The following is a 288,358-nucleotide window of genomic DNA, read 5'->3' as shown; positions in this document are numbered from 1 at the left end:
AGTTTCAGGGCGTTTTCTGGTTTGGATCACGTGGTAATGTGGTACCACACTGAAACAGACGACTAAGCCTGGTCACGATCAATATTTTAGTGGATAACGCATGTTAGGTCTGGATTAGGTATGGGATTTGACCTCATCAATCTCATACTTTCGCATTCTTCACATACTTCTTGAACAGATCCTGGGTTTTTTCTGGTATGGATCACATAGTAGTGTGGTACCACACTGAAACAGTCCATTAAACCTGGTTTCGATCCATATTTTAGAGGGTAACGCATGTTGGGTCTATGTTAGGTCCGGGATTTGCTCTCATCAGGCTCATACTTTCGCATATTTCTCTTACTTGTTAGCCAGATCCTTTGCTTTCTCTGGTTTGGATCACGTAGAAATGTGGTACCACACTGAAACAGTCCATTAAACCTGGTTTCGATCAATATTTTAGAGGATAACGCATGTTAGGACTTGGTTAGGCCTTGGATTTGCCCTCATCAGGCTCACACGTTCGCATTCTTCACATACCTGGTGAACAGATCCTGGGTTTTTTCTGGCATGGATCACGTGGTAATGTGGTACCACACTGAAACAGACAATTAAGCATGGTTTCGATCAATATTGTAGAGGATAACACATGTTACGTCTAGGTGTGGCCTTGGATTTGCACTCATCTGGGTCATACTTTCGCATATTTCTCATCATTGATGCCAGATTCTGGCCTTTTCCGGGTTTGGATCGCGTAGTAAAGAGGTGCCACACAAAAACAGTCGACTGAGCCTGGTCACGATCAATATTTTAGAGGATAATGCATGTTAGGTCTAGGTTAGGTATGGGATATGCACTCATCAGGCTCATACTTTCGCATATTTCTCATACTTGATGGCCAGATCCTGGGCTTTTTCTGGTTTGGATCACTTAGTACTGTGGTACCACACTGAAACAGTCGACTAAACCTGGTCTCGATCAATATTTTAGGGGAAAACGCATGTTAGGTCTAGGTTAGGTCTGGGATTTGCACTCATCAGGCTCATACTTTCGCATATTTCTCATACTTGTTGCCAGATTCTGGGCTTTTTTTGGCTTGGATCACGTAGTAATGTGGTACCACACTGTAACTGTCCATTAAACCTGGATTCGATCAATATTTTAGAGGATAACACATGTTAGGTCTAGGTTAGGTCTGGGATAGCACTCATCAGGCTCATACTTTCGCATATTTCTCATACTTGATGGCCAGATGCAGGGCTTTTTCTGGTTTGGATCACGTGGTAATGTGGTACCACACTGAAACAGTCAATTAAACCTAGTCTGGGTCAACATATCAAAGGATAACTCATGTTAGGTCTAGGTTAGGTCTGAGATTTGCTCTCATCAGGCTCATACTTTCGCATTCTTCACATACTTCTTGAACAGATCCTGGGTTTTTTCTGGTATGGATCACATAGTAGTGTGGTACCACACTGAAACAGTCCATTAAACCTGGTTTCGATCCATATTTTAGAGGGTAACGCATGTTGGGTCTATGTTAGGTCCGGGATTTGCTCTCATCAGGCTCATACTTTCGCATATTTCTCTTACTTGTTAGCCAGATCCTTTGCTTTTTCTGGTTTGGATCACGTAGAAATGTGGTACCACACTGAAACAGTCCATTAAACCTGGTTTCGATCAATATTTTAGAGGATAACGCATGTTGGGTCTTGGTTAGGCCTTGGATTTGCCCTCATCAGGCTCACACGTTCGCATTCTTCACATACCTGGTGAACAGATCCTGGGTTTTTTCTGGCATGGATCACGTGGTAATGTGGTACCACACTGAAACAGACAATTAAGCATGGTTTCGATCAATATTGTAGAGGATAACACATTTTACGTCTAGGTGTGGCCTTGGATTTGCACTCATCTGGGTCATACTTTCGCATATTTCTCATCATTGATGCCAGATTCTGGCCTTTTCCGGGTTTGGATCGCGTAGTAAAGAGGTGCCACACAAAAACAGTCGACTCAGCCTGGTCACGATCAATATTTTAGAGGATAATGCATGTTAGGTCTAGGTTAGGTATGGGATATGCACTCATCAGGCTCATACTTTCGCATATTTCTCATACTTGATGGCCAGATCCTGGGCTTTTTCTGGTTTGGATCACTTAGTACTGTGGTACCACACTGAAACAGTCGACTAAACCTGGTCTCGATCAATATTTTAGGGGAAAACGCATGTTAGGCCTGGATTAGGTCTGGGATTTGCCCTCATCAGGCTCATACTTTCGCATTTTCCGCATACTTGTTGGCCAGATCCCGGGCTTTTTCTAGTTTGGATCACGTGGTATTGTGGTATCACACTGAAACAGTCCATTAAACCTGGTTTCGATCAATATTTTAGAGGATAACACATGTTAAGTCTGAGTTGGATGTAGGATTTGCCCCCATCAGGCTCATACTTTCGCATATATCTCTTACTTGATGGCCAGATTCTGGGCTCTTTCTGGATTGGATCACGTAGTAATGTGGTACCACACTGAAACAGTCGATTAAACCTGGTTTCGATCGATATTTTAGAGGATAACGCATGTTAGGTCTAGGTTAGGTCTGGGATTTGCACTCATCAGGCTCATACTTTCGCATATTTCTCATACTTGATGGCCAGATTCTGGGCCTCTTTTGGTTTCGATCACGTAGTAATGCGGTACCACGCTGAAACAGACCATTAAACCTTGTTTCGATCAATATTGTAGAGGATAACGCATGTTAGGTCTATGTTAGGTCCGGGATTTGCCCTCATCAGGCTCACACTTTCGCATATTTCTCATACTTGGTGGCCAGATCCTGGCCATTTTCTGCTTTGGATCACGTAGTAATGTGGTACCACACTGAAACAGTCGACTTAACCTGGTCACGATCATTATTTCAGAGGATAATGCATGTTAGGTCTAGGTTAGGTCGGGGATTTGCTCTCATCATGCTCATACTTTCGCATATTTCTCATGCTTGTTGGCCAGATCCTGGGCTTTCACTGGTTTGGATCACGTAGTTATGTGGTACCACACTGAAACAGTCCATTAAACCTCGTTTCGATCATTATTTTAGAGGATAACACATGTTAGGTCTAGGTTAGGTCTGCGATTTGCACTCATCAGGCTCATACTTTCGCATATTTCTCATACTTGATGGCCAGATTCAGGGCCTTTTCTGGTTTGGATCACGCGGTAATGTGGTACCACACTGAAACTGTCGACTAAACCTGGTCTCGGTCAATATTTTAGAGGATAACGCATGTTAGGTCTAGGTTAGGTCTGGGATTTTCCCTCATCAGGCTCATACTTTCGCATATTTCTCATACTTGATGGCCAGATTCAGGGCGTTTTCTGGTTTGGATCACGTAGAAATGTGGTACCACACTGAAACAGTCAATTAAACCTAGTCTGGGTCAACATTTCAAAGGATAACTCATGTTAGGACTAGGTTAGGTCTGGGATTTGCTCTCATCAGGTTCACACTTTCGCTCGTTTCTCATACTTGATGGCCAGATTCTGGGCTTTTTTTAGTTTGGATCACGCAGTAATGTGGTACCACACTGAAACAGTCGACTAAACCTGGTCTCGGTCAAAATTTTAGAGGATAACGCATGTGAGGTCTATGTTAGGTCTGGGATTTGCTCTCATCAGGCTCATAGATTCACATTTTCCGCATACTTGTTGGCCAGATCCTGGTCTTTTTCTGGTTTGGATCAAGTGGTAATGTGGTATCACACTGAAACAGTCCATTAAACCTCGCTTCGATCATTATTTTAGAGGATAACACATGATAGGTCTAGGTTAGGTCTGGGATTTTCCCTCATCAGGCTCATACTTTCGCATATTTCTCATACTTGATGGCCAGATTCAGGGCGTTTTCTGGCATGGATCACGTGGTAATGTGGTACCACACTGAAACAGTCGACTAAGCCTGGTCACGATCAATATTTTAGTGGATAACGCATGTTAGGTCTGGATTAGGTATGGGATTTGACCTCATCAGTCTCATACTTTCGCATTCTTCACATACTTCTTGAACAGATCCTGGGTTTGTTCTGGTATGGATCACATAGTAGTGTGGTACCACACTGAAACAGTCCATTAAACCTGGTTTCGATCCATATTTTAGAGGGTAACGCATGTTGGGTCTATGTTAGGTCCGGGATTTGCTCTCATCAGGCTCATACTTTCGTATATTTCTCTTACTTGTTAGCCAGATCCTTTGCTTTCTCTGGTTTGGATCACGTAGAAATGTGGTACCACACTGAAACAGTCCATTAAACCTGGTTTCGATCAATATTTTAGAGGATAACGCATGTTAGGTCTTGGTTAGGCCTTGGATTTGCCCTCATCAGGCTCACACGTTCGCATTCTTCACATACCTGGTGAACAGATCCTGGGTTTTTTCTGGCATGGATCACGTGGTAATGTGGTACCACACTGAAACAGACAATTAAGCATGGTTTCGATCAATATTGTAGAGGATAACACATGTTACGTCTAGGTGTGGCCTTGGATTTGCACTCATCTGGGTCATACTTTCGCATATTTCTCATCATTGATGCCAGATTCTGGCCTTTTCCGGGTTTGGATCGCGTAGTAAAGAGGTGCCACACAAAAACAGTCGACTGAGCCTGGTCACGATCAATATTTTAGAGGATAATGCATGTTAGGTCTAGGTTAGGTATGGGATATGCACTCATCAGGCTCATACTTTCGCATATTTCTCATACTTGATGGCCAGATCCTGGGCTTTTTCTGGTTTGGATCACTTAGTACTGTGGTACCACACTGAAACAGTCGACTAAACCTGGTCTCGATCAATATTTTAGGGGAAAACGCATGTTAGGCCTGGATTAGGTCTGGGATTTGCACTCATCAGGCTCATACTTTCGCATATTTCTCATACTTGATGGCCAGATTCTGGGCCTCTTTTGGTTTCGATCACGTAGTAATGCGGTACCACGCTGAAACAGACCATTAAACCTTGTTTCGATCAATATTGTAGAGGATAACGCATGTTAGGTCTATGTTAGGTCCGGGATTTGCCCTCATCAGGCTCACACTTTCGCATATTTCTCATACTTGGTGGCCAGATCCTGGCCATTTTCTGCTTTGGATCACGTAGTAATGTGGTACCACACCGAAACAGTCGACTAAACCTGGTCACGATCAATATTTCAGAGGATAATGCATGTTAGGTCTAGGTTAGGTCGGGGATTTGCTCTCATCAAGCTCATACTTTCGCATATTTCTCATGCTTGTTGGCCAGATCCTGGGCTTTCACTAGTGTGGATCACGTAGTTATGTGGTACCACACTGAAACAGTCAAATTAAACCTGGTCTCGATCAATATTTTAGAGGATAACACATGTTAGGTCTAGGTTAGGTCTGGGATAGCACTCATCAGGCTCATACTTTCGCATATTTCTCACACTTGATGGCCAGATCCTGGGCTTTTTCTGGTTTGGATCAAGTGGTAATGTGGTATCACACTGAAGCAGTCCATTAAACCTCGTTTCGATCATTATTTTAGAGGATAACACATGTTAGGTCTAGGTTAGGTCTGCGATTTGCACTCATCAGGCTCATACTTTCGCATATTTCTCATACTTGATGGCCAGATTCAGGGCCTTTTCTGGTTTGGATCACGTGGTAATGTGGTACCACACTGAAACTGTCGACTAAACCTGGTCTCGGTCAATATTTTAGAGGATAACGCATGTTAGGTCTAGGTTAGGTCTAGGATTTGCACTCATCAGGCTCATACTTTCGCATATTTCTCATACTTGTTGCCAGATTCTGGGCTTTTATTGGCTTGGATCACGTAGTAATGTGGTACCACACTGAAACTGTCCATTAAACCTGGATTCGATCAATATTTTAGAGGATAACGCATGTCAGGTCTATGTTAGGTCTGGGATTTGCCCTCATCAGGGTCATACGTTCACATTTTCCGCATACTTGTTGACCAGATCCTGGGCTTTTTCTGGTTTGGATCAAGTGGTAATGTGGTATCACACTGAAACAGTCCATTAAACCTACTCTGGGTCAACATTTCAAAGTATAACTCATGTTAGGTCTAGGTTAGGTCTGGGATTTGCTCTCATCAGGCTCATACTTTCGCATATTTCTCATACTTGATGGCCAGATCCTGGCCTTTTTCTGGTTTGGATCACGTAGTAATGTGGTACCACACTGAAACAGTCGACTAAACCTGGTCTCGGTCAATATTTTAGAGGATAGCACATGTTAGGTCTATGTTAGGTCTGGGATTTGCACTCATCAGGCTCATACTTTCGCATATTGCTCATACTTGTTGGCCAGATCCTGGGCTTTTTCTGGTTTGGAGCAAGTGGTAATGCGGTATCACACTGAAACAGTCCATTAAGCTTGGTTTCAATCAATATTTTAGAGGATAACACATGATAGGTCTAGGTTAGGTCTGGGATTTGCACTCATCAGGCTCATACTTTCGCATATTTCTCATACTTGATGGCCATATTCTGGGCTATTTTTGGTTCGGATCACGTTGCAATGTGGTTCCACACTGAAACAGTCCACTAAACCTGGTTTCGATCAATATTTTAGAGGATAACGCATCTTAGGTCTTGGTTAGGCCTTGTATTTGCCCTGATCAGGATCACACGTTCGCATTCTTCTGATACCTGGTGAACAGATCGTGGGTTTTATCTCGTTTGCATCTCGTGGTAATGTGGTAGCACAGTGAAACAGACAATTATGCCTGCTTTCTATCAATATTTTAGAGGATAACACATGCTAGGTCTATGCTAGGTCTGGGATTTGCACTCATCAGGCTCATACTTTCGCATATTTCTCATACTTGTTGGCCAGATTCTGGGCTTTTTTTGGCTTGGATCACGTAGTAATGTGGTATCACACTGAAACAGTCCATTAAACCTGGTTTCGATCAGTATTTTAGAGGATTTCACATGATAGGTCTAGGTTAGGTCTGGGTTTTGGACTCATCAGGCTCATACTTTCGTATATTTCTCATACTTGATTGTCAGATTCTGTGCTTTTTTTGGTTCGGATCACGTGGGAATGTGGTACCACACTGAAACAGTCGACTAAACTTGGTCACGATCAATATTTTAGAGGATAACACATGATAGGTCTAGGTTAGGTCTGGGATTTGGACTCATCAGGCTCATACTTTCGCATATTTCTCATACTTGATGGCCAGATTCTGTGCTTTTTTTGGTTCGGATCACGTGGGAATGTGGTACCACACTGAAACAGTCAATTAAACCTAGTCTGGGTCAACATTTCAAAGGATAACTCATGTTAGGTCTAGGTTAGGTCTGGGATTTGCAATCATCATGCTCATACTTTCGTATATTTCTCGTACTTGATGGTCAGATTCTGTGCTTTTTTTGGTTCGGATCACGTGGGAATGTGGTACCACCCTGAAACAGTCAATTAAACCTAGTCTGGGTCAACATTTCAAAGGATAACTCATGTTAGGTCTAGGTTAGGTCTGGGATTTGCTATCATCATGCCCATACATTCACATTTTCCGCACACTTGTTGGCCAGATCCCGGACTTTTTCTAGTTTGGATCACGTGGTAACGTGGTATCACACAGAAACAGTCCATTAAACCTGGTTTCGATCAATATTTTAGAGGATAACACATGTTAGGTGTGGATTAGGTCAGGGATTTGCTCTCATCAGGCTCATACTTTCGCATATTTCTCATACTCGATTGCCAGATTCTGGGCTTTTTTTGGTTTGGATCACGTAGTAATGTGGTACCACACTGAAACAGTCCATTAAACCTGGTTTCAATGAATATTTTTGAGGATAACGCTTGTTAGGTCTAGGTTAGGTCTGGGATTTGCTCTCATCAGGCTCACACCTTAGCATTCTTCACATACTTGTTGAACAGAACCCGGGTTTTTTCTGGTTTGGAACACGTAGCAATGTCGTACCACACTGAAACAGTCCATTAAACCTGGTTTCTATCAATATTTTAGAGGATAACACATGTTAGGTCTTGGTTAGGCTTTGGATTTGCCCTCATCAGGCTTACACGTTCGCATTCTTCACATACCTGGTGAACAGATCCTGGGTTTTTTCTGGTTTGCATCACGTGGTAATGTGGTAGCACACTGAAACAGACAATTATGCCTGGTTTCTATCAATATTTTAGAGGATAACACATGTTAGGTCTAGGTTAAGTCTGGGATTTGCTCTCATCATGCTCATACCTTCGCATATTTCTCATTCTAGTTGTCCAGATCCTGGGCTTTCACTGGTTTGGATCACGTAGTTTTGTGGTACCACACTGAAACAGTCGACTAAACCTGGTCTCGGTCAATATTTTAGAGGATAACGCATGTTAGGTCTAGGTTAGGTCTGGGATTTGCTCTCATCAGGCTCATACTTTCGCATATTTCTTATACTTGATTGCCAGATTCTGGGCTTTCACTGGTTTGGATCACGTAGTAATGCGGTGCCACGCTGAAACAGACCATTAAACCTGGTTTCGATCAATATTTTAGAGGGTGACGCATGTTAGGTCTAGGTTAGGTCTGGGATTTGCACTCATCAGGCTCACACGTTCGCATTCTTCACATACCTGGTGAACAGATCCTGGGTTTTTTCTGGTTTGCATCACGTGGTAATGTGGTAGCACACTGAAACAGACAATTATGCCTGGTTTCTATCAATATTTTAGCGGATAACACATGTTAGGTCTAGGTTAGGTCTGGGATTTGCTATCATCGGGCTCATACTTTCGCATATTTCTCATTCTTCTTGGCCAGATCCTGGGCTTTCACTGGTTTGGATCACGTAGTTATGTGGTACCACACTGAAACAGTCAAATGAAACCTGGTCTCGATCAATATTTTAGAGGATAACACATGTTAGGTCTAGGTTAGGTCTGGGATTTGCATTCATCAGGCTCATACTTTCGCATGTTTCTCATTCTTGATGGCCAGATTCAGGGCCTTTTTTGGTTTCGATAACGTAGTAATGCGGTACCACGCTGAAACAGACCATTAAACCCGGTTTCGATCAATATTTTTGAAGATAACGCATGTTAGGTCTAGGTTAGGTCTGGGATTTCCTCTCATCATGCTCATACTTTCGCATATTTCTCATTCTTGTTGGCCAGATCCTGGGCTTTCACTGGTTTGGATCACGTAGTTATGTGGTACCACACTGAAACAGTCAAATTAAACCTGGTTTTGATCAATATTTTAGAGGATAACACATGTTAGGTCTAGGTTAGGTTTGGGATTTGCACTCATCAGGCTCATGCTTTCGCATATTTCTCATACTTGATGGCCAGATTCATGGCTTTTTCTGGTTTGGATCATGCGGTAATGTGGTACCACACTGAAACAGTCGACTAAACCTGGTCTCGGTCAATATTTTAGAGGATAACGCATGTTAGGTCTAGGTTAGGTTTGGGATTTGCTCTCATCATGCTCATACTTTCGCATATTTCTCATACTTGTTGGCCAGATTCTGGGCTTTTTTTTGCTTGGATCACGTAGTAATGTGGTACTACACTGAAACTGTCCATTAAACCTGGTTTCGATCAGTATTTTAGAGGATAACACATGTTAGGTCTAGGTTAGGTCTGGGATTTGCCCTCATCAGGGTCATACATTCACATTTTCCGCATACATGACGGCCAGATCCTGGCCTTTTTCTGGTTTGGATCACGAAGTAATGTGGTACCACACTGAAACAGTCGACTAAACCTGGTCTCGGTCAATATTTTAGAGGGTAACGCATGTTCGGTCTAGGTTAGGTCTGGAATTTGCACTCATCAGGCTCACACGTTCGCATTCTTCACATACCTGGAGAACAGATCCTGGGTTTTTTCTGGTTTGCATCACGTGGTAATGTGGTAGCACACTGAAACAGTCGACTAAACCTGGTCACGATCAATATTTTAGAGGATAACGCATGTTAGGTCTAGGTTAGGTCTGGGATTTGCTCACATCATGCTCATACTTTCGCACATTTCTCATTCTTGTTGGCCAGATCCTGGGCTTTCACTGGTTTGGATCACGTAGTTATGTGGTACCACACTGAAACAGTCAAATTAAACCTGGTCTCTATCAATATTTTAGAGGATAACACATGTTAGGTCTAGGTTAGGTCTGGGATTTGCATCCATCAGGCTCATACTTTCGCATATTTCTCATACTTGATTGCCAGATTCTGGGCTTTTTTTGGTTTGGATCACGTGGTAGTGTGGTACCACACTGAAACAGTCCATTAAACCTGGTTTCAATGAATATTTTTGAAGATAACGCATGTTAGGTCTAGGTTAGGTCTGGGATTTGCTATCATCATGCTCATACCATCGCATATTTCTCATTTTAGTTTTCCAGATCCTGGGCTTTCACTGGTCTGGATCACACAGTAATATGGTACCACACTGAAACAGTCGATTAAACCTGGTTTCGATCGATATTTTAGAGGATAACGCATGTTAGATCTAGGTTAGGTCTGGGATTTGCACTCATCGGGCTCATACTTTCGCATATTTCTCATACTTGATGGCCAGATCCTGGCCTTTTTCTGGTTTGGATCACGAAGTAATGTGGTACCACACTGAAACAGTCGACTAAACCTGGTCTCGGTCAATATTTTAGAGGATAACGCATGTTAGGTCTAGGTTAGGTCTGGGATTTGCTCTCATCAGGCTCATACTTTCGCATATTTCTCATACATGATGGCCAGATCCTGGCCTTTTTCTGGTTTGGATCACGTAGTAATGTGGTACCACACTGAAACAGTCGACTAAACCTGATCTCGGTCAATATTTTAGAGGGTATCGCATGTTAGGTCTAGGTTAGGTCTGGGATTTGCACTCATCAGGCTCATACTTTCGCATATTTCTCATACTTGTTGGCCTGATCCTGCGCTTTTTCTGGTTTGGAGCAAGTGGTAATGTGGTATCACACTGAAACAGTCCATTAAACCTGGTTTCGATCAATATTTTAGAGGATAACACATGATAGGTCTAGGTTAGGTCTGGGATTTGCACTCATCAGACTCATACTTTCGCATATTTCTCATACTTGATGGCCAGATTCTGGGCTTTTTTTGGTTCGGATCACGTTGCAATGTGGTACCACACTGAAACAGTCCACTAAACCTGGTTTCGATCAATATTTTAGAGGATAGCGCATCTTAGGTCTTGGTTAGGCCTCGGATTTGCCCTCATCAGGCTCACACGTTCGCATTCTTCATATACCTGGTGAACAGACCGTGGGTTTTTTCTGGTTTACATCACGTGGTAATGTGGTAGCACACTGAAACAGACAATTATGCCTGGTTTCTATCAATATTTTAGAGGATAACACGTGTTAGGTCTAGGTTAGGTCTGGGATTTGCTATCATCATGCTGATACTTTCGCATATTTCTCATTCTTGTTGTCCACATCCTGGGCTTTCACTGGTTTGGATCACACAGTAATGTGGTACCACAATGAAACAGTCGATTAAACATGGTTTCGATCGATATTTTACAGGATAACTCATGTTAGGTCTAGGTTAGGTCTGGGATTTGCACTCATCAGGCTTATACTTTCGCATATTTCTCATACTTGATGGCCAGATCCTGGCCTTTTTCTGGTTTGGATCACGTAGTAATGTGGTACCACACTGAAACAGTCGACTAAAGCTGGTCTCGGTCAATATTTTAGTGGATAACGCATGTTAGGTCTGGATTAGGTATGGGATTTGACCTCATCAATCTCATACTTTCGCATTCTTCACATACTTCTTGAACAGATCCTGGGTTTTTTCAGGTATGGATCACATAGTAGTGTGGTACCACACTGAAACAGTCCATTAAACCTGGTTTCGATCCATATTTTAGAGGGTAACGCATGTTGGGTCTATGTTATGTCCGGGATTTGCTCTCATCAGGCTCATACTTTCGCATATTTCTCTTACTTGTTAGCCAGATCCTTTGCTTTTTCTGGCATGGATCACGTGGTAATGTGGTACCACACTGAAACAGACAATTAAGCATGGTTTCGATCAATATTGTAGAGGATAACACATTTTACGTCTAGGTGTGGCCTTGGATTTGCACTCATCTGGGTCATACTTTCGCATATTTCTCATCATTGATGCCAGATTCTGGCCTTTTCCGGGTTTGGATCGCGTAGTAAAGAGGTGCCACACAAAAACAGTCGACTCAGCCTGGTCACGATCAATATTTTAGAGGATAATGCATGTTAGGTCTAGGTTAGGTATGGGATATGCACTCATCAGGCTCATACTTTCGCATATTTCTCATACTTGATGGCCAGATCCTGGGCTTTTTCTGGTTTGGATCACTTAGTACTGTGGTACCACACTGAAACAGTCGACTTAACCTGGTCACGATCAATATTTCAGAGGATAATGCATGTTAGGTCTAGGTTAGGTCGGGGATTTGCTCTCATCATGCTCATACTTTCGCATATTTCTCATGCTTGTTGGCCAGATCCTGGGCTTTCACTGGTTTGGATCACGTAGTTATGTGGTACCACACTGAAACAGTCCATTAAACCTCGTTTCGATCATTATTTTAGAGGATAACACATGTTAGGTCTAGGTTAGGTCTGCGATTTGCACTCATCAGGCTCATACTTTCGCATATTTCTCATACTTGATGGCCAGATTCTGGGCCTCTTTTGGTTTCGATCACGTAGTAATGCGGTACCACGCTGAAACAGACCATTAAACCTTGTTTCGATCAATATTGTAGAGGATAACGCATGTTAGGTCTATGTTAGGTCCGGGATTTGCCCTCATCAGGCTCACACTTTCGCAAATTTCTCATACTTGATGGCCAGATTCTGGGCTCTTTCTGGATTGGATCACGTAGTAATGTGGTACCACACTGAAACAGTCGTTTAAACCTGGTTTCGATCGATATTTTAGAGGATAACGCATGTTAGGTCTAGGTTAGGTCTGGGATTTGCACTCATCAGGCTCATACTTTCGCATATTTCTCATACTTGATGGCCAGATTCTGGGCCTCTTTTGGTTTCGATCACGTAGTAATGCGGTACCACGCTGAAACAGACCATTAAACCTTGTTTCGATCAATATTGTAGAGGATAACGCATGTTAGGTCTATGTTAGGTCCGGGATTTGCCCTCATCAGGCTCACACTTTCGCATATTTCTCATACTTGGTGGCCAGATCCTGGCCATTTTCTGCTTTGGATCACGTAGTAATGTGGTACCACACTGAAACAGTCGACTTAACCTGGTCACGATCAATATTTCAGAGGATAATGCATGTTAGGTCTAGGTTAGGTCGGGGATTTGCTCTCATCATGCTCATACTTTCGCATATTTCTCATGCTTGTTGGCCAGATCCTGGGCTTTCACTGGTCTGGATCACGTAGTTATGTGGTACCACACTGAAACAGTCCATTAAACCTCGTTTCGATCATTATTTTAGAGGATAACACATGTTAGGTCTAGGTTAGGTCTGCGATTTGCACTCATCAGGCTCATACTTTCGCATATTTCTCATACTTGATGGCCAGATTCAGGGCCTTTTCTGGTTTGGATCACGCGGTAATGTGGTACCACACTGAAACTGTCGACTAAACCTGGTCTCGGTCAATATTTTAGAGGATAACGCATGTTAGGTCTAGGTTAGGTCTGGGATTTTCCCTCATCAGGCTCATACTTTCGCATATTTCTCATACTTGATGGCCAGATTCAGGGCGTTTTCTGGTTTGGATCACGTGGTAATGTGGTACCACACTGAAACAGTCAATTAAACCTAGTCTGGGTCAACATTTCAAAGGATAACTCATGTTAGGTCTAGGTTAGGTCTGGGATTTGCTCTCATCAGGTTCACACTTTCGCTCGTTTCTTATACTTGATGGCCAGATTCTGGGCTTTTTTTAGTTTGGATCACGCAGTAATGTGGTACCACACTGAAACAGTCGACTAAACCTGGTCTCGGTCAAAATTTTAGAGGATAACGCATGTGAGGTCTAGGTTAGGTCTGGGATAGCACTCATCAGGCTCATACTTTCGCATATTTCTCATCATTGATGCCAGATTCTGGCCTTTTCCGGGTTTGGATCGCGTAGTAAAGAGGTGCCACACAAAAACAGTCGACTGAGCCTGGTCACGATCAATATTTTAGAGGATAATGCATGTTAGGTCTAGGTTAGGTATGGGATATGCACTCATCAGGCTCATACTTTCGCATATTTCTCATACTTGATGGCCAGATCCTGGGCTTTTTCTGGTTTGGATCACTTAGTACTGTGGTACCACACTGAAACAGTCGACTAAACCTGGTCTCGATCAATATTTTAGGGGAAAACGCATGTTAGGCCTGGATTAGGTCTGGGATTTGCACTCATCAGGCTCATACTTTCGCATATTTCTCATACTTGATGGCCAGATTCTGGGCCTCTTTTGGTTTCGATCACGTAGTAATGCGGTACCACGCTGAAACAGACCATTAAACCTTGTTTCGATCAATATTGTAGAGGATAACGCATGTTAGGTCTATGTTAGGTCCGGGATTTGCCCTCATCAGGCTCACACTTTCGCATATTTCTCATACTTGGTGGCCAGATCCTGGCCATTTCCTGCTTTGGATCACGTAGTAATGTGGTACCACACCGAAACAGTCGACTAAACCTGGTCACGATCAATATTTCAGAGGATAATGCATGTAAGGTCTAGGTTAGGTCGGGGATTTGCTCTCATCAAGCTCATACTTTCGCATATTTCTCATACTTGATGGCCAGATCCTGGGCTTTTTCTGGTTTGGATCACTTAGTACTGTGGTACCACACCGAAACAGTCGACTAAACCTGGTCACGATCAATATTTCAGAGGATAACACATGTTAGGTCTAGGTTAGGTCTGGGATAGCACTCATCAGGCTCATACTTTCGCATATTTCTCACACTTGATGGCCAGATCCTGGGCTTTTTCTGGTTTGGATCAAGTGGTAATGTGGTATCATACTGAAGCAGTCCATTAAACCTCGTTTCGATCATTATTTTAGAGGATAACACATGTTAGGTCTAGGTTAGGTCTGCGATTTGCACTCATCAGGCTCATACTTTCGCATATTTCTCATACTTGATGGCCAGATTCAGGGCCTTTTCTGGTTTGGATCACGTGGTAATGTGGTACCACACTGAAACTGTCGACTAAACCTGGTCTCGGTCAATATTTTAGAGGATAATGCATGTTAGGTCTTGGTTAGGTCTAGGATTTGCACTCATCAGGCTCATACTTTCGCATATTTCTCATACTTGTTGCCAGATTCTGGGCTTTTATTGGCTTGGATCACGTAGTAATGTGGTACCACACTGAAACTGTCCATTAAACCTGGATTCGATCAATATTTTAGAGGATAACGCATGTCAGGTCTATGTTAGGTCTGGGATTTGCCCTCATCAGGGTCATACGTTCACATTTTCCGCATACTTGTTGGCCAGATCCTGGGCTTTTTCTGGTTTGGATCAATTGGTAATGTGGTATCACACTGAAACAGTCCATTAAACCTACTCTGGGTCAACATTTCAAAGTATAACTCATGTTAGGTCTAGGTTAGGTCTGGGATTTGCTCTCATCAGGCTCATACTTTCGCATATTTCTCATACTTGATGGCCATATTCTGGGCTATTTTTGGTTCGGATCACGTTGCAATGTGGTTCCTCACTGAAACAGTCCACTAAACCTGGTTTCGATCAATATTTTAGAGGATAATGCATCTTAGGTCTTGGTTAGGCCTTGTATTTGCCCTGATCAGGATCACACGTTCGCATTCTTCTTATACCCGGTGAACAGATCGTGGGTTTTATCTCGTTTGCATCTCGTGGTAATGTGGTAGCACAGTGAAACAGACAATTATGCCTGCTTTCTATCAATATTTTAGAGGATAACACATGCTAGGTCTATGCTAGGTCTGGGATTTGCACTCATCAGGCTCATACTTTCGCATATTTCTCATACTTGTTGGCCAGATTCTGGGCTTTTTTTGGCTTGGATCACGTAGTAATGTGGTATCACACTGAAACAGTCCATTAAACCTGGTTTCGATCAGTATTTTAGAGGATAACACATGATAGGTCTAGGTTAGGTCTGGGTTTTGGACTCATCAGGCTCATACTTTCGTATATTTCTCATACTTGATTGTCAGATTCTGTGCTTTTTTTGGTTCGGATCACGTGGGAATGTGGTACCACACTGAAACAGTCGACTAAACCTGGTCACGATCAATATTTTAGAGGATAACACATGATAGGTCTAGGTTAGGTCTGGGATTTGGACTCATCAGGCTCATACTTTCGCATATTTCTCATACTTGATGGCCAGATTCTGTGCTTTTTTTGGTTCGGATCACGTGGGAATGTGGTACCACACTGAAACAGTCAATTAAACCTAGTCTGGGTCAACATTTCAAAGGATAACTCATGTTAGGTCTAGGTTAGGTCTGGGATTTGCAATCATCATGCTCATACTTTCGTATATTTCTCATACTTGATGGTCAGATTCTGTGCTTTTTTTGGTTCGGATCACGTGGGAATGTGGTACCACCCTGAAACAGTCAATTAAACCTAGTCTGGGTCAACATTTCAAAGGATAACTCATGTTAGGTCTAGGTTAGGTCTGGGATTTGCTATCATCATGCCCATACATTCACATTTTCCGCACACTTGTTGGCCAGATCCCGGACTTTTTCTAGTTTGGATCACGTGGTAACGTGGTATCACACAGAAACAGTCCATTAAACCTGGTTTCAATGAATATTTTTGAGGATAACGCTTGTTAGGTCTAGGTTAGGTCTGGGATTTGCTCTCATCAGGCTCACACCTTAGCATTCTTCACATACTTGTTGAACAGAACCCGGGTTTTTTCTGGTTTGGAACACGTAGCAATGTCGTACCACACTGAAACAGTCCATTAAACGTGGTTTCTATCAATATTTTAGAGGATAACACATGTTAGGTCTTGGTTAGGCTTTGGATTTGCCCTCATCAGGCTTACACGTTCGCATTCTTCACATACCTGGTGAACAGATCCTGGGTTTTTTCTGGTTTGCATCACGTGGTAATGTGGTAGCACACTGAAACAGACAATTATGCCTGGTTTCTATCAATATTTTAGAGGATAACACATGTTAGGTCTAGGTTAAGTCTGGGATTTGCTCTCATCATGCTCATACCTTCGCATATTTCTCATTCTAGTTGTCCAGATCCTGGGCTTTCACTGGTTTGGATCACGTAGTTTTGTGGTACCACACTGAAACAGTCGACTAAACCTGGTCTCGGTCAATATTTTAGAGGATAACGCATGTTAGGTCTAGGTTAGGTCTGGGATTTGCTCTCATCAGGCTCATACTTTCGCATATTTCTTATACTTGATTGCCAGATTCTGGGCTTTCACTGGTTTGGATCACGTAGTAATGCGGTACCACGCTGAAACAGACCATTAAACCTGGTTTCGATCAATATTTTAGAGGGTGACGCATGTTAGGTCTAGGTTGGGTCTGGGATTTGCACTCATCAGGCTCACACGTTCGCATTCTTCACATACCTGGTGAACAGATCCTGGGTTTTTTCTGGTTTGCATCACGTGGTAATGTGGTAGCACACTGAAACAGACAATTATGCCTGGTTTCTATCAATATTTTAGCGGATAACACATGTTAGGTCTAGGTTAGGTCTGGGATTTGCTATCATCGGGCTCATACTTTCGCATATTTCTCATTCTTCTTGGCCAGATCCTGGGCTTTCACTGGTTTGGATCACGTAGTTATGTGGTACCACACTGAAACAGTCAAATGAAACCTGGTCTCGATCCATATTTTAGAGGATAACACATGTTAGGTCTAGGTTAGGTCTGGGATTTGCATTCATCAGGCTCATACTTTCGCATGTTTCTCATTCTTGATGGCCAGATTCAGGGCCTTTTTTGGTTTCGATCACGTAGTAATGCGGTACCACGCTGAAACAGACCATTAAACCCGGTTTCGATCAATATTTTTGAAGATAACGCATGTTAGGTCTAGGTTAGGTCTGGGATTTCCTCTCATCATGCTCATACTTTCGCATATTTCTCATTCTTGTTGGCCAGATCCTGGGCTTTCACTGGTTTGGATCACGTAGTTATGTGGTACCACACTGAAACAGTCAAATTAAACCTGGTCTTGATCAATATTTTAGAGGATAACACATGTTAGGTCTAGGTTAGGTTTGGGATTTGCACTCATCAGGCTCATGCTTTCGCATATTTCTCATACTTGATGGCCAGATTCATGGCTTTTTCTGGTTTGGATCATGCGGTAATGTGGTACCACACTGAAACAGTCGACTAAACCTGGTCTCGGTCAATATTTTAGAGGATAACGCATGTTAGGTCTAGGTTAGGTCTGGGATTTGCTCTCATCATGCTCATACTTTCGCATATTTCTCATACTTGTTGGCCAGATTCTGGGCTTTTTTTTGCTTGGATCACGTAGTAATGTGGTACTACACTGAAACTGTCCATTAAACCTGGTTTCGATCAGTATTTTAGAGGGTAACACATGTTAGGTCTAGGTTAGGTCTGGGATTTGCCCTCATCAGGGTCATACATTCACATTTTCCGCATACATGACGGCCAGATCCTGGCCTTTTTCTGGTTTGGATCACGAAGTAATGTGGTACCACACTGAAACAGTCGACTAAACCTGGTCTCGGTCAATATTTTAGAGGGTAACGCATGTTCGGTCTAGGTTAGGTCTGGGATTTGCACTCATCAGGCTCATACTTTCGCACATTTCTCATTCTTGTTGGCCAGATCCTGGGCTTTCACTGGTTTGGATCACGTAGTTATGTGGTACCACACTGAAACAGTCAAATTAAACCTGGTCTCTATCAATATTTTAGAGGATAACACATGTTAGGTCTAGGTTAGGTCTGGGATTTGCATTCATCAGGCTCATACTTTCGCATATTTCTCATACTTGATTGCCAGATTCTGGGCTTTTTTTGGTTTGGATCACGTAGTAGTGTGGTACCACACTGAAACAGTCCATTAAACCTGGTTTCAATGAATATTTTTGAAGATAACGCATGTTAGGTCTAGGTTAGGTCTTCGATTTGCCCTCATCAGGGTAATACATTCACATTTTCCGCATACTTGTTGGCCAGATCCCGGACTTTTTCTGGTTTGGATCACGTGGTAACGCGGTATCACACAGAAACAGTCCATTAAACCTGGTTTCGATCAATATTTTAGAGGATAACACATGTTAGGTCTGGATTAGGTCTGGGATTTGCCCTCATCAGGCTCATACTTTCGCATATTTCTCATACTTGATCGCCAGATTCTGGGCTTTATTTGGTTTGGATCACGTAGTAATGTGGTACCACACTGAAACAGACCATTAAACCTGGTTTCAATGAATATTTTTGAGGATAACGCATGTTAGGTCTAGGTTAGGCCTTGAATTTATCCCCATCAGACTCACACGTTAGCATTCTTCACATACTTGTTGAACAGAACCCGGGTTTTTTTCTGGTTTGGATCACGTAGCAATGTGGTACCACACTGAAACAGTCGACTAAACCTGGTCACGATCAATATTTTAGAGGATAACGCATGTTAGGTCTAGGTTAGGTCTGGGATTTGCTCACATCATGCTCATACTTTCGCACATTTCTCATTCTTGTTGGCCAGATCCTGGGCTTTCACTGGTTTGGATCACGTAGTTATGTGGTACCACACTGAAACAGTCAAATTAAACCTGGTCTCGATCAATATTTTAAGGATAACACATGTTAGGTCTAGGTTAGGTCTGGGATTTGCATTCATCAGGCTCATACTTTCGCATATTTCTCATACTTGATTGCCAGATTCTGGGCTTTTATTGGCTTGGATCACGTAGTAATGTGGTACCACACTGAAACTGTCCATTAAACCTGGATTCGATCAATATTTTAGAGGATAACGCATGTCAGGTCTATGTTAGGTCTGGGATTTGCCCTCATCAGGGTCATACGTTCACATTTTCCGCATACTTGTTGGCCAGATCCTGGGCTTTTTCTGGTTTGGATCAAGTGGTAATGTGGTATCACACTGAAACAGTCCATTAAACCTACTCTGGGTCAACATTTCAAAGTATAACTCATGTTAGGTCTAGGTTAGGTCTGGGATTTGCTCTCATCAGGCTCATACTTTCGCATATTTCTCATACTTGATGGCCAGATCCTGGCCTTTTTCTGGTTTGGATCACGTAGTTATGTGGTACCACACTGAAACAGTCGACTAAACCTGGTCTCGGTCAATATTTTAGAGGTTAGCACATGTTAGGTCTATGTTAGGTCTGGGATTTGCACTCATCAGGCTCATACTTTCGCATATTGCTCATACTTGTTGGCCAGATCCTGGGCTTTTTCTGGTTTGGAGCAAGTGGTAATGCGGTATCACACTGAAACAGTCCATTAAGCTTGGTTTCAATCAATATTTTAGAGGATAACACATGATAGGTCTAGGTTAGGTCTGGGATTTGCACTCATCAGGCTCATACTTTCGCATATTTCTCATACTTGATGGCCATATTCTGGGCTATTTTTGGTTCGGATCACGTTGCAATGTGGTTCCTCACTGAAACAGTCCAAGAAACCTGGTTTCGATCAATATTTTAGAGGATAACGCATCTTAGGTCTTGGTTAGGCCTTGTATTTGCCCTGATCAGGATCACACGTTCGCATTCTTCTTATACCTGGTGAACAGATCGTGGGTTTTATCTCGTTTGCATCTCGTGGTAATGTGGTAGCACAGTGAAACAGACAATTATGCCTGCTTTCTATCAATATTTTAGAGGATAACACATGCTAGGTCTATGCTAGGTCTGGGATTTGCACTCATCAGGCTCATACTTTCGCATATTTCTCATACTTGTTGGCCAGATTCTGGGCTTTTTTTGGCTTGGATCACGTAGTAATGTGGTATCACACTGAAACAGTCCATTAAACCTGGTTTCGATCAGTATTTTAGAGGATAACACATGATAGGTCTAGGTTAGGTCTGGGTTTTGGACTCATCAGGCTCATACTTTCGTATATTTCTCATACTTGATTGTCAGATTCTGTGCTTTTTTTGGTTCGGATCACGTGGGAATGTGGTACCACACTGAAACAGTCGACTAAACCTGGTCACGATCAATATTTTAGAGGATAACACATGATAGGTCTAGGTTAGGTCTGGGATTTGGACTCATCAGGCTCATACTTTCGCATATTTCTCATACTTGATGGCCAGATTCTGTGCTTTTTTTGGTTCGGATCACGTGGGAATGTGGTACCACACTGAAACAGTCAATTAAACCTAGTCTGGGTCAACATTTCAAAGGATAACTCATGTTAGGTCTAGGTTAGGTCTGGGATTTGCAATCATCATGCCCATACATTCACATTTTCCGCACACTTGTTGGCCAGATCCCGGACTTTTTCTAGTTTGGATCACGTGGTAACGTGGTATCACACAGAAACAGTCCATTAAACCTGGTTTCGATCAATATTTTAGAGGATAACACATGTTAGGTGTGGATTAGGTCAGGGATTTGCTCTCATCAGGCTCATACTTTCGCATATTTCTCATACTTGATTGCCAGATTCTGGGCTTTTTTGGTTTGGATCACGTAGTAATGTGGTACCACACTGAAACAGTCCATTAAACCTGGTTTCAATGAATATTTTTGAGGATAACGCTTGTTAGGTCTAGGTTAGGTCTGGGATTTGCTCTCATCAGGCTCACACCTTAGCATTCTTCACATACTTGTTGAACAGAACCCGGGTTTTTTCTGGTTTGGAACACGTAGCAATGTCGTACCACACTGAAACAGTCCATTAAACCTGGTTTCTATCAATATTTTAGAGGATAACACATGTTAGGTCTTGGTTAGGCTTTGGATTTGCCCTCATCAGGCTTACACGTTCGCATTCTTCACATACCTGGTGAACAGATCCTGGGTTTTTTCTGGTTTGCATCACGTGGTAATGTGGTAGCACACTGAAACAGACAATTATGCCTGGTTTCTATCAATATTTTAGAGGATAACGCATGTTAGGTCTAGGTTAGGTCTGGGATTTGCTCTCATCATGCTCATACTTTCGCATATTTCTCATACTTGTTGGCCAGATTCTGGGCTTTTTTTTGCTTGGATCACGTAGTAATGTGGTACTACACTGAAACTGTCCATTAAACCTGGTTTCGATCAGTATTTTAGAGGATAACACATGTTAGGTCTAGGTTAGGTCTGGGATTTGCCCTCATCAGGGTCATACATTCACATTTTCCGCATACATGACGGCCAGATCCTGGCCTTTTTCTGGTTTGGATCACGAAGTAATGTGGTACCACACTGAAACAGTCGACTAAACCTGGTCTCGGTCAATATTTTAGAGGGTAACACATGTTCGGTCTAGGTTAGGTCTGGAATTTGCACTCATCAGGCTCACACGTTCGCATTCTTCACATACCTGGAGAACAGATCCTGGGTTTTTTCTGGTTTGCATCACGTGGTAATGTGGTAGCACACTGAAACAGTCGACTAAACCTGGTCACGATCAATATTTTAGAGGATAACGCATGTTAGGTCTAGGTTAGGTCTGGGATTTGCTCACATCATGCTCATACTTTCGCACATTTCTCATTCTTGTTGGCCAGATCCTGGGCTTTCACTGGTTTGGATCACGTAGTTATGTGGTACCACACTGAAACAGTCAAATTAAACCTGGTCTCGATCAATATTTTAAGGATAACACATGTTAGGTCTAGGTTAGGTCTGGGATTTGCATTCATCAGGCTCATACTTTCGCATATTTCTCATACTTGATTGCCAGATTCTGGGCTTTTTTTGGTTTGGATCACGTAGTAGTGTGGTACCACACTGAAACAGTCCATTAAACCTAGTTTCAATGAATATTTTTGGGGATAACGCATGTTAGGTCTAGGTTAGGACTGGGATTTGCTCTCATCAGGCTCATACTTTCGCATATTTCTGATTTTTGATGGCCAGATTCTGGTCTTTTTCTGGTTTCGATCACGTAGTAATGCGGTACCACACCGAAACATTCAATTCAACCTGGTCTCGATAAATATTTTATAGGATAACGCATGTTAGGTCTAGGTTAGGCCTTGAATTTATCCTCATCAGACACACACGTTAGCATTCTTCACATACTTGTTGAACAGAACCCGGGTTTTTTCTGGTTTGGATCACGTAGCAATGTGGTACCACACTGAAACAGTCCATTAAACCTGGTTTCGATCAATATTTTAGAGGATAACACATGTTAGGTCTAGGTTAGGTCTGGGATTTGCTATCATCATGCTCATACCTTCGCATATTTCTCATTCTAGTTTTCCAGATCCTGGGCTTTCACTGGTCTGGATCACACAGTAATATGGTACCACACTGAAACAGTCGATTAAACCTGGTTTCGATCGATATTTTAGAGGATAACGCATGTTAGATCTAGGTTAGGTCTGGGATTTGCACTCATCGGGCTCATACTTTCGCATATTTCTCATACTTGATGGCCAGATCCTGGCCTTTTTCTGGTTTGGATCACGAAGTAATGTGGTACCACACTGAAACAGTCGACTAAACCTGGTCTCGGTCAATATTTTAGAGGATAACGCATGTTAGGTCTAGGTTAGGTCTGGGATTTGCTCTCATCAGGCTCATACTTTCGCATATTTCTCATACATGATGGCCAGATCCTGGCCTTTTTCTGGTTTGGATCACGTAGTAATGTGGTACCACACTGATACAGTCGACTAAACCTGATCTCGGTCAATATTTTAGAGGGTATCGCATGTTAGGTCTAGGTTAGGTCTGGGATTTGCACTCATCAGGCTCATACTTTCGCATATTTCTCATACTTGTTGGCCTGATCCTGCGCTTTTTCTGGTTTGGAGCAAGTGGTAATGTGGTATCACACTGAAACAGTCCATTAAACCTGGTTTCGATCAATATTTTAGAGGATAACACATGATAGGTCTAGGTTAGGTCTGAGATTTGCACTCATCAGACTCATACTTTCGCATATTTCTCATACTTGATGGCCAGATTCTGGGCTTTTTTTGGTTCGGATCACGTTGCAATGTGGTACCACACTGAAACAGTCCACTAAACCTGGTTTCGATCAATATTTTAGAGGATAGCGCATCTTAGGTCTTGGTTAGGCCTCGGATTTGCCCTCATCAGGCTCACACGTTCGCATTCTTCATATACCTGGTGAACAGACCGTGGGTTTTTTCTGGTTTACATCACGTGGTAATGTGGTAGCACACTGAAACAGACAATTATGCCTGGTTTCTATCAATATTTTAGAGGATAACACATGTTAGGTCTAGGTTAGGTCTGGGATTTGCTATCATCATGCTGATACTTTCGCATATTTCTCATTCTTGTTGTCCACATCCTGGGCTTTCACTGGTTTGGATCACACAGTAATGTGGTACCACAATGAAACAGTCGATTAAACATGGTTTCGATCGATATTTTACAGGATAACTCATGTTAGGTCTAGGTTAGGTCTGGGATTTGCACTCATCAGGCTTATACTTTCGCATATTTCTCATACTTGATGGCCAGATCCTGGCCTTTTTCTGGTTTGGATCACGTAGTAATGTGGTACCACACTGAAACAGTCGACTAAACTTGGTCACGATCAATATTTTAGAGGATAACGCATGTTAGGTCTAGGTTAGGTCTGGGATTTGCACTCATCATGCTCATACTTTCGCATATTTCTCATTCTTCTTGGCCAGATCCTGGGCATTCACTGGTTTGGATCACATAGTTATGTGGTACCACACTGAAACAGTCAATTTAAACCTGGTCTCCATCAATATTTTAGAGGATAACACATGTTAGGTCTAGGTTAGGTCTGGGATTTGCACTCATCAGGCCCATACTTTCGATTATTTCTCGTACTTGTTGGCCAGATCCTGCGCCTTTTCTGGTTTAGATCACGTAGTAATGTGGTACCACATAGAAACAGTCGACTAAACTTGGTCACGATCAATATTTTAGAGGATAACGCATGTTAGGTCTAGGTTAGGTCTGGGATTTGCACTCATCATGCTCATACTTTCGATTATTTCTCGTACTTGTTGGCCAGATCCTGCGCCTTTTCTGGTTTAGATCACGTAGTAATGTGGTACCACATAGAAACAGTCGACTAAACTTGGTCACGATCAATATTTTAGAGGATAGCGCATGTTAGGTCTAGGTTAGGTCTGGGATTTGCACTCATCATGCTCATACTTTCGCATATTTCTCATTCTTCTTGGCCAGATCCTGGGCATTCACTGGTTTGGATCACATAGTTATGTGGTACCACACTGAAACAGTCAATTTAAACCTGGTCTCCATCAATATTTTAGAGGATAACACATGTTAGGTCTAGGTTAGGTCTGGGATTTGCACTCATCAGGCCCATACTTTCGCATATTTCTCATACTTGATGGCCAGATTCATGGCTTTTTCTGGTTTGGATCATGTGGTAATGTGGTACCACACTGAAACAGTCGACTAAACCTGGTCTCGGTCAATATTTTAGAGGATAACGCATGTTAGGTCTAGGCTAGGTCTGGGATTTGCACTCATCAGGCTCATACTTTCGCATATTTCTCATACTTGTTCGCCAGATTCTGGGCTTTTTTTGGCTTGGATCACGTAGTAATGTGGTACTACACTGAAACTGTCCATTAAACCTGGTTTCGACCAATATTTTAGAGGAAAGCGCATGTTAGGTCTATGTTAGGTCTGGGATTTGCTCTCATCAGGCTCATACATTCACATTTACCGCATACTTGTTGGCCAGATCTTGGTCTTTTTCTGGTTTGGATCAAGTGGTAATGTGGTATCACACTGAAACAGTCCATTAAACCTGGTTTCGATCAACATTTTAGAGGATAACACATGATAGGTCTAGGTTAGGTCTGGGATTTGCACTCATCAGACTCATACTCTCGCATATTTCTCATACTTGATGGCCAGATTCTGGGCTTTTTTTGGTTCGGATCACGTTGCAATGTGGTACCACACTGAAACAGTCCACTAAACCTGGTTTCGATCAATATTTTAGAGGATAACGCATCTTAGGTCTTGGTTAGGCCTTGGATTTGCCCTCATCAGGCTCACACGTTCGTATTCTTCATATACCTGGTGAACAGACCGTGGGTTTTTTCTGGTTTACATCTCGTGGTAATGTGGTAGCACACTGAAACAGACAATTATGCCTGGTTTCTATCAATATTTTAGGGGATAACACATGTTAGGTCTAGGTTAGTTCTGGGATTTGCTATCATCATGCTGATACTTTCGCATATTTCTCATTCTTGTTGTCCACATCCTGGGATTTCACTGGTTCGGATCACACAGTAATGTGGTACCACAATGAAACAGTCGATTAAACATGGTTTCGATCGATATTTTAGAGGATAACGCATGTTAGGTCTAGGTTAGGTCTGGGATTTGCCCTCATCAGGCTCATACTTTCGCATATTTCTCATACTTGATGGCCAGATCCTGGCCTTTTTCTGGTTTGGATCACGTAGTATTGTGGTACCACACTGAAACAGTCGACTAAAGCTGGTCTCGGTCAATATTTTAGAGGATAACCCATGTTAGGTCTAGGTTAGTTCTGGGATTTGCTCTCATCAAGCTCATACTTTCGATTATTTCTCGTACTTTTTGGCCAGATCCTGCGCCTTTTCTGGTTTGGATCACGTAGTAATGTGGTACCACACAGAAACAGTCGACTAAACTTGGTCACGATCAATATTTTAGAGGATAACGCATGTCAGGTCTAGGTTAGGTCTGGGATTTGCACTCATCATGCTCATACTTTCGCATATTTCTCATTCTTGTTGGCCAGATCCTGGGCTTTCACTGGTTTGGATCACATAGTTATGTGGTACCACACTGAAACAGTCAATTTAAACCTGGTCTCCATCAATATTTTAGAGGATAACACATGTTAGGTCTAGGTTAGGTCTGGGATTTGCACTCATCAGGCCCATACTTTCGCATATTTCTCTTACTTGATGGCCAGATTCTGGGCTCTTTCTGGATCGGATCACGTAGTAATGTGGTACCACACAAAAACAGTCGACTAAGCCTCATCATGCTCATACTTTCGCATATTTCTCATACTTGATGGCCAGATTCACGGCTTTTTCTGGTTTGGATCATGTGGTAATGTGGTACCACACTGAAGCAGTCGACTAAACCTGGTCTCGGTCAATATTTTAGAGGATAACGCATGTTAGGTCTAGGTTAGTTCTGGGATTTGCTCTCATCAAGCTCATACTTTCGATTATTTCTCGTACTTGTTGGCCAGATTCTGGGCTTTTTTTGGTTTGGATCACGCAGTAATGTGGTACCACACTGAAACAGACGACTAAACCTGGTCTCGGTCAATATTTTAGAGGATAACGCATGTTAGGTCTAGGTTAGGTCTGGGATTTGCACTCATCATGCTCATACTTTCGCATATTTCTCATTCTTGTTGGCCAGATCCTGGGCTTTCACTGGTTTGGATCACATAGTTATGTGGTATCACACTGAAACAGTCAATTTAAACCTGGTCTCCATCAATATTTTAGAGGATAACACATGTTAGGTCTAGGTTAGGTCTGGGATTTGCACTCATCAGGCCCATACTTTCGCATATTTCTCATACTTGATGGCCAGATTCATGGCTTTTTCTGGTTTGGATCATGTGGTAATGTGGTACCACACTGAAACAGTCGACTAAACCTGGTCTCGGTCAATATTTTAGAGGATAACGCATGTTAGGTCTAGGCTAGGTCTGGGATTTGCACTCATCAGGCTCATACTTTCGCATATTTCTCATACTTGTTCGCCAGATTCTGGGCTTTTTCTGGTTTGGATCACTTAGTAATGTGGTACCACAATGAAACAGTCGACTAAACCAGGTCTCGACCAATATTTTAGGGGAAAACGCATGTTAGGTCTGGATTAGGTCTGGGATTTGCCCTCATCAGCCTCATACTTTCGCATTTTCCGCATACTTGTTGGCCAGATCCCGGGCTTTTTCTGGTTTGGATCACGTGGTAATGTGGTATCACACTGAAACAGTCCATTACACCTGGTTTCGACCAATATTTTAGAGGATAACACATGTTAAGTCTGAGTTGGATGTAGGATTTGCCCCCATCAGGCTCATACTATCGCATATATCTCTTACTTGATGGCCAGATTCTGGGCTCTTTCTGGATTGGATCACGTAGTAATGTGGTACCACACTGAAACAGTCGATTAAACCTGGTTTCGATCAATATTTTAGAGGATAACGCATGTTAGGTCTATGTTAGGTCCGGGATTTGCCCTCATCAGGCTCACACTTTCGCATATTTCTCATACTTGATGGCCAGATCCTGGCCTTTTTCTGCTTTGGATCACGTAGTAATGCGGTACCACACTGAAACAGTCGATTAAACCTGGTTTCGATCAATATTTTAGAGGATAACGCATGTTAGGTCTATGTTAGGTCTGGGATTTGCTCTCATCAGGCTCATACTTTCGCATATTTCTCATACTTGATGGCCAGATCCTGGCCTTTTTCTGGTTTGGATCACGTAGTAATGTGGTACCACACTGAAACAGTCGACTAAACCTGGTCACGATCAATATTTTAGAGGATAACGCATGTCAGGTCTATGTTAGGTCTGGGATTTGCTCTCATCAGGCTCATACATTCACACTTTCCGCATACTTGTTGACCAGATCCCGGGCTTTCTCAGGTTTGGATCACGTGGTTATGTGGTATCACACTGAAACAGTCCATTAAGCCTGGTTTCGATCAATATTTTAGTGGATAACGCATGTCAGGTCTATGTTAGGTCCGGGATTTGCCCTCATCAGGCTCACGCTTTCGCATATTTCTCATACTTGATGGCCAGTTTCTGGGCCTGTTTTGGTTTCGATCACGTAGTAATGCGGTACCACGCTGAAACAGACCATTAAACCTGGTTTCGATCAATATTTTAGAGGATAACGCATGTTAGGTCTATGTTAGGTCCGGGATTTGCCCTCATCAGGCTCACACTTTCGCATATTTCTCATACTTGATGGCCAGATCCTGGCCTTTTTCTGCTTTGGATCACGTAGTAATGCGGTACCACACTGAAACAGTCGATTAAACCTGGTTTCGATCAATATTTTAGAGGATAACGCATGTTAGGTCTATGTTAGGTCCGGGATTTGCCCCCGTCAGGCTCATACTTTCGCATATTTCTCATACTTGATGGCCAGATCCTGGGCTTTTTCTGCTTTGGATCACGTAGTAATGTGGAACCACACTGAAACAGTCGACTAAACCTGGTCACGATCAATATTTTAGAGGATAACGCATGTCAGGTCTATGTTAGGTCTGGGATTTGCTCTCATCAGGCTCATACATTCACACTTTCCGCATACTTGTTGTCCAGATCCCGGGCTTTCTCAGGTTTGGATCACGTGGTTATGTGGTATCACACTGAAACAGTCCATTAAGCCTGGTCACGATCAATATTTTAGAGGATAATGCATGTTAGATCTAGGTTAGGTATGGGATTTGCACTCATCAGGCTCATACTTTCGCATATTTCTCATACTTGATGGCCAGATCCTGGCCTTTTTCTGGTTTGGATCACGTAGTAATGTGGTACCACACTGAAACAGTCGACTAAACCTGGTCACGATCAATATTTTAGAGGATAACGCATGTCAGGTCAATGTTAGGTCTGGGATTTGCTCTCATCAGGCTCATACATTCTTACTTTCCGCATACTTGTTGGCCAGATCCCGGGCTTTTTCTGGTTTGGATCACGTGGTAATGTGGTATCACACTGAAACAGTCCATTAAACCTGGTTTCGATCAATATTTTAGAGGATAACACATGTTAAGTCTGAGTTGGATGTAGGATTTGCCCCCATCAGGCTCATACTATCGCATATATCTCTTACTTGCTGGCCAGATTCTGGGCTCTTTCTGGATTGGATCACGTAGTAATGTGGTACCACACTGAAACAGTCGATTAAACCTGGTTTCGATCAATATTTTAGAGGATAACGCATGTTAGGTCTATGTTAGGTCCGGGATTTGACCTCATCAGGCTCACACTTTCGCATTCTTCACATACCTGTTGAACAGATCCTGGGTTTTTTCTGGTTTGGATCACGTAGTAATGTGGTACCACACAAAAACAGTCGACTAAACCTGGTCACGATCAATATTTTAGAGGATAATGCATGTTAGGTCTACGTTAGGTCCGGGATTAGCCCCCGTCAGGCTCACACTTTCGCATTCTTCACATACCTGGTGAACTGATCCAGGGTTTTTTTCTGGTTTGGATCACGTGGTAATGTGGTACGACACTGAAACAGACAATTAAGCATGGTTTCTATCAATATTTTAGTGGATAACACATGTTAGGTCTAGGTTAGGTCTGGGATTTGCTCTCATCATGGTCATACTTTCGCATATTTCTCATGCTTGTTGGCCAGATCCTGGGCTTTCTCTGGTTTGGATCACGTAGTTATGTGGTACCACACTGAAACTGTCAAATTAAACCTGGTCGTGATCAATATTTTAGAGGATAACGCATGTTAGGTCTATGTTAGGTCCGGGATTTACCCTCATCAGGCTCACACTTTCGCATTCTTCACATACCTGTTGAACAGATCCTGGGTTTTTTCTGGTTTGGATCACGTGGTAATGTGGTACCACACTGAAACAGTCAATTAAACCTAGTCTGGGTCAACATTTCGAAGGATAACTCATGTTAGGTCTAGGTTAGGTCTGGGATTTGCTCTCATCAGGCTCATACTTTCGCATATTTCTAATACTTGATGGCCAGATCCTGGCCATTTTCTGGTTTGGATCACGCAGTAATGTGGTACCACACTGAAACAGTCCAATAAACCTGGTTTCGATCAATATTTTAGAGGATAACGCATGTTAGGTCTGGATTAGGTCTGGGATTTTCCCTCATCAGGGTCATACTTTCGCATATTTCTCATACTTGTTGGCCAGATTCTGGTCTTTTTTTGGTTTGGATCACGTAGTAATGTGGTACCACATTGAAACAGTCGACTAAACCTGGTCTCGATCAATATTTTAGAGGATAACACATGTTAAGCCTGAGTTGGATGTAGGATTTGCCCCCATCAGGCTCATACTTTCGCATATATCTCTTACTTGATGGCCAGATTCTGGGCTCTTTCTGGATTGGATCACGTAGTAATGTGGTACCACACTGAAACAGTCGATTAAGCCTGGTTTCGATCGATATTTTAGAGGATAACGCATGTTATGTCTAGGTTAGGTCTGGGATTTGCACTCATCAGGCTCATACTTTCGCATATTTCTCATACTTGATGGCCAGATGCTGGGCCTTTTTTGGTTTCGATCACGTAGTAATGCGGTACCACGCTGAAGCAGACCATTAAACCTGGTTTCGATCAATATTTTAGAGGATAACGCATGTTAGGTCTATGTTAGGTCCGGGATTTACCCTCATCAGGCTCACACTTTCGCATTCTTCACATACCTGTTGAACAGATCCTGGGTTTTTTCTGGTTTGGATCACGTGGTAATGTGGTACCACACTGAAACAGTCAATTAAACCTAGTCTGGGTCAACATTTCGAAGGATAACTCATGTTAGGTCTAGGTTAGGTCTGGGATTTGCTCTCATCAGGCTCATACTTTCGCATATTTCTAATACTTGATGGCCAGATCCTGGCCATTTTCTGGTTTGGATCACGCAGTAATGTGGTACCACACTGAAACAGTCGACTAAACCTGGTCTCGATCAATATTTTAGAGGATAACGCATGTTAGGTCTAGGTTAGGGTTGGGATTTGCAGTCATCAGGTTCATACATTCGCATATTTCTCATACATGATGACCAGATTCTGGGCTTTTTTCGGTTTGGAGCACGTAGTTATGTGGTACCACACTGAAACAGTCCAATAAACCTGGTTTCGATCAATATTTTAGAGGATATCGCATGTTAGGTCTGGATTAGGTCTGGGATTTTCCCTCATCAGGGTCATACTTTCGCATATTTCTCATTCTTGTTGGCCAGATTCTGGTCTTTTTTTGGTTTGGATCACGTAGTAATGTGGTACCACACTGAAACAGTCGACTGAGCCTGGTCACGATCAATATTTTAGAGGATAATGCATGTTAGATCTAGGTTAGGTATGGGATTTGCACTCATCAGGCTCATACTTTCGCATATTTCTCATACTTGATGGCCAGATCCTGGGCTTTTTCTGGATTGGATCACGTAGGAATGTGGTATCACACTGAAACAGTCCATTAAACCTGGTTTCGATCTATATTTTAGAGGATAACACATATTAAGTCTGAGTTGGATGTAGGATTTGCCCCCATCAGGCTCATACTTTCGCATATATCTCTTACTTGATGGCCAGATTCTGGGCTCTTTCTGGATTGGATCACGTAGTAATGTGGTACCACGCTGAAACAGTCGATTAAACCTGGTTTCGATCGATATTTTAGAGGATAACGCATGTTAGGTCTAGGTTAGGTCTGGGATTTGCACTCATCAGGCTCATACTTTCGCATATTTCTCATACTTGATGTCCAGATTCTGGGCCTTTTTTGGTTTCGATCACGTAGTAATGCGGTACCACGCTGAAACAGACCATTAAACCTTGTTTCGATCAATATTTTAGAGAATAACGCATGTTAGGTCTATGTTAGGTCCGGGATTTGCCCTCATCAGGCTCACACTTTCGCATTCTTCACATACATGTTGAACAGATCCTGCGCTTTTTCTGGTTTGGATCACGTAGTAATGTGGTACCACAGTGAAATAGTCCATTAAACCATGTTTCGATCAATATTTTTGAGGATAACGCATGTTAGGTCTAGGTTAGGTCAGGGATTTGCTCTCATCAGGCTCATACTTTTGCATATTTCTCGTACTTGTTGGCCAGATCCTGCGCTTTTTCTGGTTTGGATCACGTAGTAATGTGGTACCTCACTGAAACAGTCGACTAAACCTGGTCACGATCAATATTTTAGAGGATAACGCATGTTAGGTCTAGGTTAGGTCAGGGATTTGCTCTCATCATGCTCATACTTTCGCATATTCCTCATTCTTGTTGGCCAGATCCTGGGCTTTCACTGGTTTGGATCACGTAGTTATATGGTATCATACTGAAACAGTCCATTAAACCTGGTTTCGATCAATATTTTAGAGGATAACACATGTTAAGTCTGAGTTGGGTCTAGGATTTGCCCTCATCAGGCTCATACTTTCGCATATATCTCTTACTTGATGGCCAGATTCTGGGCTTTTTTTGGATTGGATCACGTAGTAATGTGGTACCACACTGAAACAGTCGACTAAGCCTGGTCACGATCAATATTTTAGTGGATAACGCATGTTAGGTCTGGATTAGGTATGGGATTTGACCTCATCAGTCTCATACTTTCGCATTCTTCACATACTTCTTGAACAGATCCTGGGTTTTTTCTGGTATGGATCACATAGTAGTGTGGTACCACACTGAAACAGTCGATTATACCTTGTTTCGATCGATATTTTAGAGGATAACGCATGTTAGGTCTACGTTAGGTCCGGGATTAGCCCCCGTCAGGCTCACGCGTTCGTATTCTTCACATACCTGGTGAACAGATCCTGGGTTTTTTCTGGTTTGGATCACGTGGTAATGTGGTACCACACTGAAACAGATAATTAAGCATGGTTTCGATCAATATTTTAGAGGATAACACATGTTAGGTCTAGGTTAGGCCTTGGATTTGCACTCATCTGGGTCATACTTTCGCATATTTCTCATACTTGATGCCAGATTCTGGCCTTTTCCGGGTTTGGATCACGTAGTAAAGTGGTACCACACAAAAACAGTCGACTGAGCCTGGTCACGATCAATATTTTAGAGGATAAAGCATGTTAGGTCTAGGTTCGGTATGGGGTATGCACTCATCAGGCTCATACTTTCGCATATTTCTCATACTTGATGGCCAGATCCTGGGCTTTTTCTGGTTTGGATCACTTAGTACTGTGGTACCACACTGACTCAGTCGACTAAACCTGGTCTCGATCAATATTTTAGGGGAAAACGCATGTTAGGCCTGGATTAGGTCTGGGATTTGCCCTCATCAGGCTCATACTTTCGCATTTTCCGCATACTTGTTGGCCAGATCCCGGGCTTTTTCTGGTTTGGATCACGTGGTAATGTGGTATCACACTGAAACAGCCCATTAAACCTGGTTTCGATCAATATTTTAGAGGATAACGCATGTTAGGTCTAGGTTAGGTCTGGGATTTGCACTCATCAGGCTCATACTTTCGCATATTTCTCATACTTGATGTCCAGATTCTGGGCCTTTTTTGGTTTCGATCACGTAGTAATGCGGTACCACGCTGAAACAGACCATTAAACCTTGTTTCGATCAATATTTTAGAGGATAACGCATGTTAGGTCTATGTTAGGTCCGGGATTTGCCCTCATCAGGCTCACACTTTCGCATTCTTCACATACATGTTGAACAGATCCTGCGCTTTTTCTGGTTTGGATCACGTAGTAATGTGGTACCACAGTGAAATAGTCCATTAAACCATGTTTCGATCAATATTTTTGAGGATAACGCATGTTAGGTCCATGTTAGGTCTGGGATTGCACTCATGAGGCTCATACTTTCGCATATTTCTCATACCTGATGGCCAGATCCTGGCCTTTTTCTGGTTTGGATCACGTAGTAATGTGGTACCACACTGAAACAGTCGACTAAGCCTGGTCACGATCAATATTTTAGTGGATAACGCATGTTAGGTCTGGATTAGGTATGGGATTTGACCTCATCAGTCTCATACTTTCGCATTCTTCACATACTTCTTGAACAGATCCTGGGTTTTTTCTGGTATGGATCACATAGTAGTGTGGTACCACACTGAAACAGTCGATTATACCTTGTTTCGATCGATATTTTAGAGGATAACGCATGTTAGGTCTGGATTAGGTCTGGGATTTTCCCTCATCAGGGTCATACTTTCACATATTTCTCGTACTTGTTGGCCTGATTCTGGGCCTTTTTTAGTTTCGATCACGTAGTAATGCGGTACCACACTGAAACAGTCGACTAAAACTGGTGACGATCAATATTTTAGAGGATAACACATGTTAGGTCTAGGTTAGGTCAGGGATTTGCTCTCATCATGCTCATACTTTCGCATATTCCTCATTCTAGTTGGCCAGATCCTGGGCTTTCACTGGTTTGAATCACGTAGTTATGTGGTACAACACTGAAACAGTCAAATTAAACCTGGTCTCGATCAATATTTTAGAGGATAACACATGTTAGGTCTAGGTTAGGTCTGGGATTGCACTCATGAGGCTCATACTTTCGCATATTTCTCATACTTGATGGCCAGATCCTGGCCTTTTTCTGGTTTGGATCACGTAGTAATGTGGTACCACACTGAAACAGTCGACTAAACCTGGTCTCGGTCAATATTTCAGAGGATAACGCATGTTGGGTCTAGGTTATTTCTGGGATTTGCACTCATCAGGCTCATACTTTCGCATATTTCTCATACTTGATGGCCAGATTCTGGGCTTTTTCTGGTTTGGATCATGTAGGAATGTGGTACCACACTGAAACAGTCGACTAAACCTGGTCACGATCAATATTTTAGAGGATAATGCATGTTAGGTCTAGGTTAGGTCTGGGAATTGCACTCATCAGGCTCATACATTCGCATATTTCTCATACTTGATTGCCAGATTCTGGGCTTTCTTTGGTTTGGATCACGTAGTACCGTGGTACCACACTGAAACAGTCCATTAAACCAGGTTTCGATCAATATTTTTGAGGATAACGCATGTTAGGTCCATGTTAGGTCTGGGATTTGCTCTCATCAGGCTCATACTTTTGCATATATCTCTTACTTGATGGCCAGATTCTGGGCTTTTTTCGGATTGGATCACGTAGTAAAGTGGTACCACACTGAAACAGTCGACTAAGCCTGGTCACGATCAATATTTTAGTGGATAACGCATGTTAGGTCTGGATTAGGTATGGGATTTGACCTCATCAGTCCCATACTTTCGCATTCTTCACATACTTCTTGAACAGATCCTGGGTTTTTTCTGGTATGGATCACATAGTAGTGTGGTACCACACTGAAACAGTCCATTAAACTTGGTTTCGATCCATATTTTAGAGGGTAACGCATGTTGGGTCTATGTTAGGTCCGGGATTTGCTCTCATCAGGCTCATACTTTCGCATATTTCTCTTACTTGTTAGCCAGATCCTTTGCTTTTTCTGGCTTGGATCACGTAGGAATGTGGTACCACACTGAAACAGTCCATTAAACCTCGTTTCGATCAATATTTTAGAGGATAACGCATGTTAGGTCTTGGTTAGGCCTTGGATTTGCCCTCATCAGGCTCACACGTTCGTATTCTTCACATACCTGGTGAACAGATCCTGGGTTTTTTCTGGTTTGGATCACGTGGTAATGTGGTACCACACTGAAACAGATAATTAAGCATGGTTTCGATCAATATTTTAGAGGATAACACATGTTAGGTCTAGGTTAGGCCTTGGATTTGCACTCATCTGGGTCATACTTTCGCATATTTCTCATACTTGATGCCAGATTCTGGCCTTTTCCGGGTTTGGATCACGTAGTAAAGTGGTACCACACAAAAACAGTCGACTGAGCCTGGTCACGATCAATATTTTAGAGGATAAAGCATGTTAGGTCTAGGTTCGGTATGGGGTATGCACTCATCAGGCTCATACTTTCGCATATTTCTCATACTTGATGGCCAGATCCTGGGCTTTTTCTGGTTTGGATCACTTAGTACTGTGGTACCACACTGAATCAGTCGACTAAACCTGGTCTCGATCAATATTTTAGGGGAAAACGCATGTTAGGCCTGGATTAGGTCTGGGATTTGCCCTCATCAGGTTCATACTTTCGCATTTTCCGCATACTTGTTGGCCAGATCCCGGGCTTTTTCTGGTTTGGATCACGTGGTAATGTGGTATCACACTGAAACAGCCCATTAAACCTGGTTTCGATCAATATTTTAGAGGATAACACATGTTAAGTCTGAGTTGGGTCTAGGATTTGCCCTCATCAGGCTCATACTTTCGCATATATCTCTTACTTGATGGCCAGATTCTGGGCTTTTTTTGGATTGGATCACGTAGTAATGTGGTACCACACTGAAACAGTCGACTAAACCTGGTCACGATCAATATTTTAGAGGATAATGCATGTTAGGTCTAGGTTAGGTCTGGGAATTGCACTCATCAGGCTCATACTTTCGCATATTTCTCATACTTGATTGCCAGATTCTGGTCTTTTTTTGGTTTGGATCACTTAGTAATGTGGTACCACACTGAAACGGTCCATTAAACCTGGTTTCGATCAAAATTTTAGAGGATAATGCATGTTAGGTCTGTGTTATGTCTGGGATTTGACTTCATCAAGGTCATATTTTCGCATATTTCTCATGCATGTTGGCCAGATCCTGGGCTTTCACTGGTTTGGATCACGTAGGTATGTGGTATCATACTGAAACAGTCCATTAAACCTGGTTTCGACCAATATTTTAGAGGATAACACATGTAAAGTCTGAGTTGGGTGTAGGATTTGCGCTCATCAGGCTCATACTTTCGCATATATCTCTTACTTGATGGCCAGATTCTGGGCTTTTTCTGGATTGGATCACGTAGTAATGTGGTACCACACTGAAACAGTCGACTAAGCCTGGTCACGATCAATATTTTAGTGGATAACGCATGTTAGGTCTGGATTAGGTATGGGATTTGACCTCATCAGTCTCATACTTTCGCATTCTTCACATACTTCTTGAACAGATCCTGGGTTTTTTCTGGTATGGATCACATAGTAGTGTGGTACCACACTGAAACAGTCCATTAAACCTGGTTTCGATCCATATTTTAGAGGGTAACGCATGTTGGGTCTATGTTAGGTCCGGGATTTGCTCTCATCAGGCTCATACTTTCGCATATTTCTCTTACCTGTTAGCCAAATCCTTTGCTTTTTCTGGTTTGGATCACGTAGGAATGTGGTACCACACTGAAACAGTCCATTAAACCTCGTTTCGATCAATATTTTAGAGGATAACGCATGTTAGGTCTTGGTTAGGCCTTGGATTTGCCCTCATCAGGGTCACACGTTCGTATTCTTCACATACCTGGTGAACAGATCCTGGGTGTTTTCTGGTTTGGATCACGTGGTAATGTGGTACCACACTGAAACAGATAATTAAGCATGGTTTCGATCAATATTTTAGAGGATAACACATGTTAGGTCTAGGTTAGGCCTTGGATTTGCACTCATCTGGGTCATACTTTCGCATATTTCTCATACTTGATGCCAGATTCTGGCCTTTTCCGGGTTTGGATCACGTAGTAAAGTGGTACCACACAAAAACAGTCGACTGAGCCTGGTCACGATCAATATTTTAGAGGATAAAGCATGTTAGGTCTAGGTTAGGTATGGGGTATGCACTCATCAGGCTCATACTTGATGGCCAGATCCTGGGCTTTTTCTGGTTTGGATCACTTAGTACTGTGGTACCACACTGAATCAGTCGACTAAACCTGGTCTCGATCAATATTTTAGGGGAAAACGCATGTTAGGCCTGGATTAGGTCTGGGATTTGCCCTCATCAGGCTCATACTTTCGCATATATCTCTTACTTGATGGCCAGATTCTGGGCTTTTTTTGGTTTGGATCACGTAGTAATGTGGTACCACACTGAAACAGTCGACTAAACCTGGTCACGATCAATATTTTAGAGGATAATGCATGTTAGGTCTAGGTTAGGTCTGGGAATTGCACTCATCAGGCTCATACTTTCGCATATTTCTCATACTTGATTGCCAGATTCTGGGCTTTTTTTGGTTTGGATCACGTAGTAATGTGGTACCACACTGAAACTGTCCATTAAACCAGGTTTCGATCAATATTTTTGAGGATAACGCATGTTAGGTCTAGGTTATGTCTGGGATTTGACTTCATCAGGGTCATATTTTCGCATATATCTCTTACTTGATGGCCAGATTCTGGGCTTTTTCTGGATTGGATCACGTAGTAATGTGGTACCACACTGAAACAGTCGACTAAACCTGGTCACGATCAATATTTTAGAGGATAATGCATGTTAGGTCTAGGTCAGGTCTGGGAATTGCACTCATCAGGCTCATACTTTCGCATATTTCTCATACTTGATTGCCGGATTCTGGGCTTGTTTTTGTTTGGATCACGTAGTAATGTGGTACCACACTGAAACAGTCCATTAAACCAGGTTTCGATCAATATTTTTGAGGATAACGCATGTTAGGTCTGGGATTTGCTCTCATCAGGCTTATACAATCACATTTTCCGCATACTTGTTGGCCAGATCCCGGGCTTTTTCTGGTTTGGATCACGTGGTAAAGTGGTATCATACTGAAACAGTCCACTAAACCTGGTTTCGATCAATATTTTAGAGGATAACACATGTTAAGTCTGAGTTGGGTCTAGGATTTGCCCTCATCAGGCTCATACTTTCGCATATTTCTCATACTTGATGGCCAGATTCTGGGCTTTTTTTGGATTGGATCACGTAGTAATGTGGTACCACACTGAAACAGTCGACTAAACCTGGTCACGATCAATATTTTAGAGGATAATGCATGTTAGGTCTAGGTTAGGTCTGGGAATTGCACTCATCAGGCTCATACTTTCGCATATTTCTCATACTTGATTGCCAGATTCTGGGCTTTTTTTGGTTTGGATCACTTAGTAATGTGGTACCACACTGAAACGGTCCATTAAACCTGGTTTCGATCAAAATTTTAGAGGATAATGCATGTTAGGTCTGTGTTATGTCTGGGATTTGCTCTCATCAGGCTTATACATTCACATTTTCCGCATACTTGTTGGCCAGATCCCGGGCTTTTTCTGGTTTGGATCACGTGGTAATGTGGTATCACACTGAAACAGTCCATTAAACCTGGTTTCGATCAATATTTTAGAGGATAACACATGTTAAGTCTGAGTTGGGTCTAGGATTTGCCCTCATCAGGCTCATACTTTCGCATATATCTCTTACTTGATGGCCAGATTCTGGGCTTTTTCTAGATTGGATCACGTAGTAATGTGGTACCACACTGAAACAGTCGACTAAACCTGGTCACGATCAATATTTTAGAGGATAATGCATGTTAGGTCTAGGTTAGGTCTGGGAATTGCACTCATCAGGCTCATACTTTCGCATATTTCTCATACTTGATTGCCGGATTCTGGGCTTTTTCTGGTTTGGATCACGTAGTAATATGGTACCACTCTGAAACAGTCCATTAAACCAGGTTTCGATCAATATTTTAGAGGATAATGCATGTTAGGTCTAGGTTAGGTCTGGGATTTGCTCTCATCAGGCTTATACATTCACATTTTCCGCATACTTGTTGGCCAGATCCCGGGCTTTTTCTGGTTTGGATCACGTGGTAATGTGGTATCACACTGAAACAGTCCATTAAACCTGGTTTCGATCAATATTTTAGAGGATAACACATGTTAAGTCTGAGTTGGATGTAGGATTTGCCCCCATCAGGCTCATACTTTCGCATATATCTCTTACTTGATGGCCAGATACTGGGCTCTTTCTGATTGGATGACGTAGTAATGTGGTACCACACTGAAACAGTCCACTAAGCCTGGTCACGATCAATATTTTAGTGGATAACGCATGTTAGGTCTGGATTAGGTATGGGATTTGACCTTATCAGTCTCATACTTTCGCATTCTTCACATACTTCTTGAACAGATCCTGGGTTTTTTCTGGTATGGATCACATAGTAGTGTGGTACCACACCGAAACAGTCCATTAAACCTGGTTTCGATCCATATTTTAGAGGGTAACGCATGTTGGGTCTATGTTAGGTCCGGGATTTGCTCTCATCAGGCTCATACTTTCGCATATTTCTCTTACTTGTTAGCCAGACCCTTTGCTTTTTCTGGTTTGGATCACGTAGGAATGTGGTACCACACTGAAACAGTCCATTAAACCTCGTTTCGATCAATATTTTAGGGGAAAACGCATGTTAGGCCTGGATTAGGTCTGGGATTTGCCCTCATCAGGCTCATACTTTCGCATTTTCCGCATACTTGTTGGCCAGATCCCGGGCTTTTTCTGGTTTGGATCACGTGGTAATGTGGTATCACACTGAAACAGTCCATTAAACCTGGTTTCGATCAATATTTTAGAGGATAACACATGTTAAGTCTGAGTTGGATGTAGGATTTGCCCCCATCAGGCTCATACTTTCGCATATATCTCTTACTTGATGGCCAGATACTGGGCTCTTTCTGATTGGATGACGTAGTAATGTGGTACCACACTGAAACAGTCGATTAAACCTGGTTTCGATCGATATTTTAGAGGATAACGCATGTTAGGTCTAGGTTAGGTCTGGGATTTGCACTCATCAGGCTCATACTTTCGCATATTTCTCATACTTGATGGCCAGATTCTGGGCCTTTTTTGGTTTCGATCACGTAGTAATGCGGTATCACGCTGAAACAGCCCATTAAACCTTGTTTCGATCAATATTGTAGAGGATAACGCATGTTAGGTCTAAGTTAGGTCTGGGATTTGGAATCATCAGGCTCATACTTTCGCATATTTCTCATACTTGATGGCCAGATTCTGGGCCTTTTTTGGTTTCGATCACGTAGTAATGCGGTACCACGCTGAAACAGACCATTAAACCTTGTTTCGATCAATTTTTTATAGGATAACGCATGTTAGATCTATGTTAGGTCCGGGATTTGACCTCATCAGGCTCACACTTTCGCATTCTTCACATACCTGTTGAACAGATCCTGGGTTTTTTCTGGTTTGGATCACGTGGTAATGTGGTACCACACTGAAACATTCAATTAAACCTAGTCTGGTTCAATATTTCAAAGGATAACTCATGTTAGGTCTAGGTTAGGTCTGGGATTTGCTCTCATCAGGCTCATACTTTCGCATGTTTCTCATACTTGATGGCCAGATCCTGGCCTTTTTCTGGTTTGGATCACGTAGTAATGCGGTACCACACTGGAACAGTCCAATAAACCTGGTTTCGATCAATATTTTAGAGGATAACGCATGTCAGGTCTATGTTAGGTCTGGGATTTGCTCTCATCAGGCTCATACATTCACACTTTCCGCATTCTTGTTGGCCAGATCCCGGGCTTTTTCAGGTTTGGATCACGTGGTTATGTGGTATCACATTGAAGCAGCCCATTAAGCCTGGTTTCGATCAATATTTTAGTGGATAACGCATGTTAGGTCTAGGTTAGGCCTGGGATTTGCACTCATCAGGCTCATACATTCGCATATTTCACATACTTGATGGCCCGATTCTGGGCCTTTTTTGGTTTCGATCACGTAGTAATGCGGTACCACGCTGAAACAGACCATTAAACCTGGTTTCGATCAATATTTTAGAGGATAACGCATGTTAGGTCTATGTCAGGTCCGGGATTTGCCCTCATCAGGCTCATACTTTCGCATATTTCTCTTACTTGTTAGCCAGTTCCTGGCCATTTTCTGCTTTGGATCACGTAGTAATGTGGTACCACACTGAAACAGTCCTTTAAACCTTGTTTCGATCAATATTTTAGTGGATAACGCATGTTAGGTCTTGGTTAGGCCTTGGATTTGCCCTCATCAGGCTCACACGTTCGCATTCTTCACATACCTGGTGAACAGATCCTGGGTTTTTTCTGGTTTGGATCACGTGGTAATGTGGTACCACACTGAAACAGACAATTAAGCATGGTTTCGATCAATATTTTAGAGGATAACACATGTTAGGTCTAGGTTAGGCCTTGGATTTGCACTCATCTGGGTCATACTTTCGCATATTTCTCATACTTGACGCCAGATTCTGGCCTTTTCCGGGTTTGGATCACGTAGTAAAGTAGTACCACACCAAATCAGTCGACTGAGCCTGGTCACGATCAATATTTTAGAGGATAATGCATGTTAGGTCTAGGTTAGGTATGGGATATGCACTCATCAGGCTCATACTTTCGCATATTTCTCATACTTGTTGGCCAGATCCTGGGCTTTTTCTGGTTTGGATCACTTAGTACTGTGGTACCACACTGAAACAGTCGACTAAACCTGGTCTCGATCAACATTTTAGAGGATAACACATGTTAAGTCTGAGTTGGATGTAGGATTTGCCCCCATCAGGCTCATACTTTCGCATAAATCTCTTACTTGATGGCCAGATTCTGGGCTCTTTCTGGATTGGATCACGTAGTAATGTGGTACCACACTGAAACAGTCGATTAAACCTGGTTTCGATCGATATTTTAGAGGATAACGCATGTTAGGTCTAGGTTAGGTCTGGGATTTGCACTCATCAGGCTCATACTTTCGCATATTTCTCATACTTGATGACCAGATTCTGGGCCTTTTTTGGTTTCGATCACGTAGTAATGCGGTACCACGCTGAAACAGACCATTAAACCTTGTTTCGATGAATATTGTAGAGGATAACGCATGTTAGGTCTTGGTTAGGTCTGGGATTTGGACTCATCAGGCTCATACTTTCGCATATTTCTCATACTTGATGGCCAGATTCTGGGCCTTTTTTGGTTTCGATCACGTAGTAATGCGGTACCACGCTGAAACAGACCTTTAAACCATGTTTCGATCAATATTTTAGAGGATAACGCATGTTAGATCTATGTTAGGTCCGGGATTTGACCTCATCAGGCTCACACTTTCGCATTCTTCACATACCTGTTGAACAGATCCTGGGTTTTTTCTGGTTTGGATCACGTGGTAATGTGGTACCACACTGAAACAGTCAATTAAACCTAGTCTGGGTCAATATTTCAAAGGATAACTCATGTTAGGTCTAGGTTAGGTCTGGTATTTGCTCTCATCAGGCTCATACTTTCGCATATTTCACATACTTGATGGCCAGATCCCGGGCTTTTTCAGGTTTGGATCACGTGGTTATGTGGTATCACACTGAAGCAGTCCATTAAGCCTGGTTTCGATCAATATTTTAGTGGATAACGCATGTTAGGTCTATGTTAGGTCCGGGATTTGACCTCATCAGGCTCACACTTTCGCATTCTTCAGATACCTGTTGAACAGATCCTGGGTTTTTTCTGGTTTGGATCACGTGGTAATGTGGTACCACACTGAAACAGTCAATTAAACCTAGTCTGGGTCAACATTTCAAAGGATAACTCATGTTAGGTCTAGGTTAGGTCAGGGATTTGCTCTCATCATGCTCATACTTTCGCATATCTCTCATGCTTGTTGGCCAGATCCTAGGCTTTCACTGGTTTGGATCACGTAGTTATGTGGTACCACACTGAAACAGTCAAATTAAACCTGGTCTCGATCAATATTTTAGAGGATAACACATGTTAAGTCTGAGTTGGATGTAGGATTTGCCCCCATCAGGCTCATACTATCGCATATATCTCTTACTTGATGGCCAGATTCTGGGCTCTTTCTGGATTGGATCACGTAGTAATGTGGTACCACACTGAAACAGTCGATTAAACCTGGCTTCGATCAATATTTTAGAGGATAACGCATGTTAGGTCTATGTTAGGTCCGGGATTTGACCTCATCAGGCTCACACTTTCGCATTCTTCAGATACCTGTTGAACAGATCCTGGGTTTTTTCTGGTTTGGATCACGTGGTAATGTGGTACCACACTGAAACAGTCAATTAAACCTAGTCTGGGTCAACATTTCAAAGGATAACTCATGTTAGGTCTAGGTTAGGTCTGGGATTTGCTCTCATCAGGCTCATACTTTCGCATATTTCTCATACTTGATGGCCAGATCCTGGCCTTTTTCTGGTTTGGATCACGTAGTAATGCGGTACCACACTGAAACAGTCCAATAAACCTGGTTTCGATCAATATTTTAGAGGATAACGCATGTCAGGTCTATGTTAGGACTGGGATTTGCTCTCATCAGGCTCATACATTCACACTTTCCGCATACTTGTTGGCCAGATCCCGGGCTTTTTCAGGTTTGGATTACGTGGTTATGTGGTATCACACTGAAGCAGTCCATTAAGCCTGGTTTCGATCAATATTTTAGTGGATAACGCATGTTAGGTCTAGGTTAGGTCTGGGATTTGCACTCATCAGGCTCATACATTCGCATATTTCACATACTTGATGGCCAGATTCTGGGCCTTTTTTGGTTTCGATCACGTAGTAATGCGGTACCACGCTGAAACAGACCATTAAACCTGGTTTCGATCAATATTTTAGAGGATAACGCATGTTAGGTCTATGTTAGGTCCGGGATTTGCCCTCATCAGGCTCACACTTTCGCATTCTTCAGATACCTGTTGAACAGATCCTGGGTTTTTTCTGGTTTGGATCACGTGGTAATGTGGTACCACACTGAAACAGTCAATTAAACCTAGTCTGGGTCAACATTTCAAAGGATAACTCATGTTAGGTCTAGGTTAGGTCTGGGATTTGCTCTCATCAGGCTCATACTTTCGCATGTTTCTCATACTTGATGTCCAGATTCTGGGCTTTTTTTGGTGTGGATCACGCAGTGATGTGGTACCACACTGAAACAGACCATTAAGCCTGGTTTCGCTCAATATTTTAGAGGATAACACATGTTAGGTCTAGGTTAGACCTTGGATTTGCACTCATCAGGGACATACTTTCGCATTCTCCGCATACTTGTTGATCAGAACCCGGGTTTTTTCTGGTTTGGATCACGTAGCAATGTGGTACCACACTGAAACAGTCCATTAAACCTGGTTTCGATCCATATTGTAGAGGGTACCGCATGTTGGGTCTATGTTAGGTCCGGGATTTGCTCTCATCAGGCTCATACTTTCGCATATTTCTCTCTACTTGTTAGCCAGATCCTTTGTTTTTCTGGTTTGGATCACACTGCAATGTGGTACCACACTGAAACAGTCGATTAAACCTGGTTTCGATCGATATTTAAGAGGATAACGCATGTTAGGTCTAGGTTAGGTCTGGGATTTGCTCTCATCGGGCTCATACTTTGGCATATTTCTCTTACTTGTTAGCCAGATCCTTTGCTTTTTTTGGATTGGATCATGCAGTAATGTGGTACCACACTGAAACAGACCATTAAACCTGGTATCGATCAATATTTTAGAGGATAACACATGTTAGGTCTAGGTTAGGCCTTGGATTTGCACTCACCAGGCTCATACTTTCGCATATTTCTCATACTTGATGGCCAGATTCAGGGCTTTTTCTGGTTTGAATCACGTGGTAATGTGGTACCACACTGAAACAGTCAATTAAACCTAGTCTGGGTTAACATATCACAGGATAACTCATGTTAGGTCCAGGTTAGGTCTGAGATTTGCTCTCATCAGGCTCATACTTTCGCATGTTTCTCATTCTTGATGTCCAGATACTGGCCTTTTTTTGGTGTGGATCACGCAGTAATGTGGTACCACACTGAAACAGTCAATTAAACCTAGTCTGGGTCAACATTTCAAAGGATAACTCATGTTAGGTCTAGGTTAGGTCTGGGATTTGCTCTCATCAGGCTCATACATTCACACTTTCCGCATACTTGTTGGCCAGATCCCGGGCTTTTTCAGGTTTGGATCACGTGGTTATGTGGTATCACACTGAAGCAGTCCGTTAAGCCTGGTTTCGAGCAATATTTTAGTGGATAACGCATGTTAGGTCTAGGTTAGGTCTGGGATTTGCACTCATCAGGCTCATACATTCGCATATTTCACATACTTGATGGCCAGATTCTGGGCCTTTTTTTGTTTCGATCACGTAGTAATGCGGTACCACGCTGAAACAGACCATTAAACCTGGTTCCGATCAATATTTTAGAGGATAATGCATGTTAGGTCTAGGTTAGGTCAGGGATTTGCTCTCATCATCCTCATACTTTCGCATATCTCTCATGCTTGTTGGCCAGATCCTAGGATTTCACTGGTTTGGATCACGTAGTTATGTGGTACCACACTGAAACAGTCAAATTAAACCTGGTCTCGATCAATATTTTAGAGGATAACACATGTTAAGTCTGAGTTGGATGTAGGATTTGCCCCCATCAGGCTCATACTATCGCATATATCTCTTACTTGATGGCCAGATTCTGGGCTCTTTCTGGATTGGATCACGTAGTAATGTGGTACCACACTGAAACAGTCGATTAAACCTGGTTTCGATCAATATTTTAGAGGATAACGCATGTTAGGTCTATGTTAGGTCCGGGATTTGACCTCATCAGGCTCACACTTTCGCATTCTTCAGATACCTGTTGAACAGATCCTGGGTTTTTTCTGGTTTGGATCACGTGGTAATGTGGTACCACACTGAAACAGTCAATTAAACCTAGTCTGGGTCAACATTTCAAAGGATAACTCATGTTAGGTCTAGGTTAGGTCTGGGATTTGCTCTCATCAGGCTCATACTTTCGCATATTTCTCATACTTGATGGCCAGATCCTGGCCTTTTTCTGGTTTGGATCACGTAGTAATGCGGTACCACACTGAAACAGTCCAATAAACCTGGTTTCGATCAATATTTTAGAGGATAACGCATGTCAGGTCTATGTTAGGACTGGGATTTGCTCTCATCAGGCTCATACATTCACACTTTCCGCATACTTGTTGGCCAGATCCCGGGCTTTTTCAGGTTTGGATCACGTGGTTATGTGGTATCACACTGAAGCAGTCCATTAAGCCTGGTTTCGATCAATATTTTAGTGGATAACGCATGTTAGGTCTAGGTTAGGTCTGGGATTTGCACTCATCAGGCTCATACATTCGCATATTTCACATACTTGATGGCCAGATTCTGGGCCTTTTTTGGTTTCGATCACGTAGTAATGCGGTACCACGCTGAAACAGACCATTAAACCTGGTTTCGATCAATATTTTAGAGGATAACGCATGTTAGGTCTATGTTAGGTCCGGGATTTGCCCTCATCAGGCTCACACTTTCGCATTCTTCAGATACCTGTTGAACAGATCCTGGGTTTTTTCTGGTTTGGATCACGTGGTAATGTGGTACCACACTGAAACAGTCAATTAAACCTAGTCTGGGTCAACATTTCAAAGGATAACTCATGTTAGGTCTAGGTTAGGTCTGGGATTTGCTCTCATCAGGCTCATACTTTCGCATTCTTCACATACTTATTGAACAGAACTCGGGTTTTTTCTGGTTTGGATCACGTAGGAATGTGGTATCACACTGAAGCAGTCCATTAAACCTGGTTTCGATCAATATTTTAGAGGATAACACACGTTAAGTCTGAGTTGGATGCAGGATTTGCCCCCATCAGGCTCATACTGTCGCATATTTCTCATACTTGATGGCCAGATTCTGGGCTTTTTCTGGTGTCGATCATGTAGGAATGTGGTACCACACTGTAACAGTTGACTAAACCTGGTCACGATCAATATTTTAGAGGATGTTAGGTCTAGGTTAGGTCTGGGAATTGCACTCATCAGGCTCATACTTTCGCATATTTCTCATACTTGATTGCCAGATTCGGGGCTTTTTTTGGTTTGGATCACGTAGTAATGTGGTACCACACTGAAACAGTCCATTAAACCAGGTTTCGATCAATATTTTTGAGGATAACGCATGTTAGGTCCATGTTAGGTCTGGGATTTGCTCTCATCAGGCTTATACATTCACATTTTCCGCATACTTGTTGGCCAGATCCCGGGCTTTTTCTGGTTTGGATCACGTGGTAATGTGGTATCATACTGAAACAGTCCATTAAACCTGGTTACGATCAATATTTTAGAGGATAACACTTCTTAAGTCTGTGCTGGGTCTTGGATTTGCCCTCATCAGGCTCATACTTTCGCATATTTCTCTTACATGATGGCCAGATTCTGGGCTTTTCCTGGATTGGATCACGAAGTTATGTGGCACCACACTGATGCAGTCGACTAAGCCTGGTCACGATCAATATTTTAGAGGATAACGCATGTTAGGTCTGGATTAGGTATGGGATTTGACCTCATCAGTCTCATTCTTTCGCATTCTTCACATACTTCTTGAACAGATCCAGGGTTTTTTCTGGTATGGATCACATAGTAGTGTGGTACCACACTGAAACAGTCCATTAAACCTGGTTTCGATCCATATTTTAGAGGGTAGCGCATGTTGGGTCTATGTTAGGTCCGGGATTTGCTCTCATCAGGCTCATACTTTCGCATACTTCTCTTACTTGTTAGCCAGATCCTTTGCTTTTTCTGGTTTGGATCACACAGTAATGTGGTACCACACTGAAACAGTCGATTAAACCTGGTTTCGATCGATATTTAAGAGGATAACGCATGTCAGGTCTAGGTTAGGTCTGAGATTTGCTCTAATCAGGCTCATACTTTCGCATATTTCTCTTACTTGTTAGCCAGATCCTTTGCTTTTTTTGGATTGGATCATGCAGTAATGTGGTACCACACTGAAACAGTCGACTAAACCTGGTCTCGGTCAATATTTTAGAGGATTACGCATGTTAGGTCTAGGTTAGGTCTGGGATTGCACTCATCAGGCTCATACTTTCGCATATTTCTCATACTTGATGGCCAGATCCTGGCCTTTTTCTGGTTTGGATCACGTAGTAATGTGGTACCACACTGAAACAGTCGACTAAGCCAGGTCACGATCAATATTTTAGTGGATAACGCATGTTAGGTCTGGATTAGGTATGGGATTTGACCTCATCAGTCTCATACTTTCGCATTCTTCACATACTTCTTGAACAGATCCTGGGTTTTTTCTGGTGTGGATCACATAGCAGTGTGGTACCACACTGAAACAGTCGATTAAAACTTGTTTCGATCAATATTTTAGAGGATAACGCGTGTTAGGTCTTGGTTAGGTCCGAGATTTGCCCTCATCAGGCTCATACTTTTGCATATTTCTCGTACTTGTTGGCCAGATCCTGCGCTTTTTTTCGATTGGATCATGCAGTAATGTGGTACCACACTGAAACAGACCATTAAACCTGGTTTCGATCAATACTTTAGAGGATAACACATGTTAGGTCTAGGGTAGGCCTTGGATTTGCACTCATCTGGGTCATACTTTCGCATTCTTCACATACTTGTTGAACAGAACCCGGGTTTTTTCTGGTTTGGATCACGTAGGAATGTGGTACCACACTGAAACAGTCCATTAAACCTGGTTTCGATCAATATTTTAGAGGATAACACATGTTAAGTCTGAGTTGGATGTAGGATTTGCCCCCATCAGGCTCATACTTTCGCATATTTCTTATACTTGATGGCCAGATCCTGGGCTTTTTCAGGTTTGGATCACTTAGTATTGTGGTACCACACTGAAACACTCCATTAAACCTGGATTCGATCAATTTTTTAGAGGATAATGCATGATAGGTCTAGGTTAGGTCTGGGATTTGCACTCATCAGGCTCATACTTTCGCATTCATCACATACCTGTTGAACAGATCCTGGGTTTTTTCTGGTTTGGATCACGTGGTAATGTGGTACCACACTGAAACAGTCAATTAAACCTAGTCTGGGTCAACATTTCAAAGGATAACTCATGTTAGGTCTAGGTTAGGTCTGGGATTTGCTCTCATCAGGCTCATACTTTCGGATATTTCTCATACTTGATGGCCAGATTCAGGGCTTTTTCTGGTTTGGATCACGTAGTAATGTAGTACCACACTGAAACAGTCGACTAAACCTGGTGACGATCAATATTTTAGAGGATAACGCATGTTAGGTCTAGGTTAGGTCTGGGATTTGCCCTCATCATGCTCATACTTTCGCAAATTCCTCATTCTTGTTGGCCAGATCCTGAGCTTTAACTGGTTTGGATCACGTAGTTATGTGGTACCACACTGAAACAGTCAAATTAAACCTGGTCTCGATCAATATTTTAGAGGATAACACATGTTAGGTCTAGGTTTGGTCTGGGATTGCACTCCTCAAGCTCATACTTTCGCATATTTCTCATACTTGATGGCCAGATCCTGGCCTTTTTCTGGTTTGGATCACGTAGTAATGTGGTACCACACTGAAACAGTCGACTAAACCTGGTCTCGGTCAATATTTTAGAGGATAACGCATGTTAGGTCTGGATTAGGTCTGGGATTTGCCCTCATCAGGCTCATACTTTCGCATTTTCCGCATACTTGTTGGCCAGATTCAGGGCTTTTTTTGGTTTGGATCACGTACTAATGTGGTACCACACTGAAACAGTCCATTAAACCAGGTTTCGATCAATATTTTTGAGGATAACGCATGATAGGTCTATGTTAGACCTTGGATTTGCACTCATCAGGGTCATACTTTCGCATTCTTCACATACTTGTTGAACAGAACCCGGGTTTTTTCTGGTTTGGATCACGTAGCAATGTGGTACCACACTGAAACTGTCGACTACACCTGGTCTCGATCAATATTTTAGGGGAAAAAACATGTTAGGCCTAAATTAGTTCGGGGATTTGCCCAAATCAGGCTCATACTTTCGCATTTTCCGCATACTTGTTGACCAGATCCCGGGCTTTTTCTGGTTTGGATCACGTAGTAATGTGGTACCTCACAAAAACAGTCGACTGAGCCTGGTCACGATCAATATTTTAGAGGATAATGCATGTTAGGTCTAGGTTAGGTTTGGGATATGCACTCATTAGGCTCATACTTTCGCATATTTCTCATACTTGATGGCCAGATCCTGGGCTTTTTCTGGTTCGGATCACTTAGTAATGTGGTACCACACTGAACCAGTCGACTAAACCTGGTCTCGATCTATATTTTAGGGGAAAACACATGTTAGGTCTGGATTAGGTCTGGGATTTGCCCTCATCAGGCTCATACTTTCGCATTTTCCGCATACTTGTTGGCCAGATCCCGGGTTTTTTCTGGTTTGGATCACGTGGTAATGTGGTATCACACTGAAACAGTCCATTAAACCTGGTTTCGATCAATATTTTAGAGGATAACACATGTTAAGCCTGAGTTGGATGTAGGATTCGACCCCATCAGGCTCATACTTTCGCATATATCTCTTACTTGATAGCAAGATTCTGGGCTCTTTCTGGATTGGATCACGTAGTAATGTGGTACCACACTGAAACAGTCGATTAAACCTGGTTTCGATCGATATTTTAGAGGATAACGCATGTTAGGTCTAGGTTAGGTCTGGGATTTGCACTCATCAGGTTCATACTTTCGCATATTTCTCATAGTTGATGGCCAGATTCTGGACCTTTTTTGGTTTCGATCACGTAGTAATGCGGTACCACGCTGAAGCAGACCATTAAACCTGGTTTCGATCAATATTTTAGAGGATAACGCATGTTAGGTCTATGTTAGGTCCGGGATTTACCCTCATCAGGCTCACACTTTCGCATTCTTCACATACCTGTTGAACAGATCCTGGTTTTTTTCTGGTTTGGATCACGTGGTAATGTGGTACCACACTGAAACAGTCAATTAAACCTAGTCTGGGTCAACATTTCAAAGGATAACTCATGTTAGGTCTAGGTTAGGTCTGGGATTTGCACTCATCAGGCTCATACTTTCGCATATTTCTCATACTTGATGGCCAGATTCTGGACCTTTTTTGGTTTCGATCACGTAGTAATGCGGTACCACGCTGAAGCAGACCATTAAACCTGGTTTCGATCTATATTTTAGAGGATAACGCATGTTAGGTCTATGTTAGGTCCGGGATTTACCCTCATCAGGCTCACACTTTCGCATTCTTCACATACCTGTTGAACAGATCCTGGGTTTTTTCTGGTTTGGATCACGTGGTAATGTGGTACCACACTGAAACAGTCAATTAAACCTAGTCTGGGTCAACATTTCAAAGGATAACTCATGTTAGGTCTAGGTTAGGTCTGGGATTTGCTCTCATCAGGCTCATACTTCCGCATATTTCTAATACTTGATGGCCAGATCCTGGGCTTTCACTGGTTTGGATCACGTAGTAATGCAGTACCACGCTGAAACAGACCATTAAACATGGTTTCGATCAATATTTTAGAGGATAACGCATGTTAGGTCAATGTTAGGTCCGGGATTTGCTCTCATCAGGCTCACACTTTCGCATTCTTCACATACCTGTTGAACAGATCCTGGGTTTTTTCTGGTTTGGATCACGCAGTAATGTGGTACCACACTGAAACAGTCGACTAAACCTGGTCTCGGTCAATATTTTAGAGGATAACGCATGTTAGGTCTAGGTTAGGTCTGGGATTTGCTCTCATCATGCTCATACTTTCGCATATTTCTCATTCTTGTTGGCCAGATCCTGGGCTTTCACTGGTTTGGATCACGTAGTAGTGCAGTACCACGCTGAAGCAGACCATTAAACATGGTTTCGATCAATATTTTAGAGGATAACGCATGTTAGGTCTATGTTAGGTCCGGGATTTGCCCTCATCAGGCTCACACTTTCGCATTCTTCACATACCTGTTGAACAGATCCTGGGTTTTTTCTGGTTTGGATCACGTGGTAATGTGGTACCTCACTGAAACAGTCAATTAAACCTAGTCTGGGTCAACATTTCAAAGGATAACTCATGTTAGGTCTAGGTTAGGTCTGGGATTTGCTCTCATCAGGCTCATACTTTCGCACGTTTCTCATACTTGATGGCCAGATTCTGGGCTTTTTCTGGTTTGGATCACGTAGTAATGTGGTACCACACCGAAACAGTCGACTAAGCCTGGTCACGATCAATATTTTAGTGGATAATGCATGTTAGGTCTGGTTTATGTATGGGATTTGCCCTCATCAGTCTCATACTTTCGCATTCTTCACATACTTGTTGAACAGATCCTGGGTTTTTTCTGGTATGGATCACATAGTAGTGTGGTACCACACTGAAACAGTCGATTAAACCTGGGCACGATCAATATTTTAGTGGATAACACATGTTAGGCCTAGGTTAGGTCTGGGATTTGCTCTCATCATGCTCATACTTTCGCATATTTCTCATACATGATTGCCAGATTCTGGGCTTTTTTCGGTTTGGAGCACGTAGTAAAGTGGTACCACACTGAAACAGTCCAATAAAACTGGTTTCGATCAATATTTTAGAGGATAACGCATGTTAGGTCTGGATTAGGTCAGGGATTTTCCCTCATCAGGGTCATACTTTCGCATATTTCTCATACTTGTTGGCCAGATTCTGGTCTTTTTTTGGTTTGGATCACGTAGTAATGTGGTACCACACTGAAACAGTCGACTAAACCTGGTGTCGATCAATATTTTAGGGGAAAACGCATGTTAGGTCTGGATTAAGTCTGGGATTTGCCCCCATCAGGCTCATACTTTCGCATTTTCCGCATACTTGTTGGCCAGATCCCGGGTTTTTTCTGGTTTGGATCACGTGGTAATGTGGTATCACACTGAAACAGTCCATTAAACCTGGTTTCGATCAATATTTTAGAGGATAACACATGTTAAGCCTGAGTTGGATGTAGGATTTGCCCCCATCAGGCTCATACTTTCGCATATATCTCTTACTTGATGGCCAGATTCTGGGCTCCTTCTGGATTGGATCACGTAGTAATGTGGTACCACACTGAAACAGTCGATTAAACCTGGTTTCGAACGATATTTTAGAGGATAACGCATGTTAGGTCTAGGTTAGGTCTGGGATTTGCACTCATCAGGCTCATACTTTCGCATATTTCTCATACTTGATGGCCAGATTCTGGGCCTTTTTTGGTTTCGATCACGTAGTAATGCGGTACCACGCTGAAGCAGACCATTAAACCTGGTTTCGATCAATATTTTAGAGGATAACGCATGTTAGGTCTATGTTAGGTCCGGGATTTACCCTCATCAGGCTCACACTTTCCATTCTTCACATACCTGTTGAACAGATCCTGGGCTCTTTCTGGATTGGATCACGTAGTAATGTGGTACCACACTGAAACAGTCGATCAAACCTGGTTTCGATCGATATTTTAGAGGATAACGCATGTTATGTCTAGGTTAGGTCTGGGATTTGCACTCATCAGGCTCATACTTTCGCATATTTCTCATACTTGATGACCAGATTCTGGGCCTTTTTTGGTTTCGATCACGTAGTAATGCGGTACCACGCTGAAGCAGACCATTAAACCTGGTTTCGATCAATATTTTAGAGGATAACGCATGTTAGGTCTATGTTAGGTCCGGGATTTACCCTCATCAGGCTCACACTTTCGCATTCTTCACATACCTGTTGAACAGATCCTGGGTTTTTTCTGGTTTGGATCACGTGGTAATGTGGTACCACACTGAAACAGTCAATTAAACCTAGTCTGGGTAAACATTTCAAAGGAAAACTCATGTTAGGTCTAGGTTAGGTCTGGGATTTACTGTCATCAGGCTCATACTTTCGCATATTTCAAATACTTGATGGCCAGATCCTGGCCATTTTCAGGTTTGGATCACGCAGTAATGTGGTACCACACTGAAACAGTCGACTAAACCTGGTCTCGGTCAATATTTTAGAGGATAACGCATGTTAGGTCTAGGTTAGGTCTGGGATTTACTGTCATCAGGCTCATACTTTCGCATATTTCAAATTCTTGATGGCCAGATCCTGGCCATTTTCTGGTTTGGATCACGCAGTAATGTGGTACCACACTGAAACAGTCGACTAAACCTGGTCTCGGTCAATATTTTAGTGGATAATGCATGTTAGGTCTGGATTATGTATGGGATTCGCCCTCATCAGGCTCACACTTTCGCATTCTTCACATACCTGTTGAACAGATCCTGGGTTTTTTCTGGTTTGGATCACGTGGTAATGTGGTACCACACTGAAACAGTCAATTAAACCTAGTCTGGGTCAACATTTCAAAGGATAACTCATGTTAGGTCTAGGTTAGGTCTGGGATTTGCTCTCATCAGGCTCACACTTTCGCATTCCTCACATACCTGTTGAACAGATCCTGGGTTTTTTCTGGTTTGGATCTCGTGGTAATGTGGTACCACACTGAAACAGTCAATTGAACCTAGTCTGGGTCAACATTTCAAAGGATAACTCATGTTAGGTCTAGGTTAGGTCTGGGATTTGCTCTCATCAGGCTCATACTTTCGCATGTTTCTCATACTTGATGGCCAGATTCTGTGCTTTTTCTGGTTTGGATCACGTAGGAATGTGGTACCACACTGAAACAGTCCATTAAACCTGGTTTCGATCAATATTTTAGAGGATAACACATGTTAAGTCTGAGTTGGGTCTAGGATTTGCCCTCCTCAGGCTCATACTTTCGCATATATCTCTTACTTGATGGCCAGATTGTGGGCTTTTTCTGGATTGGATCACGTAGTAATGTGGTACCACACCGAAACAGTCGACTAAGCCTGGTCACGATCAATATTTTAGTGGATAATGCATGTTAGGTCTGGATTATGTATGGGATTTGCCCTCATCAGTCTCATACTTTCGCATTCTCCACATACTTGTTGAACAGATCCTGGGTTTTTTCTGGTATGGATCACATAGTAGTGTGGTACCACACTGAAACAGTCGATTAAAACTTGCTTCGATCGATATTTTAGAGGATAACGCATGTTAGGTCTGGATTTGGTCTGGGATTTTCCCTCATCAGGCTCATACTTTCGCATATTTCTCATACTTGATGGCCAGATCCTGGCCTTTTTCTGCTTTGGATCACGTAGGAATGTGGTACCACACTGAAACAGTCCATTGAACCTGGTTTCGATCAATATTTTAGAGGATAACACATGTTAAGTCTGAGTTGGGTCTAGGATTTGCCCTCCTCAGGCTCATACTTTCGCATATATCTCTTACTTGATGGCCAGATTCTGGGCTTTTTCTGGATTGGATCATGTAGTAATGTGGTACCACACCGAAACAGTCGACTAAACCTGGGCACGATCAATATTTTAGTGGATAACGCATGTTAGGTCTAGGTTATGTCTGGGATTTGGTCTCATCATGCTCATACTTTCGCATATTTCTCATGCTTGTTGGCCAGATCCTGGGCTTTCTCTGGTTTGGATCACGTAGTAATGTGGTACCACACCGAAACAGTCGACTAAGCCTGGTCACGATCAATATTTTAGGGGAAAACGCATGTTAGGTCTGGATTAGGTCTGGGATTTGCCCTCATCAGGCTCATACTTTCGCATTTTCCGCATACTTGTTGGCCAGATCCCGGGTTTTTTCTGGTTTGGATCACGTGGTAATGTGGTATCACACTGAAACAGTCCATTAAACCTGGTTTCGATCAATATTTTAGAGGATAACACATGTTAAGCCTGAGTTGGATGTAGGATTTGCCCCCATCAGGCTCATACTTTCGCATATTTCTCATACTTGATGGCCAGATTCTGGGCCTTTTTTGGTTTCGATCATGTAGTAATGCGGTACCACGCTGAAGCAGACCATTAAACCTGGTTTCGATCAATATTTTAGAGGATAACGCATGTTAGGTCTATGTTAGGTCCGGGATTTACCCTCATCAGGCTCACACTTTCGCATTCTTCACATACCTGTTGAACAGATCCTGGGTTTTTTCTGGTTTGGATCACGTGGTAATGTGGTACCACACTGAAACAGTCAATTAAACCTAGTCTGGGTCAACATTTCAAAGGAAAACTCATGTTAGGTCTAGGTTAGGTCTGGGATTTACTGTCATCAGGCTCATACTTTCGCATATTTCAAATACTTGATGGCCAGATCCTGGCCATTTTCAGGTTTGGATCACGCAGTAATGTGGTACCACACTGAAACAGTCGACTAAACCTGGTCTCGGTCAATATTTTAGAGGATAACGCATGTTAGGTCTAGGTTAGGTCTGGGATTTGCTCTCATCATGCTCATACTTTCGCATATTTCTCATTCTTGTTGGCCACATCCTGGGCTTTCACTGGTTTGGATCACGTAGTAATGCGGTACCACGCTGAAACAGACCATTAAACCTGGTTTCGATCAATATTTTAGAGGATAACGCATGTTAGGTCTATGTTACGTCCGGGATTTGCCCTCATCAGGCTCACACTTTCGCATTCTTCACATACCTGTTGAACAGATCCTGGGTTTTTTCTGGTTTGGATCACGTGGTAATGTGGTACCACACTGAAACAGTCAATTAAACCTAGTCTGGGTCAACATTTCAAAGGATAACTCATGTTAGGTCTAGGTTAGGTCTGGGATTTGCTCTCATCAGGCTCATACTTTCGCATGTTTCTCATACTTGATGCCCAGATTCTGGGCTTTTTCTGGTTTGGATCACGTAGGCATGTGGTACCACACTGAAACAGTCGACTAAACCTGGGCACGATCAATATTTTAGTGGATAACGCATGTTAGGTCTAGGTTAGGTCTGGGATTTGCTCTCATCAGGCTCATACTTTCGCATGTTTCTTATACTTGATGGCCAGATTCTGGGCTTTTTCTGGTTTGGATCACGTAGGAATGTGGTACCACACTGAAACAGTCCATTAAACCTGGTTTCGATCAATATTTTAGAGGATAACACATGTTAAGTCTGAGTTGGGTCTAGGATTTGCCCTCCTCAGGCTCATACTTTCGCATATATCTCTTACTTGATGGCCAGATTCTGGGCTTTTTCTGGTATGGATCACGTAGTTATGTGGTACAACACTGAAACTGTCAAATTAAACCTGGTCTCGATCAATATTTTAGTGGATAACGCATGTTAGGTCTGGATTAGGTCTGGGATTTTCCCTCATCAGGCTCATACTTTCGCATATTTCTCATACTTGATGACCAGATCCTGGCCTTTTTCTGCTTTGGATCACGTAGGAATGTGGTACCACACTGAAACAGTCCATTAAACCTGGTTTCGATCAATATTTTAGAGGATAACACATGTTAAGTCTGAGTTGGGTCTAGGATTTGCCCTCCTCAGGCTCATACTTTCGCATATATCTCTTACTTGATGGCCAGATTCTGGGCTCTTTCTGTATTGGATCACGTAGTAATGTGGTACCACACTGAAACAGTCGATTAAACCTGGTTTCGATCGATATTTTAGAGGATAACGCATGTTAGGTCTAGGTTAGGTCTGGGATTTGCTCTCATCATGCTCATACTTTCGCATATTTCTCATGCTTGTTGGCCAGATCCTGGGCTTTCTCTGGTTTGGATCACGTAGTTATGTGGTACCACACTGAAACTGTCAAATTAAACCTGGTCTCGATCAATATTTTAGAGGATAGCACATGTTAGGTCTAGGTTAGGTCTGGGATTTGCACTCATCAGGCTCATACTTTCGCATATTTCTCATACTTGATGGCTAGATTCTGGGCTTTTTTCGGTTTGGAGCAAGTAGTAATGTGGCACCACACTGAAACAGTCCAATAAACCTGGTTTCGATCGATATTTTAGAGGATAACGCATGTTAGGTCTGGATTAGGTCTGGGATTTTCCCTCATCAGGGTCATACTTTCGCATATTTCTCATACTTGTTGGCCAGATTCTGGTCTTTTTTTGGTTTGGATCACGTAGTAATGTGGTACCACACTGAAACAGTCGACTAAACCTGGTCTCGATCAATATTTTAGGGGAAAACGCATGTTAGGTCTGGATTAGGTCTGGGATTTGCCCTCATCAGGCTCATACTTTCGCATTTTCCGCATACTTGTTGGCCAGATCCCGGGTTTTTTCTGGTTTGGATCACGTGGTAATGTGGTATCACACTGAAACAGTCCATTAAACCTGGTTTCGATCAATATTTTAGAGGATAACACATGTTAAGCCTGAGTTGGATGTAGGATTTACCCCCATCAGGCTCATACTTTCGCATATATCTCTTACTTGATGGCCAGATTCTGGGCTCTTTCTGTATTGGATCACGTAGTAATGTGGTACCACACTGAAACAGTCGATTAAACCTGGTTTCGATCGATATTTTAGAGGATAACGCATGTTAGGTCTAGGTTAGGTCTGGGATTTGCTCTCATCATGCTCATACTTTCGCATATTTCTCATGCTTGTTGGCCAGATCCTGGGCTTTCTCTGGTTTGGATCACGTAGTTATGTGGTACCACACTGAAACTGTCAAATTAAACCTGGTCTCGATCAATATTTTAGAGGATAGCACATGTTAGGTCTAGGTTAGGTCTGGGATTTGCACTCATCAGGCTCATACTTTCGCATATTTCTCATACTTGATGGCTAGATTCTGGGCTTTTTTTGGCTTGCATCACGTAGTAATGTGGTACCACACTGAAACAGTCGACTAAACCTGGTCTCGATCAATATTTTAGTGGATAACGCATGTTAGGTCTAGGTTAGGGTTGGGATTTGCAGTCATCAGGTTCATACATTCGCATATTTCTCATACATGATGGCCAGATTCGGGGGTTTTTTCGGTTTGGAGCACGTAGTAATGTGGTACCACACTGAAACAGTCCAATAAACCTGGTTTCGATCAATATTTTAGAGGATAACGCATGTTAGGTCTGGATTAGGTCTGGGATTTTCCCTCATCAGGGTCATACTTTCGCATATTTCTCATACTTGTTGGCCAGATTCTGGTCTTTTTTTGGTTTGGATCACGTAGTAATGTTGTACCACACTGAAACAGTCGACTAAACCTGGTCTCGATCAATATTTTAGGGGAAAACGCATGTTAGGTCTGGATTAGGTCTGGGATTTGCCCTCATCAGGCTCATACTTTCGCATTTTCCGCATTCTTGTTGGCCAGATCCCGGGTTTTTTCTGGTTTGGATCACGTGGTAATGTGGTATCACACTGAAACAGTCCATTAAACCTGGTTTCGATCAATATTTTAGAGGATAACACATGTTAAGCCTGAGTTGGATGTAGGATTTGCCCCCATCAGGCTCATACTTTCGCATATATCTCTTACTTGATGGCCAGATTCTGGGCTCTTTCTGGATTGGATCACGTAGTAATGTGGTACCACACTGAAACAGTCAATTAAACCTGGTTTCGATCAATATTTTAGAGGATAACGCATGTTAGGTCTAGGTTAGGTCTGGGATTTGCACTCATCAGGCTCATACTTTCGCATATTTCTCATACTTGATGGCCAGATTCTGGGCCTTTTTTGGTTTCGATCACGTAGTAATGCGGTACCACGCTGAAACAGACCATTAAACGTGGTTTCGATCAATATTTTAGAGGATAACGCATGTTAGGTCTATGTTAGGTCCGGGATTTACCCTCATCAGGTTCACACTTTCGCATTCTTCACATACCTGTTGAACAGATCCTGGGTTTTTTCTGCTTTGGAACACGTACGAATGTGGTACCACACTGAAACAGTCCATTAAACCTGGTTTCGATTAATATTTTAGAGGATAACGCATGTTAAGTCTGAGTTGGGTCTAGGATTTGCCCTCCTCAGGCTCATACTTTCGCATATTTCTCATACTTGATGGCTAGATTCTGGGCTTTTCTTGGCTTGCATCACGTAGTAATGTGGTACCACACTGAAACAGTCGACTAAACCTGGTCTCGAACAATATTTTAGTGGATAACGCATGTTAGGTCTAGGTTAGGGTTGGGATTTGCAGACATCAGGTTCATACATTCGCATATTTCTCATACATGATGGCCAGATTCTGGGCTTTTTTCGGTTTGGAGCACGTAGTAATGTGGTACCACACTGAAACAGTCCAATAAACCTGGTTTCGATCAATATTTTAGAGGATAACGCATGTTAGGTCTATGTTAGGTCCGGGATTTACCCTCATCAGGCTCACACTTTCGCATTCTTCACATACCTGTTGAACAGATCCTGGGTTTTTTCTGGTTTGGATCACGTGGTAATGTGGTACCACACTGAAACAGTCAATTAAACCTAGTCTGGGTCAACATTTCAAAGGAAAACTCATGTTAGGTCTAGGTTAGGTCTGGGATTTACTGTCATCAGGCTCATACTTTCGCATATTTCAAATACTTGATGGCCAGATCCTGGCCATTTTCAGGTTTGGATCACGCAGTAATGTGGTACCACACTGAAACAGTCGACTAAACCTGGTCTCGGTCAATATTTTAGAGGATAACGCATGTTAGGTCTAGGTTAGGTCTGGGATTTGCTCTCATCATGCTCATACTTTCGCATATTTCTCATTCTTGTTGGACACATCCTGGGCTTTCACTGGTTTGGATCACGTAGTAATGCGGTACCACGCTGAAACAGACCATTAAACCTGGTTTCGATCAATATTTTAGAGGATAACGCATGTTAGGTCTATGTTACGTCCGGGATTTGCCCTCATCAGGCTCACACTTTCGCATTCTTCACATACCTGTTGAACAGATCCTGGGTTTTTTCTGGTTTGGATCACGTGGTAATGTGGTACCACACTGAAACAGTCTATTAAACCTAGTCTGGGTCAACATTTCAAAGGATAACTCATGTTAGGTCTAGGTTAGGTCTGGGATTTGCTCTCATCAGGCTCATACTTTCGCATGTTTCTCATACTTGATGCCCAGATTCTGGGCTTTTTCTGGTTTGGATCACGTAGGCATGTGGTACCACACTGAAACAGTCGACTAAACCTGGGCACGATCAATATTTTAGTGGATAACGCATGTTAGGTCTAGGTTAGGTCTGGGATTTGCTCTCATCAGGCTCATACTTTCGCATGTTTCTTATACTTGATGGCCAGATTCTGGGCATTTTCTGGTTTGGATCACGTAGGAATGTGGTACCACACTGAAACAGTCCATTAAACCTGGTTTCGATCAATATTTTAGAGGATAACACATGTTAAGTCTGAGTTGGGTCTAGGATTTGCCCTCCTCAGGCTCATACTTTCGCATATATCTCTTACTTGATGGCCAGATTCTGGGCTTTTTCTGGTTTGGATCACGTGGTAATGTGGTACCACACTGAAACAGTCAATTAAACCTAGTCTGGGTCAACATTTCAAAGGAAAACTCATGTTAGGTCTAGGTTAGGTCTGGGATTTACTGTCATCAGGCTCATACTTTCGCATATTTCAAATACTTGATGGCCAGATCCTGGCCATTTTCAGGTTTGGATCACGCAGTAATGTGGTACCACACTGAAACAGTCGACTAAACCTGGTCTCGGTCAATATTTTAGAGGATAACGCATGTTAGGTCTAGGTTAGGTCTGGGATTTGCTCTCATCATGCTCATACTTTCGCATATTTCTCATTCTTGTTGGACACATCCTGGGCTTTCACTGGTTTGGATCACGTAGTAATGCGGTACCACGCTGAAACAGACCATTAAACCTGGTTTCGATCAATATTTTAGAGGATAACGCATGTTAGGTCTATGTTACGTCCGGGATTTGCCCTCATCAGGCTCACACTTTCGCATTCTTCACATACCTGTTGAACAGATCCTGGGTTTTTTCTGGTTTGGATCACGTGGTAATGTGGTACCACACTGAAACAGTCTATTAAACCTAGTCTGGGTCAACATTTCAAAGGATAACTCATGTTAGGTCTAGGTTAGGTCTGGGATTTGCTCTCATCAGGCTCATACTTTCGCATGTTTCTCATACTTGATGCCCAGATTCTGGGCTTTTTCTGGTTTGGATCACGTAGGCATGTGGTACCACACTGAAACAGTCGACTAAACCTGGGCACGATCAATATTTTAGTGGATAACGCATGTTAGGTCTAGGTTAGGTCTGGGATTTGCTCTCATCAGGCTCATACTTTCGCATGTTTCTTATACTTGATGGCCAGATTCTGGGCTTTTTCTGGTTTGGATCACGTAGGAATGTGGTACCACACTGAAACAGTCCATTAAACCTGGTTTCGATCAATATTTTAGAGGATAACACATGTTAAGTCTGAGTTGGGTCTAGGATTTGCCCTCCTCAGGCTCATACTTTCGCATATATCTCTTACTTGATGGCCAGATTCTGGGCTTTTTCTGGTATGGATCACGTAGTTATGTGGTACAACACTGAAACTGTCAAATTAAACCTGGTCTCGATCAATATTTTAGTGGATAACGCATGTTAGGTCTGGATTAGGTCTGGGATTTTCCCTCATCAGGCTCATACTTTCGCATATTTCTCATACTTGATGACCAGATCCTGGCCTTTTTCTGCTTTGGATCATGTAGGAATGTGGTACCACACTGAAACAGTCCATTAAACCTGGATCCGATCAATATTTTAGAGGATAACACATGTTAAGTCTGAGTTGGGTCTAGGATTTGCCCTCCTCAGGCTCATACTTTCGCATATATCTCTTACTTGATTGCCAGATTCTGGGCTTTTTCTGGATTGGATCACGTAGTAATGTGGTACCACACCGAAACAGTCGACTAAACCTGGGCACGATCAATATTTTAGTGGATAACGCATGTTAGGTCTAGGTTAGGTCTGGGATTTGCTCTCATCATGCTCATACTTTCGCATATTTCTCATGCTTGTTGGCCAGATCCTGGGCTTTCTCTGGTTTGGATCACGTAGTTATGTGGTACAACACTGAAACTGTCAAATTAAACCTGGTCTCGATCAATATTTTAGTGGATAACGCATGTTAGGTCTAGGTTAGGGTTGGGATTTGCAGTCATCAGGTTCATACATTCGCATATTTCTCATACATGATGGCCAGATTCTGGGCTTTTTTCGGTTTGGAGCAAGTAGTAATGTGGCACCACACTGAAACAGTCCAATAAACCTGATTTCGATCGATATTTTAGAGGATAACGCATGTTAGGTCTGGATTAGGTCTGGGATTTTCCCTCATCAGGGTCATACTTTCGCATATTTCTCATACTTGTTGGCCAGATTCTGGTCTTTTTTTGGTTTGGATCACGTAGTAATGTGGTACCACACTGAAACAGTCGACTAAACCTGGTCTCGATCAATATTTTAGGGGAAAACGCATGTTAGGTCTGGATTAGGTCTGGGATTTGCCCTCATCAGGCTCATACTTTCGCATTTTCCGCATACTTGTTGGCCAGATCCCGGGTTTTTTCTGGTTTGGATCACGTAGTAATGTGGTATCACACTGAAACAGTCCATTAAACCTGGTTTCGATCAATATTTTAGAGGATAACACATGTTAAGCCTGAGTTGGATGTAGGATTTGCCCCCATCAGGCTCATACTTTCGCATATATCTCTTACTTGATGGCCAGATTCTGGGCTCTTTCTGTATTGGATCACGTAGTAATGTGGTACCACACTGAAACAGTCGATTAAACCTGGTTTCGATCGATATTTTAGAGGATAACGCATGTTAGGTCTAGGTTAGGTCTGGGATTTGCTCTCATCATGCTCATACTTTCGCATATTTCTCATGCTTGTTGGCCAGATCCTGGGCTTTCTCTGGTTTGGATCACGTAGCTATGTGGTACCACACTGAAACTGTCAAATTAAACCTGGTCTCGATCAATATTTTAGAGGATAGCACATGTTAGGTCTAGGTTAGGTCTGGGATTTGCACTCATCAGGCTCATACTTTCGCATATTTCTCATACTTGATGGCTAGATTCTGGGCTTTTTTTGGCTTGCATCACGTAGTAATGTGGTACCACACTGAAACAGTCGACTAAACCTGGTCTCGATCAATATTTTAGTGGATAACGCATGTTAGGTCTAGGTTAGGGTTGGGATTTGCAGTCATCAGGTTCATACATTCGCATATTTCTCATACATGATGGCCAGATTCGGGGGTTTTTTCGGTTTGGAGCACGTAGTAATGTGGTACCACACTGAAACAGTCCAATAAACCTGGTTTCGATCAATATTTTAGAGGATAACGCATGTTAGGTCTGGATTAGGTCTGGGATTTTCCCTCATCAGGGTCATACTTTCGCATATTTCTCATACTTGTTGGCCAGATTCTGGTCTTTTTTTGGTTTGGATCACGTAGTAATGTTGTACCACACTGAAACAGTCGATTAAACCTGGTTTCGATCGATATTTTAGAGGATAACGCATGTTAGGTCTGGATTAGGTCTGGGATTTTCCCTCATCAGGGTCATACTTTCGCATATTTCTCATACTTGTTGGCCAGATTCTGGTCTTTTTTTGGTTTGGATCACATAGTAATGTGGTACCACATTGAAACAGTCGACTAAACCTGGTCTCGATCAATATTTTAGGGGAAAACGCATGTTAGGTCTGGATTAGGTCTGGGATTTGCCCTCATCAGGCTCATACTTTCGCATTTTCCGCATTCTTGTTGGCCAGATCCCGGGTTTTTTCTGGTTTGGATCACGTGGTAATGTGGTGTCACACTGAAACAGTCCATTAAACCTGGTTTTGATCAATATTTTAGAGGATATCACATGTTAAGCCTGAGTTGGATGTAGCATTTGCCCCCATCAGGCTCATACTTTCGCATATATCTCTTACTTGATGGCCAGATTCTGGGCTCTTTCTGGATTGGATCACGTAGTAATGTGGTACCACACTGAAACAGTCGATTAAACCTGGTTTCGATCGATATTTTAGAGGATAACGCATGTTAGGTCTAGGTTAGGTCTGGGATTTGCACTCATCAGGCTCATACTTTCGCATATTTCTCATACTTGATGGCCAGATTCTGGGCCTTTTTTGGTTTCGATCACGTAGTAATGCGGTACCACGCTGAAGCAGACCATTAAACCTGGTTTCGATCAATATTTTAGAGGATAACGCATGTTAGGTCTATGTTAGGTCCGGGATTTACCCTCATCAGGCTCACACTTTCGCATTCTTCACATACCTGTTGAACAGATCCTGGGTTTTTTCTGGTTTGGATCACGTGGTAATGTGGTACCACACTGAAACAGTCGACTAAACCTGGTCTCGATCAATATTTTAGGGGAAAACGCATGTTATGTCTGGATTAGGTCTGGGATTTGCCCTCCTCAGGCTCATACTTTCGCATATATCTCTTACTTGATGGCCAGATTCTGGGCTTTTTCTGGATTGGATCACGTAGTAATGTGGTACCACACCGAAACAGTCGACTAAACCTGGGCAGGATCAATATTTTAGTGGATAACGCATGTTAGGTCTAGGTTAGGTCTGGGATTTGCTCTCATCAGGGTCATACTTTCGCATATTTCTCATACTTGTTGGCCAGTTTCTGGTCTTTTTTTGGTTATGGATCACGTAGTAATGTGGTACCACACTGAAACAGTCGACTAAACCTGGTCTCGATCAATATTTTAGGGGAAAACGCATGTTATGTCTGGATTAGGTCTGGGATTTGCCCTCATCAGGCTCACACTTTCGCATTCTTCACATACCTGTTGAACAGATCCTGGGTTTTTTCTGCTTTGGATCACGTAGGAATGTGGTACCACACTGAAACAGTCCATTAAACCTGGTTTCGATCAATATTTTAGAGGATAACGCATGTTAAGTCTGAGTTGGGTCTAGGATTTGCCCTCCTCAGGCTCATACTTTCGCATATATCTCTTACTTGATGGCCAGATTCTGGGCTTTTTCTGGATTGGATCACGTAGTAATGTGGTACCACACCGAAACAGTCGACTAAACCTGGGCAGGATCAATATTTTAGTGGATAACGCATGTTAGGTCTAGGTTAGGTCTGGGATTTGCTGTCATCATGCTCATACTTTCGCATATTTCTCATGCTTGTTGGCCAGATCCTGGGCTTTCTCTGGTTTGGATCACGTAGTTATGTGGTACCACACTGAAACTGTCAAATTAAACCTTGTCTCGATCAATATTTTAGTGGATAACGCATGTTAGGTCTGGATTAGGTCTGGGATTTGCCCTCATCAGGCTCATACTTTCGCATTTTCCGCATAATTGTTGGCCAGATCCCGGGTTTTTTCTGGTTTGGATCACGTGGTAATGTGGTATCACACTGAAACAGTTCATTAAACCTGGTGTCGATCAATATTTTAGAGGATAACACATGTTAAGCCTGAGTTGGATGTAGGATTTGCCCCCATTAGGCTCATACTTTCGCATATATCTCTTACTTGATGGCCAGATTCTGGGCTCTTTCTGGATTGGATCACGTAGTAATGTGGCACCACACTGAAACAGTCGATTAAACCTGGTTTCGATCGATATTTTAGAGGATAACGCATGTTAGGTCTAGGTTAGGTCTGGGATTTGCTCTCATCATGGTCATACTTTCGCATATTTCTCATGCCTGTTGGCCAGATCCTGGGCTTTCTCTGGTTTGGATCACGTAGTTATGTGGTACCACACTGAAACTGTCAAATTAAACCTGGTCGTGATCAATATTTTAGAGGATAGCACATGTTAGGTCTAGGTTAGGTCTGGGATTTGCACTCATCAGGCTCATACTTTCGCATATTTCTCATACTTGATGGCTAGATTCTGGGCTTTTTTTGGCTTGCATCACGTAGTAATGTGGTACCACACTGAAACAGTCGACTAAACCTGGTCTCGATCAATATTTTAGTGGATAACGCATGTTAGGTCTAGGTTAGGGTTGGGATTTGCAGTCATCAGGTTCATACATTCGCATATTTCTCATACATGATGGCCAGATTCTGGGCTTTTTTCGGTTTGGAGCACGTAGTAATGTGGTACCACACTGAAACAGTCCAATAAACCTGGTTTCGATCAATATTTTAGAGGATAACGCATGTTAGGTCTGGATTAGGTCTGGGATTTTCCCTCATCAGGGTCATACTTTTGCATATTTCTCATAGTTGTTGGCCAGATTCTGGTCTTTTTTTGGTTTGGATCACGTAGTAATGTGGTACCACACTGAAACAGTCGACTAAACCTGGTCTCGATCAATATTTTAGGGGAAAACGCATGTTAGGTCTGGATTAGGTCTGGGATTTGCCCTCATCAGGCTCATACTTTCGCATTTTCCGCATTCTTGTTGGCCAGATCCCGGGTTTTTTCTGGTTTGGATCACGTGGTAATGTGGTATCACACTGAAACAGTCCATTAAACCTGGTTTCGATCAATATTTTAGAGGATAACACATATTAAGCCTGAGTTGGGTGTAGGATTTGCCCCCATCAGGCTCATACTTTCGCATATATCTCTTACTTGATGGCCAGATTCTGGGCTCTTTCTGGATTGGATCACGTAGTAATGTGGTACCACACTGAAACAGTCGATTAAACCTGGTCTCGATCGATATTTTAGAGGATAACGCATGTTAGGTCTAGGTTAGGTCTGGGATTTGCACTCATCAGGCTCATACTTTCGCATATTTCTCATACTTGATGGCCAGATTCTGGGCCTTTTTTGGTTTGGATCACGTAGTTATGTGGTACCACACTGAAACTGTCAAATTAAACCTGGTCTCGATCAATATTTTAGAGGATAGCACATGTTAGGTCTAGGTTAGGTCTGGGATTTGCACTCATCAGGCTCATACTTTCGCATATTTCTCATACTTGGTGGCTAGATTCTGGGCTTTTTTTGGATTGCATCACGTAGTAACGTGGTACCACGCTGAAACAGTCGACTAAACCTGGTCTCGATCAATATTTTAGAGGATAACGCATGTTAGGTCTAGGTTAGGTCTGGGATTTGCACTCATCAGGCTCATACTTTCGCATTCTTCACATACCTGTTGAACAGATCCTCGGTTTTTTCTGCTTTGGATCACGTAGGAATGTGGTACCACACTGAAACAGTCCATTAAACCTGGTTTCGATCAATATTTTAGAGGATAACGCATGTTAAGTCTGAGTTGGGTCTAGGATTTGCCCTCCTCAGGCTCATACTTTCGCATATATCTCTTACTTGATGGCCAGATCCTGGGTTTTTTCTGCTTTGGATCACGTAGGAATGTGGTACCACACTGAAACAGTCCATTAAACCTGGTCTCGATCAATATTTTAGTGGATAACGCATGTTAGGTCTGGATTAGGTCTGGGATTTGCCCTCATCAGGCTCATACTTTCGCATTTTCCGCATACTTGTTGGCCAGATCCCGGGTTTTTACTGGTTTGGATCACGTGGTAATGTGGTATCACACTGAAACAGTTCATTAAACCTGGTGTCGATCAATATTTTAGAGGATAACACATGTTAAGCCTGAGTTGGATGTAGGATTTGCCCCCATCAGGCTCATACTTTCGCATATATCTCTTACTTGATGGCCAGATTCTGGGCTCTTTCTGGATCGGATCACGTAGTAATGTGGTACCACACTGAAACAGTCGATTAAACCTGGTTTCGATCGATATTTTAGAGGATAACGCATGTTAGGTCTAGGATAGGTCTGGGATTTGCTCTCATCATGGTCATACTTTCGCATATTTCTCATGCCTGTTGGCCAGATCCTGGGCTTTCTCGGGTTTGGATCACGTAGTTATGTGGTACCACACTGAAACTGTCAAATTAAACCTGGTCGTGATCAATATTTTAGAGGATAGCACATGTTAGGTCTAGGTTAGGCCTGGGATTTGCACTCATCAGGCTCATACTTTCGCATATTTCTCATACTTGATGGCTAGATTCTGGGCTTTTTTTGGCTTGCATCACGTAGTAATGTGGTACCACACTGAAACAGTCGACTAAACCTGGTCTCGATCAATATTTTAGTGGATAACGCATGTTAGGTCTAGGTTAGGGTTGGGATTTGCAGTCATCAGGTTCATACATTCGCATATTTCTCATACATGATGGCCCGATTCTGGGCTTTTTTCGGTTTGGAGCACGTAGTAATGTGGTACCACACTGAAACAGTCCAATAAACCTGGTTTCGATCAATATTTTAGAGGATAACGCATGTTAGGTCTGGATTAGGTCTGGGATTTGCCCTCATCAGGGTCATACTTTTGCATATTTCTCATAGTTGTTGGCCAGATTCTGGTCTTTTTTTGGTTTGGATCACGTAGTAATGTGGTACCACACTGAAACAGTCGACTAAACCTGGTCTCGATCAATATTTTAGAGGAAAACGCATGTTAGGTCTGGATTAGGTCTGGGATTTGCCCTCATCAGGCTCATACTTTCGCATTTTCCGCATTCTTGTTGGCCAGATCCCGGGTTTTTTCTGGTTTGGATCACGTGGTAATGTGGTATCACACTGAAACAGTCCATTAAACCTGGTTTCGATCAATATTTTAGAGGATAACACATATTAAGCCTGAGTTGGATGTAGGATTTGCCCCCATCAGGCTCATACTTTCGCATATATCTCTTACTTGATGGCCAGATTCTGGGCTCTTTCTGGATTGGATCACGTAGTAATGTGGTACCACACTGAAACAGTCGATTAAACCTGGTTTCGATCGATATTTTAGAGGATAACGCATGTTGGGTCTAGGTTAGGTCTGGGATTTGCACTCATCAGGCTCATACTTTCGTATATTTCTCATACTTGATGGCCAGATTCTGGGCCTTTTTTGGTTTCGATCACGTAGTAATGCGGTACCACGCTGAAGCAGACCATTAAACGTGGATTCAATCAATATTTTAGAGGATAACGCATGTTAGGTCTATGTTAGGTCCGGGATTTACCCTCATCAGGCTCACACTTTCGCATTCTACACATACCTGTTGAACAGATCCTGGGTTTTTTCTGCTTTGGATCACGTGGTAATGTGGTACCACACTGAAACAGTCAATTAAACCTAGTCTGGGTCAACATTTCAAAGGATAACTCATGTTAGGTCTAGGTTAGGTCTGGGATTTGCTCTCATCAGGCTCATACTTTCGCATGTTTCGCTTACTTGATTGCCGGATTCTGGGCTTTTCCTGGATTGGATCACGTAGTAATGTGGTACCACACCGAAACAGTCGACTAAGCCTGGTCACGATCAATATTTTAGTGGATAATGCATGTTAGGTCTGGATTATGTATGGGATTTGCCCTCATCAGTCTCATACTTTCGCATTCTTCACATACTTGTTGAACAGATCCTGGGTTTTTTCTGGTATGGATCACATAGTAGTGTGGTACCACACTGAAACAGTCGATTTAAACTTGCTTCGATCGATATTTTAGAGGATAACGCATGTTAGGTCTGGATTAGGTCTGGGATTTTCCCTCATCAGGCTCATACTTTCGCATATTTCTCATACTTGATGGCCAGATCCTGGCCTTTTTCTGCTTTGGATCACGTAGGAATGTGGTACCACACTGAAACAGTCCATTAAACCTGGTTTCGATCAATATTTTAGAGGATAACACATGTTAAGTCCGAGTTGGGTCTAGGATTTGCCCTCCTCAGGCTCATACTTTCGCATATATCTCTTACTTGATGGCCAGATTCTGGGCTTTTTCTGGATTGGATCACGTAGTAATGTGGTACCACACCGAAACAGTCGACTAAACCTGGGCACGATCAATATTTTAGTGGATAACGCATGTTAGGTCTAGGTTAGGTCTGGGATTTGCTCTCATCATGCTCATACTTTCGCATATTTCTCATGCTTGTTGGCCAGATCCTGGGCTATCTCTGGTTTGGATCACGTAGTTATGTGGTACCACACTGAAACTGTCAAATTAAACCTGGTCTCGATCAATATTTTAGAGGATAGCACATGTTAGGTCTAGGTTAGGTCTGGGATTTGCACTCATCAGGCTCATACTTTCGCATGTTTCTCATGCTTGATGGCTAGATTCTGGGCTTTTTTTGGCTTGCATCACGTAGTAATGTGGTACCACACTGAAACAGTCGACTAAACCTGGTCTCGATCAATATTTTAGAGGATAACGCATGTTAGGTCTAGGTTAGGGTTGGGATTTGCAGTCATCAGGTTCATACATTCGCATATTTCTCATACATGATGGCCAGATTCTGGGCTTTTTTCGGTTTGGAGCACGTAGTAATGTGGTACCACACTGAAACGGTCCAATAAACCAGGTTTCGATCAATATTTTAGAGGATAACGCATGTTAGGTCTGGATTAGGTCTGGGATTTGCCCTCATCAGGCTCATACTTTCGCATTTTCCGCATACTTGTTGGCCAGATCCCGGGTTTTTTCTGGTTTGGATCAGGTGGTAATGTGGTATCACACTGAAACAGTCCATTAAACCTGGTTTCGATCAATATTTTAGAGGATAACACATGTTAAGTCTGAGTTGGGTCTAGGATTTGCCCTCCTCAGGCTCACACTTTCGCATATATCTCTTACTTGATGGCCAGATTCTGGGCTTCTTCTGGATTGGATCACGTAGTAATGTGGTACCACACCGAAACAGTCGGCTAAACCTGGGCACGATCAATATTTTAGTGGATAACGCATGTTAGGTCTAGGTTAGGTCTGGGATTTGCTCTCATCATGCTCATACTTTCGCATATTTCTCATGCTTGTTGGCCAGATCCTGGGCTTTCTCTGGTTTGGATCACGTAGTTATGTGGTACCACACTGAAACTGTCAAATTAAACCTGGTCTCGATCAATATTTTAGAGGATAGCACATGTTAGGTCTAGGTTAGGTCTGGGATTTGCACTCATCAGGCTCATACTTTCGCATATTTCTCATACTTGATGGCTAGATTCTGGGCTTTTTTTGGCTTGCATCACGTAGTAATGTGGTACCACACTGAAACAGTCGACTAAACCTGGTATCGATCAATATTTTAGAGGATAACGCATGTTAGGTCTAGGTTAGGGTTGGGATTTGCAGTCATCAGGTTCATACATTCGCATATTTCTCATACATGATGGCCAGATTCTGGGCTTTTTTCGGTTTGGAGCACGTAGTAATGTGGTACCACACTGAAACAGTCCAATAAACCTGGTTTCGATCAATATTTTAGAGGATAACGCATGTTAGGTCTGGATTAGGTCTGGGATTTTCCCTCATCAGCGTCATACTTTCGCATATTTCTCATACTTGTTGGCCAGATTCTGGTCTTTTTTTGGTTTGGATCACGTAGTAATGTGGTACCACACTGAAACAGTCGACTAAACCTGGTCTCGATCAATATTTTAGGGGGAAACGCATGTTAGGTCTGGATTAGGTCTGGGATTTTCCCTCATCAGCGTCATACTTTCGCATATTTCTCATACTTGTTGGCCAGATTCTGGTCTTTTTTTGGTTTGGATCACGCAGTAATGTGGTACCACACTGAAACAGTCGACTAAACCTGGTCTCGATCAATATTTTAGTGGATAACGCATGTTAGGTCTAGGTTAGGTCTGGGATTTGCCCTCATCAGGCTCATACTTTCGCATTTTCCGCATACTTGTTGGCCAGATCCCGGGTTTTTTCTGGTTTGGATCACGTGGTAATGTGGTCTCACACTGAAACAGTCCATTAAACCTGGTTTCGATCAATATTTTAGAGGATAACACATGTTAAGCCTGAGTTGGATGTAGGATTTGCCCCCATCAGGCTCATACTTTCGCATATATCTCTTACTTGATGGCCAGATTCTGGGCTCTTTCTGGATTGGATCACGTAGTAATGTGGTACCACACTGAAACAGTCGATTAAACCTGGTTTCGATCGATATTTTAGAGGATAACGCATGTTAGGTCTAGGTTAGGTCTGGGATTTGCTCTCATCATGCTCATACTTTCGCATATTTCTCATGCTTGTTGGCCAGATCCTGGGCTTTCTCTGGTTTGGATCACGTAGTTATGTGGTACCACACTGAAACTGTCAAATTAAACCTGGTTTCGATCAATATTTTAGAGGATAGCACATGTTAGGTCTAGGTTAGGTCTGGGATTTGCACTCATCAGGCTCATACTTTCGCATATTTCTCATACTTGGTGGCTAGATTCTGGGCTTTTTTTGGATTGCATCACGTAGTAATGTGGTACCACGCTGAAACAGTCGACTAAACCTGGTCTCGATCAATATTTTAGAGGATAACGCATGTTAGGTCTAGGTTAGGTCTGGGATTTGCACTCATCAGGCTCATACTTTCGCATATTTCTCATACTTGATGGCCAGATTCTGGGCCTTTTTTGGTTTCGATCACGTAGTAATGCGGTACCACACTGAAGCAGACCATTAAACGTGGTTTCGATCTATATTTTAGAGGATAACGCATGTTAGGTCTATGTTAGGTCCGGGATTTACCCTCATCAGGCTCACACTTTCGCATTCTTCACATACCTGTTGAACAGATCCTGGGTTTTTTCTGCTTTGGATCACGTAGGAATGTGGTACCACACTGAAACAGTCCATTAAACCTGGTTTCGATCAATATTTTAGAGGATAACGCATGTTAAGTCTGAGTTGGGTCTAGGATTTGCCCTCCTCAGGCTCATACTTTCGCATATATCTCTTACTTGATGGCCAGATCCTGGGTTTTTTCTGCTTTGGATCACGTAGGAATGTGGTACCACACTGAAACAGTCCATTAAACCTGGTCTCGATCAATATTTTAGTGGATAACGCATGTTAGGTCTGGATTAGGTCTGGGATTTGCCCTCATCAGGCTCATACTTTCACATTTTCCGCATACTTGTTGGCCAGATCCCGGGTTTTTACTGGTTTGGATCACGTGGTAATGTGGTATCACACTGAAACAGTTCATTAAACCTGGTGTCGATCAATATTTTAGAGGATAACACATGTTAAGCCTGAGTTGGATGTAGGATTTGCCCCCATCAGGCTCATACTTTCGCATATATCTCTTACTTGATGGCCGGATTCTGGGCTCTTTCTGGATCGGATCACGTAGTAATGTGGTACCACACTGAAACAGTCGATTAAACCTGGTTTCGATCGATATTTTAGAGGATAACGCATGTTAGGTCTAGGATAGGTCTGGGATTTGCTCTCATCATGGTCATACTTTCGCATATTTCTCATGCCTGTTGGCCAGATCCTGGGCTTTCTCGGGTTTGGATCACGTAGTTATGTGGTACCACACTGAAACTGTCAAATTAAACCTGGTCGTGATCAATATTTTAGAGGATAGCACATGTTAGGTCTAGGTTAGGTCTGGGATTTGCACTCATCAGGCTCATACTTTCGCATATTTCTCATACTTGATGGCTAGATTCTGGGCTTTTTTTGGCTTGCATCACGTAGTAATGTGGTACCACAATGAAACAGTCGACTAAACCTGGTCTCGATCAATATTTTAGTGGATAACGCATGTTAGGTCTAGGTTAGGGATGGGATTTGCAGTCATCAGGTTCATACATTCGCATATTTCTCATACATGATGGCCAGATTCTGGGCTTTTTTCGGTTTGGAGCACGTAGTAATGTGGTACCACACTGAAACAGTCCAATAAACCTGGTTTCGATCAATATTTTAGAGGATAACGCATGTTAGGTCTGGATTAGGTCTGGGATTTTCCCTCATCAGGGTCATACTTTCGCATATTTCTCATACTTGTTGGCCAGATTCTGGTCTTTTTTTGGTTTGGATCAGGTAGTAATGTGGTACCACACTGAAACAGTCGACTAAACCTGGTCTCGATCAATATTTTAGAGGAAAACGCATGTTAGGTCTATGTTAGGTCCGGGATTTACCCTCATCAGGCTCACACTTTCGCATTCTACACATACCTGTTGAACAGATCCTGGGTTTTTTCTGGTTTGGATCACGTGGTAATGTGGTACCACACTGAAACAGTCAATTAAACCTAGTCTCGGTCAACATTTCAAAGGATAACTCATGTTAGGTCTAGGTTAGGTCTGGGATTTGCTCTCATCAGGCTCATACTTTCGCATGTTTCGCTTACTTGATTGCCGGATTCTGGGCTTTTCCTGGATTGGATCACGTAGTAATGTGGTACCACACCGAAACAGTCGACTAAGCCTGGTCACGATCAATATTTTAGTGGATAATGCATGTTAGGTCTGGATTATGTATGGGATTTGCCCTCATCAGTCTCATACTTTCGCATTCTTCACATACTTGTTGAACAGATCCTGGGTTTTTTCTGGTATGGATCACATAGTAGTGTGGTACCACACTGAAACAGTCGATTTAAACTTGCTTCGATCGATATTTTAGAGGATAACGCATGTTAGGTCTGGATTAGGTCTGGGATTTTCCCTCATCAGGCTCATACTTTCGCATATTTCTCATACTTGATGGCCAGATCCTGGCCTTTTTCTGCTTTGGATCACGTAGGAATGTGGTACCACACTGAAACAGTCCATTAAACCTGGTTTCGATCAATATTTTAGAGGATTAAACATGTTAAGTCCGAGTTGGGTCTAGGATTTGCCCTCCTCAGGCTCATACTTTCGCATATATCTCTTACTTGATGGCCAGATTCTGGGCTTTTTCTGGATTGGATCACGTAGTAATGTGGTACCACACCGAAACAGTCGACTAAACCTGGGCACGATCAATATTTTAGTGGATAACGCATGTTAGGTCTAGGTTAGGTCTGGGATTTGCTCTCATCATGCTCATACTTTCGCATATTTCTCATGCTTGTTGGCCAGATCCTGGGCTTTCTCTGGTTTGGATCACGTAGTTATGTGGTACCACACTGAAACTGTCAAATTAAACCTGGTCTCGATCAATATTTTAGAGGATAGCACATGTTAGGTCTAGGTTAGGTCTGGGATTTGCACTCATCAGGCTCATACTTTCGCATGTTTCTCATGCTTGATGGCTAGATTCTGGGCTTTTTTTGGCTTGCATCACGTAGTAATGTGGTACCACACTGAAACAGTCGACTAAACCTGGTCTCGATCAATATTTTAGAGGATAACGCATGTTAGGTCTAGGTTAGGGTTGGGATTTGCAGTCATCAGGTTCATACATTCGCATATTTCTCATACATGATGGCCAGATTCTGGGCTTTTTTCGGTTTGGAGCACGTAGTAATGTGGTACCACACTGAAACAGTCGACTAAACCTGGTCTCGATCAATATTTTAGGGGAAAACGCATGTTAGGTCTGGATTAGGTCTGGGATTTGCCCTCATCAGGCTCATACTTTCGCATTTTCCGCATACTTGTTGGCCAGATCCCGGGTTTTTTCTGGTTTGGATCACGTGGTAATGTGGTCTCACACTGAAACAGTCCATTAAACCTGGTTTCGATCAATATTTTAGAGGATAACACATGTTAAGCCTGAGTTGGATGTAGGATTTGCCCCCATCAGGCTCATACTTTCGCATATATCTCTTACTTGATGGCCAGATTCTGGGCTCTTTCTGGATTGGATCACGTAGTAATGTGGTACCACACTGAAACAGTCGATTAATCCTGGTTTCGATCGATATTTTAGAGGATAACGCATGTTAGGTCTAGGTTAGGTCTGGGATTTGCTCTCATCATGCTCATACTTTCGCATATTTCTCATGCTTGTTGGCCAGATCCTGGGCTTTCTCTGGTTTGGATCACGTAGTTATGTGGTACCACACTGAAACTGTCAAATTAAACCTGGTCTCGATCAATATTTTAGAGGATAGCACATGTTAGGTCTAGGTTAGGTCTGGGATTTGCACTCATCAGGCTCATACTTTCGCATATTTCTCATACTTGGTGGCTAGATTCTGGGCTTTTTTTGGATTGCATCACGTAGTAATGTGGTACCACGCTGAAACAGTCGACTAAACCTGGTCTCGATCAATATTTTAGAGGATAACGCATGTTAGGTCTATGTTAGGTCCGGGATTTACCCTCATCAGGCTCACACTTTCGCATTCTTCACATACCTGTTGAACAGATCCTGGGTTTTTTCTGCTTTGGATCACGTAGTTATGTGGTACCACACTGAAACTGTCAAATTAAACCTGGTCTCGATCAATATTTTAGAGGATAGCACATGTTAGGTCTAGGTTAGGTCTGGGATTTGCACTCATCAGGCTCATACTTTCGCATATTTCTCATACTTGATGGCCAGATTCTGGGCCTTTTTTGGTTTCGATCACGTAGTAATGCGGTACCACGCTGAAGCAGACCATTAAACGTGGTTTCGATCAATATTTTAGAGGATAACGCATGTTAGGTCTATGTTAGGTCCGGGATTTACCCTCATCAGGCTCACACTTTCGCATTCTTCACATACCTGTTGAACAGATCCTGGGTTTTTTCTGCTTTGGATCACGTAGGAATGTGGTACCACACTGAAACAGTCCATTAAACCTGGTTTCGATCAATATTTTAGAGGATAACGCATGTTAAGTCTGAGTTGGGTCTAGGATTTGCCCTCCTCAGGCTCATACTTTCGCATATATCTCTTACTTGATGGCCAGATCCTGGGTTTTTTCTGCTTTGGATCACGTAGGAATGTGGTACCACACTGAAACAGTCCATTAAACCTGGTCTCGATCAATATTTTAGTGGATAACGCATGTTAGGTCTGGATTAGGTCTGGGATTTGCCCTCATCAGGCTCATACTTTCGCATATTTCTCATACTTGATGGCTAGATTCTGGGCTTTTTTTGGCTTGCATCACGTAGTAATGTGGTACCACAATGAAACAGTCGACTAAACCTGGTCTCGATCAATATTTTAGTGGATAACGCATGTTAGGTCTAGGTTAGGGATGGGATTTGCAGTCATCAGGTTCATACATTCGCATATTTCTCATACATGATGGCTAGATTCTGGGCTTTTTTTGGCTTGCATCACGTAGTAATGTGGTACCACAATGAAACAGTCGACTAAACCTGGTCTCGATCAATATTTTAGTGGATAACGCATGTTAGGTCTAGGTTAGGGATGGGATTTGCAGTCATCAGGTTCATACATTCGCATATTTCTCATACATGATGGCCAGATTCTGGGCTTTTTTCGGTTTGGAGCACGTAGTAATGTGGTACCACACTGAAACAGTCCAATAAACCTGGTTTCGATCAATATTTTAGAGGATAACGCATGTTAGGTCTGGATTAGGTCTGGGATTTTCCCTCATCAGGGTCATACTTTCGCATATTTCTCATACTTGTTGGCCAGATTCTGGTCTTTTTTTGGTTTGGATCAGGTAGTAATGTGGTACCACACTGAAACAGTCGACTAAACCTGGTCTCGATCAATATTTTAGAGGAAAACGCATGTTAGGTCTGGATTAGGTCTGGGATTTGCCTTCATCAGGCTCATACTTTCGCATTTTCCGCATTCTTGCTGGCCAGATCCCGGGGTTTTTCTGGTTTGGATCACGTGGTAATGTGGTATCACACTGAAACAGTCCATTAAACCTGGTTTCGATCAATATCTTAGAGGATAACACATATTAAGCCTGAGTTGGATGTAGGATTTGCCCCCATCAGGCTCATACTTTCGCATATATCTCTTACTTGATGGCCAGATTCTGGGCTCTTTCTGGATTGGATCACGTAGTAATGTGGTACCACACTGAAACAGTCGATTAAACCTGGTTTCGATCGATATTTTAGAGGATAACGCATGTTAGGTCTAGGTTAGGTCTGGGATTTGCACTCATCAGGCTCATACTTTCGCATATTTCTCATACTTGATGGCCAGATTCTGGGCCTTTTTTGGTTTCGATCACGTAGTAATGCGGTACCACGCTGAAGCAGACCATTAAACGTGGATTCGATCAATATTTTAGAGGATAACGCATGTTAGGTCTATGTTAGGTCCGGGATTTACCCTCATCAGGCTCACACTTTCGCATTCTTCACATACCTGTTGAACAGATCCTGGGTTTTTTCTGGTTTGGATCACGTGGTAATGTGGTACCACACTGAAACAGTCAATTAAACCTAGTCTGGGTCAACATTTCAAAGGATAACTCATGTTAGGTCTAGGTTAGGACTGGGATTTGCTCTCATCAGGCTCATACTTTCGCATGTTTCTCTTACTTGATGTCCAGATTCTGGGCTCTTTCTGGATTGGATCACGTAGTAATGTGGTACCACACTGAAACAGTCCATTAAACCTGGTTTCGATCAATATTTTAGAGGATAACACATGTTAAGTCTGAGTTGGGTCTAGGATTTGCCCTCCTCAGGCTCATACTTTCGCATATATCTCTTACTTGATGGCCAGATTCTGGGCTCTTTTTGACTTGCATCACGGAGTAATGTGGTACCACACTGAAACAGTCGACTAAACCTGGTCTCGATCAATATTTTAGAGGATAACGCATGTTAGGTCTAGGTTAGGGTTGGGATTTGCAGTCATCAGGTTCATACATTCGCATATTTCTCATACATGATGGCCAGATTCTGGGCTTTTTTCGGTTTGGAGCACGTAGTAATGTGGTACCACACTGGAGCAGACCAATAAACCTGGTTTCGATCAATATTTTAGAGGATAACGCATGTAAGGTCTGGATTAGGTCTGGGATTTGCCCTCATCAGGCTCATACTTTCGCATTTTCCGCATACTTGTTGGCCAGATCCCGGGTTTTTTCTGGTTTGGATCAGGTGGTAATGTGGTATCACACTGAAACAGTCCATTAAACCTGATTTCGATCAATATTTTAGAGGATAACACATGTTAAGTCTGAGTTGGGTCTAGGACTTGCCCTCCTCAGGCTCACACTTTCGCATATATCTCTTACTTGATGGCCAGATTCTGGGCTCTTTCTGGATTGGATCACGTAGTAATGTGGTACCACAATGAAACAGTCGACTAAACCTGGTCTCGATCAATATTTTAGTGGATAACGCATGTTAGGTCTAGGTTAGGGATGGGATTTGCAGTCATCAGGTTCATACATTCGCATATTTCTCATACATGATGGCTAGATTCTGGGCTTTTTTTGGCTTGCATCACGTAGTAATGTGGTACCACAATGAAACAGTCGACTAAACCTGGTCTCGATCAATATTTTAGTGGATAACGCATGTTAGGTCTAGGTTAGGGATGGGATTTGCAGTCATCAGGTTCATACATTCGCATATTTCTCATACATGATGGCCAGATTCTGGGCTTTTTTCGGTTTGGAGCACGTAGTAATGTGGTACCACACTGAAACAGTCCATTAAACCTGGTCTCGATCAATATTTTAGTGGATAACGCATGTTAGGTCTGGATTAGGTCTGGGATTTGCCCTCATCAGGCTCATACTTTCACATTTTCCGCATACTTGTTGGCCAGATCCCGGGTTTTTACTGGTTTGGATCACGTGGTAATGTGGTATCACACTGAAACAGTTCATTAAACCTGGTGTCGATCAATATTTTAGAGGATAACACATGTTAAGCCTGAGTTGGATGTAGGATTTGCCCCCATCAGGCTCATACTTTCGCATATATCTCTTACTTGATGGCCGGATTCTGGGCTCTTTCTGGATCGGATCACGTAGTAATGTGGTACCACACTGAAACAGTCGATTAAACCTGGTTTCGATCGATATTTTAGAGGATAACGCATGTTAGGTCTAGGATAGGTCTGGGATTTGCTCTCATCATGGTCATACTTTCGCATATTTCTCATGCCTGTTGGCCAGATCCTGGGCTTTCTCGGGTTTGGATCACGTAGTTATGTGGTACCACACTGAAACTGTCAAATTAAACCTGGTCGTGATCAATATTTTAGAGGATAGCACATGTTAGGTCTAGGTTAGGTCTGGGATTTGCACTCATCAGGCTCATACTTTCGCATATTTCTCATACTTGATGGCTAGATTCTGGGCTTTTTTTGGCTTGCATCACGTAGTAATGTGGTACCACAATGAAACAGTCGACTAAACCTGGTCTCGATCAATATTTTAGTGGATAACGCATGTTAGGTCTAGGTTAGGGATGGGATTTGCAGTCATCAGGTTCATACATTCGCATATTTCTCATACATGATGGCCAGATTCTGGGCTTTTTTCGGTTTGGAGCACGTAGTAATATGGTACCACACTGAAACAGTCCAATAAACCTGGTTTCGATCAATATTTTAGAGGATAACGCATGTTAGGTCTGGATTAGGTCTGGGATTTTCCCTCATCAGGGTCATACTTTCGCATATTTCTCATACTTGTTGGCCAGATTCTGGTCTTTTTTTGGTTTGGATCAGGTAGTAATGTGGTACCACACTGAAACAGTCGACTAAACCTGGTCTCGATCAATATTTTAGAGGAAAACGCATGTTAGGTCTATGTTAGGTCCGGGATTTACCCTCATCAGGCTCACACTTTCGCATTCTACACATACCTGTTGAACAGATCCTGGGTTTTTTCTGGTTTGGATCACGTGGTAATGTGGTACCACACTGAAACAGTCAATTAAACCTAGTCTCGGTCAACATTTCAAAGGATAACTCATGTTAGGTCTAGGTTAGGTCTGGGATTTGCTCTCATCAGGCTCATACTTTCGCATGTTTCGCTTACTTGATTGCCGGATTCTGGGCTTTTCCTGGATTGGATCACGTAGTAATGTGGTACCACACCGAAACAGTCGACTAAGCCTGGTCACGATCAATATTTTAGTGGATAATGCATGTTAGGTCTGGATTATGTATGGGATTTGCCCTCATCAGTCTCATACTTTCGCATTCTTCACATACTTGTTGAACAGATCCTGGGTTTTTTCTGGTATGGATCACATAGTAGTGTGGTACCACACTGAAACAGTCGATTTAAACTTGCTTCGATCGATATTTTAGAGGATAACGCATGTTAGGTCTGGATTAGGTCTGGGATTTTCCCTCATCAGGCTTATACATTCACATTTTCCGCATACTTGTTGGCCAGATCCCGGGCTTTTTCTGGTTTGGATCACGTGGTAATGTGGTATCATACTGAAACAGTCCATTAAACCTGGTTACGATCAATATTTTAGAGGATAACACTTCTTAAGTCTGTGCTGGGTCTTGGATTTGCCCTCATCAGGCTCATACTTTCGCATATTTCTCTTACATGATGGCCAGATTCTGGGCTTTTCCTGGTTTGGATCACGTGGTAATGTGGTATCATACTGAAACAGTCCATTAAACCTGGTTACGATCAATATTTTAGAGGATAACACTTCTTAAGTCTGTGCTGGGTCATGGATTTGCCCTCATCAGGCTCATACTTTCGCATATTTCTCATACTTGATGGCCAGATCCTGGCCTTTTTCTGCTTTGGATCACGTAGGAATGTGGTACCACACTGAAACAGTCCATTAAACCTGGTTTCGATCAATATTTTAGAGGATTAAACATGTTAAGTCCGAGTTGGGTCTAGGATTTGCCCTCCTCAGGCTCATACTTTCGCATATATCTCTTACTTGATGGTCAGATTCTGGGCTTTTTCTGGATTGGATCACGTAGTAATGTGGTACCACACCGAAACAGTCGACTAAACCTGGGCACGATCAATATTTTAGTGGATAACGCATGTTAGGTCTAGGTTAGGTCTGGGATTTGCTCTCATCATGCTCATACTTTCGCATATTTCTCATGCTTGTTGGCCAGATCCTGGGCTTTCTCTGGTTTGGATCACGTAGTTATGTGGTACCACACTGAAACTGTCAAATTAAACCTGGTCTCGATCAATATTTTAGAGGATAGCACATGTTAGGTCTAGGTTAGGTCTGGGATTTGCACTCATCAGGCTCATACTTTCGCATGTTTCTCATGCTTGATGGCTAGATTCTGGGCTTTTTTTGGCTTGCATCACGTAGTAATGTGGTACCACACTGAAACAGTCGACTAAACCTGGTCTCGATCAATATTTTAGAGGATAACGCATGTTAGGTCTAGGTTAGGGTTGGGATTTGCAGTCATCAGGTTCATACATTCGCATATTTCTCATACATGATGGCCAGATTCTGGGCTTTTTTCGGTTTGGAGCACGTAGTAATGTGGTACCACACTGAAACGGTCCAATAAACCTGGTTTCGATCAATATTTTAGAGGATAACGCATGTTAGGTCTGGATTAGGTCTGGGATTTGCCCTCATCAGGCTCATACTTTCGCATTTTCCGCATACTTGTTGGCCAGATCCCGGGTTTTTTCTGGTTTGGATCAGGTGGTAATGTGGTAACACACTGAAACAGTCCATTAAACCTGGTTTCGATCAATATTTTAGAGGATAACACATGTTAAGTCTGAGTTGGGTCTAGGATTTGCCCTCCTCAGGCTCACACTTTCGCATATATCTCTTACTTGATGGCCAGATTCTGGGCTTCTTCTGGATTGGATCACGTAGTAATGTGGTACCACACCGAAACAGTCGGCTAAACCTGGGCACGATCAATATTTTAGTGGATAACGCATGTTAGGTCTAGGTTAGGTCTGGGATTTGCTCTCATCATGCTCATACTTTCGCATATTTCTCATGCTTGTTGGCCAGATCCTGGGCTTTCTCTGGTTTGGATCACGTAGTTATGTGGTACCACACTGAAACTGTCAAATTAAACCTGGTCTCGATCAATATTTTAGAGGATAGCACATGTTAGGTCTAGGTTAGGTCTGGGATTTGCACTCATCAGGCTCATACTTTCGCATATTTCTCATACTTGATGGCTAGATTCTGGGCTTTTTTTGGCTTGCATCACGTAGTAATGTGGTACCACACTGAAACAGTCGACTAAACCTGGTCTCGATCAATATTTTAGAGGATAACGCATGTTAGGTCTAGGTTAGGGTTGGGATTTGCAGTCATCAGGTTCATACATTCGCATATTTCTCATACATGATGGCCAGATTCTGGGCTTTTTTCGGTTTGGAGCACGTAGTAATGTGGTACCACACTGAAACAGTCCAATAAACCTGGTTTCGATCAATATTTTAGAGGATAACGCATGTTAGGTCTGGATTAGGTCTGGGATTTTCCCTCATCAGCGTCATACTTTCGCATATTTCTCATACTTGTTGGCCAGATTCTGGTCTTTTTTTGGTTTGGATCACGTAGTAATGTGGTACCACACTGAAACAGTCGACTAAACCTGGTCTCGATCAATATTTTAGGGGAAAACGCATGTTAGGTCTGGATTAGGTCTGGGATTTGCCCTCATCAGGCTCATACTTTCGCATTTTCCGCATACTTGTTGGCCAGATCCCGGGTTTTTTCTGGTTTGGATCACGTGGTAATGTGGTCTCACACTGAAACAGTCCATTAAACCTGGTTTCGATCAATATTTTAGAGGATAACACATGTTAAGCCTGAGTTGGATGTAGGATTTGCCCCCATCAGGCTCATACTTTCGCATATATCTCTTACTTGATGGCCAGATTCTGGGCTCTTTCTGGATTGGATCACGTAGTAATGTGGTACCACACTGAAACAGTCGATTAAACCTGGTTTCGATCGATATTTTAGAGGATAACGCATGTTAGGTCTAGGTTAGGTCTGGGATTTGCTCTCATCATGCTCATACTTTCGCATATTTCTCATGCTTGTTGGCCAGATCCTGGGCTTTCTCTGGTTTGGATCACGTAGTTATGTGGTACCACACTGAAACTGTCAAATTAAACCTGGTCTCGATCAATATTTTAGAGGATAGCACATGTTAGGTCTAGGTTAGGTCTGGGATTTGCACTCATCAGGCTCATACTTTCGCATATTTCTCATACTTGGTGGCTAGATTCTGGGCTTTTTTTGGATTGCATCACGTAGTAATGTGGTACCACGCTGAAACAGTCGACTAAACCTGGTCTCGATCAATATTTTAGAGGATAACGCATGTTAGGTCTATGTTAGGTCCGGGATTTACCCTCATCAGGCTCACACTTTCGCATTCTTCACATACCTGTTGAACAGATCCTGGGTTTTTTCTGCTTTGGATCACGTAGTTATGTGGTACCACACTGAAACTGTCAAATTAAACCTGGTCTCGATCAATATTTTAGAGGATAGCACATGTTAGGTCTAGGTTAGGTCTGGGATTTGCACTCATCAGGCTCATACTTTCGCATATTTCTCATACTTGATGGCCAGATTCTGGGCCTTTTTTGGTTTCGATCACGTAGTAATGCGGTACCACGCTGAAGCAGACCATTAAACGTGGTTTCGATCAATATTTTAGAGGATAACGCATGTTAGGTCTATGTTAGGTCCGGGATTTACCCTCATCAGGCTCACACTTTCGCATTCTTCACATACCTGTTGAACAGATCCTGGGTTTTTTCTGCTTTGGATCACGTAGGAATGTGGTACCACACTGAAACAGTCCATTAAACCTGGTCTCGATCAATATTTTAGTGGATAACGCATGTTAGGTCTGGATTAGGTCTGGGATTTGCCCTCATCAGGCTCATACTTTCGCATATTTCTCATACTTGATGGCTAGATTCTGGGCTTTTTTTGGCTTGCATCACGTAGTAATGTGGTACCACAATGAAACAGTCGACTAAACCTGGTCTCGATCAATATTTTAGTGGATAACGCATGTTAGGTCTAGGTTAGGGATGGGATTTGCAGTCATCAGGTTCATACATTCGCATATTTCTCATACATGATGGCTAGATTCTGGGCTTTTTTTGGCTTGCATCACGTAGTAATGTGGTACCACAATGAAACAGTCGACTAAACCTGGTCTCGATCAATATTTTAGTGGATAACGCATGTTAGGTCTAGGTTAGGGATGGGATTTGCAGTCATCAGGTTCATACATTCGCATATTTCTCATACATGATGGCCAGATTCTGGGCTTTTTTCGGTTTGGAGCACGTAGTAATGTGGTACCACACTGAAACAGTCCAATAAACCTGGTTTCGATCAATATTTTAGAGGATAACGCATGTTAGGTCTGGATTAGGTCTGGGATTTTCCCTCATCAGGGTCATACTTTCGCATATTTCTCATACTTGTTGGCCAGATTCTGGTCTTTTTTTGGTTTGGATCAGGTAGTAATGTGGTACCACACTGAAACAGTCGACTAAACCTGGTCTCGATCAATATTTTAGAGGAAAACGCATGTTAGGTCTGGATTAGGTCTGGGATTTGCCTTCATCAGGCTCATACTTTCGCATTTTCCGCATTCTTGCTGGCCAGATCCCGGGGTTTTTCTGGTTTGGATCACGTGGTAATGTGGTATCACACTGAAACAGTCCATTAAACCTGGTTTCGATCAATATCTTAGAGGATAACACATATTAAGCCTGAGTTGGATGTAGGATTTGCCCCCATCAGGCTCATACTTTCGCATATATCTCTTACTTGATGGCCAGATTCTGGGCTCTTTCTGGATTGGATCACGTAGTAATGTGGTACCACACTGAAACAGTCGATTAAACCTGGTTTCGATCGATATTTTAGAGGATAACGCATGTTAGGTCTATGTTAGGTCCGGGATTTACCCTCATCAGGCTCACACTTTCGCATTCTTCACATACCTGTTGAACAGATCCTGGGTTTTTTCTGCTTTGGATCACGTAGTTATGTGGTACCACACTGAAACTGTCAAATTAAACCTGGTCTCGATCAATATTTTAGAGGATAGCACATGTTAGGTCTAGGTTAGGTCTGGGATTTGCACTCATCAGGCTCATACTTTCGCATATTTCTCATACTTGGTGGCTAGATTCTGGGCTTTTTTTGGATTGCATCACGTAGTAATGTGGTACCACGCTGAAACAGTCGACTAAACCTGGTCTCGATCAATATTTTAGAGGATAACGCATGTTAGGTCAATGTTAGGTCCGGGATTTACCCTCATCAGGCTCACACTTTCGCATTCTTCACATACCTGTTGAACAGATCCTGGGTTTTTTCTGCTTTGGATCACGTAGTTATGTGGTACCACACTGAAACTGTCAAATTAAACCTGGTCTCGATCAATATTTTAGAGGATAGCACATGTTAGGTCTAGGTTAGGTCTGGGATTTGCACTCATCAGGCTCATACTTTCGCATATTTCTCATACTTGATGGCCAGATTCTGGGCCTTTTTTGGTTTCGATCACGTAGTAATGCGGTACCACGCTGAAGCAGACCATTAAACGTGGTTTCGATCAATATTTTAGAGGATAACGCATGTTAGGTCTATGTTAGGTCCGGGATTTACCCTCATCAGGCTCACACTTTCGCATTCTTCACATACCTGTTGAACAGATCCTGGGTTTTTTCTGCTTTGGATCACGTAGGAATGTGGTACCACACTGAAACAGTCCATTAAACCTGGTTTCGATCAATATTTTAGAGGATAACGCATGTTAAGTCTGAGTTGGGTCTAGGATTTGCCCTCCTCAGGCTCATACTTTCGCATATATCTCTTACTTGATGGCCAGATCCTGGGTTTTTTCTGCTTTGGATCACGTAGGAATGTGGTACCACACTGAAACAGTCCATTAAACCTGGTCTCGATCAATATTTTAGTGGATAACGCATGTTAGGTCTGGATTAGGTCTGGGATTTGCCCTCATCAGGCTCATACTTTCGCATATTTCTCATACTTGATGGCTAGATTCTGGGCTTTTTTTGGCTTGCATCACGTAGTAATGTGGTACCACAATGAAACAGTCGACTAAACCTGGTCTCGATCAATATTTTAGTGGATAACGCATGTTAGGTCTAGGTTAGGGATGGGATTTGCAGTCATCAGGTTCATACATTCGCATATTTCTCATACATGATGGCTAGATTCTGGGCTTTTTTTGGCTTGCATCACGTAGTAATGTGGTACCACAATGAAACAGTCGACTAAACCTGGTCTCGATCAATATTTTAGTGGATAACGCATGTTAGGTCTAGGTTAGGGATGGGATTTGCAGTCATCAGGTTCATACATTCGCATATTTCTCATACATGATGGCCAGATTCTGGGCTTTTTTCGGTTTGGAGCACGTAGTAATGTGGTACCACACTGAAACAGTCCAATAAACCTGGTTTCGATCAATATTTTAGAGGATAACGCATGTTAGGTCTGGATTAGGTCTGGGATTTTCCCTCATCAGGGTCATACTTTCGCATATTTCTCATACTTGTTGGCCAGATTCTGGTCTTTTTTTGGTTTGGATCAGGTAGTAATGTGGTACCACACTGAAACAGTCGACTAAACCTGGTCTCGATCAATATTTTAGAGGAAAACGCATGTTAGGTCTGGATTAGGTCTGGGATTTGCCTTCATCAGGCTCATACTTTCGCATTTTCCGCATTCTTGCTGGCCAGATCCCGGGGTTTTTCTGGTTTGGATCACGTGGTAATGTGGTATCACACTGAAACAGTCCATTAAACCTGGTTTCGATCAATATCTTAGAGGATAACACATATTAAGCCTGAGTTGGATGTAGGATTTGCCCCCATCAGGCTCATACTTTCGCATATATCTCTTACTTGATGGCCAGATTCTGGGCTCTTTCTGGATTGGATCACGTAGTAATGTGGTACCACACTGAAACAGTCGATTAAACCTGGTTTCGATCGATATTTTAGAGGATAACGCATGTTAGGTCTAGGTTAGGTCTGGGATTTGCACTCATCAGGCTCATACTTTCGCATATTTCTCATACTTGATGGCCAGATTCTGGGCCTTTTTTGGTTTCGATCACGTAGTAATGCGGTACCACGCTGAAGCAGACCATTAAACGTGGATTCGATCAATATTTTAGAGGATAACGCATGTTAGGTCTATGTTAGGTCCGGGATTTACCCTCATCAGGCTCACACTTTCGCATTCTTCACATACCTGTTGAACAGATCCTGGGTTTTTTCTGGTTTGGATCACGTGGTAATGTGGTACCACACTGAAACAGTCAATTAAACCTAGTCTGGGTCAACATTTCAAAGGATAACTCATGTTAGGTCTAGGTTAGGACTGGGATTTGCTCTCATCAGGCTCATACTTTCGCATGTTTCTCTTACTTGATGTCCAGATTCTGGGCTTTTCCTGGATTGGATCACGTAGTAATGTGGTACCACACCGAAACAGTCGACTAAGCCTGGTCACGATCAATATTTTAGTGGATAATGCATGTTAGGTCTGGATTAGGTCTGGGATTTGCCCTCATCAGGCTCATACTTACGCATTTTCCGCATTCTTGCTGGCCAGATCCCGGGTTTTTTCTGGTTTGGATCAGGTGGTAATGTGGTATCACACTGAAACAGTCCATTAAACCTGGTTTCGATCAATATCTTAGAGGATAACACATATTAAGCCTGAGTTGGATGTAGGATTTGCCCCCATCAGGCTCATACTTTCGCATATATCTCTTACTTGATGGCCAGATTCTGGGCTCTTTCTGGATTGGATCACGTAGTAATGTGGTACCACACTGAAACAGTCCATTAAACCTGGTTTCGATCAATATTTTAGAGGATAACACATGTTAAGTCTGAGTTGGGTCTAGGATTTGCCCTCCTCAGGCTCATACTTTCGCATATATCTCTTACTTGATGGCCAGATTCTGGGCTCTTTTTGACTTGCATCACGGAGTAATGTGGTACCACACTGAAACAGTCGACTAAACCTGGTCTCGATCAATATTTTAGAGGATTACGCATGTTAGGTCTAGGTTAGGGTTGGGATTTGCAGTCATCAGGTTCATACATTCGCATATTTCTCATACATGATGGCCAGATTCTGGGCTTTTTTCGGTTTGGAGCACGTAGTAATGTGGTACCACACTGGAGCAGACCAATAAACCTGGTTTCGATCAATATTTTAGAGGATAACGCATGTAAGGTCTGGATTAGGTCTGGGATTTGCCCTCATCAGGCTCATACTTTCGCATTTTCCGCATACTTGTTGGCCAGATCCCGGGTTTTTTCTGGTTTGGATCAGGTGGTAATGTGGTATCACACTGAAACAGTCCATTAAACCTGATTTCGATCAATATTTTAGAGGATAACACATGTTAAGTCTGAGTTGGGTCTAGGACTTGCCCTCCTCAGGCTCACACTTTCGCATATATCTCTTACTTGATGGCCAGATTCTGGGCTCTTTCTGGATTGGATCACGTAGTAATGTGGTACCACACTGAAACAGTGGATTAAACCTGGTTTCGATCGATATTTTAGAGGATAACGCATGTTAGGTCTAGGTTAGGTCTGGGATTTGCACTCATCAGGCTCATACTTTCGCATATTTCTCATACTTGATGGCCAGATTCTGGGCCTTTTTTGGTTTCGATCACGTAGTAATGCGGTACCACGCTGAAGCAGACCATTAAACCTGGTTTCGATCGATATTTTAGAGGATAACGCATGTTAGGTCTAGGTTAGGTCTGGGATTTGCACTCATCAGGCTCATACTTTCGCATATTTCTCATACTTGATGGCCAGATTCTGGGCCTTTTTTGGTTTCGATCACGTAGTAATGCGGTACCACGCTGAAGCAGACCATTAAACCTGGTTTCGATCGATATTTTAGAGGATAACGCATGTTAGGTCTAGGTTAGGTCTGGGATTTGCACTCATCAGGCTCATACTTTCGCATATTTCTCATGCTTGATGGCTAGATTCTGGGCTTTTTTTGGCTTGCATCACGTAGTAATGTGGTACCACACTGAAACAGTCGACTAAACCTGGTCTCGATCAATATTTTAGAGGATAACGCATGTTAGGTCTAGGTTAGGGTTGGGATTTGCAGTCATCAGGTTCATACATTCGCATACTTCTCATACATGATGGCCAGATTCTGGGCTTTTTTCGGTTTCGAGCACGTAGTAATGTGGTACCACACTGAAACAGTCCAATAAACCTGGTTTCGATCAATATTTTAGAGGATAACGCATGTTAGGTCTGGATTAGGTCTGGGATTTGCCCTCATCAGGCTCATACTTTCGCATTTTCCGCATACTTGTTGGCCAGATCCCGGGTTTTTTCTGGTTTGGATCAGGTGGTAATGTGGTATCACACTGAAACAGTCCATTAAACCTGGTTTCGATCAATATTTTAGAGGATAACACATGTTAAGTCTGAGTTGGGTCTAGGATTTGCCCTCCTCAGGCTCACACTTTCGCATATATCTCTTACTTGATGGCCAGATTCTGGGCTTCTTCTGGATTGGATCACGTAGTAATGTGGTGCCACACCGAAACAGTGGACTAAACCTGGACACGATCAATATTTTAGTGGATAACGCATGTTAGGTCTAGGTTAGGTCTGGGATTTGCTCTCATCATGCTCATACTTTCGTATATTTCTCATGCTTGTTGGCCAGATCCTGGGCTTTCTCTGGTTTGGATCACGTAGTTATGTGGTACCACACTGAAACTGTCAAATTAAACCTGGTCTCGATCAATATTTTAGAGGATAGCACATGTTAGGTCTAGGTTAGGTCTGGGATTTGCACTTATCAGGCTCATACTTTCGCATATTTCTCATACTTGATGGCTAGATTCTGGGCTTTTTTTGGATTGCATCACGTAGTAATGTGGTACCACACTGAAACAGTCGACTAAACCTGGTCTCGATCAATATTTTAGGGGAAAACGCATTTTAGGTCTGGATTAGGTCTGGGATTTGCCCTCATCAGGCTCAAACTTTCGCATTTTCCGCATACTTGTTGGCCAGATCCCGGGTTTTTTCTGGTTTGGATCACGTGGTAATGTGGTCTCACACTGAAACAGTCCATTAAACCTGGTTTCGATCAATATTTTAGAGGATAACACATGTTAAGCCTGAGTTGGATGTAGGATTTGCCCCCATCAGGCTCATACTTTCGCATATATCTCTTACTTGATGGCCAGATTCTGGGCTCTTTCTGGATTGGATCACGTAGTAATGTGGTACCACACTGAAACAGTCGATTAAACCTGGTTTCGATCGATATTTTAGAGGATAACGCATGTTAGGTCTAGGTTAGGTCTGGGATTTGCTCTCATCATGCTCATACTTTCGCATATTTCTCATGCTTGTTGGCCAGATCCTGGGCTTTCTCTGGTTTGGATCACGTAGTTATGTGGTACCACACTGAAACTGTCAAATTAAACCTGGTCTCGATCAATATTTTAGAGGATAGCACATGTTAGGTCTAGGTTAGGTCTGGGATTTGCACTCATCAGGCTCATACTTTCGCATATTTCTCATACTTGATGGCTAGATTCTGGGCTTTTTTTGGATTGCATCACGTAGTAATGTGGTACCACACTGAAACAGTCGACTAAACCTGGTCTCGATCAATATTTTAGAGGATAACGCATGTTAGGTCTAGGTTAGGGTTGCGATTTGCAGTCATCAGGTTCATACATTCGCATATTTCTCATACATGATGGCCAGATTCTGGGCTTTTTTCGGTTTGGAGCACGTAGTAATGTGGTACCACACTGAAACAGTCCAATAAACCTGGTTTCGATCAATATTTTAGAGGATAACGCATGTTAGGTCTGGATTAGGTCTGGGATTTTCCCTCATCAGGGTCATACATTCGCATATTTCTCATACATGATGACCAGATTCTGGGCTTTTTTCGGTTTGGAGCACGTAGTTATGTGGTACCACACTGAAACAGTCCAATAAACCTGGTTTCGATCAATATTTTAGAGGATAACGCATGTTAGGTCTGCATTAGGTCTGGGATTTTCCCTCATCAGGGTCATACTTTCGCATATTTCTCATACTTGTTGGCCAGATTCTGGTCTTTTTTTGGGTTGGATCACGTAGTAATGTGGTACCACACTGAAACAGTCGACTAAACCTGGTCTCGATCAATATTCTAGAGGATAACGCATGTTAGGTCTAGGTTAGGTCTGGGATTTGCACTCATCAGGCTCATACTTTCGCATATTTCTCATGCTTGATGGCTAGATTCTGGGCTTTTTTTGGCTTGCATCACGTAGTAATGTGGTACCACACTGAAACAGTCGACTAAACCTGGTCTCGATCAATATTTTAGAGGATAACGCATGTTAGGTCTAGGTTAGGTCTGGGATTTGCTCTCATCATGCTCATACTTTCGCATATTTCTCATGCTTGTTGGCCAGATCCTGGGCTTTCTCTGGTTTGGATCACGTAGTTATGTGGTACCACACTGAAACTGTCAAATTAAACCTGGTCTCGATCAATATTTTAGAGGATAGCACATGTTAGGTCTAGGTTAGGTCTGGGATTTGCTCTCATCATGCTCATACTTTCGCATATTTCTCATGCTTGTTGGCCAGATCCTGGGCTTTCTCTGGTTTGGATCACGTAGTTATGTGGTACCACACTGAAACTGTCAAATTAAACCTGGTCTCGATCAATATTTTAGAGGATAGCACATGTTAGGTCTAGGTTAGGTCTGGGATTTGCACTCATCAGGCTCATACTTTCGCATATTTCTCATACTTGATGGCTAGATTCTGGGCTTTTTTTGGCTTGCATCACGTAGTAATGTGGTACCACACTGAAACAGTCGACTAAACCTGGTCTCGATCAATATTTTAGAGGATAACGCATGTTAGGTCTAGGTTAGGGTTGGGATTTGCAGTCATCAGGTTCATACACTCGCATATTTCTCATACATGATGGCCAGATTCTGGGCTTTTTTCGCTTTGGAGCACGTAGTAATGTGGTACCACACTGAAACAGTCCAATAAACCTGGTTTCGATCAATATTTTAGAGGATAACGCATGTTAGGTCTGGATTAGGTCTGGGATTTGCCCTCATCAGGCTCATACTTTCGCATTTTCCGCATACTTGTTGGCCAGATCCCGGGTTTTTTCTGGTTTGGATCAGGTGGTAACGTGGTATCACACTGAAACAGTCCATTAAACCTGGTTTCGATCAATATTTTAGAGGATAACACATGTTAAGTCTGAGTTGGGTCTAGGATTTGCCCTCCTCAGGCTCACACTTTCGCATATATCTCTTACTTGATGGCCAGATTCTGGGCTTCTTCTGGATTGGATCACGTAGTAATGTGGTACCACACCGAAACAGTCGACTAAACCTGGGCACGATCAATATTTTAGTGGATAACGCATGTTAGGTCTAGGTTAGGTCTGGGATTTGCTCTCATCATGCTCATACTTTCGTATATTTCTCATGCTTGTTGGCCAGATCCTGGGCTTTCTCTGGTTTGGATCACGTAGTTATGTGGTACCACACTGAAACTGTCAAATTAAACCTGGTCTCGATCAATATTTTAGAGGATAGCACATGTTAGGTCTAGGTTAGGTCTGGGATTTGCACTTATCAGGCTCATACTTTCGCATATTTCTCATACTTGATGGCTAGATTCTGGGCTTTTTTTGGATTGCATCACGTAGTAATGTGGTACCACACTGAAACAGTCGACTAAACCTGGTCTCGATCAATATTTTAGGGGAAAACGCATTTTAGGTCTGGATTAGGTCTGGGATTTGCCCTCATCAGGCTCAAACTTTCGCATTTTCCGCATACTTGTTGGCCAGATCCCGGGTTTTTTCTGGTTTGGATCACGTGGTAATGTGGTCTCACACTGAAACAGTCCATTAAACCTGGTTTCGATCAATATTTTAGAGGATAACACATGTTAAGCCTGAGTTGGATGTAGGATTTGCCCCCATCAGGCTCATACTTTCGCATATATCTCTTACTTGATGGCCAGATTCTGGGCTCTTTCTGGATTGGATCACGTAGTAATGTGGTACCACACTGAAACAGTCGATTAAACCTGGTTTCGATCGATATCTTAGAGGATAACGCATGTTAGGTCTAGGTTAGGTCTGGGATTTGCTCTCATCATGCTCATACTTTCGCATATTTCTCATGCTTGTTGGCCAGATCCTGGGCTTTCTCTGGTTTGGATCACGTAGTTATGTGGTACCACACTGAAACTGTCAAATTAAACCTGGTCTCGATCAATATTTTAGAGGATAGCACATGTTAGGTCTAGGTTAGGTCTGGGATTTGCACTCATCAGGCTCATACTTTCGCATATTTCTCATACTTGATGGCTAGATTCTGGGCTTTTTTTGGATTGCATCACGTAGTAATGTGGTACCACACTGAAACAGTCGACTAAACCTGGTCTCGATCAATATTTTAGAGGATAACGCATGTTAGGTCTAGGTTAGGGTTGGGATTTGCAGTCATCAGGTTCATACACTCGCATATTTCTCATACATGATGGCCAGATTCTGGGCTTTTTTCGCTTTGGAGCACGTAGTAATGTGGTACCACACTGAAACAGTCCAATAAACCTGGTTTCGATCAATATTTTAGAGGATAACGCATGTTAGGTCTGGATTAGGTCTGGGATTTGCCCTCATCAGGCTCATACTTTCGCATTTTCCGCATACTTGTTGGCCAGATCCCGGGTTTTTTCTGGTTTGGATCAGGTGGTAACGTGGTATCACACTGAAACAGTCCATTAAACCTGGTTTCGATCAATATTTTAGAGGATAACACATGTTAAGTCTGAGTTGGGTCTAGGATTTGCCCTCCTCAGGCTCACACTTTCGCATATATCTCTTACTTGATGGCCAGATTTTGGGCTTCTTCTGGATTGGATCACGTAGCAATGTGGTACCACACCGAAACTGTCGACTAAACCTGGGCACGATCAATATTTTAGTGGATAACGCATGTTAGGTCTAGGTTAGGTCTGGGATTTGCTCTCATCATGCTCATACTTTCGCATATTTCTCATGCTTGTTGGCCAGATCCTGGGCTTTCTCTGGTTTGGATCACGTAGTTATGTGGTACCACACTGAAACTGTCAAATTAAACCTGGTCTCGATCAATATTTTAGAGGATAGCACATGTTAGGTCTAGGTTAGGTCTGGGATTTGCACTCATCAGGCTCATACTTTCGCATATTTCTCATACTTGATGGCTAGATTCTGTGTTTTTTTTGGCTTGCATCACGTAGTAATGTGGTACCACACTGAAACAGTCGACTAAACCTGGTCTCGAACAATATTTTAGAGGATAACGCATGTTAGGTCTAGGTTAGGGTTGGGATTTGCAGTCATCAGGTTCATACATTCGCATATTTCTCATACATGATGGCCAGATTCTGGGCTTTTTTCGGTTTGGAGCACGTAGTAATGTGGTACCACACTGAAACAGTCCAATAAACCTGGTTTCGATCAATATTTTAGAGGATAACGCATGTTAGGTCTGGATTAGGTCTGGGATTTTCCCTCATCAGGGTCATACTTTCGCATATTTATCATACTTGTTGGCCAGATTCTGGTCTTTTTTTGGTTTGGATCACGTAGTAATGTGGTACCACACTGAAACAGTCGACTAAACCTGGTCTCGATCAATATTTTAGGGGAAAACGCATGTTAGGTCTGGATTAGGTCTGGGATTTGCCCTCATCAGGCTCATACTTTCGCATTTTCCGCATACTTGTTGGCCAGATCCCGGGTTTTTTCTGGTTTGGATCACGTGGTAATGTGGTCTCACACTGAAACAGTCCATTAATCCTGGTTTCGATCAATATTTTAGAGGATAACACATGTTAAGCCTGAGTTGGATGTAGGATTTGCCCCCATCAGGCTCATACTTTCGCATATATCTCTTACTTGATGGCCAGATTCTGGGCTCTTTCTGGATTGGATCACGTAGTAATGTGGTACCACACTGAAACAGTCAATTAAACCTGGTTTCGATCGATATTTTAGAGGATAACGCATGTTAGGTCTAGGTTAGGTCTGGGATTTGCTCTCATCATGCTCATACTTTCGCATATTTCTCATGCTTGTTGGCCAGATCCTGGGCTTTCTCTGGTTTGGATCACGTAGTTATGTGGTACCACACTGAAACTGTCAAATTAAACCTGGTCTCGATCAATATCTTAGAGGATAGCACATGTTAGGTCTAGGTTAGGTCTGGGATTTGCACTCATCAGGCTCATACTTTCGCATATTTCTCATACTTGATGGATAGATTCTGGGCTTTTTTTGGATTGCATCACGTAGTAATGTGGTACCACACTGAAACAGTCGACTAAACCTGGTCTCGATCGATATTTTAGAGGATAACGCATGTTAGGTCTAGGTTAGGGTTGCGATTTGCAGTCATCGGGTTCATACATTCGCATATTTCTCATACATGAAGGCCAGATTCTGGGCTTTTTTCGGTTTGGAGCACGTAGTAATGTGGTACCACACTGAAACAGTCCAATAAACCTGGTTTCGATCAATATTTTAGAGGATAACGCATGTTAGGTCTGGATTAGGTCTGGGATTTTCCCTCATCAGGGTCATACTTTCGCATATTTCTCATACTTGTTGGCCAGATTCTGGTCTTTTTTTGGTTTGGATCACGTAGTAATGTGGTACCACATTGAAACAGTCGACTAAACCTGGTCTCGATCAATATTTTATGGGAAAACGCATGTTAGGTCTGGATTAGGTCTGGGATTTGCCCTCATCAGGCTCATACTTTCGCATTTTCCGCATTCTTGTTGGCCAGATCCCGGGTTTTTTCTGGTTTGGATCACGTGGTAATGTGGTATCACACTGAAACAGTCGATTAAACCTGGTTTCGATCGATATTTTAGAGGATAACGCATGTTAGGTCTAGGTTAGGTCTGGGATTTGCACTCATCAGGCTCATACTTTCGCATATTTCTCATACTTGATGGCCAGATTCTGGGCCTTTTTTGGTTTCGATCACGTAGTAATGCGGTACCACGCTGAAGCAGACCATTAAACCTGGTTTCGATCAATATTTTAGAGGATAACGCATGTTAGGTCTATGTTAGGTCCGGGATTTACCCTCATCGGGCTCACACTTTCGCATTCTTCACATACCTGTTGAACAGATCCTGGGTTTTTTCTGGTTTGGATCACGTGGTAATGTGGTACCACACTGAAACAGTCAATTAAACCTAGTCTGGGTCAACATTTCGAAGGATAACTCATGTTAGGTCTAGGTTAGGTCTGGGATTTGCTCTCATCAGGCTCATACTTTCGCATATTTCTAATACTTGATGGCCAGATCCTGGCCATTTTCTGGTTTGGATCACGCAGTAATGTGGTACCACACTGAAACAGTCGACTAAACCTGGTCTCGATCAATATTTTAGAGGATAACGCATGTTAGGTCTAGGTTAGGGTTGGGATTTGCAGTCATCAGGTTCATACATTCGCATATTTCTCATACATGATGACCAGATTCTGGGCTTTTTTCGGTTTGGAGCACGTAGTTATGTGGTACCACACTGAAACAGTCCAATAAACCTGGTTTCGATCAATATTTTAGAGGATAACGCATGTTAGGTCTGGATTAGGTCTGGGATTTTCCCTCATCAGGGTCATACTTTCGCATATTTCTCATACTTGTTGGCCAGATTCTGGTCTTTTTTTGGTTTGGATCACGTCGTAATGTGGTACCACACTGAAACAGTCGACTAAACCTGGTCTCGATCAATATTTTAGAGGATAACGCATGTTAGGTCTAGGTTAGGGCTGGGATTTGCACTCATCAGGCTCATACTTTCGCATATTTCTCATGCTTGATGGCTAGATTCTGGGCCTTTTTTGGCTTGCATCACGTAGTAATGTGGTATCACACTGAAACAGTCGACTAAACCTGGTCTCGATCAATATTTTAGAGGATAACGCATGTTAGGTCTAGGTTAGGGTTGGGATTTGCAGTCATCAGGTTCATACATTCGCATATTTCTCATACATGATGGCCAGATTCTGGGCTTTTTTCGGTTTGGAGCACGTAGTAATGTGGTACCACACTGAAACAGTCCAATAAACCTGGTTTCGATCAATATTTTAGTGGATAACGCATGTTAGGTCTAGGTTAGGTCTGGGATTTGCTCTCATCATGCTCATACTTTCGCATATTTCTCATGCTTGTTGGCCAGATCCTGGGCTTTCTCTGGTTTGGATCACGTAGTTATGTGGTACCACACTGAAACTGTCAAATTAAACCTGGTCTCGATCAATATTTTAGAGGATAGCACATGTTAGGTCTAGGTTAGGTCTGGGATTTGCACTCATCAGGCTCATACTTTCGCATATTTCTCATACTTGATGGCTAGATTCTGGGCTTTTTTTGGCTTGCATCACGTAGTAATGTGGTACCACACTGAAACAGTCGACTAAACCTGGTCTCGATCAATATTTTAGAGGATAACGCATGTTAGGTCTAGGTTAGGGTTGGGATTTGCAGTCATCAGGTTCATACATTCGCATATTTCTCATACATGATGGCCAGATTCTGGGCTTTTTTCGGTTTGGAGCACGTAGTAATGTGGTACCACACTGAAACAGTCCAATAAACCTGGTTTCGATCAATATTTTAGAGGATAACGCATGTTAGGTCTGGATTAGGTCTGGGATTTGCCCTCATCAGGCTCATACTTTCGCATTTTCCGCATACTTGTTGGCCAGATCCCGGGTTTTTTCTGGTTTGGATCAGGTGGTAATGTGGTATCACACTGAAACAGTCCATTAAACCTGGTTTCGATCAATATTTTAGAGGATAACACATGTTAAGTCTGAGTTGGGTCTAGGATTTGCCCTCCCCAGGCTCACACTTTCGCATATATCTCTTACTTGATGGCCAGATTCTGGGCTTCTTCTGGATTGGATCACGTAGTAATGTGGTACCACACCGAAACAGTCGACTAAACCTGGGCACGATCAATATTTTAGTGGATAACGCATGTTAGGTCTAGGTTAGGTCTGGGATTTGCTCTCATCATACTCATACTTTCGCATATTTCTCATGCTTGTTGGCCAGATCCTGGGCTTTCTCTGGTTTGGATCACGTAGTTATGTGGTACCACACTGAAACTGTCAAATTAAACCTGGTCTCGATCAATATTTTAGAGGATAGCACATGTTAGGTCTAGGTTAGGTCTGGGATTTGCACTCATCAGGCTCATACTTTCGCATATTTCTCATACTTGATGGCTAGATTCTGGGCTTTTTTTGGCTTGCATCACGTAGTAATGTGGTACCACACTGAAACAGTCGACTAAACCTGGTCTCGATCAATATTTTAGAGGATAACGCATGTTAGGTCTAGGTTAGGGTTGGGATTTGCAGTCATCAGGTTCATACAGTCGCATATTTCTCATACATGATGGCCAGATTCTGGGCTTTTTTCGGTTTGGAGCACGTAGTAATGTGGTACCACACTGAAACAGTCCAATAAACCTGGTTTCGATCAATATTTTAGAGGATAACGCATGTTAGGTCTGGATTAGGTCTGGGATTTTCCCTCATCAGGGTCATACTTTCGCATATTTCTCATACTTGTTGGCCAGATTCTGGTCTTTTTTTGGTTTGGATCACGTAGTAATGTGGTACCACATTTAAACAGTCGACTAAACCTGGTCTTGAACAATATTTTAGGGGAAAACGCATGTTAGGTCTGGATTAGGTCTGGGATTTGCCCTCATCAGGCTCATACTTTCGCATTTTCCGCATACTTGTTGGCCAGATCCCGGGTTTTTTCTGGTTTGGATCACGTGGTAATGTGGTCTCACACTGAAACAGTCCATTAAACCTGGTTTCGATCAATATTTTAGAGGATAACACATGTTAAGCCTGAGTTGGATGTAGGATTTGCCCCCATCAGGCTCATACTTTCGCATATATCTCTTACTTGATGGCCAGATTCTGGGCTCTTTCTGGATTGGATCACGTAGTAATGTGGTACCACACTGAAACAGTCGATTAAACCTGGTTTCGATCGATATTTTAGAGGATAACGCATGTTAGGTCTAGGTTAGGTCTGGGATTTGCTCTCATCATGCTCATACTTTCGCATATTTCTCATGCTTGTTGGCCAGATCCTGGGCTTTCTCTGGTTTGGATCACGTAGTTATGTGGTACCACACTGAAACTGTCAAATTAAACCTGGTCTCGATCAATATTTTAGAGGATAGCACATGTTAGGTCTAGGTTAGGTCTGGGATTTGCACTCATCAGGCTCATACTTTCGCATATTTCTCATACTTGATGGCTAGATTCTGGGCTTTTTTTGGATTGCATCACGTAGTAATGTGGTACCACACTGAAACAGTCGACTAAACCTGGTCTCGATCGATATTTTAGAGGATAACGCATGTTAGGTCTAGGTTAGGGTTGCGATTTGCAGTCATCAGGTTCATACATTCGCATATTTCTCATACATGATGGCCAGATTCTGGGCTTTTTCGGTTTGGAGCACGTAGTAATGTGGTACCACACTGAAACAGTCGACTAAACCTGGTCTCGATCAATATTTTTGAGGATAACGCATGTTAGGTCTAGGTTAGGGTTGGGATTTGCAGTCATCAGGTTCATACATTCGCATATTTCTCATACATGATGGCCAGATTCTGGGCTTTTTTCGGTTTGGAGCACGTAGTAATGTGGTACCACACTGAAACAGTCCAATAAACCTGGTTTCGATCAATATTTTAGAGGATAACGCATGTTAGGTGTGGATTAGGTCTGGGATTTGCCCTCATCAGGCTCATACTTTCGCATTTTCCGCATACTTGTTGGCCAGATCCCGGGTTTTTTCTGGTTTGGATCAGGTGGTAATGTGGTATCACACTGAAACAGTCCATTAAACCTGGTTTCGATCAATATTTTAGAGGATAACACATGTTAAGTCTGAGTTGGGTCTAGGATTTGCCCTCCTCAGGCTCACACTTTCGCATATATCTCTTACTTGATGGCCAGATTCTGGGCTCTTTCTGGATTGGATCACGTAGTAATGTGGTACCACACTGAAACAGTCGATTAAACCTGGTTTCGATCGATATTTTAGAGGATAACGCATGTTAGGTCTAGGTTAGGTCTGGGATTTGCTCTCATCATGGTCATACTTTCGCATATTTCTCATGCTTGTTGGCCAGATCCTGGGCTTTCTCTGGTTTGGATCACGTAGTTATGTGGTACCACACTGAAATTGTCAAATTAAACCTGGTCGTGATCAATATTTTAGAGGATAACGCATGTTAGGTCTATGTTAGGTCCGGGATTTACCCTCATCAGGCTCACACTTTCGCATTCTTCACATACCTGTTGAACAGATCCTGGGTTTTTTCTGGTTTGGATCACGTGGTAATGTGGTACCACACTGAAACAGTCAATTAAACCTAGTCTGGGTCAACATTTCGAAGGATAACTCATGTTAGGTCTAGGTTAGGTCTGGGATTTGCTCTCATCAGGCTCATACTTTCGCATATTTCTAATACTTGATGGCCAGATCCTGGCCATTTTCTGGTTTGGATCACGCAGTAATGTGGTACCACACTGAAACAGTCCAATAAACCTGGTTTCGATCAATATTTTAGAGGATAACGCATGTTAGGTCTGGATTAGGTCTGGGATTTTCCCTCATCAGGGTCATACTTTCGCATATTTCTCATACTTGTTGGCCAGATTCTGGTCTTTTTTTGGTTTGGATCACGTAGTAATGTGGTACCACATTGAAACAGTCGACTAAACCTGGTCTCGATCAATATTTTAGGGGAAAACGCATGTTAGGTCTGGATTAGGTCTGGGATTTGCCCTCATCAGGCTCATACTTTCGCATTTTCCGCATTCTTGTTGGCCAGATCCCGGGTTTTTTCTGGTTTGGATCACGTGGTAATGTGGTATCACACTGAAACAGTCCATTAAACCTGGTTTTGATCAATATTTTAGAGGATAACACATGTTAAGCCTGAGTTGGATGTAGGATTTGCCCCCATCAGGCTCATACTTTCGCATATATCTCTTACTTGATGGCCAGATTCTGGGCTCTTTCTGGATTGGATCACGTAGTAATGTGGTACCACACTGAAACAGTCGATTAAGCCTGGTTTCGATCGATATTTTAGAGGATAACGCATGTTATGTCTAGGTTAGGTCTGGGATTTGCACTCATCAGGCTCATACTTTCGCATATTTCTCATACTTGATGGCCAGATGCTGGGCCTTTTTTGGTTTCGATCACGTAGTAATGCGGTACCACGCTGAAGCAGACCATTAAACCTGGTTTCGATCAATATTTTAGAGGATAACGCATGTTAGGTCTATGTTAGGTCCGGGATTTACCCTCATCAGGCTCACACTTTCGCATTCTTCACATACCTGTTGAACAGATCCTGGGTTTTTTCTGGTTTGGATCACGTGGTAATGTGGTACCACACTGAAACAGTCAATTAAACCTAGTCTGGGTCAACATTTCGAAGGATAACTCATGTTAGGTCTAGGTTAGGTCTGGGATTTGCTCTCATCAGGCTCATACTTTCGCATATTTCTAATACTTGATGGCCAGATCCTGGCCATTTTCTGGTTTGGATCACGCAGTAATGTGGTACCACACTGAAACAGTCGACTAAACCTGGTCTCGATCAATATTTTAGAGGATAACGCATGTTAGATCTAGGTTAGGGTTGGGATTTGCAGTCATCAGGTTCATACATTCGCATATTTCTCATACATGATGACCAGATTCTGGGCTTTTTTCGGTTTGGAGCACGTAGTTATGTGGTACCACACTGAAACAGTCCAATAAACCTGGTTTCGATCAATATTTTAGAGGATATCGCATGTTAGGTCTGGATTAGGTCTGGGATTTTCCCTCATCAGGGTCATACTTTCGCATATTTCTCATTCTTGTTGGCCAGATTCTGGTCTTTTTTTGGTTTGGATCACGTAGTAATGTGGTACCACACTGAAACAGTCGACTGAGCCTGGTCACGATCAATATTTTAGAGGATAATGCATGTTAGATCTAGGTTAGGTATGGGATTTGCACTCATCAGGCTCATACTTTCGCATATTTCTCATACTTGATGGCCAGATCCTGGGCTTTTTCTGGATTGGATCACGTAGGAATGTGGTATCACACTGAAACAGTCCATTAAACCTGGTTTCGATCTATATTTTAGAGGATAACACATATTAAGTCTGAGTTGGATGTAGGATTTGCCCCCATCAGGCTCATACTTTCGCATATATCTCTTACTTGATGGCCAGATTCTGGGCTCTTTCTGGATTGGATCACGTAGTAATGTGGTACCACGCTGAAACAGTCGATTAAACCTGGTTTCGAACGATATTTTAGAGGATAACGCATGTTAGGTCTAGGTTAGGTCTGGGATTTGCACTCATCAGGCTCATACTTTCGCATATTTCTCATACTTGATGTCCAGATTCTGGGCCTTTTTTGGTTTCGATCACGTAGTAATGCGGTACCACGCTGAAACAGACCATTAAACCTTGTTTCGATCAATATTTTAGAGGATAACGCATGTTAGGTCTATGTTAGGTCCGGGATTTGCCCTCATCAGGCTCACACTTTCGCATTCTTCACATACATGTTGAACAGATCCTGCGCTTTTTCTGGTTTGGATCACGTAGTAATGTGGTACCACAGTGAAATAGTCCATTAAACCATGTTTCGATCAATATTTTTGAGGATAACGCATGTTAGGTCCATGTTAGGTCTGGGATTGCACTCATGAGGCTCATACTTTCGCATATTTCTCATACCTGATGGCCAGATCCTGGCCTTTTTCTGGTTTGGATCACGTAGTAATGTGGTACCACACTGAAACAGTCGACTAAACCTGGTCTCGGTCAATATTTTAGAGGATAACGCATGTTAGGTCTAGGTTAGGTCAGGGATTTGCTCTCATCAGGCTCATACTTTTGCATATTTCTCGTACTTGTTGGCCAGATCCTGCGCTTTTTCTGGTTTGGATCACGTAGTAATGTGGTACCTCACTGAAACAGTCGACTAAACCTGGTCACGATCAATATTTTAGAGGATAACGCATGTTAGGTCTAGGTTAGGTCAGGGATTTGCTCTCATCATGCTCATACTTTCGCATATTTCTCATACTTGTTGGCCAGATCCCGGGCTTTTTCTGGTTTGGATCACGTGGTAATGTGGTATCACACTGAAACAGCCCATTAAACCTGATTTCGATCAATATTTTAGAGGATAACGCATGTTAGGTCTAGGTTAGGTCAGGGATTTGCTCTCATCATGCTCATACTTTCGCATATTCCTCATTCTTGTTGGCCAGATCCTGGGCTTTCACTGGTTTGAATCACGTAGTTATGTGGTACCACACTGAAACAGTCAAATTAAACCTGGTCTCGATCAATATTTTAGAGGATAACACATGTTAGGTCTAGGTTAGGTCTGGGATTGCACTCATGAGGCTCATACTTTCGCATATTTCTCATACTTGATGGCCAGATCCTGGCCTTTTTCTGGTTTGGATCACGTAGTAATGTGGTACCACACTGAAACAGTCGACTAAACCTGGTCTCGGTCAATATTTCAGAGGATAACGCATGTTGGGTCTAGGTTATTTCTGGGATTTGCACTCATCAGGCTCATACTTTCGCATATTTCTCATACTTGATGGCCAGATTCTGGGCTTTTTCTGGTTTGGATCATGTAGGAATGTGGTACCACACTGAAACAGTCGACTAAACCTGGTCACGATCAATATTTTAGAGGATAATGCATGTTAGGTCTAGGTTAGGTCTGGGAATTGCACTCATCAGGCTCATACATTCGCATATTTCTCATACTTGATTGCCAGATTCTGGGCTTTCTTTGGTTTGGATCACGTAGTACCGTGGTACCACACTGAAACAGTCCATTAAACCAGGTTTCGATCAATATTTTTGAGGATAACGCATGTTAGGTCCATGTTAGGTCTGGGATTTGCTCTCATCAGGCTTATACATTCACATTTTCCGCATACTTGTTGGCCAGATCCCGGGCTTTTTCTGGTTTGGATCACGTGGTAATGTGGTATCATACTGAAACAGTCCATTAAACCTGGTTTCGATCAATATTTTAGAGGATAACACATGTTAAGTCTGAGTTGGGTCTAGGATTTGCCCTCATCAGGCTCATACTTTTGCATATATCTCTTACTTGATGGCCAGATTCTGGGCTTTTTTCGGATTGGATCACGTAGTAAAGTGGTACCACACTGAAACAGTCGACTAAGCCTGGTCACGATCAATATTTTAGTGGATAACGCATGTTAGGTCTGGATTAGGTATGGGATTTGACCTCATCAGTCCCATACTTTCGCATTCTTCACATACTTCTTGAACAGATCCTGGGTTTTTTCTGGTATGGATCACATAGTAGTGTGGTACCACACTGAAACAGTCCATTAAACTTGGTTTCGATCCATATTTTAGAGGGTAACGCATGTTGGGTCTATGTTAGGTCCGGGATTTGCTCTCATCAGGCTCATACTTTCGCATATTTCTCTTACTTGTTAGCCAGATCCTTTGCTTTTTCTGGCTTGGATCACGTAGGAATGTGGTACCACACTGAAACAGTCCATTAAACCTCGTTTCGATCAATATTTTAGAGGATAACGCATGTTAGGTCTTGGTTAGGCCTTGGATTTGCCCTCATCAGGCTCACACGTTCGTATTCTTCACATACCTGGTGAACAGATCCTGGGTTTTTTCTGGTTTGGATCACGTGGTAATGTGGTACCACACTGAAACAGATAATTAAGCATGGTTTCGATCAATATTTTAGAGGATAACACATGTTAGGTCTAGGTTAGGCCTTGGATTTGCACTCATCTGGGTCATACTTTCGCATATTTCTCATACTTGATGCCAGATTCTGGCCTTTTCCGGGTTTGGGTCACGTAGTAAAGTGGTACCACACAAAAACAGTCGACTGAGCCTGGTCACGATCAATATTTTAGAGGATAAAGCATGTTAGGTCTAGGTTCGGTATGGGGTATGCACTCATCAGGCTCATACTTTCGCATATTTCTCATACTTGATGGCCAGATCCTGGGCTTTTTCTGGTTTGGATCACTTAGTACTGTGGTACCACACTGAATCAGTCGACTAAACCTGGTCTCGATCAATATTTTAGGGGAAAACGCATGTTAGGCCTGGATTAGGTCTGGGATTTGCCCTCATCAGGCTCATACTTTCGCATTTTCCGCATACTTGTTGGCCAGATCCCGGGCTTTTTCTGGTTTGGATCACGTGGTAATGTGGTATCACACTGAAACAGCCCATTAAACCTGGTTTCGATCAATATTTTAGAGGATAACACATGTTAAGTCTGAGTTGGGTCTAGGATTTGCCCTCATCAGGCTCATACTTTCGCATATATCTCTTACTTGATGGCCAGATTCTGGGCTTTTTTTGGATTGGATCACGTAGTAATGTGGTACCACACTGAAACAGTCGACTAAACCTGGTCACGATCAATATTTTAGAGGATAATGCATGTTAGGTCTAGGTTAGGTCTGGGAATTGCACTCATCAGGCTCATACTTTCGCATATTTCTCATACTTGATTGCCAGATTCTGGTCTTTTTTTGGTTTGGATCACTTAGTAATGTGGTACCACACTGAAACGGTCCATTAAACCTGGTTTCGATCAAAATTTTAGAGGATAATGCATGTTAGGTCTGTGTTATGTCTGGGATTTGACTTCATCAAGGTCATATTTTCGCATATTTCTCATGCATGTTGGCCAGATCCTGGGCTTTCACTGGTTTGGATCACGTAGGTATGTGGTATCATACTGAAACAGTCCATTAAACCTGGTTTCGACCAATATTTTAGAGGATAACACATGTTAAGTCTGAGTTAGGTGTAGGATTTGCGCTCATCAGGCTCATACTTTCGCATATATCTCTTACTTGATGGCCAGATTCTGGGCTTTTTCTGGATTGGATCACGTAGTAATGTGGTACCACACTGAAACAGTCGACTAAGCCTGGTCACGATCAATATTTTAGTGGATAACGCATGTTAGGTCTGGATTAGGTATGGGATTTGACCTCATCAGTCTCATACTTTCGCATTCTTCACATACTTCTTGAACAGATCCTGGGTTTTTTCTGGTATGGATCACATAGTAGTGTGGTACCACACTGAAACAGTCCATTAAACCTGGTTTCGATCCATATTTTAGAGGGTAACGCATGTTGGGTCTATGTTAGGTCCGGGATTTGCTCTCATCAGGCTCATACTTTCGCATATTTCTCTTACCTGTTAGCCAAATCCTTTGCTTTTTCTGGTTTGGATCACGTAGGAATGTGGTACCACACTGAAACAGTCCATTAAACCTCGTTTCGATCAATATTTTAGAGGATAACGCATGTTAGGTCTTGGTTAGGCCTTGGATTTGCCCTCATCAGGGTCACACGTTCGTATTCTTCACATACCTGGTGAACAGATCCTGGGTTTTTTCTGGTTTGGATCACGTGGTAATGTGGTACCACACTGAAACAGATAATTAAGCATGGTTTCGATCAATATTTTAGAGGATAACACATGTTAGGTCTAGGTTAGGCCTTGGATTTGCACTCATCTGGGTCATACTTTCGCATATTTCTCATACTTGATGCCAGATTCTGGCCTTTTCCGGGTTTGGATCACGTAGTAAAGTGGTACCACACAAAAACAGTCGACTGAGCCTGGTCACGATCAATATTTTAGAGGATAAAGCATGTTAGGTCTAGGTTAGGTATGGGGTATGCACTCATCAGGCTCATACTTGATGGCCAGATCCTGGGCTTTTTCTGGTTTGGATCACTTAGTACTGTGGTACCACACTGAATCAGTCGACTAAACCTGGTCTCGATCAATATTTTACGGGAAAACGCATGTTAGGCCTGGATTAGGTCTGGGATTTGCCCTCATCAGGCTCATACTTTCGCATATATCTCTTACTTGATGGCCAGATTCTGGGCTTTTTTTGGTTTGGATCACGTAGTAATGTGGTACCACACTGAAACAGTCAACTAAACCTGGTCACGATGAATATTTTAGAGGATAATGCATGTTAGGTCTAGGTTAGGTCTGGGAATTGCACTCATCAGGCTCATACTTTCGCATATTTCTCATACTTGATTGCCAGATTCTGGGCTTTTTTTGGTTTGGATCACGTAGTAATGTGGTACCACACTGAAACTGTCCATTAAACCAGGTTTCGATCAATATTTTTGAGGATAACGCATGTTAGGTCTAGGTTATGTCTGGGATTTGACTTCATCAGGGTCATATTTTCGCATATATCTCTTACTTGATGGCCAGATTCTGGGCTTTTTCTGGATTGGATCACGTAGTAATGTGGTACCACACTGAAACAGTCGACTAAACCTGGTCACGATCAATATTTTTGAGGATAATGCATGTTAGGTCTAGGTCAGGTCTGGGAATTGCACTCATCAGGCTCATACTTTCGCATATTTCTCATACTTGATTGCCAGATTCTGGGCTTTTTTTGGTTTGGATCACTTAGTAATGTGGTACCACACTGAAACGGTCCATTAAACCTGGTTTCGATCAAAATTTTAGAGGATAATGCATGTTAGGTCTGTGTTATGTCTGGGATTTGCTCTCATCAGGCTTATACATTCACATTTTCCGCATACTTGTTGGCCAGATCCCGGGCTTTTTCTGGTTTGGATCACGTGGTAATGTGGTATCACACTGAAACAGTCCATTAAACCTGGTTTCGATCAATATTTTAGAGGATAACACATGTTAAGTCTGAGTTGGGTCTAGGATTTGCCCTCATCAGGCTCATACTTTCGCATATATCTCTTACTTGATGGCCAGATTCTGGGCTTTTTCTGGATTGGATCACGTAGTAATGTGGTACCACACTGAAACAGTCGACTAAACCTGGTCACGATCAATATTTTAGAGGATAATGCATGTTAGGTCTAGGTTAGGTCTGGGAATTGCACTCATCAGGCTCATACTTTCGCATATTTCTCATACTTGATTGCCGGATTCTGGGCTTTTTCTGGTTTGGATCACGTAGTAATATGGTACCACTCTGAAACAGTCCATTAAACCAGGTTTCGATCAATATTTTAGAGGATAATGCATGTTAGGTCTAGGTTAGGTCTGGGATTTGCTCTCATCAGGCTTATACATTCACATTTTCCGCATACTTGTTGGCCAGATCCCGGGCTTTTTCTGGTTTGGATCACGTGGTAATGTGGTATCATACTGAAACAGTCCATTAAACCTGGTTTCGATCAATATTTTAGAGGATAACACATGTTAAGTCTGAGTTGGGTGTAGGATTAGCGCTCATCAGGCTCATACTTTCGCATATATCTCTTACTTGATGGCCAGATTCTGGGCTTTTTCTGGACTGGATCACGTAGTAATGTGGTACCACACTGAAACAGTCCACTAAGCCTGGTCACGATCAATATTTTAGTGGATAACGCATGTTAGGTCTGGATTAGGTATGGGATTTGACCTCATCAGTCTCATACTTTCGCATTCTTCACATACTTCTTGAACAGATCCTGGGTTTTTTCTGGTATGGATCACATAGTAGTGTGGTACCACACTGAAACAGTCCATTAAACCTGGTTTCGATCCATATTTTAGAGGGTAACGCATGTTGGGTCTATGTTAGGTCCGGGATTTGCTCTCATCAGGCTCATACTTTCGCATATTTCTCTTACTTGTTAGCCAGATCCTTTGCTTTTTCTGGTTTGGATCACGTAGGAATGTGGTACCACACTGAAACAGTCCATTAAACCTCGTTTCGATCAATATTTTAGGGGAAAACGCATGTTAGGCCTGGATTAGGTCTGGGATTTGCCCTCATCAGGCTCATACTTTCGCATTTTCCGCATACTTGTTGGCCAGATCCCGGGCTTTTTCTGGTTTGGATCACGAGGTAATGTGGTATCACACTGAAACAGTCCATTAAACCTGGTTTCGATCAATATTTTAGAGGATAACACATGTTAAGTCTGAGTTGGATGTAGGATTTGCCCCCATCAGGCTCATACTTTCGCATATATCTCTTACTTGATGGCCAGATACTGGGCTCTTTCTGATTGGATGACGTAGTAATGTGGTACCACACTGAAACAGTCGATTAAACCTGGTTTCGATCGATATTTTAGAGGATAACGCATGTTAGGTCTAGGTTAGGTCTGGGATTTGCACTCATCAGGCTCATACTTTCGCATATTTCTCATACTTGATGGCCAGATTCTGGGCCTTTTTTGGTTTCGATCACGTAGTAATGCGGTATCACGCTGAAACAGCCCATTAAACCTTGTTTCGATCAATATTGTAGAGGATAACGCATGTTAGGTCTAAGTTAGGTCTGGGATTTGGAATCATCAGGCTCATACTTTCGCATATTTCTCATACTTGATGGCCAGATTCTGGGCCTTTTTTGGTTTCGATCACGTAGTAATGCGGTACCACGCTGAAACAGACCATTAAACCTTGTTTCGATCAATTTTTTATAGGATAACGCATGTTAGATCTATGTTAGGTCCGGGATTTGACCTCATCATGCTCACACTTTCGCATTCTTCACATACCTGTTGAACAGATCCTGGGTTTTTTCTGGTTTGGATCACGTGGTAATGTGGTACCACACTGAAACATTCAATTAGACCTAGTCTGGTTCAATATTTCAAAGGATAACTCATGTTAGGTCTAGGTTAGGTCTGGGATTTGCTCTCATCAGGCTCATACTTTCGCATGTTTCTCATACTTGATGGCCAGATCCTGGCCTTTTTCTGGTTTGGATCACGTAGTAATGCGGTACCACACTGGAACAGTCCAATAAACCTGGTTTCGATCAATATTTTAGAGGATAACGCATGTCAGGTCTATGTTAGGTCTGGGATTTGCTCTCATCAGGCTCATACATTCACACTTTCCGCATTCTTGTTGGCCAGATCCCGGGCTTTTTCAGGTTTGGATCACGTGGTTATGTGGTATCACATTGAAGCAGCCCATTAAGCCTGGTTTCGATCAATATTTTAGTGGATAACGCATGTTAGGTCTAGGTTAGGTCTGGGATTTGCACTCATCAGGCTCATACATTCGCATATTTCACATACCTGATGGCCCGATTCTGGGCCTTTTTTGGTTTCGATCACGTAGTAATGCGGTACCACGCTGAAACAGACCATTAAACCTGGTTTCGATCAATATTTTAGAGGATAACGCATGTTAGGTCTATGTTAGGTCCGGGATTTGCCCTCATCAGGCTCATACTTTCGCATATTTCTCTTACTTGTTAGCCAGTTCCTGGCCATTTTCTGGTTTGGATCACGTAGTAATGTAGTACCACACTGAAACAGTCGACTAAACCTGGTGACGATCAATATTTTAGAGGATAACGCATGTTAGGTCTAGGTTAGGTCTGGGATTTGCCCTCATCATGCTCATACTTTCGCAAATTCCTCATTCTTGTTGGCCAGATCCTGAGCTTTAACTGGTTTGGATCACGTAGTTATGTGGTACCACACTGAAACAGTCAAATTAAACCTGGTCTCGATCAATATTTTAGAGGATAACACATGTTAGGTCTAGGTTTGGTCTGGGATTGCACTCCTCAAGCTCATACTTTCGCATATTTCTCATACTTGATGGCCAGATCCTGGCCTTTTTCTGGTTTGGATCACGTAGTAATGTGGTACCACACTGAAACAGTCGACTAAACCTGGTCTCGGTCAATATTTTAGAGGATAACGCATGTTAGGTCTGGATTAGGTCTGGGATTTGCCCTCATCAGGCTCATACTTTCGCATTTTCCGCATACTTGTTGGCCAGTTTCAGGGCTTTTTTTGGTTTGGATCACGTACTAATGTGGTACCACCCTGAAACAGTCCATTAAACCAGGTGTCGATCAATATTTTTGAGGATAACGCATGATAGGTCTATGTTAGACCTTGGATTTGCACTCATCGGGGTCATACTTTCGCATTCTTCACATACTTGTTGAACAGAACCCGGGTTTTTTCTGGTTTGGATCACGTAGCAATGTGGTACCACACTGAAGCTGTCGACTACACCTGGTCTCGATCAATATTTTAGGGGAAAAAACATTTTAGGCCTGAATTAGTTCGGGGATTTGCCCAAATCAGGCTCATACTTTCGCATTTTCCGCATACTTGTTGACCAGATCCCGGGCTTTTTCTGGTTTGGATCACGTAGTAATGTGGTACCTCACAAAAACAGTCGACTGAGCCTGGTCACGATCAATATTTTAGAGGATAATGCATGTTAGGTCTAGGTTAGGTTTGGGATATGCACTCATTAGGCTCATACTTTCGCATATTTCTCATACTTGATGGCCAGATCCTGGGCTTTTTCTGGTTCGGATCACTTAGTAATGTGGTACCACACTGAACCAGTCGACTAAACCTGGTCTCGATCTATATTTTAGGGGAAAACACATGTTAGGTCTGGATTAGGTCTGGGATTTGCCCTCATCAGGCTCATACTTTCGCATTTTCCGCATACTTGTTGGCCAGATCCCGGGTTTTTTCTGGTTTGGATCACGTGGTAATGTGGTATCACACTGAAACAGTCCATTAAACCTGGTTTCGATCAATATTTTAGAGGATAACACATGTTAAGCCTGAGTTGGATGTAGGATTCGACCCCATCAGGCTCATACTTTCGCATATATCTCTTACTTGATAGCAAGATTCTGGGCTCTTTCTGGATTGGATCACGTAGTAATGTGGTACCACACTGAAACAGTCGATTAAACCTGGTTTCGATCGATATTTTAGAGGATAACGCATGTTAGGTCTAGGTTAGGTCTGGGATTTGCACTCATCAGGTTCATACTTTCGCATATTTCTCATAGTTGATGGCCAGATTCTGGACCTTTTTTGGTTTCGATCACGTAGTAATGCGGTACCACGCTGAAGCAGACCATTAAACCTGGTTTCGATCAATATTTTAGAGGATAACGCATGTTAGGTCTATGTTAGGTCCGGGATTTACCCTCATCAGGCTCACACTTTCGCATTCTTCACATACCTGTTGATCAGATCCTGGTTTTTTTCTGGTTTGGATCACGTGGTAATGTGGTACCACACTGAAACAGTCAATTAAACCTAGTCTGGGTCAACATTTCAAAGGATAACTCATGTTAGGTCTAGGTTAGGTCTGGGATTTGCACTCATCAGGCTCATACTTTCGCATATTTCTCATACTTGATGGCCAGATTCTGGACCTTTTTTGGTTTCGATCATGTAGTAATGCGGTACCACGCTGAAGCAGACCATTAAACCTGGTTTCGATCTATATTTTAGAGGATAACGCATGTTAGGTCTATGTTAGGTCCGGGATTTACCCTCATCAGGCTCACACTTTCGCATTCTTCACATACCTGTTGAACAGATCCTGGGTTTTTTCTGGTTTGGATCACGTGGTAATGTGGTACCACACTGAAACAGTCAATTAAACCTAGTCTGGGTCAACATTTCAAAGGATAACTCATGTTAGGTCTAGGTTAGGTCTGGGATTTGCTCTCATCAGGCTCATACTTCCGCATATTTCTAATACTTGATGGCCAGATCCTGGGCTTTCACTGGTTTGGATCACGTAGTAATGCAGTACCACGCTGAAACAGACCATTAAACATGGTTTCGATCAATATTTTAGAGGATAACGCATGTTAGGTCTATGTTAGGTCCGGGATTTGCTCTCATCAGGCTCACACTTTCGCATTCTTCACATACCATTTGAACAGATCCTGGGTTTTTTCTGGTTTGGATCACGCAGTAATGTGGTACCACACTGAAACAGTCGACTAAACCTGGTCTCGGTCAATATTTTAGAGGATAACGCATGTTAGGTCTAGGTTAGGTCTGGGATTTGCTCTCATCATGCTCATACTTTCGCATATTTCTCATTCTTGTTGGCCAGATCCTGGGCTTTCACTGGTTTGGATCACGTAGTAGTGCAGTACCACGCTGCAGCAGACCATTAAACATGGTTTCGATCAATATTTTAGAGGATAACGCATGTTAGGTCTATGTTAGGTCCGGGATTTGCCCTCATCAGGCTCACACTTTCGCATTCTTCACATACCTGTTGAACAGATCCTGGGTTTTTTCTGGTTTGGATCACGTGGTAATGTGGTACCACACTGAAACAGTCAATTAAACCTAGTCTGGGTCAACATTTCAAAGGATAACTCATGTTAGGTCTAGGTTAGGTCTGGGATTTGCTCTCATCAGGCTCATACTTTCGCACGTTTCTCATACTTGATGGCCAGATTCTGGGCTTTTTCTGGTTTGGATCACGTAGTAATGTGGTACCACACCGAAACAGTCGACTAAGCCTGGTCACGATCAATATTTTAGTGGATAATGCATGTTAGGTCTGGTTTATGTATGGGATTTGCCCTCATCAGTCTCATACTCTCGCATTCTTCACATACTTGTTGAACAGATCCTGGGTTTTTTCTGGTATGGATCACATAGTAGTGTGGTACCACACTGAAACAGTCGATTAAACCTGGGCACGATCAATATTTTAGTGGATAACGCATGTTAGGCCTAGGTTAGGTCTGGGATTTGCTCTCATCATGCTCATACTTTCGCATATTTCTCATACATGATGGCCAGATTCTGGGCTTTTTTCGGTTTGGAGCACGTAGTAAAGTGGTACCACACTGAAACAGTCCAATAAAACTGGTTTCGATCAATATTTTAGAGGATAACGCATGTTAGGTCTGGATTAGGTCAGGGATTTTCCCTCATCAGGGTCATACTTTCGCATATTTCTCATACTTGTTGGCCAGATTCTGGTCTTTTTTTGGTTTGGATCACGTAGTAATGTGGTACCACACTGAAACAGTCGACTAAACCTGGTGTCGATCAATATTTTAGGGGAAAACGCATGTTAGGTCTGGATTAAGTCTGGGATTTGCCCCCATCAGGCTCATACTTTCGTATTTTCCGCATACTTGTTGGCCAGATCCCGGGTTTTTTCTGGTTTGGATCACGTGGTAATGTGGTATCACACTGAAACAGTCCATTAAACCTGGTTTCGATCAATATTTTAGAGGATAACACATGTTAAGCCTGAGTTGGATGTAGGATTTGCCCCCATCAGGCTCATACTTTCGCATATATCTCTTACTTGATGGCCAGATTCTGGGCTCCTTCTGGATTGGATCACGTAGTAATGTGGTACCACACTGAAACAGTCGATTAAACCTGGTTTCGATCGATATTTTAGAGGATAACGCATGTTAGGTCTAGGTTAGGTCTGGGATTTGCTCTCATCAGGCTCATACTTTCGCATATTTCTCATACTTGATGGCCAGATTCTGGGCCTTTTTTGGTTTCGATCACGTAGTAATGCGGTACCACGCTGAAGCAGACCATTAAACCTGGTTTCGATCAATATTTTAGAGGATAACGCATGTTAGGTCTATGTTAGGTCCGGGATTTACCCTCATCAGGCTCACACTTTCGCATTCTTCACATACCTGTTGAACAGATCCTGGGTTTTTTCTGGTTTGGATCACGTGGTAATGTGGTACCACACTGAAACAGTCAATTAAACCTAGTCTGGGTAAACATTTCAAAGGAAAACTCATGTTAGGTCTAGGTTAGGTCTGGGATTTACTGTCATCAGGCTCATACTTTCGCATATTTCAAATACTTGATGGCCAGATCCTGGCCATTTTCAGGTTTGGATCACGCAGTAATGTGGTACCACACTGAAACAGTCGACTAAACCTGGTCTCGGTCAATATTTTAGAGGATAACGCATGTTAGGTCTAGGTTAGGTCTGGGATTTACTGTCATCAGGCTCATACTTTCGCATATTTCAAATTCTTGATGGCCAGATCCTGGCCATTTTCTGGTTTGGATCACGCAGTAATGTGGTACCACACTGAAACAGTCGACTAAACCTGGTCTCGGTCAATATTTTAGTGGATAATGCATGTTAGGTCTGGATTATGTATGGGATTTGCCCTCATCAGGCTCACACTTTCGCATTCTTCACATACCTGTTGAACAGATCCTGGGTTTTTTCTGGTTTGGATCACGTGGTAATGTGGTACCACACTGAAACAGTCAATTAAACCTAGTCTGGGTCAACATTTCAAAGGATAACTCATGTTAGGTCTAGGTTAGGTCTGGGATTTGCTCTCATCAGGCTCACACTTTCGCATTCCTCACATACCTGTTCAACAGATCCTGGGTTTTTTCTGGTTTGGATCTCGTGGTAATGTGGTACCACACTGAAACAGTCAATTAAACCTAGTCTGGGTCAACATTTCAAAGGATAACTCATGTTAGGTCTAGGTTAGGTCTGGGATTTGCTCTCATCAGGCTCATACTTTCGCATGTTTCTCATACTTGATGGCCATATTCTGTGCTTTTTCTGGTTTGGATCACGTAGGAATGTGGTACCACACTGAAACAGTCCATTAAACCTGGTTTCGATCAATATTTTAGAGGATAACACATGTTAAGTCTGAGTTGGGTCTAGGATTTGCCCTCCTCAGGCTCATACTTTCGCATATATCTCTTACTTGATGGCCAGATTGTGGGCTTTTTCTGGATTGGATCACGTAGTAATGTGGTACCACACCGAAACAGTCGACTAAGCCTGGTCACGATCAATATTTTAGTGGATAATGCATGTTAGGTCTGGATTATGTATGGGATTTGCCCTCATCAGTCTCATACTTTCGCATTCTCCACATACTTGTTGAACAGATCCTGGGTTTTTTCTGGTATGGATCACATAGTAGTGTGGTACCACACTGAAACAGTCGATTAAAACTTGCTTCGATCGATATTTTAGAGGATAACGCATGTTAGGTCTGGATTTGGTCTGGGATTTTCCCTCATCAGGCTCATACTTTCGCATATTTCTCATACTTGATGGCCAGATCCTGGCCTTTTTCTGCTTTGGATCACGTAGGAATGTGGTACCACACTGAAACAGTCCATTGAACCTGGTTTCGATCAATATTTTAGAGGATAACACATGTTAAGTCTGAGTTGGGTCTAGGATTTGCCCTCCTCAGGCTCATACTTTCGCATATATCTCTTACTTGATGGCCAGATTCTGGGCTTTTTCTGGATTGGATCATGTAGTAATGTGGTACCACACCGAAACAGTCGACTAAACCTGGGCACGATCAATATTTTAGTGGATAACGCATGTTAGGTCTAGGTTATGTCTGGGATTTGGTCTCATCATGCTCATACTTTCGCATATTTCTCATGCTTGTTGGCCAGATCCTGGGCTTTCTCTGGTTTGGATCACGTAGTAATGTGGTACCACACCGAAACAGTCGACTAAGCCTGGTCACGATCAATATTTTAGGGGAAAACGCATGTTAGGTCTGGATTAGGTCTGGGATTTGCCCTCATCAGGCTCATACTTTCGCATTTTCCGCATACTTGTTGGCCAGATCCCGGGTTTTTTCTGGTTTGGATCACGTGGTAATGTGGTATCACACTGAAACAGTCCATTAAACCTGGTTTCGATCAATATTTTAGAGGATAACACATGTTAAGCCTGAGTTGGATGTAGGATTTGCCCCCATCAGGCTCATACTTTCGCATATTTCTCATACTTGATGGCCAGATTCTGGGCCTTTTTTGGTTTCGATCATGTAGTAATGCGGTACCACGCTGAAGCAGACCATTAAACCTGGTTTCGATCAATATTTTAGAGGATAACGCATGTTAGGTCTATGTTAGGTCCGGGATTTACCCTCATCAGGCTCACACTTTCGCATTCTTCACATACCTGTTGAACAGATCCTGGGTTTTTTCTGGCTTGGATCACGTGGTAATGTGGTACCACACTGAAACAGTCAATTAAACCTAGTCTGGGTCAACATTTCAAAGGAAAACTCATGTTAGGTCTAGGTTAGGTCTGGGATTTACTGTCATCAGGCTCATACTTTCGCATATTTCAAATACTTGATGGCCAGATCCTGGCCATTTTCAGGTTTGGATCACGCAGTAATGTGGTACCACACTGAAACAGTCGACTAAACCTGGTCTCGGTCAATATTTTAGAGGATAACGCATGTTAGGTCTAGGTTAGGTCTGGGATTTGCTCTCATCATGCTCATACTTTCGCATATTTCTCATTCTTGTTGGCCACATCCTGGGCTTTCACTGGTTTGGATCACGTAGTAATGCGGTACCACGCTGAAACAGACCATTAAACCTGGTTTCGATCAATATTTTAGAGGATAACGCATGTTAGGTCTATGTTACGTCCGGGATTTGCCCTCATCAGGCTCACACTTTCGCATTCTTCACATACCTGTTGAACAGATCCTGGGTTTTTTCTGGTTTGGATCACGTGGTAATGTGGTACCACACTGAAACAGTCAATTAAACCTAGTCTGGGTCAACATTTCAAAGGATAACTCATGTTAGGTCTAGGTTAGGTCTGGGATTTGCTCTCATCAGGCTCATACTTTCGCATGTTTCTCATACTTGATGCCCAGATTCTGGGCTTTTTCTGGTTTGGATCACGTAGGCATGTGGTACCACACTGAAACAGTCGACTAAACCTGGGCACGATCAATATTTTAGTGGATAACGCATGTTAGGTCTAGGTTAGGTCTGGGATTTGCTCTCATCAGGCTCATACTTTCGCATGTTTCTTATACTTGATGGCCAGATTCTGGGCTTTTTCTGGTTTGGATCACGTAGGAATGTGGTACCACACTGAAACACTCCATTAAACCTGGTTTCGATCAATATTTTAGAGGATAACACATGTTAAGTCTGAGTTGGGTCTAGGATTTGCCCTCCTCAGGCTCATACTTTCGCATATATCTCTTACTTGATGGCCAGATTCTGGGCTTTTTCTGGTATGGATCGCGTAGTTATGTGGTACAACACTGAAACTGTCAAATTAAACCTGGTCTCGATCAATATTTTAGTGGATAACGCATGTTAGGTCTGGATTAGGTCTGGGATTTTCCCTCATCAGGCTCATACTTTCGCATATTTCTCATACTTGATGACCAGATCCTGGCCTTTTTCTGCTTTGGATCACGTAGGAATGTGGTACCACACTGAAACAGTCCATTAAACCTGGTTTCGATCAATATTTTAGAGGATAACACATGTTAAGTCTGAGTTGGGTCTAGGATTTGCCCTCCTCAGGCTCATACTTTCGCATATATCTCTTACTTGATTGCCAGATTCTGGGCTTTTTCTGGATTGGATCACGTAGTAATGTGGTACCACACCGAAACAGTCGACTAAACCTGGGCACGATCAATATTTTAGTGGATAACGCATGTTAGGTCTAGGTTAGGTCTGGGATTTGCTCTCATCATGCTCATACTTTCGCATATTTCTCATGCTTGTTGGCCAGATCCTGGGCTTTCTCTGGTTTGGATCACGTAGTTATGTGGTACAACACTGAAACTGTCAAATTAAACCTGGTCTCGATCAATATTTTAGTGGATAACGCATGTTAAGTCTAGGTTAGGGTTGGGATTTGCAGTCATCAGGTTCATACATTCGCATATTTCTCATACATGATGGCCAGATTCTGGGCTTTTTTCGGTTTGGAGCAAGTAGTAATGTGGCACCACACTGAAACAGTCCAATAAACCTGGTTTCGATCAATATTTTAGTGGATAACGCATGTTAGGTCTAGGTTAGGGTTGGGATTTGCAGTCATCAGGTTCATACATTCGCATATTTCTCATACATGATGGCCAGATTCGGGGGTTTTTTCGGTTTGGAGCACGTAGTAATGTGGTACCACACTGAAACAGTCCAATAAACCTGGTTTCGATCAATATTTTAGAGGATAACGCATGTTAGGTCTGGATTAGGTCTGGGATTTTCCCTCATCAGGGTCATACTTTCGCATATTTCTCATACTTGTTGGCCAGATTCTGGTCTTTTTTTGGTTTGGATCACGTAGTAATGTGGTACCACACTGAAACAGTCGACTAAACCTGGTCTCGATCAATATTTTAGGGGAAAACGCATGTTAGGTCTGGATTAGGTCTGGGATATGCCCTCATCAGGCTCATACTTTCGCATTTTCCGCATTCTTGTTGGCCAGATCCCGGGTTTTTTCTGGTTTGGATCACGTGGTAATGTGGTATCACACTGAAACAGTCCATTAAACCTGGTTTCGATCAATATTTTAGAGGATAACACATGTTAAGCCTGAGTTGGATGTAGGATTTGCCCCCATCAGGCTCATACTTTCGCATATATCTCTTACTTGATGGCCAGATTCTGGGCTCTTTCTGGATTGGATCACGTAGTAATGTGGTACCACACTGAAACAGTCAATTAAACCTGGTTTCGATCAATATTTTAGAGGATAACGCAGGTTAGGTCTAGGTTAGGTCTGGGATTTGCACTCATCAGGCTCATACTTTCGCATATTTCTCATACTTGATGGCCAGATTCTGGGCCTTTTTTGGTTTCGATCACGTAGTAATGCGGTACCACGGTGAAGCAGACCATTAAACGTGGTTTCGATCAATATTTTAGAGGATAACGCATGTTAGGTCTATGTTAGGTCCGGGATTTACCCTCATCAGGTTCACACTTTCGCATTCTTCACATACCTGTTGAACAGATCCTGGGTTTTTTCTGCTTTGGAACACGTACGAATGTGGTACCACACTGAAACAGTCCATTAAACCTGGTTTCGATTAATATTTCAGAGGATAACGCATGTTAAGTCTGAGTTGGGTCTAGGATTTGCCCTCCTCAGGCTCATACTTTCGCATATATCTCTTACTTGATGGCCAGATTCTGGGCTTTTTCTGGATTGGATCACGTAGTATTGTGGTACCACACCGAAACAGTCGACTAAACCTGGGCACGATCAATATTTTAGTGGATAACGCATGTTAGGTCTAGGTTAGGTCTGGGATTTGCTCTCATCATGGTCATACTTTCGCATATTTCTCATGCCTGTTGGCCAGATCCTGGGCTTTCTCTGGTTTGGATCACGTAGTTATGTGGTACCACACTGAAACTGTCAAATTAAACCTGGTCGTGATCAATATTTTAGAGGATAGCACATGTTAGGTCTAGGTTAGGTCTGGGATTTGCACTCATCAGGCTCATACTTTCGCATATTTCTCATACTTGATGGCTAGATTCTGGGCTTTTTTCGGTTTGGAGCACGTAGTAATGTGGTACCACACTGAAACAGTCCAATAAACCTGGTTTCGATCAATATTTTAGAGGATAACGCATGTTAGGTCTGGATTAGGTCTGGGATTTGCACTCATCAGGCTCATACTTTCGCATATTTCTCATACTTGATGGCCAGATTCTGGGCCTTTTTTGGTTTCGATCACGTAGTAATGCGGTACCACGCTGAAGCAGACCATTAAACCTGGTTTCGATCAATATTTTAGAGGATAACGCATGTTAGGTCTATGTTAGGTCCGGGATTTACCCTCATCAGGCTCACACTTTCGCATTCTTCACATACCTGTTGAACAGATCCTGGGTTTTTTCTGGTTTGGATCACGTGGTAATGTGGTACCACACTGAAACAGTCGACTAAACCTGGTCTCGATCAATATTTTAGGGGAAAACGCATGTTATGTCTGGATTAGGTCTGGGATTTGCCCTCCTCAGGCTCATACTTTCGCATATATCTCTTACTTGATGGCCAGATTCTGGGCTTTTTCTGGATTGGATCACGTAGTAATGTGGTACCACACCGAAACAGTCGACTAAACCTGGGCAGGATCAATATTTTAGTGGATAACGCATGTTAGGTCTAGGTTAGGTCTGGGATTTGCTCTCATCAGGGTCATACTTTCGCATATTTCTCATACTTGTTGGCCAGTTTCTGGTCTTTTTTTGGTTTGGATCACGTAGTAATGTGGTACCACACTGAAACAGTCGACTAAACCTGGTCTCGATCAATATTTTAGGGGAAAACGCATGTTATGTCTGGATTAGGTCTGGGATTTGCCCTCATCAGGCTCACACTTTCGCATTCTTCACATACCTGTTGAACAGATCCTGGGTTTTTTCTGCTTTGGATCACGTAGGAATGTGGTACCACACTGAAACAGTCCATTAAACCTGGTTTCGATCAATATTTTAGAGGATAACGCATGTTAAGTCTGAGTTGGGTCTAGGATTTGCCCTCCTCAGGCTCATACTTTCGCATATATCTCTTACTTGATGGCCAGATTCTGGGCTTTTTCTGGATTGGATCACGTAGTAATGTGGTACCACACCGAAACAGTCGACTAAACCTGGGCAGGATCAATATTTTAGTGGATAACGCATGTTAGGTCTAGGTTAGGTCTGGGATTTGCTGTCATCATGCTCATACTTTCGCATATTTCTCATGCTTGTTGGCCAGATCCTGGGCTTTCTCTGGTTTGGATCACGTAGTTATGTGGTACCACACTGAAACTGTCAAATTAAACCTTGTCTCGATCAATATTTTAGTGAATAACGCATGTTAGGTCTGGATTAGGTCTGGGATTTGCCCTCATCAGGCTCATACTTTCGCATTTTCCGCATAATTGTTGGCCAGATCCCGGGTTTTTTCTGGTTTGGATCACGTGGTAATGTGGTATCACACTGAAACAGTTCATTAAACCTGGTGTCGATCAATATTTTAGAGGATAACACATGTTAAGCCTGAGTTGGATGTAGGATTTGCCCCCATTAGGCTCATACTTTCGCATATATCTCTTACTTGATGGCCAGATTCTGGGCTCTTTCTGGATTGGATCACGTAGTAATGTGGCACCACACTGAAACAGTCGATTAAACCTGGTTTCGATCGATATTTTAGAGGATAACGCATGTTAGGTCTAGGTTAGGTCTGGGATTTGCTCTCATCATGGTCATACTTTCGCATATTTCTCATGCCTGTTGGCCAGATCCTGGGCTTTCTCTGGTTTGGATCACGTAGTTATGTGGTACCACACTGAAACTGTCAAATTAAACCTGGTCGTGATCAATATTTTAGAGGATAGCACATGTTAGGTCTAGGTTAGGTCTGGGATTTGCACTCATCAGGCTCATACTTTCGCATATTTCTCATACTTGATGGCTAGATTCTGGGCTTTTTTTGGCTTGCATCACGTAGTAATGTGGTACCACACTGAAACAGTCGACTAAACCTGGTCTCGATCAATATTTTAGTGGATAACGCATGTTAGGTCTAGGTTAGGGTTGGGATTTGCAGTCATCAGGTTCATACATTCGCATATTTCTCATACATGATGGCCAGATTCTGGGCTTTTTTCGGTTTGGAGCACGTAGTAATGTGGTACCACACTGAAACAGTCCAATAAACCTGGTTTCGATCAATATTTTAGAGGATAACGCATGTTAGGTCTGGATTAGGTCTGGGATTTTCCCTCATCAGGGTCATACTTTTGCATATTTCTCATAGTTGTTGGCCAGGTTCTGGTCTTTTTTTGGTTTGGATCACGTAGTAATGTGGTACCACACTGAAACAGTCGACTAAACCTGGTCTCGATCAATATTTTAGGGGAAAACGCATGTTAGGTCTGGATTAGGTCTGGGATTTGCCCTCATCAGGCTCATACTTTCGCATTTTCCGCATTCTTGTTGGCCAGATCCCGGGTTTTTTCTGGTTTGGATCACGTGGTAATGTGGTATCACACTGAAACAGTCCATTAAACCTGGTTTCGATCAATATTTTAGAGGATAACACATATTAAGCCTGAGTTGGATGTAGGATTTGCCCCCATCAGGCTCATACTTTCGCATATATCTCTTACTTGATGGCCAGATTCTGGGCTCTTTCTGGATTGGATCACGTAGTAATGTGGTACCACACTGAAACAGTCGATTAAACCTGGTCTCGATCGATATTTTAGAGGATAACGCATGTTAGGTCTAGGTTAGGTCTGGGATTTGCACTCATCAGGCTCATACTTTCGCATATTTCTCATACTTGATGGCCAGATTCTGGGCCTTTTTTGGTTTGGATCACGTAGTTATGTGGTACCACACTGAAACTGTCAAATTAAACCTGGTCTCGATCAATATTTTAGAGGATAGCACATGTTAGGTCTAGGTTAGGTCTGGGATTTGCACTCATCAGGCTCATACTTTCGCATATTTCTCATACTTGGTGGCTAGATTCTGGGCTTTTTTTGGATTGCATCACGTAGTAACGTGGTACCACGCTGAAACAGTCGACTAAACCTGGTCTCGATCAATATTTTAGAGGATAACGCATGTTAGGTCTAGGTTAGGTCTGGGATTTGCACTCATCAGGCTCATACTTTCGCATATTTCTCATACTTGATGGCCAGATTCTGGGCCTTTTTTGGTTTCGATCACGTAGTAATGCGGTACCACGCTGAAGCAGACCATTAAACGCGGTTTCGATCAATATTTTAGAGGATAACGCATGTTAGGTCTATGTTAGGTCCGGGATTTACCCTCATCAGGCTCACACTTTCGCATTCTTCACATACCTGTTGAACAGATCCTGGGTTTTTTCTGCTTTGGATCACGTAGGAATGTGGTACCACACTGAAACAGTCCATTAAACCTGGTTTCGATCAATATTTTAGAGGATAACGCATGTTAAGTCTGAGTTGGGTCTAGGATTTGCCCTCCTCAGGCTCATACTTTCGCATATATCTCTTACTTGATGGCCAGATCCTGGGTTTTTTCTGCTTTGGATCACGTAGGAATGTGGTACCACACTGAAACAGTCCATTAAACCTGGTCTCGATCAATATTTTAGTGGATAACGCATGTTAGGTCTGGATTAGGTCTGGGATTTGCCCTCATCAGGCTCATACTTTCGCATTTTCCGCATACTTGTTGGCCAGATCCCGGGTTTTTACTGGTTTGGATCACGTGGTAATGTGGTATCACACTGAAACAGTTCATTAAACCTGGTGTCGATCAATATTTTAGAGGATAACACATGTTAAGCCTGAGTTGGATGTAGGATTTGCCCCCATCAGGCTCATACTTTCGCATATATCTCTTACTTGATGGCCAGATTCTGGGCTCTTTCTGGATCGGATCACGTAGTAATGTGGTACCACACTGAAACAGTCGATTAAACCTGGTTTCGATCGATATTTTAGAGGATAACGCATGTTAGGTCTAGGATAGGTCTGGGATTTGCTCTCAGCATGGTCATACTTTCGCATATTTCTCATGCCTGTTGGCCAGATCCTGGGCTTTCTCGGGTTTGGATCACGTAGTTATGTGGTACCACACTGAAACTGTCAAATTAAACCTGGTCGTGATCAATATTTTAGAGGATAGCACATGTTAGGTCTAGGTTAGGTCTGGGATTTGCACTCATCAGGCTCATACTTTCGCATATTTCTCATACTTGATGGCTAGATTCTGGGCTTTTTTTGGCTTGCATCACGTAGTAATGTGGTACCACACTGAAACAGTCGACTAAACCTGGTCTCGATCAATATTTTAGTGGATAACGCATGTTAGGTCTAGGTTAGGGTTGGGATTTGCAGTCATCAGGTTCATACATTCGCATATTTCTCATACATGATGGCCCGATTCTGGGCTTTTTTCGGTTTGGAGCACGTAGTAATGTGGTACCACACTGAAACAGTCCAATAAACCTGGTTTCGATCAATATTTTAGAGGATAACGCATGTTAGGTCTGGATTAGGTCTGGGATTTGCCCTCATCAGGCTCATACTTTCGCATTTTCCGCATACTTGTTGGCCAGATCCCGGGTTTTTTCTGGTTTGGATCAGGTGGTAATGTAGTAACACACTGAAACAGTCCATTAAACCTGGTTTCGATCAATATTTTAGAGGATAACACATGTTAAGTCTGAGTTGGGTCTAGGATTTGCCCTCCTCAGGCTCACACTTTCGCATATATCTCTTACTTGATGGCCAGATTCTGGGCTTCTTCTGGATTGGATCACGTAGTAATGTGGTACCACACCGAAACAGTCGGCTAAACCTGGGCACGATCAATATTTTAGTGGATAACGCATGTTAGGTCTAGGTTAGGTCTGGGATTTGCTCTCATCATGCTCATACTTTCGCATATTTCTCATGCTTGTTGGCCAGATCCTGGGCTTTCTCTGGTTTGGATCACGTAGTTATGTGGTACCACACTGAAACTGTCAAATTAAACCTGGTCTCGATCAATATTTTAGAGGATAGCACAAGTTAGGTCTAGGTTAGGTCTGGGATTTGCACTCATCAGGCTCATACTTTCGCATATTTCTCATACTTGATGGCTAGATTCTGGGCTTTTTTTGGCTTGCATCACGTAGTAATGTGGTACCACACTGAAACAGTCGACTAAACCTGGTCTCGATCAATATTTTAGAGGATAACGCATGTTAGGTCTAGGTTAGGGTTGGGATTTGCAGTCATCAGGTTCATACATTCGCATATTTCTCATACATGATGGCCAGATTCTGGGCTTTTTTCGGTTTGGAGCACGTAGTAATGTGGTACCACACTGAAACAGTCCAATAAACCTGGTTTCGATCAATATTTTAGAGGATAACGCATGTTAGGTCTGGATTAGGTCTGGGATTTTCCCTCATCAGCGTCATACTTTCGCATATTTCTCATACTTGTTGGCCAGATTCTGGTCTTTTTTTGGTTTGGATCACGTAGTAATGTGGTACCACACTGAAACAGTCGACTAAACCTGGTCTCGATCAATATTTTAGGGGAAAACGCATGTTAGGTCTGGATTAGGTCTGGGATTTGCCCTCATCAGGCTCATACTTTCGCATTTTCCGCATACTTGTTGGCCAGATCCCGGGTTTTTTCTGGTTTGGATCACGTGGTAATGTGGTCTCACACTGAAACAGTCCATGAAACCTGGTTTCGATCAATATTTTAGAGGATAACACATGTTAAGCCTGAGTTGGATGTAGGATTTGCCCCCATCAGGCTCATACTTTCGCATATATCTCTTACTTGATGGCCAGATTCTGGGCTCTTTCTGGATTGGATCACGTAGTAATGTGGTACCACACTGAAACAGTCGATTAAACCTGGTTTCGATCGATATTTTAGAGGATAACGCATGTTAGGTCTAGGTTAGGTCTGGGATTTGCTCTCATCATGCTCATACTTTCGCATATTTCTCATGCTTGTTGGCCAGATCCTGGGCTTTCTCTGGTTTGGATCACGTAGTTATGTGGTACCACACTGAAACTGTCAAATTAAACCTGGTCTCGATCAATATTTTAGAGGATAGCACATGTTAGGTCTAGGTTAGGTCTGGGATTTGCACTCATCTGGCTCATACTTTCGCATATTTCTCATACTTGGTGGCTAGATTCTGGGCTTTTTTTGGATTGCATCACGTAGTAATGTGGTACCACGCTGAAACAGTCGACTAAACCTGGTCTCGATCAATATTTTAGAGGATAACGCATGTTAGGTCTAGGTTAGGTCTGGGATTTGCACTCATCAGGCTCATGCTTTCGCATATTTCTCATACTTGATGGCCAGATTCTGGGCCTTTTTTGGTTTCGATCACGTAGTAATGCGGTACCACGCTGAAGCAGACCATTAAACGTGGTTTCGATCAATATTTTAGAGGATAACGCATGTCAGGTCTATGTTAGGTCCGGGATTTACCCTCATCAGGCTCACACTTTCGCATTCTTCACATACCTGTTGAACAGATCCTGGGTTTTTTCTGCTTTGGATCACGTAGGAATGTGGTACCACACTGAAACAGTCCATCAAACCTGGTTTCGATCAATATTTTAGAGGATAACGCATGTTAAGTCTGAGTTGGGTCTAGGATTTGCCCTCCTCAGGCTCATACTTTCGCATATATCTCTTACTTGATGGCCAGATCCTGGGTTTTTTCTGCTTTGGATCACGTAGGAATGTGGTACCACACTGAAACAGTCCATTAAACCTGGTCTCGATCAATATTTTAGTGGATAACGCATGTTAGGTCTGGATTAGGTCTGGGATTTGCCCTCATCAGGCTCATACTTTCGCATTTTCCGCATACTTGTTGGCCAGATCCCGGGTTTTTACTGGTTTGGATCACGTGGTAATGTGGTATCACACTGAAACAGTTCATTAAACCTGGTGTCGATCAATATTTTAGAGGATAACACATGTTAAGCCTGAGTTGGATGTAGGATTTGCCCCCATCAGGCTCATACTTTCGCATATATCTCTTACTTGATGGCCAGATTCTGGGCTCTTTCTGGATCGGATCACGTAGTAATGTGGTACCACACTGAAACAGTCGATTAAACCTGGTTTCGATCGATATTTTAGAGGATAACGCATGTTAGGTCTAGGATAGGTCTGGGATTTGCTCTCATCATGGTCATACTTTCGCATATTTCTCATGCCTGTTGGCCAGATCCTGGGCTTTCTCGGGTTTGGATCACGTAGTTATGTGGTACCACACTGAAACTGTCAAATTAAACCTGGTCGTGATCAATATTTTAGAGGATAGCACATGTTAGGTCTAGGTTAGGTCTGGGATTTGCACTCATCAGGCTCATACTTTCGCATATTTCTCATACTTGATGGCTAGATTCTGGGCTTTTTTTGGCTTGCATCACGTAGTAATGTGGTACCACAATGAAACAGTCGACTAAACCTGGTCTCGATCAATATTTTAGTGGATAACGCATGTTAGGTCTAGGTTAGGGATGGGATTTGCAGTCATCGGGTTCATACATTCGCATATTTCTCATACATGATGGCCAGATTCTGGGCTTTTTTCGGTTTGGAGCACGTAGTAATGTGGTACCACACTGAAACAGTCCAATAAACCTGGTTTCGATCAATATTTTAGAGGATAACGCATGTTAGGTCTGGATTAGGTCTGGGATTTTCCCTCATCAGGGTCATACTTTCGCATATTTCTCATACTTGTTGGCCAGATTCTGGTCTTTTTTTGGTTTGGATCAGGTAGTAATGTGGTACCACACTGAAACAGTCGACTAAACCTGGTCTCGATCAATATTTTAGAGGAAAACGCATGTTAGGTCTGGATTAGGTCTGGGATTTGCCCTCATCAGGCTCATACTTTCGCATTTTCCGCATTCTTGCTGGCCAGATCCCGGGGTTTTTCTGGTTTGGATCACGTGGTAATGTGGTATCACACTGAAACAGTCCATTAAACCTGGTTTCGATCAATATCTTAGAGGATAACACATATTAAGCCTGAGTTGGATGTAGGATTTGCCCCCATCAGGCTCATACTTTCGCATATATCTCTTACTTGATGGCCAGATTCTGGGCTCTTTCTGGATTGGATCACGTAGTAATGTGGTACCACACTGAAACAGTCGATTAAACCTGGTTTCGATCGATATTTTAGAGGATAACGCATGTTAGGTCTAGGTTAGGTCTGGGATTTGCACTCATCAGGCTCATACTTTCGCATATTTCTCATACTTGATGGCCAGATTCTGGGCCTTTTTTGGTTTCGATCACGTAGTAATGCGGTACCACGCTGAAGCAGACCATTAAACGTGGATTCGATCAATATTTTAGAGGATAACGCATGTTAGGTCTATGTTAGGTCCGGGATTTACCCTCATCAGGCTCACACTTTCGCATTCTTCACATACCTGTTGAACAGATCCTGGGTTTTTTCTGGTTTGGATCACGTGGTAATGTGGTACCACACTGAAACAGTCAATTAAACCTAGTCTGGGTCAACATTTCAAAGGATAACTCATGTTAGGTCTAGGTTAGGACTGGGATTTGCTCTCATCAGGCTCATACTTTCGCATGTTTCTCTTACTTGATGTCCAGATTCTGGGCTTTTCCTGGATTGGATCACGTAGTAATGTGGTACCACACCGAAACAGTCGACTAAGCCTGGTCACGATCAATATTTTAGTGGATAATGCATGTTAGGTCTGGATTAGGTCTGGGATTTGCCCTCATCAGGCTCATACTTTCGCATTTTCCGCATTCTTGCTGGCCAGATCCCGGGTTTTTTCTGGTTTGGATCACGTGGTAATGTGGTATCACACTGAAACAGTCCATTAAACCTGGTTTCGATCAATATTTTAGAGGATAGCACATGTTAGGTCTAGGTTAGGTCTGGGATTTGCACTCATCAGGCTCATACTTTCGCATATTTCTCATACTTGATGGCTAGATTCTGGGCTTTTTTTGGATTGCATCACGTAGTAATGTGGTACCACACTGAAACAGTCGACTAAACCTGGTCTCGATCAATATTTTAGAGGATAACGCATGTTAGGTCTAGGTTAGGGTTGCGATTTGCAGTCATCAGGTTCATACATTCGCATATTTCTCATACATGATGGCCAGATTCTGGGCTTTTTTCGGTTTGGAGCACGTAGTAATGTGGTACCACACTGAAACAGTCCATTAAACCTGGTTTCGATCAATATTTTAGAGGATAACACATGTTAAGCCTGAGTTGGATGTAGGATTTGCCCCCATCAGGCTCATACTTTCGCATATATCTCTTACTTGATGGCCAGATTCTGGGCTCTTTCTGGATTGGATCACGTAGTAATGTGGTACCACACTGAAACAGTCGATTAAACCTGGTTTCGATCGATATTTTAGAGGATAACGCATGTTAGGTCTAGGTTAGGTCTGGGATTTGCTCTCATCATGCTCATACTTTCGCATATTTCTCATGCTTGTTGGCCAGATCCTGGGCTTTCTCTGGTTTGGATCACGTAGTTATGTGGTACCACACTGAAACTGTCAAATTAAACCTGGTCTCGATCAATATTTTAGAGGATAGCACATGTTAGGTCTAGGTTAGGTCTGGGATTTGCACTCATCAGGCTCATACTTTCGCATATTTCTCATACTTGATGGCTAGATTCTGGGCTTTTTTTGGATTGCATCACGTAGTAATGTGGTACCACACTGAAACAGTCGACTAAACCTGGTCTCGATCAATATTTTAGAGGATAACGCATGTTAGGTCTAGGTTAGGGTTGCGATTTGCAGTCATCAGGTTCATACATTCGCATATTTCTCATACATGATGGCCAGATTCTGGGCTTTTTTCGGTTTGGAGCACGTAGTAATGTGGTACCACACTGAAACAGTCCAATAAACCTGGTTTCGATCAATATTTTAGAGGATAACGCATGTTAGGTCTGGATTAGGTCTGGGATTTTCCCTCATCAGGGTCATACATTCGCATATTTCTCATACATGATGACCAGATTCTGGGCTTTTTTCGGTTTGGAGCACGTAGTTATGTGGTACCACACTGAAACAGTCCAATAAACCTGGTTTCGATCAATATTTTAGAGGATAACGCATGTTAGGTCTGCATTAGGTCTGGGATTTTCCCTCATCAGGGTCATACTTTCGCATATTTCTCATACTTGTTGGCCAGATTCTGGTCTTTTTATGGGTTGGATCACGTAGTAATGTGGTACCACACTGAAACAGTCGACTAAACCTGGTCTCGATCAATATTCTAGAGGATAACGCTTGTTAGGTCTAGGTTAGGTCTGGGATTTGCACTCATCAGGCTCATACTTTCGCATATTTCTCATGCTTGATGGCTAGATTCTGGGCTTTTTTTGGCTTGCATCACGTAGTAATGTGGTACCACACTGAAACAGTCGACTAAACCTGGTCTCGATCAATATTTTAGAGGATAGCACATGTTAGGTCTAGGTTAGGTCTGGGATTTGCACTCATCAGGCTCATACTTTCGCATATTTCTCATACTTGATGGCTAGATTCTGGGCTTTTTTTGGATTGCATCACGTAGTAATGTGGTACCACACTGAAACAGTCGACTAAACCTGGTCTCGATCAATATTTTAGAGGATAACGCATGTTAGGTCTAGGTTAGGGTTGCGATTTGCAGTCATCAGGTTCATACATTCGCATATTTCTCATACATGACGGCCAGATTCTGGGCTTTTTTCGGTTTGGAGCACGTAGTAATGTGGTACCACACTGAAACAGTCGATTAAACCTGGTTTCGATCGATATTTTAGAGGATAACGCATGTTAGGTCTAGGATAGGTCTGGGATTTGCTCTCATCATGGTCATACTTTCGCATATTTCTCATGCCTGTTGGCCAGATCCTGGGCTTTCTCGGGTTTGGATCACGTAGTTATGTGGTACCACACTGAAACTGTCAAATTAAACCTGGTCGTGATCAATATTTTAGAGGATAGCACATGTTAGGTCTAGGTTAGGTCTGGGATTTGCACTCATCAGGCTCATACTTTCGCATATTTCTCATACTTGATGGCTAGATTCTGGGCTTTTTTTGGCTTGCATCACGTAGTAATGTGGTACCACAATGAAACAGTCGACTAAACCTGGTCTCGATCAATATTTTAGTGGATAACGCATGTTAGGTCTAGGTTAGGGATGGGATTTGCAGTCATCAGGTTCATACATTCGCATATTTCTCATACATGATGGCCAGATTCTGGGCTTTTTTCGGTTTGGAGCACGTAGTAATGTGGTACCACACTCAAACAGTCCAATAAACCTGGTTTCGATCAATATTTTAGAGGATAACGCATGTTAGGTCTGGATTAGGTCTGGGATTTTCCCTCATCAGGGTCATACTTTCGCATATTTCTCATACTTGTTGGCCAGATTCTGGTCTTTTTTTGGTTTGGATCAGGTAGTAATGTGGTACCACACTGAAACAGTCGACTAAGCCTGGTCACGATCAATATTTTAGTGGATAATGCATGTTAGGTCTGGATTAGGTCTGGGATTTGCCCTCATCAGGCTCATACTTTCGCATTTTCCGCATTCTTGCTGGCCAGATCCCGGGTTTTTTCTGGTTTGGATCACGTGGTAATGTGGTATCACACTGAAACAGTCCATTAAACCTGGTTTCGATCAATATCTTAGAGGATAACACATATTAAGCCTGAGTTGGATGTAGGATTTGCCCCCATCAGGCTCATACTTTCGCATATATCTCTTACTTGATGGCCAGATTCTGGGCTCTTTCTGGATTGGATCACGTAGTAATGTGGTACCACACTGAAACAGTCCATTAAACCTGGTTTCGATCAATATTTTAGAGGATAACACATGTTAAGTCTGAGTTGGGTCTAGGATTTGCCCTCCTCAGGCTCATACTTTCGCATATATCTCTTACTTGATGGCCAGATTCTGGGCTCTTTTTGGCTTGCATCACGGAGTAATGTGGTACCACACTGAAACAGTCGACTAAACCTGGTCTCGATCAATATTTTAGAGGATAACGCATGTTAGGTCTAGGTTAGGGTTGGGATTTGCAGTCATCAGGTTCATACATTCGCATATTTCTCATACATGATGGCCAGATTCTGGGCTTTTTTCGGTTTGGAGCACGTAGTAATGTGGTACCACACTGGAGCAGACCAATAAACCTGGTTTCGATCAATATTTTAGAGGATAACGCATGTTAGGTCTGGATTAGGTCTGGGATTTGCCCTCATCAGGCTCATACTTTCGCATTTTCCGCATACTTGTTGGCCAGATCCCGGGTTTTTTCTGGTTTGGATCAGGTGGTAATGTGGTATCACACTGAAACAGTCCATTAAACCTGATTTCGATCAATATTTTAGAGGATAACACATGTTAAGTCTGAGTTGGGTCTAGGACTTGCCCTCCTCAGGCTCACACTTTCGCATATATCTCTTACTTGATGGCCAGATTCTGGGCTTCTTCTGGATTGGATCACGTAGTAATGTGGTACCACACCGAAACAGTCGACTAAACCTGGGCACGATCAATATTTTAGTGGATAACGCATGTTAGGTCTAGGTTAGGTCTGGGATTTGCTCTCATCATGCTCATACTTTCGCATATTTCTCATGCTTGTTGGCCAGATCCTGGGCTTTCTCTGGTTTGGATCACGTAGTTATGTGGTACCACACTGAAACTGTCAAATTAAACCTGGTCTCGATCAATATTTTAGAGGATAGCACATGTTAGGTCTAGGTTAGGTCTGGGATTTGCACTCATCACGCTCATACTTTCGCATATTTCTGATACTTGATGGCTAGATTCTGGGCTTTTTTTGGCTTGCATCACGTAGTAATGTGGTACCACACTGAAACAGTCGACTAAACCTGGTCTCGATCAATATTTTAGAGGATAACGCATGTTAGGTCTAGGTTAGGGTTGGGATTTGCAGTCATCAGGTTCATACATTCGCATATTTCTCATACATGATGGCCAGATTCTGGGCTTTTTTCGGTTTGGAGCACGTAGTAATGTGGTACCACACTGAAACAGTCCAATAAACCTGGTTTCGATCAATATTTTAGAGGATAACGCATGTTAGGTCTGGATTAGGTCTGGGATTTTCCCTCATCAGGGTCATACTTTCGCATATTTCTCATACTTGTTGGCCAGATTCTGGTCTTTTTTTGGTTTGGATCACGTAGTAATGTGGTACCACACTGAAACAGTCGACTAAACCTGGTCTCGATCAATATTTTAGGGGAAAACGCATGTTAGGTCTGGATTAGGTCTGGGATTTGCCCTCATCAGGCTCATACTTTCGCATTTTCCGCATACTTGTTGGCCAGATACCGGGTTTTTTCTGGTTTGGATCACGTGGTAATGTGGTCTCACACTGAAACAGTCCATTAAACCTGGTTTCGATCAATATTTTAGAGGATAACACATGTTAAGCCTGAGTTGGATGTAGGATTTGCCCCCATCAGGCTCATACTTTCGCATATATCTCTTACTTGATGGCCAGATTCTGGGCTCTTTCTGGATTGGATCACGTAGTAATGTGGTACCACACTGAAACAGTCGATTAAACCTGGTTTCGATCGATATTTTAGAGGATAACGCATGTTAGGTCTAGGTTAGGTCTGGGATTTGCTCTCATCATGCTCATACTTTCGCATATTTCTCATGCTTGTTGGCCAGATCCTGGGCTTTCTCTGGTTTGGATCACGTAGTTATGTGGTACCACACTGAAACTGTCAAATTAAACCTGGTCTCGATCAATATTTTAGAGGATAGCACATGTTAGGTCTAGGTTAGGTCTGGGATTTGCACTCATCAGGCTCATACTTTCGCATATTTCTCATACTTGATGGCTAGATTCTGGGATTTTTTTGGATTGCATCACGTAGTAATGTGGTACCACACTGAAACAGTCGACTAAACCTGGTCTCGATCAATATTTTAGAGGATAACGCATGTTAGGTCTAGGTTAGGGTTGCGATTTGCAGTCATCAGGTTCATACATTCGCATATTTCTCATACATGATGGCCAGATTCTGGGCTTTTTTCGGTTTGGAGCACGTAGTAATGTGGTACCACACTGAAACAGTCCAATAAACCTGGTTTCGATCAATATTTTAGAGGTTAACGCATGTTAGGTCTGGTTTAGGTCTGGGATTTTCCCTCTCAAGGTCATACTTTCGCATATTTCTCATACTTGTTGGCCAGATTCTGGTCTTTTCTTGGTTTGGATCACGTAGTAATGTGGTACCACATTGAAACAGTCGACTAAACCTGGTCTCAATCAATATTTTAGGGGAAAACGCCTGTTAGGTCTAGATTAGGTCTGGGATTTGCCCTCATCAGGCTCATACTTTCGCATTTTCCGCATTCTTGTTGGCCAGATCCCGGGTTTTTTCTGGTTTGGATCACGTGGTAATGTGGTATCACACTGAAACAGTCCATTAAACCTGGTTTTGATCAATATTTTAGAGGATAACACATGTTAAGCCTGAGTTGGATGTAGGATTTGCCCCCATCAGGCTCATACTTTCGCATATATCTCTTACTTGATGGCCAGATTCTGGGCTCTTTCTGGATTGGATCACGTAGTAATGTGGTACCACACTGAAACAGTCGATTAAACCTGGTTTCGATCGATATTTTAGAGGATAACGCATGTTAGGTCTAGGTTAGGTCTGGGATTTGCACTCATCAGGCTCATACTTTCGCATATTTCTCATACTTGATGGCCAGATTCTGGGCCTTTTTTGGTTTCGATCACGTAGTAATGCGGTACCACGCTGAAGCAGACCATTAAACCTGGTTTCGATCGATATTTTAGAGGATAACGCATGTTAGGTCTAGGTTAGTTCTGGGATTTGCACTCATCAGGCTCATACTTTCGCATATTTCTCATACTTGATGGCCAGATTCTGGGCCATTTTTGGTTTGGATCACGCAGTAATGTGGTACCACACTGAAACAGTCGACTAAACCTGGTCTCGATCAATATTTTAGAGGATAACGCATGTTAGGTCTAGGTTAGGGTTGGGATTTGCAGTCATCAGGTTCATACATTCGCATATTTCTCATACATGATGACCAGATTCTGGGCTTTTTTTGGTTTGGATCACGTAGTAATGTGGTACCACACCGAAACAGTCGACTAAGCCTGGTCACGATCAATATTTTAGTGGATAATGCATGTTAGGTCTGGATTAGGTCTGGGATTTGCCCTCATCAGGCTCATACTTTCGCATTTTCCGCATTCTTGCTGGCCAGATCCCGGGTTTTTTCTGGTTTGGATCACGTGGTAATGTGGTATCACACTGAAACAGTCCATTAAACCTGGTTTCGATCAATATTTTAGAGGATAGCACATGTTAGGTCTAGGTTAGGTCTGGGATTTGCACTCATCAGGCTCATACTTTCGCATATTTCTCATACTTGATGGCTAGATTCTGGGCTTTTTTTGGATTGCATCACGTAGTAATGTGGTACCACACTGAAACAGTCGACTAAACCTGGTCTCGATCAATATTTTAGAGGATAACGCATGTTAGGTCTAGGTTAGGGTTGCGATTTGCAGTCATCAGGTTCATACATTCGCATATTTCTCATACATGATGGCCAGATTCTGGGCTTTTTTCGGTTTGGAGCACGTAGTAATGTGGTACCACACTGAAACAGTCCATTAAACCTGGTTTCGATCAATATTTTAGAGGATAACACATGTTAAGCCTGAGTTGGATGTAGGATTTGCCCCCATCAGGCTCATACTTTCGCATATATCTCTTACTTGATGGCCAGATTCTGGGCTCTTTCTGGATTGGATCACGTAGTAATGTGGTACCACACTGAAACAGTCGATTAAACCTGGTTTCGATCGATATTTTAGAGGATAACGCATGTTAGGTCTAGGTTAGGTCTGGGATTTGCTCTCATCATGCTCATACTTTCGCATATTTCTCATGCTTGTTGGCCAGATCCTGGGCTTTCTCTGGTTTGGATCACGTAGTTATGTGGTACCACACTGAAACTGTCAAATTAAACCTGGTCTCGATCAATATTTTAGAGGATAGCACATGTTAGGTCTAGGTTAGGTCTGGGATTTGCACTCATCAGGCTCATACTTTCGCATATTTCTCATACTTGATGGCTAGATTCTGGGCTTTTTTTGGATTGCATCACGTAGTAATGTGGTACCACACTGAAACAGTCGACTAAACCTGGTCTCGATCAATATTTTAGAGGATAACGCATGTTAGGTCTAGGTTAGGGTTGCGATTTGCAGTCATCAGGTTCATACATTCGCATATTTCTCATACATGATGGCCAGATTCTGGGCTTTTTTCGGTTTGGAGCACGTAGTAATGTGGTACCACACTGAAACAGTCCAATAAACCTGGTTTCGATCAATATTTTAGAGGATAACGCATGTTAGGTCTGGATTAGGTCTGGGATTTTCCCTCATCAGGGTCATACATTCGCATATTTCTCATACATGATGACCAGATTCTGGGCTTTTTTCGGTTTGGAGCACGTAGTTATGTGGTACCACACTGAAACAGTCCAATAAACCTGGTTTCGATCAATATTTTAGAGGATAACGCATGTTAGGTCTGCATTAGGTCTGGGATTTTCCCTCATCAGGGTCATACTTTCGCATATTTCTCATACTTGTTGGCCAGATTCTGGTCTTTTTTTGGGTTGGATCACGTAGTAATGTGGTACCACACTGAAACAGTCGACTAAACCTGGTCTCGATCAATATTCTAGAGGATAACGCATGTTAGGTCTAGGTTAGGTCTGGGATTTGCTCTCATCATGCTCATACTTTCGCATATTTCTCATGCTTGTTGGCCAGATCCTGGGCTTTCTCTGGTTTGGATCACGTGGTAATGTGGTATCACACTGAAACAGTTCATTAAACCTGGTGTCGATCAATATTTTAGAGGATAACACATGTTAAGCCTCAGTTGGATGTAGGATTTGCCCCCATCAGGCTCATACTTTCGCATATATCTCTTACTTGATGGCCAGATTCTGGGCTCTTTCTGGATCGGATCACGTAGTAATGTGGTACCACACTGAAACAGTCGATTAAACCTGGTTTCGATCGATATTTTAGAGGATAACGCATGTTAGGTCTAGGATAGGTCTGGGATTTGCTCTCATCATGGTCATACTTTCGCATATTTCTCATGCCTGTTGGCCAGATCCTGGGCTTTCTCGGGTTTGGATCACGTAGTTATGTGGTACCACACTGAAACTGTCAAATTAAACCTGGTCGTGATCAATATTTTAGAGGATAGCACATGTTAGGTCTAGGTTAGGTCTGGGATTTGCACTCATCAGGCTCATACTTTCGCATATTTCTCATACTTGATGGCTAGATTCTGGGCTTTTTTTGGCTTGCATCACGTAGTAATGTGGTACCACAATGAAACAGTCGACTAAACCTGGTCTCGATCAATATTTTAGTGGATAACGCATGTTAGGTCTAGGTTAGGGATGGGATTTGCAGTCATCAGGTTCATACATTCGCATATTTCTCATACATGATGGCCAGATTCTGGGCTTTTTTCGGTTTGGAGCACGTAGTAATGTGGTACCACACTCAAACAGTCCAATAAACCTGGTTTCGATCAATATTTTAGTGGATAACGCATGTTAGGTCTGGATTAGGTCTGGGATTTTCTCTCATCAGGGTCATACTTTCGCATATTTCTCATACTTGTTGGCCAGATTCTGGTCTTTTTTTGGTTTGGATCAGGTAGTAATGTGGTACCACACTGAAACAGTCGACTAAGCCTGGTCACGATCAATATTTTAGTGGATAATGCATGTTAGGTCTGGATTAGGTCTGGGATTTGCCCTCATCAGGCTCATACTTTCGCATTTTCCGCATTCTTGCTGGCCAGATCCCGGGTTTTTTCTGGTTTGGATCACGTGGTAATGTGGTATCACACTGAAACAGTCCATTAAACCTGGTTTCGATCAATATCTTAGAGGATAACACATATTAAGCCTGAGTTGGATGTAGGATTTGCCCCCATCAGGCTCATACTTTCGCATATATCTCTTACTTGATGGCCAGATTCTGGGCTCTTTCTGGATTGGATCACGTAGTAATGTGGTACCACACTGAAACAGTCCATTAAACCTGGTTTCGATCAATATTTTAGAGGATAACACATGTTAAGTCTGAGTTGGGTCTAGGATTTGCCCTCCTCAGGCTCATACTTTCGCATATATCTCTTACTTGATGGCCAGATTCTGGGCTCTTTTTGGCTTGCATCACGGAGTAATGTGGTACCACACTGAAACAGTCGACTAAACCTGGTCTCGATCAATATTTTAGAGGATAACGCATGTTAGGTCTAGGTTAGGGTTGGGATTTGCAGTCATCAGGTTCATACATTCGCATATTTCTCATACATGATGGCCAGATTCTGGGCTTTTTTCGGTTTGGAGCACGTAGTAATGTGGTACCACACTGGAGCAGACCAATAAACCTGGTTTCGATCAATATTTTAGAGGATAACGCATGTTAGGTCTGGATTAGGTCTGGGATTTGCCCTCATCAGGCTCATACTTTCGCATTTTCCGCATACTTGTTGGCCAGATCCCGGGTTTTTTCTGGTTTGGATCAGGTGGTAATGTGGTATCACACTGAAACAGTCCATTAAACCTGATTTCGATCAATATTTTAGAGGATAACACATGTTAAGTCTGAGTTGGGTCTAGGACTTGCCCTCCTCAGGCTCACACTTTCGCATATATCTCTTACTTGATGGCCAGATTCTGGGCTTCTTCTGGATTGGATCACGTAGTAATGTGGTACCACACCGAAACAGTCGACTAAACCTGGGCACGATCAATATTTTAGTGGATAACGCATGTTAGGTCTAGGTTAGGTCTGGGATTTGCTCTCATCATGCTCATACTTTCGCATATTTCTCATGCTTGTTGGCCAGATCCTGGGCTTTCTCTGGTTTGGATCACGTAGTTATGTGGCACCACACTGAAACTGTCAAATTAAACCTGGTCTCGATCAATATTTTAGAGGATAGCACATGTTAGGTCTAGGTTAGGTCTGGGATTTGCACTCATCACGCTCATACTTTCGCATATTTCTGATACTTGATGGCTAGATTCTGGGCTTTTTTTGGCTTGCATCACGTAGTAATGTGGTACCACACTGAAACAGTCGACTAAACCTGGTCTCGATCAATATTTTAGAGGATAACGCATGTTAGGTCTAGGTTAGGGTTGGGATTTGCAGTCATCAGGTTCATACATTCGCATATTTCTCATACATGATGGCCAGATTCTGGGCTTTTTTCGGTTTGGAGCACGTAGTAATGTGGTACCACACTGAAACAGTCCAATAAACCTGGTTTCGATCAATATTTTAGAGGATAACGCATGTTAGGTCTGGATTAGGTCTGGGATTTTCCCTCATCAGGGTCATACTTTCGCATATTTCTCATACTTGTTGGCCAGATTCTGGTCTTTTTTTGGTTTGGATCACGTAGTAATGTGGTACCACACTGAAACAGTCGACTAAACCTGGTCTCGATCAATATTTTAGGGGAAAACGCATGTTAGGTCTGGATTAGGTCTGGGATTTGCCCTCATCAGGCTCATACTTTCGCATTTTCCGCATACTTGTTGGCCAGATACCGGGTTTTTTCTGGTTTGGATCACGTGGTAATGTGGTCTCACACTGAAACAGTCCATTAAACCTGGTTTCGATCAATATTTTAGAGGATAACACATGTTAAGCCTGAGTTGGATGTAGGATTTGCCCCCATCAGGCTCATACTTTCGCATATATCTCTTACTTGATGGCCAGATTCTGGGCTCTTTCTGGATTGGATCACGTAGTAATGTGGTACCACACTGAAACAGTCGATTAAACCTGGTTTCGATCGATATTTTAGAGGATAACGCATGTTAGGTCTAGGTTAGGTCTGGGATTTGCTCTCATCATGCTCATACTTTCGCATATTTCTCATGCTTGTTGGCCAGATCCTGGGCTTTCTCTGGTTTGGATCACGTAGTTATGTGGTACCACACTGAAACTGTCAAATTAAACCTGGTCTCGATCAATATTTTAGAGGATAGCACATGTTAGGTCTAGGTTAGGTCTGGGATTTGCACTCATCAGGCTCATACTTTCGCATATTTCTCATACTTGATGGCTAGATTCTGGGATTTTTTTGGATTGCATCACGTAGTAATGTGGTACCACACTGAAACAGTCGACTAAACCTGGTCTCGATCAATATTTTAGAGGATAACGCATGTTAGGTCTAGGTTAGGGTTGCGATTTGCAGTCATCAGGTTCATACATTCGCATATTTCTCATACATGATGGCCAGATTCTGGGCTTTTTTCGGTTTGGAGCACGTAGTAATGTGGTACCACACTGAAACAGTCCAATAAACCTGGTTTCGATCAATATTTTAGAGGTTAACGCATGTTAGGTCTGGTTTAGGTCTGGGATTTTCCCTCTCAAGGTCATACTTTCGCATATTTCTCATACTTGTTGGCCAGATTCTGGTCTTTTCTTGGTTTGGGTCACGTAGTAATGTGGTACCACATTGAAACAGTCGACTAAACCTGGTCTCAATCAATATTTTAGGGGAAAACGCATGTTAGGTCTAGATTAGGTCTGGGATTTGCCCTCATCAGGCTCATACTTTCGCATTTTCCGCATTCTTGTTGGCCAGATCCCGGGTTTTTTCTGGTTTGGATCACGTGGTAATGTGGTATCACACTGAAACAGTCCATTAAACCTGGTTTTGATCAATATTTTAGAGGATAACACATGTTAAGCCTGAGTTGGATGTAGGATTTGCCCCCATCAGGCTCATACTTTCGCATATATCTCTTACTTGATGGCCAGATTCTGGGCTCTTTCTGGATTGGATCACGTAGTAATGTGGTACCACACTGAAACAGTCGATTAAACCTGGTTTCGATCGATATTTTAGAGGATAACGCATGTTAGATCTAGGTTAGGTCTGGGATTTGCACTCATCAGGCTCATACTTTCGCATATTTCTCATACTTGATGGCCAGATTCTGGGCCTTTTTTGGTTTCGATCACGTAGTAATGCGGTACCACGCTGAAGCAGACCATTAAACCTGGTTTCGATCGATATTTTAGAGGATAACGCATGTTAGGTCTAGGTTAGGTCTGGGATTTGCACTCATCAGGCTCATACTTTCGCATATTTCTCATACTTGATGGCCAGATTCTGGGCCATTTTTGGTTTGGATCACGCAGTAATGTGGTACCACACTGAAACAGTCGACTAAACCTGGTCTCGATCAATATTTTAGAGGATAACGCATGTTAGGTCTAGGTTAGGGTTGGGATTTGCAGTCATCAGGTTCATACATTCGCATATTTCTCATACATGATGACCAGATTCTGGGCTTTTTTTGGTTTGGAGCACGTAGTTATGTGGTACCACACTGAAACAGTCCAATAAACCTGGTTTCGATCAATATTTTAGAGGATAACGCATGTTAGGTCTGGATTAGGTCTGGGATTTTCCCTCATCAGGGTCATACTTTCGCATATTTCTCATACTTGTTGGCCAGATTCTGGTCTTTTTTTGGTTTGGATCACGTAGTAATGTGGTACCACACTGAAACAGTCGACTAAACCTGGTCTCGATCAATATTTTAGAGGATAACGCATGTTAGGTCTAGGTTAGGTCTGGGATTTGCACTCATCAGGCTCATACTTTCGCATATTTCTCATGCTTGATGGCTAGATTCTGGGCTTTTTTTGGCTTGCATCACGTAGTAATGTGGTACCACACTGAAACAGTCGACTAAACCTGGTCTCGATCAATATTTTAGAGGATAACGCATGTTAGGTCTAGGTTAGGGTTGGGATTTGCAGTCATCAGGTTCATACATTCGCATATTTCTCATACATGATGGCCAGATTCTGGGCTTTTTTCGGTTTGGAGCACGTAGTAATGTGGTACCACACTGAAACAGTCCAATAAACCTGGTTTCGATCAATATTTTAGAGGATAACGCATGTTAGGTCTGGATTAGGTCTGGGATTTGCCCTCATCAGGCTCATACTTTCGCATCTTCCGCATACTTGTTGGCCAGATCCCGGGTTTTTTCTGGTTTGGATCAGGTGGTAATGTGGTATCACACTGAAACAGTCCATTAAACCTGGTTTCGATCAATATTTTAGAGGATAACACATGTTAAGTCTGAGTTGGGTCTAGGATTTGCCCTCCTCAGGCTCACACTTTCGCATATATCTCTTACTTGATGGCCAGATTCTGGGCTTCTTCTGGATTGGATCACGTAGTAATGTGGTACCACACCGAAACAGTCGACTAAACCTGGGCACGATCAATATTTTAGTGGATAACGCATGTTAGGTCTAGGTTAGGTCTGGGATTTGCTCTCATCATGCTCATACTTTCGCATATTTCTCATGCTTGTTGGCCAGATCCTGGGCTTTCTCTGGTTTGGATCACGTAGTTATGTGGTACCACACTGAAACTGTCAAATTAAACCTGGTCTCGATCAATATTTTAGAGGATAGCACATGTTAGGTCTAGGTTAGGTCTGGGATTTGCACTCATCAGGCTCATACTTTCGCATATTTCTCATACTCGATGGCTAGATTCTGGGCTTTTTTTGGATTGCATCACGTAGTAATGTGGTACCACACTGAAACAGTCGACTAAACCTGGTCTCGATCAATATTTTAGAGGATAACGCATGTTAGGTCTAGGTTAGGGTTGCGATTTGCAGTCATCAGGTTCATACATTCGCATATTTCTCATACATGATGGCCAGATTCTGGGCTTTTTTCGGTTTGGAGCACGTAGTAATGTGGTACCACACTGAAACAGTCCAATAAACCTGGTTTCGATCAATATTTTAGAGGATAACGCATGTTAGGTCTGGATTAGGTCTGGGATTTTCCCTCATCAGGGTCATACATTCGCATATTTCTCATACATGATGACCAGATTCTGGGCTTTTTTCGGTTTGGAGCACGTAGTTATGTGGTACCACACTGAAACAGTCCAATAAACCTGGTTTCGATCAATATTTTAGAGGATAACGCATGTTAGGTCTGCATTAGGTCTGGGATTTTCCCTCATCAGGGTCATACTTTCGCATATTTCTCATACTTGTTGGCCAGATTCTGGTCTTTTTTTGGGTTGGATCACGTAGTAATGTGGTACCACACTGAAACTGTCAAATTAAACCTGGTCTCGATCAATATTTTAGAGGATAGCACATGTTAGATCTAGGTTAGGTCTGGGATTTGCTCTCATCATGCTCATACTTTCGCATATTTCTCATGCTTGTTGGCCAGATCCTGGGCTTTCTCTGGTTTGGATCACGTAGTTATGTGGTACCACACTGAAACTGTCAAATTAAACCTGGTCTCGATCAATATTTTAGAGGATAGCACATGTTAGGTCTAGGTTAGGTCTGGGATTTGCCCTCATCAGGCTCATACTTTCGCATTTTCCGCATACTTGTTGGCCAGATCCCGGGTTTTTTCTGGTTTGGATCAGGTGGTAACGTGGTATCACACTGAAACAGTCCATTAAACCTGGTTTCGATCAATATTTTAGAGGATAACACATGTTAAGTCTGAGTTGGGTCTAGGATTTGCCCTCCTCAGGCTCACACTTTCGCATATATCTCTTACTTGATGGCCAGATTCTGGGCTTCTTCTGGATTGGATCACGTAGTAATGTGGTACCACACCGAAACTGTCGACTAAACCTGGGCACGATCAATATTTTAGTGGATAACGCATGTTAGGTCTAGGTTAGGTCTGGGATTTGCTCTCATCATGCTCATACTTTCGCATATTTCTCATGCTTGTTGGCCAGATCCTGGGCTTTCTCTGGTTTGGATCACGTAGTTATGTGGTACCACACTGAAACTGTCAAATTAAACCTGGTCTCGATCAATATTTTAGAGGATAGCACATGTTAGGTCTAGGTTAGGTCTGGGATTTGCACTCATCAGGCTCATACTTTCGCATATTTCTCATACTTGATGGCTAGATTCTGGGTTTTTTTTGGCTTGCATCACGTAGTAATGTGGTACCACACTGAAACAGTCGACTAAACCTGGTCTCGATCAATATTTTAGAGGATAACGCATGTTAGGTCTAGGTTAGGGTTGGGATTTGCAGTCATCAGGTTCATACATTCGCATATTTCTCATACATGATGGCCAGATTCTGGGCTTTTTTCGGTTAGGAGCACGTAGTAATGTGGTACCACACTGAAACTGTCCAATAAACCTGGTTTCGATCAATATTTTAGAGGATAACGCATGTTAGGTCTGGATTAGGTCTGGGATTTTCCCTCATCAGGGTCATACTTTCGCATATTTATCATACTTGTTGGCCAGATTCTGGTCTTTTTTTGGTTTGGATCACGTAGTAATGTGGTACCACACTGAAACAGTCGACTAAACCTGGTCTCGATCAATATTTTAGGGGAAAACGCATGTTAGGTCTGGATTAGGTCTGGGATTTGCCCTCATCAGGCTCATACTTTCGCATTTTCCGCATACTTGTTGGCCAGATCCCGGGTTTTTTCTGGTTTGGATCACGTGGTAATGTGGTCTCACACTGAAACAGTCCATTAAACCTGGTTTCGATCAATATTTTAGAGGATAACACATGTTAAGCCTGAGTTGGATGTAGGATTTGCCCCCATCAGGCTCATACTTTCGCATATATCTCTTACTTGATGGCCAGATTCTGGGCTCTTTCTGGATTGGATCACGTAGTAATGTGGTACCACACTGAAACAGTCAATTAAACCTGGTTTCGATCGATATTTTAGAGGATAACGCATGTTAGGTCTAGGTTAGGTCTGGGATTTGCTCTCATCATGCTCATACTTTCGCATATTTCTCATGCTTGTTGGCCAGATCCTGGGCTTTCTCTGGTTTGGATCACGTAGTTATGTGGTACCACACTGAAACTGTCAAATTAAACCTGGTCTCGATCAATATCTTAGAGGATAGCACATGTTAGGTCTAGGTTAGGTCTGGGATTTGCACTCATCAGGCTCATACTTTCGCATATTTCTCATACTTGATGGCCAGATTCTGGGCCTTTTTTGGTTTCGATCACGTAGTAATGCGGTACCACGCTGAAGCAGACCATTAAACCTGGTTTCGATCAATATTTTAGAGGATAACGCATGTTAGGTCTATGTTAGGTCCGGGATTTACCCTCATCAGGCTCACACTTTCGCATTCTTCACATACCTGTTGAACAGATCCTGGGTTTTTTCTGGTTTGGATCACGTGGTAATGTGGTACCACACTGAAACAGTCAATTAAACCTAGTCTGGGTCAACATTTCGAAGGATAACTCATGTTAGGTCTAGGTTAGGTCTGGGATTTGCTCTCATCAGGCTCATACTTTCGCATATTTCTAATACTTGATGGCCAGATCCTGGCCATTTTCTGGTTTGGATCACGCAGTAATGTGGTACCACACTGAAACAGTCGACTAAACCTGGTCTCGATCAATATTTTAGAGGATAACGCATGTTAGGTCTAGGTTAGGGTTGGGATTTGCAGTCATCAGGTTCATACATTCGCATATTTCTCATACATGATGACCAGATTCTGGGCTTTTTTCGGTTTGGAGCACGTAGTTATGTGGTACCACACTGAAACAGTCCAATAAACCTGGTTTCGATCAATATTTTAGAGGATAACGCATGTTAGGTCTGGATTAGGTCTGGGATTTTCCCTCATCAGGGTCATACTTTCGCATATTTCTCATACTTGTTGGCCAGATTCTGGTCTTTTTTTGGTTTGGATCACGTCGTAATGTGGAACCACACTGAAACAGTCGACTAAACCTGGTCTCGATCAATATTTTAGAGGATAACGCATGTTAGGTCTAGGTTAGGGCTGGGATTTGCACTCATCAGGCTCATACTTTCGCATATTTCTCATGCTTGATGGCTAGATTCTGGGCCTTTTTTGGCTTGCATCACGTAGTAATGTGGTATCACACTGAAACAGTCGACTAAACCTGGTCTCGATCAATATTTTAGAGGATAACGCATGTTAGGTCTAGGTTAGGGTTGGGATTTGCAGTCATCAGGTTCATACATTCGCATATTTCTCATACATGATGGCCAGATTCTGGGCTTTTTTCGGTTTGGAGCACGTAGTAATGTGGTACCACACTGAAACAGTCCAATAAACCTGGTTTCGATCAATATTTTAGTGGATAACGCATGTTAGGTCTAGGTTAGGTCTGGGATTTGCTCTCATCATGCTCATACTTTCGCATATTTCTCATGCTTGTTGGCCAGATCCTGGGCTTTCTCTGGTTTGGATCACGTAGTTATGTGGTACCACACTGAAACTGTCAAATTAAACCTGGTCTCGATCAATATTTTAGAGGATAGCACATGTTAGGTCTAGGTTAGGTCTGGGATTTGCACTCATCAGGCTCATACTTTCGCATATTTCTCATACTTGATGGCTAGATTCTGGGCTTTTTTTGGCTTGCATCACGTAGTAATGTGGTACCACACTGAAACAGTCGACTAAACCTGGTCTCGATCAATATTTTAGAGGATAACGCATGTTAGGTCTAGGTTAGGGTTGGGATTTGCAGTCATCAGGTTCATACATTCGCATATTTCTCATACATGATGGCCAGATTCTGGGCTTTTTTCGGTTTGGAGCACGTAGTAATGTGGTACCACACTGAAACAGTCCAATAAACCTAGTTTCGATCAATATTTTAGAGGATAACGCATGTTAGGTCTGGATTAGGTCTGGGATTTGCCCTCATCAGGGTCATACTTTCGCATATTTCTCATACATGATGGCCAGATTCTGGGCTTTTTTCGGTTTGGATCACGTAGTCATGTGGTACCACACTGAAACTGTCAAATTAAACCTGGTCTCGATCAATATTTTAGAGGATAGCACATGTTAGGTCTAGGTTAGGTCTGGGATTTGCACTCATCAGGCTCATACTTTCGCATATTTCTCATACTTGATGGCTAGATTCTGGGCTTTTTTTGGCTTGCATCACGTAGTAATGTGGTACCACACTGAAACAGTCGACTAAACCTGGTCTCGATCAATATTTTAGGGGAAAACGCATGTTAGGTCTGGATTAGGTCTGGGATTTGCCCTCATCAGGCTCATACTTTCGCATTTTCCGCATACTTGTTGGCCAGATCCCGGGTTTTTTCTGGTTTGGATCACGTGGTAATGTGGTCTCACACTGAAACAGTCCATTAAACCTGGTTTCGATCAATATTTTAGAGGATAACACATGTTAAGCCTGAGTTGGATGTAGGATTTGCCCCCATCAGGCTCATACTTTCGCATATATCTCTTACTTGATGGCCAGATTCTGGGCTCTTTCTGGATTGGATCACGTAGTAATGTGGTACCACACTGAAACAGTCAATTAAACCTGGTTTCGATCGATATTTTAGAGGATAACGCATGTTAGGTCTAGGTTAGGTCTGGGATTTGCTCTCATCATGCTCATACTTTCGCATATTTCTCATGCTTGTTGGCCAGATCCTGGGCTTTCTCTGGTTTGGATCACGTAGTTATGTGGTACCACACTGAAACTGTCAAATTAAACCTGGTCTCGATCAATATCTTAGAGGATAGCACATGTTAGGTCTAGGTTAGGTCTGGGATTTGCACTCATCAGGCTCATACTTTCGCATATTTCTCATACTTGATGGCCAGATTCTGGGCCTTTTTTGGTTTCGATCACGTAGTAATGCGGTACCACGCTGAAGCAGACCATTAAACCTGGTTTCGATCAATATTTTAGAGGATAACGCATGTTAGGTCTATGTTAGGTCCGGGATTTACCCTCATCAGGCTCACACTTTCGCATTCTTCACATACCTGTTGAACAGATCCTGGGTTTTTTCTGGTTTGGATCACGTGGTAATGTGGTACCACACTGAAACAGTCAATTAAACCTAGTCTGGGTCAACATTTCGAAGGATAACTCATGTTAGGTCTAGGTTAGGTCTGGGATTTGCTCTCATCAGGCTCATACTTTCGCATATTTCTAATACTTGATGGCCAGATCCTGGCCATTTTCTGGTTTGGATCACGCAGTAATGTGGTACCACACTGAAACAGTCGACTAAACCTGGTCTCGATCAATATTTTAGAGGATAACGCATGTTAGGTCTAGGTTAGGGTTGGGATTTGCAGTCATCAGGTTCATACATTCGCATATTTCTCATACATGATGACCAGATTCTGGGCTTTTTTCGGTTTGGAGCACGTAGTTATGTGGTACCACACTGAAACAGTCCAATAAACCTGGTTTCGATCAATATTTTAGAGGATAACGCATGTTAGGTCTGGATTAGGTCTGGGATTTTCCCTCATCAGGGTCATACTTTCGCATATTTCTCATACTTGTTGGCCAGATTCTGGTCTTTTTTTGGTTTGGATCACGTCGTAATGTGGAACCACACTGAAACAGTCGACTAAACCTGGTCTCGATCAATATTTTAGAGGATAACGCATGTTAGGTCTAGGTTAGGGCTGGGATTTGCACTCATCAGGCTCATACTTTCGCATATTTCTCATGCTTGATGGCTAGATTCTGGGCCTTTTTTGGCTTGCATCACGTAGTAATGTGGTATCACACTGAAACAGTCGACTAAACCTGGTCTCGATCAATATTTTAGAGGATAACGCATGTTAGGTCTAGGTTAGGGTTGGGATTTGCAGTCATCAGGTTCATACATTCGCATATTTCTCATACATGATGGCCAGATTCTGGGCTTTTTTCGGTTTGGAGCACGTAGTAATGTGGTACCACACTGAAACAGTCCAATAAACCTGGTTTCGATCAATATTTTAGTGGATAACGCATGTTAGGTCTAGGTTAGGTCTGGGATTTGCTCTCATCATGCTCATACTTTCGCATATTTCTCATGCTTGTTGGCCAGATCCTGGGCTTTCTCTGGTTTGGATCACGTAGTTATGTGGTACCACACTGAAACTGTCAAATTAAACCTGGTCTCGATCAATATTTTAGAGGATAGCACATGTTAGGTCTAGGTTAGGTCTGGGATTTGCACTCATCAGGCTCATACTTTCGCATATTTCTCATACTTGATGGCTAGATTCTGGGCTTTTTTTGGCTTGCATCACGTAGTAATGTGGTACCACACTGAAACAGTCGACTAAACCTGGTCTCGATCAATATTTTAGAGGATAACGCATGTTAGGTCTAGGTTAGGGTTGGGATTTGCAGTCATCAGGTTCATACATTCGCATATTTCTCATACATGATGGCCAGATTCTGGGCTTTTTTCGGTTTGGAGCACGTAGTAATGTGGTACCACACTGAAACAGTCCAATAAACCTAGTTTCGATCAATATTTTAGAGGATAACGCATGTTAGGTCTGGATTAGGTCTGGGATTTGCCCTCATCAGGGTCATACTTTCGCATATTTCTCATACATGATGGCCAGATTCTGGGCTTTTTTCGGTTTGGATCACGTAGTTATGTGGTACCACACTGAAACTGTCAAATTAAACCTGGTCTCGATCAATATTTTAGAGGATAGCACATGTTAGGTCTAGGTTAGGTCTGGGATTTGCACTCATCAGGCTCATACTTTCGCATATTTCTCATACTTGATGGCTAGATTCTGGGCTTTTTTTGGATTGCATCACGTAGTAATGTGGTACCACACTGAAACAGTCGACTAAACCTGGTCTCGATCAATATTTTAGGGGAAAACGCATGTTAGGTCTGGATTAGGTCTGGGATTTGCCCTCATCAGGCTCAAACTTTCGCATTTTCCGCATACTTGTTGGCCAGATCCCGGGTTTTTTCTGGTTTGGATCACGTGGTAATGTGGTCTCACACTGGAACAGTCCATTAAACCTGGTTTCGATCAATATTTTAGAGGATAACACATGTTAAGCCTGAGTTGGATGTAGGATTTGCCCCCATCAGGCTCATACTTTCGCATATATCTCTTACTTGATGGCCAGATTCTGGGCTCTTTCTGGATTGGATCACGTAGTAATGTGGTACCACACTGAAACAGTCGATTAAACCTGGTTTCGATCGATATTTTAGAGGATAACGCATGTTAGGTCTAGGTTAGGTCTGGGATTTGCTCTCATCATGCTCATACTTTCGCATATTTCTCATGCTTGTTGGCCAGATCCTGGGCTTTCTCTGGTTTGGATCACGTAGTTATGTGGTACCACACTGAAACTGTCAAATTAAACCTGGTCTCGATCAATATTTTAGAGGATAGCACATGTTAGGTCTAGGTTAGGTCTGGGATTTGCACTCATCAGGCTCATACTTTCGCATATTTCTCATACTTGATGGCTAGATTCTGGGCTTTTTTTGGATTGCATCACGTAGTAATGTGGTACCACACTGAAACAGTCGACTAAACCTGGTCTCGATCAATATTTTAGAGGATAACGCATGTTAGGTCTAGGTTAGGGTTGCGATTTGCAGTCATCAGGTTCATACATTCGCATATTTCTCATACATGATGGCCAGATTCTGGGCTTTTTTCGGTTTGGAGCACGTAGTAATGTGGTACCACACTGAAACAGTCCAATAAACCTGGTTTCGATCAATATTTTAGAGGATAACGCATGTTAGGTCTGGATTAGGTCTGGGATTTTCCCTCATCAGGGTCATACATTCGCATATTTCTCATACATGATGACCAGATTCTGGGCTTTTTTCGGTTTGGAGCACGTAGTTATGTGGTACCACACTGAAACAGTCCAATAAACCTGGTTTCGATCAATATTTTAGAGGATAACGCATGTTAGGTCTGCATTAGGTCTGGGATTTTCCCTCATCAGGGTCATACTTTCGCATATTTCTCATACTTGTTGGCCAGATTCTGGTCTTTTTTTGGGTTGGATCACGTAGTAATGTGGTACCACACTGAAACAGTCGACTAAACCTGGTCTCGATCAATATTCTGGAGGATAACGCATGTTAGGTCTAGGTTAGGTCTGGGATTTGCACTCATCAGGCTCATACTTTCGCATATTTCTCATGCTTGATGGCTAGATTCTGGGCTTTTTTTGGCTTGCATCACGTAGTAATGTGGTACCACACTGAAACAGTCGACTAAACCTGGTCTCGATCATTATTTTAGAGGATAACGCATGTTAGGTCTAGGTTAGGTCTGGGATTTGCTCTCATCATGCTCATACTTTCGCATATTTCTCATGCTTGTTGGCCAGATCCTGGGCTTTCTCTGGTTTGGATCACGTAGTTATGTGGTACCACACTGAAACTGTCAAATTAAACCTGGTCTCGATCAATATTTTAGAGGATAGCACATGTTAGATCTAGGTTAGGTCTGGGATTTGCTCTCATCATGCTCATACTTTCGCATATTTCTCATGCTTGTTGGCCAGATCCTGGGCTTTCTCTGGTTTGGATCACGTAGTTATGTGGTACCACACTGAAACTGTCAAATTAAACCTGGTCTCGATCAATATTTTAGAGGATAGCACATGTTAGGTCTAGGTTAGGTCTGGGATTTGCCCTCATCAGGCTCATACTTTCGCATTTTCCGCATACTTGTTGGCCAGATCCCGGGTTTTTTCTGGTTTGGATCAGGTGGTAACGTGGTATCACACTGAAACAGTCCATTAAACCTGGTTTCGATCAATATTTTAGAGGATAACACATGTTAAGTCTGAGTTGGGTCTAGGATTTGCCCTCCTCAGGCTCACACTTTCGCATATATCTCTTACTTGATGGCCAGATTCTGGGCTTCTTCTGGATTGGATCACGTAGTAATGTGGTACCACACCGAAACTGTCGACTAAACCTGGGCACGATCAATATTTTAGTGGATAACGCATGTTAGGTCTAGGTTAGGTCTGGGATTTGCTCTCATCATGCTCATACTTTCGCATATTTCTCATGCTTGTTGGCCAGATCCTGGGCTTTCTCTGGTTTGGATCACGTAGTTATGTGGTACCACACTGAAACTGTCAAATTAAACCTGGTCTCGATCAATATTTTAGAGGATAGCACATGTTAGGTCTAGGTTAGGTCTGGGATTTGCACTCATCAGGCTCATACTTTCGCATATTTCTCATACTTGATGGCTAGATTCTGGGTTTTTTTTGGCTTGCATCACGTAGTAATGTGGTACCACACTGAAACAGTCGACTAAACCTGGTCTCGATCAATATTTTAGAGGATAACGCATGTCAGGTCTAGGTTAGGGTTGGGATTTGCAGTCATCAGGTTCATACATTCGCATATTTCTCATACATGATGGCCAGATTCTGGGCTTTTTTCGGTTAGGAGCACGTAGTAATGTGGTACCACACTGAAACTGTCCAATAAACCTGGTTTCGATCAATATTTTAGAGGATAACGCATGTTAGGTCTGGATTAGGTCTGGGATTTTCCCTCATCAGGGTCATACTTTCGCATATTTATCATACTTGTTGGCCAGATTCTGGTCTTTTTTTGGTTTGGATCACGTAGTAATGTGGTACCACACTGAAACAGTCGACTAAACCTGGTCTCGATCAATATTTTAGGGGAAAACGCATGTTAGGTCTGGATTAGGTCTGGGATTTGCCCTCATCAGGCTCATACTTTCGCATTTTCCGCATACTTGTTGGCCAGATCCCGGGTTTTTTCTGGTTTGGATCACGTGGTAATGTGGTCTCACACTGAAACAGTCCATTAAACCTGGTTTCGATCAATATTTTAGAGGATAACACATGTTAAGCCTGAGTTGGATGTAGGATTTGCCCCCATCAGGCTCATACTTTCGCATATATCTCTTACTTGATGGCCAGATTCTGGGCTCTTTCTGGATTGGATCACGTAGTAATGTGGTACCACACTGAAACAGTCAATTAAACCTGGTTTCGATCGATATTTTAGAGGATAACGCATGTTAGGTCTAGGTTAGGTCTGGGATTTGCTCTCATCATGCTCATACTTTCGCATATTTCTCATGCTTGTTGGCCAGATCCTGGGCTTTCTCTGGTTTGGATCACGTAGTTATGTGGTACCACACTGAAACTGTCAAATTAAACCTGGTCTCGATCAATATCTTAGAGGATAGCACATGTTAGGTCTAGGTTAGGTCTGGGATTTGCACTCATCAGGCTCATACTTTCGCATATTTCTCATACTTGATGGCCAGATTCTGGGCCTTTTTTGGTTTCGATCACGTAGTAATGCGGTACCACGCTGAAGCAGACCATTAAACCTGGTTTCGATCAATATTTTAGAGGATAACGCATGTTAGGTCTATGTTAGGTCCGGGATTTACCCTCATCAGGCTCACACTTTCGCATTCTTCACATACCTGTTGAACAGATCCTGGGTTTTTTCTGGTTTGGATCACGTGGTAATGTGGTACCACACTGAAACAGTCAATTAAACCTAGTCTGGGTCAACATTTCGAAGGATAACTCATGTTAGGTCTAGGTTAGGTCTGGGATTTGCTCTCATCAGGCTCATACTTTCGCATATTTCTAATACTTGATGGCCAGATCCTGGCCATTTTCTGGTTTGGATCACGCAGTAATGTGGTACCACACTGAAACAGTCGACTAAACCTGGTCTCGATCAATATTTTAGAGGATAACGCATGTTAGGTCTAGGTTAGGGTTGGGATTTGCAGTCATCAGGTTCATACATTCGCATATTTCTCATACATGATGACCAGATTCTGGGCTTTTTTCGGTTTGGAGCACGTAGTTATGTGGTACCACACTGAAACAGTCCAATAAACCTGGTTTCGATCAATATTTTAGAGGATAACGCATGTTAGGTCTGGATTAGGTCTGGGATTTTCCCTCATCAGGGTCATACTTTCGCATATTTCTCATACTTGTTGGCCAGATTCTGGTCTTTTTTTGGTTTGGATCACGTCGTAATGTGGAACCACACTGAAACAGTCGACTAAACCTGGTCTCGATCAATATTTTAGAGGATAACGCATGTTAGGTCTAGGTTAGGGCTGGGATTTGCACTCATCAGGCTCATACTTTCGCATATTTCTCATGCTTGATGGCTAGATTCTGGGCCTTTTTTGGCTTGCATCACGTAGTAATGTGGTATCACACTGAAACAGTCGACTAAACCTGGTCTCGATCAATATTTTAGAGGATAACGCATGTTAGGTCTAGGTTAGGGTTGGGATTTGCAGTCATCAGGTTCATACATTCGCATATTTCTCATACATGATGGCCAGATTCTGGGCTTTTTTCGGTTTGGAGCACGTAGTAATGTGGTACCACACTGAAACAGTCCAATAAACCTGGTTTCGATCAATATTTTAGTGGATAACGCATGTTAGGTCTAGGTTAGGTCTGGGATTTGCTCTCATCATGCTCATACTTTCGCATATTTCTCATGCTTGTTGGCCAGATCCTGGGCTTTCTCTGGTTTGGATCACGTAGTTATGTGGTACCACACTGAAACTGTCAAATTAAACCTGGTCTCGATCAATATTTTAGAGGATAGCACATGTTAGGTCTAGGTTAGGTCTGGGATTTGCACTCATCAGGCTCATACTTTCGCATATTTCTCATACTTGATGGCTAGATTCTGGGCTTTTTTTGGCTTGCATCACGTAGTAATGTGGTACCACACTGAAACAGTCGACTAAACCTGGTCTCGATCAATATTTTAGAGGATAACGCATGTTAGGTCTAGGTTAGGGTTGGGATTTGCAGTCATCAGGTTCATACATTCGCATATTTCTCATACATGATGGCCAGATTCTGGGCTTTTTTCGGTTTGGAGCACGTAGTAATGTGGTACCACACTGAAACAGTCCAATAAACCTAGTTTCGATCAATATTTTAGAGGATAACGCATGTTAGGTCTGGATTAGGTCTGGGATTTGCCCTCATCAGGCTCATACTTTCGCATTTTCCGCATACTTGTTGGCCAGATTCCGGGTTTTTTCTGGTTTGGATCAGGTGGTAATGTGGTATCACACTGAAACAGTCCATTAAACCTGGTTTCGATCAATATTTTAGAGGATAACACATGTTAAGTCTGAGTTGGGTCTAGGATTTGCCCTCCCCAGGCTCACACTTTCGCATATATCTCTTACTTGATGGCCAGATTCTGGGCTTCTTCTGGATTGGATCACGTAGTAATGTGGTACCACACCGAAACAGTCGACTAAACCTGGGCACGATCAATATTTTAGTGGATAACGCATGTTAGGTCTAGGTTAGGTCTGGGATTTGCTCTCATCATACTCATACTTTCGCATATTTCTCATGCTTGTTGGCCAGATCCTGGGCTTTCTCTGGTTTGGATCACGTAGTTATGTGGTACCACACTGAAACTGTCAAATTAAACCTGGTCTCGATCAATATTTTAGAGGATAGCACATGTTAGGTCTAGGTTAGGTCTGGGATTTGCACTCATCAGGCTCATACTTTCGCATATTTCTCATACTTGATGGCTAGATTCTGGGCTATTTTTGGCTTGCATCACGTAGTAATGTGGTACCACACTGAAACAGTCGACTAAACCTGGTCTCGATCAATATTTTAGAGGATAACGCATGTTAGGTCTAGGTTAGGGTTGGGATTTGCAGTCATCAGGTTCATACAGTCGCATATTTCTCATACATGATGGCCAGATTCTGGGCTTTTTTCGGTTTGGAGCACGTAGTAATGTGGTACCACACTGAAACAGTCCAATAAACCTGGTTTCGATCAATATTTTAGAGGATAACGCATGTTAGGTCTGGATTAGGTCTGGGATTTTCCCTCATCAGGGTCATACTTTCGCATATTTCTCATACTTGTTGGCCAGATTCTGGTCTTTTTTTGGTTTGGATCACGTAGTAATGTGGTACCACACTGAAACAGTCGACTAAACCTGGTCTTGAACAATATTTTAGGGGAAAACGCATGTTAGGTCTGGATTAGGTCTGGGATTTGCCCTCATCAGGCTCATACTTTCGCATTTTCCGCATACTTGTTGGCCAGATCCCGGGTTTTTTCTGGTTTGGATCAGGTGGTAATGTGGTCTCACACTGAAACAGTCCATTAAACCTGGTTTCGATCAATATTTTAGAGGATAACACATGTTAAGCCTGAGTTGGATGTAGAATTTGCCCCCATCAGGCTCATACTTTCGCATATATCTCTTACTTGATGGCCAGATTCTGGGCTCTTTCTGGATTGGATCACGTAGTAATGTGGTACCACACTGAAACAGTCGATTAAACCTGGTTTCGATCGATATTTTAGAGGATAACGCATGTTAGGTCTAGGTTAGGTCTGGGATTTGCTCTCATCATGCTCATACTTTCGCATATTTCTCATACATGATGGCCAGATTCTGGGCTTTTTTCGGTTTGGAGCACGTAGTAATGTGGTACCACACTGAAACAGTCGACTAAACCTGGTCTCGATCAATATTTTTGAGGATAACGCATGTTAGGTCTAGGTTAGGGTTGGGATTTGCAGTCATCAGGTTCATACATTCGCATATTTCTCATACATGATGGCCAGATTCTGGGCTTTTTTCGGTTTGGAGCACGTAGTAATGTGGTACCACACTGAAACAGTCCAATAAACCTGGTTTCGATCAATATTTTAGAGGATAACGCATGTTAGGTCTGGATTAGGTCTGGGATTTGCCCTCATCAGGCTCATACTTTCGCATTTTCCGCATACTTGTTGGCCAGATCCCGGGTTTTTTCTGGTTTGGATCAGGTGGTAATGTGGTATCACACTGAAACAGTCCATTAAACCTGGTTTCGATCAATATTTTAGAGGATAACACATGTTAAGTCTGAGTTGGGTCTAGGATTTGCCCTCCTCAGGCTCACACTTTCGCATATATCTCTTACTTGATGGCCAGATTCTGGGCTCTTTCTGGATTGGATCACGTAGTAATGTGGTACCACACTGAAACAGTCGATTAAACCTGGTTTCGATCGATATTTTAGAGGATAACGCATGTTAGGTCTAGTTTAGGTCTGGGATTTGCTCTCATCATGGTCATACTTTCGCATATTTCTCATGCTTGTTGGCCAGATCCTGGGCTTTCTCTGGTTTGGATCACGTAGTTATGTGGTACCACACTGAAACTGTCAAATTAAACCTGGTCGTGATCAATATTTTAGAGGATAACGCATGTTAGGTCTATGTTAGGTCCGGGATTTACCCTCATCAGGCTCACACTTTCGCATTCTTCACATACCTGTTGAACAGATCCTGGGTTTTTTCTGGTTTGGATCACGTGGTAATGTGGTACCACACTGAAACAGTCAATTAAACCTAGTCTGGGTCAACATTTCGAAGGATAACTCATGTTAGGTCTAGGTTAGGTCTGGGATTTGCTCTCATCAGGCTCATACCTTCGCATATTTCTAATACTTGATGGCCAGATCCTGGCCATTTTCTGGTTTGGATCACGCAGTAATGTGGCACCACACTGAAACAGTCCAATAAACCTGGTTTCGATCAATATTTTAGAGGATAACGCATGTTAGGTCTGGATTAGGTCTGGGATTTTCCCTCATCAGGGTCATACTTTCGCATATTTCTCATACTTGTTGGCCAGATTCTGGTCTTTTTTTGGTTTGGATCACGTAGTAATGTGGTACCACATTGAAACAGTCGACTAAACCTGGTCTCGATCAATATTTTAGGGGAAAACGCATGTTAGGTCTGGATTAGGTCTGGGATTTGCCCTCATCAGGCTCATACTTTCGCATTTTCCGCATTCTTGTTGGCCAGATCCCGGGTTTTTTCTGGTTTGGATCACGTGGTAATGTGGTATCACACTGAAACAGTCCATTAAACCTGGTTTTGATCAATATTTTAGAGGATAACACATGTTAAGCCTGAGTTGGATGTAGGATTTGCCCCCATCAGGCTCATACTTTCGCATATATCTCTTACTTGATGGCCAGATTCTGGGCTCTTTCTGGATTGGATCACGTAGTAATGTGGTACCACACTGAAACAGTCGATTAAGCCTGGTTTCGATCGATATTTTAGAGGATAACGCATGTTATGTCTAGGTTAGGTCTGGGATTTGCACTCATCAGGCTCATACTTTCGCATATTTCTCATACTTGATGGCCAGATGCTGGGCCTTTTTTGGTTTCGATTACGTAGTAATGCGGTACCACGCTGAAACAGTCGACTAAACCTGGTCTCGATCAATATTTTAGAGGATAACGCATGTTAGGTCTAGGTTAGGGTTGGGATTTGCAGTCATCAGGTTCATACATTCGCATATTTCTCATACATGATGGCCAGATTCTGGGCTTTTTTCGGTTTGGAGCACGTAGTAATGTGGTACCACACTGAAACAGTCCAATAAACCTGGTTTCGATCAATATTTTAGTGGATAACGCATGTTAGGTCTAGGTTAGGTCTGGGATTTGCTCTCATCATGCTCATACTTTCGCATATTTCTTATGCTTGTTGGCCAGATCCTGGGCTTTCTCTGGTTTGGATCACGTAGTTATGTGGTACCACACTGAAACTGTCAAATTAAGCCTGGTCTCGATCAATATTTTAGAGGATAGCACATGTTAGGTCTAGGTTAGGTCTGGGATTTGCACTCATCAGGCTCATACTTTCGCATATTTCTCATACTTGATGGCTAGATTCTGGGCTTTTTTTGGCTTGCATCACGTAGTAATGTGGCACCACACTGAAACAGTCAATTAAACCTAGTCTGGGTCAACATTTCAAAGGATAACTCATGTTAGGTCTAGGTTAGGTCTGGGATTTGCACTCATCAGGCTCATACTTTCACATATTTCTCATACATGATGGCCAGATTCTGGGCTTTTTTCGGTTTGGAGCACGTAGTAATGTGGTACCACACTGAAACAGTCCAATAAACCTGGTTTCGATCAATATTTTAGAGGATAACGCATGTTAGGTCTGGATTAGGTCTGGGATTTGCCCTCATCAGGCTCACACTTTCGCATTCTTCACATACCTGTTGAACAGATCCTGGGTTTTTTCTGGTTTGGATCACGTGGTGATGTGGTACCACACTGAAACAGTCAATTAAACCTAGTCTGGGTCAACATTTCAAAGGATAACTCATGTTAGGTCTAGGTTAGGTCTGGGATTTGCACTCATCAGGCTCATACTTTCACATATTTCTCATACTTGATGGCCAGATTCTGGGCCTTTTTTGGTTTCGATCACGTAGTAATGCGGTGCCACGCTGAAGCAGACCATTAAACGTGGTTTCGATCAATATTTTAGAGGATAACGCATGTTAGGTCTATGTTAGGTCCGGGATTTACCCTCATCAGGCTCACACTTTCGCATTCTTCACATACCTGTTGAACAGATCCTGGGTTTTTTCTGCTTTGGATCACGTAGTAATGTGGTACCACACTGAAACAGTCGACTAAACCTGGTCTCGATCAATATTTTAGGGGAAAACGCATGTTAGGTCTGGATTAGGTCTGGGATTTGCCCTCATCAGGCTCATACTTTCGCATTTTCCGCATTCTTGTTGGCCAGATCCCGGGTTTTTTCCGGTTTGGATCACGTGGTAATGTGGTATCACACTGAAACAGTCCATTAAACCTGGTTTCGATCAATATTTTAGAGGATAACGCATGTTAAGTCTGAGTTGGGTCTAGGATTTGCCCTCCTCAGGCTCATACTTTCGCATATATCTCTTACTTGATGGCCAGATTCTGGGCTTTTTCTGGATTGGATCACGTAGTAATGTGGTACCACACCGAAACAGTCGACTAAACCTGGGCACGATCAATATTTTAGTGGATAACGCATGTTAGGTCTAGGTTAGGTCTGGGATTTGCTCTCATCATGCTCATACTCTCGCATATTTCTCATGCTTGTTGGCCAGATCCTGGGCTTTCTCTGGTTTGGATCACGTAGTTATGTGGTACCACACTGAAACTGTCAAATTAAACCTGGTCTCGATCAATATTTTAGTGGATAACGCATGTTAGGTCTGGATTAGGTCTGGGATTTGCCCTCATCAGGCACATACTTTCGCATTTTCCGCATACTTGTTGGCCAGATCCCGGGTTTTTTCTGGTTTGGATCACGTGGTAATGTGGTATCACACTGAAACAGTCCATTAAACCTGGTTTCGATCAATATTTTAGAGGATAACACATGTTAAGCCTGAGTTGGATGTAGGATTTGCCCCCATCAGGCTCATACTTTCGCATATATCTCTTACTTGATGGCCAGATTCTGGGCTCTTTCTGGATTGGATCACGTAGTAATGTGGTACCACACTGAAACAGTCGATTAAACCTGGTTTCGATCGATATTTTAGAGGATAACGCATGTTAGGTCTAGGTTAGGTCTGGGATTTGCTCTCATCATGCTCATACTTTCGCATATTTCTCATGCTTGTTGGCCAGATCCTGGGCTTTCTCTGGTTTGGATCACGTAGTTATGTGGTACCACACTGAAACTGTCAAATTAAACCTGGTCTCGATCAATATTTTAGAGGATAGCACATGTTAGGTCTAGGTTAGATCTGGGATTTGCACCCATCAGGCTCATACTTTCGCATATTTCTCATACTTGATGGCTAGATTCTGGGCTTTTTTTGGATTGCATCACGTAGTAATGTGGTACCACACTGAAACAGTCGACTAAACCTGGTCTCGATCAATATTTTAGAGGATAACGCATGTTAGGTCTGGATTAGGTCTGGGATTTTTCCTCATCAGGGTCATACTTTCGCATATTTCTCATACTTGTTGGCCAGATTCTGGTCTTTTTTTGGTTTGGATCACGTAGTAATGTGGTACCACATTGAAACAGTCGACTAAACCTGGTCTCGATCAATATTTTAGGGGAAAACGCATGTTAGGTCTGGATTAGGTCTGGGATTTGCCCTCATCAGGCTCATACTTTCGCATTTTCCGCATTCTTGTTGGCCAGATCCCGGGTTTTTTCTGGTTTGGATCACGTGGTAATGTGGTATCACACTGAAACAGTCCAATAACCTGGTTTTGATCAATATTTTAGAGGATAACACATGTTAAGCCTGAGTTGGATGTAGGATTTGCCCCCATCAGGCTCATACTTTCGCATATATCTCTTACTTGATGGCCAGATTCTGGGCTCTTTCTGGATTGGATCACGTAGTAATGTGGTACCACACTGAAAGAGTCGATTAAACCTGGTTTCGATCGATATTTTAGAGGATAACGCATGTTAGGTCTAGGTTAGGTCTGGGATTTGCACTCATCAGGCTCATACTTTCGCATATTTCTCATACTTGATGGCCAGATTCTGGGCCTTTTTTGGTATCGATCACGTAGTAATGCGGTACCACGCTGAAGCAGACCATTAAACCTGGTTTCGATCAATATTTTAGAGGATAACGCATGTTAGGTCTATGTTAGGTCCGGGATTTACCCTCATCAGGCTCACACTTTCGCATTCTTCACATACCTGTTGAACAGATCCTGGGTTTTTTCTGGTTTGGATCACGTGGTAATGTGGTACCACACTGAAACAGTCAATTAAACCTAGTCTGGGTCAACATTTCGAAGGATAACTCATGTTAGGTCTAGGTTAGGTCTGGGATTTGCTCTCATCAGGCTCATACTTTCGCATATTTCTAATACTTGATGGCCAGATCCTGGCCATTTTCTGGTTTGGATCACGCAGTAATGTGGTACCACACTGAAACAGTCGACTAAACCTGGTCTCGATCAATATTTTAGAGGATAACGCATGTTAGGTCTAGGTTAGGGTTGGGATTTGCAGTCATCAGGTTCATACATTCGCATATTTCTCATACATGATGACCAGATTCTGGGCTTTTTTCGGTTTGGAGCACGTAGTTATGTGGTACCACACTGAAACAGTCCAATAAACCTGGTTTCGATCAATATTTTAGAGGATAACGCATGTTAGGTCTGGATTAGGTCTGGGATTTGCCCTCATCAGGCTCATACTTTCGCATTTTCCGCATACTTGTTGGCCAGATCCCGGGTTTTTTCTGGTTTGGATCAGGTGGTAATGTGGTATCACACTGAAACAGTCCATTAAACCTGGTTTCGATCAATATTTTAGAGGATAACACATGTTAAGTCTGAGTTGGGTCTAGGATTTGCCCTCCTCAGGCTCACACTTTCGCATATATCTCTTACTTGATGGCCAGATTCTGGGCTCTTTCTGGATTGGATCACGTAATAATGTGGTACCACACTGAAACAGTCGATTAAACCTGGTTTCGATCGATATTTTAGAGGATAACGCATGTTAGGTCTAGGTTAGGTCTGGGATTTGCTCTCATCATGGTCATACTTTCGCATATTTCTCATGCTTGTTGGCCAGATCCTGGGCTTTCTCTGGTTTGGATCACGTAGTTATGTGGTACCACACTGAAACTGTCAAATTAAACCTGGTCGTGATCAATATTTTAGAGGATAGCACATGTTAGGTCTAGGTTAGGTCTGGGATTTGCACTCATCAGGCTCATACTTTCGCATATTTCTCATACTTGATGGCTAGATTCTGGGCTTTTTTTGGCTTGCATCATGTAGTAATGTGGTACTACACAGAAACAGTCGACTAAACCTGGTCTCGATCAATATTTTAGTGGATAACGCATGTTAGGTCTAGGTTAGGGTTGGGATTTGCAGTCATCAGGTTCATACATTCGCATATTTCTCATACATGATGGCCAGATTCTGGGCTTTTTTCGGTTTGGAGCACGTAGTAATGTGGTACCACACTGAAACAGTCCAATAAACCTGGTTTCGATCAATATTTTAGAGGATAACGCATGTTAGGTCTGGATTAGGTCTGGGATTTTCCCTCATCAGGGTCATACTTTCGCATATTTCTCATACTTGTTGGCCAGATTCTGGTCTTTTTTTGGTTTGGATCACGTAGTAATGTGGTACCACACTGAAACAGTCGACTAAACCTGGTCTCGATCAATATTTTAGGGGAAAACGCATGTTAGGTCTGGATTAGGTCTGGGATTTGCCCTCTTCAGGCTCATACTTTCGCATTTTCCGCATTCTTGTTGGCCAGATCCCGGGTTTTTTCTGGTTTGGATCACGTGGTAATGTGGTATCACACTGAAACAGTCCATTAAACCTGGTTTCGATCAACATTTTAGAGGATAACACATATTAAGCCTGAGTTGGATGTAGGATTTGCCCCCACCAGGCTCATACTTTCGCATATATCTCTTACTTGATGGCCAGATTCTGGGCTGTTTCTGGATTGGATCACGTAGTAATGTGGTACCACACTGAAACAGTCGATTAAACCGGGTTTCGATCGATATTTTAGAGGATAACGCATGTTAGGTCTAGGTTAGGTCTGGGATTTGCACTCATGAGGCTCATACTTTCGCATATTTCTCATACTTGATGGCCAGATTCTGGGCCTTTTTTGGTTTCGATCACGTAGTAATGCGGTACCACGCTGAAGCAGACCATTAAACGTGGATTCGATCAATATTTTAGAGGATAACGCATGTTAGGTCTATGTTAGGTCCGGGATTTACCCTCATCAGGCTCACACTTTCGCATTCTTCACATACCTGTTGAACAGATCCTGGGTTTTTTCTGGTTTGGATCACGTGGTGATGTGGTACCACACTGAAACAGTCAATTAAACCTAGTCTGGGTCAACATTTCAAAGGATAACTCATGTTAGGTCTAGGTTAGGTCTGGGATTTGCTCTCATCAGGCTCATACTTTCGCATGTTTCACTTACTTGATGTCCAGATTCTGGGCTTTTCCTGGATTGGATCACGTAGTAATGTGGTACCACACCGAAACAGTCGACTAAGCCTGGTCACGATCAATATTTTAGTGGATAATGCATGTTAGGTCTGGATTATGTATGGGATTTGCCCTCATCTGTCTCATACTTTCGCATTCTTCACATACTTGTTGAACAGATCCTGGGTTTTTTCTGGTATGGATCACATAGTAGTGTGGTACCACACTGAAACAGTCGATTTAAACTTGCTTCGATCGATATTTTAGAGGATAACGCATGTTAGGTCTGGATTATGTCTGGGATTTTCCCTCATCAGGCTCATACTTTCGCATATTTCTCATACTTGATGGCCAGATCCTGGCCTTTTTCTGCTTTGGATCACGTAGGAATGTGGTACCACACTGAAACAGTCCATTAAACCTGGTTTCGATCAATATTTTAGAGGATAACACATGTTAAGTCTGAGTTGGGTCTAGGATTTGCCCTCCTCAGGCTCATACTTTCGCATATATCTCTTACTTGATGGCCAGATTCTGGGCTTTTTCTGGATTGGATCACGTAGTAATGTGGTACCACACCGAAACAGTCGACTAAGCCTGGTCAAGATCAATATTTTAGTGGATAATGCATGTTAGGTCAGGATTATGTATGGGATTTGCCCTCATCAGTCTCATACTTTCGCATTCTTCACATACTTGTTGAACAGATCCTGGGTTTTTTCTGGTATGGATCACATAGTAGTGTGGTACCACACTGAAACAGTCGATTAAAACTTGCTTCGATCGATATTTTAGAGGATAACGCATGTTAGGTCTGGATTAGGTCTGGGATTTTCCCTCATCAGGCTCATACTTTCGCATATTTCTCATACTTGATGGCCAGATCCTGGCCTTTTTCTGCTTTGGATCACGTAGGAATGTGGTACCACACTGAAACAGTCCATTAAACCTGGTTTCGATCAATATTTTAGAGGATAACACATGTTAAGTCTGAGTTGGGTCTAGGATTTGCTCTCCTCAGGCTCATACTTTCGCATATATCTCTTACTTGATGGCCAGATTCTGGGCTTTTTCTGGATTGGATCACGTAGTAATGTGGTACCACACTGAAAACACTCGACTAAACCTGGGCACGATCAATATTTTAGTGGATAACGCATGTTAGGTCTAGGTTAGGTCTGGGATTTGCTCTCATCATGCTCATACTTTCGCATATTTCTCATGCTTGTTGGCCAGATTCTGGGCTTTTTTCGGTTTGGAGCACGTAGTAATGTGGTACCACACTGAAACAGTCCAATAAACCTGGTTTCGATCAATATGTTAGAGGATAACGCATGTTAGGTCTGGATTAGGTCTGGGATTTTCCCTCATCAGGGCCATACTTTCGCATATTTCTCATACTTGTTGGCCAGATTCTGGTCTTTTTTTGGTTTGGATCACGTAGTAATGTGGTACCACACTGAAACAGTCGACTAAACCTGGTCTCGATCAATATTTTAGGGGAAAACGCATGTTAGGTCTGGATTAGGTCTGGGATTTGCCCTCATCAGGCTCATACTTTCGCATTTTCCGCATACTTGTTGGCCAGATCCCGGGTTTTTTCTGGTTTGGATCACGTGGTAATGTGGTCTCACACTGAAACAGTCCATTAAACCTGGTTTCGATCAATATTTTAGAGGATAACACATGTTAAGCCTGAGTTGGATGTAGGATTTGCCCCCATCAGGCTCATACTTTCGCATATATCTCTTACTTGATGGCCAGATTCTGGGCTGTTTCTGGATTGGATCACGTAGTAATGTGGTACCACACTGAAACAGTCGATTAAACCTGGTTTCGATCGATATTTTAGAGGATAACGCATGTTAGGTCTAGGTTAGGTCTGGGATTTGCACTCATCAGGCTCATACTTTCGCATATTTCTCATACTTGATGGCCAGATTCTGGGCCTTTTTTGGTTTCGATCACGTAGTAATGCGGTACCACGCTGAAGCAGACCATTAAACGTGGATTCGATCAATATTTTAGAGGATAACGCATGTTAGGTCTATGTTAGGTCCGGGATTTACCCTCATCAGGCTCACACTTTCGCATTCTTCACATACCTGTTGAACAGATCCTGGGTTTTTTCTGGTTTGGATCACGTGGTGATGTGGTACCACACTGAAACAGTCCATTAAACCTGGTTTCGATCAATATTTTAGAGGATAACACATGTTAAGTCTGAGTTGGGTCTAGGATTTGCCCTCCTCAGGCTCATACTTTCGCATATATCTCTTACTTGATGGCCAGATTCTGGGCTTTTTCTGGATTGGATCACGTAGTAATGTGGTACCACACCGAAACAGTCGACTAAGCCTGGTCACGATCAATATTTTAGTGGATAATGCATGTTAGGTCTGGATTATGTATGGGATTTGCCCTCATCTGTCTCATACTTTCGCATTCTTCACATACTTGTTGAACAGATCCTGGGTTTTTTCTGGTATGGATCACATAGTAGTGTGGTACCACACTGAAACAGTCGATTTAAACTTGCTTCGATCGATATTTTAGAGGATAACGCATGTTAGGTCTGGATTAGGTCTGGGATTTTCCCTCATCAGGCTCACACTTTAGCATATTTCTCATACTTGATGGCCAGATCCTGGCCTTTTTCTGCTTTGGATCACGTAGGAATGTGGTACCACACTGAAACAGTCCATTAAACCTGGTTTCGATCAATATTTTAGAGGATAACACATGTTAAGTCTGAGTTGGGTCTAGGATTTGCCCTCCTCAGGCTCATACTTTCGCATATATCTCTTACTTGATGGCCAGATTCTGGGCTTTTTCTGGATTGGATCACGTAGTAATGTGGTACCACACCGAAACAGTCGACTAAGCCTGGTCACGATCAATATTTTAGTGGATAATGCATGTTAGGTCAGGATTATGTATGGGATTTGCCCTCATCAGTCTCATACTTTCGCATTCTTCACATACTTGTTGAACAGATCCTGGGTTTTTTCTGGTATGGATCACATAGTAGTGTGGTACCACACTGAAACAGTCGATTAAAACTTGCTTCGATCGATATTTTAGAGGATAACGCATGTTAGGTCTGGATTAGGTCTGGGATTTTCCCTCATCAGGCTCATACTTTCGCATATTTCTCATACTTGATGGCCAGATCCTGGCCTTTTTCTGCTTTGGATCACGTAGGAATGTGGTACCACACTGAAACAGTCCATTAAACCTGGTTTCGATCAATATTTTAGAGGATAACACATGTTAAGTCTGAGTTGGGTCTAGGATTTGCCCTCCTCAGGCTCATACTTTCGCATATATCTCTTACTTGATGGCCAGATTCTGGGCTTTTTCTGGATTGGATCACGTATGTTAACGTTGGATAACGCATGTTAGGTCTAGGTTAGGGTTGGGATTTGCAGTCATCAGGTTCATACATTCGCATATTTCTCATACATGATGGCCAGATTCTGGGCTTTTTTCGGTTTGGAGCACGTAGTAATGTGGTACCACACTGAAACAGTCCAATAAACCTGGTTTGGATCAATATTTTAGAGGATAACGCATGTTAGGTCTGGATTAGGTCTGGGATTTGCCCTCATCAGCCTCATACTTTCGCATTTTCCGCATACTTGTTGGCCAGATCCCGGGTTTTTTCTGGTTTGGATCAGGTGGTAATGTGGTATCACACTGAAACAGTCCATTAAACCTGGTTTCGATCAATATTTTAAAGGATAACACATGTTAAGTCCGAGTTGGGTCTAGGATTTGCCCTCCTCAGGCTCACACTTTCGCATATATCTCTTACTTGATGGCCAGATTCTGGGCTTCTTCTGGATTGGATCACGTAGTAATGTGGTACCACACCGAAACAGTCGACTAAACCTGGGCACGATCAATATTTTAGTGGATAACGCATGTTAGGTCTAGGTTAGGTCTGGGATTTGCTCTCATCATGCTCATACTTTCGCATATTTCTCATGCTTGTTGGCCAGATCCTGGACTTTCTCTGGTTTGGATCACGTAGTTATGTGGTACCACACTGAAACTGTCAAATTAAACCTGGTCTCGATCAATATTTTAGAGGATAGCACATGTTAGGTCTAGGTTAGGTCTGGGATTTGCACTCATCAGGCTCATACTTTCGCATATTTCTCATGCTTGATGGCTAGATTCTGGGCTTTTTTTGGCTTGCATCACGTAGTAATGTGGTACCACACTGAAACAGTCGACTAAACCTGGTCTCGATCAATATTTTAGAGGATAACGCATGTTAGGTCTAGGTTAGGGTTGGGATTTGCAGTCATCAGGTTCATACATTCGCATATTTCTCATACATGATGGCCAGATTCTGGGCTTTTTTCGGTTCGGAGCACGTAGTAATGTGGTACCACACTGAAACAGTCCAATAAACCTGGTTTCGAACAATATTTTAGAGGATAACGCATGTTAGGTCTGGATTAGGTCTGGGATTTTCCCTCATCAGGGTCATACTTTCGCATATTTCTCATACTTGTTGGCCAGATTCTGGTCTTTTTTTGGTTTGGATCACGTAGTAATGTGGTACCACACTGAAACAGTCGACTAAACCTGGTCTCGATCAATATTTTAGGGGAAAACGCATGTTAGGTCTGGATTAGGTCTGGGATTTGCCCTCATCAGGCTCATACTTTCGCATTTTCCGCATACTTGTTGGCCAGATCCCGGGTTTTTTCTGGTTTGGATCACGTGGTAATGTGGTCTCACACTGAAACAGTCCATTAAACCTGGTTTCAATCAATATTTTAGAGGATAACACATGTTAAGCCTGAGTTGGATGTAGGATTTGCCCCCATCAGGCTCATACTTTCGCATATATCTCTTACTTGATGGCCAGATTCTGGGCTCTTTCTGGATTGGATCACGTAGAAATGTGGTACCACACTGAAACAGTCGATTAAACCTGGTTTCGATCGATATTTTAGAGGATAACGCATGTTAGGTCTAGGTTAGGTCTGGGATTTGCACTCATCAGGCTCATACTTTCGCATATTTCTCATACTTGATGGCCAGATTCTGGGCCTTTTTTGGTTTCGATCACGTAGTAATGCGGTACCACGCTGAAGCAGACCATTAAACCTGGTTTCGATCAATATTTTAGAGGATAACGCATGTTAGGTCTATGTTAGGTCTGGGATTTACCCTCATCAGGCTCACACTTTCGCATTCTTCACATACCTGTTGAACAGATCCTGGGTTTTTTCTGGTTTGGATCACGTGGGAATGTGGTACCACACTGAAACAGTCAATTAAACCTAGTCTGGGTCAACATTTCGAAGGATAACTCATGTTAGGTCTAGGTTAGGTCTGGGATTTGCTCTCATCAGGCTCATACTTTCGCATATTTCTAATACTTGATGGCCAGATCCTGGCCATTTTCTGGTTTGGATCACGCAGTAATGTGGTACCACACTGAAACAGTCGACTAAACCTGGTCTCGATCAATATTTTAGAGGATAACGCATGTTAGGTCTAGGTTAGGGTTGGGATTTGCAGTCATCAGGTTCATACATTCGCATATTTCTCATACATGATGACCAGATTCTGGGCTTTTTTCGGTTTGGAGCACGTAGTTATGTGGTACCACACTGAAACAGTCCAATAAACCTGGTTTCGATCAATATTTTAGAGGATAACGCATGTTAGGTCTGGATTAGGTCTGGGATTTTCCCTCATCAGGGCCATACTTTCGCATATTTCTCATACTTGTTGGCCAGATTCTGGTCTTTTTTTGGTTTGGATCACGTAGTAATGTGGTACCACACTGAAACAGTCGACTAAACCTGGTCTCGATCAATATTTTAGAGGATAACGCATGTTAGGTCTAGGTTAGGTCTGGGATTTGCACTCATCAGGCTCATACTTTCGCATATTTCTCATGCTTGATGGCTAGATTCTGGGCTTTTTTTGGCTTGCATCACGTAGTAATGTGGTACCACACTGAAACAGCCGACTAAACCCGGTCTCGATCAATATTTTAGAGGATAACGCATTTTAGGTCTAGGTTAGGGTTGGGATTTGCAGTCATCAGGTTCATACATTCGCATATTTCTCATACATGATGGCCAGATTCTGGGCTTTTTTCGGTTTGGAGCACGTAGTAATGTGGTACCACACTGAAACAGTCCAATAAACCTGGTTTCGATGAATATTTTAGAGGATAACGCATGTTAGGTCTGGATTAGGTCTGGGATTTGCCCTCATCAGGCTCATACTTTCGCATTTTCCGCATACTTGTTGGCCAGATCCCGGGTTTTTTCTGGTTTGGATCAGGTGGTAATGTGGTATCACACTGAAACAGTCGACTAAACCTGGTCTCGATCAATATTTTAGAGGATAACGCATGTTAGGTCTAGGTTTGGGTTGGGATTTGCAGTCATCAGGTTCACACATTCGCATATTTCTCATACATGATGACCAGATTCTGGGCTTTTTTCGGTTTGGAGCACGTAGTTATGTGGTACCACACTGAAACAGTCCAATAAACCTGGTTTCGATCAATATTTTAGAGGATAACGCATGTTAGGTCTGGATTAGGTCTGGGATTTTCCCTCATCAGGGTCATACTTTCGCATATTTCTCATACTTGTTGGCCAGATTCTGGTCTTTTTTTGGTTTTGATCACGTAGTAATGTGGTACCACACTGAAACAGTCGACTAAACCTGGTCTCGATCAATATTTTAGGGGAAAACGCATGTTAGGTCTGGATTAGGTCTGGGATTTGCCCTCATCAGGCTCATACTTTCGCATTTTCCGCATACTTGTTAGCCAGATCCCGGGTTTTTTCTGGTTTGGATCACGTGGTAATGTGGTATCACACTGAAACAGTCCATTAAACCTGGTTTCGATCAATATTTTAGAGGATAACACATGTTAAGCCTGAGTTGGATGTAGGATTTGCCCCCATCAGGCTCATACTTTCGCATATATCTCTTACTTGATGGCCAGATTCTGGGCTCTTTCTGGATTGGATCACGTAGTAATGTGGTACCACACTGAAACAGTCGATTAAACCTGGTTTCGATCGATATTTTAGAGGATAACGCATGTTAGGTCTAGGTTAGGTCTGGGATTTGCACTCATCAGGCTCATACTTTCGCATATTTCTCATACTTGATGGCCAGATTTTGGGCCTTTTTTGGTTTCGATCACGTAGTAATGCGGTACCAGGCTGAAGCAGACCATTAAACCTGGTTTCGATCAATATTTTAGAGGATAACGCATGTTAGGTCTATGTTAGGTCCGGGATTTGCCCTCATCAGGCTCACACTTTCGCATTCTTCACATACCTGTTGAACAGATCCTGGGTTTTTTCTGGTTTGGATCACGTGGTAATGTGGTACCACACTGAAACAGTCAATTAAACCTAGTCTGGGTCAACATTTCAAAGGATAACTCATGTTAGCTCTAGGTTAGGTCTGGGATTTGCTCTCATCAGGCTCACACTTTCGCATTCTTCACATACCTGTTGAACAGATCCTGGGTTTTTTCAGGTTTGGATCACGTGGTAATGTGGTATCACACTGAAACAGTCCATTAAACCTGGTTTCGATCAATATTTTAGAGGATAACACATGTTAAGCCTGAGTTGGATGTAGGATTTGCCCCCATCAGGCTCATACTTTCGCATATATCTCTTACTTGATGGCCAGATTCTGGGCTCTTTCTGGATTGGATCACGTAGTAATGTGGTACCACACTGAAACAGTCGATTAAACCTGGTTTCGATCGATATTTTAGAGGATAACGCATGTTAGGTCTAGGTTAGGTCTGGGATTTGCACTCATCAGGCTCATACTTTCGCATATATCTCTTACTTGATGGCCAGATTCTGGGCTCTTTCTGGATTGGATCACGTAGTAATGTGGTACCACACCGAAACAGTCGACTAAGCCTGGTCACGATCAATATTTTAGTGGATAATGCATGTTAGGTCTGGATTATGTATGGGATTTGCCCTCATCAGTCTCATACTTTCGCATTCTTCACATACTTGTTGAACAGATCCTGGGTTTTTTCTGGTATGGATCACATAGTAGTGCGGTACCACACTGAAACAGTCGATTAAAACTTGCTTCGATCGATATTTTAGAGGATAGCGCATGTTAGGTCTGGATTAGGTCTGGGATTTTCCCTCATCAGGCTCATACTTTCGCATATTTCTCATACTTGATGGCCAGATCCTGGCCTTTTTCTGCTTTGGATCACGTAGGAACGTGGTACCACACTGAAACATTCCATTAAACCTGGTTTCGATCAATATTTTAGAGGATAACACATTTTAAGTCTGAGTTCGGTCTAGGATTTGCCCTCCTCAGGCTCATACTTTCGCATATATCTCTTACTTGATGGCCAGATTCTGGGCTTTTTCTGGATTGGATCACGTAGTAATGTGGTACCACACCGAAACTGTCGACTAAACCTGGGCACGATCAATATTTTAGTGGATAACGCATGTTAGGTCTAGGTTAGGTCTGGGATTTGCTCTCATCATGCTCATACTTTCGCATATTTCTCATGCTTGTTGGCCAGATCCTGGGCTTTCTCTGGTTTGGATCACGTAGTTATGTGGTACCACACTGAAACTGTCAAATTAAACCTGGTCTCGATCAATATTTTAGAGGATAACGCATGTTAGGTCTAAGTTAGGGTTGGGATTTGCAGTCATCAGGCTCATGCATTCGCATATTTCTCATACATGATGGCCAGATTCTGGGCTTTTTTCGGTTTGGAGCACGTAGTAATGTGGTACCACACTGAAACAGTCCAATAAACCTGGTTTCGATCAATATTTTAGATGATAACGTATGTCAGGTCTATGTTAGGTCTGGGATTTGCTCTGATCAGGCTCATACATTCGCACTTTCCGCATACTTGTTGGCCAGATCCCGGGCTTTTTCAGGTTTGGATCACGTGGTAATGTGGTATCACACTGAAACAGTCGACTAAACCTGGTCTCGATCAATATTTTAGAGGATAACGCATGTTAGGTCTGGATTAGGTCTGGGATTTTCCCTCATCAGGCTCATACTTTCGCATATTTCTCATACTTCTTGGCCAGATCCTGGCCATTTTCTGCTTTGGATCACGTAGTAATGTGGTACCACACTGAAACAGTCGACTAAACCTGGTCTGGGTCAATATTTTAGAGGATAACGCATGTTAGGTCTAGGTTAGGTCTGGGATTTGACTTCATCGGGGTCATATTTTCGCAGTTTTAACATACATGTTCACCTGATCGAGGGGTTCCTTCTGGTTTGGATCACGTAGAAATGTGGTACCACAATGAAACAGTCAATTAAACCTGGTTTCGATGAATATTTTGGAGGATAACGCATGTTAGGTCTAGGTTAGGCCTTGGATTTGCTATCATCAGGCTCACACTTTCGCATTCTTCACATACCTGTTGAACAGATCCTGGGTTTTTTCTGGTTTGGATCACGTGGTAATGTGGTACCACACTGAAACAGTCAATTAAACCTAGTCTGGGTCAACATTTCAAAGGATAACTCATGTTAGGTCTAGGTTAGGTCTGGGATTTGCTGTCATCAGGCTCATACTTTCGCATATTTCTCATACTTGATGGCCAGTACCTGGCCTTTTTCTGGTTTGGATCGCGTGGTAATGTGGTATCACACTGAAACAGTCCATTAAACCTGATTTCGATTAATATTTTAGAGGATAACACATGTTAGGTCTAGGTTAGACCTCGGATTTGCACTCATCAGGGTCATACTTTCGCATTCTTCACATACTTGTTGAACAGAGCCCGGGTTTTTTCTGGTTTGGATCACGTAGTAATGTGGTACCACACAAAAACAGTCGACTGAGCCTGGTCACGATCAATATTTTAGAGGATAATGCATGTTTGGTCTAGGTTAGGTATGGGATTTGCCCTCATCAGGCTCATACTTTCGCATTTTCCGCATACTTGTTGGCCAGATCCCGGGTTTTTTCTGGTTTGGATCACGTGGTAATGTGGTATCACACTGAAACAGTCCATTAAACCTGGTTTCGATCAATATTTTAGAGGATAACACATGTTAAGCCTGAGTTGGATGTAGGATTTGCCCCCATCAGGCTCATACTTTCGCAAATATATCTCTTACTCGATGGCCAGATTCTGGGCTCTTTCTGGATTGGATCACGTAGTAATGTGGTACCACACTGAAACAGTCGATTAAACCTGGTCACGATCAATATTTTAGTGGATAATGCATGTTAGGTCTGGATTATGTATGGGATTTGCCCTCATCAGTCTCATACTTTCGCATTCTTCACATACTTGTTGAACAGATCCTGGGTTTTTTCTGGTATGGATCACATAGTAGTGCGGTACCACACTGAAACAGTCGATTAAAACTTGCTTCGATCGATATTTTAGAGGATAGCGCATGTTAGGTCTGGATTAGGTCTGGGATTTTCCCTCATCAGGCTCATACTTTCGCATATTTCTCATACTTGATGGCCAGATCCTGGCCTTTTTCTGCTTTGGATCACGTAGGAACGTGGTACCACACTGAAACATTCCATTAAACCTGGTTTCGATCAATATTTTAGAGGATAACACATTTTAAGTCTGAGTTCGGTCTAGGATTTGCCCTCCTCAGGCTCATACTTTCGCATATATCTCTTACTTGATGGCCAGATTCTGGGCTTTTTCTGGATTGGATCACGTAGTAATGTGGTACCACACCGAAACTGTCGACTAAACCTGGGCACGATCAATATTTTAGTGGATAACGCATGTTAGGTCTAGGTTAGGTCTGGGATTTGCTCTCATCATGCTCATACTTTCGCATATTTCTCATGCTTGTTGGCCAGATCCTGGGCTTTCTCTGGTTTGGATCACGTAGTTATGTGGTACCACACTGAAACTGTCAAATTAAACCTGGTCTCGATCAATATTTTAGAGGATAACGCATGTTAGGTCTAAGTTAGGGTTGGGATTTGCAGTCATCAGGCTCATGCATTCGCATATTTCTCATACATGATGGCCAGATTCTGGGCTTTTTTCGGTTTGGAGCACGTAGTAATGTGGTACCACACTGAAACAGTCCAATAAACCTGGTTTCGATCAATATTTTAGATGATAACGTATGTCAGGTCTATGTTAGGTCTGGGATTTGCTCTGATCAGGCTCATACATTCGCACTTTCCGCATACTTGTTGGCCAGATCCCGGGCTTTTTCAGGTTTGGATCACGTGGTAATGTGGTATCACACTGAAACAGTCGACTAAACCTGGTCTCGATCAATATTTTAGAGGATAACGCATGTTAGGTCTGGATTAGGTCTGGGATTTTCCCTCATCAGGCTCATACTTTCGCATATTTCTCATACTTCTTGGCCAGATCCTGGCCATTTTCTGCTTTGGATCACGTAGTAATGTGGTACCACACTGAAACAGTCGACTAAACCTGGTCTGGGTCAATATTTTAGAGGATAACGCATGTTAGGTCTAGGTTAGGTCTGGGATTTGACTTCATCGGGGTCATATTTTCGCAGTTTTAACATACATGTTCACCTGATCGAGGGGTTCCTTCTGGTTTGGATCACGTAGAAATGTGGTACCACAATGAAACAGTCAATTAAACCTGGTTTCGATGAATATTTTGGAGGATAACGCATGTTAGGTCTAGGTTAGGCCTTGGATTTGCTATCATCAGGCTCACACTTTCGCATTCTTCACATACCTGTTGAACAGATCCTGGGTTTTTTCTGGTTTGGATCACGTGGTAATGTGGTACCACACTGAAACAGTCAATTAAACCTAGTCTGGGTCAACATTTCAAAGGATAACTCATGTTAGGTCTAGGTTAGGTCTGGGATTTGCTGTCATCAGGCTCATACTTTCGCATATTTCTCATACTTGATGGCCAGTACCTGGCCTTTTTCTGGTTTGGATCGCGTGGTAATGTGGTATCACACTGAAACAGTCCATTAAACCTGGTTTCGATTAATATTTTAGAGGATAACACATGTTAGGTCTAGGTTAGACCTCGGATTTGCACTCATCAGGGTCATACTTTCGCATTCTTCACATACTTGTTGAACAGAGCCCGGGTTTTTTCTGGTTTGGATCACGTAGTAATGTGGTACCACACAAAAACAGTCGACTGAGCCTGGTCACGATCAATATTTTAGAGGATAATGCATGTTTGGTCTAGGTTAGGTATGGGATTTGCCCTCATCAGGCTCATACTTTCGCATTTTCCGCATACTTGTTGGCCAGATCCCGGGTTTTTTCTGGTTTGGATCACGTGGTAATGTGGTATCACACTGAAACAGTCCATTAAACCTGGTTTCGATCAATATTTTAGAGGATAACACATGTTAAGCCTGAGTTGGATGTAGGATTTGCCCCCATCAGGCTCATACTTTCGCAAATATATCTCTTACTCGATGGCCAGATTCTGGGCTCTTTCTGGATTGGATCACGTAGTAATGTGGTACCACACTGAAACAGTCGATTAAACCTGGTTTCGATCGATATTGTAGAGGATAACGCATGTGCAGGTCTAGGTTAAGTCTGGGATTTGCACTCATCAGGCTCATACTTTCGCATATTTCTCATACTTGATGGCCAGATTCTGGGCCTTTTTTGGTTTCGATCACGTAGTAATGCGGTACCACGATGAAGCAGACCATTAAACCTGGTTTCGATCAATATTTTATAGGATAACGCATGTTAGGTCTATGTTAGGTCCGGGATTTGCCCTCATCAGGCTCACACTTTCGCATTCTTCACATACCTGTTGAACATATCCTGGGTTTTTTCTGGTTTGGATCACGTGGTAATGTGGTACCACACTGAAACAGTCAATTAAACCTAGTCTGGGTCAACATTTCAAAGGATAACTCATGTTAGGTCTAGGTTAGGTCTGGGATTTGCTGTCATCAGGCTCATACTTTCGCATATTTCTCGTACTTGATGGCCAGTACCTGGCCTTTTTCTGGTTTGGATCACGTAGTAATGTGGTACCACACTGAAACAGTCGACTAAACCTGGTCTCGGCCAATATTTTAGAGGATAACGCATGTTAGGTCTAGGTTAGGTCTGGGATTTGCTCTCATCAGGCTCATACTTTCGCATGTTTCTCATACTTGATGGCCAGATTCTGGGCTTTTTCTGGTTTGGATCACGTAGGAACGTGGTACCACACTGAAACTGTCCATTAAACCTGGTTTCGATCAATATTTTAGAGGATAACACATGTTAAGTTGGATCTAGGGTTTGCCCTCATCAGGCTCAGACTTTCGCATATATTTCTTACTTGATGGCCAGATTCTGGGCTTTTTCTGGTTTGGATCACGTAGGAATGTGGTACCACACTGAAACAGTCGACTAAACCTGGTCACGATCAATATTTTTGAGGATAATGCATGTTAGGTCCAGGTTAGGTCTGGGATTTGCACTCATCAGGCTCATACTTTCGCATATTTCTCATACTTGGTGGCCAGATCCTGGGCTTTTTCTGGTATGGACCACGTATTAATGTGGTACCACACTGAAACAGTCGACTAAACCTGGTCTCGATCTATATATTAGAGCATAACACATGTTAAGCCTGGGTTGGGTCTACGATTTGCCCTCATCAGGCTCATACTTTCGCATATATCTCTTACTTGATGGCCAGATTCTGGGCTTTTTCTGGAATGGATCACGTAGTAATGTGGTACCACACTGAAACAGTCGACTAAGCCTGGTCACGATTAATATTTTAGTGGATAACGCATGTTAGGTCTGGATTAGGTATGGGATTTGCCCTCATCAGTCTCATACTTTCGCATTCTTCACATACTTCTTGAACAGATCCTGGGTTTTTTTTGGTATGGATCACATAGTAGTGTGGTACCACACTGAAACAGTCGATTAAACCTTGTTTTGATCAATATTTTAGAGGATAACGCATGTTAGGTCTATGTTAGGTCCGGGATTTGCCCTCATCAGGCTCACACTTTCGCATTCTTCACATACCTGTTGAACAGATCCTGGGTTTTTTCTGGTTTGGATCACGTGGTAATGTGGTACCACACTGAAACAGTCGACTAAACCTGGTTTCGATCAATATTTTAGAGGATAACGCATGTTAGGTCTATGTTAGGTCCGGGATTTGCCCTCATCAGGCTCACACTTTCGCATTCTTCACATACCTGTTGAACAGATCCTGGGTTCTTACTGGTTTGGATCACGTGGTAATGTGGTACCACACTGAAACAGTCTATTAAACCTGGTCACGATCAATATTTTAGAGGATAACGCATGTTAGGTCTAGGTTAGGGTTGGGATTTGCAGTCATCAGGCTCATACTTTCGCATATTTCTAATACTTGATGGCCAGATCCTGGCCATTTTCTGGTTTGGATCACGCAGTAATGTGGTACCACACTGAAACAGTCGACTAAACCTGGTCTCGATCAATATTTTAGAGGATAACGCATGTTAGGTCTAGGTTAGGGTTGGGATTTGCAGTCATCAGGTTCATTCATTCGCATATTTCTCATACATGATGACCAGATTCTGGGCTTTTTTCGGTTTGGAGCACGTAGTTATGTGGTACCACACTGAAACAGTCCAATAAACCTGGTTTCGATCAATATTTTAGAGGATAACGCATGTTAGGTCTGGATTAGGTCTGGGATTTTCCCTCATCAGGGTCATACTTTCGCATATTTCTCATACTTGTTGGCCAGATTCTGGTCTTTTTTTGGTTTTGATCACGTAGTAATGTGGTACCACACTGAAACAGTCGACTAAACCTGGTCTCGATCAATATTTTAGGGGAAAACGCATGTTAGGTCTGGATTAGGTCTGGGATTTGCCCTCATCAGGCTCATACTTTCGCATTTTCCGCATACTTGTTAGCCAGATCCCGGGTTTTTTCTGGTTTGGATCACGTGGTAATGTGGTATCACACTGAAACAGTCCATTAAACCTGGTTTCGATCAATATTTTAGAGGATAACACATGTTAAGCCTGAGTTGGATGTAGGATTTGCCCCCATCAGGCTCATACTTTCGCATATATCTCTTACTTGATGGCCAGATTCTGGGCTCTTTCTGGATTGGATCACGTAGTAATGTGGTACCACACTGAAACAGTCGATTAAACCTGGTTTCGATCGATATTTTAGAGGATAACGCATGTTAGGTCTAGGTTAGGTCTGGGATTTGCACTCATCAGGCTCATACTTTCGCATATATCTCTTACTTGATGGCCAGATTCTGGGCTCTTTCTGGATTGGATCACGTAGTAATGTGGTACCACACCGAAACAGTCGACTAAGCCTGGTCACGATCAATATTTTAGTGGATAATGCATGTTAGGTCTGGATTATGTATGGGATTTGCCCTCATCAGTCTCATACTTTCGCATTCTTCACATACTTGTTGAACAGATCCTGGGTTTTTTCTGGTTTGGATCACGTGGTAATGTGGTACCACACTGAAACAGTCAATTAAACCTAGTCTGGGTCAACATTTCAAAGGATAACTCATGTTAGGTCTAGGTTAGGTCTGGGATTTGCTGTCATCAGGCTCATACTTTCGCATATTTCTCGTACTTGATGGCCAGTACCTGGCCTTTTTCTGGTTTGGATCACGTAGTAATGTGGTACCACACTGAAACAGTCGACTAAACCTGGTCTCGGGCAATATTTTAGAGGATAACGCATGTTAGGTCTAGGTTAGGTCTGGGATTTGCTCTCATCAGGCTCATACTTTCGCATGTTTCTCATACTTGATGGCCAGATTCTGGGCTTTTTCTGGTTTGGATCACGTAGGAACGTGGTACCGCACTGAAACTGTCCATTAAACCTGGTTTCGATCAATATTTTAGAGGATAACGCATGTTAGGTCTATGTTAGGTCCGGGATTTGCCCTCATCAGGCTCACACTTTCGCATTCTTCACATACCTGTTGAACAGATCCTGGGTTCTTACTGGTTTGGATCACGTGGTAATGTGGTACCACACTGAAACAGTCTATTAAACCTGGTCACGATCAATATTTTAGAGGATAACGCATGTTAGGTCTAGGTTAGGTCTGGGATGTGCCCTCATCATGCTCATACTTTCGCATATTTCTCATGCTTGTTGGCCAGATTCTGGGCTTTTTCTGGTTTGGATCACGTAGGAATGTGGTACCACACTGAAACAGTCGACTAAACCTGGTCACGATCAATACTTTTGAGGATAGTGCATGTTAGGTCTAGGTTAGGTCTGGGATTTGCACTCATCAGGCTCATACTTTCGCATATTTCTCATACTTGATGGCCAGATCCTGGGCTTTTTCTGGTATGGACCACGTACTAATGTGGTACCACACTGAAACAGTCGAATAAACCTGGTCTCGATCAATATTTTAGAGCATAACGCATGTTAGGTCTGGATTAGGTCTGGGACTTGCCCACATCAGGCTCATACTTTCGCATATTTCTCATACTTGATTGCCAGAATCTGGGCTTTTTTTGGTTTGGATCACGTAGTAATGAGGTACCACACTGAAACAGTCCATTAAACCTGGTTTCGATCAATATTTTAGAGGATAACGCATGTTAGGTCTAGGTTAGGTCTGGGATTTGCCCTCATCAGGCTCATACTTTCGCATTTTCCGCATACTTGTTGGCCAGATCCCGGGTTTTTTCTGGTTTGGATCACGTAGCAATGTGGTACCAAACTGAAACAGTCCATTAAACCTGGTTTCGATCAATATTTTAGGGGAAAACGCATGTTAGGTCTGGATTAGGTCTGGGCTTTGCCCTCATCAGGCTCATACTTTCGCATTTTCCGCATACTTGTTGGCCAGATCCCGGGTTTTTTCTGGCTTGGATCACGTGGCAATGTGGTATCACGCTGAAATAATCCATTAAACCTGGTTTCGATCAATAGTTTAGAGGATAACACATGTTAGGTCTAGGTTAGGTCTGGGATTTGCACTCATCAGGCTCATACTTTCGCATATTTCTCATACTTGATGGCCAGATTCTGGGCCTTTTTTGGTTTCGATCACGTAGTAATGCGGTACCACGCTGAAACAGACCATTAAACCTGGTTTCGATCAATAGTTTAGAGGATAACGCATGTTAGGTCTGGATTAGGTCTGGGATTTGCCCTCATCAGGCTCATACTTTCGCATTTTCCGCATACCTGTTGGCCAGATCCCGGGTTTTTTCAGGTTTGGATCACGTGGTAATGTGGTATCACACTGAAACAATCCAATAAACCTGGTTTCGATCAATATTTTAGAGGATAACACATGTTAAGCCTGAGTTAGATGTAGAATTTGCCCCCATCAGGCTCATACTTTCGCATATATCTCTTACTTTATTGCCAGATTCTTTGCTCTTTCTGGATTGGATCACGTAGTAATGTGGTACCACACTGAAACAGTCGATTAAACCTGGTTTCGATCGATATTTTAGAGGATAACGCATGTTAGGTCTAGGTTAGGTCTGGGATTTGCACTCATCAGGCTCATACTTTCGCATATTTCTCAAACTTGATAGCCAGATTCTGGGCCTTTTTTGGTTTCGATCACGTAGTGATGCGGTACCACGCTGAAACAGACCATTAAACCTGGTTTCGATTAATAGTTTAGAGGATAACGCATGTTAGGTCTAAGTTAGGTCCGGGATTTACCCTCATCAGGCTCACACTTTCGCATTCTTCACATACCTGTTGAACAGATCCTGGGTTTTTTCTGGTTTGGATCACGTGGTGATGTGGTACCACACTGAAACAGTCAATTAAACCTAGTCTGGGTCAACATTTCAAAGGATAACTCATGTTAGGTCTAGGTTAGGTCTGGGATTTGCTCTCATCAGGCTCATACTTTCGCATGTTTCACTTACTTGATGTCCAGATTCTGGGCTTTTCCTGGATTGGATCACGTAGTAATGTGGTACCACACCGAAACAGTCGACTAAGCCTGGTCACGATCAATATTTTAGTGGATAATGCATGTTAGGTCTGGATTATGTATGGGATTTGCCCTCATCTGTCTCATACTTTCGCATTCTTCACATACTTGTTGAACAGATCCTGGGTTTTTTCTGGTATGGATCACATAGTAGTGTGGTACCACACTGAAACAGTCGATTTAAACTTGCTTCGATCGATATTTTAGAGGATAACGCATGTTAGGTCTGGATTATGTCTGGGATTTTCCCTCATCAGGCTCATACTTTCGCATATTTCTCATACTTGATGGCCAGATCCTGGCCTTTTTCTGCTTTGGATCACGTAGGAATGTGGTACCACACTGAAACAGTCCATTAAACCTGGTTTCGATCAATATTTTAGAGGATAACACATGTTAAGTCTGAGTTGGGTCTAGGATTTGCCCTCCTCAGGCTCATACTTTCGCATATATCTCTTACTTGATGGCCAGATTCTGGGCTTTTTCTGGATTGGATCACGTAGTAATGTGGTACCACACCGAAACAGTCGACTAAGCCTGGTCACGATCAATATTTTAGTGGATAATGCATGTTAGGTCAGGATTATGTATGGGATTTGCCCTCATCAGTCTCATACTTTCGCATTCTTCACATACTTGTTGAACAGATCCTGGGTTTTTTCTGGTATGGATCACATAGTAGTGTGGTACCACACTGAAACAGTCGATTAAAACTTGCTTCGATCGATATTTTAGAGGATAACGCATGTTAGGTCTGGATTAGGTCTGGGATTTTCCCTCATCAGGCTCATACTTTCGCATATTTCTCATACTTGATGGCCAGATCCTGGCCTTTTTCTGCTTTGGATCACGTAGGAATGTGGTACCACACTGAAACAGTCCATTAAACCTGGTTTCGATCAATATTTTAGAGGATAACACATGTTAAGTCTGAGTTGGGTCTAGGATTTGCTCTCCTCAGGCTCATACTTTCGCATATATCTCTTACTTGATGGCCAGATTCTGGGCTTTTTCTGGATTGGATCACGTAGTAATGTGGTACCACACTGAAAACACTCGACTAAACCTGGGCACGATCAATATTTTAGTGGATAACGCATGTTAGGTCTAGGTTAGGTCTGGGATTTGCTCTCATCATGCTCATACTTTCGCATATTTCTCATGCTTGTTGGCCAGATTCTGGGCTTTTTTCGGTTTGGAGCACGTAGTAATGTGGTACCACACTGAAACAGTCCAATAAACCTGGTTTCGATCAATATGTTAGAGGATAACGCATGTTAGGTCTGGATTAGGTCTGGGATTTTCCCTCATCAGGGCCATACTTTCGCATATTTCTCATACTTGTTGGCCAGATTCTGGTCTTTTTTTGGTTTGGATCACGTAGTAATGTGGTACCACACTGAAACAGTCGACTAAACCTGGTCTCGATCAATATTTTAGGGGAAAACGCATGTTAGGTCTGGATTAGGTCTGGGATTTGCCCTCATCAGGCTCATACTTTCGCATTTTCCGCATACTTGTTGGCCAGATCCCGGGTTTTTTCTGGTTTGGATCACGTGGTAATGTGGTCTCACACTGAAACAGTCCATTAAACCTGGTTTCGATCAATATTTTAGAGGATAACACATGTTAAGCCTGAGTTGGATGTAGGATTTGCCCCCATCAGGCTCATACTTTCGCATATATCTCTTACTTGATGGCCAGATTCTGGGCTGTTTCTGGATTGGATCACGTAGTAATGTGGTACCACACTGAAACAGTCGATTAAACCTGGTTTCGATCGATATTTTAGAGGATAACGCATGTTAGGTCTAGGTTAGGTCTGGGATTTGCACTCATCAGGCTCATACTTTCGCATATTTCTCATACTTGATGGCCAGATTCTGGGCCTTTTTTGGTTTCGATCACGTAGTAATGCGGTACCACGCTGAAGCAGACCATTAAACGTGGATTCGATCAATATTTTAGAGGATAACGCATGTTAGGTCTATGTTAGGTCCGGGATTTACCCTCATCAGGCTCACACTTTCGCATTCTTCACATACCTGTTGAACAGATCCTGGGTTTTTTCTGGTTTGGATCACGTGGTGATGTGGTACCACACTGAAACAGTCCATTAAACCTGGTTTCGATCAATATTTTAGAGGATAACACATGTTAAGTCTGAGTTGGGTCTAGGATTTGCCCTCCTCAGGCTCATACTTTCGCATATATCTCTTACTTGATGGCCAGATTCTGGGCTTTTTCTGGATTGGATCACGTAGTAATGTGGTACCACACCGAAACAGTCGACTAAGCCTGGTCACGATCAATATTTTAGTGGATAATGCATGTTAGGTCTGGATTATGTATGGGATTTGCCCTCATCTGTCTCATACTTTCGCATTCTTCACATACTTGTTGAACAGATCCTGGGTTTTTTCTGGTATGGATCACATAGTAGTGTGGTACCACACTGAAACAGTCGATTTAAACTTGCTTCGATCGATATTTTAGAGGATAACGCATGTTAGGTCTGGATTAGGTCTGGGATTTTCCCTCATCAGGCTCACACTTTAGCATATTTCTCATACTTGATGGCCAGATCCTGGCCTTTTTCTGCTTTGGATCACGTAGGAATGTGGTACCACACTGAAACAGTCCATTAAACCTGGTTTCGATCAATATTTTAGAGGATAACACATGTTAAGTCTGAGTTGGGTCTAGGATTTGCCCTCCTCAGGCTCATACTTTCGCATATATCTCTTACTTGATGGCCAGATTCTGGGCTTTTTCTGGATTGGATCACGTAGTAATGTGGTACCTCACCGAAACAGTCGACTAAGCCTGGTCACGATCAATATTTTAGTGGATAATGCATGTTAGGTCAGGATTATGTATGGGATTTGCCCTCATCAGTCTCATACTTTCGCATTCTTCACATACTTGTTGAACAGATCCTGGGTTTTTTCTGGTATGGATCACATAGTAGTGTGGTACCACACTGAAACAGTCGATTAAAACTTGCTTCGATCGATATTTTAGAGGATAACGCATGTTAGGTCTGGATTAGGTCTGGGATTTTCCCTCATCAGGCTCATACTTTCGCATATTTCTCATACTTGATGGCCAGATCCTGGCCTTTTTCTGCTTTGGATCACGTAGGAATGTGGTACCACACTGAAACAGTCCATTAAACCTGGTTTCGATCAATATTTTAGAGGATAACACATGTTAAGTCTGAGTTGGGTCTAGGATTTGCCCTCCTCAGGCTCATACTTTCGCATATATCTCTTACTTGATGGCCAGATTCTGGGCTTTTTCTGGATTGGATCACGTATGTTAACGTTGGATAACGCATGTTAGGTCTAGGTTAGGGTTGGGATTTGCAGTCATCAGGTTCATACATTCGCATATTTCTCATACATGATGGCCAGATTCTGGGCTTTTTTCGGTTTGGAGCACGTAGTAATGTGGTACCACACTGAAACAGTCCAATAAACCTGGTTTGGATCAATATTTTAGAGGATAACGCATGTTAGGTCTGGATTAGGTCTGGGATTTGCCCTCATCAGCCTCATACTTTCGCATTTTCCGCATACTTGTTGGCCAGATCCCGGGTTTTTTCTGGTTTGGATCAGGTGGTAATGTGGTATCACACTGAAACAGTCCATTAAACCTGGTTTCGATCAATATTTTAAAGGATAACACATGTTAAGTCCGAGTTGGGTCTAGGATTTGCCCTCCTCAGGCTCACACTTTCGCATATATCTCTTACTTGATGGCCAGATTCTGGGCTTCTTCTGGATTGGATCACGTAGTAATGTGGTACCACACCGAAACAGTCGACTAAACCTGGGCACGATCAATATTTTAGTGGATAACGCATGTTAGGTCTAGGTTAGGTCTGGGATTTGCTCTCATCATGCTCATACTTTCGCATATTTCTCATGCTTGTTGGCCAGATCCTGGACTTTCTCTGGTTTGGATCACGTAGTTATGTGGTACCACACTGAAACTGTCAAATTAAACCTGGTCTCGATCAATATTTTAGAGGATAGCACATGTTAGGTCTAGGTTAGGTCTGGGATTTGCACTCATCAGGCTCATACTTTCGCATATTTCTCATGCTTGATGGCTAGATTCTGGGCTTTTTTTGGCTTGCATCACGTAGTAATGTGGTACCACACTGAAACAGTCGACTAAACCTGGTCTCGATCAATATTTTAGAGGATAACGCATGTTAGGTCTAGGTTAGGGTTGGGATTTGCAGTCATCAGGTTCATACATTCGCATATTTCTCATACATGATGGCCAGATTCTGGGCTTTTTTCGGTTCGGAGCACGTAGTAATGTGGTACCACACTGAAACAGTCCAATAAACCTGGTTTCGAACAATATTTTAGAGGATAACGCATGTTAGGTCTGGATTAGGTCTGGGATTTTCCCTCATCAGGGTCATACTTTCGCATATTTCTCATACTTGTTGGCCAGATTCTGGTCTTTTTTTGGTTTGGATCACGTAGTAATGTGGTACCACACTGAAACAGTCGACTAAACCTGGTCTCGATCAATATTTTAGGGGAAAACGCATGTTAGGTCTGGATTAGGTCTGGGATTTGCCCTCATCAGGCTCATACTTTCGCATTTTCCGCATACTTGTTGGCCAGATCCCGGGTTTTTTCTGGTTTGGATCACGTGGTAATGTGGTCTCACACTGAAACAGTCCATTAAACCTGGTTTCAATCAATATTTTAGAGGATAACACATGTTAAGCCTGAGTTGGATGTAGGATTTGCCCCCATCAGGCTCATACTTTCGCATATATCTCTTACTTGATGGCCAGATTCTGGGCTCTTTCTGGATTGGATCACGTAGAAATGTGGTACCACACTGAAACAGTCGATTAAACCTGGTTTCGATCGATATTTTAGAGGATAACGCATGTTAGGTCTAGGTTAGGTCTGGGATTTGCACTCATCAGGCTCATACTTTCGCATATTTCTCATACTTGATGGCCAGATTCTGGGCCTTTTTTGGTTTCGATCACGTAGTAATGCGGTACCACGCTGAAGCAGACCATTAAACCTGGTTTCGATCAATATTTTAGAGGATAACGCATGTTAGGTCTATGTTAGGTCTGGGATTTACCCTCATCAGGCTCACACTTTCGCATTCTTCACATACCTGTTGAACAGATCCTGGGTTTTTTCTGGTTTGGATCACGTGGGAATGTGGTACCACACTGAAACAGTCAATTAAACCTAGTCTGGGTCAACATTTCGAAGGATAACTCATGTTAGGTCTAGGTTAGGTCTGGGATTTGCTCTCATCAGGCTCATACTTTCGCATATTTCTAATACTTGATGGCCAGATCCTGGCCATTTTCTGGTTTGGATCACGCAGTAATGTGGTACCACACTGAAACAGTCGACTAAACCTGGTCTCGATCAATATTTTAGAGGATAACGCATGTTAGGTCTAGGTTAGGGTTGGGATTTGCAGTCATCAGGTTCATACATTCGCATATTTCTCATACATGATGACCAGATTCTGGGCTTTTTTCGGTTTGGAGCACGTAGTTATGTGGTACCACACTGAAACAGTCCAATAAACCTGGTTTCGATCAATATTTTAGAGGATAACGCATGTTAGGTCTGGATTAGGTCTGGGATTTTCCCTCATCAGGGCCATACTTTCGCATATTTCTCATACTTGTTGGCCAGATTCTGGTCTTTTTTTGGTTTGGATCACGTAGTAATGTGGTACCACACTGAAACAGTCGACTAAACCTGGTCTCGATCAATATTTTAGAGGATAACGCATGTTAGGTCTAGGTTAGGTCTGGGATTTGCACTCATCAGGCTCATACTTTCGCATATTTCTCATGCTTGATGGCTAGATTCTGGGCTTTTTTTGGCTTGCATCACGTAGTAATGTGGTACCACACTGAAACAGCCGACTAAACCCGGTCTCGATCAATATTTTAGAGGATAACGCATTTTAGGTCTAGGTTAGGGTTGGGATTTGCAGTCATCAGGTTCATACATTCGCATATTTCTCATACATGATGGCCAGATTCTGGGCTTTTTTCGGTTTGGAGCACGTAGTAATGTGGTACCACACTGAAACAGTCCAATAAACCTGGTTTCGATGAATATTTTAGAGGATAACGCATGTTAGGTCTGGATTAGGTCTGGGATTTGCCCTCATCAGGCTCATACTTTCGCATTTTCCGCATACTTGTTGGCCAGATCCCGGGTTTTTTCTGGTTTGGATCAGGTGGTAATGTGGTATCACACTGAAACAGTCGACTAAACCTGGTCTCGATCAATATTTTAGAGGATAACGCATGTTAGGTCTAGGTTTGGGTTGGGATTTGCAGTCATCAGGTTCATACATTCGCATATTTCTCATACATGATGACCAGATTCTGGGCTTTTTTCGGTTTGGAGCACGTAGTTATGTGGTACCACACTGAAACAGTCCAATAAACCTGGTTTCGATCAATATTTTAGAGGATAACGCATGTTAGGTCTGGATTAGGTCTGGGATTTTCCCTCATCAGGGTCATACTTTCGCATATTTCTCATACTTGTTGGCCAGATTCTGGTCTTTTTTTGGTTTTGATCACGTAGTAATGTGGTACCACACTGAAACAGTCGACTAAACCTGGTCTCGATCAATATTTTAGGGGAAAACGCATGTTAGGTCTGGATTAGGTCTGGGATTTGCCCTCATCAGGCTCATACTTTCGCATTTTCCGCATACTTGTTAGCCAGATCCCGGGTTTTTTCTGGTTTGGATCACGTGGTAATGTGGTATCACACTGAAACAGTCCATTAAACCTGGTTTCGATCAATATTTTAGAGGATAACACATGTTAAGCCTGAGTTGGATGTAGGATTTGCCCCCATCAGGCTCATACTTTCGCATATATCTCTTACTTGATGGCCAGATTCTGGGCTCTTTCTGGATTGGATCACGTAGTAATGTGGTACCACACTGAAACAGTCGATTAAACCTGGTTTCGATCGATATTTTAGAGGATAACGCATGTTAGGTCTAGGTTAGGTCTGGGATTTGCACTCATCAGGCTCATACTTTCGCATATTTCTCATACTTGATGGCCAGATTTTGGGCCTTTTTTGGTTTCGATCACGTAGTAATGCGGTACCAGGCTGAAGCAGACCATTAAACCTGGTTTCGATCAATATTTTAGAGGATAACGCATGTTAGGTCTATGTTAGGTCCGGGATTTGCCCTCATCAGGCTCACACTTTCGCATTCTTCACATACCTGTTGAACAGATCCTGGGTTTTTTCTGGTTTGGATCACGTGGTAATGTGGTACCACACTGAAACAGTCAATTAAACCTAGTCTGGGTCAACATTTCAAAGGATAACTCATGTTAGCTCTAGGTTAGGTCTGGGATTTGCTCTCATCAGGCTCACACTTTCGCATTCTTCACATACCTGTTGAACAGATCCTGGGTTTTTTCAGGTTTGGATCACGTGGTAATGTGGTATCACACTGAAACAGTCCATTAAACCTGGTTTCGATCAATATTTTAGAGGATAACACATGTTAAGCCTGAGTTGGATGTAGGATTTGCCCCCATCAGGCTCATACTTTCGCATATATCTCTTACTTGATGGCCAGATTCTGGGCTCTTTCTGGATTGGATAACGTAGTAATGTGGTACCACACTGAAACAGTCGATTAAACCTGGTTTCGATCGATATTTTAGAGGATAACGCATGTTAGGTCTAGGTTAGGTCTGGGATTTGCACTCATCAGGCTCATACTTTCGCATATATCTCTTACTTGATGGCCAGATTCTGGGCTCTTTCTGGATTGGATCACGTAGTAATGTGGTACCACACCGAAACAGTCGACTAAGCCTGGTCACGATCAATATTTTAGTGGATAATGCATGTTAGGTCTGGATTATGTATGGGATTTGCCCTCATCAGTCTCATACTTTCGCATTCTTCACATACTTGTTGAACAGATCCTGGGTTTTTTCTGGTATGGATCACATAGTAGTGCGGTACCACACTGAAACAGTCGATTAAAACTTGCTTCGATCGATATTTTAGAGGATAGCGCATGTTAGGTCTGGATTAGGTCTGGGATTTTCCCTCATCAGGCTCATACTTTCGCATATTTCTCATACTTGATGGCCAGATCCTGGCCTTTTTCTGCTTTGGATCACGTAGGAACGTGGTACCACACTGAAACATTCCATTAAACCTGGTTTCGATCAATATTTTAGAGGATAACACATTTTAAGTCTGAGTTCGGTCTAGGATTTGCCCTCCTCAGGCTCATACTTTCGCATATATCTCTTACTTGATGGCCAGATTCTGGGCTTTTTCTGGATTGGATCACGTAGTAATGTGGTACCACACCGAAACTGTCGACTAAACCTGGGCACGATCAATATTTTAGTGGATAACGCATGTTAGGTCTAGGTTAGGTCTGGGATTTGCTCTCATCATGCTCATACTTTCGCATATTTCTCATGCTTGTTGGCCAGATCCTGGGCTTTCTCTGGTTTGGATCACGTAGTTATGTGGTACCACACTGAAACTGTCAAATTAAACCTGGTCTCGATCAATATTTTAGAGGATAACGCATGTTAGGTCTAAGTTAGGGTTGGGATTTGCAGTCATCAGGCTCATGCATTCGCATATTTCTCATACATGATGGCCAGATTCTGGGCTTTTTTCGGTTTGGAGCACGTAGTAATGTGGTACCACACTGAAACAGTCCAATAAACCTGGTTTCGATCAATATTTTAGATGATAACGTATGTCAGGTCTATGTTAGGTCTGGGATTTGCTCTGATCAGGCTCATACATTCGCACTTTCCGCATACTTGTTGGCCAGATCCCGGGCTTTTTCAGGTTTGGATCACGTGGTAATGTGGTATCACACTGAAACAGTCGACTAAACCTGGTCTCGATCAATATTTTAGAGGATAACGCATGTTAGGTCTGGATTAGGTCTGGGATTTTCCCTCATCAGGCTCATACTTTCGCATATTTCTCATACTTCTTGGCCAGATCCTGGCCATTTTCTGCTTTGGATCACGTAGTAATGTGGTACCACACTGAAACAGTCGACTAAACCTGGTCTGGGTCAATATTTTAGAGGATAACGCATGTTAGGTCTAGGTTAGGTCTGGGATTTGACTTCATCGGGGTCATATTTTCGCAGTTTTAACATACATGTTCACCTGATCGAGGGGTTCCTTCTGGTTTGGATCACGTAGAAATGTGGTACCACAATGAAACAGTCAATTAAACCTGGTTTCGATGAATATTTTGGAGGATAACGCATGTTAGGTCTAGGTTAGGCCTTGGATTTGCTATCATCAGGCTCACACTTTCGCATTCTTCACATACCTGTTGAACAGATCCTGGGTTTTTTCTGGTTTGGATCACGTGGTAATGTGGTACCACACTGAAACAGTCAATTAAACCTAGTCTGGGTCAACATTTCAAAGGATAACTCATGTTAGGTCTAGGTTAGGTCTGGGATTTGCTGTCATCAGGCTCATACTTTCGCATATTTCTCATACTTGATGGCCAGTACCTGGCCTTTTTCTGGTTTGGATCGCGTGGTAATGTGGTATCACACTGAAACAGTCCATTAAACCTGGTTTCGATTAATATTTTAGAGGATAACACATGTTAGGTCTAGGTTAGACCTCGGATTTGCACTCATCAGGGTCATACTTTCGCATTCTTCACATACTTGTTGAACAGAGCCCGGGTTTTTTCTGGTTTGGATCACGTAGTAATGTGGTACCACACAAAAACAGTCGACTGAGCCTGGTCACGATCAATATTTTAGAGGATAATGCATGTTTGGTCTAGGTTAGGTATGGGATTTGCCCTCATCAGGCTCATACTTTCGCATTTTCCGCATACTTGTTGGCCAGATCCCGGGTTTTTTCTGGTTTGGATCACGTGGTAATGTGGTATCACACTGAAACAGTCCATTAAACCTGGTTTCGATCAATATTTTAGAGGATAACACATGTTAAGCCTGAGTTGGATGTAGGATTTGCCCCCATCAGGCTCATACTTTCGCAAATATATCTCTTACTCGATGGCCAGATTCTGGGCTCTTTCTGGATTGGATCACGTAGTAATGTGGTACCACACTGAAACAGTCGATTAAACCTGGTTTCGATCGATATTGTAGAGGATAACGCATGTGCAGGTCTAGGTTAAGTCTGGGATTTGCACTCATCAGGCTCATACTTTCGCATATTTCTCATACTTGATGGCCAGATTCTGGGCCTTTTTTGGTTTCGATCACGTAGTAATGCGGTACCACGATGAAGCAGACCATTAAACCTGGTTTCGATCAATATTTTATAGGATAACGCATGTTAGGTCTATGTTAGGTCCGGGATTTGCCCTCATCAGGCTCACACTTTCGCATTCTTCACATACCTGTTGAACATATCCTGGGTTTTTTCTGGTTTGGATCACGTGGTAATGTGGTACCACACTGAAACAGTCAATTAAACCTAGTCTGGGTCAACATTTCAAAGGATAACTCATGTTAGGTCTAGGTTAGGTCTGGGATTTGCTGTCATCAGGCTCATACTTTCGCATATTTCTCGTACTTGATGGCCAGTACCTGGCCTTTTTCTGGTTTGGATCACGTAGTAATGTGGTACCACACTGAAACAGTCGACTAAACCTGGTCTCGGCCAATATTTTAGAGGATAACGCATGTTAGGTCTAGGTTAGGTCTGGGATTTGCTCTCATCAGGCTCATACTTTCGCATGTTTCTCATACTTGATGGCCAGATTCTGGGCTTTTTCTGGTTTGGATCACGTAGGAACGTGGTACCACACTGAAACTGTCCATTAAACCTGGTTTCGATCAATATTTTAGAGGATAACACATGTTAAGTTGGATCTAGGGTTTGCCCTCATCAGGCTCAGACTTTCGCATATATTTCTTACTTGATGGCCAGATTCTGGGCTTTTTCTGGTTTGGATCACGTAGGAATGTGGTACCACACTGAAACAGTCGACTAAACCTGGTCACGATCAATATTTTTGAGGATAATGCATGTTAGGTCCAGGTTAGGTCTGGGATTTGCACTCATCAGGCTCATACTTTCGCATATTTCTCATACTTGGTGGCCAGATCCTGGGCTTTTTCTGGTATGGACCACGTATTAATGTGGTACCACACTGAAACAGTCGACTAAACCTGGTCTCGATCTATATATTAGAGCATAACACATGTTAAGCCTGGGTTGGGTCTACGATTTGCCCTCATCAGGCTCATACTTTCGCATATATCTCTTACTTGATGGCCAGATTCTGGGCTTTTTCTGGAATGGATCACGTAGTAATGTGGTACCACACTGAAACAGTCGACTAAGCCTGGTCACGATTAATATTTTAGTGGATAACGCATGTTAGGTCTGGATTAGGTATGGGATTTGCCCTCATCAGTCTCATACTTTCGCATTCTTCACATACTTCTTGAACAGATCCTGGGTTTTTTTTGGTATGGATCACATAGTAGTGTGGTACCACACTGAAACAGTCGATTAAACCTTGTTTTGATCAATATTTTAGAGGATAACGCATGTTAGGTCTATGTTAGGTCCGGGATTTGCCCTCATCAGGCTCACACTTTCGCATTCTTCACATACCTGTTGAACAGATCCTGGGTTTTTTCTGGTTTGGATCACGTGGTAATGTGGTACCACACTGAAACAGTCGACTAAACCTGGTTTCGATCAATATTTTAGAGGATAACGCATGTTAGGTCTATGTTAGGTCCGGGATTTGCCCTCATCAGGCTCACACTTTCGCATTCTTCACATACCTGTTGAACAGATCCTGGGTTCTTACTGGTTTGGATCACGTGGTAATGTGGTACCACACTGAAACAGTCTATTAAACCTGGTCACGATCAATATTTTAGAGGATAACGCATGTTAGGTCTAGGTTAGGGTTGGGATTTGCAGTCATCAGGCTCATACTTTCGCATATTTCTAATACTTGATGGCCAGATCCTGGCCATTTTCTGGTTTGGATCACGCAGTAATGTGGTACCACACTGAAACAGTCGACTAAACCTGGTCTCGATCAATATTTTAGAGGATAACGCATGTTAGGTCTAGGTTAGGGTTGGGATTTGCAGTCATCAGGTTCATTCATTCGCATATTTCTCATACATGATGACCAGATTCTGGGCTTTTTTCGGTTTGGAGCACGTAGTTATGTGGTACCACACTGAAACAGTCCAATAAACCTGGTTTCGATCAATATTTTAGAGGATAACGCATGTTAGGTCTGGATTAGGTCTGGGATTTTCCCTCATCAGGGTCATACTTTCGCATATTTCTCATACTTGTTGGCCAGATTCTGGTCTTTTTTTGGTTTTGATCACGTAGTAATGTGGTACCACACTGAAACAGTCGACTAAACCTGGTCTCGATCAATATTTTAGGGGAAAACGCATGTTAGGTCTGGATTAGGTCTGGGATTTGCCCTCATCAGGCTCATACTTTCGCATTTTCCGCATACTTGTTAGCCAGATCCCGGGTTTTTTCTGGTTTGGATCACGTGGTAATGTGGTATCACACTGAAACAGTCCATTAAACCTGGTTTCGATCAATATTTTAGAGGATAACACATGTTAAGCCTGAGTTGGATGTAGGATTTGCCCCCATCAGGCTCATACTTTCGCATATATCTCTTACTTGATGGCCAGATTCTGGGCTCTTTCTGGATTGGATCACGTAGTAATGTGGTACCACACTGAAACAGTCGATTAAACCTGGTTTCGATCGATATTTTAGAGGATAACGCATGTTAGGTCTAGGTTAGGTCTGGGATTTGCACTCATCAGGCTCATACTTTCGCATATATCTCTTACTTGATGGCCAGATTCTGGGCTCTTTCTGGATTGGATCACGTAGTAATGTGGTACCACACCGAAACAGTCGACTAAGCCTGGTCACGATCAATATTTTAGTGGATAATGCATGTTAGGTCTGGATTATGTATGGGATTTGCCCTCATCAGTCTCATACTTTCGCATTCTTCACATACTTGTTGAACAGATCCTGGGTTTTTTCTGGTTTGGATCACGTGGTAATGTGGTACCACACTGAAACAGTCAATTAAACCTAGTCTGGGTCAACATTTCAAAGGATAACTCATGTTAGGTCTAGGTTAGGTCTGGGATTTGCTGTCATCAGGCTCATACTTTCGCATATTTCTCGTACTTGATGGCCAGTACCTGGCCTTTTTCTGGTTTGGATCACGTAGTAATGTGGTACCACACTGAAACAGTCGACTAAACCTGGTCTCGGGCAATATTTTAGAGGATAACGCATGTTAGGTCTAGGTTAGGTCTGGGATTTGCTCTCATCAGGCTCATACTTTCGCATGTTTCTCATACTTGATGGCCAGATTCTGGGCTTTTTCTGGTTTGGATCACGTAGGAACGTGGTACCGCACTGAAACTGTCCATTAAACCTGGTTTCGATCAATATTTTAGAGGATAACGCATGTTAGGTCTATGTTAGGTCCGGGATTTGCCCTCATCAGGCTCACACTTTCGCATTCTTCACATACCTGTTGAACAGATCCTGGGTTCTTACTGGTTTGGATCACGTGGTAATGTGGTACCACACTGAAACAGTCTATTAAACCTGGTCACGATCAATATTTTAGAGGATAACGCATGTTAGGTCTAGGTTAGGTCTGGGATGTGCCCTCATCATGCTCATACTTTCGCATATTTCTCATGCTTGTTGGCCAGATTCTGGGCTTTTTCTGGTTTGGATCACGTAGGAATGTGGTACCACACTGAAACAGTCGACTAAACCTGGTCACGATCAATACTTTTGAGGATAGTGCATGTTAGGTCTAGGTTAGGTCTGGGATTTGCACTCATCAGGCTCATACTTTCGCATATTTCTCATACTTGATGGCCAGATCCTGGGCTTTTTCTGGTATGGACCACGTACTAATGTGGTACCACACTGAAACAGTCGAATAAACCTGGTCTCGATCAATATTTTAGAGCATAACGCATGTTAGGTCTGGATTAGGTCTGGGACTTGCCCACATCAGGCTCATACTTTCGCATATTTCTCATACTTGATTGCCAGAATCTGGGCTTTTTTTGGTTTGGATCACGTAGTAATGAGGTACCACACTGAAACAGTCCATTAAACCTGGTTTCGATCAATATTTTAGAGGATAACGCATGTTAGGTCTAGGTTAGGTCTGGGATTTGCCCTCATCAGGCTCATACTTTCGCATTTTCCGCATACTTGTTGGCCAGATCCCGGGTTTTTTCTGGTTTGGATCACGTAGCAATGTGGTACCAAACTGAAACAGTCCATTAAACCTGGTTTCGATCAATATTTTAGGGGAAAACGCATGTTAGGTCTGGATTAGGTCTGGGCTTTGCCCTCATCAGGCTCATACTTTCGCATTTTCCGCATACTTGTTGGCCAGATCCCGGGTTTTTTCTGGCTTGGATCACGTGGCAATGTGGTATCACGCTGAAATAATCCATTAAACCTGGTTTCGATCAATAGTTTAGAGGATAACACATGTTAGGTCTAGGTTAGGTCTGGGATTTGCACTCATCAGGCTCATACTTTCGCATATTTCTCATACTTGATGGCCAGATTCTGGGCCTTTTTTGGTTTCGATCACGTAGTAATGCGGTACCACGCTGAAACAGACCATTAAACCTGGTTTCGATCAATAGTTTAGAGGATAACGCATGTTAGGTCTGGATTAGGTCTGGGATTTGCCCTCATCAGGCTCATACTTTCGCATTTTCCGCATACCTGTTGGCCAGATCCCGGGTTTTTTCAGGTTTGGATCACGTGGTAATGTGGTATCACACTGAAACAATCCAATAAACCTGGTTTCGATCAATATTTTAGAGGATAACACATGTTAAGCCTGAGTTAGATGTAGAATTTGCCCCCATCAGGCTCATACTTTCGCATATATCTCTTACTTTATTGCCAGATTCTTTGCTCTTTCTGGATTGGATCACGTAGTAATGTGGTACCACACTGAAACAGTCGATTAAACCTGGTTTCGATCGATATTTTAGAGGATAACGCATGTTAGGTCTAGGTTAGGTCTGGGATTTGCACTCATCAGGCTCATACTTTCGCATATTTCTCAAACTTGATAGCCAGATTCTGGGCCTTTTTTGGTTTCGATCACGTAGTGATGCGGTACCACGCTGTAACAGACCATTAAACCTGGTTTCGATTAATAGTTTAGAGGATAACGCATGTTAGGTCTAAGTTAGGTCCGGGATTTGCCCACATCAGGCTCACGCTTTCGCATTCTTCACATACCTGTTGAACAGATCCTGGGTTTTTTCTGGTTTGGATCACGTGGTAATGTGGTACCACACTGAAACAGTCAATTAAACCTAGTCTGGGTCTACATTTCAAAGGATAACTCATGTTAGGTCTAGGTTGAATCTGGGATTTGCTCTCGTCAGGCTCATACTTTCGCATATTTCTCATACTTGATGGCCAGATCCTGGCCTTTTTCTGGTTTGGATCACGTAGTAATGTGGTACCACACTGAAACAGTCGACTAAACCTGGTCTCGGTCAATATTTTAGAGGATAACACATGTTAGGTCTAGCTTAGGTGTGGGATTGCACTCATCAGGCTCATACTTTCGCATATTTCTCATACTTGATGGCCAGAATCAGGGATTTTTCTGGTTTGGATCACGTCGTATTGTGGTACCACACTGAAACAGTCAATTAAACCTAGTCTGGGTCAACATTTCAAAGGATTACTCATGTTAGGTCCAGGTTAGGTCTGGGATTTGCTCTCATCAGGCTCATACTTTCGCATGTTTCTCATACTTGATGGCCAGATTCTGGGCTTTTTTTGGTTTGGATCACGCAGTAATGTGGTACCACACTGAAACAGACCATTAAACCCGGTTTCGATCAATATTTTAGAGGATAACACATGTTCGGTCTAGGTTAGACCTTGGATTTGCACTCATCAGGGTCATACTTTCGTAATCTTCACATACTTGTTGAACAAAACCCGGGTTTTTTCTGGTTTGGATCACGTAGTAATGTGGTACCAAACTGTAACAGTCCATTAAACCTGGTTTCGATCAATATTTTAGAGGATAACGCATGTTGGGTCTATGTTAGGTCCGGGATTTGCTCTCATGAGGCTCATACTTTCGCATATTTCTCTTACTTGTAAGCCAGATCCTCTGCTTTTTCTGGTTTGGATCACACAGTAATGTGGTACCACACTGAAACAGACCGTTAAACCTGGTTTCGATCAATATTTTAGAGGATAACGCATGTTAGGTCTATGTAAGGTCTGGGATTTGCTCTCATCAGGTTCATACTTTCGGATATTTCTCATACTTGATGGCCAGATCCTGGGCTTTTTCTGGTATGGACCACGTAGTAATATGGTACCACACTGAAACAGTCGACTAAACCTGGTCTCGGTCAATATTTTAGAGGATAACGCAGGTTAGGTCTCGATTAGGTCTGGGATTTGCCCTCATCAGGCCCATACTTTCGCATATATCTCCTACTTGATGGCCAGATTCTGGGCTTTCTCTGGATTGGATCACGTAGTAATGTGGTACCACACCGAAACATTCGACTAAACCTGGTCTCGGTCAATATTTTCGAGGATAACGCATGTTAGGTCTAGGTTAGGTCTGGGATTTGCTCTCATCGGGCTCATACTTTCGCATATTTCTCATACTTGATGACCAGATCCTGGGCTTTTTCTGGTATGGACCACGTAGTAATATGGTACCACACTGAAACAGTCGACTAAACCTGGTCTCAGTCAATATTTTAGTGGATAATGCATGTTAGGTCTGGATTAGGTATGGGATTTGCCTTCATCAGTCTCAGACTTTCGTATTCTTCACATACTTCTTGAACAGATCCGTGGTTTTTTCTGGTATGGATCACATAGTAGTGTGGTGCCACACTGAAACAGTCGATTAAAACTTGTTTCGATCGATATTTTAGAGGATAACGCATGTTAGGTCTGGATTAGGTCTGGGATTTTCCCTCATCAGGCTCATACTTTCGCATATTACTCATACTTGATGGCCAGATCCTGGGCTTTTTCTGCTTTGGATCACGTAGTAATGTGGTACCACACTGAAACATTCGACTAAACCTGGTCTCGGTCAATATTTTAGAGGATAACGCATGTTTGGTCTAGGTTAGGTCTGGGATTTGCTCTCATCAGGCTCATACTTTTGCATATTTCTCGTACTTGTTGGCCAGATCCTGCGCTTTTTCTGGTTTGGATCACGTAGTAATGTGGCACCACACTGAAACAGTCGACTAAACCTGGTCACGATCAATATTTTAGAGGATAACGCATGTTAGGTCTAGGTTAGGTCTGGGATTTGCTCTCATCATGCTCATACTTTCGCATATTTCACATGCTTGTTGGCCAGATCCTGGGCTTTCACTGGTTTGGATCACACAGTAATGTGGTACCACACTGAAACAGTCGATTAAACCTGGTTTCGATCGATATTTTAGAGGATAACGCATGTTAGGTCTAGGTTAGGTCTGGGATTTTGCTCTCATCAGGCTCATACATTCGCATATTTCTCAAACTTGATGGCCAGATTCTGGGCTTTTTCTGGTATGGACCACGTAGTAATGTGGTACCACACTGAAACAGACCGTTAAACCTGGTTTCGATCAATATTTTAGAGGATAACGCATGTTAAGTCTATTTAAGGTCTGGGATTTGCTCTCATCAGGTTCATACTTTCGGATATTTCTCATACTTGATGGCCAGATCCTGGGCTTTTTCTGGTATGGACCACGTAGTAATATGGTACCACACAGAAACAGTCGACTAAACCTGGTCTCGATCAATATTTTAGAGGATAACGCATGTTAGGTCTCGATTAGGTCTGGGATTTGCCCTCATCAGGCTCATACTTTCGCATAAATCTCTTACTTGATGGCCAGATTCTGAGCTTTTTCTGGATTGGATCACGTAGTAATGTGGTACCACACCGAAACAGTCGAGTAAGCCTGGTCACGATCAATATTTTAGTGGATAATGCATGTTAGGTCTGGATTAGGTATGGGATTTGCCCTCATCAGTCTCATACTTTCGCATTCTTCACATACTTCTTGAACAGATCCTGGGTTTTTTCTGGTATGGATCACATAGTAGTGTGGTACCACACTGAAACAGTCGACTAAAACTTGTTTCGATCGATATTTTAGAGGATAACGCATGTTAGGTCTGGATTAGGTCTGGGATTTTCCGTCATCAGGCTCATACTTTCGCATATTTCTCATACTTGATGGCCAGATCCAGGCCTCTTTCTGCTTTGGATCACGTAGTAATGTGGTACCACACTGAAACATTCGACTAAACCTGGTCTCGGTCAATATTTTAGAGGATAACGCATGTTAGGTCTAGGTTAGGTCTGGGATTTGCTCTCATCAGGCTCATACTTTTGCATATTTCTCGTACTTGTTGGCCAGATCCTGCGCTTTTTCTGGTTTGGATCACGTAGTAATGTGGTACCACACTGAAACAGTCGACTAAACCTGGTCACGATCAATATTTTAGAGGATAACGCATGTTAGGTCTAGGTTAGGTCTGGGATTTGCTCTCATCATGCTCATACTTTCGCATATTTCACATACTTGATGGCCAGATTCAGGGCTTTTTCTGGTTTGGATCACGTGGTAATGTGGTGCCACACTGAAACAGTCAATTAAACCTAGTCTGGGTCAACATTTCAAAGGATAACTCATGTTAGGTCTAGGTTAGGTCTGGGATTTGCTCTCATCAGGATCATACTTTCGCATGTTTCTCATACCTGATGGCCAGATTCTGGGCTTGTTCTGGTTTGGATCACGTAGGAATGTGGTACCACACTGAAACAGTCGACTAAACCTGGTCACGATCAATATTTTAGAGGATAACACATGTTAAGTCTGAGTTGGGTCTAGGATTTGCACTCATCAGGGTCATACTTTCGCATTCTTCACATACTTGTTGAACAGAACCCGGGTTTTTTCTGGTTTGGATCACGTAGTAATGTGGTACCACACTGAAACATTCGACTAAACCTGGTCTCGGTCAATATTTTAGAGGATAACGCATGTTAGGTCTAGGTTAGGTCTGGGATTTGCTCTCATCAGGCTCATACTTTTGCATATTTCTCGTACTTGTTGGCCAGATCCTGCGCTTTTTCTGGTTTGGATCACGTAGTAATGTGGTACCACACAAAAACTGTCGACTGAGCCTGGTCACGATCAATATTTTAGAGGATAACACATGTTAAGCCTGAGTTGGATGTAGGATTTGCCCCCATCAGGCTCATACTTTCGCATATATTTCTTACTTGATGGCCAGATTCTGGGCTTTTTCTGGATTGGATCAGGTAGTTACGTGGTACCACCCTGAAACAGTCAAATTAAACCTGGTCTCGATCAATATTTTAGAGGATAACACATGTTAGGTCTAGCTTAGGTGTGGGATTGCACTCATCAGGCTCATACTTTCGCATATTTCTCTTACTTGATGGCCAGATTCTGGGCCTTTTTTGGTTTCGATCACGTAGTGATGCGGTACCACGCTGAAACAGACCATTAAACCTGGTTTCGATTAATAGTTTAGAGGATAACGCATGTTAGGTCTATGTTAGGTCCGGGATTTGCCCACATCAGGCTCACGCTTTCGCATTCTTCACATACCTGTTGAACAGATCCTGGGTTTTTTCTGGTTTGGATCACGTGGTAATGTGGTACCACACTGAAACAGACAATTAAACCTAGTCTGGGTCTACATTTCAAAGGATAACTCATGTTAGGTCTAGGTTAGGTCTGGGATTTGCTCTCGTCAGGCTCATACTTTCGCATATTTCTCATACTTGATGGCCAGAATCAGGGCTTTTTTTGGTTTGGATCACATGGTATTGTGGTACCACACTGAAACAGTCAATTAAACCTAGTCTGGGTCAACATTTCAAAGGATTACTCATGTTAGGTCCAGGTTAGGTCTGGGATTTGCTCTCATCAGGCTCATACTTTCGCATGTTTCTCATACTTGATGGCCAGATTCTGGGCTTTTTTTGATTTGGATCACGCAGTAATGTGGTACCACACTGAAACAGACCATTAAACCCGGTTTCGATCAATATTTTAGAGGATAACACATGTTCTGTCTAGGTTAGACCTTGGATTTGCACTCATCAGGGTCATACATTTGCAATCTTCACATACTTGTTGAACAAAACCCGGGTTTTTTCTGGTTTGGATCACGTAGCAATGTGGTACCAAACTGATACAGTCGACTAAACCTGGTCTCGGTCAATATTTTAGTGGATAATGCATGTTAGGTCTGGATTAGGTATGGTATTTGTCCTCATCAGTCTCAGACTTTCGCATTCTTCACATACTTCTTGAACAGATCCTGGGTTTTTTCTGGTATGGATCACATAGTAGTGTGGTACCACACTGAAACAGTCGATTAAAACTTGTTTCGATCGATATTTTAGAGGATAACGCATGTTAGGTCTGGATTAGGTCTGGGATTTTCCCTCATCAGGCTCATACTTTCGCATATTACTCATACTTGATGGCCAGATCCTGGCCTTTTTCTGCTTTGGATCACGTAGTAATGTGGTACCACACTGAAACATTCGACTAAACCTGGTCTCGGTCAATATTTTAGAGGATAACGCATGTTTGCTCTAGGTTAGGTCTGGGATTTGCTCTCATAAGGCTCATACTTTTGCATATTTCTCGTACTTGCTGGCCAGATCCTGCGCTTCTTCTGGTTTGGATCACGTAGTAATGTGGCACCACACTGAAACAGTCGACTAAACCTGGTCACGATCAATATTTTAGAGGATAACGCATGTTAGGTCTAGGTTAGGTCTGGGATTTGCTCTCATCATGCTCATACTTTCGCATATTTCTCATGCTTGTTGGCCAGATCCTGGGCTTTCACTGGTTTGGATCACACAGTAATGTGGTACCACACTGAAACAGTCGATTAAACCTGGATTCGATCGATATTTTAGAGGATAACGCATGTTAGGTCTAGGTTAGGTCTGGGATTTTGCTCTCATCAGGCTCATACTTTCGCATATTTCTCAAACTTGATGGCCAGATTCTGGGCTTTTTCTGGTATGGACCACGTAGTAATGTGATACCACACTGAAACAGACCGTTAAACCTGGTTTCGATCAATATTTTAGAGGATAACGCATGTTAGGTCTATTTAAGGTCTGGGATTTGCTCTCATCAGGTTCATACTTTCGGATATTTCTCATACTTGATGGCCAGATCCTGGGCTTTTTCTGGTATGGACCACGTAGTAATATGGTACCACACTGAAACAGTCGACTAAACCTGGTCTCGGTCAATATTTTAGAGGATAACGCATGTTAGGTCTCGATTAGGTCTGGGATTTGCCCTCATCAGGCTCATACTTTCGCATATATCTCTTACTTGATGGCCAGATTCTGGGCTTTTTCTGGATTGGATCACGTAGTAATGTGGTACCACACCGAAACATTCGACTAAACCTGGTCTCGGTCAATATTTTAGTGGATAATGCATGTTAGGTCTGGATTAGGTATGGGATTTGCCCTCATCAGGTTCATACTTTCGGATATTTCTCATACTTGATGGCCAGATCCTGGGCTTTTTCTGGTATGGACCACGTATTAATGTGGTACCACACTGAAACAGTCGATTAAAACTTGTTCCGATCGATATTTTAGAGGATAACGCATGTTAGGTCTGGATTAGGTCTGGGATTTTCCCTCATCAGGCTCATACTTTCGCATATTACTCATACTTGATGGCCAGATCCTGGCCTTTTTCTGCCTTGGATCACGTAGTAATGTGGTACCACACTGAAACATTCGACTAAACCTGGTCTCGGTCAATATTTTAGAGGATAACGCATGTTTGGTCTAGGTTAGGTCAGGGATTTGCTCTCATCAGGCTCATACTTTTGCATATTTCTCGTACTTGTTGGCCAGATCCTGCGCCTTTCTGGTTTGGATCACGTAGTAATGTGGCACCACACTGAAACAGTCGACTAAACCTGGTCACGATCAATATTTTAGAGGATAACGCATGTTAGGTCTAGGTTAGGTCTGGGATTTGCTCTCATCATGCTCATACTTTCGCATATTTCTCACGCTTGTTGGCCAGATCCTGGGCTTTCACTGGTTTGGATCACACATTAATGTGGTACCACACTGAAACAGTCGATTAAAACTTGTTTCGATCGATATTTTAGAGGATAACGCATGTTAGGTCTGGATTAGGTCTGGGATTTTCCCTCATCAGGCTCATACTTTCGCATATTAATCATACTTGATGGCCAGATCCTGGCCTTTTTCTGCCTTGGATCACGTAGTAATGTGGTACCACACTGAAACATTCGACTAAACCTGGTCTCGGTCAATATTTTAGAGGATAACGCATGTTTGGTCTAGGTTAGGTCTGGGATTTGCTCTCATCAGGCTCATACTTTTGCATATTTCTCGTACTTGTTGGCCAGATCCTGCGCCTTTCTGGTTTGGATCACGTAGTAATGTGGCACCACACTGAAACAGTCGACTAAACCTGGTCACGATCAATATTTTAGAGGATAACGCATGTTAGGTCTAGGTTAGGTCTGGGATTTGCTCTCATCAGGCTCATACTTTCGCATATATCTCTTACTTGATGGCCAGATTCTGGGCTTTTTCTGGATTGGATCACGTAGTAATGTGGTACCACACCGAAACATTCGACTAAACCTGGTCTCGGTCAATATTTTAGAGGATAACGCATGTTAGGTCTAGGTTAGGTCTGGGATTTGCCCTCATCAGGTTCATACTTTCGGATATTTCTCATACTTGATGGCCAGATCCTGGGCTTTTTCTGGTATGGACCACGTAGTAATATGGTACCACACTGAAACAGTCGACTAAACCTGGTCTCGGTCAATATTTTAGAGGATAACGCATGTTAGGTCTCGATTAGGTCTGGGATTTGCCCTCATCAGGCTCACACTTTCGCATATATCTCTTACTTGATGGCCAGATTCTGGGCTTTTTCTGGATTGGATCACGTAGTAATGTGGTACCACACCGAAACATTCGACTAAACCTGGTCTCGGTCAATATTTTAGAGGATAACGCATGTTAGGTCTAGGTTAGGTCTGGGATTTGCTCTCATCAGGTTCATACTTTCGGATATTTCTCATACTTGATGGCCAGATCCTGGGCTTTTTCTGGTATGGACCACGTAGTAATATGGTACCACACAGAAACAGTCGACTAAACCTGGTCTCGAACAATATTTTAGAGGATAACGCATGTTAGGTCTCGATTAGGTCTGGGATTTGCCCTCATCAGGCTCATACTTTCGCATATATCTCTTACTTGATGGACAGATTCTGAGCTTTTTCTGGATTGGATCACGTAGTAATGTGGTACCACACCGAAACAGTCGACTAAGCCTGGTCACGATCAATATTTTAGTGGATAATGCATGTTAGGTCTGGATTAGGTATGGGATTTGCCCTCATCAGTCTCATACTTTCGCATTCTTCACATACTTCATGAACAGATCCTGGGTTTTTTCTGGCATGGATCACATAGTAGTGTGGTACCACAGTGAAACAGTCGATTAAAACTTGTTTCGATCGATATTTTAGAGGATAACGCATGTTAGGTCTGGATTAGGTCTGGGATTTTCCGTCATCAGGCTCATACTTTCGCATATTTCTCATACTTGATGGCCAGATCCTGGCCTTTTTCTGCTTTGGATCACGTAGTAATGTGGTACCACACTGAAACATTCGACTAAACCTGGTCTCGGTCAATATTTTAGAGGATAACGCATGTTAGGTCTAGGTTAGGTCTGGGATTTGCTCTCATCAGGTTCATACTTTCGGATATTTCTCATACTTGATGGCCAGATCCTGGGCTTTTTCTGGTATGGACCACGTAGTAATATGGTACCACACTGAAACAGTCGACTAAACCTGGTCTCGGTCAATATTTTAGAGGATAACGCATGTTAGGTCTCGATTAGGTCTGGGATTTGCCCTCATCAGGCTCATACTTTCGCATATATCTCTTACTTGATGGCCAGATTCTGGGTTTTTTCTGGATTGGATCACGTAGTAATGTGGTACCACACCGAAACATTCGACTAAACCTTGTCTCGGTCAATATTTTAGAGGATAACGCATGTTAGGTCTAGGTTAGGTCTGGGATTTGCTCTCATCAGGTTCATACTTTCGGATATTTCTCATACTTGATGGCCAGATCCTGGGCTTTTTCTGGTATGGACCACGTAGTAATATGGTACCACACAGAAACAGTCGACTAAACCTGGTTTCGATCAATATTTTAGAGGATAACGCATGTTAGCTCTAGGTTAGGTCTGGGATTTGCTCTCATCAGGATCATACTTTCGCATGTTTCTCATACTTGATGGCCAGATTCTGGGCTTGTTCTGGTTTGGATCATGTAGGAATGCGGTACCACGCTGAAACAGACCATTAAACCTGGTTTCGATCGATATTTTAGAGGATAACGCATGTTAGGTCTAGGTTAGGTCTGGGATTTGCACTCATCAGGCTCATACTTTCGCATATTTCTCATACTTGATGGCCAGATTCTGGGCCTTTTTTGGTTTCGATCACGTAGTAATGCGGTACCACGCTGAAACAGACCATTAAACCTGGTTTCGATCAATATTTTAGAGGATACCGCATGTTAGGTCTATGTTAGATCCGGGATTTGCCCTCATCAGGCTCACACTTTCGCATTCTTCACATACCTGTTGAACAGATCCTGGGTATTTTCTGGTTTGGATCACGTGGTAATGTGGTACCACACTGATACAGTCAATTAAACCTAGTCTGGGTCAACATTTCAAAGGATAACTCATGTTTGGTCTAGGTTAGGTCTGGGATTTGCTCTCATCAGGCTCTTACTTTCGCATATTTCTCATACTTGATGGCCAGATCCTTGGCTTTTTCTGGTTTGGATCACTTAGTAATGTGGTACCACACTGAAACAGTCAATTAAACCTGTTTTCGATGAATATTTTGGAGGATAACGCATGTTAGGTCTGGATTAGGTCTGGGATTTGCCCTCATCAGGCTCATACTTTCGCATATTTCTCATTCTCGTTGGCCAGATCCTGGGCTTTCATTGGTTTGGATCAGGTAGTTATGTGGTACCACACTGAAACAGTCAAATTAAACCTGGTCTCGATCAATATTTCAGAGGATAACACATGTTAGGTCTAGCTTAGGTGTGGGATTGCACTCATCAGGCTCATACTTTCGCATATTTCTCATACTTGATGGCCAGATTCTGGGCCTTTTTTGGTTTCGATCACGTAGTAATGCGATACCACACTGAAACAGTCGATCAAACCTGGTTTCGATCAATATTTTTGAAGATAACGCAGGTTAGGTCTAGGTTATTTCTGGGATTTGCACTCATCAGGCTCATACTTTCGCATATTTCTCATACTTGATGGCCAGATTCTGGGCTTTTTCTGGTTTGGATCACGTAGAAATGTGGTACCACACTGAAACAGTCCATTAAACCTGGTTTCGATCAAAATTTTAGAGGATAATGCATGTTAGGTCTATGTTAGGTTTGTGATTTGCATTCATCAGGCTCATACTTTCGCATATTTCTCATACTTGATGTCCAGATCCTGGGCTTTTTCTGGTATGGATCACGTAGTAATGTGGTACTACACTGAAACAGTCAACTAAACCTGGTCTCGATCAATATTTTAGAGGATAACACATGTTAGGTCTAGGTTAGTTCTGGCATTTGCACTCATCAGGCTCATACTTTCGCATATTTGTCATACTTGATGGCCAGATTCTGGGCTTTTTTGGTTTGGATCACGCAGTAATGTGGTACCGCACTGAAACAGTCCATTAAACCTTGTTTCGATCAGTATTTTAGAGGATAACGCATATTGGGTCTATGTTAGGTCTGGGATTTTCCCTCATCAGGCTCATACTTTCGCATATTAATCATACTTGATGGCCAGATCCTGGCCTTTTTCTGGATTGGATCACGTAGTAATGTGGTACCACACCGAAACATTCGACTAAACCTGGTCTCGGTCAATATTTTAGAGGATAACGCATGTTAGGTCTAGGTTAGGTCTGGGATTTGCCCTCATCAGGCTCATACTTTCGCATATATCTCTTACTTGATGGCCAGATTCTGGGCTTTTTCTGGATTGGATCACGTAGTAATGTGGTACCACACCGAAACATTCGACTAAACCTGGTCTCGGTCAATATTTTAGAGGATAACGCATGTTAGGTCTAGGTTAGGTCTGGGATTTGCTCTCATCAGGTTCATACTTTCGGATATTTCTCATACTTGATGGCCAGATCCTGGGCTTTTTCTGGTATGGACCACGTAGTAATATGGTACCACACTGAAACAGTCGACTAAACCTGGTCTCGGTCAATATTTTAGAGGATAACGCATGTTAGGTCTCGATTAGGTCTGGGATTTGCCCTCATCAGGCTCATACTTTCGCATATATCTCTTACTTGATGGCCAGATTCTGGGCTTTTTCTGGATTGGATCACGTAGTAATGTGGTACCACACCGAAACATTCGACTAAACCTGGTCTCGGTCAATATTTTAGAGGATAACGCATGTTAGGTCTAGGTTAGGTCTGGGATTTGCTCTCATCAGGTTCATACTTTCGGATATTTCTCATACTTGATGGCCAGATCCTGGGCTTTTTCTGGTATGGACCACGTAGTAATATCGTACCACACAGAAACAGTCGACTAAACCTGGTCTCGAACAATATTTTAGAGGATTTCGCATGTTAGGTCTCGATTAGGTCTGGGATTTGCCCTCATCAGGCTCATACTTTCGCATATATCTCTTACATGATGGCCAGATTCTGAGCTTTTTCTGGATTGGATCACGTAGTAATGTGGTACCACACCGAAACAGTCGACTAAGCCTGGTCACGATCAATATTTTAGTGGATAATGCATGTTAGGTCTGGATTAGGTATGGGATTTGCCCTCATCAGTCTCATACTTTCGCATTCTTCACAAACTTCTTGAACAGATCCTGGGTTTTTTCTGGTATGGATCACATAGTAGTGTGGTACCACAGTGAAACAGTCGATTAAAACTTGTTTCGATCGATATTTTAGAGGATAACGCATGTTAGGTCTGGATTAGGTCTGGGATTTTCCGTCATCAGGCTCATACTTTCGCATATTTCTCATACTTGATGGCCAGATCCTGGCCTTTTTCTGCTTTGGATCACGTAGTAATGTGGTACCACACTGAAACATTCGACTAAACCTGGTCTCGGTCAATATTTTAGAGGATAACGCATGTTAGGTCTAGGTTAGGTCTGGGATTTGCTCTCATCAGGTTCATACTTTCGGATATTTCTCATACTTGATGGCCAGATCCTGGGCTTTTTCTGGTATGGACCACGTAGTAATATGGTACCACACTGAAACAGTCGACTAAACCTGGTCTCGGTCAATATTTTAGAGGATAACGCATGTTAGGTCTCGATTAGGTCTGGGATTTGCCCTCATCAGGCTCATACTTTCGCATATATCTCTTACTTGATGGCCAGATTCTGGGCTTTTTCTGGATTGGATCACGTAGTAATGTGGTACCACACGGAAACATTCGACTAAACCTGGTCTCGGTCAATATTTTAGAGGATAACGCATGTTAGGTCTAGGTTAGGTCTGGGATTTGCTCTCATCAGGTTCATACTTTCGGATATTTCTCATACTTGATGGCCAGATCCTGGGCTTTTTCTGGTATGGACCACGTAGTAATATGGTACCACACAGAAACAGTCGACTAAACCTGGTTTCGATCAATATTTTAGAGGATAACGCATGTTAGGTCTAGGTTAGGTCTGGGATTTGCTCTCATCAGGATCATACTTTCGCATGTTTCTCATACTTGATGGCCAGATTCTGGGCTTGTTCTGGTTTGGATCATGTAGGAATGTGGTACCACACTGAAACAGTCGACTAAACCTGGTCACGATCAATATTTTAGAGGATAATGCATGTTAGGTCTAGGTTAGGTCTGGGATTTGCTCTCATCAGGCTTATACATTCACATTTTCCGCATACTTTTTGGCCAGATCCAGGGCTTTTTCTGGTTTGGATCACGTGGTAATGTGGTATCATACTGAAACAGTCCATTAAAACTGGTTTCGATCAATATTTTAGAGGATAACACATGTTGGGTCTGGATTAGGTCTGGGATTTTCCCTCATCAGGCTCATACTTTCGCATATTTCTCATACTTGATGGCGAGATGCTGGCCTTCTTCTGCTTTGGATCACGTAGTAATGTGGTACCACACTGAAACAGTCGACTAAACCTGGTCGCGATCAATATTTTAGAGGATAACGCATGTTAGGTCTAGGTTAGGTCTGAGATTTGCTCTCATCATCCTCATTCTTTCGCATATTTCTCATGCTTGTTGGCCAGATCCTGGGCTTTCACTGGTTTGGATCACGTAGTTATGTGGTACCACACTGAAACAGTCAAATTAAACCTGGTCTCGATCAATATTTTAGAGGATAACACATGTTAAGTCTGAGTTGGGTCTAGGATTTGCCCTCATCAGGCTCATGCTTTCGTATGTTTCTCATACTTGATGGCGAGATCCTGGCCTTTTTCTGCTTTGGATCACGTAGTAATGTGGTACCATACTGAAACAGTCGACTAAACCTGGTCACGATCAATATTTTAGAGGATAACACATGTTAGGTCTAGGTTAGACCTTGGATTTGCACTCATCAGGGTCATACTTTGGCATTCTTCACATACTTGTTGAACAGAACCCGGGTTTTTTCTGGTTTGGATCACGTAGTAATGTGGTGCCACACAAAAACAGTCGACTGAGCCTGGTCACGATCAATATTTTAGAGGATAATGCATGTTAGGTCTAGGTTAGGTCTGGGATTTGCTCTCATCAGGCTCATACTTTCGCATATTTCTCATACTTGATGGCCAGATTCTGGGCCTTTTTTGGTTTCGATCACGTAGTAATGCGGTACCACGCTGAAACAGACCATTAAACCTGGTCTCGATCAATATTTTAGAGGATACCGCATGTTAGGTCTATGTTAGATCCGGGATTTGCCCTCATCAGGCTCACACTTTCGCATTCTTCACATACCTGTTGAACAGATCCTGGGTATTTTCTGGTTTGGATCACGTGGTAATGTGGTACCACACTGATACAGTCAATTAAACCTAGTCTGGGTCAACATTTCAAAGGATAACTCATGTTAGGTCTAGGTTAGGTCTGGGATTTGCTCTCATCAGGCTCTTACTTTCGCATATTTCTCATACTTGATGGCCAGATCCTTGGCTTTTTCTGGTTTGGATCACTTAGTAATGTGGTACCACACTGAAACAGTCAATTAAACCTGTTTTCGATGAATATTTTGGAGGATAACGCATGTTAGGTCTGGATTAGGTCTGGGATTTGCCCTCATCAGGCTCATACTTTCGCATATTTCTCATTCTCGTTGGCCAGATCCTGGGCTTTCATTGGTTTGGATCAGGTAGTTATGTGGTACCACACTGAAACAGTCAAATTAAACCTGGTCTCGATCAATATTTCAGAGGATAACACATGTTAGGTCTAGCTTAGGTGTGGGATTGCACTCATCAGGCTCATACTTTCGCATGTTTCTCATACTTGATGGCCAGATTCTGGACTTTTTTTGGTTTGGATCACGCAGTAATGTGATACCGCACTGAAACAGACCATTAAACCCGGTTTCGATCAATATTTTAGAGGATAACACATGTTAGGTCTAGGTTAGGTCTGGGATTTGCTCTCATCAGGTTCATACTTTCGGATATTTCTCATACTTGATGGCCAGATCCTGGGCTTTTTCTGGTATGGACCACGTAGTAATATGGTACCACACAGAAACAGTCGACTAAACCTGGTCTCGAACAATATTTTAGAGGATAACGCATGTTAGGTCTCGATTAGGTCTGGGATTTGCCCTCATCAGGCTCATACTTTCGCATATATCTCTTACTTGATGGCCAGATTCTGAGCTTTTTCTGGATTGGATCACGTAGTAATGTGGTACCACACCGAAACAGTCGACTAAGCCTGGTCACGATCAATATTTTAGTGGATAATGCATGTTAGGTCTGGATTAGGTATGGGATTTGCCCTCATCAGTCTCATACTTTCGCATTCTTCACATACTTCTTGAACAGATCCTGGGTTTTTTCTGGTATGGATCACATAGTAGTGTGGTACCACAGTGAAACAGTCGATTAAACCTGGTCTCGGTCAATATTTTAGAGGATAACGCATGTTAGGTCTCGATTAGGTCTGGGATTTGCCCTCATCAGGCTCATACTTTCGCATATATCTCTTACTTGATGGCCAGATTCTGGGCTTTTTCTGGATTGGATCACGTAGTAATGTGGTACCACACGGAAACATTCGACTAAACCTGGTCTCGGTCAATATTTTAGAGGATAACGCATGTTAGGTCTAGGTTAGGTCTGGGATTTGCTCTCATCAGGTTCATACTTTCGGATATTTCTCATACTTGATGGCCAGATCCTGGGCTTTTTCTGGTATGGACCACGTAGTAATATGGTACCACACAGAAACAGTCGACTAAACCTGGTTTCGATCAATATTTTAGAGGATAACGCATGTTAGGTCTAGGTTAGGTCTGGGATTTGCTCTCATCAGGATCATACTTTCGCATGTTTCTCATACTTGATGGCCAGATTCTGGGCTTGTTCTGGTTTGGATCATGTAGGAATGTGGTACCACACTGAAACAGTCGACTAAACCTGGTCACGATCAATATTTTAGAGGATAATGCATGTTAGGTCTAGGTTAGGTCTGGGATTTGCTCTCATCAGGCTTATACATTCACATTTTCCGCATACTTTTTGGCCAGATCCAGGGCTTTTTCTGGTTTGGATCACGTGGTAATGTGGTATCATACTGAAACAGTCCATTAAAACTGGTTTCGATCAATATTTTAGAGGATAACACATGTTGGGTCTGGATTAGGTCTGGGATTTTCCCTCATCAGGCTCATACTTTCGCATATTTCTCATACTTGATGGCGAGATGCTGGCCTTTTTCTGCTTTGGATCACGTAGTAATGTGGTACCACACTGAAACAGTCGACTAAACCTGGTCACGATCAATATTTTAGAGGATAACGCATGTTAGGTCTAGGTTAGGTCTGGGATTTGCTCTCATCATCCTCATACTTTCGCATATTTCTCATGCTTGTTGGCCAGATCCTGGGCTTTCACTGGTTTGGATCACGTAGTTATGTGGTACCACACTGAAACAGTCAAATTAAACCTGGTCTCGATCAATATTTTAGAGGATAACACATGTTAAGTCTGAGTTGGGTCTAGGATTTGCCCTCAACAGGCTCATGCTTTCGTATGTTTCTCATACTTGATGGCCAGATTCTGGGCTTTTTTTGGTTTGGATCACGCAGTAATGTGGTACCACACTGAAACAGGCCATTAAACCTGGTTTCGATTAATATTTTAGAGGATAACGCATGTTAGGTCTATGTTAGATCCGGGATTTGCCCTCATCAGGCTCACACTTTCGCATTCTTCACATACCTGTTGAACAGATCCTGGGTATTTTCTGGTTTGGATCACGTGGTAATGTGGTACCACACTGATACAGTCAATTAAACCTAGTCTGGGTCAACATTTCAAAGGATAACTCATGTTAGGTCTAGGTTAGGTCCGGCATTTGCTCTCATCAGGCTCATACTTTCGCATATTTCTCATACTTGATGGCGAGATCCTGGCCTTTTTCTGCTTTGGATCACGTAGTAATGTGGTACCATACTGAAACAGTCGACTAAACCTGGTCACGATCAATATTTTAGAGGATAACACATGTTAGGTCTAGGTTAGACCTTGGATTTGCACTCATCAGGGTCATACTTTGGCATTCTTCACATACTTGTTGAACAGAACCCGGGTTTTTTCTGGTTTGGATCACGTAGTAATGTGGTACCACACAAAAACAGTCGACTGAGCCTGGTCACGATCAATATTTTAGAGGATAATGCATGTTAGGTCTAGGTTAGGTATGGGATTTGACCTCATCAGGCTCATACTTTAGCATATTTCTCATTCTCGTTGGCCAGATCCTGGGCTTTCACTGGTTTGGATCAGGTAGTTATGTGGTACCACACTGAAACAGTCAATTAAACCTAGTCTGGGTCAACATTTCAAAGGATAACTCATGTTAGGTCTAGGTTAGGTCTGGGATTTGCTCTCATCAGGCTCATACTTTCGCATATTTCTCATACTTGATGGCCAGATTCTGGGCCTTTTTTGGTTTCGATCACGTAGTAATGCGGTACCACGCTGAAACAGACCATTAAACCTGGTTTCGATCAATATTTTAGAGGATACCGCATGTTAGGTCTATGTTAGATCCGGGATTTGCCCTCATCAGGCTCACACTTTCGCATTCTTCACATACCTGTTGAACAGATCCTGGGTATTTTCTGGTTTGGATCACGTGGTAATGTGGTACCACACTGATACAGTCAATTAAACCTAGTCTGGGTCAACATTTCAAAGGATAACTCATGTTAGGTCTAGGTTAGGTCTGGGATTTGCTCTCATCAGGCTCTTACTTTCGCATATTTCTCATACTTGATGGCCAGATCCTTGGCTTTTTCTGGTTTGGATCACTTAGTAATGTGGTACCACACTGAAACAGTCAATTAAACCTGTTTTCGATGAATATTTTGGAGGATAACGCATGTTAGGTCTGGATTAGGTCTGGGATTTGCCCTCATCAGGCTCATACTTTCGCATATTTCTCATTCTCGTTGGCCAGATCCTGGGCTTTCATTGGTTTGGATCAGGTAGTTATGTGGCACCACACTGAAACAGTCAAATTAAACCTGGTCTCGATCAATATTTCAGAGGATAACACATGTTAGGTCTAGCTTAGGTGTGGGATTGCACTCATCAGGCTCATACTTTCGCATGTTTCTCATACTTGATGGCCAGATTCTGGACTTTTTTTGGTTTGGATCACGCAGTAATGTGATACCGCACTGAAACAGACCATTAAACCCGGTTTCGATCAATATTTTAGAGGATAACACATGTTAGGTCTACGTTAGACCTTGAATTTGCACTCATCAGGAACATACTTTCGCATTCTTCACATACTTGTTGAACAGAACCCGGGTTTTTTCTGGTTTGGATCACGTAGCAATGTGGTACCAAACTGAAACAGTCCATTAAACCTGGTTTCGATCAATATTTTAGAGGTTAACGCATGTTGGGTCTATCTTAGGTCCGGGATTTGCTCTCATCAGGCTCATACTTTCGCATATTTCTCATACTTGATGGCCAGATTCTGGGCCTTTTTTGGTTTCGATCACGTAGTAATGCGATACCACACTGAAACAGTCGATTAAACCTGGTTTCGATCAATATTTTTGAAGATAACGCAGGTTAGGTCTAGGTTATTTCTGGGACTTGCACTCATCAGGCTCATACTTTCGCATATTTCTCATACTTGATGGCCAGATTCTGGGCTTTTTCTGGTTTGGATCACGTAGAAATGTGGTACCACACTGAAACAGTCCATTAAACCTGGTTTCGATCAAAATTTTAGAGGATAATGCATGTTAGGTCTAGGTTAGGTATGGGATTTGCCCTCATCGGCCTCATACTTTCGCATTCTTCACATACTTCTTGAACAGATCCTGGGTTTTTTCTGGTATGGATCACATAGCAGTGTGGTACCACACTGAAACAGTCGATTAAACATTGTTTCGATCGATATTTTAGCGTATAACGCATGTTAGGTCTGGATTAGGTCTGGGATTTTCCCTCATCAGGGTCCTACTTTCGCATATCTCTCATACTTGATGGCCAGATTCTGGGCTCTCTCTGGATTGGATCACGTAGTAATGTGGTACCACACTGAAACAGTCCATTATACCTGGTTTCGATCAAAATTTTAGAGGATAATGCATGTTAGGTCTATGTTAGGTTTGTGATTTGCATTCATCAGGCTCATACTTTCGCATATTTCTCATACTTGATGTCCAGATCCTGGGCTTTTTCTGGTATGGATCACGTAGTAATGTGGTACTACACTGAAACAGTCAACTAAACCTGGTCTGGATCAATATTTTAGAGGATAACACATGTTAGGTCTAGGTTAGTTCTGGCATTTGCACTCATCAGGCTCATACTTTCGCATATTTGTCATACTTGATGGCCAGATTCTGGGCTTTTTTGGTTTGGATCACGCAGTAATGTGGTACCGCACTGAAACAGTCCATTAAACCTTGTTTCGATCAGTATTTTAGAGGATAACGCATATTGGGTCTATGTTAGGTCTGGCATTTGCACTCATCAGGCTCATACTTTCGCATATTTCTCATACTTGATGGCCAGATTCTGGGCTTTTTTTGGCATGGATCACGTAGTAATGTGGTACCACACTGAAACAGTCCAATAAACCTGGTTTCGATCAATATTTTAGAGGATAACGCATGTCAGGTCTATGTTAGGTCTGGGATTTGCTGTGATCAGGCTCATACTTTCGCATATTTCTCATTCTTGTTGGCCAGATCCTAGGCTTTCAATGGTTGTGATCACGTAGTAATCTTGTACCACACTGAAACAGTCAATTCAACCTGGTCTCGATAAATATTTTAGAGGATAACGCATGTTAGGTCTGGGTTAGGTCTAAGATTTGCCCTCATCAGGGTCATACTTTCGCATTTTTCGCATACTTTGTTGACCAGATCCTGGGCTTTCTCTGGTTTGGATCACGTGGTAATGTGGTACCACACTGAAACAGTCAATTTAACCTAGTCTGGGTCAACATTTCAAAGGATAACGCAAGTTAGGTCTATGTTAGGTCTGGGATTTGCTCTCATCAGGCCCATACATTCACATTTTCCGCATACTTGTTAGCCAGATCCCGGGCTTTTTCTGGTTTGGATCACGTGGTAATGTGGTATCACACTGAAACAGACCATTAAACCTGGTTTCGATAAATATTTTAGAGGATAACGCATGATAGGTCTGGGTTAGTTCTAGGATTTGCCCTCATCAGGCCCATACTTTCGCATATTTCGTTTACTTGATGGCCAGATTCTGGGCTTTTTCTGGTTTGGATCACGTAGTAATGTGGTGCCACAATGAAAGAGACGATTAAACCTGGTTCCGATCAATATTTTAGAGGATAACGCATGTTAGGTCTAGGTTAGGCCTTGGATTTGCCCCCATGATACTCATACTTTCGAATTCTTCACATACTTGTTGAACAGATCCTGGGTTTTTTCTGGTTTGGATCACATAGTAATGTTGTACGACACTCAAGCAGTTGAATAAACCTAGTTTCGATAAATATTTTAGAGGATAACGCATGTTAGGTCTGGGTTAGGTCTAGGATTTGCCCTCATCAGGCTCATACTTTCGCATTTTTCGCATACTTTCTTGACCTGATCCTGGGCTTTTTCTGGTTTGTATCGCGTGGTAAAGTGGCACCACACTAAAACAGTCAATTAAACCTGGTTTCGATGAATATTTTAGAGGATAACGCAAGTTAGGTCTGGGATAGGTCTAGGATTTGCCCTCATCAGGCTCATTCTTTCGCATATTTCTCATACTTGATGGCTAGATCCTGGGCATTTTCTGGATTGCATCACGTAGTAGTATGGTACCACACTGAAACAGTCGAAACCAGGTTTCGATCAATATTTTTGAGGATAACGCATGTTAGGTCTAGGTTAGGCTTGGGATTTTCACTCATTAGACTCATACTTTCGCATTCTTCACATACTTGTTGAACGGATCCTGGGTTTTTTCTGGTTTGGATCACGTAGTAATGTGGGCCCACACTCAAACAATCAATTAAACCTGGTCTTGATAAATATTTTAGAAGATAACGCATGTTAGGTCTGGGTTAGGTCTAGGATTTGCCCTCATCAGGCTCATACTTTCGCATATTTCTCATACTTCATGGCTGCATCCTGGGCTATTTCTGGATTGGATCGCGTAGTAATGTGGTGCCACACCGAAACAGTCAATTAAACCTGGTTTCGATCGATATTTTAGAGAATAATTCATGTTAGGTCTGGGTTAGGTCTGGGATTGGCTCTCAACAGGCTCATTCTTTCGCATATTTCTCATACTTGATGGCTAGATCCTGGGCTTTTTCTGGATTGCATCACGTAGTAATGAAGTACAACACTGAAACAGTCAATTAAACCTGGTTTCCATCAATATCTTAGAGGGCAACGCATGTTAGGTCTAGGTTAGGCCTGGGATTTGCCCTCATCAGGGTCATACTTTCGCAGTTCTAACATACATGTTGACCTGATCGAGGGTTTTTTCTGCTTTCGATCACGTAGTAAAGTGGTACCACACTGAAACAGTCCATTAAACCTAGTTTCCATCAATATTTTAGAGGACAACGCACGTTAGGTATAGGTTAGGCCTGGGATTTGCCCTCATCAGACTCATGCTTTCGCATTTTTCACATACTTGTTGAACAAATCCTGAGTTTTTTCTGGTATCGATCACGTAGTAATGTGGTAACACACTGAAACATTCAATTAAACCTGGTCTTGATAAATATTTTTGAGGATAACGCATGTTAGGTCTGGGTTAAGTCTAGGATTTGCCCTCATCAGGCTCATACTTTCGCATATTTCTCATACTTCATGGCTAGATCCTGGGCTGTTTCTGGATTGTATCACGTAGTAATGTAGGACCTCACTGCAACGATCAATTAAACCTTGTCTTGATAATTATTTTAGAGGATAACGCATGTTAGGTCTGCGTTAGGTCTAGGATTTGCCCCCGTCAGGCTCATACTTTCGCATATTTCTCATACTTCATGGCTAGATCCTGGGCTATTTCTGGATTGGATCACGTAGTAATGTGGTACCTCACTGAAACAGTCAATTAAACCTGGTTTCGATCAATATTTTTGAGGATAACGCATGTTAGGTCTAGGTTAGGCCTGGGATTTTCACTCATCAGACTCATACTTTCGCATTCTTCACATACTTGTTGAGAGGATTCTGGGTTTTTTCTGGTTTGGATCACGTAGTAATGTGGGACCACACTGAAACAATCAATTAAACCTGGTCTTGATAAATAGTTTCGAGGATAACGCATGTTAGGTCCGGGTTAGGTCTAGGATTTGCCCTCGTCAGGCTCATACTTTCGCATATTTCTCATACTTCATGGCTAGATCCTGGGCTATTTCTGGATTGGATCACATAGTAATATGGTACCACACTGAAACAGTCGATTAAACCAGGTTTCGATCAATATTTTTGAGGATAACGCATGTTAAGTCTAGGTTAGGCCTGGGATTTTCACTCATCAGACTCATACTTTTGCATTCTTCACATACTTGTTGAACGGATTCTGGGTTTTTTCTGGTTTGGATCACGTAGTAATGTGGGACCACACTGAAACAATCAATTAAACCTGGTCTTGATAAATATTTTAGAGGATAACGCACGTTAGGTCTGGGTTTGGTCTAGGATTTCCCCCCTCGGCAGGCTCATACTTCATGGCTAGATCCTGGGCTATTTCTGGATTGGATCACGTAGTAATGTGGTACCACACTGAAACAGTCAATTAATCCTGGTTTCGATACATATTTTAGAGCATAACGCATGTTAGGTCTAGGTTAGGTCTAGGATTTGCCCTCATCAGGCTCATACTTTCGCGTTTTTCACATACTTGTGAACAGATCCTGGGTTTTTTCTGGTTTGGATCACGTAGTAATGTGGTACCACACTGAAACAATCCATTAAACCTGGTCTTGGTAAATATTTTAGAGGATAACGCATGTTAGGTCCAGGTTAGGTCTGGGATTTGCTCTCATCAGGCTCATTCTTTCGCATATTTCTCATACTTGATGGCTAGATCCTGGGCTTCTTCTGGATTGCATCACGTAGTAATGTGGTGCCACACTGAAACAGTCAATGAAACCTGGTTACGATCAATATTTTAGAGGATAACGCAAGTTAGGTCTGGGATAGGTCTGGGATTCGCCCTCATCAGGCTCATACTTTCGCGTTTTTCACATACTTGTTGAACTGATCCTGGGTTTTTTCTGGTTTGGATCAGGTAGTAATGTGGTACCACACTGAAGCAGTCGATTAAACCTGGTTTCGATCAATATTTTAGAGGATAACGCAAGTTAGCTCTGGGATAGGTCTGGGATTTAACCTCATCAGACTCATACTTTCGCACACTTCACATACACGTTGAACAGATCCTGGGTTATTTTCTGGCTTGGATCACGTACTAATGTGGTACCACACTGAAACAGTCGATTAAACCTGGTTTCGATCAATATTTTAGAGAACAACGCAAGTTAGGTCTGGGATAGGTCAAGGATTCGCCCTCATCAGGCTCATACTTTCGCATATTTCTCATACTTGATGGCTAGATCCTGGGCTTGTTCTGGATTGCATCACGTAGTAATGTGGTGCCACACTGAAACATTCAATTAAACCTGGTTTCGATCAACATTTTAGAGGATAACGCAAGTTAGGTCTGGGATAGGTCTGGGATTCGCCCTCATCAGGCTCATACTTTCGCATATTTCTCATACTTCATGGCTAGATCCTGGGCTATTTCTGGATTGGATCACGTAGTAATGTGGTACCACACCGAAACAGTCAATTAAACCTGGTTTCGATCAATATTTTAGAGGATAATACAAGTTAGGTCTGGGATAGGTCTGGGATTTGCCCTCATCTGACTCATACTTTCGCACACTTCACATACTCGTTGAACAGATCCTGGGCTATTTTCTGGTTTGGATCACATAGTAATGTGGTACCACACTGAAACAGTCGATTAAACCTGGTTTCGATCAATATTTTAGAGGATAACGCAAGTTAGGTCTGGGATAGGTCTGGGATTTGCCCTCATCTGACTCATACTTTCGCATATTTCTCATACCTCATGGCTAGATCTTGGGCTATTTCTGGATTGGATCACGTAGTAATGTGGTACCACACTGAAACATTCATTGAAACCTGGTCTGGATAAATATTTTAGAGGATAACGCATCTTAGGTCTGGGTTAGGTCTGGGATTTGCTCTCAACAGGCTCATTCTTTCGCAAATTTCTCTTACTTGATGGCTAGATCCTGGGCTTTTTCTGGTATGGATCACGTAGTAATGTGGTACCACACTGAAACATTCAATTAAACCTGGTCTTGATAAATATTTTAGATGATAACGCATGTTAGGTCTAGGTTAGGTCTGGGATTTGCTCTCATCAGGCTCATTCTTTCGCATATTTCTCATACTTGATGGCTAGATCCTGGGTTATTTTCTGGTTTGGATCACATAGTAATGTGGTACCACACTGAAACAGTCAATTAAACCTGGTTTCGATCAATATTTTAGAGGATAACGCAAGTTAGGTCTGGGATAGGTCTGGGATTTGCCCTCATCGGGCTCATTCTTTCGCATATTTCTCATACTTCATGGCTAGATCCTGGGCTATTTCTGGATTGGATCACGTAGTAATGTGGTACCACACTGAAACATTCATTGAAACCTGGTCTGGATAAATATTTTAGAGGATAACGCATCTTAGGTCTGGGTTAGGTCTAAGATTTGCCCTCATCAGGCTCACATTTTCGCGTTTTTCGCATACTTGTTGAACAGATCCTGGGCTATTTCTGGATTGGATCACGTAGTAATGTGGTACCACACTGAAACATTCAATTAAACCTGGTCTTGATAAATATTTTAGAGGATAACGCATGTTAGGTCTGGGATAGGTCTAGGATTTGCCCTCATCAGGCTCATTCTTTCGCATATTTCTCATACTTCATGGCTAGATCCTGGGCTATTTCTGGTTTGGATCACATAGTAATGTGGTACCACACTGAAACAGTCAATTAAACCTGGTTTCGATCAATATTTTAGAGGATAACGCAAGTTAGGTCTGGGATAGGTCTGGGATTTGCCCTCATCAGGCTCATTCTTTCGCATATTTCTCATATTTCATGGCTAGATCCTGGGCTATTTCTGGATTGGATCACGTAGTAATGTGGTACCACACTGAAACATTCATTGAAACCTGGTCTGGATAAATATTTTAGAGGATAACGCATGTTAGGTCTGGGTTAGGTCTAAGATTTGCCCTCATCAGGCTCACATTTTCGCGTTTTTCGCATACTTGTTGAACAGATCCTGGGCTATTTCTGGTTTGGATCACGAAGTAGTGAGGTACCACAATGAAACAGTCCATTAAACCTGGTTTCGCTCAATATTTTAGAAGATAACGCACGTTAGGTCTAGGTTAGGCATGGGATTTTCACTCATCAGACTCATACTTTCGCATTCTTCACATACTTGTTGAACGGATCCTGGGTTTTTTCCGGTTTGGTTCACGTAGTAATGTGGTACCACACTGAAACATTCAATTAAACCTGGTCTTGATAAATATTTTAGAGGATAACGCATGTTAGGTCTGGGATAGGTCTAGGATTTGCCCTCATCAGGCTCATTCTTTCGCATATTTCTCATACTTCATGGCTAGATCCTGGGCTATTTCTGGATTGGATCACGTAGTAATGTGGTACCACACTGAAACATTCATTGAAACCTGGTCTGGATAAATATTTTAGAGGATAACGCATCTTAGGTCTGGGTTAGGTCTAAGATTTGCCCTCATCAGGCTCACATTTTCGCGTTTTTCGCATACTTGTTGAACAGATCCTAGGTTTTTTCTGTATTGCATCACGTAGTAATGTAGTACCACACTGAAACAGTCAATGAAACCTGGTTTCCATCAATATTTTAGAGGATAACGCACGTTAGGTCTAGGTTAGGCATGGGATTTTCACTCATCAGACTCATACTTTCGCATTCTTCACATACTTGTTGAACGGATCCTGGGTTTTTTCCGGTTTGGTTCACGTAGTAATGTGGTACCACACTGAAACATTCAATTAAACCTGGTCTTGATAAATATTTTAGAGGATAACGCATGTTAGGTCTGGGATAGGTCTAGGATTTGCCCTCATCAGGCTCATTCTTTCGCATATTTCTCATACTTCATGGCTAGATCCTGGGCTGCTTCTGGATTGTATCACGTAGTAATGTGGTACCACGCTGAAACAGTCAATTAAACCTGGTTTCGATCAATATTTTAGAGGATCACGCAAGTTAGGTCTGGGATAGGTCTGGGATTTGCCCTCATCAGGCTCATACTATCGCGTTTTCCACATACTTGTTGAACTGATCCTGGGTTTTTTCTGGTTTGGATCACGTAGTAGTGTGGTACCACACTGAAACAGTCCATTAAACCTGGTTTCGATCAATATTTTAGAGGATAACGCGTGTTAGGTCTGGGTTAGGTCTGGAATTTGCCCTCATCAGGCTCATACTTTCGCATATTTCTCATACTTCATGGCTAGATCCGGGGCTGTTTCAGGATTGTATCACGTAGTAATGTGGTACCACGCTGAAATAGTCGATTGAACCTGGTTTCGATCAATATTTTAGAGGATAACGCATGTTAGGTCTGGCTTAGGTCTAGGATTTGCCCTCATCAGGCTCATACTTTCGCATATTTCTCATTCTTCATGGCTGGACCCTGGGCTATTTCTGGATTGGATCACGTAGTAAAGTGGTACCACACTGAAACGTTCAATGAAACGTGGTTTGGATATATATTTTAGAGGATAACGCATCTTAGGTCTGGGTTAGGTCTAGGATTTGCCCTCATAAGGCTCATACTTTCGCATATTTCTCATACTTCATGGCTAGATCCTGGGCTGCTTCTGGATTGTATCACGTAGTAATGTGGTACCACGCTGAAACAGTCAATTAAACCTGGTTTCGATCAATATTTTAGAGGATAAGGCTAGTTAGGTCTGGGATAGGTCTGGAATTTGCCCTCATCAGGCTCATACTTTCGCGTTTTTCACATACTTGTTGAACAGATCCTGGGTTTTTACTGGTTTGGATAACGTAGTAATGTGGTACCACACTGAAACATTCAATTAAACCTGGTTTTGATAAATATTTTAGAGGATAACGCATGTTAGGTCTGGGTTAGGTCTAGGATTTGCCCTCATCAGGCTCATACTTTCGCATAATTCTCATACTTCATGGCTAGATCCTGGGCTGTTTCAGGATTGTATCACGTAGTAATGTGGTACCACGCTGAAACAGTCGATTGAACCTGGTTTCGAACTATATTTTAGAGGATAACGCATGTTAGGTCTGGGTTAGGTCTAGGATTTGCCCTCATCAGGCTCATACTTTCGCATATTTCTCATACTTCATGGCTAGATCCTGGGCTGTTTCAGGATTGTATCACGTAGTAATGTGGTACCACGCTGAAAAAGTCGATTGAACCTGGTTTCGATCAATATTTTAGAGGATAACGCATGTTAGGTCTGGCTTAGGTCTAGGATTTGCCCTCATCAGGCTCATACTTTCGCATATTTCTCATACTTCATGGATAGATCCTGGGCTATTTCTGGATTGGATCACGTAGTAATGTGGTACCACACCGAAACAGTCAATTAAACCTGGTTTCGGTCAATATTTTAGAGGATAACGCTAGTCATGTCTGGTATAGGTCTGGGATTTGCTCTCATCAGGCTCATTCGTTCGCATATTTCTCATACTTGATGGCTAGATCCGGGGCTTTTTCTGGATTGCATCACGTAGTAATGAAGTACGACACTGAAACAGTCAATTAAACCTGGTTTCCATCAATATTTTAGAGGACAACGCATGTTAGGTATAGTTTAGGCCTGGGATTTGCCCTCATCAGGGTCATACTTTCGCAGTTTTAACATACATGTTGACCTGATCGAGGGTATTTTCTGCTTTGGATCACGTAGTAAAGTGGTACCATACTGAAGCAGTCCATTAAACCTGGTATCGATCAATATTTTAGAGGATGACGCATGTTAGGTCTGGGTTAGGTCTAGGATTTGCCCTCGTCAGGCTCATACTTTCGCATATTTCTCATACTTCATGGCTAGATCCTGGGCTATTTCTGGATTGGATCACGTAGTAATGTGGTACCACACTGAAACAGTCAAATAAACCTGGTTTCGATCAATATTTTAGAGGATAACGCATGTTAGGTCTAGGTTAGGCCTGGGATTTTCACTCATCAGACTCATACTTTCGCATTCTTCACATACTTGTTGAACAGATCCTGGGTTTTTTCCGGTTTGGTTCACGTAGCAATGAGGTACCACACTGAAACATTCAATTAAACCTGGTCTTGATAAATATTTTAGAGGATAACGTATGTTAGGTCTGGGTTACGTCTAGGATTTGCCCCCATCAGGCTCATACTTTCGCATATTTCTAATACTTCATGGCTAGATCCTGGGCTATTTCTGGATTGTATCACGTAGTAATGTGGTACCACGATGAAACAGTCAATAAAACCTGGTTTCGATCAATATTTTAGAGGATCACGCAAGTTAGGTCTGGGATAGGTCTGGGATTTGCCCTCATCAGGCTCATACTATCGCGTTTTCCACATACTTGTTGAACTGATCCTGGGTTTTTTCTGGTTTGGATCACGTAGTAGTGTGGTACCACACTGAAACAGTCCATTAAACCTGGTTTCGATCAATATTTTAGAGGATAACGCGTGTTAGGTCTGGGTTAGGTCTGGAATTTGGCCTCATCAGGCTCATACTTTCGCATATTTCTCATACTTCATGGCTAGATCCGGGGCTGTTTCAGGATTGTATCACGTAGTAATGTGGTACCACGCTGAAATAGTCGATTGAACCTGGTTTCGATCAATATTTTAGAGGATAACGCATGTTAGGTCTGGCTTAGGTCTAGGATTTGCCCTCATCAGGCTCATACTTTCGCATATTTCTCATTCTTCATGGCTGGACCCTGGGCTATTTCTGGATTGGATCACGTAGTAAAGTGGTACCACACTGAAACGTTCAATGAAACGTGGTTTGGATATATATTTTAGAGGATAACGCATCTTAGGTCTGGGTTAGGTCTAGGATTTGCCCTCATAAGGCTCATACTTTCGCATATTTCTCATACTTCATGGCTAGATCCTGGGCTGCTTCTGGATTGTATCACGTAGTAATGTGGTACCACGCTGAAACAGTCAATTAAACCTGGTTTCGATCAATATTTTAGAGGATAAGGCTAGTTAGGTCTGGGATAGGTCTGGAATTTGCCCTCATCAGGCTCATACTTTCGCGTTTTTCACATACTTGTTGAACAGATCCTGGGTTTTTACTGGTTTGGATAACGTAGTAATGTGGTACCACACTGAAACATTCAATTAAACCTGGTTTTGATAAATATTTTAGAGGATAACGCATGTTAGGTCTGGGTTAGGTCTAGGATTTGCCCTCATCAGGCTCATACTTTCGCATAATTCTCATACTTCATGGCTAGATCCTGGGCTGTTTCAGGATTGTATCACGTAGTAATGTGGTACCACGCTGAAACAGTCGATTGAACCTGGTTTCGAACTATATTTTAGAGGATAACGCATGTTAGGTCTGGGTTAGGTCTAGGATTTGCCCTCATCAGGCTCATACTTTCGCATATTTCTCATACTTCATGGCTAGATCCTGGGCTGTTTCAGGATTGTATCACGTAGTAATGTGGTACCACGCTGAAAAAGTCGATTGAACCTGGTTTCGATCAATATTTTAGAGGATAACGCATGTTAGGTCTGGCTTAGGTCTAGGATTTGCCCTCATCAGGCTCATACTTTCGCATATTTCTCATACTTCATGGATAGATCCTGGGCTATTTCTGGATTGGATCACGTAGTAATGTGGTACCACACCGAAACAGTCAATTAAACCTGGTTTCGGTCAATATTTTAGAGGATAACGCTAGTCATGTCTGGTATAGGTCTGGGATTTGCTCTCATCAGGCTCATTCGTTCGCATATTTCTCATACTTGATGGCTAGATCCGGGGCTTTTTCTGGATTGCATCACGTAGTAATGAAGTACGACACTGAAACAGTCAATTAAACCTGGTTTCCATCAATATTTTAGAGGACAACGCATGTTAGGTATAGTTTAGGCCTGGGATTTGCCCTCATCAGGGTCATACTTTCGCAGTTTTAACATACATGTTGACCTGATCGAGGGTATTTTCTGCTTTGGATCACGTAGTAAAGTGGTACCATACTGAAGCAGTCCATTAAACCTGGTATCGATCAATATTTTAGAGGATAACGCATGTTAGGTCTGGGTTAGGTCTAGGATTTGCCCTCGTCAGGCTCATACTTTCGCATATTTCTCATACTTCATGGCTAGATCCTGGGCTATTTCTGGATTGGATCACGTAGTAATGTGGTACCACACTGAAACAGTCAATTAAACCTGGTTTCGATCAATATTTTAGAGGATAACGCAAGTAAGGTCCGGGATAGGTCTGAGATTTGCCCTCATCAGACTCATACTTTCGCACACTTCACATACTCGTTGAACTGATCCTGGGTTTTTTTCTGGTTTGGATCACGTAGTAATGTGGTACCACACTGAAACAGTCGATTAAACCCGGTTTCGATCAATATTATTGAGGATAACGCATGTTAGGTCTTGGTTAGGCCTGGGATTTTCACTCATCAGACTCATACTTTCGCATTCTTCACATACTTGTTGAACGGATCTTGTGTGTTCTCTGGTTTGGATCACGTAGTAATGTGGGACCACACTGAAACAATCAATTAAACCTGGTCTTGATAAATATTTTAGAGGATGACGCATGTTAGGTCTGGGTTAGGTCTAGGATTTGCCCTCGTCAGGCTCATACTTTCGCATATTTCTCATACTTCATGGCTAGATCCTGGGCTATTTCTGGATTGGATCACGTAGTAATGTGGTACCACACTGAAACAGTCAAATAAACCTGGTTTCGAACAATATTTTAGAGGATAACGCAAGTAAGGTCCGGGATAGGTCTGAGATTTGCCCTCATCAGACTCATACTTACGCACACTTCACATACTCGTTGAACTGATTCTGGGTTTTTTTCTGGTTTGGATCACGTAGTAATGTGGTACCACACCGAAACAGTCATTTAAACCTGGTTTCGGTCAATATTTTAGAGGATAACGCTAGTTATGTCTGGTATAGGTCTGGGATTTGCTCTCATCAGGCTCATTCTTTCGCATATTTCTCATACTTGATGGCTAGATTCGGGGCTTTTTCTGGATTGCATCACGTAGTAATGAAGTACGACACTGAAACAGTCAATTAAACCTGGTTTCCATCAATATTTTAGAGGACAACGCATGTTAGGTATAGGTTAGGCCTGGGATTTGCCCTAATCAGGGTCATACTTTCGCAGTTTTAACATACATGTTGACCTGATCGAGGGTTTTTTCTGCTTTGGATCACGTAGTAAAGTGGTACCACACTGAAGCAGTCCATTAAACCTGGTATCGATCAATATTTTAGAGGATAACGCATGTTAGGTCTAGGTTAGGCCTGGGATTTTCACTCATCAGACTCATACTTTCGCATTCTTCACATACTTGTTGAACGGATCCTGGGTTTTTTCCGGTTTGGTTCACGTAGCAATGAGGTACCACACTGAAACATTCAATTAAACCTGGTCTTGATAAATATTTTAGAGGATAACGTATGTTAGGTCTGGGTTACGTCTAGGATTTGCCCTCATCAGGCTCATGCTTTCGCATATTTCTCATACTTCATGGCTAGATCCTGGGCTATTTCTGGATTGGATCACGTAGTAATGTGGTACCACACTGAAACAGTCAAATAAACCTGGTTTCGAACAATATTTTAGAGGATAACGCAAGTAAGGTCCGGGATAGGTCTGAGATTTGCCCTCATCAGACTCATACTTACGCACACTTCACATACTCGTTGAACTGATTCTGGGTTTTTTTCTGGTTTGGATCACGTAGTAATGTGGTACCACACCGAAACAGTCATTTAAACCTGGTTTCGGTCAATATTTTAGAGGATAACGCTAGTTATGTCTGGTATAGGTCTGGGATTTGCTCTCATCAGGCTCATTCTTTCGCATATTTCTCATACTTGATGGCTAGATTCGGGGCTTTTTCTGGATTGCATCACGTAGTAATGAAGTACGACACTGAAACAGTCAATTAAACCTGGTTTCCATCAATATTTTAGAGGACAACGCATGTTAGGTATAGGTTAGGCCTGGGATTTGCCCTAATCAGGGTCATACTTTCGCAGTTTTAACATACATGTTGACCTGATCGAGGGTTTTTTCTGCTTTGGATCACGTAGTAAAGTGGTACCACACTGAAGCAGTCCATTAAACCTGGTATCGATCAATATTTTAGAGGATAACGCATGTTAGGTCTAGGTTAGGCCTGGGATTTTCACTCATCAGACTCATACTTTCGCATTCTTCACATACTTGTTGAACGGATCCTGGGTTTTTTCCGGTTTGGTTCACGTAGCAATGAGGTACCACACTGAAACATTCAATTAAACCTGGTCTTGATAAATATTTTAGAGGATAACGTATGTTAGGTCTGGGTTACGTCTAGGATTTGCCCTCATCAGGCTCATGCTTTCGCATATTTCTAATACTTCATGGCTAGATCCTGGGCTATTTCTGGATTGTATCACGTAGTAATGTGGTACCACGATGAAACAGTCAATAAAACCTGGTTTCGATCAATATTTTAGAGGATAACGCAAGTTAGGTCTGAGATAGGTCTGGGATTCGCCCTCATCAGGCTCATACTATCGCGTTTTCCACATACTTGTTGAACTGATCCTGGGTTTTTTCTGGTTTGGATCACGTAGTAATGTAGTACCACACTGAAACAGTCAACGAAACCTGGTTTCCATCAATATTTTAGAGGACAACGCTAGTTAGGTCTGGGATAGGTCTGGGATTTGCCCTCATCAGTGTCATACTTTCGCATTTTTCACATACTTGTTGAACGGATCCTGGATTTTTTCTGGTTTGGATCACGTAGTAATGTAGTACCACACTGAAACATTCAATTAAACCTGGTCTTGATAAATATTTTAGAGGATAACGCATGTTAGGTCTGGGTTAGGTCTAGGATTTGCCCTCATCAGGCTCATACTTTCGCATATTTCTCATACTCCATGGCTGGATCCAGGGCTATTTCTGGATTGGATCACGCAGTAAAGTGGTACCACACTGAAACATTCAATGAAACCTGGTCTGGATAAATATTTTAGAGGATAACGCATCTTACGTCTGGGTTAGGTCTAACATTTGCCCTCATCAGGCTCACAGTTTCGCGTTTTTCACATACTTGTTGAACAGATCCTGGGTTTTTTCTGGTTTGGATCACGAAGTAGTGTGGTACCACACAGAAACAGTCCATTAAACCTGGTTTCGCTCAATATTTTAGAAGATAACGCATGTTAGGTCTAGGTTAGGCCTGGGATTTGCCCTCATCAGACTCATACTTTCGCAGACTTCACATACTTGTTGAACAGATCCTGCGTTTTTTCTGGTTTGCATCACGTAGTAATGTGGTACCACAATGAAACAGTCAATTAAACCTGGTTTCGATCAATATTATTGAGGATAACGCATGTTAGGTCTAGGTTAGGCCTGGGATTTTCACTCATCAGACTCATACTTTCGCATTCTCCACATACTTGTTGAACGGATCCTGGGTTTTTTCCGGTTTGGTTCACGTAGCAATGAGGTACCACACTGAAACATTCAATTAAACCTGGTCTTGATAAATATTTTAGAGGATAACGTATGTTAGGTCTGGGTTACGTCTAGGATTTGCCCTCATCAGGCTCATACTTTCGCATATTTCCCATACTTCATGGCTAGATCCTGGGCTATTTCTGGATTGGATCAGGTAGTAATGTGGTACCACACTGAAACAGTCGATTAAACCAGGTTTCGATCAATATTTTTGAGGATAACGCATGTTAGGTCTAGGTTTGGCCCAGGATTTTCACTCATCAGACGCATACTTTCGCATTCTTCACATACTTGTTGAACGGATCCTGGGTTTTTTCTGGTTTGGATCACGTAGTAATGTGGGACCACACTGAAACAATCAATTAAACCTGGTCTTGATAAATATTTTAGAGGATAACGCATGTTAGGTCTGGGTTAGGTCTAGGATTTGCCCCCGTCAGGCTCATACTTTCGCATAATTCTCATACTTCATGGCTAGATCCTGGGCTGTTTCAGGATTGTATCACGTAGTAATGTGGTACCACGCTGAAACAGTCGATTAAACCAGGTTTCGATCAATATTTTTGAGGATAACGCATGTTAGGTCTAGGTTTGGCCTAGGATTTTCACTCATCAGACGCATACTTTCGCATATTTCTCATACTTCATGGCTAGATCCTGGGCTGCTTCTGGATTGTATCACGTAGTAATGTGGTACCATGCTGAAACAGTCAATTAAACCTGGTTTCGATCAATATTTTAGAGGATAACGCAAGTTAGGTCTGGGATAGGTCTGGAATTTGCCCTCATCAGGCTCATACTTTCGCGTTTTTCACATACTTGTGGAACAGATCCTGGGTTTTTACTGGTTTGGATCACGTAGTAATGTGGTACCACACTGAAACATTCAATTAAACCTGGTCTTGATAAAGATTTTAGAGGATAACGCATGTTAGGTCTGGGTTAGGTCTAGGATTTGCCCTCATCAGGCTCATACTTTCGCATAATTCTCATACTTCATGGCTAGATCCTGGGCTGTTTCAGGATTGCATCACGTAGTAATGTCGTACCACGCTGAAACAGTCAATTAAACCTGGTTTCGATCAATATTTTAGAGGATAACGCAAGTTAGGTCTGGGATAGGTCTGGGATTCGCCCTCATCAGGCTCATACTTTCGTATATTTCTCTTACTTCATGGCTAGATCCTGGGCTGTTTCAGGATTGTATCACGTAGTAATGTGGTACCACGCTGAAACAGTCGATTGAACCTGGTTTCGATCAATATTTTAGAGGATAACGCATGTTGGGTCAGGGTTAGGTCTAGGATTTGCCCTCATCAGGCTCATACTTTCGCATATTTCTCATACTTCATGGCTGGACCCTGGGCTATTTCTGGATTGGATCACGTAGTAAAGTGGTACCACACTGAAACGTTCAATGAAACCTGGTTTGGATAAATATTTCTGAGGATAACGCATCTTTGGTCTGGGTTAGGTCTAGGATTTGCCCTCATCAGGCTCATACTTTCGCATATTTCTTATACTTCATGGATAGATCCTGGGCTATTTCTGGATTGGATCACGTAGTAATGTGGTACCACACCGAAACAGTCAATTAAACCTGGTTTCGGTCAATATTTTAGAGGATAACGCTAGTCATGTCTGGTATAGGTCTGGGATTTGCTCTCATCAGGCTCGTTCGTTCGCATATTTCTCATACTTGATGGCTAGATCCGGGGCTTTTTCCGGATTGCATCACGTAGTAATGAAGTACGACACTGAAACAGTCAATTAAACCTGGTTTCCATCAATATTTTAGAGGACAACGCATGTTAGGTCTAGGTTAGGCCTGGGATTTTCACTCATCAGACTCATACTTTCGCATTCTTCACATACTTGTTGAACAGATCCTGCGTTTTTTCTGGTTTGCATCACGTAGTAATGTGGTACCACACTGAAACAGTCCATTAAACCTGGTTTCGATCAATATCTTAGAGAATAATTCATGTTAGGTCTAGGTTAGGTCTGGGATTTGCTCTCATCAGGCTCGTTCGTTCGCATATTTCTCATACTTGATGGCTAGATCCGGGGCTTTTTCCGGATTGCATCACGTAGTAATGAAGTACGACACTGAAACAGTCAATTAAACCTGGTTTCCATCAATATTTTAGAGGACAACGCATGTTAGGTATAGGTTAAGCCTGGGATTTGCCCTCATCAGGGTCATACTTTCGCAGTTTTAACATACATGTTGACCTGATCGAGGGTTTTTTCTGCTTTGGATCACGTAGTAAAGTGGTACCATACTGAAGCAGTCCATTAAACCTGGTATCGATCAATATTTTAGAGGATAACGCATGTTAGGTCTAGGTTAGGCCTGCGATTTTCAGTCATCAGAATCACACTTTCGCATTCTTCACATACTTGTTGAACAGATCCTGGGTTTTCTCTGGTTTGGATCACGTAGTAATGTGGGACCACACTGAAACAATCAATTAAACCTGGTCTTGATAAATATTTTAGAGGATAACGCATGTTAGGTCTGGGTTAGGTCTAGGATTTGCCCTCGTCAGGCTCATACTTTCGCATATTTCACATACTTCATGGCTAGATCCTGGGCTATTTCTAGATTGGATCACGTAGTAATGTGGTACCACACTGAAACAGTCAATTAAACCTGGTTTCGATGAATATTTTAGAGGATAACGCAAGTAAGGTCCGGGATAGGTCTGAGATTTGCCCTCATCAGACTCATACTTTCGCACACTTCACATACTCGTTGAACTGATCCTGGGTTTTTTTCTGGTTTGGATCACGTAGTAATGTGGTACCACACTGAAACAGTCGATTAAACCTGGTTTCGATCAATATTATTGAGGATAACGCATGTTAGGTCTTGGTTAGGCCTGGGATTTTCACTCATCAGACTCATACTTTCGCATTCTTCACATACTTGTTGAACGGATCTTGGGTGTTCTCTGGTTTGGATCACGTAGTAATGTGGGACCACACTGAAACAATCAATTAAACCTGGTCTTGATAAATATTTTAGAGGATAACGCATGTTAGGTCTGGGTTAGGTCTAGGATTTGCCCTCGTCAGGCTCATACTTTCGCATATTTCTCATACACCATGGCTGGATCCAGGGCTATTTCTGGATTGGATCACGCAGTAAAGTGGTACCACACTGAAACATTCAATGAAACCTGGTCTGGATAAATATTTTAGAGGATAACGCATCTTACGTCTGGGTTAGGTCTAACATTTGCCCTCATCAGGCTCACAGTTTCGCGTTTTTCACATACTTGTTGAACAGATCCTGGGTTTTTTCTGGTTTGGATCACGAAGTAGTGTGGTACCACACTGAAACAGTCCATTAAACCTGGTTTCGCTCAATATTTTAGAAGATAACGCATGTTAGGTCTAGGTTAGGCCTGGGATTTGCCCTCATCAGACTCATACTTTCGCAGACTTCACATACTTGTTGAACAGATCCTGCGTTTTTTCTGGTTTGCATCACGTAGTAATGTGGTACCACAATGAAACAGTCAATTAAACCTGGTTTCGATCAATATTATTGAGGATAACGCATGTTAGGTCTAGGTTAGGCCTGGGATTTTCACTCATCAGACTCATACTTTCGCATTCTTCACATACTTGTTGAACGGATCCTGGGTTTTTTCCGGTTTGGTTCACGTAGCAATGAGGTACCACACTGAAACATTCAATTAAACCTGGTCTTGATAAATATTTTAGAGGATAACGTATGTTAGGTCTGGGTTACGTCTAGGATTTGCCCTCATCAGGCTCATACTTTCGCATATTTCCCATACTTCATGGCTAGATCCTGGGCTATTTCTGGATTGGATCACGTAGTAATGTGGTACCACACTGAAACAGTCGAGTAAACCAGGTTTCGATCAATATTTTTGAGGATAACGCATGTTAGGTCTAGGTTTGGCCTAGGATTTTCACTCATCAGACGCATACTTTCGCATTCTTCACATACTTGTTGAACGGATCCTGGGTTTTTTCTGGTTTGGATCACGTAGTAATGTGGGACCACACTGAAACAATCAATTAAACCTGGTCTTGATAAATATTTTAGAGGATAACGCATGTTAGGTCTGGGTTAGGTCTAGGATTTGCCCTCGTCAGGCTCATACTTTCGCATAATTCTCATACTTCATGGCTAGATCCTGGGCTGTTTCAGGATTGTATCACGTAGTAATGTGGTACCACGCTGAAACAGTCGATTAAACCAGGTTTCGATCAATATTTTTGAGGATAACGCATGTTAGGTCTAGGTTTGGTCTAGGATTTTCACTCATCAGACGCATACTTTCGCATATTTCTCATACTTCATGGCTAGATCCTGGGCTGCTTCTGGATTGTATCACGTAGTAATGTGGTACCACGCTGAAACAGTCAATTAAACCTGGTTTCGATCAATATTTTAGAGGATAACGCAAGTTAGGTCTGGGATAGGTCTGGAATTTGCCCTCATCAGGCTCATACTTTCGCATAATTCTCATACTTCATGGCTAGATCCTGGGCTGTTTCAGAATTGTATCACGTAGTAATGTGGTACCACGCTGAAACAGTCAATTAAACCTAGTTTCGATCAATATTTTAGAGGATAACGCAAGTTAGGTCTCGGATAGGTCTGGGATTCGCCCTCATCAGGCTCATACTTTCGTATATTTCTCTTACTTCATGGCTAGATCCTGGGCTGTTTCAGGATTGTATCTCGTAGTAATGTGGTACCACGCTGAAACAGTCGATTGAACCTGGTTTCGATCAATATTTTAGAGGATAACGCATGTTGGGTCAGGGTTAGGTCTAGGATTTGCCCTCATCAGGCTCATACTTTCGCATATTTCTCATACTTCATGGCTGGACCCTGGGCTATTTCTGGATTGGATCACGTAGTAAAGTGGTACCACACTGAAACGTTCAATGAAACCTGGTTTGGATAAATATTTCAGAGGATAACGCATCTTAGGTCTGGGTTAGGTCTAGGATTTGCCCTCATCAGGCTCATACTTTCGCATATTTCTTATACTTCATGGATAGATCCTGGGCTATTTCTGGATTCGATCACGTAGTAATGTGGTACCACACTGAAACAGTCCATTAAACCTGGTTTCGCTCAATATTTTAGAAGATAACGCATGTTAGGTCTAGGTTAGGCCTGGGATTTGCCCTCATCAGACTCATACTTTCGCAGACTTCACATACTTGTTGAACAGATCCTGCGTTTTTTCTGGTTTGCATCACGTAGTAATGTGGTACCACACTGAAACAGTCAATTAAACCTGGTTTCGATCAATATTATTGAGGATAACTCATGTTAGGTCTAGGTTAGGCCTGGGATTTTCACTCATCAGACTCATACTTTCGCATTCTTCACATACTTGTTGAACAGATCCTGCGTTTTTTCTGGTTTGCATCACGTAGTAATGTGGTACCACACTGAAACAGTCCATTAAACCTGGTTTCGATCAATATCTTAGAGAATAATTCATGTTAGGTCTAGGTTAGGTCTGGGATTTGCTCTCATCAGGCTCATTCTTTCGCATATTTCTTATACTTGATGGCTTGACCCTGGGGCTTTTTCTGGATTGCATCACGTAGTAATGTAGTACCACACTGAAACAGTCAATGAAACCTGGTTTCCATCAATATTTTAGAGGACAACGCTAGTTAGGTCTGGTATAGGTCTGTGATTTGCCCTCATCAGTGTCGTACTTTCGCATTCTTCACATACTTGTTGAACGGATCTTGGGTTTTTTCTGGTGTGGATCACGTAGTAAATTGGTACCACACTGAAACAGTCCATTAAACCTGGTTTGGATCAATATTTTAGAGGATAACGCATGATAGGTCTAGGTTAGCCCTGGGATTTCACTCATCAGACTCATACTTTCGCATTCTTCACATACTTGTTGAACGGATCCTGGGTTTTTTCTGGTTTGGTACACGTAGTAATGTGGTACCATACTGAAACAATAAATTAAACCTGGTTTCGCTCAATATTTTAGAAGATAACGCAAGTTAGGTCTGGGATAGGTCTGGTATTCGCCCTCATCAGGCTCATACTTTCGCGTTTTTCACATACTTGTTGAACTGATCCTGGGTTTTTTCTGGTTTGGATCACGTAGTAATGTGGGAACACACTGAAACAGTCCATTAAACCTGGTTTCGATCAATATTTTAGAGAATAATTCATGTTAGGTCTGGGATAGGTCTGGGATTTGACCTCATCAGACTCATACTTTCGTACACTTCACATACTCGTTGAACAGATCCTGGGTTATTTTCTGGTTTGGATCACATAGTAATGTGGTACCACACTGGAACAGTCGATTAAACCAGGCTTCGATCAATATTTTAGAGGATAACGCAAGTTAGGTCTGGGATAGGTCTGGTATTCGCCCTCATCAGGCTCATACTTTCGCGTTTTTCACATACTTGTTGAACTGATCCTGGGTTTTTTCTGGTTTGGGTCACGTAGTAGTGTGGTACCACACTGAAACAGTCGATTAAACCTGGTTTCGATCAATATTTTTGAGGATAACGCATGTTAGGTCTAGGTTAGGCCGGGGATTTTCACTCGTCAGACTCATGCTTTCGCATTCTTCACATACTTGTTGAACGGATCCTGGGTTTTTACTGGTTTGGATCACGTAGTAATGTGGTACCACACTGAAACATTCAATTAAACCTGGTCTTGATGAATATTTTAGAGGATAACGCATGTTAGGTTTGGGTTAGGTCTAGGATTTGCCCTCATCAGGCTCATACATTCGCATATTTCTCATACTTCATGGCTAGATCCTGGGCTATTTCTGTATTGTATCACGTAGTAATGTGGTACCACGCTGAAACAGTGGATTAAACCTGGTCTCGATCAATATTTTTGAGGATAACGCAAGTTAGGTCTGGGATAGGTCTGGTATTCGCCCTCATCAGGCTCATACTTTCGCGTTTTTCACATACTTGTTGAACTGATCCTGGGTTTTTTCTGGTTTGGATCACGTAGTAATGTGGGAACACACTGAAACAGTCCATTAAACCTGGTTTCGATCAATATTTTAGAGAATAATTCATGTTAGGTCTGGGATAGGTCTGGGATTTGACCTCATCAGACTCATACTTTCGTACACTTCACATACTCGTTGAACAGATCCTGGGTTATTTTCTGGCTTGGATCACGTAGTAATGTGGTACCACACTGAAACAGTAAATTAAACCTGGTTTCCATCAATATCTAAGAGGACAACGCAAGTTAGGTCTGGGATAGGTCTGGGATTTGCCCTCATCAGGCTCATTCTTTCGCATATTTCTCATACTTCATGGCTAGATCCTGGGCTGTTTCAGGATTGTATCACGTAGTAATGTGGTACCACACTGAAGAAGTCGATTAAACCAGGTTTCGATCAATATTTTCGAGGATAACGCATGTTAGGTCTAGGTTAGGCCTGGGATTTTCACTCATCAGACTCATTCTTTCGCATATTTCTCATACTTGATGGCTAGAGCCTGTGTTTTTACTGGTTTGGATCACGTAGTAATGTGGTACCACACTGAAACATTCAATGAAACCTGGTCTGGATAAATATTTTAGAGGATAACGCATCTTAGGTCTGGGATAGGTCTAAGATTTGCCCCCATCAGGCTCACAGTTTCGCGTTTTTCACATACTTGTTGAACAGATCCTGGATTTTTTCTGGTTTGGATCACGAAGTAGTGTGGTACCACACTGAAACAGTCCATTAAACCTGGTTTCGCTCAATATTTTAGAAGATAACGCATGTTAGGTCTAGGTTAGGCCTGGGATTTGCCCTCATCAGACTCATACTTTCGCATATTTCTCATACTTGATGGCTAGATCCTGGGCTTTATCTGGATTGCATCACGTAGTAATGAAGTACAACACTGAAACAGTAAATTAAACCTGGTTTCCATCAATATCTTAGAGGACAACGCAAGTTAGGTCTGGGATAGGTCTAGGATTTGCCCTCATCAGGCTCATACTTTCGCATTCTTCACATACTTGTTGAACGGATCCTGGGTTTTTTCTGGTTTGGATCACGCAGTAGTGTGGTACCACACTGAAACAGTCCATTAAACCTGGTTGCGATCAATATTTTAGAGGATAACGCGTGTTAGGTCTAGGTTAGGCCTGGGATTTTCACTCATCAGACTCATACTTTCGCGTTTTTCACATACTTGTTGAACAGATCCTGGGTTTTTTCTGGTTTGGATCACGTAGTAGTGTGGTACCACACCGAAACAGTCCATTAAAACTGGTTGCGATCAATATTTTAGAGGATAACGCGTGTTAGGTCCGGCGTAGGTCTAGGATTTGCCCTCATCAGGCTCATACTTTCGCATATTTCTCATACTTCATGGCTGGATCCTGGGCTATTACTGGATTGGATCACGTAGTAATGTGGTACCACACTGAAACAGTCAATTAAACCTGGTTTTGATCAATGTTTTAGAGAATGATTCATGTTAGGTCTAGGTTAGGTCTGGGATTTCCTCTCATCAGGTTCATTCTTTCGCATATTTCTCATACTTGATGGCAAGATCCAGGGCTTTTTCTGGATTGCATCACGTAGTAATGAAGTACAACACTGAAACAGTCCATTAAACCTGGTTTCGATCAATATTTTAGAGAATAATTCATTTTAGGTCTAGGATAGGTCTGGGATTTGATGTTATCAGGCTCATTCTTTCGCATAGTTCTCATACTTGATGGCTGGATCCTGGGCTTTTTCTGGATTACATCACGTAGTAATGAAGTACAACACTGAAACCTTCAATTAAACCTGGTTTTGATCAATATTTTAGAGAATAATTCATGTTAGGTCTAGGTTAGGTCTGGGATTTGCTCTCATCAGGCTCGTTTTTCGCATATTTCTCATACTTGATGGCCAGATCCTGGGCTTTTTCTGGATTGCATCACGTAGTAATGAAGTACAACACTGAAACAGTCAATTAAACCTGGTTTCGATCAATATTTTTGAGGATAACGCATGTTAGGTCTAGGTTAGGCCTGGGATTTTCACTCATCAGACACATACTTTCGCATTCTTCACATACTCGTTGAACGGATCCTGGGTTTTTTCTGGTTTGGATCACGTAGTAATGTGGTACCACACTGAAACATTCAATTAAACCTGGTCTTGATAAATATTTTAGAGGATAACGCATGTTAGGTCTGGGTAAGGTCTAGGATTTGCCCTCATCAGGCTCATACTTTCGCATATTTCTAATACTTCATGGCTAGATCCTGGGCTATTTCTGGATTGGATCACGTAGTAATGTGTTACCACACTGAAACAGTCCATTAAACCTGGTTTCGATCAATATTTTAGAGGATAACGCATGTTAGGTCTGGGTTAGGTCTAGGATTTGCCCTCATCTGGCTCATACTTTCGCGTTTTTCACATACTTGTTGAACAGATCCTGGGTTTTTTCTGGTTTGGATCACGAAGTAGTGTGGTACCACACTGAAACAGTCCATTAAACCTGGTTTCGCTCAATATTTTAGAAGATAACGCATGTTAGGTCTAGGTTAGGCCTGGGATTTGCCCTCATCAGACTCATACTTTCGCATTCTTCACATACTCGTTGAATGGATCCTGGGTTTTTTCTGGTTTGGATCACGTAGTAATGTGGTACCACACTGAAACATTGAATTAAACCTGGTCTTGATAAATATTTTAGAGGATAACGCATGTTAGGTCTGGGTAAGGTCTAGGATTTGCCCTCATCAGGCTCATACTTTCGCATATTTCTAATACTTCATGGCTAGATCCTGGGCTATTTCTGGATTGGATCACGTAGTAATGTGTTACCACACTGAAACAGTCCATTAAACCTGGTTTCGATCAATATTTTAGAGGATAACGCATGTTAGGTCTGGGTTAGGTCTAGGATTTGCCCTCATCAGGCTCATACTTTCGCGTTTTTCACATACTTGTTGAACAGATCCTGGGTTTTTTCTGGATTGCAACTCGTAGTAATGTAGTACCACACTGAAACAGTCCATTAAACCTGGTTTCGATCAATATTTTAGAGAATAATTCATGTTAGGTCTAGGTTAGGTCTGGGATTTGCTCTCATCAGGCACATTCTTTCGCATATTTCTCATACTTGATGGCTAGATCCTGGGGTTTATCTGGATTGCATCACGTAGTAATGAAGTACAACACTGAAACAGTAAGTTAAACCTGGTTTCCACCAATATCTTAGAGGACAACGCAAGTTAGGTCTGGGATAGGTCTGGGATTTGCCCTCATCAGGCTCATACTTTCGCATTTTTCACATACTTGTTGAACGGATCCTGGATTTTTTCTGGATTGGATCACGTAGTAAAGTGGTACCACACTGAAACATTCAATGAAACCTGGTCTGGATAAATATTTTAGAGGATAACGCATCTTAGGTCTGGGATAGGTCTAAGACTTGCCCCCATCAGGCTCACAGTTTCGCGTTTTTCACATACTTGTTGAACAGATCCTGGGTTTTTTCTGGTTTGGATCACGAAGTAGTGTGGTACCACACTGAAACAGTCGATTAAACCTGGTTTCGCTCAATATTTTAGAAGATAACGCATGTTAGGTCTAGGTTAGGCCTGGGATTTGCCCTCATCAGACTCATACTTTCGCATTCTTCACATACTTGTTGAACGGATCCTGGGTTTTTTCTGGTTTGGATCACGTAGTAATGTGGGACCACACTGAAACAGTCCATTAAACCTGGTTTCGATCAATATTTTAGAGAATAATTCATGTTAGGTCTAGGTTAGGTCTGGGATTTGCTCTCATCAGGCACATTCTTTCGCATATTTCTCATACTTGATGGCTAGATCCTGGGCTTTATCTGGATTGCATCACGAAGTAATGAAGTACAACACTGAAACAGTAAATTAAACCTGGCTTCCATCAATATCTTAGAGGACAACGCAAGTTAGGTCTGGGATAGGTCTGGGATTTGCCCTCATCAGGCTCATACTTTCGCATTCTTCACATACTTGTTGAACGGATCCTCGGTTTTTTCTGGTTTGGATCACGCAGTAGTGTGGTACCACACTGAAACAGTCCATTAAACCTGGTTGCGATCAATATTTTAGAGGATCACGCATGTTAGGTCTGGGTTAGGTCTAGGATTTGCCCACATCACGCTCATACTTTCGCATATTTCTCATACTTCATGGCTGGATCCTGGGCTATTTCTGGATTGGATCACGTAGTAAAGTGGTACCACACTGAAACATTCAATGAAACCTGGTCTGGATAAATATTTTAGAGGATAACGCATCTTAGGTCTGAGATAGGTCTAAGATTTGCCCCCATCAGGCTCACAGTTTCGCGTTTTTCACATACTTGTTGAACAGATCCTGGGTTTTTTCTGGTTTGGATCACGAAGTAGTGTGGTACCACACTGAAACAGTCCATTAAACCTGGTTTCGCTCAATATTTTAGAAGATAACGCATGTTAGGTCTAGGTTAGGCCTGGGATTTGCCCTCATCAGACTCATACTTTCGCATTCATCACATACTTGTTGAACGGATCCTGGGTTTTTTCTGGTTTGGATCACGTAGTAATGTGGGACCACACTGAAACAGTCCATTAAACCTGGTTTCGATCAATATTTTAGAGAATAATTCATGTTAGGTCTAGGTTAGGTCTGGGATTTGCTCTCATCAGGCACATTCTTTCGCATATTTCTCATACTTGATGGCTAGATCCTGGGCTTTATCTGGATTGCATCACGTAGTAATGAAGTACAACACTGAAGCAGTAAATTAAACCTGGCTTCCATCAATATCTTAGAGGACAACGCAAGTTAGGTCTGGGATAGGTCTGGGATTTGCCCTCATCAGGCTCATACTTTCGCATTCTTCACATACTTGTTGAACGGATCCTGGGTTTTTTCTGGTTTGGATCACGCAGTAGTGTGGTACCACACTGAAACAGTCCATTAAACCTGGTTGCGATCAATATTTTAGAGGATAACGCGTGTTAGGTCTGGGTTAGGTCTAGGATTTGCCCTCATCAGGCTCATACTTTCGCATATTTCTCATACTTCATTGCTGGATCCTGGGCTATTTCTGGATTGGATCACGTAGTAATGTGGTACCACACTGAAACAGTCAATTAAACCTGGTTTTGATCAATGTTTTAGAGAGTAATTCATGTTAGGTCTAGGTTAGGTCTGTGATTTGCTCTCATCAGGCTCATTCTTTCGCATATTTCTCATACTTGATGGCAAGATCCAGGGCTTTTTCTGGATTGCATCACGTAGTAATGAAGTACAACACTGAAACAGTCCATTAAACCTGGTTGCGATCAATATTATTGAGGATAACGCATGTTAGGTCTAGGTTAGGCCTGGGATTTTCATTCATCAGACTCATACTTTCGCGTTTTTCACATACTTGTTGAACAGATCCTGGGTTTTTTCTGGTTTGGATCACGTAGTAGTGTGGTACCACACCGAAACAGTCCACTAAAACTGGTTGCGATCAATATTTTAGAGGATAACGCGTGTTAGGTCTCGGGTAGGTCTAGGATTTGCCCTCATCAGGCTCATACTTTCGCATATTTCTCATACTTCATGGCTGGATCCTGGGCTATTACTGGATTGGATCACGTAGTAATGTGGTACCACACTGAAACAGTCAATTAAACCTTGTTATGATCAATGTTTTAGAGAATGATTCATGTTAGGTCTAGGGTAGGTCTGGGATTTGCTCTCATCAGGCTCATTCTTTCGCATATTTCTCATACTTGATGGCAAGATCCAGGGCTTTTTCTGGATTGCATCACGTAGTAATGAAGTACAACACTGAAACAGTCCATTAAACCTGGTTGCGATCAATATTATTGAGGATAACGCATGTTAGGTCTAGGTTAGGCCTGGGATTTTCATTCATCAGACTCATACTTTCGCGTTTTTCACATACTTGTTGAACAGATCCTGGGTTTTTTCTGGTTTGGATCACGTAGTAATGTGGTACCACACTGAAACAGTCAATTAAACCTGGTTATGATCAATGTTTTAGAGAATGATTCATGTTAGGTCTAGGTTAGGTCTGGGATTTGCTCTCATCAGGCTCATTCTTTCGCATATTTCTCATACTTGATGGCAAGATCCAGGGCTTTTTCTGGATTGCATCACGTAGTAATGAAGTACAACACTGAAACAGTCCATTAAACCTGGTTTCGATCAATATTTTAGAGAATAATTCATCTTAGGTCTAGGATAGGTCTGGGATTTGATCTTATCAGGCTCATTCTTTCGCATAGTTCTCATACTTGATGGCTGGATCCTGGGCTTTTTCTGGATTGCATCACGTAGTAATGAAGTACAACACTGAAACATTCAATTAAACCTGGTTTTGATCAATATTTTAGAGAATAATTCATGTTAGGTCTAGGTTAGGTCTGGGATTTGCTCTCATCAGGCTCGTTTTTCGCATATTTCTCATACTTGATGGCCAGATCCTGGGCTTTTTCTGGATTGCATCACGTAGTAATGAAGTACAACACTGAAACAGTCAATTAAACCCGGTTTCGATCAATATTTTTGAGGATAACGCATGTTAGGTCTAGGTTAGGCCTGGGATTTTCACTCATCAGACACATACTTTCGCATTCTTCACATACTCGTTGAACGGATCCTGGGTTTTTTCTGGTTTGGATCACGTAGTAATGTGGTACCACACTGAAACATTCAATTAAACCTCGTCTTGATAAATATTTTAGAGGATAACGCATGTTAGGTCTGGGTAAGGTCTAGGATTTGCCCTCATCAGGCTCATACTTTCGCATATTTCTAATACTTCATGGCTAGATCCTGGGCTATTTCTGGATTGGATCACGTAGTAATGTGTTACCACACTGAAAGAGTCCATTAAACCTGGTTTCGATCAATATTTTAGAGGATAACGCATGTTAGGTCTGGGTTAGGTCTAGGATTTGCCCTCATCAGGCTCATACTTTCGCGTTTTTCACATACTTGTTGAACAGATCCTGGGTTTTTTCTGGATTGCATCACGTAGTAATGTAGTACCACACTGAAACAGTCAATGAAACCTGGTTTCCATCAGTATTTTAGAGGACAACGCTAGTTAGGTCTGGGATAGGTCTGGGATTTGCCCTCATCAGTGTCATACTTTCGCATTTTTCACTTACTTGTTGAACGGATCCTGGATTTTTTCTGGTTTGGATCACGTAGTAATGTGGTACCACACTGAAACATTCAATTAAACCTGGTCTTGATAAATATTTTAGAGGATAACGCATGTTAGGTCTGGGTTAGGTCTAGGATTTGCCCTCATCAGGCTCATACTTTCGCATATTTCTCATACTTCATGGCTGGATCCTGGGCTATTTCTGGATTGGATCACGTAGTAAAGTGGTACCACACTGAAACATTCAATGAAACCTGGTCTGGATAAATATTTTAGAGGATAACGCATCTTAGGTCTGGGATAGGTCTCAGATTTGCCCCCATCAGGCTCACAGTTTCGCGTTTTTCACATACTTGTTGAACAGATCCTGGGTTTTTTCTGGTTTGGATCACGAAGTAGTGTGGTACCACACTGAAACAGTCCATTAAACCTGGTTTCGCTCAATATTTTAGAAGATAACGCATGTTAGGTCTAGGTTAGGCCTGGGATTTGCCCTCATCAGACTCATACTTTCGCATTCTTCACATACTTTTTGAACGGATCCTGGGTTTTTTCTGGATTGGATCACGTAGTAAAGTGGTACCACACTGAAACATTCAATGAAACCTGGTCTGGATAAATATTTTAGAGGATAACGCATCTTAGGTCTGGGATAGGTCTAAGATTTGCCCCCATCAGGCTCACAGTTTCGCGTTTTTCACATACTTGTTGAACAGATCCTGGGTTTTTTCTGGTTTGGATCACGAAGTAGTGTGGTACCACACTGAAACAGTCCATTAAACCTGGTTTCGCTCAATATTTTAGAAGATAACGCATGTTAGGTCGAGGTTAGGCCTGGGATTTGCCCTCATCAGACTCATACTTTCGCATTCTTCACATACTTGTTGAACGGATCCTGGGTTTTTTCTGGTTTGGATCACGTAGTAATGTGGGACCACACTGAAACAGTCCATTAAACCTGGTTTCGATCAATATTTTAGAGAATAATTCATGTTAGGTCTAGGTTAGGTCTGGGATTTGCTCTCATCAGGCACATTCTTTCGCATGTTTCTCATACTTGATGGCTAGATCCTGGGGTTTATCTGGATTGCATCACGTAGTAATGAAGTACAACACTGAAACAGTAAATTAAACCTGGTTTCCATGAATATCTTAGAGGACAACGCAAGTTAGGTCTGGGATAGGTCTGGGATTTGCCCTCATCAGGCTCATACTTTCGCATTTTTCACATACTTGTTGAACGGATCCTGGATTTTTTCTGGTTTGGATCACGTAGTAATGTGGTACGACACTGAAGCATTCAATTAAACCTGGTCTTGATAAATATTTTAGAGGATAACGCATGTTAGGTCTGGGTTAGGTCTAGGATTTGCCCTCATCACGCTCATACTTTCGCATATTTCTCATACATCATGGCTGGATCCTGGGCTATTTCTGGATTGGATCACGTAGTAAAGTGGTACCACACTGAAACATTCAATGAAACCTGGTCTGGATAAATATTTTAGAGGATAACGCATCTTAGGTCTGGGATAGGTCTAAGATTTGCCCCCATCAGGCTCACAGTTTCGCGTTTTTCACATACTTGTTGAACAGATCCAGGGTTTTTTCTGGTTTGGATCACGAAGTAGTGTGGTACCACACTGAAACAGTCCATTAAACCTGGTTTCGCTCAATATTTTAGAAGATAGCGCATGTTAGGTCTAGGTTAGGCCTGGGATTTGCCCTCATCAGACTCATACTTTCGCATTCTTCACATACTTGTTGAACGGATCCTGGGTTTTTTCTGGTTTGGATCACATAGTAATGTGGGACCACACTGAAACAGTCCATTAAACCTGGTTTCGATCAATATTTTAGAGAATAATTCATGTTAGGTCTAGGTTAGGTCTGGGATTTGCTCTCATCAGGCACATTCTTTCGCATATTTCTCATACTTGATGGCTAGATCCTGGGCTTTATCTGGATTGCATCACGTAGTAATGAAGTACAACACTGAAGCAGTAAATTAAACCTGGCTTCCATCAATATCTTAGAGGACAACGCAAGTTAGGTCTGGGATAGGTCTGGGATTTGCCCTCATCAGGCTCATACTTTCGCATTCTTCACATACTTGTTGAACGGATCCTGGGTTTTTTCTGGTTTGGATCACGCAGTAGTGTGGTGCCACACTGAAACAGTCCATTAAACCTGGTTGCGATCAATATTTTAGAGGATAACGCGTGTTAGGTCTGGGTTAGGTCTAGGATTTGCCCTCATCAGGCTCATACTTTCGCATATTTCTCATACTTCATTGCTGGATCCTGGGCTATTTCTGGATTGGATCACGTAGTAATGTGGTACCACACTGAAACAGTCAATTAAACCTGGTTTTGATCAATGTTTTAGAGAGTAATTCATGCTAGGTCTAGGTTAGGTCTGTGATTTGCTCTCATCAGGCTCATTCTTTCGCATATTTCTCATACTTGATGGCAAGATCCAGGGCTTTTTCTGGATTGCATCACGTAGTAATGAAGTACAACACTGAAACAGTCCATTAAACCTGGTTGCGATCAATATTATTGAGGATAACGCATGTTAGGTCTAGGTTAGGCCTGGGATTTTCATTCATCAGACTCATACTTTCGCGTTTTTCACATACTTGTTGAACAGATCCTGGGTTTTTTCTGGTTTGGATCACGTAGTTGTGTGGTACCACACCGAAACAGTCCACTAAAACTGGTTGCGATCAATATTTTAGAGGATAACGCGTCTTAGGTCTGGGGTAGGTCTAGGATTTGCCCTCATCAGGCTCATACTTTCGCATATTTCTCATACTTCATGGCTGGATCCTGGGCTATTACTGGATTGGATCACGTAGTAATGTGGTACCACACTGAAACAGTCAATTAAACCTTGTTATGATCAATGTTTTAGAGAATGATTCATGTTAGGTCTAGGTTAGGTCTGGGATTTGCTCTCATCAGGCTCATTCTTTCGCATATTTCTCATACTTGATGGCAAGATCCAGGGCTTTTTCTGGATTGCATCACGTAGTAATGAAGTACAACACTGAAACAGTCCATTAAACCTGGTTTCGATCAATATTTTAGAGAATAATTCATCTTAGGTCTAGGATAGGTCTGGGATTTGATCTTATCAGGCTCATTCTTTCGCATAGTTCTCATACTTGATGGCTGGATCCTGGGCTTTTTCTGGATTGCATCACGTAGTAATGAAGTACAACACTGAAATATTCAATTAAACCTGGTTTTGATCAATATTTTAGAGAATAATTCATGTTAGGTCTAGGTTAGGTCTGGGATTTGCTCTCATCAGGCTCGTTTTTCGCATATTTCTCATACTTGATGGCCAGATCCTGGGCTTTTTCTGGATTGCATCACGTAGTAATGAAGTACAACACCGAAACTGTCAATTCAACCTGGTTTCGATCAATATTTTTGAGGATAACGCATGTTAGGTCTAGGTTAGGCCTGGGATTTTCACTCATCAGACACATACTTTCGCATTCTTCACATACTCGTTGAACGGATCCTGGGTTTTTTCTGGTTTGGATCACGTAGTAGTGTGGTACCACACTGAAACATTCAATTAAACCTCGTCTTGATAAATATTTTAGAGGATAACGCATGTGAGGTCTGGGTAAGGTCTAGGATTTGCCCTCATCAGGCTCATACTTTCGCATATTTCTAATACTTCATGGCTAGATCCTGGGCTATTTCTGGATTGGATCACGTAGTAATGTGTTACCACACTGAAACAGTCCATTAAACCTGGTTTCGATCAATATTTTAGAGGATAACGCATGTTAGGTCTGGGTTAGGTCTAGGATTTGCCCTCATCAGGCTCATACTTTCGCGTTTTTCACATACTTGTTGAACAGATCCTGGGTTTTTTCTGGATTGCATCACGTAGTAGTGTAGTACCACACTGAAACAGTCAATGAAACCTGATTTCCATCAGTATTTTAGAGGACAACGCTAGTTAGGTCTGGGATAGGTCTGGGATTTGCCCTCATCAGTGTCATACTTTCGCATTTTTCACTTACTTGTTGAACGGATCCTGGATTTTTTCTGGTTTGGATCACGTAGTAATGTGGTACCACACTGAAACATTCAATTAAACCAGGTCTTGATAAATATTTTAGAGGATAACGCATGTTAGGTCTGGGTTAGGTCTAGGATTTGCCCTCATCAGGCTCATACTTTCGCATATTTCTCATACTTCATGGCTGGATCCTGGGCTATTTCTGGATTGGATCACGTAGTAAAGTGGTACCACACTGAAACATTCAATGAAACCTGGTCTGGATAAATATTTTAGAGGATAACGCATCTTAGGTCTGGGATAGGTCTAAGATTTGCCCCCATCAGGCTCACAGTTTCGCGTTTTTCACATACTTGTTGAACAGATCCTGGGTTTTTTCTGGTTTGGATCACGAAGTAGTGTGGTACCACACTGAAACAGTCCATTAAACCTGGTTTCGCTCAATATTTTAGAAGATAACGCATGTTAGGTCTAGGTTAGGCCTGGGATTTGCCCTCATCTGACTCATACTTTCGCATTCTTCACATACTTGTTGAACGGATCCTGGGTTTTTTCTGGTTTGGATCACGCAGTAGTGTGGTACCACACTGAAACAGTCCATTAAACCTGGTTGCGATCAATATTTTAGAGGATAACGCGTGTTAGGTCTGGGTTAGGTCTAGGATTTGCCTTCATCAGGCTCATACTTTCGCATATTTCTCATACTTCATTGCTGGATCCTGGGCTATTTCTGGATTGGATCACGTAGTAATGTGGTACCACACTGAAACAGTCAATTAAACCTGGTTTTGATCAATGTTTTAGAGAGTAATTCATGTTAGGTCTAGGTTAGGTCTGTGATTTGCTCTCATCAGGCTCATTCTTTCGCATATTTCTCATACTTGATGGCAAGATCCAGGGCTTTTTCTGGATTGCATCACGTAGTAATGAAGTACAACACTGAAACAGTCCATTAAACCTGGTTGCGATCAATATTATTGAGGATAACGCATGTTAGGTCTAGGTTAGGCCTGGGATTTTCATTCATCAGACTCATACTTTCGCGTTTTTCACATACTTGTTGAACAGATCCTGGGTTTTTTCTGGTTTGGATCACGTAGTAGTGTGGTACCACACCGAAACAGTCCACTAAAACTGGTTGCGATCAATACTTTAGAGGATAACGCGTGTTAGGTCTGGGGTAGGTCTAGGATTTGCCCACATCACGCTCATACTTTCGCATATTTCTCATAATTCATGGCTAGATCCTGGGCTATTTCTGGTTTGGATCACGCAGTAGTGTGGTACCACACTGAAACAGTCCACTCAACCTGGTTCCGATCAATATTTTAAAGGATAACGCATGTTATGTCTAGGTTAGGCCTGGGATTAGCCCTCATCAGACTCATACTTTCGCATACTTCACATACTTGTTGAACAGATCCTGGGTTTTTTTCTGATTTGGATCACGTAGTAATGTGGTACCACACTGAAACAGTCGATTAAACCTGGTTTCGATCAATATTTTTGAGGATAACGCATGTTAGGTCTAGGTTAGGCCTGGGATTTTCTATCATCAGACACATACTTTCGCATTCTTCGCATACTTGTTGAACGGATCCTGTGTTTTTACTGGTTTGGATCACGTAGTAATGTGGTACCACACGGATACATTCAATTAAACCGGGTCTTGATAAATATTTTAGAGGATAACGCATGTTAGGTCAGGGTAAGGTCTAGGATTTGCCCTCATCAAGCTCATACTTTCGCATATTTCTAATACTTCATGGCTAGATCCTGGGCTTTTACTGGATTGGATCACGTAGTAATGTAGAACCACACTGAAACAGTCAATTAACCCTGGTATCGATCACTATTTTAGAGGATATCGCATGTTAGGTCTGGGATAGTTCTGAGATTTGCCCTCATCAGACTCAAAGATTCGCACACTTCACATACTCGTTGAACAGATCCTGGGTTTTTTCTGGTTTGGATCACGCAGTAGTGTGGTACCACACTGAAACAGTCCATTAAACCTGGTTGCGATCAATATTTTAGAGGATCACGCATGTTAGGTCTGGGTTAGGTCTAGGATTTGCCCACATCACGCTCATACTTTCGCATATTTCTCATACTTCATGGCTGGATCCTGGGCTATTTCTGGATTGGATCACGTAGTAAAGTGGTACCACACTGAAACATTCAATGAAACCTGGTCTGGATAAATATTTTAGAGGATAACGCATCTTAGGTCTGGGATAGGTCTGAGATTTGCCCCCATCAGGCTCACAGTTTCGCGTTTTTCACATACTTGTTGAACAGATCCTGGGTTTTTTCTGGTTTGGATCACGAAGTAGTGTGGTACCACACTGAAACAGTCCATTAAACCTGGTTTCGCTCAATATTTTAGAAGATAACGCATGTTAGGTCTAGGTTAGGCCTGGGATTTGCCCTCATCAGACTCATACTTTCGCATTCTTCACATACTTGTTGAACGGATCCTGGGTTTTTTCTGGTTTGGATCACATCGTAATGTGGGACCACACTGAAACAGTCCATTAAACCTGGTTTCGATCAATATTTTAGAGAATAATTCATGTTAGGTCTAGGTTAGGTCTGGGATTTGCTCTCATCAGGCACATTCTTTCGCATATTTCTCATACTTGATGGCTAGATCCTGGGCTTTATCTGGATTGCATCACGTAGTAATGAAGTACAACACTGAAACAGTCCATTAAACCTGGTTGCGATCAATATTATTGAGGATAACGCATGTTAGGTCTAGGTTAGGTCTAGGATTTGCCCTCATCAGGCTCATACTTTCGCATATTTCTCATACTTCATTGCTGGATCCTGGGCTATTTCTGGATTGGATCACGTAGTAATGTGCTACCACACTGAAACAGTCAATTAAACCTGGTTTTGATCAATGTTTTAGAGAATAATTCATGTTAGGTCTAGGTTAGGTCTGTGATTTGCTCACATCAGGCTCATTCTTTCGCATATTTCTCATATTTGATGGCAAGATCCAGGGCTTTTTCTGGATTGCATCACGTAGTAATGAAGTACAACACTGAAACAGTCCATTAAACCTGGTTGCGATCAATATTATTGAGGATAACGCATGTTAGGTCTAGGTTAGGCCTGGGATTTTCATTCATCAGACTCATACTTTCGCGTTTTTCACATACTTGTTGAACAGATCCTGGGTTTTTTCTGGTTTGGATCACGTAGTAATGTGGTACCACACTGAAACAGTCAATTAAACCTGGTTATGATCAATGTTTTAGAGGATGATTCATGTTAGGTCTAGGTTAGGTCTGGGATTTGCTCTCATCAGGCTCATTCTTTCGCATATTTCTCATACTTGATGGCAAGATCCAGGGCTTTTTCTGGATTGCATCACGTAGTAATGAAGTACAACACTGAAACAGTCCATTAAACCTGGTTTCGATCAATATTTTAGAGAATAATTCATCTTAGGTCTAGGATAGGTCTGGGATTTGATCTTATCAGCCTCATTCTTTCGCATAGTTCTCATACTTGATGGCTGGATCCTGGGCTTTTTCTGGATTGCATCACGTAGTAATGAAGTACAACACTGAAACATTCAATTAAACCTGGTTTTGATCAATATTTTAGAGAATAATTCATGTTAGGTCTAGGTTAGGTCTGGGATTTGCTCTCATCAGGCTCGTTTTTCGCATATTTCTCATACTTGATGGCCAGATCCTGGGCTTTTTCTGGATTGCATCACGTAGTAATGAAGTACAACACTGAAACAGTCAATTAAACCCGGTTTCGATCAATATTTTTGAGGATAACGCATGTTAGGTCTAGGTTAGGCCTGGGATTTTCACCCATCAGACACATACTTTCGCATTCTTCACATACTCGTTGAACGGATCCTGGGTTTTTTCTGGTTTGGATCACGTAGTAATGTGGTACCACACTGAAACATTCAATTAAACCTCGTCTTGATAAATATTTTAGAGGATAACGCATGTTAGGTCTGGGTAAGGTCTAGGATTTGCCCTCATCAGGCTCATACTTTCGCATATTTCTAATACTTCATGGCTAGATCCTGGGCTATTTCTGGATTGGATCACGTAGTAATGTGTTACCACACTGAAAGAGTCCATTAAACCTGGTTTCGATCAATATTTTAGAGGATAACGCATGTTAGGTCTGGGTTAGGTCTAGGATTTGCCCTCATCAGGCTCATACTTTCGCGTTTTTCACATACTTGTTGAACAGATCCTGGGTTTTTTCTGGATTGCATCACGTAGTAATGTAGTACCACACTGAAACAGTCAATGAAACCTGGTTTCCAGCAGTATTTTAGAGGACAACGCTAGTTAGGTCTGGGATAGGTCTGGGATTTGCCCTCATCAGTGTCATACTTTCGCATTTTTCACTTACTTGTTGAACAGATCCTGGATTTTTTCTGGTTTGGATCACGTAGTAATGTGGTACCACACTGAAACATTCAATTAAACCTGGTCTTGATAAATATTTTAGAGGATAACGCATGTTAGGTCTGGGTTAGGTCTAGGATTTGCCCTCATCAGGCTCATACTTTCGCATATTTCTCATACTTCATGGCTGGATCCTGGGCTATTTCTGGATTGGATCACGTAGTAAAGTGGTACCACACTGAAACATTCAATGAAACCTGGTCTGGATAAATATTTTAGAGGATAACGCATCTTAGGTCTGGGATAGGTCTAAGATTTGCCCCCATCAGGCTCACAGTTTCGCGTTTTTCACATACTTGTTGAACAGATCCTGGGTTTTTTCTGGTTTGGATCACGAAGTAGTGTGGTACCACACTGAAACAGTCCATTAAACCTGGTTTCGCTCAATATTTTAGAAGATAACGCATGTTAGGTCTAGGTTAGGCCTGGGATTTGCCCTCATCTGACTCATACTTTCATATTCTTCACATACTTGTTGAACGGATCCTGGGTGTTTTCTGGTGTGGATCACGTAGTAATGAAGTACAACACTGAAACAGTCCATTAAACCTGGTTTCGATCAATATTTTTGAGGATAACACATGTTAGGTCTAGGTTAGGTCTGGGATTTGCTCTCATCAGGCTCATTCTTTCGCACATTTCTCATACTTGATGGCTAGTTCCTGGGTTTTTCCTGGTTTGGATCACGCAGTAATTTGGTACCACACTGAAACAGTCCACTCAACCTGGTTTCGATCAATATTTTAGAGGATAACGCATGTTATGTCTAGGTTAGGCCTGGGATTAGCCCTCATCAGACTCATACTTTCGCATATTTCTAATACTTCATGGCTAGATCCTGGGCTCTTTCTGGATTGGATCACGTAGTAATGTGGTACCACAATGAACCAGTCCATTAAACCTGGTTTCGATCAATATTTTTGAGGATAACACATGTTAGGTCTAGGTTAGGTCTGGGATTTGCTCTCATCAGGCTCATTCTTTCGCATATTTCTCATACTTGATGGCTAGATCCTGGGCTTTTACTGGATTGGATCACGTAGTAATGTAGAACCACACTGAAACAGTCAATTAACCCTGGTATCGATCACTATTTTAGAGGATATCGCATGTTAGGTCTGGGATAGTTCTGAGATTTGCCCTCATCAGACTCAAAGTTTCGCACACTTCACATACTCGTTGAACAGATCCTGGGTTTTTTTCTGGCTTGGATCACGTAGTAATGTGGTACCACACTGAAACAGTCGATTAAACCTGGTTTCGATCAATATTTTTGAGGATAACGCATGTAAGGTCTAGGTTAGGCCTGGGATTTTCACTCATCAGGCTCGTACTTTCGCATATTTCTCATACTTGGTGGGCAGATTCTGGGCTTCTCGTGGATTGGATCGCGTAGTAATGTAGTACCACACTGAAACAGTCGATTAAACCTGGTTTCGATCAATATTTTTGAGCATAACGCATGTTAGGTCTACGTTAGGGCTGGGATTTGCCCTCATCAGACTCATACTTTCGCCTTCTTCACATACTTGTTGTACGGATCCTGTGTTTTTACTGGTTTGGATCACGTAGTAATGTGGTATCACACTGAAACATTCAATTAAACCTGGTCATGATAAATATTTTAGAGGATAACGCAAGTTATGTCTGGCTTAGGTCTAGGATTTGCCCTCATCAGGCTCATACTTTCGCATATTTCACATACTTCATGGCTAGATCCTAGGCAATTTCTGGATTGGATCACGTAGTAAAGTGGTACCACACTAAAACTGTCCATTAAACCTGGTTTCGATCAATATTTTAGAGGATGACGCATGTTAGGCCTAGGTTAGGCCTGGGATTTTCACTCATCAGGCTCATACTTTCGCATATTTCTCATAATTCATGGCTAGATCCTGGGCTCTTTCTGGATTGCATCACGTAGTAATATAGTACCACACTGAAACAGTCAATTAAACCTGGTTTCGATTAATATTTTTGAAGATAACGCTTGTTAGGTCTGGGATAGGTCAGGGATTTGCCCTCATCAGGGTCATACTTTCGCAGTTTTAACATGCATGTTGACCTGATCGAGGGTTTTTTCTGCTTTGGATCACGTAGTAAAGTGGTACCACACTAAAACTGTCAATTAAACCTGGTTTCGATCAATATTTTAGAGGATAACGCATGTTAGGTCTAGGATAGGCCTGGGATTTGCCCTCATCAGACTCATACATTCGCCTTCTTCACATACTTGTTGAACGGATCCTGTGTTTTTACTGGTTTGGATCACGTAGTATTGTGGTACCACAATGAAACAATCAATTAAACCTGGTCTTGATAAATATTTTTAAGGATAACGCATGTTAGGTCTGGGTTAGGTCTAGGATTTGCCCTCAACAGGCTCATACTTTCGCATATTTCTCATAATTCATGGCTAGATCCTGGGCTATTTCTGGATTGCATCACGTAGTAATATAGTACCACACTGAAACAGTCAATTAAACCTGGTTTCGATCAATATTTTTGAAGATAACGCTTGTTAGGTCTGGGATAGGTCAGGGATTTGCCCTCATCAGGGTCATACTTTCGCAGTTTTAACATGCATGTTGACCTGATCGAGGGTTTTTTCTGCTTTGGATCACGTAGTAAAGTGGTACCACCCTGAAACAGTCAATTAAACCTGGTTTCCATCAATATTTTAGAGGACAACGCAAGTTAGGTCTGGGATAGGTCTGGGATTTGCCCTCGTCAGGTTCATACTTTCGCATACTTCACATACTTGTTGAACAGATCCTGGGTTTTTTCTGGTTTGGATCACGTAGTAATGTGGTACCACACTGAAACAGTCGATTAATCCTGGTTTCGATCAATATTTTAGAGGATAACGCATGTTAGGTCAGGGTAAGGTCTAGGATTTGCCCTCATCAGGCTCATACTTTCGCATATTTCTAATACTTCATGGCTAGATCCTGGCCTCTTCCTGGATTGGATCATGTAGTAATGTGGTACCACACTGAAACAGTCCATTCAACCTGGTTTCGATCAATATTTTAGAGGATAACCCATGTTATATCTAGGTTAGGCCTGGGATTAGCCCTCATCAGACACATACTTTCGCATACTCCACATACTTGTTGAACAGATCCTGGGTTTTTTTCTGGTTTGGATCACGTAGTAATGTGGTACCACACTGAAACAGACGATTAAACCTGGTTTCGACCAATATTTTTAAGGATAACGCATGTAAGGTCTAGGTTAGGCCTGGGATTTTCACTCATCAGACTCATACTTTCGCATTCTTCACATACTTGTTGAACGGGTCCTGTGTTTTTACTGGTTTGGTTCACGTAGTAATGTTGTACCACACTGACACATTCAATTAAGCCTTGTCTTGATAAATATTTTAGAGGATAACGCATGCTAGGTCTAGGTTAGGACTGGGATTTGCCCCCATCAGACCCATACTTTCGCATATTTCTCAGTCTTCATGGCTAGATCCTGGGCTATTTATTGATTGGATCACGTAGTAATGTGGCACCACACTGAAGCAGTCAATTAAACCTGGTTTCGATCAATATTTTAGAGGATAACGCAAGTTATGTCTGGGTTGGGACTAGGATTTGCCCCCATCAGGCTCATACTTTCGCATATTTCTCATACTTCATGGCTAGATCCTGGGCTATTTCTGAATTGCATCACGTAGTAATGTAGTACAACACTGAAACTGTCAATTAAACCTGGTTTCCATCAATATTTTAGAGGACAACGCAAGTTAGGTCTGGGTTAGGCCTGGGATTTGCCCTCATCAGACTCATACTTTCGCATACTTCACATACTTGTTGAACAGATCCTGGGTTTATTTCCGGTTTGGATCACGTAGTAATCTGGTACCACACCGAAACAGTCCAATAAACCTGGTTTCGATCAATATTTTTGAGGATAACGCATGTTAGGTCTGGGTTAGGTCTAGGATTTGCCCTCATCAGGCTCATACTTTCGCATATTTCTCATAATTCATGGCTAGATCCTGGGCTATTTCTGGATTGCATCACGTAGTAATGCAGTACCACACTGAAACAGTCAATTAAACCTGGTTTCCATCAATATTTTAAAGGACAAGACAAGTTAGGTCTGGGATAGGTCTGGGATTTGCCCTCGTCAGGATCATACTTTCGCATTTTTCACATACTTGTTGAACAGATCCTGGGTTTTTTCTGGTTTGGATCACGCAGTAGTGTGGTACCACACTGAAACAGTCCACTCAACCTGGTTTCGATCAATATTTTAGAGGACAACGCATGTTATGTCTAGGTTAGGCCTGGGATTAGCTCTCATCAGACTCATACTTTCGCATACTTCACATACTTGTTGAACAGATCCTGGGTTTTTTTCTGGCTTGGATCACGTAGTAATGTGGTACCACACTGAAACAGTCGATTAAACCTGGTTTCGATAAATATTTTTGAGGATAACGCATGCTAGGTCTAGGTTAGGCCTGGGATTTTCTATCATCAGACTCATACTTTCGCATTCTTCGCATACTTGTTGAACGGATCCTGTGTTTTTACTGGTTTGGATCACGTAGTAATGTGGTACCACACTGAAACATTCAATTAAACCTGGTCTTGATAATTATTTTAGAGGATAACGCATGTTAGGTCAGGGTAAGGTCTAGCATTTGCCCTCATCAGGCTCATACTTTCGCATATTTCTAATACTTCATGGCAAGATCCTGAGCTCTTTCTGGATTGGATCACGTAGTAATGTGGTACCACAATGAACCAGTCCATTAAACCTGGTTTCGATCAATATTTTTGAGGAAAACACATGTTAGGTCTAGGTTAGGTCTGGGATTTGCTCTCATCAGGCTCATTCTTTCGCATATTTCTCATACTTGATGGCTAGATCCTGGGCTTTTTCTGGATTGAATCACGTAGTAATGAAGAACCACACTGAAACAGTCAATTAACCCTGGTATCGATCACTATTTTAGAGGATAACGCATGATAGGTCTGGGATAGTTCTGAGATTTGCCCTCATCAGACTCAAAGTTTCGCACACTTCACATACTCGTTGAACAGATCCTGGGTTTTTTTCTGGTTTGGATCACGTAGTAATGTGGTACCACACTGAAACAGTCGATTAAACCTGGTTTCGATCAATATTTTTGAGGATAACGCATGTAAGGTCTAGGTTAGGCCTGGGATTTTCACTCATCAGACTCATTCTTTCGCACACTTCACATACTCGTTGAACAGATCCTGGGTTTTTTTCTGGTTTGGATCACGTAGTAATGTGGCACCACACTGAAGCAGTCAATTAAACCTGGTTTCGATCAATATTTTAGAGGATAACGCAAGTTATGTCTGGGTTAGGTCTAGGATTTGCCCCCATCAGGCTCATACTTTCGCATATTTCTCATACTTCATGGCTAGATCCTGGGCTATTTCTGGATTGCATCACGTAGTAATGTAGTACAACACTGAAACTGTCAATTAAACCTGGTTTCCATAAATATTTTAGCGGACAACGCAAGTTAGGTCTGGGTTCAGCCTGGGATTTGCCGTCATCAGACTCATACTTTCGCATACTTCACATACTTGTTGAACAGATCCTGGGTTTTTTTCCGGTTTGGGTCACGTAGTAATGTTGTACCACACCGAAACAGTCCATTAAACCTGGTTTCGATCAATATTTTTGAGGATAACGCATGTTAGGTCTGGGTTAGGTCTAGGATTTGCCCTCATCAGGCTCATACTTTCGCATATTTCTCATAATTCATGGCTAGATCCTGGGCTATTTCTGGATTGCATCACGTAGTAATGTAGTACCACACTGAAACAGTCAATTAAACCTGGTTTCCATCAATATTTTAGAGGACAACACAAGTTAGGTATGGGATAGGTCTGGGATTTGCCCTCGTCAGGATCATACTTTCGCATTTTTCACATACTTGTTGAACAGATCCTGGGTTTTTTCTGGTTTGGATCACGCAGTAGTGTGGTACCACACTGAAACAGTCCACTCAACCTGGTTTCGATCAATATTTTAGAGGATAACGCATGTTATGTCTAGGTTAGGCCTGGCATTAGCCCTCATCAGACTCATACTTTCGCATACTTCACATACTTGTTGAACAGATCCTGGGTTTTTTTCTGGTTTGGATCACGTAGTAATGTGGTACCACACTGAAACAGTCGATTAAACCTGGTTTCGACCAATATTTTTAAGGATAACGCATGTTAGGTCTACGTTAGGCCTGGGATTTTCTATCATCAGACTCATACTTTCGCTTTCTTCGCATACTTGCTGAACGGATCCTGTGTTTTTACTGGTTTGGATCACGTAGTAATGTGGTACCACACTGAAACATTCAAGTAAACCTGGTCTTGATAAATAGTTTAGAGGATAACGCATGTTAGGTCTACGTTAGGCCTGGGATTTGCCCTCATCAGACTCATACTTTCGCCTTCTTCACATACTTGTTGAACGGATCCTGTGTTTTTACTGGCTTGGATCACGTAGTAATGTGGTATCACACTGAAACATTCAATTAAACCTGGTCTTGATAAATATTTTAGAGGATAACGCAAGTTAGGTCTGGGATAGGTCTGGGATTTGCCTTCATCAGACTCATACTTTCGCACACTTCACATACTCGTTGACAAGATCCTGGGTTTTTTTCTGGTTTGGACCACGTTGTAATGCTGTACCACACTGAAACAGTCGATTAAACCTGGTTTCGATCAATATTTTTGACGATAACGCATGTTAGGTCTGGGATAGGTCTGGGATTTGCCCTCATCAGGGTCATACTTTCGCAGTTTTAACATGCATGTTGACCTGATCGAGGGTTTTTTCTGCTTTGGATCACGTAGTAATGTGGTACCACACTGAAACTGTCGATTAAACCTGGTTTCGATCAATATTTTTGAGGATAACACATGTTAGGTCTAGGTTAGGTCTGGGATTTGCTCTCATCATGCTCATTCTTTCGCATATTTCTCATACTTGATGGCTAGTTCCTGGGTTTTTCCTGGTTTGGATCACGCAGTAATGTGGTACCACACTGAAACAGTCCACTCAACCTGGTTTCGATCAATATTCTAGAGGATAACGCATGTTATGTCTAGGTTAGGCCTGGGATTAGCCCTCATCAGACTCATACTTTCGCATACATCACATACTTGTTGAACGGATCCTGTGTTTTTACTGGTTTGGATCACGTAGTAATGTGGTACCACATTGAAACATTCAACTAAACCTGGTTTCGATCTATATTTTTGAGGATAACGCATGTTAGGTCTGGGATAGGTCTAGGATTTGCCCTCATCAGGCTCATACTTTCGCATATTTCTAATACTTCATGGCTAGATCCTGGGCTCTTCCTGGATTGGATCACGTAGTACTGTGGTACCACAGTGAAACAGTCCATTAAACCTGGTTTCGATCAATATTTTTGAGGATAACACATGTTAGGTCTAGGTTAGGTCTGGGATTTGCTCTCATCAGGCTCATTCTTTCGCATATTTCTCATACTTGATGGCTAGATCCTGGGTTTTTCCTGGTTTGGATCACGCAGTAATGTGGTACCACACTGAAAGAGTCCATTCAACCTGGTTTCGATCAATATTTTAGAGGATAACGCATGTTATGTCTAGGTTAGGCCTGGGATTAGCCCTCATCAGACACATAATTTCGCATACTCCACATACTTGTTGAACAGATCCTGGGTTTTTTTCTGGTTTGGATCACGTAGTAATGTGGTACCACACTGAAACAGACGATTAAACCTGGTTTCGATCAATATTTTTGAGGATAACGCATGTAAGGTCTAGGTTAGGCCTGGGATGTTCACTCATCAGACTCATACTTTCGCATTCTTCACATATTTGTTGAACGGGTCCTGTGTTTTTACTGGTTTGGTTCACGTAGTAAAGTTGTACCACACTGACACATTCAATTAAACCTTGTCTTGATAAATATTTTAGAGGATAACGCATGCTAGGTCTAGGTTAGGACTGGGATTTGCCCCCATCAGACCCATACCTTCGCATACTTCTCATACTTCATGGCTAGATCCTGGGCTATTTATAGATTGGATCACGTAGTAATGTGGCACCACACTGAAGCAGTCAATTAAACCTGGTTTCGATCAATATTTTAGAGGATAACGCAAGTTATGTCTGGGTTAGGTCTAGGATTTGCCCACATCAGGCTCATACATTCGCATATTTCTCATACTTCATGGCTAGATCCTGGGCTATTTCTGGATTGCATCACGTAGTAATGTAGTACAACACTGAAACTGTCAATTAAACCTGGTTTCCATCAATATTTTAGAGGACAACGCAAGTTAGGTCTGGGTTAGGCCTGGGATTTGCCCTCATCAGACTCATACTTCCGCATACTTCACATACTTGTTGAACAGATCCTGGGTTTATTTCCGGTTTGGATCACGTAGTAATGTGGTACCACACCGAAACAGTCCAAAAAACCTGGTTTCGATCAATATTTTTGAGGATAACGCATGTTAGGTCTGGGTTAGGTCTAGGATTTGCCCTCATCAGGCTCATACTTTCGCATATTTCTCATAATTCATGGCTAGATCCTGGGTTTTTTTCTGGTTTGGACCACGTAGTAATGTGGTACCACACTGAAACAGTCGATTAAACCTGGTTTCGATCAATATTTATGAGGATAACGCATGTTAGGTCTGGGATAGGTCTGGGATTTGCCCTCATCAGGGTCATACTTTCGCAGTTTTAACATGCATGTTGACCTGATCGAGGGTTTTTTCTGCTTTGGATCACGTAGTAATGTGGTACCACACTGAAACTGTCGATTAAACCTGGTTTCGATCAATATTTTTGAGGATAACACATGTTAGGTCTAGGTTAGGTCTGGGATTTGCTCTCATCATGCTCATTCTTTCGCATATTTCTCATACTTGATGGCTAGGTCCTGGGTTTTTCCTGGTTTGGATCACGCAGTAATGTGGTACCACACTGAAACAGTCCACTCAACCTGGTTTCGATCAATATTCTAGAGGATAGCGCATGTTATGTCTAGGTTAGGCCTGGGATTAGCCCTCATCAGACTCATACTTTCGCATACATCACATACTTGTTGAACGGATCCTGTGTTTTTACTGGTTTGGATCACGTAGTAATGTGGTACCACATTGAAACATTCAACTAAACCTGGTCTTGATAAATATTTTAGAGGATAACGCATGTTAGGTCAGGGTAAGGTCTAGGATTTGCCCTCATCAGGCTCATACTTCCGCATATTTCTAATACTTCATGGCTAGATCCTGGGCTCTTCCTGGATTGGATCACGTAGTACTGTGGTACCACAGTGAAACAGTCCATTAAACCTGGTTTCGATCAATATTTTTGAGGATAACACATGTTAGGTCTAGGTTAGGTCTGGGATTTGCTCTCATCAGGCTCATTCTTTCGCATATTTCTCATACTTGATGGCTAGATCCTGGGTTTTTCCTGGTTTGGATCACGCAGTAATGTGGTACCACACTGAAACAGTCCATTCAACCTGGTTTCGATCAATATTTTAGAGGATAACGCATGTTATGTCTAGGTTAGGCCTGGGATTAGCCCTCATCAGACACATAATTTCGCATACTCCACATACTTGTTGAACAGATCCTGGGTTTTTTTCTGGTTTGGATCACGTAGTAATGTGGTACCACACTGAAACAGACGATTAAACCTGGTTTCGATCAATATTTTTGAGGATAACGCATGTAAGGTCTAGGTTAGGCCTGGGATTTTCACTCATCAGACTCATACTTTCGCATTCTTCACATACTTGTTGAACGGGTCCTGTGTTTTTACTGGTTTGGTTCACGTAGTAATGTTGTACCACACTGACACATTCAATTAAACCTTGTCTTGATAAATATTTTAGAGGATAACGCATGCTAGGTCTAGGTTAGGACTGGGATTTGCCCCCATCAGACCCATACCTTCGCATACTTCTCATACTTCATGGCTAGATCCTGGGCTATTTATAGATTGGATCACGTAGTAATGTGGCACCACACTGAAGCAGTCAATTAAACCTGGTTTCGATCAATATTTTAGAGGACAACGCAAGTTATGTCTGGGTTAGGTCTAGGATTTGCCCCCATCAGGCTCATACTTTCGCATATTTCTCATACTTCATGGCTAGATCCTGGGCTATTTCTGGATTGCATCACGTAGTAATGTAGTACAACACTGAAACTGTCAATTAAACCTGGTTTCCATCAATATTTTAGAGGACAACGCAAGTTAGGTCTGGGTTAGGCCTGGGATTTGCCCTCATCAGACTCATACTTCCGCATACTTCACATACTTGTTGAACAGATCCTGGGTTTATTTCCGGTTTGGATCACGTAGTAATGTGGTACCACACCGAAACAGTCCAATAAACCTGGTTTCGATCAATATTTTTGAGGATAACGCATGTTAGGTCTGGGTTAGGTCTAGGATTTGCCCTCATCAGGCTCATACTTTCGCATATTTCTCATAATTCATGGCTAGATCCTGGGCTATTTCTGGATTGCATCACGTAGTAATGTAGTACCACACTGAAACAGTCAATTAAACCTGGTTTCCAACAATATTTTAAAGGACAAGACAAGTTAGGTCTGGGATAGGTCTGGGATTTGCCCTCGTCAGGATTATACTTTCGCATTTTTCACTTACTTGTTGAACGGATCCTGTGTTTTTACTGGTTTGGTTCACGTAGTAATGTTGTACCACACTGACACATTCAATTAAACCTTGTCTTGATAAATATTTTAGAGGATAAGGCATGCTAGGTCCAGGTTAGGACTGGGATTTGCCCCCATCAGGCTCATACTTTCGCATATTTCTCATACTTCATGGCTAGATCCTGGGCTATTTCTGGATTGCATCACGTAGTAATGTAGTACAACACTGAAACTGTCAATTAAACCTGGTTTCCATCAATATTTTAGCGGACAACGCAAGTTAGGTCTGGGTTAGGCCTGGGATTTGCCGTCATCAGACTCATACTTTCGCATACTTCACATACTTGTTGAACAGATCCTGGGTTTTTTTCCGGTTTGCATCACGTAGTAATGTTGTACCACACCGAAACAGTCCATTAAACCTGGTTTCGATCAATATTTTTGAGGATAACGCATGTTAGGTCTGGGTTAGGTCTAGGATTTGCCCTCATCAGGCTCATACTTTCGCATATTTCTCATAATTCATGGCTAGATCCTGGGCTATTTCTGGATTGCATCACGTAGTAATGTAGTACCACACTGAAACAGTCAATTAAACCTGGTTTCCATCAATATTTTAGAGGACAACACAAGTTAGGTATGGGATAGGTCTGGGATTTGCCCTCGTCAGGATCATACTTTCGCATTTTTCACATACTTGTTGAACAGATCCTGGGTTTTTTCTGGTTTGGATCACGCAGTAGTGTGGTACCACACTGAAACAGTCCACTCAAGCTGGTTTCGATCAATATTTTAGAGGATAACGCATGTTATGTCTAGGTTAGGCCTGGGATTTGCCCTCATCAGACTCATACTTTCGCATACTTCACATACTTGTTGAACAGATCCTGGGTTTTTTTCTGGTTTGGATCACGTAGTAATGTGGTACCACACTGAAACAGTCGATTAAACCTGGTTTCGATCAATATTTTTGAGGATAACGCATGTTAGGTCTACGTTAGGCCTGGGATTTTCTATCATCAGACTCATACTTTCGCTTTCTTCGCATACTTGCTGAACGGATCCTGTGTTTTTACTGGTTTGCATCACGTAGTAATGTGGTACCACAATGAACCAGTCCATTAAACCTGGTTTCGATCAATATTTTTGAGGATAACACATGTTAGGTCTAGGTTAGGTCTGGGATTTGCCCTCATCAGACTCATACTTTCGCATATTTCTCATACTTCATGGCTAGATCCTGGGCTATTTCTGGATTGCATCACGTAGTAATGTAGAACTACACTGAAACAGTCAATTAACCCTGGTTTCGATCACTATTTTAGAGGATAACGCATGTTAGGCCTGGGATAGTTCTGAGATTTGCCCTCTTCAGACTCAAAGTTTCGCAACACTTCACGTACTCGTTGAACAGATCCTGGGTTTTTTTCTGGTTTGGATCACATAGTAATGCGGTACCACACTGACACAGACGATTAAACCTGGTTTCGATCAATATGATTGAGGATAACGCATGTTAGGTCTAGGTTAGGTCTGGGATTTGCTCTCATCAGGCTCGTACTTTCGCATATTTCCCATACTTGATGGGCAGATTCTGGGCTTTTTGTGGATTGGATCACGTAGTAATGTAATACCACACTGAAACAGTCGATTAAACCTGGTTTGGATCAATACTTTTGAGCATAACGCATGTTAGGTCTAGGTTAGGCCTGGGATTTGCCCTCATCAGACTCATACTTTCGCCTTCTTCACATACTTGTTGAACGGATCCTGTGTTTTTACTGGTTTGGATCACGTAGTAATGTGGTATCACACTGAAACATTCAATTAAACCTGGTCTTGATAAATATTTTAGAGGATAACGCAAGTTAGGTCTGGGATAGGTCTGGGATTTGCCCTCATCAGACTCATACTTTCGCACACTTCACATACTCGTTGACAAGATCCTGGGTTTTTTTCTGGTTTGGACCACGTAGTAATGTGGTACCACACTGAAACAGTCGATTATACCTGGTTTCGATCAATATTTTTGAGGATAACGCATGTTAGGTCTGGGATAGGTCTGGGATTTGCCCTCATCAGGGTCATACTTTCGCAGTTTTAACATGCATGTTGACCTGATCGAGGGTTTTTTCTGCTTTGGATCACGTAGAAATGTGGTACCACACTAAAACTGTCAATTAAACTTGGTTTCGATCAATATTTTAGAGGATAACGCATGTTAGGTCTAGGTTAGGCCTGGGATTTGCCCTCATCATACTCATACATTCGCATTCTTCACATACTTCTTGAACAGATCCTGGGTTTTTTCTGGTTTGGATCACGTAGTAATGTGGGACCACACTGAAACAGTCGATTAAACCTGGTTTCGATCAATATTTTTGAGGATAATACATGTTAGGTCTAGGTAAGGTCTGGGATTCGCCCTCATCAGGCTCATACTATCGCGTTTTTCACATACTTCTTGAACAGATCCTGGGTTTTTACTGGTTTGGATCACGTAGTAAAGTGGTACCACACTGAGACAGTCGATTAAACCTGGTTTCGATCAATATTTTTGAGGATAACACATGTTAGGTCCAGGTTAGGTCTGGGATTTGCTCTCATCAGGCTCATTCTTTCGCATATTTCTCATGCTTGATGGCCAGATTCTGGGTTTTCAATGATTTGGATCACGCAGTAATGTGGTACCACACTGAAACAGTCGATTAAACCTGGTTTCGATCAATATTTTAGAGGATAACGCATGTCATGTCTAGGTTAGGCCTGGGATTAGCCCTCATCAGACTCATACTTTCGCATACTTCACATACTTGTTGAACGGATCCTGTGTTTTTACTGGTTTGGATCACGTAGTAATGTGGTACCACACTGAAACATTCAATTAAACCTGGTCTTGATAAATATTTTAGAGGATAACGCATGTTAGGTCAGGGTAAGGTCTAGGATTTGCCCTCATCATGCTCATACTTTCGCATATTTCACATACTTCACGGCTAGATCCTGGGCAATTTCTGGATTGGATCACGTAGTAATGTGTTACCACACTGAAACTGTCAAGTAAACCTGGTTTCGATCAATATTTTAGAGGATGACGCAAGTTAGGTATGGGATAGGTCTGGGATTTGCCATCGTCAGGATCATACTTTCGTATTTTTCACATACTTGTTGAACAGATCCTGGGTTTTTTCTGGTTTGGATCACGCAGTAGTGTGGTACCACACTGAAACAGTCCACTCAACCTGGTTTCGATCAATATTTTAGAGGATAACGCATGTTATGTCTAGGTTAGTCCTGGCATTTGCCCTCATCAGACTCATACTTTCGCATACTTCACATACTTGTTGAACAGATCCTGGGTTTTTTTCTGGTTTGGATCACGTAGTAATGTGGTACCACACTGAAACAGTCGATTAAACCTGGTTTCGATCAATATTTTTGAGGATAACACATGTTAGGTCTAGGTTAGGTCTGGGATTTGCTCTCATCAGGCTCATTCTTTCGCATATTTCTCATACTTGATGGCTAGTTCCTGGGTTCTTCCTGGTTTGGATCACGCAGTAATGTGGTACCACACTGAAACAGTCCACTCAACCTGGTTTCGATCAATATTTTAGAGGATAACGCATGTTATGTCTAGGTTAGGCCTGCGATTAGCCCTCATCAGACTCATACTTTCGCATACTTCACATACTTGTTGAACGGATCCTGTGTTTTTACTGGCTTGGATCACGTAGTAATGTGGTACCACATTGAAACACACAATTAAACCTGGTCTTGATAAATATTTTAGAGGATAACGCATGTTAGGTCAGGGTAAGGACTAGGATTTGCCCTCATCAGGCTCATACTTTCGCATATTTCTAATACTTCATGGCTAGATCCTGGGCTCTTCCTGGATTGGATCACGTAGTAATGTGGTACCACAGTGACACAGTCCATTAAACCTGGTTTCGATCAATATTTTTGAGGATAACACATGTTAGGTCTAAGGTAGGTCTGGGATTTGCTCTCATCAGGCTCATTCTTTCGCATATTTCTCATACTTCATGGCTAGATCCTGGGCTATTTCTGGATTGCATCACGTAGTAATGTAGTACAACACTGTAACTGTCAATTAAACCTGGTTTCCATCAATATTTTAGCGGACAACGCAAGTTAGGTCTGGGTTAGGCCTGGGATTTGCCCTCATCAGACTCATACTTTCGCATACTTCACATACTTGTTGAACAGATCCTGGGTTTTTACTGGTTTGGTTCACGTAGTAATGTTGTACCACTCTGACACATTCAATTAAACCTTGTCTTGATAAATATTTTAGAGGATAACGCATGCTAGGTCTAGGTTAGGACTGGGATTTGCCCCCATCAGACCCATACTTTCGCATATTTCTCATTCTTCATGGCTAGATCCTGGGCTATTTATAGATTGGATCACGTAGTAATGTGGCACCACACTGAACCAGTCAATTAAACCTGGTTTCGATCAATATTTTAGAGGATAACGCAAGTTATGTCTGGGTTAGGTCTAGGATTTGACCCCATCAGGCTCATACTTTCGCATATTTCTCATACTTCATGGCTAGATCCTGGGCTATTTCTGGATTGCATCACGTAGTAATGTAGTACAACACTGAAACTGTCAATTAAACCTGGTTTCCATCAATATTTTAGAGGACAACGCAAGTTAGGTCTGGGTTAGGCCTGGGATTTGCCCTCATCAAACTCATACTTTCGCACACTTCGCATACATGTTGAACGGATCCTGTGTTTTTACTGGTTTGGATCACGTAGTAATGTGGTACCACACTGAAACATTCAATTAAACCTGGTCTTGAAAAATATTTTAGAGGATAACGCATGTTAGGTCAGGGTAAGGTCTAGGATTTGCCCACATCAGGCTCATACTTTCGCATATTTCTAATACTTCATGGCTAGATCCTGGGCTCTTTCTGGATTGGATCACGTAGTAATGTGGTACCACAATGAACCAGTCCATTACACCTGGTTTCGATCAATATTTTTGAGGATAACACATGTTAGGTCTAGGTTAGGTCTGGGATTTGCTCTCATCAGGCTCATTCTTTCGCATATTTCTCATACTTGATGGCTAGATCCTGGGATTTTTCTGGATTGGATCACGTAGTAATGTAGAACCACACTGAAACAGTCAATTAACCCTGGTATCGATCACTATTTTAGAGGATAACGCATGTTAGGTCTGGGATAGTTCTGAGATTTGCCCTCATCAGACTCAAAGTTTCGCACACTTCACATACTCGTTGAACAGATCCTGGGTTTTTTTCTGGTTTGGATCACGTAGTAATGTGGTACCACACTGAAACAGTCGATTAAACCTGGTTTCGATCAATATTTTTGAGGATAACGCATGTAAGGTCTAGGTTAGGCCTGGGATTTTCACTCATCAGACTCATACTTTCGCATACTTCACATACTTGTTGAACAGATCCTGGGTTTATTTCCGGTTTGGATCACGTAGTAATGTGGTACCACACCGAAACAGTCCAATAAACCTGGTTTCGATCAATATTTTTGAGGATAACGCATGTTAGGTCTGGGTTAGGTCTAGGATTTGCCCTCATCAGGCTCATACTTTCGCATATTTCTCATAATTCATGGCTAGATCCTGGGCTTTTTCTGGATTGGATCACGTAGTAATGTAGAACCACACTGAAACAGTCAATTAACCCTGGTATCGATCACTATTTTAGAGGATAACGCATGTTAGGTCTGGGATAGTTCTGAGATTTGCCCTCATCAGACTCAAAGTTTCGCACACTTCACATACTCGTTGAACAGATCCTGGGTTTTTTTCTGGTTTGGATCACGTAGTAATGTGGTACCACACTGAAACAGTCGATTAAACCTGGTTTCGATCAATATTTTTGAGGATAACGCATGTAAGGTCTAGGTTAGGCCTGGGATTTTCACTCATCAGACTCATACTTTCGCATTCTTCACATACTTGTTGAACGGATCCTGTGTTTTTACTGGTTTGGTTCACCTAGTAATATTGTACCACACTGACACATTCAATTAAACCTTGTCTTGATAAATATTTTTGAGGATAAGGCATGCTAGGTCCAGGTTAGGACTGGGATTTGCCCCCATCAGACCCATACTTTCGCATATTTCTCATACTTCATGGCTAGATCCTGGGCTATTTATAGATTGGATCACGTAGTAATGTGGCACCACACTGAAGCAGTCAATTAAACCTGGTTTCGATCAATATTTTAGAGGATAACGCAAGTTATGTCTGGGTTAGGTCTAGGATTTGCCCCCATCAGGCTCATACTTTCGCATATTTCTCATACTTCATGGCTAGATCCTGGGCTATTTCTGGATTGCATCACGTAGTAATGTAGTACAACACTGCAACTGTCAATTAAACCTGGTTTCCATCAATATTTTAGCGGACAACGCAAGTTAGGTCTGGGTTAGGCCTGGGATTTGCCCTCATCAGACTCATATTTTCGCATACTTCACATACTTGTTGAACAGATCCTGGGTTTTTTTCCGGTTTGGATCACGTAGTAATGTTGTACCACACCGAAACAGTCCATTAAACCTGGTTTCGATCAATATTTTTGAGGATAACGCATGTTAGGTCTGGGTTAGGTCTAGGATTTGCCCTCATCAGGCTCATACTTTCGCATATTTCTCATAATTCATAGCTAGAACCTGGGCTATTTCTGGATTGCATCACGTAGTAATGTAGTACCACACTGAAACAGTCAATTAAACCTGGTTTCCATCAATATTTTAGAGGACAACACAAGTTAGGTATGGGATAGGTCTGGGATTTGCCCTCGTCAGGATCATACATTCGCATTTTTCACATACTTGTTGAACAGATCCTGGGTTTTTTCTGGTTTGGATCACGTAGTAATGTGGTACCACACTGAAACAGTCGATTGAACCTGGTTTCGATCAATATTTTTGAGGATAACGCATGTTAGGTCAGGGTAGGGTCTATGATTTGCCCTCATGCGGCTCATACTTTCGCATATTTCTAATACTTCATGGCTAGATCCTGGGCTCTTTCTGGATTGGATCACGTAGTAATGTGGTACCACAATGAACCAGTCCATTAAACCTGGTTTCGATCAATATTTTTGAGGATAACACATGTTAGGTCTAGGTTAGGTGTGGGATTTGCTCTCATCAGGCTCATTCCTTCGCATATTTCTGATACTTGATGGCTAGATCCTGGGCTTTTTCTGGATTGGATCACGTAGTAATGTAGAACCACACTGAAACAGTCAATTAACCCTGGTTTCGATCACTATTTTAGAGGATAACGCATGTTAGGTCTGGGATAGTTCTGAGATTTGCCCTCATCAGACTCAAAGTTTCGCACACTTCACATACTCGTTGAACAGATCCTGGGTTTTTTTCTGGTTTGGATCACGTAGTAATGTGGTATCACAATGAAACATTCAATTAAACCTGGTCTTGATAAATATTTTAGAGGATAACGCAAGGTAGGTCTGGGATAGGTCTGGGATTTGCCCTCATCAGACTCATACTTTCGCACACTTCACATACTTGTTGAACAGATCCTGGGTTTTTTTCCGGTTTGGATCACGTAGTAATGTTGTACCACACCGAAACAGTCCAATAAACCTGGTTTCGATCAATATTTTTGAAGATAACGCATGTTAGGTCTGGGTTAGGTCTAGGATTTGCCCTCATCAGGCTCATTCTTTCGCATATTTCTCATAATTCATGGCTAGATCCTGGGCTCTTCCTGGATTGGATCACGTAGTAATGTTGTACCACACCGAAACAGTCCATTAAACCTGGTTTCGATCAATATTTTTGAGGATAACGCATGTTAGGTCTGGGTTAGGTCTAGGATTTGCCCTCATCAGGCTCATACTTTCGCATATTTCTCATAATTCATAGCTAGAACCTGGCCTATTTCTGGATTGCATCACGTAGTAATGTAGTACCACACTGAAACAGTCAATTAAACCTGGTTTCCATCATTATTTTAGAGGACAACACAAGTTAGGTATGGGATAGGTCTGGGATTTGCCCTCGTCAGGATCATACTTTCGCATTTTTCACATACTTGTTGAACAGATCCTGGGTTTTTTCTGGTTTGGATCACGTAGTAATGTTGTACCACACTGAAACAGTCCACTCAACCTCGATTCGATCAATATTTTAGAGGATAACGCATGTTATGTCTAGGTTAGGCCTGGCATTAGCCCTCATCAGACTCATACTTTCGCATACTTCACATACTTGTTGAACAGATCCTAGGTTTTTTTCTGGTTTGGATCACGTAGTAATGTGGTACCACACTGAAACAGTCGATTGAACCTGGTTTCGATCAATATTTCTGAGGATAACGCATGTTAGGTCTAGGTTAGGCATGGGATTTTCTATCATCAGACTCATGCTTTCGCATTCTTCGCATACTTGTTGAACGGATCCTGTGTTTTTACTGGTTTGGATCACGTAGTAATGTGGTACCACACTGAAACATTCAATTAAACCTGGTCTTGATAAATATTTTAGAGGATAACGCATGTTAGGTCAGGGTAGGGTCTATGATTTGCCCTCATGAGGCTCATACTTTCGCATATTTCTAATACTTCATGGCTAGATCCTGGGCTCTTTCTGGATTGGATCACGTAGTAATGTGGTACCACAATGAACCAGTCCATTAAACCTGGTTTCGATCAATATTTTTGAGGATAACACATGTTAGGTCTAGGTTAGGTGTGGGATTTGCTCTCATCAGGCTCATTCCTTCGCATATTTCTGATACTTGATGGCTAGATCCTGGGCTTTTTCTGGATTGGATCACGTAGTAATGTAGAACCACACTGAAACAGTCAATTAACCCTGGTTTCGATCACTATTTTAGAGGATAACGCATGTTAGGTCTGGGATAGTTCTGAGATTTGCCCTCATCAGACTCAAAGTTTCGCACACTTCACATACTCGTTGAACAGATCCTGGGTTTTTTTCTGGTTTGGATCACGTAGTAATGTGGTATCACAATGAAACATTCAATTAAACCTGGTCTTGATAAATATTTTAGAGGATAACGCAAGGTAGGTCTGGGATAGGTCTGGGATTTGCCCTCATCAGACTCATACTTTCGCACACTTCACATACTTGTTGAACAGATCCTGGGTTTTTTTCCGGTTTGGATCACGTAGTAATGTTGTACCACACCGAAACAGTCCAATAAACCTGGTTTCGATCAATATTTTTGAAGATAACGCATGTTAGGTCTGGGTTAGGTCTAGGATTTGCCCTCATCAGGCTCATTCTTTCGCATATTTCTCATAATTCATGGCTAGATCCTGGGCTCTTCCTGGATTGGATCACGTAGTAATGTGGTACCACAGTGAAACAGTCCATTAAACCTGGTTTCGATCAATATTTTTGAGGATAACACATGTTAGGTCTAGGTTAGGCCTGGGATTAGCCCTCATCAGACACATACTTTCGCATTCTTCACATACTTCTTGAACGGGTCCTGTGTTTTTACTGGTTTGGTTCACGTAGTAATGTTGTACCACACTGACACATTCAATTAAACCTTGTCTTGATAAATATTTTAGAGGATAACGCATGCTAGGTCTAGGTTAGGACTGGGAATTGCCCCCATCAGACCCATACTTTCGCATATTTCTCATACTTCATGGCTAGATCCTGGGCTATTTATAGATTGGATCACGTAGTAATGTGGCACCACACTGAAGCAGTCAATTAAACCTGGTTTCGATCAATATTTTAGAGGATAACGCAAGTTATGTCTGGGTTAGGTCAAGGATTTGCCCCCATCAGGCTCATACTTTCGCATATTTCTCATACTTCATGGCTAGATCCTGGGCTATTTCAGGATTGCATCACGTAGTAATGTAGTACAACACTGAAACTGTCAATTAAACCTGGTTTCCATCAATATTTTAGAGGACAACGCAAGTTAGGTCTGGGTTAGGCCTGGGATTTGCCCTCATCAGACTCATACTTTCGCATACTTCACATACTTGTTGAACAGATCCTGGGTTTATTTCCGGTTTGGATCACGTAGTAATGTGGTACCACACCGAAACAGTCCAATAAACCTGGTTTCGATCAATATTTTTGAAGATAACGCATGTTAGGTCTGGGTTAGGCCTAGGATTTGCCCTCATCAGGCTCATTCTTTCGCATATTTCTCATAATTCATGGCTAGATCCTGGGCTATTTCTGGATTGCATCACGTAGTAATGTAGTACCACACTGAAACAGTCAATTAAACCTGGTTTCCATCAATATTTTAAAGGACAAGACAAGTTAGGTCTGGGATAGGTCTGGGATTTGCCCTCGTCAGGATCATACTTTCGCGTTTTTCACATAGTTGTTGAACGGATCCTGTGTTTTTACTGGTTTGGTTCACGTAGTAATGTTGTACGACACTGACACATTCAATTAAACCTTGTCTTGATAAATATTTTAGAGGATAAGGCATGCTAGGTCCAGGTTAGGACTGGGATTTGCCCCCATCAGGCTCATACTTTCGCATATTTCTCATACTTCATGGCTAGATCCTTGGCTATTCCTGGATTGCATCACGTAGTAATGTAGTACAACACTGAAACTGTCAATTAAAGCTGGTTTCCATCAATATTTTAGCGGACAACGCAAGTTAGGTCTGGGTTAGGCCTGGGATTTGCCGTCATCAGACTCATACTTTCGCATACTTCACATACTTGTTGAACAGATCCTGGGTTTTTTTCCGGTTTGGATCACGTAGTAATGTTGTACCACACCGAAACAGTCCATTAAACCTGGTTTCGATCAATATTTTTGAGGATAACGCATGTTAGGTCTGGGTTAGGTCTAGGATTTGCCCTCATCAGGCTCATACTTTCGCATATTTCTCATAATTCATGGCTAGATCCTGGGCTATTTCTGGATTGCATCACGTAGTAGTGTAGTACCACACTGAAACAGTCAATTAAACCTGGTTTCCATCAATATTTTAGAGGACAACACAAGTTAGGTATGGGATAGGTCTGGGATTTGCCCTCGTCAGGATCATACTTTCGCATTTTTCACATACTTGTTGAACAGATCCTGGGTTTTTTCTGGTTTGGATCACGCAGTAGTGTGGTACCACACTGAAACAGTCCACTCAACCTGGTTTCGATCAATATTTTAGAGGATAACGCATGTTATGTCTAGGTTAGGCCTGGCATTAGCCCTCATCAGACTCATACTTTCGCATACTTCACATACTTGTTGAACAGATCCTGGGTTTTTTTCTGGTTTGGATCACGTAGTAATGTGGTACCACACTGAAACAGTCGATTAAACCTGGTTTCGATCACTATTTTAGAGGATAACGCATGTTAGGCCTGGGATAGTTCTGAGATTTGCCCTCATCAGATTCAAAGCTTCGCAACACTTCACGTACTCGTTGAACAGATCCTGGGTTTTTTTCTGGTTTGGATCACATAGTAATGCGGTACCACACTGACACAGACGATTAAACCTGGTTTCGATTAATATGATTGAGGATAACGCATGTTAGGTCTAGGTTAGGTCTGGGATTTGCTCTCATCAGGCTCGTACTTTCGCATATTTCTCATACTTGATGGGCAGATTCTGGGCTTTTTGTGGATTGGATCACGTAGTAATGTAGTACCACATTGAAACAGTCGATTAAACCTGGTTTCGATCAATATTTTTGAGGATAACACATGTTAGGTCTAGGTTAGGTCTGGGATTTGCCCTCATCAGACTCAAAGTTTCGCAACACTTCACATACTCGTTGAACAGATCCTGGGTTTTTTTCTGGTTTGGATCACGTAGTAATGCGGTACCACACTGACACAGTCGATTAAACCTGGTTTCGATCAATATGATTGAGGATAACGCATGTTAGGTCTAGGTTAGTCCTGGGAATTTCACTCATCAGACTCATACTTTCGCATTCTTCACATACTTGTTGGACGGATCCTGTGTTTTTACTGGTTTGGTTCGCGTAGTAATGTGGTACCACTCTGACACATTTTATTAAACCTGGTCTTGATAAATATTTTAGAGGATAACGCAAGTTATGTCTGGCTTAGGTCTAGGATTTGCCCTCATCAGGCTCATACTTTCGCATATTTCTCATACTTCATGGCTAGATCCTGGGCTATTTCTGGATTGCATCACGTAGTAATGTAGCACAACACTGAAACAGTCAATTAAACCTGGTTTCCATCAATATTTTAGAGGACAACGCAAGTTAGGTCTGGGTTAGGCCGGGGATTTGCCCTCATCAGACTCATACATTCGCCTTCTTCACATACTTGTTGAACGGATCCTGTGTTTTTACTGGTTTGGATCACGTAGTAATGTGGTATCACAATGAAACATTCAATTAAACCTGGTCTTGATAAATATTTTAGAGGATAACGCAAGTTAGGTCTGGGATAGGTCTGGGATTTGCCCTCATCAGACTCATACTTTCGCACACTTCACATACTCGTTGACAAGATCCTGGGTTTTTTTCTGGTTTGGACCACGTAGTAATGTGGTACCACACTGAAACAGTCGATTAAACCTTGTTTCGATCAATATTTTTGAGCGTAACGCATGTTAGGTCTAGGTTAGGTCTGGGATTTGCTCTCATCAGGCTCGTACTTTCGCATATTTCTCATACTTGATGGGCAGATTCTGGGCTTTTTGTGGATTGGATCACGTAGTAATGTAGTACCACACTGAAACAGTCGATAAAACCTGGTTTCGATCAATACTTTTGAGCATAACGCATGTTAGGTCTAGGTTAGGCCTGGGATTTGCCCTCATCAGACTCATACTTTCGCCTTCTTCACATACTTGTTGAACGGATCCTGTGTTTTTACTGGTTTGGATCACGTAGTAATGTGGTATCACAATGAAACATTCAATTAAACCTGGTCTTGATAAATATTTTAGAGGATAACGCATGTTAGGCCTGGGATAGTTCTGAGATTTGCCCTCATCAGACTCAAAGTTTCGCAACACTTCACATACTCGTTGAACAGATCCTGGGTTTTTTTCTGGTTTGGACCACGTAGTAATGTGGTACCACACTGAAACAGTCGATTAAACCTGGTTTCGAACAATATTTTTGAGGATAACGCATGTTAGGTCTGGGATAGGTCTGGGATTTGCCCTCATCAGGGTCATACTTTCGCAGTTTTAACATGCATGTTGACCTGATCGAGGGTTTTTTCTGCTTTGGATCACGTAGTAAAGTGGTACCACACTAAAACTGTCAATTAAACTTGGTTTCGATCAATATTTTGGAGGATAACGCATGTTAGGTCTAGGTTAGGCCTGGGATTTGCCCTCATCATACTCATACATTCGCATTCTTCACATACTTCTTGAACAGATCCTGGGTTTTTTCTGGTTTGGATCACGTAGTAATGTGGTACCACACTGAAACAGTCGATTAAACCTGGTTTCGATCAATATTTTTGAGGATAATACATGTTAGGTCTAGGTAAGGTCTGGGATTCGCCCTCATCAGGCTCATACTTTCGCGTTTTTCACATACTTCTTGAACAGATCCTGGGTTTTTTCTGGTTTGGATCACGTAGTAATGTGGTACCACACTGAAACAGTCGATTAAACCAGGTTTCGATCAATATTTTTGAGGATAACACATGTTAGGTCTAGGTTAGGTCTGGGATTTGCTCTCATCAGGCTCATTCTTCCGCATATTTCTCATACTTGATGGCTAGATTCTGGGTTTTCCCTGGTTTGGAAACGCAGTAATGTGGTACCACACTGAAACAGTCGATTAAACCTGGTTTCGATCAATATTTTAGAGGATAACGCATGTTATGTCTAGTTTAGGCCTGGGATTAGCCTTCATCAGACTCATACTTTCGCATACTTCACATACTTGTTGAACGGATCCTGTGTTTTTACTGGTTTGGATCACGTAGTAATGTGGTACCACACTGAAACATTCAATTAAACCTGGTCTTGATAAATATTTTAGAGGATAACGCATGTTAGGTCAGGGTAAGGTCTAGGATTTGCCCTCATCAGGCTCATACTTTCGCATATTTCACATACTTCATGGCTAGATCCTGGGCAATTTCTGGATTGGATCACGTAGTAATGTGTTACCACACTGAAACTGTCAGGTAAACCTGGTTTCGATCAATATTTTAGAGGATAACGCAAGTTAGGTATGGGATAGGTCTGGGATTCGCCCTCATCAGGCTCATACTTTCGCGTTTTTCACATACTTCTTGAACAGATCCTGGGTTTTTTCTGGTTTGGATCACGTAGTAATGTGGTACCACACTGAAACAGTCGATTAAACCTGGTTTCGATCAATATTTTAGAGGATAACGCTTGTTATGTCTAGTTTAGGCCTGGGATTAGCCTTCATCAGACTCATACTTTCGCATACTTCACATACTTGTTGAACGGATCCTGTGTTTTTACTGGTTTGGATCACGTAGTAATGTGGTACCACACTGAAACATTCAATTAAACCTGGTCTTGATAAATATTTTAGAGGATAACGCATGTTAGGTCTGGATAAGGTCTAGGATTTGCCCTCATCAGGCTCATACTTTCGCATATTTCACATACTTCATGGCTAGATCCTGGGCAATTTCTGGATTGGATCACGTAGTAATGTGTTACCACACTGAAACTGTCAGGTAAACCTGGTTTCGATCAATATTTTAGAGCATAACGCATGTTAGGTCTAGGTTAGGCCTGGGATTTGCCCTCATCAGACTCATACTTTCGCCTTCTTCACATACTTGTTGAACGGATCCTGTGTTTTTACTGGTTTGGATCACGTAGTAATGTGGTATCACAATGAAACATTCAATTAAACCTGGTCTTGATAAATATTTTAGAGGATAACGCATGTTAGGCCTGGGGTAGTTCTGAGATTTGCCCTCATCAGACTCAAAGTTTCGCAACACTTCACATACTCGTTGAACAGATCCTGGGTTTTTTTCTGGTTTGGACCACGTAGTAATGTGGTACCACACTGAAACAGTCGATTAAACCTGGTTTCGAACAATATTTTTGAGGATAACGCATGTTAGGTCTGGGATAGGTCTGGGATTTGCCCTCATCAGGGTCATACTTTCGCAGTTTTAACATGCATGTTGACCTGATCGAGGGTTTTTTCTGCTTTGGATCACGTAGTAAAGTGGTACCACACTAAAACTGTCAATTAAACTTGGTTTCGATCAATATTTTGGAGGATAACGCATGTTAGGTCTAGGTTAGGCCTGGGATTTGCCCTCATCATACTCATACATTCGCATTCTTCACATACTTCTTGAACAGATCCTGGGTTTTTTCTGGTTTGGATCACGTAGTAATGTGGTACCACACTGAAACAGTCGATTAAACCTGGTTTCGATCAATATTTTTGAGGATAATACATGTTAGGTCTAGGTAAGGTCTGGGATTCGCCCTCATCAGGCTCATACTTTCGCGTTTTTCACATACTTCTTGAACAGATCCTGGGTTTTTTCTGGTTTGGATCACGTAGTAATGTGGTACCACACTGAAACAGTCGATTAAACCTGGTTTCGATCAATATTTTTGAGGATAACACATGTTAGGTCTAGGTTAGGTCTGGGATTTGCTCTCATCAGGCTCATTCTTCCGCATATTTCTCATACTTGATGGCTAGATTCTGAGTTTTCCCTGGTTTGGAAACGCAGTAATGTGGTACCACACTGAAACAGTCGATTAAACCTGGTTTCGATCAATATTTTAGAGGATAACGCATGTTATGTCTAGTTTAGGCCTGGGATTAGCCTTCATCAGACTCATACTTTCGCATACTTCACATACTTGTTGAACGGATCCTGTGTTTTTACTGGTTTGGATCACGTAGTAATGTGGTACCACACTGAAACATTCAATTAAACCTGGTCTTGATAAATATTTTAGAGGATAACGCATGTTAGGTCAGGGTAAGGTCTAGGATTTGCCCTCATCAGGCTCATACTTTCGCATATTTCACATACTTCATGGCTAGATCCTGGGCAATTTCTGCATTGGATCACGTAGTAATGTGTTACCACACTGAAACTGTCAGGTAAACCTGGTTTCGATCAATATTTTAGAGGATAACGCAAGTTAGGTATGGGATAGGTCTGGGATTCGCCCTCATCAGGCTCATACTTTCGCGTTTTTCACATACTTCTTGGTCAGATCCTGGGTTTTTTCTGGTTTGGATCACGTAGTAATGTGGTACCACACTGAAACAGTCGATTAAACCTGGTTTCGATCAATATTTTAGAGGATAACGCATGTTATGTCTAGTTTAGGCCTGGGATTAGCCTTCATCAGACTCATACTTTCGCATACTTCACATACTTGTTGAACGGATCCTGTGTTTTTACTGGTTTGGATCACGTAGTAATGTGGTACCACACTGAAACATTCAATTAAACCTGGTCTTGATAAATATTTTAGAGGATAACGCATGTTAGGTCAGGGTAAGGTCTAGGATTTGCCCTCATCAGGCTCATACTTTCGCATATTTCACATACTTCATGGCTAGATCCTGGGCAATTTCTGGATTGGATCACGTAGTAATGTGTTACCACACTGAAACTGCCAGGTAAACCTGGTTTCGATCAATATTTTAGAGGATAACGCAAGTTAGGTATGGGATAGGTCTGGGATTCGCCCTCATCAGGCTCATACTTTCGCGTTTTTCACATACTTCTTGAACAGATCCTGGGTTTTTTCTGGTTTGGATCACGTAGTAATGTGGTACCATACTGAAACAGTCCATTCAACCTGGTTTCGATCGATATTTTAGAGGATAACGCATGTTATGTCTAGGTTGGGCCTGGGATTAGCCCTCATCAGACACATACTTTCGCATACTCCACATACTTGTTGAACAGATCCTGGGTTTTTTTCTGGTTTGGATCACGTAGTAATGTGGTACCACACGGAAACAGACGATTAAACCTGGTTTCGATCAATATTTTTGAGGATAACGCATGTAAGGTCTAGGTTAGGCCTGGGATTTTCACTCATCAGACTCATACTTTCGCATTCTTCACATACTTGTTGAACGGGTCCTGTGTTTTTACTGGTTTGGTTCACGTAGTAATGTTGTACCACACTGACACATTCAATTAAACCTTGTCTTGATAAATATTTTAGAGGATAACGCATGCTAGGTCTAGGTTAGGACTGGGATTTGCCCCCATCAGACCCATACTTTCGCATATTTCTCATACTTCATGGCTAGATCCTGGGCTATTTATAGATTGGATCACGTAGTAAAGTGGCACCACACTGAAGCAGTCAATTAAACCTGGTTTCGATCAATATTTTAGAGGATAACGCAAGTTATGTCTGGGTTAGGTCTAGGATTTGCCCCCATCAGGCTCATACTTTCGCATATTTCTCATACTTCATGGCTAGATCCTGGGCTATTTCCGGATTGCATCACGTAGTAATGTAGTACAACACTGAAACTGTCAATTAAACCTGGTTTCCATCAATATTTTAGAGGACAACGCAAGTTAGGTCTGGGTTAGGCCTGGGATTTGCCCTCATCAGACTCATACTTTCGCATACTTCACATACTTGTTGAACAGATCCTGGGTTTTTTCTGGTTTGGATCACGCAGTAGTGTGGTACCACACTGAAACAGTCCACTCAACCTGGTTCCGATCAATATTTTAGAGGATAACGCATGTTATGTCTAGGTTAGGCCTGGGATTAGCTCTCATCAGACTCATACTTTCGCATACTTCACATACTTGTTGAACAGATCCTGGCTTTTTTTCTGGTTTGGATCACGTAGTAATGTGGTACCACACTGAAACAGTCGATTAAACCTGGTTTCGATCAATATTTTTGAGGATAACGCATGTTAGGTCTAGGTTAGGCCTCGGATTTTCTATCATCAGACTCATACTTTCGCATTCTTCGCTTACTTGTTGAACGGATCCAGTGTTGTTACTGGTTTGGATCACGTAGTTATGTGGTACCACACTGAAACATTCAATTAAACCTGGTCTTGATAAATATTTTAGAGGATAACGCATGTTAGGTCAGGGTAAGGTCTAGGATTTGCCCTCATCAGGCTCATACTTTCGCATATTTCTAATACTTCATGGCTAGATCCTGGGCTCTTTCTGGATTGGATCACGTAGTAATGTAGAACCACACTGAAACAGTCAATTAACCCTGGTATCGATCACTATTTTAGAGGATAACGCATGTTAGGTCTGGGATAGTTCTGGGATTTGCCCTCATCAGACACAAAGTTTCGCACACTTCACATACTCGTTGAACAGATCCTGGGTTTTTTTCTGGTTTGGATCACGTAGTAATGTGGTACCACACTGAAACAGTCGATTAAACCTGGTTTCGATCAATATTTTTGAGGATAACGCATGTAAGGTCTAGGTTAGGCCTGGGATTTTCACTCATCAGACTCATACTTTCGCATTCTTCACATACTTGTTGAACGGATCCTGTGTTTTTACTGGTTTGGTTCACCTAGTAATATTGTACCACACTGACACATTCAATTAAACCTTGTCTTGATAAATATTTTTGAGGATAAGGCATGCTAGGTCCAGGTTAGGACTGGGATTTGCCCCCATCAGACCCATACTTTCGCATATTTCTCATACTTCATGGCTAGATCCTGGGCTATTTATAGATTGGATCACGTAGTAATGTGGCACCACACTGAAGCAGTCAATTAAACCTGGTTTCGATCAATATTTTAGAGGATAACGCAAGTTATGTCTGGGTTAGGTCTAGGATTTGCCCCCATCAGGCTCATACTTTCGCATATTTCTCATACTTCATGGCTAGATCCTGGGCTATTTCTGGATTGCATCACGTAGTAATGTAGTACAACACTGTAACTGTCCATTAAACCTGGTTTCCATCAATATTTTAGCGGACAACGCAAGTTAGGTCTGGGTTAGGCCTGGGATTTGCCCTCATCAGACTCATACTTTCGCATACTTCACATACTTGTTGAACAGATCCTGGGTTTTTTTCCGGTTTGGATCACGTAGTAATGTTGTACCACACCGAAACAGTCCATTAAATCTGGTTTCGATCAATATTTTTGAGGATAACGCATGTAAGGTCTAGGTTAGGCCTGGGATTTTCACTCATCAGACTCATACTTTCGCATATTTCTCATACGTCATGGCTAGATCCTGGGCTATTTATAGGTTGGATCACGTAGTAATGTGGCACCACACTGAAACAGTCGATTAAACCTGGTTTCGATCAATATTTTTGAGCATAACGCATGTTAGGTCTACGTTAGGCCTGGGATTTGCCCTCATCAGACTCATACTTTCGCATACTTCACATACTTGTTGAACAGATCCTGGGCTTTTTCGGGTTTGGATCACGTAGTAATGTTGTACCACACCGAAACAGTCCATTAAACCTGGTTTCGATCAATATTTTTGAGGATAACGCATGTTAGGTCTGGGTTAGGTCTAGGATTTGCCCTCATCAGGCTCATACTTTCGCATATTTCTCATAATTCATGGCTAGATCCTGGGCTATTTCTGGATTGCATCACGTAGTAATGTAGTACCACACTGAAACAGTCAATTAAACCTGGTTTCCATCAATATTTTAGAGGACAACACAAGTTAGGTATGGGATAGGTCTGGGATTTGCCCTCGTCAGGATCATACTTTCGCATTTTTCAGATACTTGTTGAACAGATCCTGGGTTTTTTCTGGTTTGGATCACGCAGTAGTGTGGTACCACACTGAAACAGTCCACTCAACCTGGTTTCGATCAATATTTTAGAGGATAACGCATGTTATGTCTAGGTTAGGCCTGGGATTAGCCCTCATCAGACTCATACTTTCGCATACTTCACATACTTGTTGAACAGATCCTGGGTTTTTTTCTGGTTTGGATCACGTATTAATGTGGTACCACACTGAAACAGTCGATTAAACCTGGTTTCGATCAATATTTTTGAGCATAACGCATGTTAGGTCTACGTTAGGCCTGGGATTTGCCCTCATCAGACCCATACTTTCGCCTTCTTCACATACTTGTTGAACGGATCCTGTGTTTTTACTGGTTTGGATCACGTAGTAATGTGGTATCACACTGAAACATTCAATTAAACCTGGTCTTGATAAATGTTTTAGAGGATAACGCAAGTTATGTCTGGCTTAGGTCTAGGATTTGCCCTCATCAGGCTCATACTTTCGCATATTTCTCATACTTCATGGCTAGATCCTGGGCTATTTCTGGATTGCATCACGTAGTACTGTAGTACAACACTGAAACATTCAATTAAACCTGGTTTCCATCAATATTTTGGAGGACAACGCAAGTTAGGTCTGGGATCGGTCTGGGATTTGCCCTCGTCAGGATCATACTTTCGCACACTTCACATACTCGTTGACAAGATCCTCGGTTTTTTTTCTGGTTTGGACCACGTAGTAATGTGGTACCACACTGAAACAGTCGATTAAACCTGGTTTCGATCAATATTTTTGAGGATAACGCATGTTAGGTCTGGGATAGTTCTGGGATTTGCCCTCATCAGGGTCATACTTTCGCAGTTTTAACATCCATGTTGACCTGATCGAGGGTTTTTTCTGCTTTGGATCACGTAGTAAAGTGGTACCACACTAAAACTGTCAATTAAGCTTGGTTTCGATCAATATTTTAGAGGATAACGCATGTTAGGTCTAGGTTAGGCCTGGGATTTGCCCTCATCATACTCATACATTCGCATTCTTCACATACTTCTTGAACAGATCCTGG

The sequence above is a fragment of the Colletes latitarsis genome, chromosome 5 (genome assembly GCF_051014445.1).
Source record: "Colletes latitarsis isolate SP2378_abdomen chromosome 5, iyColLati1, whole genome shotgun sequence".
NCBI classification, from domain to species: domain Eukaryota; kingdom Metazoa; phylum Arthropoda; class Insecta; order Hymenoptera; family Colletidae; genus Colletes; species Colletes latitarsis.
The sequence above is the reverse complement of the archived record's forward strand: the minus strand, read 5'-3'. Positions refer to the sequence as shown.